The sequence below is a fragment of the Ailuropoda melanoleuca genome, chromosome 5, assembly GCF_002007445.2.
Source record: "Ailuropoda melanoleuca isolate Jingjing chromosome 5, ASM200744v2, whole genome shotgun sequence".
Taxonomy (NCBI): Eukaryota; Metazoa; Chordata; class Mammalia; order Carnivora; family Ursidae; genus Ailuropoda; species Ailuropoda melanoleuca.
Genome location: NC_048222.1, coordinates 62,552,425 through 62,840,782, shown reverse-complemented (window position 1 = coordinate 62,840,782; position 288,358 = coordinate 62,552,425). Strand labels below are relative to the sequence as shown.

The following is a 288,358-nucleotide window of genomic DNA, read 5'->3' as shown; positions in this document are numbered from 1 at the left end:
CCACCATTGCCTCTGCTGCCACTTCCCGACTGGATGCCATGGCTCCTGTCTTGCCCTACTCTCATCTTTTGTCTCAGGAGAAACCAGGGTGATCTTCTGAGAGCTGATTATGTTACTCCCAGTTTAAAACTTTCAGTGGCTCCCATCTGGCCTCCAGGATGAGTCCCAACCACTCAACATGGCTGCCTCTCCCATTTCCCCAGCCTCAGCCTCCTCCTTCTACTCTCCCTATCACCCAGCCCCTGCCCTGCCACCAAACACACACATATGCACTCGCGTGCACGCGTATATACACACACACAAGCGCTTGCACTCACCCTCCAGACTCCAGCCAAACCCAGTCACTTGTGGGTCTCAGAAGTGCCATGCTGTCTTGCCATTCCTTCTTCCTAGAGCACCATTCTCTTCCACTTTCACCTCACCCTTCCCTTGGCTAGCCCCTTCAGGTTTCAGAAGGAACCTCCTCTGGAAGCCTTCCCTGAGTCCCTGAGTCTTGGCTAGGTGCCCCCCCCCCCAGCTTAGAGTCTCTGCCCTTCTCTTGGCAGGACACTGGCTGCACTGCCCCACAGTGCAAGTCAGAGCATCTGTCTCCACTGCACCCTGAATGCTGGGAGGGCCTGGAGACCATGTGTCAGCACTTGCTAAACGTTTGCTGAATAAACTGGATTGAAAGGAAAAGCCCAACTTCCTGCTTGAGAGCACTGTATCAAATTCTGGGCTGAGTCACCACAGACATAGGTAAGCCACTGGATCTCTAATTGTTCTGCCTATAGGAAGACTCCCCAGGGATCTCCTGGGACCCCCTCCATTGGCTTTTCCTGGACACCCGCTGTTCCTCCTCAGCCTGAGACGTTCTCCTCAGGTCTGCCTCCTGTAGAGTAGGAAGGAGCCTGTAGGCAGGGACCCCAACAACCCTATACCCATTTGCTTAGCATGATTTGATCGACCCTGTAAATGCCCCTTTGCCTCTAAAATCCCTTTCCTATTATCAGTCCATGCCTAAAATTCTCCCATTAAGCCTAGCAAATAAAATCTCCGTATTTTTGGCCTAAGGCTTAAATCTCTAGGTAAGATAAAATACCCCTGGAGGGACAGGATTGATCAGACACCCACACACCCAGCATTGATCTGTTTTTCAGTTCTTTCTGAGAGAGGTGGTCCCACGCTTTCCACGAGGTTGGGAAGGAGAGTGCAGCCGAAAGAGGGGAAGTCCTGGAGAGGGAGAGGCGCCTTGATGGCACAAGGCCAGCAGGGGCCTGGAGGATGCTCTGGGGTGGGTATCAGTAGCTGACAAGAAGGAGAGTGACAGGCGCGCTGGCAGTGAAGAAGGGTTAAGCAATGCTGACCCAGTTCTGAGGATTTCAGGGACTGCAGGGGATTTCCTAGGCATAGGTGGTTCTAATCTTGTTCCTCCTGGAGTGACAGAGGGCTTGGTCATTTGAGTGACATGCCTCCTTTCCTGGAATGTGGATGGCAGAGATGACTCAACGAGACCTACAGATGTTGAGAACACTATCTTCCTAATACCTCTGGAGACACCTGTCTCACGTCCCTTGGGGTTCTGGTTTGAGTTTTAACTTGATTTTCCCAAGAGGAATAAAAGCTCTTGGCCGCTGGGAGGTTCCAGGCCCACTCTATCCAGTCCTGGCCCAGGACTTGGTGAAGCGTTCCTTGACAAGGGAGTCATCCCCAAATCTCATCCCTTTCAGGCTCCTTGAAATCTTAGGAAACTCAGATACACACTAGAGGATTGAACCAGAGGGGAGCTCATTTTTGATCCAAGCTAGAAGGAAATGGTTTGGGGCAAGAGTAATCCAGGACCCAGAAGACATCAGGATAGTCGCCAACCACATCAGGCAAGGTGGCAACAGAGCCCAGCCTAGGTCCCCTGTGGGGTCTACACACAACATGCCCCAGGCTGGCACCCCCAGATACCATGTGTGCCTCCCACCCTGTTCCTCAGGGGAAATGAGGACAACATAAACAACGAGGGGTACCCCCAAGGGGACCTGGAAACCTCCCAAAGGCAGCCTGTGTGCCAGAGGGGCTTGTGGGGAAAGGGAAGAGGAGGGTAATAGTTCAGACCTCAGCCCATTTGTCCGACTGCCTGTTCCCCCATTCCCTCACCTCTGGGATATGCAGGGGACGGGTGTGGCAGAAAGAGGCTTGGACAAAGACAAGGTCTGCACACACAGGTGCAGGCATGCCAGGAGAGTGTGAAGCCTGGGTGACCCTCAGGGTTTGGATGGACACACCTCAGGAGTGGAGACAAGTGAGGGCAGCTGTGGGCGTGTGCAAGCTGTGGGTATCCCGGGGGTGCGGGGAGTGGGTGAGCACTGCCCAGGGGTGGGTGAAGTGTCTGAGTGACCCACTGTGGTATGGCCAGGAAAGGCAGAAGACATGGCCAGGCCCTGCCCAGGGAACACTTCTGCTCAGATCACTCTCCGGTGGCCTGGGAGGCCCAAGAAGCCCGAGAAGTCCCTGGCTCTCCCACCAGCCTCTTGGCAGAGCCAGGCCCACATTGGACACTGGCTGACATGGGGTCTGGACACTTGCCTTCCGGGGCCCCAGCTGGAGTCCTTTTCGACCCCTTGGCTTTCCCTCAGCCCCAGGGCCCTCCCTCCTCTGCCCTGCACAGTCATGCCTGCATTGTGGCAACAGTTTCTCAGCAAGTTTGTCAGCCTCTCCCCACCTCTGCTCCAGCACAGTCTGCCTCATGCCTCAGGGAATCATGCAATCCCTTCCTCAGGAACTCGGGTGCCCTGTCCCATGGCTCCACATCCCTCCTCTGCCTGGCCCCAGCCTCCATCTCCTGCTTGGCTCCCCCTCAGAGTCCAGACCTGGGATTAAACACTGCTTGCACCTTTAGGCAATCACTAGCCCTCACGTGCGGAATGGGCCTCAGCACTGCCCTCAGGTTGTTTGGAGGAGCAAGTGTTGTTTGGCGGCTGCCCCCCGCAGGTGCTCACAGACACGGAGTGGCTTCTCTCCCTCCCTCAAGATGGCCTCTCTGCCAGATTGGGCTCCCAGGACCTCTGGACGCCCACACTCTGCCCTTCCTGGACACCGGGCCCTCAGAGCAGCCTTCCTTAGCTACTCCCGGCTTTCAGTGTCCTCCTCCAGTTCTTCTTTTAAGATTTTACTTATTTATTTATTTGAGGGAGAGAGAACATGAGCAGAAGGTGGGACAGAGGGGGAGGCAAAGGGAGGGGAAAGAGTCTCCAGCAGACTCCCTGCTGAGTGCGTAGCCCAACGCTGCTGCCCCTCTGCTCTCCTAACCTGGAGATCGTGACCTGAGCCCCGACCAAGAGTCAGAGGCTTAACCGCTTCACTGACTGAGCCACCCAGGCGCCCCCAGTTCTAAATTCTATAGTGACAAGGTTAGGATGCCATCTCCTGTTACTAGTCCATAATTGCTTCAGGTATAAATGTCTTCCCTTGTTAAAATGTACACTTGGTATCATAGCTCCCTGCATTCCCTGCCCCGCTGAGGCCCTCTCTAGCCTGAATCCCAGGGTGAGGGCAGGAGGAATATGATGGAGCTCTGGGGAGCCCTGGTGGCTCTTGAGCCATTCCTGTGTGGTCACCAGTGAGTGGGGACATGCTCTCAGCCATGCGGCCTCAACACAGAGCTTCCTCCTCCAAGCTTCTCTCTGGATGGGGCAAGCTGAGGGCGGCATAGGGAGGGCATCTGGGTTCTCCTGATTTCTCGAATTCCACCCCAAAGACAAGCATGAGGGGAGCATCCTGCCCACCCAAATGCCTTCATTTCTCACTGAAGCTGAGACTTCCCAGGGCCCCCATAGTCTGGGAATGCAGCAGGCGCTGGGATGAGGGCAGAGTGAAGTCTGCAAGAAAACACTGCACAAACAGCACCGGTGAGTCAAACCGCATCCATGGGCTACACTGCAGAGCTGGTGCTATGTGGCTTCTGCCGTGAACTCCAGAACCCAGTTTAGGATCCAGGCACCGAGAAGAGGCACTGGGACTAGGCTGACAGATGGGGCCTCCCCCTCTCCTTCACTTCTAACAGCCCACCAACTCCTGCAGAAGCAAGGAGCGCCCACTGTGGGAGAAGCTGTTGCTCTTGGAAATGGGTGCTAGAGGAGGGGGGAGTGGGGAGGAGAAAGTGAGGTGCACAGGGTTCTCAGACCCAGGCAGGCTTCAGGGGCTGGTAGTGCCAAGGGTACAGGTGAGAGGAGGAGCCTGGAAACAGGATATAAACCCCAAAGTCTGAAATACAACCTGAGTAGAGCAGACACACCCACCCCCACACCCGCACACCCCTCTATGTGTCTCCAGCCAGGGCCTAACTCTAGCCAGGTCCCACAAGCAGAGAAGGGGGAAGACAGGAGGATACTCACCTCTATCAGCCTGTCGGACATTTTTCATCCGGATGACCTTCACGGTCAGCAGGTGGCATGGAGACAGCCCGCCCTGTGGATTGAGAGGAGAGCGGGCTCACTCTTCAGGCGATGACACTGACAGAGAGAGCGGCTCACGCCGGCCACAGGCTCCCACTGCTCAGACCCAAGAAGTTCCTCCCAGTCAATCTGCACTTCTGGGCTCCAGAGGATGGTCCCCAAGCCTGCTGAGGTGAGGGGCTTTCTCCTTCCCCCACTAGGAGCCAGCACACCTTGGAAGGGGACAGCTTCGGGCCTGTTCTGTTCATGCTTCTTCTGTTTAATCTCAGGATTTGAAGTCCCTTCCCTGAGAGCTTCACCCAGGCTTAGAGGAGTCTGTTTACCATTCACTCCTCCCGGGCGCCCATGGCAGACCCCACGGGACCTCTCCCACCGACCAAATGACCATATTTATAGAGGCCTTTGAACTAGAACCCTTACACTCCACACAGCTCACCCTATGTTGCCAAAATCTCATTATACTTTTTGTAAGAGGATGCAATTCTCTATTTAAAATATTATTGGGATTTTGGGAAAAACATAAAAGTATGAAGAAAAAGAAAAGAGTCTCCAGCATCCCACCACTCAGAGATGATCACTATTATCGCTTTTTTGTTTTTTTTTAATGTTATAATTATTTTTATTTTCAACTCAGACTGTACAGAGGTAGTTCATCTGTCTTGGCTATGGTCAGAGAAAATAATATTGCAATAGCCAGCTAACATCTATTGAACACTTACTATTTGCCAGACACTTTTCTAACATTTTTAAATCTTCATGAGACCTTTGTAACAGAGGTATTGTTATCTTTTTAAATTGAAATATAATTGACATATAACATTGTATTTGTTTTAAGTGTACAACGTAATGATTTGATACACGCAGATACTGCAACAAGATTCCACAACGAGTTTAGTTAACATCCATCCCTACACAGTGACAACGATCTTTCTCCTTGTCATGAGAACTGTCATCACTTTGATGTCTGTCCTTCCAGCCTCTTCCAGAGCTCCATTCAAGCAGCACCAACAGAACAATGCCTGGGAAAGCTGCTACATAGATCCTGAGATAGAATTAGGGCCCTTTCCTCCTCAATCCTCAACAGCTGCCTCAGAATCAGAGCAAAAGCCAAACCGACGGTTATAAATAGGTCTGAGGAATCCTTTCATGAGGTTAGCTCTGAAATACTGGGTGTCTTCACAGTCGATAACTTGATCTCACAGGATTCTGTCTGGAGCTGTGTGACTCAAGCCAAGGGCCACACACACCACTTCTCCCCTGGTTCTGGAAACAGGGCTGGGCCTTTGGCCAGACCCACTCTGGGCAGGGTGGGCCCCTCATTTCTCACCCCCCACCCCGCCCTGGCTGTTGGAGGGGGTGTCCTGGTCTGATCTGGTGAGGAAGCGGGAGTCGGTTTTCACCTGGGAGAGTGGTTATGGCAAAGCCTGTTCCCACTGGCCTACATTCTCAGAGGGCAGCTAGAGTTCAAATGGGCCGCCAGAGGCCTCAGCCCAGGTGAGGGTCAGTGTTCAGGGACATTTCATAGTGTTGAAGGGCTCTCAGGCATCGGGGTCCTTCTCCTGCCTTCCAGAGGGGCTGCCCTGCCTGGCCCCTGTGTGTCTTGTCTGGAAGGGAATGAGCATTCACGGCTTCCTGCAGGACCTCACTCGAGGTCCCCCTGCCTTCCAGGAAAAGTCCTCTGCTGTCATCCAACCCTGGAAGCTTCCAGGGAGGCTGCCCACCTCTTCCCACTCTAACTCAGCAGCGCGAACCTCCTCAGACCTGCCGAGCGTCTGCCATATGCCAAGCGTGGTGTGCGTAATCTCTACATTCCAGCTCACTCAGTCCTCACGACACCCCCACGGAGCAGTTATTATTAGCCTCACTCCACAGATGGCCAATCTGAGTCTGAGTCCTTTGACGTCGGGCCCTCAGCTAGAATCAGAGGAGCCCAAGTTTGAATCCAGCTCTAATTCTTCAGCCTGAGCTCGTAACCATAGCCATGGTGCCACCTTACCTGGAAGCGACCCTTAACGGTCAATACAAAGACAGGTGCCCCTTGCCCCACACCCCCTCCTCCTTCATCTTTTCCTCTTAGAACCTCTTTTCCTGAGATATTCTTCTTTTCACTCTGAATTCCCCCAAGACTCCAAAATAACCCCCAAACTCTGGTAGTCCTTCTACTTGCAATGCTTTCACTAGCTACATTTCTGCCACTAGATTCCACAATCTCTCTCTTTTTTAAAGAGCCACTGCACATCAGAGCCTAAGGGTTCTTGGAGGAGTTCTACTTCCCAGGAACCACAGAAGGCTCCTTTGTGCTCTGCCTAGAGTCTCAAATCACAACTTTTAGCTCAGGAATTTGCAGGACAGACCCGATTCCAAAGTGCTCTACACCCAACTCTGACATCTCCCTGGCGGGGGGTGGGGGTCAAGAGATGGCCCAGAGGGGTGGCACTGGGAGGAAGGCAGTAGGAACATGGGACTCAAGTCTTGGGCCCAGATGATTCCAATAACCAAGTCTGTGAAAAATGACCATCATGGATAAAAATGAATGTATCTATTTTGCTCCTGCTGTAAGCAACTCAGCTGCAGTGGTGCTGGAGGGAAGCACGACTTCATGGCCCCAGAGGTAACTGATATACGGTAGAAAGTTCCAGCGGAACAAAGCACAATGTCTGTGGCTGTGCAGATGGGAACCAGAAACCAGCGACATTATGGAACCCAAGTTTACGTGGTAGTGATAAGGGTAAACACTTTAAGGACTTGGACAAGCCTGTCCCTAGGTCGGGATGCCTTGACTGGTTATCAGGGTGGAAATCAAAATATTTAACAACAGTCGTGGCTGGGCATCATGCCAGCTGAGCTGCAGCCCTGGAGCAGGGATGGAAGTAAATCCTCCAGTTCATGGGGGCATTGGAGGGTCGTGGGTAAGGACCAGGGAGCACTTAGGGGGGCTGCAGCCCCAGGCAGGAACTGTTTGGCAAGCAGTAGACGAGTGTATTCAGACACATTAACAACCAATACAGCTGTGGGGGGAGGGTGGGCCTGATGGGTTTCGGGGAAGCCATGTGGGAGAAAGGGCTCTACGGCTCAGGCCGCAGACACACCCAGCTCTGGCTCCGGCCTCCTCCCTGGCCTTGATTCCTGGGGCTGATCTTGCCAGGACTCTACTTCCCCTTGAGACCTACTCAGATCTTGTCAGCGCATGTGGAAAAGATGTCGCTCTTTAATCCTCAGGACTGGCTATTAGGCAATTCAATAGTCCCCCTTCTGACCCCCGACTTCATAGACAGGACCTTGCTATCTATAGTAGGGAGCACAACGCACCGCCCTCCTCCAGTGCCCACACAGGGAGCACTGCATCTGTTCTCATTTAGCACCCCATCCACACTCCGAGGAAGGTGCTATTACCCCTACTTTGTGGAGGAGAAGCCGGGATTTAGAGAGACCACATCTCACACAGGCACACTGCACGGAAGCGGCAGGGCCGGGACTCGGGCGCGGATCTACCTGACCGCAGGGCATCACACGTTCCACCTGCCTGGGGGCTGGCTCTCATGGAGAATTAGCCAAACTGGCTAAAAGCTTGCTCCAGGTCATGCACTGGTCTACTTAATAGCAGAGGCAGGAGTAAGACCTCAGCTGCCACTTCAGGGCTCTCCCTGCACCCCACATCTATTGTCGTCACAAATCGGTCAGAAGAATAATTACCGATGTGCTCCTGGGGTCAGGGTCTCACATGGGGGTGGGAATTGGGGAGAAGGTCTGACAACCATGTTTCAGAAGTGGTGGGTGTGATACCCATCCCCTGGGGCCAGGCGTTCCCTAACCAAACCAGCCCACAAGGTCTGGGGTGGAGGAGAGGGCAGACAGCTCCTAGGGAGCCTGTGGGAACCCTCCCCAGGGCTTCTCAGGGCAGGCCCAGATGGTGATGCCGCCTCCTCCTCCCCAGAGAGTTGGGTGTATCCATCGCACTGGTTCCTTGCAACACCCTGTCAGAACCCTCAACAGCCCGGTGATACCTTCCAGGACGTGTGGGCCCTCCCTAAAAGGACACCATTGGGATGGGGACTTTATGGGGCCTCAGAACATTACCCAGCTAGTCTGGACAACGTGCCAGACCAGGGGCTCCTGGGAGGAGCTACCATGGCTGTTTTCCTTTTTATCACACAGACTAGGTGAGGGGTCAGGGCAAGAAGTCTGGCTCTGAGTCACGGGGCCTCGGGGACCTGGGAGGCACAGTTCTCAGAGGCTCCACGCCCCCCTTCAAGGTGCTCTGTCCTTTCCGTGGAAGCTCTCCCCCAGCCCAGGTTCCAGAGTCTCCATCAGACTAGGGAGGCAGCAACAAGTGCTGACAGGAGGCTCTCCAGCCCCGAAGGTTGTGGGGAGATGTGGGGACACCCCGGAAGGTGATGCCTGTCCTGGCCAGGACAGCAGGGCACCAGGCACCATGCAGCTCGGAGCTCCCCTCCTTGGACTCCTGGGAGGCTGAGGGGGTCTCCACCTCCCACCCCGAAAGGACAAGACATTTTCAGGGCATCACTCATCTCATTCAGTGATTCAGTGTGGGCTGGGGGAGGGGTCTGGAGAGAACAAGGAAGGAGTTGGTGCTGCCAGTCGTGGCCATGGCGCGCCGATGGCAAACTGGAAGCTTGAGGTAAATGGCAAAGCTGAGGCAGAGGTGGTCTGGAACCCTGGCAACCTGACCGTTGCACCCAGGGTCTCCCTAGGAGGCTATGAGGAGTCAGATGGACCCAGGAGTCTTGACCACAGATCCAGCTGGGATTCTGGGCTGACGTGACAGGTTGGCAATGTCACTGATCCTTCCGAGACACACAGCACATACTCACGCATCACGGCAGTGTAGAAGATCCATGGGGTAAATGCCCGCTCACCGCTAGGGCAGGCCAGCACGGATCCGCCCCAGCAGTGCTGAGCACCGTCTGCCTGGGGGCTGGCCTGCCCCAGAAGGCCCTGAGCCACACCACAGCACCTGCTCCAGTCCGTGGGTACCCCCAGCTGGGCCATCCACACAGGAGCCCCAGCTGGGCCAGACCACATCTCCGGAGCCAGGTAGGGGCTGCCCAAGCCTAGGTGCTCCTTTTCTCTGGAGTCTACAGTGCTCCCAGCCCTCCCCGTGCCTGCCTCCCGCCCTCAGCTTCCAGCCCCACCTACCCAGCATGGCTCCCTCACCTCCAAGGCACAGGGGGCTGAAGGCTTGCCATCTTCTGCTTGGCACATGTCTGGCAGGTAGTGGGAGAGCCAGGCGGGCATCTGCCTGTGCAGCATCGTGGCGGCTCTCCAGCTGGGTGGCAAGATTGGGAATTTATATTCTGACTCAGAGCCCCGCCCTCTGGACACCTCTCTGCTGTAGCTGGGATTGCATGGGGAGGGGTTGTGGTGGTAGGCGGATGGGGCGGCAGGTGGGGGGGGAGGCCTTGACCTCTTAGTATCAAGGGACCCTGAGGCCTTCAGATCTTGGAAATGCAGGAACCAGCAGGGGGCTCTGACCCCCAGAAACTCAGAGCCACCTGGCTGTCCCAGGAAATGGGTGGCAAGGAGAGCATGCTGGGCCCTCACCACTTAAGGATTAGCCCAGCCATGAGTTAGGAAAGCCCTCTCTCTTCAGCTTATCAAGGTCATGGCTCAGAGTTGCCCTTCTGGGCATCTGGGGGGATGGAGGATGGTACCCTCCCTCCTAACTCCACATAGTCCCACAGCTTGGTGCCCAGGCCCTGCGGGCAGAGACTACATGGGAGGCAGGGATGATGGTCAGGACTCCCAAAGTTAAAGGGAGAAAAAAAAATAATTGCCTGGATCCTTGGTGAGGAAAGGGTCAAGTGCAAGTGTCTCCAGCTGTCCCTCCTGGGAGGCCAGGTGGAGAGAGGGTGTGCCCACCTCTGCCTATCTCAGGGCAGCTTAGAGGATGCTCCCTCCCCACCCAACTGATCCCTATCTCTGGCCCCGTGGCTGGCTCGCTCAGGGGCCCGGTGAGGTAACTTCGCCTGCCCGGCTGCCCAGCTGAGTACACTGGGAGTTTCCTGCCTGAGCTATTGCCCGAGGCCCTACAACCGGCTTTTCTGGCCCACACGTTAAAGCGATTTTGTGCAATTGAGGGTGAGATCTGAACACAGGGCTGACTAGGCCTGAATGCAAGGATGGAAGCTGGTTGGTGGTACCTGTGAGACCTCTTCCTGTGCCAGGCAGAGGCGCCCCCTACCCTGCTCCCTTCTGCTTGTCAGGCCCTCCAGAAGGCAGATGGGGCCTCAGCCTGGACCGCTCTCAGCTTGCATCCTTCCCCTCCCCTACCATCTACCCCACTGCCAAGGACACAAACTCAGCACCAACACCCCTCAATGGAATCCACTAAATTCAATTTCGTTCACATACTTAGCACCAACTGTATACATGCTATGAAGAGAGAAAACTCCAAGTTTGAAGTAGCTGATAGTCCAGGTGGGGGGACAGATGCATCCAACCCCTCAGAGGCTCAGAGCTCCAAGCCTCCCATGGTAGCAGGGGGCATCCTAGAAGGAGCAAGACAAATCCTTCACATTTGTAAACATCTGTGGTTTACAGAGCTCTGTCACATAGCTAATAACTGGCTAGGGAGCCCACAAAATAGAAGGTGGATGTTGGCTGGGAAGCGAAAGAGCAGATCTGGGAAGGCTTCACAGAGGAGGTGGCACCGGATTTGGGTCTTAGAGGATGGCTAGGATTTCAAAAGCTGTTGATAGGTGGGAAAGATATGCTAAGAGGAAGGAACAGCATGAGCAAAAATTAGGAGGCCAGAAATCAGGGTATGCTCAGCTATGCAAGTAGTCTGGAGTAGCAAGCTGTGGAAGGAGATGTAGGGGGGTGGAGTGTGGCGCACAGGGAATGTGGAAGTTGGGCAGAGAGAAGGGAAGCTTTGTGAAGGAACAAATCTGGAATGATGCATTAGGGCCCAATAGTTGTGACCCTGAAAGGCCAAGCTTTAAATTTGAACTTACTCTGTGGGCAATGAAGAGCCATTGATGGTTTTTGAGCAGGAGAATGACATGATCAGAGCTGAACTTTAAGAAGACAATGCTGATTGATGTTGTGGGCAACACAATCCACAGTACTAGTGTCCTGAAAGTGAGGGGTGAGGGGTATGGTGAGTTCTGGGGGACCTCCTTACTGGGGATCCTTCCTCTCTCTCCCTTCTCTCCACATTGCCTAACAAATAGGCCCAGGGCAAGCCCCAAACTCCAGGGCATTTCCCAAAGCCTGGTTCTTGATCCTCTCCTCACTGAGGAAGCCTGGCCACACCCTGCTCCATCCATCCAAGGTAACATATGGAAAAGTCCAGGTCTCCAAAACTTGTGTTTCCTCAATGTCCACAAACGCCTCAAGAGCAGGGCCTCATTTTAGCTGGTTGAAATCAAATTGAATAGGAGGTTAACAGGAGGTGAGCGGGAGCTCCTTCCTCCGCACCCCCGGCATGGCTCCTGACCCGGGTAGAAGCTGGAGCGCTGGTGAACTGAGAGGAACACTCCAGCAGCAAGCACGTCTTCACTGCCCACTGTACACCCAGTTCTGTGCTGACTGTTCAGGGCAGGGTCTGGAACGAAACGACCAAGAATTTATGATCTGGTGAGGGGAGAAGAGGGAGCTGAACTCAGGGGAAAAGGGTCCAGAGTGGACTTTAAGTGGGGCGGGAAGGGAGAGGGGCCTCCGTGGGGAAGGCGGGAAGTGTGCCAGGAAGTTAAGTAAGGAGTGCCAGTCCCTGTGACCAAGCAAGGAGTGCATCAACCTCCCCTTCTCATCTAACACGACTCCAAACGAACACACAGTTTAAGCTAACACAATACTCCTGGTACACAGCTGATGCTCCAAGCCAGGTCCCCTTTCTCCCCTTGTCCCAGAGTCACTTTGTATGGAAATTCCAAAGTTGTCACTGCACAGAGTAGAAGAGACTGAGTTCCTTTCTACTCAGCCCCTCTACTCCTTGGCGAGCAAGGAGACTGACATCTCCCCAGAGACTCCAAACTGCATCTCCTGAGGCCTCTGGCTGTGGCAGCGTCTGGGGCCTTGTTAACTGACTCCCATTGACTAAGCTAACCAGGACCTGCCTCTCGCCAGCAGCCCCTTGGCCTCAGGGAAGCCAGCACTGAAAAGTACATTTGTCCCAGTGGTTCAGCTGACATCATCCCCCAAGGACCCCGCAAGGGTGAATTTCTCACCTTTCCTTTTTCAAGATGCCTCTGGTACCTGTCCCTTCCTTCCCATCCTGCCAGTGGCATCTGTCTCTCAGCCTCGTTCTCCTCTCAGGGATTCATCCCCCACACCCCTGGCTGGCCAGGGAGCTTTGTAACCTGCCATTCTCCTGCTCAAATGCATCTGATGCTTACCCCTCCTTTGCCAACAAATTCTGGATTCCAGTACCTTCCTTAAAGCAAGTAGAGTCCCCAGCCAGCCCTATGTATATATGGAATTTTACAATATGATAAAGGAAGTCTTTCAAATACGGATGAAAGGATGGGCTATTCGTTATTGGAAAAGCTAGCTTGCCACTGGAATAAAATAGTTAGATCCCAACTTCCTAACTACACAAAACCAAATTCTAGACAGATTAACTATCTAACCATTAAAATAAAACTATAGAAGATTTAAAATAAGATATTGGAGAATATTAATATGATACTGGGATGAAGAGAATCTTCCTAAATAAGGTACAAACCTAGGAGCCAATAAGGATATATTACCAGACTTGAATCTAGAGAAACATGAAATTTCAGTAAAGCAAAAAGGTGCCGCAAGCACACTGCTACCTGCAAAATATACCCCAAATTTCTTCCTCTTAATAAATACCCATGGGTAACAAACTCACCCTTAAAAAATACCGGTAAAGAGGAAAGTCTTGCCCTACCAGATTCTGAGATAAACTACAAGGCTACACTTAGACAAACAGTATGTTGTTGGTGTAGAACCGGACCAAGGGGACGAAATAGAGGGATTAGACACACCCTGATCGTTAAGGGAACTTAATCAATGATAAAGTTGGCACCACAAATCAATAGGGAAGGAAGTTATTTAACAGATGACGTGGACACGAGTGGTTCACTAAATAGAACAAAACAGTTCCCCACTTATTTCTATACTTGAAAAAAAAAAAGGCTGTAAATGGGATCAACACCTGAAATGGGAAACAATAAAGTTAACAGAAGACAATGTAGGAGACTCTACTTGTGATCTGGGGGTAAGAAGGATTTCTTAAACACTTCGAAACCATGAACCATAAGGCAAAAACATTTCTTTCTTTTTTTTTTTTTTTAAAGATTTTATTTATTTATTTGACAGAGTAGAGACAGCCAGCGAGAGGGAACACAAGCAGGGGGAGTGGGAGAGGAAGAAGCAGGCTCATAGTGGAAGAGCCTGATGTGGGGCTCGATCCCATAACGCCGGGATCACACCCTGAGCCGAAGGCAGATGCTTAACCGCTCTGCCACCCAGGCGCCCCAGCAAAAAATTTCTAAATGTCATTACATAAGGATTAAGGACTTCTATCAACTAAGATCACACAAAAAAGATGATAGATCGCGGACAGAAGGACGAAAGATATTTGCAATGCATTTGCAAATCACCAAAGGATCGATGTCTAGCATATACAAAGAATTCTATATAATCCGTAGGAAAAAGATGGTTGTGCCAACCTAAAACTGGAGGAGAGATTGGAACCTGCAGTTTTATAGGAAGGGAAACCCACAAAGCTAACAGGCACTTGAGGAGGTGCTCAAAATCATGTGCTTTCAGGGAGGGGCACATTGAACCGCCAATGGGATTTTGCTGTAGCCATTCAATTGGGAAACACTGAGAAGGCTGAATATGGTTGCCTCTCCCAACGAGAGAATGGGGAAGGATGTGTGGGTACAGGGAGATAACAACCAATCATGAGAGCAAGGATGAGACTCATAGGATCAAAGAGGATGCGCTCCACGTCCTCAGCCCTCTGCACGCATGGTGATTTTTTCCCTCCAGCTTTCCCCAGCTTCACGGCCACTGCTCTAGGGCCAGTCATCACCGCCACTCATCTCAACAACTGCATTAGCCTGACTGGTCTCCCTGCTTCCACTCTTGCCTTCTTCCAAGCCATTCTCTGCAGAAGGCCCAAGGGGTCTCCTAAAAACATCAGCGAGGATCTGTGAGGGCCCTGAGTGAAACCCTCCGCTGGTGGCTCTCACTTCTTGCCATGGTCCTGAACGTTCTGGTGTGGCCTGGCTCCTCGCATCTGTTCTAGTCTTCCCCTCACGCACAAGTTCCAGCTACACCAACCCTCCACGCCTGGAACATGGCAAGCTCTTCCTACATCAGGAATTCCGCACTTGCCGTTTCCTGGCCTGATATCCCTGACCCTGACTCTGTGGGTTGCTGCTCTTTCTCATGGTCACAGATCTGCTCAAATGTCCTTTTCTCTAGCAACTCTTGTCTGACCGCGCTCCAGACATGTATGCCTCTCGCCCACCTACTTGCTTTTGGGTCACTCTGGTTATTTGATTTGATTTAATGTATCATATCTTGGATTATCTTGTTCATTGATTCTTTTTGTCTCTATCAGACTGTAACCCTTTATAGATATTGCTTGTCTTTTCATCAACTAGAAACACCTAACCCCACTGGTAAAGGAATGGCTTGAATGTTAGGACACATTCACACATAGGAATATTATGCAAATGTCAATAGAAATAAAGCAGCTAACATTTACTGAATGTACACAAAGTGACAAAGAATATTCTACATGGTTTATATTACCTGTGAAGTAGATGGTATTATTATCTCACTAAAAAAAGAACTGGAACATGGAGAGGATAAGTAATTAGCTCAGGGTCACCATGGTAAGTGACAGGGAGGCAAGTCAGTGTGACCCCAGAACTTCTGGCTCTAATGACACACACATCGGGAGATGTGTGTTAATATGCTGAAATGTATCAGAACCTCTGGCCAACAAGCTAGACGTGACTGCATTTCATGATGAGGAGACACAAAATAAGCATGAACATGACAAGAAAGGACCTTCATCCCAAGGTAGGTAATATTCTCAGTGTTGTCAATAGATCTGGCTCACAAGTATTTTCCATTCTTCCTCTTTTTTTTTCTTTCAAATATTTATTTATTTGACACACAGAGAGAAAGAGTATAGGCAGGGGGAGTGGCAGGGAGAGGCAGAGGGAGGAGCAGGCTCCCTGCTGATCAGGGATCCTGATGCTGGGCTCTATCCCAGGACCCCAGGATCATGACCTGAGCCAAAGGCAGACACTTAATCTACTGAGCCACCCAGGTGCCCCTGGTTCTTCCTCTTTATAACAAGATGTTTAAAGCCCAGCTGACCACTGAAGCACTCAAAGTGCTTGTGTCCACAGTTCAACACTTCTCCATCTTGTGAACTTCCTGCTCCTAACAGTTGTGGCCTCTGGTTTCAACTAGAAGGTAGGTTTTATTTTCCAGCTCCTGACTCTCTCTCATATAGCGAGAGTGGCTGGAGCCTTTGGTGCACTGCATTTACCCTTTGTGAGGATGACATTGCCATTGCCTCAAACCCGACTGAACATGATATAGGTTAGGGGTCTAGACTTTAAAGTTTCATAGACCTGGATTTAAACCCTGCTTTTGCTACCTGTTAGCTGCATGAACTTGGATAAATTTATCCCTATACACTTGAGTTTCTGCCTCTGTGAAATGGAAAGCATAATGATTTCTACCTCAGGGAGTGGTTACGGAGACTAAAGGAGATAAAGCACTTAGCACATGGCCGACCTTCAGTCAGTGATGGTTTCACCACAGAGGCGCATAACGTCAGAGACACCAACACGTCATCCCTGCCTAAGGAGCTCCTGACTATTTAGGTGAATTGGAAGGTCACACAAGTGGTCTCAGGATGATCCTTTCACATATGAGGAGAGGTGGGAAAATATGCCACTCCGAAAGCATGGCCACCCAGGGCCAGGAAGGTCAGAAGAGGCTGCCTGGCACAGGAAGACCTTGCACTTGCCTTTGAAGGAAGGGTAGGGACCTGATGAATAAAGCAGCGAAGGGGCGTGTGTGTCAGGCGAGACAGCATGAGCAAGGGTATGAGGACTCAGGAAGGAGACAAAAGGAAGTCTTGGATATCAAGTGCAAGCATCATGATCTTTTGTTGGCAGTGGTAAAACTCAGGGCAAGTTTCTGAGCAGAGCATGTTTGAGAAAGATAGCAAATCCCGCTCCCCTGGGTAGAACAGGTGCCCAGCAGCACCGTGTGGTCTGTGTGGCTGGAAGGCAGGCGCGCCTCCTTTAATCAGCTTAGTGTGCCCCCTGGGGGCAAGCCCTGGTCTACGACAGGCCCCTGACACACCTCTCCCCCTGCACCTGTGAAGAGCGCTGCTGGGTCTCGTCCTTTCCACATGGCCTATCAGCTCCAGTGGCGTGCAGACTGCCTCAGATGCTCTAGGAGCCACCCTGGACCCTAGGGCCTGGGGCTTGGGAAAGATAAAGATCTGCTTATCCGTGCAGGAGGGGGCGGACTCCAGAGCAGGCGTGTAAGTGTCAGAGGAAGATGGTGGGTGGGGTTGCAGATTCTATTCATTTCTTCATTTTGTCTTCAGTCGGGGCTGTCAGGCCAGAGCAGCGTCCTGTCCGTCATGGTTAGGTAGGGGTTAAGTCTACACAGGCAAACACTACCTTTCCATGTGGCTGCTTTACAGGGTTGGGAGGGCCTCTTGAAATGAATGCAAGGCTGAATATTGATGGAGGCCACACTGGGCAAAAGTCACCTGGCCGTGGAGCCCACACGGCACCGGGTACCCGCAACAGAGGACATTACATTGGGGGAGAACATTTGCTCCACACTACGCCCTGATTCTGGAGAAACAGCTTCTGGACAGATACTGCCTGCAAGTGAGGGACTCCATGATTAGGAATTATCTTCTCCTGAGAATCAAAGATTTACCAAGGGGTTCAAAAAAATCAAAGACCAAAACCATAGTGAAAGATCACCTCACACCTGTCAGATTGGCTGTTATCAAAAAAACAGGAGATAACAAGCGTTAATGAGAGTGTAGAGAAAAGGGACCCCTCATATATTGTTGGTGGGAATGTAAATTGGTGCAGCCACTGTGGAAAACCGAAAGGAGGTTCCTCAAAAAATTAAAAATAAAATTACCATATGATCCAGTAATACCACTACTGAGTATTTACCTAAAGAAAATGAAAACGCCAATCAGAAGGAGTATGTGCACACTTCTGTTCATGGCAGCATTACTGACAAGAGTCAAGATATGGACTCAACCTCAGTGTCTATCCACAGATGAATGGATAAAGAAAAGATTATTTATATATATATATATGGAATATTACTCAGCCGTAAAAAAGAATGCGATCTTTTCTTCTGCAACAACAGGGATAGATATAGAGGGCTTTGTGCTAAGTGAAATAAGTCCGACAGAGAAAGACAAATACCACATGATTTCACTTATTTGTGGAATCTAAAACACAAAACAAAGAAACAGAACCAGGCTTATAAATACAGGAAACAAACTGTTGGTTACTGGAGGAAGGGTTTAGGGGGTGTGCGTAAACTAGGTGAAGGGGGTTAAGAGGTACGAACTTCCAGTTATAAAATCAATAAGCCATGGGGATGTAATGCACAGTTTGGGGAATCGTCAATAATATTGTAATAACTGTGTATGGTGACAGATGGTAACTAGACTTATCATGCCAGTCACTTCATAATGTATAAAAATATCATATCACTATGATATAAGCCTGAAACTAATAGGATACTGTATGTCAATTACACTTCAGTAATTAAAACAAAAAGTGAACTGTGACCATTTTAACCAATGCAGTGTGTTTTCTGTTTTTGTCCCTGTGACCCCTACAGTCCTCTCTTCCCTCAAACTGGCCGATGGCCTCCACTGCCCCAAGGAAGGAAACCATCTTCAAAATACAAAGAGACACAGAAGGTAAAACGTGGCTTCAGAATTTCTCTAGGCCTCAGTTTTCCTATAAATAACAGATATGGAAAAATACCTGGGCAGTCGTTTATCCTGCGGTGTGCGCCCACCTCCGCCTTGCAGTAGCAAGGGTTTACTAGTTAGAGACTCTGGAGATCCCCTAGCCGAGAGCACGTCAGTCCTGCTTCCCACTGAGGCCTGGGAGATGCGGCCTCCCTTTGCCCACTGGAGAGCGGATGAAAGAGGCTGGGGCAGACTCATGGAAACTCTGCAGGGCTGCCAAGGGCTCCAGAAGTGAGGAGGGCTGTGGGCCTGCGGGAGACGGTGGGGCCGCGTGGGTTGAGGGCCACAATGGCATAGCTGGGCTCGTGGAGGCTGAGGTCCCAGCTCCGTGGGTGCCACACGATGCGGGGCTCATGGACAGCCTGGTAGGATGATCATGCTTTTGGTAAAGTGACCTTTTGGTGAACTGACTTATTATTTTTTTTACTTTAAAAATCAACTTTTGGTGGTATAACTTAAGTACAATAAAACACACCCATTTGATGAGTTTTGACAAACATATACAGCTGTGTAACCACCACCACAATCAAGATGTGGGTCATTTGCCTCCTTCCCAAACGCTGCCTCATAGCCCTTTGCAGTCAGTCCTTGGCCTTTCCCCTGGCCCCAGGGAGCCACAGATCTGCTTGCTGTCACCGCAGGTTAGAGGTGTTTCTCCTGGTGTTCCACATAAATGGGTCAGAGTGTTCAGTCTTTTGTGACTGACTTCTTTTGCGTAATGTGTATCCATCTCTGTATTGAGTTTGTTCTTTTTCGTTGCCGTGTCGTATTCTATTGTAGAAGTGTAATTCGTCTGTCCATTCATCAGCTGAAGGGCAAAGCTGTTTCCAATTTCTGGCACTTACGAATAAAGATGCGGTAAACATTTGCACACAGGTTTTTGTGTAAATATGTGTTTTCATTTCTCCTGGGAAAATACCTAGTTGTTGAATGGCTAGGACTGAATGATTTTTACAAAGCAATCCAGAGCTAGGGGCTCATGTGACAATCCCGGGCCCCGGAACAGAGCCTCCCATCCTCAGCCCTTCTCCACTCTTGCTCCTTTCTCTTGTCTTCTCTTCCTCTCCCCTCACCCTTCCCTTTGGCCTTCCCATCCCACAGGCCTCTCCTGCCAGGCCTGAGGGAACCCACAGGACAGATGTTGGGAGAGTTCCTTGCTTCTCCCACAGAAGGGTGACAAGCGGCCCTCACTTTTCTTGGTCTAAAGCTGATGGACCAAGCAACCCCCAAGCTCTTCCAAGTCTCTTGACATCAGTTTCTCAGGCAGGGAATCTGGGGAGACCCCAGACTCCCCAGGGAAAAGACTGGGGAAATCTTCTAGCAAACTCAGCTCTGGGGTAACATGTCAGGGCTGAGTTTGTACTGGTGCCATTGTTTTAAGAACTGCATCCGACGGTTCTATTCTATCCCATTCTCTGGTGCTCTTTTTTCTTTTTTTAAGGATTTTATTTATATATTTTTGTGGGGGAGGGGAGGGAGAGGGAGAGAGAGAATCTCAAGCAGACTCCTTCCTGAAAACAAAGCCCAACTCGGGGCACGATCTCACGACCCTGAGATCATAACCTGAGCGGAAATCAAGAGTCGGACACACAACAAACTGAGCCACCGAGGTGCCCCTGGCACTCTGTCTTTTACCTGAATTTGGCTCTAGCCAAGTTCTAGCAGAGGAACATAATTCCCCACTGGTTCCATCTGGTTCAAGCCCCTGAGCCGAGGCTGTGCAGTCACTTCCCGAGAGCTGCTCCCCACCATGTCTCGGGGCAGAGGTGATGAAGACCAGGCAGTGCTGGCCTGTGAGGGTCTATGAGCAGCAGATGCCTTCACACCACGTCCTGCCTTTGACAGGGCGCCCCAGAGCTGAGGCATGCTTTGGCTCCTTACTGATTTCAAGGTCAGCGTCCATAAATTCAGGAAAGCACTGGAGTGTGCTGGGCAGAGCCCCAGGCTGAAAGCCGGGCTCCAGTTCCAGCTCTCCAGTATGATACAAAGCAGAAGGCTCCCTCTCTCTGGGCCTCACTTTCCTCTGCTGTACAATGGGTAGGCTGGACAGGGTGAGTCCCAAATCCCAGGAGCGGGGCCTGGCATCTGTATTTTTTCATCATCTCAGGTGAGTCGGAGACACAGCCACGGCAAGACCATGGAACCGGGAAGGCTCGGAGTCCTTTGCTGCTGCTGACGTCAGGAGTCTGGCCTGCCCTGCTGCCCACTGAGGCCTCACCAGGCTTGGGCATCAGCTCAGAATGAGACTAAACGGGGGATTCTCAGGGTCCTTCTGAATAAAATACGACAGCTGCCAAACTGTAAAAATGGTGTGTTTGATGCTAGAAAGGAGGAACAGCCAAGGATATGGTCAGGGAAGAGCTAAAAGTGACTAAAAAAGGCTGGTATTTGGTGAGGGGGATGAGAGGCCTGATGAGGAAAGCACTGGGGGTGAGTGAAAACAGAGCCTGTGGCCTGTTCTCAGCAGGATCCAGGGCTGGCGACCCCTCTTACCAACTTCTTCCCCCAGTTGCATGTGTGAGTGTGAGTGTGTGACTGTGTGTGTGTGTACGCACATGCTTGAGAGGGGGATACACGTGGGCTTTCTTCGAGGGGGTGACACTCAGCCCTCACTGGAGAATAAAGTCCTATTGTGCCAAACTGGATTAGTGCCATCATCCCCCAGGGGTCCTGGAATGTGACCCTAAAGACCCATTTCCACCTGTCCCCACGAGCCTCAGCCCTGCTTGCTCTGCCAGACTCGAGGTTCATGTAAGCCTTGTAGCTGGTTCAGGCAAAATACCCTGAATGTTTTTTTAGTGATATTTGGTTGATGTTGGTGTCATGAGCAGGGTTTCAGTTAAAGAATCTGCACTGAGGAAGTGGTGAGTTGCGGAGGTGACTGACGCAGCAGTGACTTCTGGGAGGCCCACTCCCACCTGGCTGCTTGCCCTCCTCTGCCCCCGCCCAACCCCTTACAAGTGCTTCAGGGCCCGGGCCTGGAGAGCAGTGGGGAGCTTCCGGGAAGATGCACTGGGACAAAGGGCATTCCTGGCCTTGGGGTGGGTGGGGCGGGCCGGCGTTGGGGCTGACTCTGAAGTTGGGTTTCTATAATCTAGGCTATGCCTGGGTGAGCCTGAAGATGTGGGTGACCCAAGCACAGCAGGCAGCAGGGGCCCTTGGGTCTGTGAGGAGCAGAGAGGGGTGGGAGCCCTCTCCCTGCCTGCCTCCAGCCTTCTGGAAGAGCCTCCTGCTGCTAGCTGGGTCCTCCAGCTCTGTCCAGAATGGGGGGCTGGGCTCAGGCTTCATGTCCCGAGTGCGTGGGAGCTGGCAGCCTTGTGGCTGTCTCCTGCCAAGTACAGGTGACACCTTCCTCCTCCCTCTGTGCACATGCCTTTGTTGGGGTGTGGTAGGTGGGAGCAGGGGGTGCCAATCCTCTTTCTGGTGATACAAATCCTCAGAAGGAAGGACTCTGGGCTCCAAGAGTGCGGCCCAGGCCCCTGATGTACCTGGCTTGGAGCCCTTAGCTCCTGTTTGCTGCAAACAATAACTAAAGACTCATTTAGGGTGACCAAACGACCCGGTTGGCCAAGGAATGAGGGATTTCCTGGGACAAGGGACTTTCAGTGCTAAAACCAGAATCTTGGGCAAACTAGGATGATTGGCTACATTATTTCTAACTTTTTGTGAAAAAAAATTTTTTTTAAAGATTTATTTACTCACTTGAGAGAGAGATAGAGAGAGCAGGGAGGGACAGAGGGAGAGGGAGAAACTTTAGCAGACTCCTCACTGAACTCTCAGCCTGACGCGGGGCTCAATGTGGGGCTGGATCCCACGATTCCGAGATCACGACCTGAGCAGAAACCAAGAGTTGGAAGATCAACTGCCTGCACCACCCAGGGAGCCCCTTGAAAATATTGTTTAAAGCAAAGACAAACCTGGTGTGCCACACGTGCAATTTGTAATTATCCGTACTTATGTGTATTTATAATTATTTCTAGGCTTTATAATTATTTGAGATAAAATAATTTGGTTGTATTCTGATTTTACTTTGCAATATCTATATGGAACAATTTCATGTATTCAAGCCAGTTCTGAGGTTAAGAGGTGATAGAGTCTGTGTGTGGGATCGTGGTATGTGGACTTAATGACCCCCCAGAATCCCTTTACCCTTCTTCTGATAAAAGCACATTTGGGATCTTATGGAGCTGTGAGTCATGGGGAATCTTCCACCTTCCTCAGAGGTAGGCCGCTGGCCAGCCTGGCTAGTCAGCATTCCCATCCCCTTAGATTCAGAGATTGGTTCAGGAATAACTAGATATTTTCCGGCTTCTTCTTTTTAGGATTATATGGGGGGAGGGGAAGATTTGTGGGAGGGACAGAGAGATATTATTCTTTTCTCTAGATTACGAACTCTAAGGAAGATGTAAGCATTGAGTTATCACACCATGGAAGGGCTTAGCATAAGAAACTAAGCTGACATAGAAAAAAGCAAAGTTGAGAGATGGGGAGAAAAATAGAAAGTTCTGAGGATGTGGTCTGGACCACTAAATCCAGCTATGGCTGAAGCCCACCTATCCCTTGGACTTATCAATTACATGAGACAATAAAGACATCCCCTGACCCAACACACCTTATGCTTACCTGAATCCAGCTTCTGTTACTCTGCCACTTGTGGCTGAAGGGGTTCTGACTAATACACCTGGCCACCACCTCTGTGGCAGGACTCCATTTGGGGCTCTCTGTTAGGGAGAGGGGAGGGGAGGACTATTGGGGTTTGTATCCTCTTCTGTCTCCTGAACCGAGTTCCTTACGTCTTTAGATTAGGGAAACCATATCTCCTCCAGGACACATCTAGGTGGGAGGTATATGTCTGTGTTTTTATCTTCAGGGGTCTCTTTTGGGGATAACGGGACAAGAGCTCTTCCAAGTTCTTTCTCTCATCTGCTCCCAAACCTCCTCTTGTTTCAGAATCTGCTGAGGTCTCTTGTTGGTCCTTGACTCTGAAAGTCAACCCTATAATACGTCTACGTCCCTCTCACATACCTTTTGCCTTTGTGACATCCCTGCATAGGTAAAGCCCTTCCTAGTCATGGGAGGACCAACGATTGCCTTCATCATTCCATTTCAACACCAGGTAAACTAGGATGGAGACAGAGAATCAATTACTGTCCCTGCCAAGAGCTGGGGTAGAGGAGGCTCACTCCTTCTTCCGGCTGGGAGTGGAAAGAGGCAGCCATCCTTTCCCAGTGAGTAAGGCTGAGTTGACAGAAGGGAAAGGCCAGCAGGATAGGGCAAGCCCGGAGATAATGCATAGGAAGAAACAGATGGCAGAAAGGCCACAGGAAATGGAAATCAAATCCTAAGCAAGTCGGGATATGAATTCACAAATGAGCTCAACACTTGACCTTCAGGATGACCTTTTAACCCAAAGACATCCATCTGGGAGAGGATAGGAGGAGGGAAGGAGAAATTGCTTTCCTGCCCACATACAACAGCCTCCCAGCAAAACACATCTTCCCCCGCTTAGCTTTTAATTTGAATTTCTCCTTTTAAAAAAGTATTAAGCAATTTTATGACATACAAAATGTATAGAGAATAATAAAGTTAACATCCATAAATCCACTACCCAGGGTAAAAAATAAAACAGGGGTAACAGAGTTAAGTCCCCTTGTGTGCCCCTCGCATGGTCATTTCCCCTCTGTCCTGCAGGTAATCACAATCCAGGATTTCTAGCCATCGTTCCGAGGCATTTCTTCATTCTTTTTCTAGATATGTCTGTATTTCTAAGCTCCATTTTGTATCACTTTGCATGTTTAAAGGATATGTATTCTACAGTAAACTTGGTGTTTTTCCCCACTAGATATTAAGTTTATAGAATTTGCTTATGTTGTTAAGTATATAGACCTGGCCCATTCATTTTCATAGCTGTAAAGTATACCACAGTTTATCTATACATTTTTGTGTGACGGACATGTAAGTTGTGTCTAAGTTTTTGTTATTACTATATTTCATCAATTCTAATGCATGCTTTTTCACATTAAAAAAATCTCTGAATTAGGAGATACTTATTAAAAATCAATGATGTGTTATACTTTAATTGGCAATGTTTTCCCTTAGTGAATGATGAAAGTCAATGAAGTATATGGTAGCACTAACCCTACTGTGAGCTTTTCTGTATGTGTCATGCTTCTTTAGTGTATATCCCCCTGGAAGCAGAAATTGCTGGGCTGTAAGGTATATTACCACCAATTTTAGTAGATATTGCCAAATTGTTCCCCACAGTATTTTTACTGATTTATACTCCCATCACCATGGAAGAGGATTCCCTGGATATACTCAAGAGTATTGGCTGACTTTCTGAGTTTTGCTAATCCAGTGGGTATGAAATGGTATCTCATTGTGGTTTTAATGTGTGTTTCCCTGATTATTAGTAATCTTATTAGTAATCTTGGGTATCTTTTCAAGATCTTTTACTTTCTCTCACCCATATTCTTGGTACTTTTTTTTATCAACTCCCCTGCCTCAGTCCTCCTTTACCATAGTCAAACCAACCACCATCAATATTTATTAGTCTATAGTAGGGATTATCAGAAGCTATAAAACTATTCATGCCCAAGTAATTCTACTCTTGGAAACTCATACTGAGAGAAAAAATGCCACATGCTTAAAAATGTTAATTGCATCTAAATTTTTGATGGTTAAGAGTTGAAAATCATCCAAATATTAAATAATACATACATTATGGCATATTCCTATGATTAAATTCTATGCAGTCATTAGAGAACTATAAAGAGGATGTATGCATGTATCTATTTGAATTTAAGGCATAGTAAGGATGGCTGATTATAAAAAAAAAAAGCAAAAATCATAAATTTCCCTGTAGAAATCCTAACCACCAGAGAAAATGAGATCCTACACTTAATAGCAATATAGTAAGTAAACCTGAGGGGAAATAAATAAAATTTATGTGTAAAAATGATAGCATTACAAATTAATAGGCAAAGATGGATTTTTTGGATATTATGTTGGAAAAAGTTTTTTTAAATGTTTTATTTATTTATTTATTTATTGAGAGAGCAAGCGAGCGAGAGAGCGTGCATGCCAGCATGAGCAGGAGAGGGGCAGAGGGAGAAGCAGACTCCCTGCTGAGCAGGGACGGAGAGGGCTCCATCCAGGACCCTGGGATCATGCCTAACTGACTGAGCCACCCAGGCATGCCAATATTATGTTTGAAAATGAACTAGTTTCTGAAAAAATAACTATTTTGCCATATGGAGAAAGGATAAACTGGATCCATACCTCACTTTTTACATTAAAATAAATTCCCAAACTAAATACAACCTAATTAGTTATTGTTTTATTGTTAGTGAGGAAATGAGACCCAAAAGTGAGATGCAATGAAGGAAACAAATCAATAATTCTGACTATAGACATATTAAATTTCTCTGTGTCAAAACAACCACAAACAATACTAAAAGACTAATTTGTAAAAATATTTGTCAAATTCACAATGAAGGGCTAATTTTCCCAGTAAACAAAAAGTTCTTTCAAAGAAATACTAAAAAGTAAACTATTTAATAGAAAAATGGACAAAAGATACAGATACCCTGGTAGTTAGGCATATGTCAGCATCTCCCCAACTGTGCTAAATACTGGAATCACCTGGAGATCATTAAACAAATATTGGTGCTTGGCTCCCAGATATTCTGATATACTTGATGGGACATGTGACCTGGTCATTGGGATTTTAAAAGCTTCCATGCTGATTCTAATGTTTGACAAATTTGGGATCATTGGAATATGCAATAAGCCCGTAAAAGATTATCACTAATAAGAACGTAAATTAAAACAACAAAGTGATGCCATTTTTCTCTATCAGATTGGCAAGGATGAGAAGTTGATAAGGCTTCATGTTGGTCAGGGTGTGGAAAAGATTCTAGGAGACTTTGTTGATAAAATGTAAATCGGAAACAAACTTTTTGGAGAGCAATTTGGAAATCTTTATTAATATTTAAAATCTGCATGAACTTATATCCAGCAATTCTATTTCTAGGAACTGATTGTACAGAAACTCTTGTATAAATCCTCAGAGATGTTTGATGTAGCATTATTCCTATAACTGCTTTTCATTTTTGTTGTTGGTTGTTTATTTAGCTTAACAAGGGCTATGGCTTGGAAGTCGTTGATGGACAGAGGTTGCAGTCATTCGCTTCTTAATCCAGGCATGGCATTCGGGCCTTGGGCGTTGCTGACCGCAGCTGGGTAGTACTCTCTCTTAGGAATCCAGTTGCGTCCATAAATTTATGTAGGCGCAGAGAAGCCTCCTGGTGGAAAAAGGAGGTGGGGACCCTGACCCCTTCCCATTGGGCATTCAAACTATTGACATGTCTATGATGAACTGAAGAGACCTTAAGAGACCCATTGAGGTCAGATGGCAGGGAAGGACATTGGGAATCCCAGGGAGGAAATGCCCATAGAGATGAAAGAAGGTTGGACCGGTGTCTGGGACTCAGTATTAGGGCATAGCTTATTGGAATCTGAGGCACAGGGATAATGCTGAAACTTTTTGCTCACCTTGCTACCATGGGTCTATCTGGGACGGAACTGATTCCCTGTGTGGGGGGGTTGAGAGAGCCTGATTACCAAGTGATAGTTGATAACCTGGTAACTTTTCTGGGGGATTCTCCTCATTAATCCTGACCAGACAGGCACATTCCTTCGTCTGGGCAAATCAGCAGCGATACTTCTGAAGAGAAGTCTAGAGTCAGCAGAAAAGTGATAGGGGAGCCCCCTCATGGACAAGGACAGCAGCCTGGCCATCCTTTGAGTTGCTTGGAGAGAAATCTTGGGGAAATAACTGAGATCTCTGCCAACTTGGCAAAGAGGAGAGAGGAATCATTGTAGTTTGGATATAAATGGCATGATTTCTAGGCTTTGAGGTAATACCGCATCAAAAGTTGGCGGGTATGAGCACACTTAGATGATGTGATGATAATTGTAGCCATTTTTTAAAATCTTTTTTTTTAATGGCCAAGGAAAATGATTACTATTTGCTGATAGGTAGAAGAGTTTTACAAAATGAGCTCAATAATGCCTGTATATATAAATAAAACTGATTTCTAGGTATTTATGTGCCTAGAAAAAAGAACTGAAAGGAAATCTATTAAGGGTTCAAGAAGTTATTGCTGGATGATGAGATTATTGGGAATGTTTATTTTCTTTATTAAACTTTAACATTTTCTAGTATCAATCCTGAACATATCTTACATGTTCTTGACAGAAAACCCATTTTTTAAAAAAGTAGAATTACTATATGTTAAATAAATAGATACAGTAATTGTGTGTTAAATAACTTATATGTTAGGTAAATGAAGAGACAAGGGAAGGAAAACTACTGGATTTTAAGCTTACTATGTGCTGTGATCATACCGGATATCTACATATGTTGATTGCAAAAAGCACCCAGGTGTATTCTCTTGGGCCTATTTTCTGCGAGCAGCAGGAAGCATTGAGCAAGGACAAGGTCAGGGATGAATTTTTCCTCAAGTGCTCAGAGGCCCTCTCCTCCTCCCACCAAGCAGCTGGCCTACTGCTCACCATCCGGACCTTCCTCTTTCCCCCAGCTGGAACACCCACGAGGGGACAAGGCCAGGAGTGAAGCCACGGTTCACTGAAAACTTGACTGGAGCACAAAGCAGAGCCCAGGACAGCAGGGTCTTGCCACTGCCGGATACGGAAACTAACTCAGGGTACGTAAAGGGCGGTCAAGTACAGAAAAGGATTAGATGGATGTCCTGTTACATCTGGTGGTGGAAATGGGCCTTTGCGGGTGGCTAGATTTGCCCTCAGTGTAAGAAAGAACTTGGTCACGTGGGAGGTATGAAATTTCCATTGCTGGAGTTACGCAGGGGGTACCTGCCTGGGAGGCACAGAAGAGATCCCCTACTTCGCAGGAGATGGCTCTAGAATCTAGAGGGTCCGCTTCAACTCTGAGATTCCCTGACTCCCTATCCAGCCACGCCCTTGATCCAGGGGAAGGTTCGCTAACCCCTTTAGCTGCTTGAAACATCTGTAGGAGAGGCCTTCTGAGGGTCAGGTCAACCTAGGTCACCTAACATGCAAGCAACTCCCGAGATGGGAGTTTAACTGGGCAGGGAGGAGAGGGTGGGATGGGGCCAGCCTAGCCTGGTGGGGGAGCTATTAGGAGACGGGGGGTCTTTGGGCCCCATAAGTTAGATTCTGTAGGTGGCTGTCTGCCCTGCCTTTCTTAGACCCAGCCCTGGCACTCGCCTCCCAGGGCAACTCTGACAGACATCCAGAACCTTTGTCCCATGTGGCCCTCACCTGCCTGCTGACGCACCCACGTAAGTGGCAGGTACTTATGGGGACCTGCAGCATAGAGATGGAAGAGACCAAAAACAAAACAAAACAAAACAAAAAACCAACCAAATCAAACCAAACCAAAAACCAGCAACCACCATAAACCAAAGAGGCCTCTGACACAACACAACAACAACAAAATTTCACAGACTAGCTGGAGACTAAGACCCACACAGGCAATTGTAGAGGAAAGAATAAGAGTTTTGGAGTCAGAGAGGCCCGGATTCATATCTTGCTTGTGACACTTACTAGCTGGGTAGCAGTAGGCGATTACTTTCTCTCTCTGAGACTCATTTTCTTAACCTGTAAGATGGGGTTAACAGTATCTATTTCACAGGATTACTGTAAAGATGCACGCATGCATACAGGATAAGCACGGAGTCTGGCATATAATAAACCTTAATATATTGTAGCTATTGCTATTTTTAATATTTATGCTGTGAGACAAATAAGTTGGGAAGAACTAATTAAAGGCAAAGAACCTAAAAGTCAGTTTGAGCAAGAGAAGTCAAGGAAAGCTTTGTCCATTGAGGACAATGACCTTTGGGTACCTATCAGTGCTAGACACACTGTGCTGTGCTGCAGGTTCTGGGTGTCAAGTCAGATGCGGCACTGGCTCTTACGGAGCCGTGAAGTACAGTTGCTAGGCAATGAGCAAGTAAGTGAAAAGCAATTTATAACAATAAATTCTGATAAGTCCGATCAAGGAAAAGCACAGGGTGCTATTAAAGACCCTAGCAGAGGGTACCCGATTTCGCCTGGGGGAGGAGTCACGGAGGAGCTCTTGGAGGAAGCAGCCTTTAAGCTAAACTTAAAGGAAGATCAGAGTTAGACCCGCATGGGTTGCAGGCACAGCACATACAAGGTGCCGAGAGGTGGTAAGAGCTGGTGCATCCAGGAGCAGAATGTGTGTGGCTGGAGCGTTGTAAGTAGGGAGTGACGAAGGGAGAAATGCCTGGGAAGGTGGGCAGTTGGCTGAATCCCATGAGGCCTTGAAGCCTTGGTAAGGATTTGGTATTTTATCATAAGGGACTGGATGCCATTGATGGATGTTAAGCAGAGAAGTGGTGTGAACACAGTCACTGGCTACCATGTGGGGAATGGAGGGGACAAGACTGCAGGTGGGAAGATGAGTTGCAGTGGGTCAATGGGAAATGGTAAATTGGGCCAGGGTGAGGGGCAGAGATGGAGAGAAGTGGTGGGATTCTAGAGAGACTTTGGGACAGGCCCTACACAGGAGGAAAATGGGTTAGATATGAAGGGTGAGGAAGGGACGTGCAGTGGGCTTCAGTCACCTAGGGGGAAAGTTGTAACCATCGGGGCGGTCCTGAAGGGAAATCCACCAAGTTGCAAAGTGGAGGGCCAGTGGCGAGAGACTGGGGCCTGCAAGGAAAAGCAGCAGGAGGATGAAGGGCTCTCCAGGAGGGAAGCAGCAGAATCCACAAGAGGTGGGAAGGAACTTGCGTCATGCCAGGTGGGCGGCACTGAGCGAGCGAGCCCTACCGGGCTACAGGGTGTGTGACCTGAGTAGGGAAGCGGCGAGGGTGGGGCCCGATTTCGCCAGGCCTCTGGAGGCAGCCAGAGGTACCAGCCTCAATGTCGGAGATAATGGAAGCCATGTGGGCTCTTGCCAGCAGCCAGCCAGCCAGCCAGCCAGCAGCCCATCTCTCAACGTTCCAGGTCTGTGCCAGACAAGACATGAGTAAGTGGCACAAAAGTTGTGCTTTTTACCGACAACGTGCTCCAATAACAGTATGGGGCATTTATAGAGCAAGGCTCTGGGCTCCCAGGGCAGCACCTCCTCCTTGGCGTCTTCCAGCCTCACGGGCTCTTCTTTCTCAGTCTCCTCCCACGGCTCTTCTGCCTCCACCAGGCATCCAGAAGGCAGGGAGCAGGAGTGCACAGACGTATGCCTCTTCCGTCTCTTCACCCCTTCCTTCACCTCATCCAGCTCTCTGGCTTTAAAAACCATCTATACTCTGCTCTATGTATTGAAACAGATCATCTCCCTACCCTCGCTCCCGAGTCCCCGACTTGTATTTTCAATGGCCCATCTGACATCTCTAGTTGGGTATATATCCAGCATCGCAAATATAAAACATCGAAGACAGACGCCTCCAGTCCCCTCCACCCTGGACCCATTTCTACCTTGATGCTCCCCAGCTGAGTGCGGGTATGCCCCCTCCACTTATTAAGGCAAAACTTAGGAGGCATCACTGATTTCTCATTCCACATCCAAGTGACAGTAAGTCCTGTAAGTCCTACTTCCAGAAAAATCCAGAATCTGTCCACTTCTACTGTCCACCGTGACCACCCCAATCAAGCACCCGCTGTGTCCTCCTGGACCACAGCAGACGTCTCCTCACTTGTCTCACTATTTCCCCTCTTGTCTGCCCAGCAGCCCGTTCTCCACAGCCCGGCCAAAGCGATCTGTGTGAAACACAAATCAGATAAAGCCGCCCCTCTGACAAAAATCCTCGGGCAGCCCCCCACTGCTTCAGAACATGAAAGCGGCCTCTGGAGCATGGGGCCAGCATAAGACTCTGAACTCGTCTTCTACCACTGACTTCTTCCTCTCATTCCCTGCTCTCTTCTCCCCAGACACACTGGTTTTCTCTGTTTCCAGAACAGATCAACCTTGTACCCGGCTCAGGGCCTTTGCACTTAGAATTTGCTCTCTCTTTGGACCATTTTCCCATCAGTCTTCTCATGGTTCAGGTCTGGGTTCAAGTGTTACCATCCTCTTGATGGCCCCTCCCTGCTGCTGGTCCCTCGTGATCACATATTTTGCTCTGTTATCTGTGACACAGAAATAGTTATCTATTTGCTTATTGTCTGTCTCCCCCATTAGAATGTAAGTTTGAAGAGAGCTGGATCTTGTCTGACCTGCTCAGTGCTCTATCTCCCACTCCTAGAACAACGCTAGGAACACAGCGGGAGCTCAATAAATATTTGTTCAACGAATGAATAAACACTTTGGATGTGGTTCCTGGTCTTCTTGAGATGAGAAATACGTAACGAGCTACAGGAAGAGTTAGCTAGAAAACAGAGTTAGACGCTGAAAACTGATTTACAGCTAATCTGATAAACTGATTTTTGCTGAAATACTGCTGAATGACAATACCCAGAGCTGCTGGCCCTAAGGGGGCTCCAGAAAGACAAAGACGAAATCCACATGGTGGTCCTGGAGGGAAACCCTTCCAGGACCAAAACGGAGGGCAGATGAGGAGCTATTTGAACATTGGTGAGTCCTTGTGGTTCCTTCTAAATTTGTCGTGTAAGTAATCAAGGACTTCTCTGTCACCAAATGCACACACACCCTCCCCAATCATACAAGCCCCGCCCCATACATACACTCCCTGACATTAAACCCCGTCCTGCAGAGCTGTGTTTCTTATCCTGTTCAGATATTTCAGAAGGCCTTAAGAAATGACCAACTGACCAGTGTCTGAGAAATTCCACAGAAGTTTGCAAAAATAAAGCACCTATAAAAACTCTAGCATTTCTCCATAAATCTTAATAAATGACAGTACAGGCACACAGCCATTGAAGTGACAATTGTGAAATTTAAGTATCAACCTAGAAAATATTTATGACTATAATTTTAGGTTTTTCCCTGGACATAGGTCTGGTATAAATATTATAAGCACCACTATATCAACATTATCCAAGAAGAAAAAAGACTAAAAGGGGCAGTTACCATATTAAAGGATTGTGATGGATTTTTCCTTTATATTTCCAAACATTTTTTGAAATGATTATATATATATATGAAAATATTAAGATTAAATACAATGTCTTTGTGTGGCTGCCTCTTTCCCAACCACGTGGCCTCATTCCTGAGCTGTCAGGCGTAGGGATGACAAGGGCAGAAGAGAAGAATTATAAAGTCACTAATGGTCAACATTGCTCCAACTTCATGCGCTCCAAGCGTCTGCTAAGCACGCTACTTATCCCTCATAATTTTTTCCCCTTAGGTGAAGAAACTCAAGTCTGAAGAGGTTAAGGAGCTGGTCTAAGGTCACGGGCAAAGGGTAGAGAAAGGTATCAAACCCTAGTCTGACTCCACAGCCCATGCTCTGCACCACATCAAGGAGGACAACACTCTTACAAATTCTAAACCATTATGTTTTAATGGCCGGCCGCCTCTAAGTATGAGTCAGGAGGTTTCTGAGACCAGGGGAAGCAGGGGCAGGCCATGACCTCTCTGTCAGGGCAAGAGCTGAGCATATCTCCACCTACTGAAGCATGTTGGGAGCCGGAGTCGTCTATTGTACCACAGGGACTTCTGGAAAGGAGGTGGAGTCAGGGAAAGGGGAAGAAACCTGCCCATGAGGACTGGGGAATTACAGGAGGGTGGGACGGGTGTGGGACAGGCAGGTTGAGGGAAGCACTGGGGTGGGACCCTTGACCACTCTTCACTTGCGACTCTGACAGGAGTCACTGGCAGGGGTCCTACTGATCCTATGGGGCAGTCAGCCTGGTCAAGAGGTAGGGTGGTGTCCTTGGGAGGACTGTCCCCCCCAGTAGCCCCAGTTGCCTTGTGTGGTGGATGCTGGTTGACCACTGCAGCTGTGAAGTGGGGCCTCCCTGAGCCAGGCAAGGGGACCCTATGGTCAAGGCCCAGGATGGACCCACCAACCCTGGGGCCAGAGAGAGGGTGAGGCAGAGACAGAGGGGACCATAGGAGGCCAAGGGATCATGGACAGTGCTCCCTATGAACGAGGCCTAGGCCCACAGAAAGAAGAGTCTTTCCCCTGCAGAGCTCAGCCTGGCGCCACTGCCGAGACCATAGCTGCCAGAGGGACACAAGAACATTGCCTCCTCTCCAACTGCTGGGTGTCTCCAAGAAGCTCACACGCACCCAGAGCAGGAGCTGGTGGGCAGATCTGGACTGACTGATAACTACCTGAAGACACGGTTCAATTTCTGTAGCCCCTAAATTACCCACGGCATTTATTCTCTTCACAGAGGAAGGCCGATTCAGTGCATTCCCCCAACATTTACGACCCCGCCCTGCCACTACCGTGCACGGTTTGAGCGTCTGCTCTGTGCCACACACCCTGCGAGACCCGTGTCCACTCTCCTCCGTATCGTAGTAATAGAAATGTCTTCCAGCTCAGGCCTCCCGTGGACTAGCTGGGGGACCTGAACCCCTGAGCCTCTCAACAAACCCCTTGGCAGCAGAGTGTCAGGCACTTAGAATGCACTCGGTAACAGGTGTCACCGGGTCAAGGAGGCAGGCAAGGACAGGTGAGGGGGGTGAGGGTGAAGGGATTCCTCCGGGAAAGAAAGGAATGAACAAAACAACGTCCTTACAGAGCTGCAGGTGATCTTGTTCAGGGTCAGCAAAGTGGGGGTAAAATTTTCAGGGTAGGAGCCCTCTCCCCAGGAATGCAGACATACCTGAGAGCCCCAAAGGGCCATGGGAAGCAAAGGTGGGAGGTTAGGAGTTTCTGGGTCCCGTGGCAGCTCGAACTCACTGACATTTCTTTCTGACCTGCTGTCTTCTTCAGCCTCTTGTAGGCTCTGGGGGATGAACACATCAGTTCCCAGGCCAGGACAGCCTTCCGAGCTCTGGAGAGTCATTCCGGCCACGTCCCCCTCTCTGGGGCTCAGGACAGGCTATGTGGAGCTGGGGCTGGTCCTTCACAGTGAGGTGTCTGGACATCCTTGGGAAATTTCAAGGGAGTTTTGCAAAAATGTGGAACAATGCCATTGGATTCCTCGGGAAGATAAATAAGCCTGATGGATTATTAAGGAGGTGAAAGATGTCAGGACTTAGCTAAAGAGTCCCACTTCTCTGTGAGTATTTCAAACAATCCGGACCTATTTTGGCGAAGAGCACGTTCGTGTGCCGTGCGAAAAGTAAGCAGGGAGCTAGGATTACGCTCACCCAGGACGGCTTTCGGGCAAGGGAGGCCTGCCTTTCTGAGCTGGGCCCAGGCTCACAGATAGCTCCTCGTGCCCAGCAGCTATTTTTAACGTTGTGAAATCCAGTATGTCAGTGGGGAGGGCAGGAGGAGGTAGGGCTGGAGGTGAGGTGGGGGAGGCTGTCCAGGCCCCTCAGGGAGGCGCAGCCACTCTCTGGCTCTTAGCTGACAGCCCCACGTCTCTCCATTGATCCTGAAAATAAATACCTGACCTGGTGTTCAGGGCTGACGGAGGGGGCCGCGGGCCAGAAGAGAATTTAATAATTCACCGTGTCTCTCGTTTGAGCTCGCTCTTTGGTTTAATGGACGCCGTGTCTGGCAGCTGAGAGAGAATGCATCATAGCTCCGTGGTAAAAACGGAAACAACTAAAAACAAAATCCAAACGCTCGGAGTGTCCTGTCGACAAGGGTTTTCAAACGTCCGTTCAAATGTGCTTTTCGTCTCTCTGTGCGTCGGCTCTGAGTGATCCCGCATCCTCTCTAGGAGGGGACACCCCGTGAGCTCCCCCGTTTCCAGGCTCTCTTTCTGAGGCTGTGGTTTTCCAGGGGAGACCTTCTCTGGCCTACCCGCCGCCGCATCTGCAGCCCTGCGGCGGCCAGTCCCGCCGCCCGGAGCCGGAGCCGGAGCCGGCGCCACCATGTTTCTGCTGGCGCTGAAGACCGGCGCGTCTGCGCCACCTCCCCACCCCCAGACGGGCCCTTGGCAGAAGGAGTATTTCAAGCTGAAGGCGACTGCGAAGAAGCAGATACAAGAAAAGCTCTCTGCCCTCCCCCGTTTGCTTAAAAGCAGGACAAACATTTAGAAAGGTGTCCCTCCTCCCCTGCCCGCCAGGAAGGATAGAAGTTCATCAGCGGAGACCATACCTGACCCTCATCAGCCCAGAGAAGCACCAGAGAAGTTCTCGTGAACAAACTTTACTAACTAGCCCTTCCCTTCCATTCCTTCCCCCACGTGTCTGTCTTCCCACAATTTGCCACCCTAGAAATTCAAGGTCCTTTTCCTTTGTCTTGTCTCTTCTCTAGACCTGTATCATTCAGGGCACCTAGGTGGCTCAGTGGGTTAAGTGACTGGGTAAGGCTTAGGTCATGATTCCAGGGTCGTGGGATCGAGTCTTGCATTGGGCTCCCCGCCCAGGTGGGAGTCTGCTTCTCCCTCTGCCCCCCTCTCTCCCTGTTCATGCTCATACTCTTGCTCTCTCTCTCTCTCAAATGAATAAATAAAAAATCTTTTAAAAAATGTATTGCTCCCAGGGGCGCCTGGGTGGCGGAGTCATTAAGCGTCTGCCTTCGGCTCAGGGCGTGATCCCGGCGTTGTGGGATCGAGCCCCACATCAGGCTCCTCCGCTGGGAGCCTGCTTCTTCCTCTCCCACTCCCCCTGCTTGTGTTCCCTCTCTCGCTGGCTGTCTCTGTCGAATAAATAAATAAAATCTTTAAAAAAAAATGCATTGCTCCCTTGCTAAGGTGCTATATAAGCCTAAATGCTAAGCACCCTGTGAGTTACTCCTGACCAAGGGCCTCCCCCGCCCCGTGTTCCCTGACCACACACATGTTAATGTACTTCTGTAGGTGTTTCTCCGTCATCTGTCTTCTGTCATTCTAATTTACAGGACACCAGGCAGAGAACCTGAGATGGGTAGAGGAAGAGATTTTTTGTCTCCTACCTGCCCTTGGAAAACATAGCCTGAATGACAGTAGTAATAATGATAAAAGCGAGCACACACGTGGGTCCCTTTACAAAGGAGGCAGTTGGGAAGTGACCTGCAGAGCGGCTGGATCTCGGACCAGCGTGGCATTCAGCAATTTCCTAAGTGGGGCCATTTATGAGGGGCCTCAGTTTTGGAAAACTTTAGTAGAAGCCAGGGCCAGCAAATGATTGGGGAAAATGCATTTATTCATAGAGTAGGTGTGCAGATGCCAAATATGATGATAATATTTTACTTTTCATTTTGCCACAAGAGGGAGGAAGCTCAAGGCTGGAAGAAAAAAAGTTCTGTGGGTAGAGATATCTAGTCTACAAGGGCATTTAAAGCCAAGATTCCTCAACGTCCAAGAGAAAGCCATCCGTGTGACCCAAAAGAACTTCTTTTTTTTTTTAAAGATTTTATTTATTTATTCAACAGAGATAGAGACAGCCAGCGAGAGAGGGAACACAAGCAAGGGAGGGAAGGGCAGCAGGAAGGAGAGAGAGAGAATCTTAAGCAGGCCACAGCTCGATCCCAGAATGCCGGGATCACGCCCTGAGCCGAAGGCAGACGCTTAACCGCTGTGCCACCCAGGCGCCCCCCAAAAGAACTTCTGATCGTAGGTGAACTTTCAGAATGCCAGGGGAAACCTGGGTTAGATTAGGTACTGGCAGGTGATAGTTGAAGATGAGTGAACTAAATACCTAACTGTACCTACATGTTCTCATTTTCTTTCTTTCTTTTTCTTCTTCCTTTTTTTTTTTTTTTTTTTTTTTTTTTTTGGGGGGGGNTTTTTTAGGGAGGGAAGGGCAGCAGGAAGGAGAGAGAGAGAATCTTAAGCAGGCCACACGCCCAGCATGGAACCCAATGTGGGGCTCAATCCCACGACCCTGAGATCATGACCCGAGCCAAAGTCAAGAGTCAGATGCTTAACCGACAGAGTCACCCAGGTGCCCCTTGTTCTCATTTTCTTAATCTTACCCAATAAAATTTATACATTTAAAAGATAAACACAAATATTAGAATGGTATAAATTAAAGCTTTTTCTGGTCAATATTTTTCAGGCTTAGTCAGGGCAAAAGGAGGGCCCAGACACAGCCACTTAGAGCCCTCTGCCCTGCCCGGAGCATCCTGGAGGGTACCTGGAAGGGGCTGCTATGGCTCATGGAGCTACCACTCCCCCCCACGTGAGCAGAACCCAGAATGGGTGCTGATTCTAAGCAGCTGACCCATCAGATCCTGGGGTCAAGGCTGACTGGGGCTAGTTGGTGCTGGCAGAGCTGAGGGCCCAGCGTGGGAGGAGCCGTGGCTCACTGAAAAGTGAAGAGAGCGAGCAGTCTCATCAGAGGCCTGGATGTGAGGCTGCAGAGAGGGGACCCGGGGCTCTTCCCCTGCCTCCCTTATCTTCCTGCCCTCAAAGACCCTCTCCTTGCTTGGTGAACCTCCCCTTCCATAGTCCCAACTTCAGGGCTGCTCCAAGGCAGGAGCATGGTGACAGGAGAGACGGGGTAAGGGAGGAGATGGGCAATGAGGGAGCAGAAGGCAAGCTGAGGACAGACGAAGCACAAGCTGACACCCCCCCACCTCACCCCCCACCCAGTGGGACATGCGTGGCGTTCCTCAGGCACTCCTGGCTGACCTAAGACTAAAGGGGGGGGGGAACAAACGGTTAATGGATAGAGTCCTGCAGAACGTGAGTGTACCAATGACTTAGTGATTTACAAGAAAAAAACATTCTTATCAATAGCCTAACATTCAGAGGCCCATAACTCAATTTCCTGGAGCCCTAACATAACCCTCCCCTCCATGAGTGATGTGGGAAACAGAGGCAGAAGGAAATGTAAACGAAGTTAAGTCAAGCAGCCTATTGACTTGTAATATAGGACTTGTAACAGAGTATAACATTCCTCCAGAAGCTCCCAACTGTCTTAATGTTAATGCTTCGCTAGAAGGAAAAACAACCTTAATGTGACACTAGCCAGGCCTCCGGTATGGTACCCCGGGAGTCTTCCTTAGCATGTGAAAGTCCTTTTGGACACCTGCCTTTTTCCTTACCTCCTCCAACTCCCAAGTATATAATCAGCCAATCCTCACAACCGCAGTGCAGCAGCTCTTTCTGCCCACAGGTCCTGTTCCCTTTTGCACCAAAGATGTCTCAAGAATTCTTCCTTGGCCATCGGCTCGGGACCTCACCTACATTCCAAAACTACGTCATGGGGAACCCTCCGCCCACGGTGCTCTGCTCTCCTCGCTCCTCATCTGGAAGTCTTCAGCCTCCTCCACCCCAGTCCACACTGCTTCTCACATCAGGACTCTGCTCCAGCCCCCAGGAGAAAATGCCGAAAACAGCTCTCCTTCTAGGAGAGAGGAAGAGGAAGCCAATTCGAGACACACACACACACACACACACACACACACACACACACACACACGTAACTGTGTGGGGTGATTGACGTGTTAATGAACCGGATTGTGGTAATCAGCTTACAATGTGTACATATATCACATCATCACGATGTACACCTTTTTCCCCCTAAAAGATTGTATTTATTTGAGAAGGAGAGAGAGAATGAGCGAATGGGTTGGGGGACAGAGAGGGAGAAGCAGACTCCCTGTGGAGCAGGGAGCACATGCAATGCACGCAATGCAGGACACAAACCCAGGACCCTGGGATCATGACCTGAGCTAAAGGCAGACACTAAACCAACTGAGCTACCCAGGCGCCCACGTCGTACACCTTTTAATTGAACAACCTAAATATACACAATTTTTATTTGTCAATCACATCTCATTGAAGCTGGAAAAAAAGAAACGAATCAGAAGGTAATGGGTAGTGTCCTTAGTGTCGCAGTGGCTGGAACTGCCAGCCTCTGTGGTGGCTGCAGACCCTCTGGGGTATGACTGCCTGTGGGGGCTCCATTCCCCAACTCGGTGAGCAGAGGGGGAGGAGCCTTCACATGTTGCCCAGATCTGTGTCAGAGAGTATCGGAATGTGTTTTCTCTTTAGAAATGAGGAATGTCTCCAGGCTTCCTCTAGCTTAGTCCCCTGCAAATCCGCTTCCTGCATATTACAAATAGAAGGTAAGCAAGTGAACCTCAACCTCAGCCGAAGCACGTGTTCTAGACCTCAGCTGCTTGTGCCCGAAATCCCCAGGGCCCCCTCCCCACCAGTCCCACAGAAGTCCCCACTCCCCTGGGCTGCAGCGGGGTCGGTCACTCCCCCCAGGATTCTTGGTGAATACTGGCCCAGAATGGCTTCAATCAGCATTGTTTCTAATAGAACACATGTTCTGAACTTAAATACATACATAATCAAATATTTATAACAGCTGCCCGGCCCCGCCCATTATGTGCTGGTCTCATTGTGCTCATTTCTGCATGTGTGGTCCTCGCCCTCCCCAGGGAATGGCTGTGTTGGAGAGAAGTGCCCAACAGGGGCTTCGGGGTAAATGCAGCCAGAAGGTGGAGGAGGATTCGAGGGAGTAACAGCGTTTAATGGTGAGAGCGGACAGAATAAACTGGGGCAGTTACTAGGGACAGCACATCTGGCCCCTCTGTGTGGCCTTAATACACATCTGCTTTACCATGTGGAGGAAGTTTTGACTCCGTTCTGTTAAATATAAGTAAGCACTTTAATGAGAAGTATACTAATGTGGATGAACTTTTATCTAGAAAATGTTTTATGAAAAAAGCCTAAAATTGTTAAAGGAGTGGGAAATGGGAACCAGAGCAGGGGAGGAGAGGCTGTATATTCCCCCTTCCGTTCCAATTGCTGGTAACAGGAATGTGTTTTTTAAATTTAAAACTTATGTAAATTTAAAAATTTTAAATGAGAGAGAAAAGGAAAAAATTGTACTTTCCAGAGCAAGTTCAATGAAGCCAATTCAATTTCTTGACCGATTTTCGATAGAATAACGCTGAGCTGTTTTTCCACTTATTATCATTCGTTTCAAGTCTTTTCCACAGACCATGAAATTTTACCTGTTATAGTGGAAGGGAAGACAAGGTTTTCTCTACTGTCTTAGGTTCTTGGCTGGAGCTGTGTAACAAAAGACAACTTATCAAGAGAAAAATGCAAATTTTAATAGGTTAAAAACAAAACAAAACAAAACACGCGCAAGGGAACCCCCACAAGAAAAATGAAGATCCAAAGAAGTAGCTGGAGCCAAACACTTAGATATAGTAAGTCAGACAAAGGGTAGTAAACTGTGAAAATGTGGCAAGACAAAGGGGCTTACACTAGCGCGGTTAATGGTGGAAAAGTAACTGGGAAGGTAAGAGTTCATTTAACCAGGGGTGCCTGGGTGGCACAGCGGTTAAGCGTCTGCCCCCGGCTCAGGGCGTGATCCCGGCGTTATGGGATCGAGCCCCACATCAGGCTCCTACACTATGAGCCTGCTTCTTCCTCTCCCACTCCCCCTGCTTGTGTTCCCTCTCTCGCTGGCTGTCTCTATCTCTGTCGAATAAATAAATAAAATCTTAAAAAAAAAAAAAAGAGTTCATTTAACCAGGTCTGCTGGATAGATTCCTCTCGGCCTCAGAGCTTCATCTTTGCTGACAAGAATGTTTCTTTCCTCCTAGTAGAGGGAAGGCATCTTCCACGTGGGCATTTTACCTCCAGCTTTCAGGAAGAGAAAGGAAGTTCAGGTATCCTCTTGCACCTGCTGTTTTAAGTGCCTCTTACTCAAAATGACCGACATACCAGAGCAGCGTATTTTGGGGTGGCAAATCTGGTTTCCTTCAAAGCTTCATCTTTGTGAATTTTCTTTTCTGACTACTATTTCTTAACAAGCCTAATTTTTGGTAGGTCATTATTTTTATCCCCAAGATGGGATTCTTTAGAAGTTCACCATGTAAAATTTTAGCTGTTGGCTTTATTTGGCTTCGGTTCTTCCTAAAAATCATGCTTGCTGGAAACTGGATACATGACTGATAATTTTTCTTTTTCATTGCAGAAAGCATTGGTAAAGAAAAGACATTTCTATGGTATGGTTAAAATGGCAGGATGCATTGTTAGATTAAAATAAATAGTTTAGAAGGTAGGAAGTCCTATGCATGAAAAAAAAAGGTATCCTCAGTTTTCAGGGGCGAGTTCTTTAAGGAAAGAAGTTTTCCAACAAGAAAGCCTCCTTAGGAGACTTAGAGGGAGAAAACCATGTACAGCAAGGGTTTGTTGAACAGTCCAGCAATATCAAGTCAATTCATACTAAGTGTTAAAAATAGACCCAGTGGTGTTTAAATTAGAATTTTGGGGATTGGCTCATTGGTGTATTTAATTAATTAATTGTGTAGGCAACATTGTATGTTCAGGTTGGGGAGCAGTGGACCTACTTCATAAGCATTGCATCTACCTGTGGGCTTTCGATTTTAGGGAAATGAAAAAATTCACAAATAGAAATATAATACGCATAATAATGTATGTTATTTAAGTGAACAATGGTCATCTCATACTGTCTGGAGGACTGTCTTTTCTCCAATATCTGTATCTTTGACAGAGTAGTTGGGGACAGTTATTGGGAAAAATAATACTGTTTCCTGTTTCCCCTGGAAAGAGCTGGCTCTGTAAAGGGCTTACATTAGAGCCTGGCAGCCGGCAAGTGCCCAGAGCACAGGAGCTGCCGCTGTTCTCAGCTGTTGGCTCCTGAGGGCATTCTGGTTTCAGGCAACAAAAGCCCCCTTCATTTAGCTCAGGAAAGGCTTAATCAGGGAGTAGCTGATTCAACTTCAGCCATGGATACAAGAAGGTAATAATCAATTAGAATATCTCCTTTCAGGTCTGTGGAAAAAGTATTGGGTGACATGAGGGAAGTCACCAAAGGCTTGCTGCTTCTCCAGTAGTCCTTGGTGCCAAACTGGATGGAGCGAGCCTGTAGGAAGCTGGCCTGGGCTTTGGGAAGGGAAGGGGTCCCACAGCTCCAGAGCGTTCTACTGGCAAGCTACCCAAACTTTCTGAGCCTTGGTCGCTTCATTTATAAAACAGGGATAATAATGACGGTGCCAGCTTCAGAGAGGTGTGAGGACGAATGCCTGGCACAGAGTAGGCTGCGATCGATGTCAGCGCCTTCTCTGCCCAGTCGCTATCCCAGAAAGTATAGCTTTAATCACCCAGGTTTAATACCAGAACTGATTCACAGAACTATTACAGTTCAGTTGAGACTCCTAAAATGATCTCGGTATAACAATGATTTTTTTTAACAACTAAAGAAAGATATATTGTCTCTTTTTCTTACCCCACAAAGGGGAGTGTGGCCATCTTCCTAACTTTCCTTGAAGAACCAGCTTTAATGGGGATGCCTGTTTGGCTCAGTCAGTTAAGCGTCTGCCTTCAGCTCAGGTCATGATCCTGGGATTCTGGGATCGAGTCAGGCTCCCTGCTCCGTGGGGAGTCTGCTTCTCTCTCCCTCTGCGCCCTCACCACTTGCGCGCTCTCTCTCTTAAATAAATAAATAAAATCTTAAAAAAAAAAAAAAGAACCTGCTGTAAGGGTGTTCACTTAGCATTACCCCCCCACACACACACACACTGAGGAGTTCTTCATGGAAGAGCAGGAAATGGGGCAAGGTTTGACTTGAGTTAAAATTTCCCTCATTCCAGGGGCCAGAATGCAGACAGAGGGAAAGGAAGTTAGCTCAGGGCCAGCTTGTGCCTGAAGCTGTGGTCTAGAAAAGTTTTAGACCCTGGCACCTTGGCACCCCAGGCCTTGCGGCACGTGTCTGTGGGCTGGTGCACATGGCAGGAGCTGAGGAACCCAGAGTGGATCTGAACCAGGAAAATGGCAGGCCAGCAAAAACCACCTGCCCCCGGGGGAGTGGAGCCTGTGGATGTGCGCACTGAGATGCCCCCTCAGCTTCATTTCCCAAGAGGGAGCACAGGGGCACATCAGGCAGCAGCTGCCAGTGGGGTCCACGGTCAGCCGACCCAGACCACCCAGCAGTGGGCAAGGGAGACACCAGAGTAGCGGGAGCATCTGTACTTCACCATCCAGGCCCCAGGACCGAGCAGGGGCCAGAAGTAGTCCCGTGCTTCAACAGTGACACCATGTGGCACTGAGAGCAAAAGCAGCTGGGAATTTTGGCGGAAGGGATGTTGTCTAGTTTCCTCTCCTCAAGATTTTAGTGGCCAAGACCCGCCATCTTTGGGCCAGTAAGCATCCCTGGAGGTTTTGTGATGATTACTGATGGGAGAAATCCAGGGAGGAAAGACAATTTTTTTTTTTTAAAGTAGGCTCCATGCTGGGGCTTGAACTCACAACCCTGAGATCATGAGTCAGATGCTTAACCCACTAAGCCACACAGGTTCCCCAGGAAAGACACATTTCCAAGATGGACTAGGTGGAGGCTTGAAGTCAACTATATTGATAATTTTTAAAAATATAATCTCAATTTGAACCCCCAGCTAGGGGAGTGATTATATGCTATTACCTCAGGCACTAATCATCACCCCTGTGTAGATAAAGATCACGTCAAACACCAATGTCAAGTTATGGAGCCTGACATCCAGAAGAGCTCTCACCCCTTCCCGGAGGAGACAGACTCATGATGCTCAGACTTTCTCCAGAAGAGAGTGCTCCTCCCCTTCCTGTTGCCTACTCCACTACACGCTCTGTCATCCACCCAGTTGCTCAATGGATTAGTCAGGACTGCTTCAGTTGTAGGTATCAGGAGCAATTTATTGCCTCATCTAGCTGGGAGAGACACTGGGTTAGCTCACAGAATTGAGAAATGAACATTTTGGGAAGTTGAGGAAGGATAGAATGTGGGATTTGAAGAAATAGACTCTCTGTCCTGCTCCCACATCCTCCCTCTGCTTCTCTTTGCCCTTGACCTCATTCTCTCCTAATGTGGACAGTCTCCTTCCACCTGTGGGGATATAGCCATTGGTAGCCCAAATTTAGCAAGCCCCACATCAAGAGAGAAGTTTTTTTCACCAGATACCCTTATCCTAGAAAAGGGCTCTGATCAGCTTGCTTGAGTTCAGTCTGGGCCCCTGGGCTAACCCCTAGTGTCAACAAGATGACACACTGTGATAGGGCCAGCCCTGGTTACACCCTCTCACCTGAGGCCACTGCACAAGGATCATTGGCCGAGAAGAGTGATGGGAACACTTATTAGTAGTGTTAGCCCACTATACAGATGCTGGTGTCCCCAGCATTTTAAAATAAACTCTCAAGTGAAGCTTTATGTACAGACAAAAAAGTGCATGAATCTTAAGTGTGCAGTTCAATGAATTTTCACTGTTGAGCACACCTGTGGAATTAGCACCCTGATCGAGAAACAGAACATTACCAGTATCCTAGAAACCTTCCTTACGCACTGCTCTCCTGAACCTCAAAGGTAAACAGTAAGCTGATTTCTAATATCATAATTCGTTTCATCTATTTTGGAACTTTCTATAAATGCAGTCATTCCATGCTCTTTTCGGCCTGCTTTCTTACACTCAACATTATGTTGATGAAATCCATCTATATTGTTGTGTGTAGACACAGCGCTCACTTTTACAGCTGCATAGTATTTGGTTGCATGACTACACCAAGAGTCATTTATCTATTTCATGGTGATGGACATCCTCGCCATAAAGAGAGAGATTCCAAGTGCTATTGGATTGAGATAGTAGTTCAATGACAGGCTTTATGTAGGCCTCTGAATCATGTCCTTCCTTGAAGATAGATGCATGTCCTGGTTAGTAATTAACATTTAAGGTTGCTACCTGAGTTTTAAAGCATATTTTGTGGAATGGTTTACAGTGATGGGTACGTGCTATGCATTTGCAATCCACTGAGCTTCGCCTTTTTTTTTGGTCATTTGACAACACGCCCCCTGGTGGTGGCTTCCTAAACTGTAACCATGCCTCTTAGAAGTTAATTGCCTGCTTTAAAACCAGGCATTTTATCAAGTGTCACAACCCAGGATGTAATTGTACTTGAACCAGTGATCGTTTACGTAAATAAAACTGCTCTGTCTTAATCTCACAATCAGGATACAGGTCCATCTCTAAAATAATAACATATTAAAAATAACTCTCATTTATTAAGTACCTGTGTGCTGATGTTACGGCAACTGTTTCATATACGGTGTTCTGTGTGATCTTTACAGCAAGGCTGCAAAGTGGTTATTGTTGTCTGCTTTTAGAGATAAGAAAACAGACTAACAAAAGTTCAGTACTCATCTCCAGGTACACAGACCAGGATCTCGACTCCAGCTCTCTCACGGTCTCTAACACCTTCTAGGACAGGAGGCACCTCACTGTTCAGGCTTCCACTCCAGGTTTGTTCCCTCTAGACCGGAGCCCTCCCCAGCACGGCTGGAGAAGAGCTTGGGCTCCCTTCTGTGGCTCTCTGCTGGGAAGCAAATGCTTCTAGCTCCCCTTCCTATACCTCCCTCTGCCCATGAGGAAGGGACGTGCGCTCCTGCTTTCCCTTGTCCATTTACACAAGAAGGACACATTTTTCTCATTAGTAGAAGCTCAAGACATTGGGACGCCTGGGTGGCTCAGTCACTTAAGTGGCTGCCTTTGGTTCAGGGCACGATCCCAGGGTCCTGGGATCAAGGCCCACATCGGGTTCCTTGCTCAGCAGGGAGCCTGCTTCTCCCTCTGCCTGCCGCTCCCCCTGCTTGTCCTCTCTCTGACAAATAAATAAATAAACAAAATCTTTAAAAAAAGAAGAAGCTCGAGACATTGCCTGGGTCATGTTGTACTAGCGGATGGGTTAAAATGCCAAAGGTCAAGAGTCATGTGGGTGTTTTCTCCATCTCCCTGCATCTGCGCAACATCAGGGCCGCCTGTTCTCTGTCCTTGCTTACCGCTCACGACCAGGTGCTAGGACGACAAACCTTTCCTGGTGTGCCCGGACTTGCAGTGTTCTTGTTCCCAAGTCCCAGGAACCCCCTCAGTCCCAAGCTAAATGACTTCGCTCTCGGTCCTGGGCAGTCAGGACCCAAGTTGTACCACGGATTCAGCTGCCGTAGAGCCTGTGGGAGGATGAGACATTCTTTAGGCCTCCTGGCTTGTGATGTGTCTGCTGGTCCAGCTCTGCACTGGGAATGAGAATTCTCGGGGGCTTGTCCCACCGCCAAAGATGGGCTTTGGCAGTATGCGGCGGGGTGGCCTGGCACCTGGATTCTGCAGGGGGCCTGGGTTCGGACCCTGGCTCCGCCTCTCTCGCTGGCTCTGTGGCCTGGGGCAAGTTATGTCACGGACTCCAGCCTCGCAGACTCTCAGCACAGCACCTACCTCACTGGGCTAGCGTGAGAATTAAATAAGAAAATGCAAAGGTCTAGAAGAGTTCAGCTCGCGGGTCATGCTCAATGAATGGCAGTCATTGTTGGTTCCCTCTGCTGTGCACAGAGCTGCCGCCTCAGGTGTGGGAACAGCATCCTGCTAACTGCAGGCTGCCATGGCACCCAGGTAGCAATCCTCGCTCTTTTATTTATTTTTATTATGGAATGTTTCATAATACAGAAGAAGAGATACCCTACACACTCGCATATAGGACGTAAAAAGTAATAATGCACATATACCCAAGTACTCACCACCCCTACCACCCTGGCTCGAGACCCAGAATATTGCCAATGCTTTTGAAGCTCCTGTGTGCCTCTCTGTAATCCTAACTTCCCTATAAGGGTAACAACTAATCTGAATTTGTGTTCATCATTTTCCTGACTTCTATGTTTACCACATATGTATATATCCCTAAATAAGATACGGTTAAGTTTTGGATATTTGGGTATTAATCCAAATGCAACCACACTTCCTTGTTTCACTCTATGCTGTGTTCTTGGGATCCATCCATATCAGTGTGCAAAGCCAATAGCTCATTATTTTTCCTTGCTGTATAGTATTCTACTGTTGGAGAAAATTTATTTATCCATTCCCCTATTGATGGACATTTGGATTTAGTTTTGGGGAACATAAATAGTGCTGCCACAGTCTCATATATGTCTCCTGGGACACGCATGCACGAGTGACTCTAGGGTATAAACCTGATCCTTAAATTCTTCCTTGATTGCCCAGAGGCAAAGGCCTACTTTTTCTTCCACCTCAGGGTTCTGAGTCCAACATTCTCCTCTCCTTTAAACTCTCTTTTTTTAATATATTAGTTAGGATTCACAATTGTGGGCCACGAAAATCCCAACTCAGGTGAGATTAGGCCAAAAAATGGGGGGAGGAGGGAGGAACATATTAGAATGAATGATTGAACAGTCAGGAGGGGGGCTGATTTAAACCTGGGCTTGACACTGTTGACACGGCACAGTGTCTCTCTCCAGCTCTGGGCCTGGCCTCTGTCTTCCCTCCATCCTCGGACAGGCTCTTCCCTCCTCACAGCCAGATGGTGGCACTCATTTCAGCCTCACCTTCACCCAGGTTCAAGTCCAGTGGGAGAAAGTACCCACCTGTGTAGTCCTAAAAACGTCTGTCGGTATCTGTCTGGCTGCTCGCCTACTTGTATCTAAGCCAGTCTCTGTGGCTCAGGAAATGCAGCACGCTGCTCTGAGGCCAGGCCCGGCCACAAGCCCATCCCAGAGTGGGGGTGGTCGGTCAGAGCCCTAAGCTTCTGGGCTGAGAATGGAGGAGAGGGCCGTCCCTCACAAGGGAATGGGCACCGTTCCTAACAGAAGGATAATGACAAGATGAACGGCGCGTGTCCTGAGCCTGTCACGTGACCTTGGACAAGTTGCATCACATCCTCAGGTGTTACTTTCTTTATCTGGGGGTGAGAGTGATGAGCTAAAGCTCTGAGATCTGGTCAGGCCCCTGGACTCTGACTGTGTGGGCTCTGGCCGCCTTGTCATTCTCCTCCTTGCTATTCTGGGGCCTTTTAAAAACACAGCTGGTGGGGCGCCTGGCTGGCTCAGTCCGTAGAGCAGACACCTCTTGACCTCAGGGTCATGAGTTCAATCCCCATGCTGGGTGTGGAGCCTACTTAAAAAAAATAAACAAACAAATAAAACCACAGCTGGGCTCGACCTCTTTAGAACTTTGTGTGTTGGCATTTGTTGCTCCTGTCTTCCAGAGCATTTCCCTAGTTTAAGGCTCAAAAATGCCAGACTGTGGTTCTGAGCACATTCCTCTGGCGGACGACATGGTTTCGGAGGTAGCTCACCACAGGACAATTTCTTAAATCAAACCCACCACAAAGGCCAGAAGTCTCTCTAAAGCACCTCACCATGCTCACCACCACCATTCTTTTCAGCTACAAACTCCTCCAGCCTCTTCTATGGATCTTTAACCCCCTTACAGCCCTGAATCTGATCTGTCATAGAATTTGGTCATTTGCTTTCTCTAGAATGTCCCTCAGACCCTCTCTGTGGTTCTCCTTGCTTGCTCACATTGATGAAGCCAGCTGCCATGTTGTGACCTGCTCTGTGGACAGGCCCAGTGACAGGAAACCAGGGGCGGCCTCGAGCCAGCAGCCCATGGGCACCTGAGTCCTGCCAGCAGCCACATGGGTCAGCTTGGAGGCAAACTGTTCCCCAGCTGATTCGTGAGCTGATTGCTGGTGATGGCCCGGCCCACACCTTCCCTGCAGAGGACTGGCTACATCACGCCTGGATTCCCAGCCCACAGAGAGATAATGAGCTCCAGGAAATGGTTACAAAGAAACGGAGATAGCAGGCATCCTGAACTTGCTCCTGAGCTGTAAGGAAATGTCTAAGATTTCACCATTCAGGATGACAGGGCATTTTTTCTTCTTCTAATGGATACTGTATTAGTCAGGACAGAACCAACAGGAGATACATATATAAATATATATATGAGAGAGAGAGAGAGGAAGAGCGAGAGGGGAGGAGGGGTGGGAGAGGAGCGCAGAGGGAGAGATACTGATTGATTTACTGTGAGGAATTGCCTCATACAATCGTGGAGGCTTTGCGTGTCTAAAATCTGCAGGGAAGGCTGGCAGGCTGGAGACTCACGGGAGAGTTTCAAGGCGTCCAAATGCAGTCGGCTGGCAGAATTCCCTCTTGCTTGGGGGGGGGGGGGCGGTCAGTTGTAAGCCTATTAAGGCCTTCAACTGATTAGATGAGGCCCACCCACACTGTGAAGAGTAATCTCTTTTACTCAAACTCCACCGATTTAAGTGTTAATTTCATCCAAAAACATCCTTCACAGAAACATCTAGAATACTGTCCAGGCATTGTGACCCAGCCAAGTTGACAAATTTAACCATCAGAGAAACCCTATATCAGGTTAAGTAAATGCCCTTCCATTCCTAATTAAGAACTTTTCATAAATCTTAAGTTTGTATTGAATTTCATCAAGCAATTACTTTTATATTATTATTCTCATTTGGTCTATACATTGTTAAATAAAATATGACAGGAAAATGAAGTATCTCTCAGTTCACTCTTTGTTTGCTGTTCCCACTGTCACCACCTGTGCTGAGCAGAGAGCAGATTGCCAGCACGGGCCCAGGGGCAGTGATGAGTCAGCTTACAGGGCCTTCCTGTCCCTGAGTCAAGCTCCAGGCCTGGTCCAGGAGGGGCCCACAGGCTGCAGCAAGAGCCTTGCGGAGTCTATATGGAGCCTGTGGGTGGGCCTGACAGCTGCCTGAGTTGCAGTCCTTGCTCAGATCAGGATAGGCTGATGAGACCTCAGGTAGTCAGGGAACCTGGGGTAACAGCAGCTAGTCAGGGGGTGGGGGGCTGGGGGAGACAAACACACTCATATGCCCACATGTACACTCACGCACCAGGTGTGGCCTTAAGCCTCAGCGACCCTCCCTTCAGACCTGCTGGATGTCAATTCCGGGGTCCCCAGGACCTCAGGGTGGATAATTGGCTAGAGTGACTCACAGAACTCAGGAAAGCTCTGTACTTGGGATGACTGTTTATTTTACGGTGAGAGGATACAGATTGAGACCAGCCAGAGGAAGAGGCACACACGGCAGAGTCCAGGAGGAGCCTAAGTGGAGCTCTCAGTCATTCCCTCCCCACAGTCACAGGCATTGTTCCCCATCCAGCCACAGTGTGTGACAATACCCACAGAATATTACTCACCAGGGAAACTCCCCCGGGCCTTTGGTGTCCAGAGTTTTTACTGGGTCTCAATCACATACCTCCCACGTGGCTGACCTTTGGTCTCCAAATCCTCTGGGATGTCGGACTCATGGCTTTAGTTCCATTTCCTCTGGAGGTGGGAATGGATACCGAGTGTTCCAGAGGCCCCACCACAAATCACACCATGAGGCTGTCCAGCAGCCAGAGCCCCAGGCAAACACAGACACTCCCCGCAGGCAGGCATTCGAGATCACCTCTCAGTAGCCCAGAGCAAAGGCCAGACCTCTCTTTAGGTAAGGTTAATTCTTCATTGTACAATGGGGCACACTATAAAGTGAGTACCCAGAGACGCAGTGCGGTGTAGCAGTTAGAAGCCTGGCTAGATTTAAAAAAATTTTTTTTTAAAAATTTTTTGGCTTTTATTTATTCATTTGAGAAAGACAGAGAGAGACAGAGAGGATGAGCAGGGGGAGGGGCAAACGGAGGGGGGCAGAGGGGAAGCAGACTCCCCAGTGAGCTGGGAGCTCAACCCCAGGACCCCACATGACACCAGGACCCCACATGGGACTTGATCCCAGGAACCTGAGATCATGACCTGAGCCAGTCAGGTGCATAAGGGACTAAGCCACCCACATGCCCCAAATCTGGCTTGATTTTAAAGTCTCCAGTTCCAGGGCTGGCTTTGCCACTTTTGAGTTTAGTGATGAGCAAGTTGCTTAACCCTTGTTCATGCCCACCAACAAAGTTGGAAGGCTCACAATTCCTGATTTCAAAAATGACCACAAACTACAGTTATCAAAACAGTGTGGTATAGCATAAGGACAGACAAATAAGTCCATGAAATAAGTCCAGATACACATCCTCACATCCACAGGTAACGGATTTTCAGGGATGGTGTCCAGACAATTCAATGGGGGAAAGAACAACCTTTCAACAAATGGTGCTGGAATAGCTGGGTACTCATATGCAAAAGAATGAAGTTGAACCCCTATCTCACACCGTATACAAGAGTTTATTCAAAATAGATCAAAGACCTAATGGTAAGGGCTAAAGCCATAAAACTATTAGAAGAAAACAGGTGTAAATCTTCATGACATTGGATTAGACAATGGTTTTTTAAACATGACACCAAAAGCACAAGTAGCAAAAGAAAATATAAATGGAACCATCAAAATAAGAAAGCTTCTGTGCTTCAAAGCATGGTATCATCAGGAAAGTGAAAAGGCAACCCACAGATTAGGCAAAAAACTGCAAATCATACATTGGATCAGGGATTTGTATGTAGAAAATATAAAGAACCTTAACAATAATAAAAAAGACACATAATCCAATGAAAATGGGCAAAAGATCTGAATAGACATTTCTCTAAAGAAGATCTACAAAAGGCCTAAAGTATGTGAAAAGGTCCCTAAGATCATTAGTTATTAGGGAATGCCGATAAGATACCACTTTACACCCACTCTGATGATTGAAATCAAAAGACAGACAGTAACAGGTGTGGGCAAAGATGTGGAGAAAATGGAGCCCTGGTACAAGGCCGACAAGAATGGAAAACGGAGCAGCAGCTTTGGAAAATGGGCTGGCAGGTCCTCAAAAGGTGAAGCAGAGAATTACATTATAATCCAGCAAGTGCATTCCTGGTAGACATGCAAAGGAGTGAAAAACATGTTCCACATACAGATTTGTACGTGATTGTTCATAGCAACGTTATTCGGAACAGCTGAAGAGCGGAAACAACCCAAGTGTCCATTACCCAATGACCATCAGGTAAAGTGTGGGAATTTTATTCAGCCATAGAGGGATGAGGCACTGATGCCCGCTACCATGTAGATGACCTTGAGCGCATCATGCTGAGTCAAGGAAGCCAGACACAGAAGGCCACATATTGTGTGATTCCATGTATAGGAAATGTCCGCAATAAGCAAGTCCATAGAAACAGGAAGTAGATTAGTGGTTGCCTAGGGCTGGGGATGGAGGGTTGAGGTTGACAGCTAAGGGGTGAGGGGTTTCTTTTTGGGGTGATGCAAATCTTCTCAAAATGACCGTGGGGAGGTTTGCACGACTCTGAATACATAGTAAAAGCCATCGAGTCATGCTCTCTAGAAGGATGAATTACGTGGTATGTGGATTATATGTCACTAAAGTTGCTTAAAGACAGTATAAAAGAAGAGTGAGAAAGAGGAGGAAGGGACGAAGAGGAGACTCTCAGGACACAGTGTGACTCCTGCTGCCCGGAGCCACCTCTCAGTCAGGCCTGCCCTGCCTGTCCCCACTCCTGGTCTGATACATGCAGCATGTACCCCAATCCGTTCCGCCGGGCACGAAAGTCATGACATGTGGACATCTGTCTGGTCGGACCCGCTATGTTGCACACTGGTCTGGGGAGGAGTGTACTTTCAGCTCCTCCCCACCCAGCGATGAAGGTGAGGGAGAACTTGGGGGCCGTGAGACCCACTGCAGAGGAGGCCCAGGCCTGGACAGCCCAGCGAGGGCTGTGGCCGTACCCAGCTGTGCTTGGGTTAAGCCCCCAGCCCCTGGAGGGTTGTCAGAGGGTTGGGGTCCCTGAGTAGCCTCAAATCAGTGCTGCTGGAGGCCTGGCCCCCAGGGCCCGGTGCTTCACGGCAGTCCTCAAGGCCTGCAGAATGGCGCCCTGGCTGTTCCGTACGTTATAGTCACTAAGCTGCAGCAGACGATCAAAGTCTTCCTCCTTGTAGGTCATGTTGAACAGGGAGTAGGGGGAGGTGGCCCCAGTGAGATCCACCTGGCCAGCTGGGAGCTCTGCAGGGCTGCGCCGGACACCTGTCCAGGGGTAGGAGGGGTTAGGAGCAGGACCCAGAGGCCTCCCGAGCTGGGCAGAAGGAAGCCTTGCAGCTGGGCACAGGGTGGGCTACTCCTCACTAAAGGGGCTCCTCGCTTTCCCCCCAGTCCTCTGTGTCCTTTGCCCAGAAAGAGAAATGTGGACAGTAGGGTACTATTTTGAGACCTGAAGTGTTTGCTGCTCCCCATACTTCCTTGTGGCAATGCATTTCCACTATTCAGGCAACCCCACCGTATCTGTTTCACCTTCAGGGGCAAGGTGGAAACAGCCGGACCACAAAGTCAGTCAGCTTAGTGAAGGATTCTTAAAACTCATGGAAACAAGAGTCTAAAAACCAAAGGGATTTTTGCTTTGTAAGAAGCTAGTCTTCTTTGAGAGAGAGAATTCCAAGATGTGGGCTGAGCCTGTTAAGGGTAAAGCTGGAAGGTGTGGGAATTAGAGTGGAAACCAGGAAGACAGGAATAATGTACGAAAGCAGAAGTGAGGCCTTCCCACCAGAAAGGTCTGACCAGTTGGCAGGAGGCAAGGATTGGAAAGTGTGCAATGAGGGTTTACATTTCAGGAACACCAGAGTAGAGTCCCAGCTTCCTGAGAAAAGACCACAGGCTGGGCCGGGATCGGCGGGGAGAAACCACAGGTAAATTCTGGAGAAATCTGAGAGTCAGGGGCCCGGGGCCTCTCTGTCCTGGCTGCCTAGCCCTCCAACAACGTGGTGCCTGAACAGGGGTGGACATGGCTGCAGACGGGGACTACGCAGGAAGGCCTCTGGATGCCGGGATTCCCAGAACAGGGGAGCAGGGGAGCCCAGGTGCAGCTGGCGGGGGGAGGGCAGGGGGGCCAAAGGAGCCTGGGGTCATGACACAGGACAGCAGCACAGTGAGAGCAGAGAGCTCTGCAGGGATGTGGCATCCTCAGCAGAGACCAGCACACTGCCATGTCCAGAACTGAGTGGGACTAGCCTGATGACCCCCTCCCTCTGCAGGAGCACTGGGAAGGACGCAGGCAGGGCCTCTGAGGGTCCAGGCTGCCAGGCAGTGAGGAAGGGAGGGGGCCTTACCAGGGGCTGAGTGGTCCCTGAAGGAGGCGTTGACCAGTGGGAAGTGCAGCAGGACTGGGGCATCGGAGCAGGAGGGGTCTGAGAAGAGGTGGCACTCTGTTGGCTGGCGTTGGTCCTGAGGGCTGGGCTCCACTCGAGGGAATGGCAGTCCTCGGGCCCGGCAGTACACCTCAGTCTGCTTCAGTGCCTGGTTGGGGAGAGGGGGGCCCACAGAGAACCGGCTACTCCCTGGTTGTCTCAGGTCAGTGTTCTAGAAAATGCTAGAGCTCCAGCCCAAATGGACTGCTCAGTGTCAGGACAACTTGGTCCTGGCCTGTGTGTGGTCAAGATACACAGTGTCTCGGAGGGAGGCGAACATTCCAGTGGTCTGCCATGTTGCTTCATTAATATCTTTACAGGAGGCACAGACCCAGCACTCCTGCTCCCATTTGAGATTTTGTTGCTAGGTTATGCAAATCCCAGGGCCTAGAGGGCCTTGGTAGGGGACCCACTTCTGTATCAGGGCCCTATTCCTCCCCCCATCCTGCCCTGCTCCTGAGTCCCCAGGGAGGCCCCAAGGGGATGGGGATGTGGACAAGTCAGGGTCTCCTTCTACCTTCCTCTAGCTGTTCTTCTTGGGGTGGGCCCAGCGAGCTTCCTCCCTGTCCACCTGTCCTGGGAGCCCAGGGCCCCAGCACCTCCACAGTCCTTCCCAACCAAGGGCCCTGGCAGGACTCTGAGAGTCCTTGGGGACCCAGGAGGTCAGGGCCAGTGGCCCAGTGGCTCTGTGTCTTGCTCCTGGAGCGTGGCCTGGCTGCAGGGTGTCTGGGGTTCCCAGGGGACAACCAAAGGTACCTCAAAGGGCGAGGGTAGGGAGTAGTCGAAGGCAAGTATGAGGTCCAGCCTGCGGCCTGACCGGAACATGGAGGGACAGCTGGTGTTGAGGAAATAGCCGGCATCTACCAGGCAGAGCTGGGGCTCCTGAGGAGTCAGCTGGCTAGCAGTGGAGTCTGGCTGGCAGTCTGATGGGGGAGGCAGGTGACAGTCAGGGGCAGCCACTCTGCCACACATCAGCTACCCTTCACACTGCATTTGCCCTCATGTCCCCTTCTGTCCTTGGACGTCACTCTCTGTATGCACACGCCACCCCAGCCCTTCCCAAGACCTTCTGTAGGCCAACCCCAGAAGGGGATGCTGTGACCCACCCCCCCCCCAGTCCTCTGCCAGTCCTAACCACAGTCCATCTCCTTCCTGGGAGCCCAAGCTTGTTACCCGGGAGACACGGTGGGGGCCTTTACCTGCCCAGGTGGAGAAGTCTTTCTGGCTACAGTAGTCCTGGTGCAGCTGGAGGCCCCGGAGGAAGTTGCAGCTGTGCTGGTGGAGCGGCCTGTCCGTCAGCAAGCCCTTAAACGCCCTGGCCAGTGCTGTCCCGGGTTGCAGCCATGAGGCCTCCAACCATGAGGAGGTCTTCAAGGAGGCAGGAGACTCCTCTGGGCTCAGAGAAACAGACATTGGTCCAGTGAAAGGCCTGGAAATGCCTGGCCCTGCCTCCCCTCGGATAGCGCCCCTCCCGCAAGCATCTGAAGAGGAAGTAGCCTCACCCCAGACTCCCCTCCCTGTCACGCTTCTTACCCAGGCTCCTGATCTTGTCCTTGATGTGCTGCTTCCGGGTGTCATCAGAGCTGATGAGGCCATACCAGACATCCAGCAAGTTCAGGGAGAAAATGTTGCTCCAGATACCTGAAGACCAAACCCCCACAAAAGTCAACCTCAGGCCTCAGCACTCCGCCTCCCATCACGCAGAGGGCAGGGGTGGAAAATGGGAGGCAGGTGGGCTGCTCGGGCAGCGGCTCTTCCCCACAGCCCCACCCCAGTGGCGCCCAGCCCCAGGGGCTCTGCCAGACCCGAGTACAGGAGTCAGGTCCAGTCAGGGAGGCCTGGCCCAGGACTGGCCCGAATCTTCAGAGTAATCACCACTCACCTTCCAGAAAGCAGATCCGGGACTCAGGGAGCCTCCTCATCAGCCTCCCCATGAAGAACTCGGAGCCGAAGAGCTCGGTAGGGACGAAGGCTCCATACTTCAGGAACCCGACCTCATAGGGGGAAAACTCCACCCACTCTATGGGAACAGGAGTGAGAGGCGGGAATGAGAGGAGAGTGGGCTGGGGGAAGCCCCAGCTCTGACAGGGGCCAAAGATGCTGCCCCCCCACAGGACCCAGCCTCCTCCCTGCCTGGCTGACTCCTGGGCTGACCACCCCTGCTCCCAGCCCCTTGACCACATCCCCAGCACCCACCCCCACCGCCAGGACTGTGAGCTCTGCTGCCTGGCTCATCAGCCCATCGGAACCACCTCCCTTCCAGAAGGCTGAGCAATCTGTGTAGGAGTTTCCTGTTGGAATGCTCCGAAGACCCACAGGGTGCACAGGAGCTATGCGTGTGTATGAGTGTGTGTGTGTGTGTGTTGGAGGGTTACGTGGACAGGCCTAAGGACTGTACCCTTGAAGTCGAGGGTCTCCAGATTGTTCTCTTTGACATTGAGGCTCAAGTAGAGGGGCAGAGGGTTCTGGCCCTGTTCCAGTGCTGCTCTCTGTTCCGACAGCTTCTGATCCATCACCTGGGGTGGGAGGCATGAGGACCTAGTTGGGGTTGGAAGTGCTCTAGAGGCAGCAGCTCCACCAGGACTGGGGGGGGGGCGCACAGGCTGAGGGTGACGAGGCAGCTCTCCATTGGAATTTGGGTGGCATGGGTGGGTGCACCCATCCAGTTCCCACTCCCACCCCCCACATTCCGACCAGATGCAGGGTCGCCATGTAGGGCTATGGAGGTTGTGCGCTGCATATCTTAAGAGAATGCCATTCACAAGGACTACGGTATCAACAGTGTGGCCCCATCTTTATGGGTTGAAGGGTGGAGAGGATGTGGACCCTGATACACAGACACAAAGACACACACACACACACACACACACACACACACTGCTTTCCAGAAAGGACACAGGAATCCCCTTTTACAGTATACACGGTAAGCTCTGTCATGGGATGGGCTGCCCCTTCTAGATTTACGTGAATGTAGTCCAAGTCTTGGCCCCTCCGAAATGCTTTCCAGGCATCCTTGCATCCCCCTTACCTGCCCCCCTCTTTCCTGCTTTGCACAGTCGTATGAAATTGTACCCCATTATTTATTCTTGCCTCTGTTTCCAATTTTCTCTTCAATAAAACACCAAGTTCTGCCTTGATGGCAAGGACTATGGCTTGCCTTTTGGAAGAGCCTCGCAGAGTTCTAGGGGCACAGAAAGGTCTCATTCCATCCCGGACCAGAGATGCCAATAGGGTTCATTTCCAGCATCACCAACGTTAATGGTGGTGGCTGCCTGGAGCCACCCTTGGGAAAGAGCCAGCCACAGGCATGGCTGCTTCTGACGGAGCCGGACACGTACCACAGAGGCACAGTCCCTCTCTCGGGCTCTCTAAAGCGGAAGGCACCTCACTCAGCAGCGAGATCTAGGGGGTTCCCAAACTGCTCAATCCACCCTTATCCTCTGATTTACCTAGATGTGCTAAATGGACAGATTACTAGGTTACTTCTGAGAATCAGCAGAAGCCATTGAGGAATTTGTTTTTTCTTCAAACTCCCCAGGTGATTCTGATCATCAGCCAGGTGTCCAGGATTCTAGCCCCACCCTTCCAATGGGGAGTCCCCCTCCCACACCCGCATCAAGGCCCCAGCATTCCTCGGTGTACTTCTTCCTCCCGCACCCTTCTGTCACTGGTGTGTCATCTTCCCCCCCGCCGTACCACAGGGGTGCCCTATAGGACTTGAGTTATAGGGAACCCACAGGAAAAAATCCCCAAATGAGGCTCAAGTCCCTGGCGCTATGTGTCATAGCTACAAGTCAGGCCCGCAGGTGTGAGTGTGCGTGGGTACTGAAGAGGGAGGGAGCTTGATTAATAACTGCGATTGTCCTTCTCAAAGTCTTTCTATTTAGGAATCCTGTTTGCCTGCTCTTTGGACATGTAAGATGAGGGGAAATGCGATATTTTACTCCAGATGCACCATTTCTGACCAGGAGGAAAAGGGTCAGCACACCCCTCCATCTACTGAAATAATACCAAGTATTCTTTTTCCTTTTAATAGCTCACCAGTGGTGGCCGGCCTCTGGATCTCCAGGCCCCCTGTTTCCAAATGAGCATCCCCAACCCCGCAGAGCACCACTCTGATGACTCAAGGGTCCCCCTGAGGTGTGGGAGTTTGGGTGCAGTGTTGGCGATGTGTTGACATGGTCTAGGCACTGTATGGACAGGGGGACTAAGGGCAAAACAAATTTTGACCAGAACTGAAGAAAAACATGTAAGATCTTCTTAACTCAGGAAAAGACGAGAAAAACTATGAGTTTCTTCCTGAGGAATGGTGAGAAGCTTCTAAGCAGTTCAATGCTTGCCAGCAAAAGATTAAAGGAAAAAGTTTGAAAGACATGGTTTGAGAAGCACTTAATATAACTGGTATATTTTACAAGCACTTTTTTTTTTTTTTACAAAAACTGAGGCAATATTACAGAAGTGTATAGACTAATAAAGTTCTGTGTAAAGTTCAGGGTATACTATTTCTGTAATAATAATATTAATGAAATTGTGATTTCTTATGGAGTTATATTTTCTGACATTTAAAATGACTTTTGGAGCTCTATATTAGCATAAAATAGAGTTACTAAATGCTTTTACCCAAAAACTTAGGTTTGAAATACACACGAAATTCGTCTGATTAAAGAATTATTTAAAAAAGCATATAATGAATGTTACCTTTAAGAAATGAAGTATGATAACTAAAAAGAAAAGAATAGTTAAAAAGCTTTAATATTGAGACAACATTTTTAAAACCACATGGGTGCTCTTTTTTAAGGATGCATTGTTCGTTCAGTAATACTGCAAGATTTCTTGTGAACCAAAAACACCCCAAACCTTATTAAGCTGTCTTTTAAAAAATGACTATAAACCTTGTAAATAGCACCATGCATTAAGTCATTACTGGAGGATCAAATGGTAATTAAATAAAAGTCTTCTTTATAGCCTCGAATCAAACTGCATTTTTTAGCACCTCATAAAGTAAATTGTTAAAACAAGCTTCTCCCAACTCTATAGTAATTAATTGCCACCTCCAGGCAGAAAAGTCATTAATAAAACACAATACCCTCACGACTGAACATGAACTTAAAAAACAGATCTAAAGAATACATAGAATATGTTAAAAAATAAAAATATTTCAAGTAGTTACCTTGATTTTATAAATTAAATGCCATTTCAATAAAATTCTATTTTTTAAAGATTATTTATTTTAGAGAGAGAGTGCACGCATGCATGTGAGCAGGGGGAGGGGCAGAGAGAGAGAGGAAGATAAGCAAGACTCCTCGCTGAACTGGGAGCCCCACAGGGGGCTCCATCCTCGAACCCTGAGATCATGACCTGTGCTGAAACCCAAGAGTCTGACGCTTCACCAACTGAGCTGCCCAGGTGCCCCTCAATAAAAATGCTAACATTTCTCATGAAATGTGACTAGCTGATTCTATTACATGTATAGAACAGCAAAGGACCAAAAGGAACCAGGGTAATTCTGAGAAAAACCAAGGTGGCAAATGGGGGTAAACCTGCCCTATCAGATACCAGCATGTATTACAAACATAGAGTCTCTAAACCAGTGCAGTGTTGGCACGTGTTAGAGAATCAGCCCCATTAGAACGGAAGATTGCTCAGGAGGAGTCCCATGAATATATGAAAGCTGACAAAGGACACAACAGTAATGCGGATTTGTGGGGAAAAAAGCATAAGTGACGTTCGGAAAGTTTGTTATCCATATGGAGGAAAAATAAAATTGGGTTCGTGTTCACATAATACCTGAAGATATGTTAAAGTCCTAATTGTGAAACACAAATCTTTAAAACTTTTATAAGGATATATAGGAAGATATTTTATAACTTTAGGAGAGGGAGAGATTTCTCTTGGGAAACTCTAAAATCACAGACAGTAAAGGAAAAGAATGATACATCAGTTTATATTAAAATTATGCATCGAAACCTAGTAGAACTGATAAAGGATTATATCCAGAATCTATAATGAATTCCCACAAAATTATATTAAAGATGAATTAGTAGAAAAATGGGAGAGGATTTGAGTAGGTAACCCACAGAAGAGGAAGTCCCAATGACAAATATACTTGAAAATATGATCAGTCTCACGAAAAATCAAGGAAATGGAAAGCCACAATAAAATTTTGTATAACACCCATAAAATGAACAAAAAATTAAAAGTCTGAAGAGCATGTAGAGAAAAAGAAACTATGATACACTGATGGTGGGAGTGTGAATTAATGAAACCTTTTTGGAGAATGATTTGGCAATAGGCAGGAAAGCTGAAGCTACAAGCACCCAATGGCCTAACAATCCCACTGCCGGGTGTGTATCTTTGAGGCTCAGAGACTCTCTAACATTTGTGCACAAGGAGACTTATTCGAAACCATCTGTGCAAGTAACATTATATTTTTCTTAAGGATGTATAATAAAAGGTATATACAATAAGTATATAATAAAGGTAAATAAAGTATTTTATGTAATTATATGTTATGTATTATATGATACAATCATGTATACAGACTGAAGATACAAACGTGATGATAAACCCAAATTCAGGATGGTGGTTACCTCCGGGGGTGGGAGGGAAATGGGACTGGGGAGGCATCCACAGGGGCTTCAATTCTTTCTGTAACACACTAGTTCTTAGGCTGGTTGGCGAGACTGTGCACATTCATCACATTATTCCTTATGCTTTATGCCATTTGCTTAGGTCTGAAGATTATTATAATATCTAATAAATATTGTTTTTATAATAAATATTTTCAAACTAATACATAAAAAATAAGAATGGCTGGTAATTTCCAAGTAGCATTGTTCTTACCAGCAAGAATAAAATTTAAAGAAAAAAAATCCAAAGCAAATTCCTTTTTCATGATAATCTTTGTTGGTCAAACTCCTGATACCCAAAGATAAGAAAGGTAAGTATCCTTCCTCTGCTAATATATTTGATAGTTTACTTTTTTATTATGAATGTTACAGATACTTTTTCGTGTTTTAGTGGTTTCAAATGCTTTAAAAGAAGTATTCAGATAATCATATGGGGTAAAACAATAGTGGAAAAAATAACTGATTTTAATTATTGTATCAGTTAATGTAAGATTTAGCAATTGACTTACTAAACTTTCCTTAAAGAAGCAATTTATTAAAAAATATATCTGCTCAGTTTGATCTTCATGGCCTTACAATAAACGGTAAAGAAATAAAATAGCTGGGGCATCTGGGTGGCCCCGACGGCTAAGCCTCTGCCTTTGGCTCAGGTCATGATCCCAGGCTGTCTGCTCAGCAGGGAGTGTGCTTCCCCCTCTCTCCACTGCTTGTGCTCTCTCTTGCTATCTCTCAAATAAATAAAACAAAATCTTAAAAAATATATATTTATAATATCTAACAATGCTAACTCTATGCCAAAGCACCATTGAGTGCTCAGAAGCCTGTGAGATAAATACTATTCTCACTCATCCCCACTGAACAGATGAGAAAACCGAGGCTCAGAGAGGTTAACTTGTGATAGAACACATAGCTAGTAAGAGGCACTGAGATTAAACCCAGGGAATCTGGTTCAAGAGTCTATGCTTTTAACACTTCCATGAAGATATAGAAGAAGAAGACATTCTATATTGCAGTATTAATAAAATAAAAATTATTTGAGCAATCTCACGGACACTTAAACATAATGTGAAAGTTTTGTTTGCTTAACTGACCTTGGCATTTGACTTGTCCCTAAGCTCTTGAGAGATACAGAAATCTCTGTTTCATGGCAATGAACTGAAAAATAGCCTGACTCAGAAAGGCAGCATCCCTAAGTACAGCACACACTGAGACGCTGGGATCCCACGTGCTTCCCCCCACCCCGTAGGAAATGCGCACGCGCAGTAGCTAACTGCAAGGCTGCCCCAGCCCCGCAGGCGCACGCACGTCCCACTTGCCAGCATTGGTGCCCTACCTGGCCGTGCAGCATGGACTCCAGCACGAGAGCCCACAGGTCCACAAAAGTCGTGGGGTGGCCCTGCTCCGCCCGCAGTTCCAGCTCCTGATGGTAGCTCGCTAGGTGCTCTGGGGAGAAGGCCTCCATCTTGCTCTTGGTCAGGTGTTCCCTGGCATATTTGATGGGTCCTTCGAGGTCCTTCTGTGACCACTCAGGGTCCCCGTAGAGGTGGGCCATTGTCCTGAGAGAATAAAGGGACCGTATGGTGGGAGGTGGAGGCCCAGCTTGAATCGCTGCAACTCCTCCTTCCCACCCTCCCACTTCTCCCATGATGCTCCTTCCTGTCTGGAAAATGTGTCTCGGGTCTCTCAGATCAGCACTGTCTGTAATGTGAGCCACATATGTAATTTGAAATTTCCTAGTAACCACATTTTGAAAAAGTAAGAAGAGAGCAATAAAAATTAATTTAAATAGTATTATTTTAATTTAGTACATCCAAAAATTCTCATTTCAACATGTAATCAACACAAAAAATTAACATAAATTTATATTTTTTCAAACTAAGTCTTCAAAATTCCCTGTGTATTTAATCTTTATAACACATCTCAATCTAGACTAGGCACATTTCAAGTGGTCAACAACCACTTGTGACTAGTGGCTACTGCATTGTACAGAACAGATATAGACCTTACACCCATCTTCATGGGCCTGTCCTGAAGCCCTTGAAGAGTCTGCTTGTCAACAGCTGTCACCTAAAGTCCTCTGAGTTTACTCTCCTTTTACTCCTTAAAGTCACATTTCAATAAGACTCAAAGGAATGAATCTCTAACAGTGAAAAGTCCCACCTCATCACAGGCAGAGTGGGATTATAGGGAGGCAATGCTGTCTTTAGGTAAGAGGTAAGATAGTACCTCTTCTCTAAATTCATCTATACTATAGGGATAGGAAAAGAAACTACCCTACAGAGTGGTATGAGGATTTAAATGAGATAATAATGTTTAAAGAAAAAAGAGCTACCAACTTGGAGTTCCTGATACACGTCAGACAAGGTAGGTGTTTTACGTGGGCTGCCCCAGGACAATCTTATGGGGTAAGTACTACTATTACCCCCATTCTGGAGATGAGTCAACTGAGAATCAGAGGAAATCGGTTGCACAGTAAGTGGTGTTGCAGAGACTCAAACCCCAGCTCCTCCTGAGTCAGCTGCCTTAGGCTTCTCCAGTAGCGTGGAATGGGTGTCCTCCAATGCCTCTGTCACGAGAGGACCTCTGTAAGACCTAATTTCTCCCTTCTGAGAAAGCCAGCTGGCAGCTATCAGACTGCACTGCTCACACCACTTGGCTTCCACACATAGAGGGGTTCCTCTGGTGTCTGCTCCATTACCCTTTGGGACTTGATCATCTCTGTTCTTCCAGTCCCCAGGGCCCTCACCATGTAGAGCCTGAGATGCCGCTGAAGTAGGTCACACAGTCCAGGAGGCCCAGCTTCTGCAGGGCCAACAGGTGGCCGTAGAGAGAGGTCATGGCCCGGGCACCTCCTCCTGTGGCCATGATGCCCACCACGGGGACCTGGACCGCACAGCACAGGCTGCCTTAACCAGGACCAGGACAGAGGGAAGGGACCTCGGGGCCAGGGCCTGATGGAGTTAGGGTTAGACCTAGCGCCCAGCTCCTCCCCCAGGAAGTGACAGCTCTTGGCCCTGGACAGGGCCAGAAGGGAGTGAAAACCCCAAAGCTCATCCCCACGCCCCACACAGCCACTCCCGTCTCGCTGACTGGAGTGTCTGGAGAGGGCAGAGGAATCAGGTGCTTCCTTAAGGCCAGTCCAAGGTATTGCACCCCCGTCCCCCAAACCTCATCCTCCTGTAGGTCTCTGTCCAGCTGCAGGGCCTGCTTGAGAGCCTTGGCGACCACCTGTTTCCTCCTGCTCAGGAAGGCCTGCTCCTCTGCGCACAGATCAAAGCCCAGGCGCACAGCCAGCTCCTTAGGGCTGGGAAGGAGACGATCCAGGGGTCAGGGGGCACTGCATAGCTCAGCCCCAGGCTGGCCAAGCCCATGACAGCTGCCGTGACCTCCTGGCTCCTGACCCCAAGGGCCACCCTTTCCGCAGCACTCCCTGCCTCACGACCACTCCACGCTGTCCCCCACAGATAGGAATGTCCCTTACCAGCTCTCAGCCTTGATCTGCAGCCTCACTCCTGGGGTCTGAAATCAAAGAAAGAGACCAGACTAGAATATCCTCAACCCTGAGGGGAATGTGGGTATCCCCTGGGGGCCTGGGCTCCCCATCTTTATTCTCACTGGCACTTCCCATCCAGTCTCGAGGCTACTTACATTTGTAGCAGGAATGTTAATCGTCACCTCCTTTCCCATGGCCAGTGACCTCAGGGGCACAGTGAGGTGCCCAGCTGTCTTGTCGGAATTCCAGCCATTGCTTTCAGAGCTCTGGAGGGAAATATTCATTTATTCAACCAATCCTTACTGAGTATCTACACAGTGATCCAGACAGACACAGTCCCTCTCTGATAATATAAAAATAATCACAATATTTATAATTATGATAATTACAATATTTATAATTACTAATTATTAAAATACTTGCTGATATTTTTTGTTCTAACTGAATTGTGTATGTGAATCGATAACAAAATGGGTAATGAACAGATGTTAGCAAATGTTATAAAGGGAAAAAAATAAAGGAAATAAGCAGTGTGATATGATACAATAACCAAAGGTGGGGTGTGTGGGGTCTATCTAAGATGGGGAGTCAAGGAGGGCTCCTACGAAGAGGGGTCCTTTGAGCTGAGATCTAGAAAAGGAGGAAGAGGAGGAAGAAGAGGAAGGGAGGAGGAGCAGGCAGCCTTGGAAGCAGCCGGAGGAGAACACAGAAGGCCCTTGGCATGTGGGGAAAGCACGAAGAGAAATACAGCTAGAGCATCATGAAGGAGGGAGAGCGTGGAACAAGGTGAGGCAGCAGAGGTGGGCAAGGGCCAGGCCGTGCAGGGCCTTGGAGGCACAGATACGGGATGTTCTTCTAAGAGCATCAATGCAGGCACTGTTGAAAGGTTCAGTTAAAGTCTGACAAGGCAGGGCAATCCCCCTGCCCACTCCAGGCTCCTGGTGATTCTCCCTGTCTGCCAGGGGCTTGGGGGCCTCACTGGGGGGTGGCTGGCGAGGCCACAGGGGCCTGGCGTTGGCCTGAGAGGGGCCCGCAACAGCTGGAGCTGGCCCAAGGTGGGGAGAGCTCCAAAGCCAAGACCCACCCTCAGACGTGCACTCAGCTCTGCGTCTTGGGCTGCCATGTAATGGAAGCGGAAGGCAGAGGCTGGACCCAGCGCAGATGTCTGTGTGTTTTCATAGGACCCCGTCAGCACGAGCTCCAGCTCCAGCCAGGCCTGATCTAGGTAGAGAGTGGGCAGATTAGCACGAGGGGAACAAGAGCCAGGAATCCGAGCAGGGACCCCAGGAAACTGGCAGTATCGCTGGGACATGGTCAAGACCTGGGAGTGTGGACCATGGTAGACAGGATTCTGGAGAGGGCCCTCCCCAGCCTGCTGGGCCCCACAGCCCCCATGGCACTCCCACCTCCCACAACATACCCTCCCCCAGGTCAGGGGACCCTCAAGCCCACAGGAGACCTGTTGCCCTCATGCTGTGGGAGCAAGAGGAAAGAGGCTCTGCTAGGCTGCTCACCTGCCACCCTGTACAGGGGTCCCAGCCACCCCATCTAGCAGAGACCAGGCCTGGTTCTGAGCAGGCCTTACCTGTGATGGTGGCTGTGCTCTCCATGTGGTCCAGATGGACATCCAGGCATGACAGCTCTCGGGCCTGGGGCAGACCATATCATGGGCAGGTGGCTCAGCAGGGGAAGCAGAGGTCTCCTCAACTTCACCCTCTGAGCCCCACGGTCCCAAATCCATCACACACAGAACAGGAAGTGGGGGCCAGAGTGGGACTGGAGGCAGAACCGCCACCCGCCCCCTCTGTTCTGCTAGGACTGCTAAGTCAGATGCTCTGGAGCAGCCAGGGGAGCCCGCCTCCACCCCGTGCACACCCCCAGCTTTCAAAGATTTGCCAGACTTGGGGGATCCCTGAAGGCCGCCCTTGCCTCAGGCACCATTCTTTCTTCTCCCTGTTTCTCTGTGGACTCAGCCTGGAGAGTGCATTCTACAATTGCTCCCAAACAGGACTATGCAGACCACTGGTCTACAGGATGGTGGAATGATTAGAGAAGCCCTTAACATTTTAGCAAGGCCAGTATCTCCCAGCTGTCCTCCAGCTGACCAGCCTGCCACAGGAGCCCACTGCATGCTCCTGACTGACTCTCTCCTGAAGACCTGCTGAGTTTACCAACCCACCACTGGCCTCCATCCCCTCAGATCAAAAGCAGCTGCCATAGGTATGACGATTTTAACATGCATTTGTAAAAGTAATACTAGCCCATCAAACAGGCCCTTGCAGGACCCTGAGGGCAGAGGCCTCCTTCGGTTTGGAGCTCTAAGTGCCTTGCCTCACATTAGGCCCAGCCCTGCTCCCAGGTCATGCCTGCGTTGCTGGCCTGCAACCTTGGAGTAGAAAGCTTCTAGTGCGTTGTTGACCACCGATTCCTGTCCACTGCAGCTGTGTGAGTTTGCTCTGTTTCAGAGGAGCTGATCAGGACTTCCCACTGTCTCAAGGAGGAGCTGACTGACCCCCGACTCTATCCCAGAGCTCCCAGGTTGGAAGGGCAGCTCCCTGGAAACTCCCTCCGAGCCTCTGCTACTTCAGTACCAGCACCCCAGCTGGGCCACCACCTTCCGAGGCTAAGAACTAGGAGTCCGTCACAGGTGCGGTAACACTGTCAGGAGCCCCTACGATTCCGCTGACCCTCCCTAAGCCATCCAGTCTTGGGCCAGAGCCTTGCCCCGGCAGAGCCTTGGCCTTTCTCTCTCCATGTTCTCTGAAGACTCTGGCCCCTCCCAGCCCCCAGCCCCTGACCACAGCCCCAGGTGACCACCTAGCTGGGAAGCCAGGGGTGGTCTTACCACAGTGCCCTGTCCCTGCCTGTGCCTTCAGCACCCCCCAGCCTCAATGTCGGCTCTGGAGTCCCTCCCTCCGCTCCCCCTCACAAGCCTGGGGAGGGTGGTTACCACAAGGACGTTGTTGGTGATGAGGTTTTCTGGACAGTCTGACCTGGAAAAATCAAAACATCCGGAGCTCAGCCTGAGAAAGGCAAACACTCCCTGCACTGAGCTGCCCCCTCACAGGGAAGCCTCCAGCCCCCGTGGGGCCTCCCTGGGTGATGCCAAGGGACCCTAAGTCCTGGATACCATTCAGGATGACGGAGATGCTTCTGAAGACTGAAATGTGAGGACAGAGAGGGAGAGTGGGGCCAAGGAAGCAGTGACCTACCTCTCCTCTTCCTCTAAGAGGACCGCCCCCCCCCCCCAGACTGGCAGGGGTGGAGACACAAAGGACAGAGAACTTGGGTCAAAGGCATTTCCCTAAAAAAAAGCCTGGGTCCTGAGACACTCCCTGGGATGTGTGATTATTACGCACGTTTTTTCCAGCAGGAACTCCACGTCCAGCTCCTCCTGTCCCTGAAATCAAAGATGAGCAAGTCATCAACATTTACACTTATTTTTAGAACTGACACAGTTCTTCGACCACGCATTGTTGCGTCTCGAGCAGTCTCTCAGAGAGGCGCGGTATCACAAGTCTTCCCACTTTACAGATGTGGAAATCGAGAATTGGGGAAAAGATGGGCGCCTGCCCAAGTTACCCACAGCTGATAAGTCTGCAGAGAACAGGTCTCCCTCCCTGGCAGGGCTGAAAGAGGAGATAGGGAGCACGAGCCAAAGGAGGCTTAAGGAAGCCCAGATCCCATCTTCTGTTCCTCTTGAGGGGGAACTGACCCCAGAACCCCACCGTCCCATTCCCCAGCCTTCACCTGCTGGAGAAAGAGCAGAGACCTTCATAACGCAGGCCTTGGGCACGTCAGGAGAGCAGAGAGCAGGAGTGATTGAGCCCCCAACTGCCCCAAGGATTGGTTACACGGAGCTGGGTTTTGACTGATACTAGGAAGTTCTCCACCACCAGAAACCTTCCTCCCACAGTTGACTAAAATCTCTGCATTGAGTGATTCAGTCTGTAACAGTTTAGTTAAGCCTTCTCCTTCCCTATTAAAATGTAAATATCTCTGGGGGCTCCTGGGTGGCACAGCGGTTAAGCTAAGTGTCTGCCTTCGCTCAGGGCGTGATCCCGGCGTTATGGGATCGAGCCCCACATCAGGCTCCTCTGCTATGAGCCTGCTTCTTCCTCTCCCACCCCCCCTGCTTGTGTTCCCTGTCTCACTGGTTGTCTCTATCTCTGTCGGAATAAATAAATAAAAAATCTTAAAAAAAAATGTAAATATCTCTGGGAGGGGCTCCTGTCTTCTGTGAATGCCTTCAACGCAGGCGCAGGCGCATTCCAGCAGCTGGGAGCCACTGTGTGACTTCCTTAGACTGGAGCGAGGGGCGGCGGGAGGGCTGGAGCGCAGAGGGGTGAGACTCCCCACTCACCTGGGGTTGCAGGGAGAAGGTCTTCCGGAGCAGCTCGCCAGGGAGGACTTCTGAGACGTCATAGAGAAACTTGAAGCAGGCATCATCTTCCGTGACTGAGTCCTCATCATAGACGTTTAGCTCCAGGACATTCTAGGGACCCAAGAATAGCACATTATTTACTCATCACTGGACTTCATACCTGCTGAGCCTTTACTTGATGCCCAGGGTCTGAAAAGATTATTATGCCTCCAAACTTCCTACTTCAAAATAAAAATAATAGTAAAACTTAAAAGCACTAAAAGGAAATCCAACAAAGTTCCTAATCTCCCCCTGCTCATTTTTGTTTTTATAAAAAATAAAATTCTTTCAGTGTTTCCCCAGTGTGGCACACCCCTCCCCCTTTGCTGGTCCCCCAAGGCATCGTAGGTACCGGGCACTGTACTAGGAGTCTTCCATGCATTATCTCATTTAACCTCCTAACAACCCCATCAGGAAGGGAATCTTACTGTCTCCATTCCAGATGGGCTTAGAGAGGACCAGCAAGTTGGCAGAGATCAGGCTCACAGCCACGTGGTGGGTCACACGTTCTCTCCCACACAGTGCACGCAGGCTGGGCTCAAAGACACTCCTCCCCAGTGGCTCTGACTGAGCCCTGGAGGAAAGTGCGTGTGGAAAGAAGGAGACAGCCTGTTTCTAGGTGGGTGGTCCTGGCCTTTACCTTGACCTGACTCTGGATTAGGAAACTGAAGGTCTCATTCCACACAGGATGACTGGAGTTCATGATTGTTTTGGTCTTAAACTTTGTTCCAGGGACGGTGGACAGCTGTAGGGTCACATAGGGGTCTGCCTCACTCACTGCCAATGTTAAGAGAACAGAGTGAGAGAGAATTCCTTACACTCCTCTCCAGGGGCCTCGCCAGGTTCCTACCATGACCTTGGTGGCCACTGTGGGCAGCCCAGCCCAGCCCCCAGCTTCTCGCCTGCGCATTTCCCATAGGGCCTGCTCATCTCTACGCCCCAGGAGCCCAGGAATAGTTACTCACACAGGTCAGTCCAGCCCAGGTTCCGTGCCTCCAGAACCCTCACAGTGAGCCGCCAGCAAGCAGAGGCCTCCCCCTGGAGAGAAATAACAGACCACTCAGTCCCTCCTGCTGGTTCCCCAGCCCACCCCTCTGGTGGTGAGGTTTCTCCTGAGGTGCTCAGTGATGCTGCTAGGCCTTCTGGGGCTGAACAGCCTTTGCCCACTGCTGTCCTTGGAGCTGTGGTCCTGGGCTGCAGCAGTCAGGGCATGGCAGACCAATCGGGGGTGGAATTTGTGGGACCCCTTCCCCTTGAGGGACAGAATTGCACAGTGTAGTGGTGACAGCAGGGAAACGAGGGCCAAGGCACGGCCACTACAATGGACATGTCAGTTTGGGGTGTCCCACCCCCAGAGCTCCCAGAAAGCATATAACTCCACTGTCCAGCACTGCCGCCCTCACCCCACCGCGCCCTCTGGACAGGAAGTGGTTCTTGACACCACGGAGGCTGAGCCCTGGGATGCCCAGCCATGGGTGTTCACCCTCTCTTGGGTGTGAAATAGGAAACTTGCAAGGGCATCAGGCCACTGCCGTGAACAGGAGGCCATTGTGTACTAAAACCCTGGGGAGGCCACGTCAGCCCACAGCCAAGCCCAGCAAGGAGGAAGCAGAAACTGAGTGGGCACGGGCTCATGGGGGCAAAGGGAGCAGAGGTGGCAGAGGAAAAGCAGAAGGCAAATAGGGTGTGCCAAGTCCTTCTGGGGACAGGGCACAAGGGGGCTCTCCTCAAATGCCTACTGCTGAGGTCTTTGCCACAGCCTGGAACCCTGGGGAACTTGGGTTCCTGATCTTCTTGAGGCCTAGCTCTGTAGCTCTTTCTGGGCGCCCGGCACCAGTTTCTTATGGTAAGCACCCCCCCCCCACCCCCTCCAATCTGAGACAGAGGCGGCACTGGGCTTGCATGACTAACATTCGGCCTTGTGGGGTTGCGGGAGACAATGTGACGAAACCAAAACGCTCTTCTGCCTTGTGCCCTCCCGTCACCAGGTCCCCTTCATGCCCGTGACCCGGAAGTCTCCGTTTGAGCTCTGCACAGGTGCTGTCTACTGAGGGCTGCTTCAGTGCCCGCAGATTCGCTGCCCACTTGCATAGAGAAATTTAAAGGACGATGAGACCACAGCAAAGCCATGCAGGACTAGTGCCCTGTGGGTCCCCGCGTCACTCTCCTGCACCTTCATGTTCAGAGTCTGTCATTCTTGCCAACTCTCTGGCAGAGCACGTGACTCCCCAACCTCCCTGCATCCCCCCACCCCCAGGCACACTGGTTTCTCCTTTCTTGGGGATTAACTCCAGGGACACCAGCAATGTTTTGACTCCATAGGCCTTGAGCTAGAGCTTATAAATGGCAGAGATGTCATGGCTTTCTAGACGCCTGGCTGCATTTGCTCCCTGCACCCAGATCCATCACTGCCTGCCACATAGAAAGTGCTGGCTGGGCTCCTGGGGACGGAGCTGGGGTTCCGTGTGTGCGCTCCAAGACAGGGGAAAGACAGAGGCAGCCCAGACGCCCCCTCATCCCTGAGGCCCTGGCCTGTGGGAGGCTCTAGAGCCAGCTGGGGCTACAAAGTGTCCCCACTGACACCTTTCCAGCCAGTCACCATGCCCAATTTGAGCATCATTGCCCATTTCTCTCTCCGGTCACCAAGAACCTCTCAGCCTCAGACAGCCCACTGTCCCCTGCCAGGATATTTTCCCCAGGGTGAAACCCCATTTCTCATTACCTCTAAAACCATCATTAACACAGAGCACCACAGGATGGGCTGTGACAACAAATACAATGATGGGGCGCTACTCAGGAAGGTCGAGTGGAGTGAGCAAGGCAGGCCCCCAGCCAGGATATCTGGATCTAAACTTTAGTTCCCTGCTTACTTGCAGTGTGACCCTGGACAAGTCACTAAACCTCTCAGTGCCTCCATTTCCTCATAAGTAGTGGGACTAACTAAAGAGGCTAAATGTGTTAATGCCTGTAGAATGCTTAGCAAAAAGGCAAGCAGTTTCTAGATAATTGGGCTTATTACTATTTATTAAGTGCTTGTTATATTTCTAGGTGCTGTGCTAAGCAGATTAGGTATTCCAACTTGATTTATCCTCCTACAACCTCCTAAGATAGTACTCTCATTTCCTCCCATTTTATAGACGAGAGAATTGAGGCTTAGAAAGGCTGCAGTAGGTCAGAGATTTAGCAGGTGACCTAGTTAGGATTCAAGACCAGGTCTTCAAGGCCAGAGCTCACATCCCCTGTACTGTTCTACCTTCCCAGGACTTTGCTCCTTTGTGAAAGCATGCAACTTTCCCCACTGCCCTGTGGATATCTAAACAGTAGAATTTCATAGATTTGTTTTAGACCAATATGGATATTGAACTAACTAACTAATAATGATACTCCTGAGGGCAATGGGTCCTCTCCTTCCCTGTTGAAATATCCTCCCATCTGAAATACTGCCTTAATTGATGACTGACCCTGAATGCTATGAAGGGCTTTTCCAGCAGGGATCCCCCCGCCCAGCTTCCTGTAGGCTCCTGGGAATACCTCCCTGCTGAGAGTCTCAGCCACTGTTTCTCCCTGTGCAGGGACCCTAGGGCCTCCTCCAGCCTCCTCCAGCCTCCTCCCTGTGGCCCTGCCCATCACAGGGGATGTGACCCAAGCGAGTTTGACGGGGCTGGAGTCCCCACAGAGGGGTCCAGACCATGGCGTCTTCAACAGCAAGAGAAAAATGAGCAAGTTGCCTTTCCCCCTGCTGGCCCCCAGTGACCCACTGCGGTAGGTGAGGCTGGAGAGAGGAGGAGTGGAGACTTCAGGCACAGCCTCAGGCCCTGTGGCTCCTGAGTCATGCTGAGCCGATGCTCCTGGATCACGCATCAGGCACGTCCCAAAGCAAGGCCTGGATGCCTGGCCTGCCCTGCCAGGCCAGCTCCCACTGCCAGAGCAGGCTCTGGTCCCCTGTTCCAGCAGGAGCGAGGCTGGGTGAGGCCACTGCTGAGGCTGCCCCAGGAGCCGACTCGAAGGCTGGGAGTTAAGGGCCTGATCTCAGGGATCCGACCAGTCCCAACAGCATCAGCTGGAGACAACGTGCTTTCCAGGCATGCGGGCAGACTCAAGCCCCCAGAGTCACCACAGCTTGGGCTTCAGTTCGCACCTGGGCTGGGTCTAGAGCAGGCAGAGGGGAGCAGGAGAAGGATGCCCAGCCTTCTCCAGGGAGATGAGGATGAAGAGCTATACAACAGAAACCTCCATGGCTGGGTTCTGGGGCTCAAGTTCCTGATGGGAGCCCCTCCACCGCCCTGCTCAAGCAGCCGTGGGGTCTTCCCAGATCACCATCTGGGCATTTTCATTAATGTCCACCTTGTGGGGTGGCAGGTGGTCCTCTAGACTTGAGGCTGACAGGGGCTGGGGCAGGAGGTGTTGTCCTTCAATGGAGGCATCCCTCTATATTTCCCTGGATGGCCTGGTACTTGGCTTGAGCCAGGAACACTGGTCTGGAGCTACTTGACTGGATCTGACTCTGGCCTGGGTCTCAGGGCCAAGGCTCCAGAAGCCTGGCAAAGTCTGCTAATGAGACAAATGCCTCAGAATGGTGAGCTTGGCACACTTAGCCTCTTTCATGGCCCACTGCCTGGGGCACCAGGGGAGACCCGAAGAGCCAGTCCCTCTTGGCCTTGGTCCACAGCAGAGGATGAGAAATCTGGGCTGAGAGGAAGCACATGGAAGGAGTGGGGCTAGCAGTTTGTAGACCTCTTTGGTCTGGTTGCAGCCTCCTCTCTTGGCCCAGTAAGTAATTGGCAGTGGGTGGGGAATTGGCCTGGCAAAGCTCTGGGGACACACCGGGTGGTTCCTTGTCCCCCGCCAGTTCCAGGAGGTCCATGACCTGCAGTGATGAAGGTGTCCTCTTGTGACACACAGCCACTGTGTTCTCTGATGCAGCATGCGAGCTCTGGCAGGAAGGAGGGTAAGAGGCTCTAGAGGAACACAGGCCCTCACTTCTATGGATGCTGGCCATCCATCCACTCCCCACCCATGCCCAAGCACAGACTCTCTTACCCTCTGCCTCCCACCCTTGGCCTCTGCCTAAGCAGAGACCCCAGCTCTGGGACCCAGGCCTTCCCCAGAGGCCAGAATCACCTTGGTTTTCGCTGCATCAAGCTTCTCAGAATGCACCTGGCCCCGGGCCCTGCCCTGAGTGATGCCCATGGGCTTGGCGACACTGTTACCTGGTGAGGGCGGCCAGGTGGTCCCGTAGTTGTCAGTCTTTCCATACCAAGCCTTCTGGCTCCACTCCAAGACCAGCTCCCACCAAGACACCAGCTCCCTGGCTAGCTGGTAGCAACTATTCCAGCGGGATGGGGCTGTGAATCTACCCGCCTCTGAGGAGCCACAATCCTATAAACAGGTTGGGGCTCCACCCCTGGGTCACTCCCTTAGCCTAGCATCTTCCCCTTTTCTCCAAGAGGCTGGGCCAACCAGCATCTCCAGAAACCTCTGGCAGGGCTCCAGGACCCGCAGGTGGAGCACCCCTTTCAGACGTGGGACATCACGACTGCAGATGCTGCGAGGAGGGGAGACAAGTCCTGGGAGCAGTGGCCGGAAGCTGGTTACCCTGAGGCTGAAGGTCTGGGACAGGGTAGGGGCAGAACTGGAAACCCTGCAGTCCAGCCCCCACCTGAGCCAGACAAGCCTCTTAGGGAGGAGGGCTGAGCATATGAGAACAGACAAGAGGCCAGACCTCCTTGGCAGTTCTCTGCAGCCAGGATCCTGAGTATCATAATAAAGGCAGTTGCAGTGGCAGGCCCTGAGCAGAATTTGGAGAGCTACAAGGGGGATCTAGACTCTCTGGTTCTAAGCCCCTCACTTTTAGCTTTACCCTCCCTCCTTCCCTTTGGCTGATTCTAAGGAGTTTAGAAGATTTCCATTAGACTTAAATGGCAAACTTTATAATACAGGTAACAGAGACCAATCAAGACACTCTTAGACTATGAATATTACAGAAGAAAACTTTGTGAAGTTACCTGTTTAGACTGCTCAGTGTCCACAGCAACACTCAGTGTTCTCCTGAAATGACATGAATTCAGTTATTTCATTGTCAATCTGCTATGTAATTGAACAACATGATTTGTTTTTCAAGGCAAATGAAACTGAATTAACGTTAACTTAGCACAAATGGATCTAAAAAGCATTATTACAGAAGCACATGGGTGGCTCAGTCGGTTAAGCATCAGCCTTCAGCTCAGGTTATGATCTCAGGGTCCTGGGATCAAGTCCTGTGTCGGGCTCCCTGCTCAGTGGAGCGTCTGCTTCTCCCTCTGTCTCTCCCTCTGCCTTTCCCCAGCTCGTGCTCACTCTCTCTCTCTCGAATAAATAAGATCTTAAAAAAATAAAAATAAAAAGTATTATTCCAGAATTGGCCCAAAAAAGAAAATTAATAATAGCCTATGAAAACGTGAAAAACAATTGAATGGGAAATATTTCTAATTTGCATGAGCCAGATGTCTAATCTAACGAAAAAGTAAATGTAAAATGTAGAAAACTATGAAAAACGACTGATCCCAAAGTGGGTCATACATGAGGTGATGCAGAGTCACGCAGCTGGGCAGGGGCAGAGCCCAGGATTATGCTCTCCGGATTGAAAGTCTGTGTCCCCTTCCCCAGTCTGGGCTTTGCCTCGCCTGGAGCCTGCGTACGCTCCATGGCCTGAGCCTGTTTCAGAGCCATCCCTGGACTGTAGGAGTCCTGAGAAATACATCTCGCTGAGGAGAGAATTCACCTCTCCCTGAAGTGATGTGGGCCTCACCTGGGACCACAGATTGTCGGGGGGAGCAACAGAGGCAGAGCTGTGGCATCGCCTTCCGTGAGGTAACCCCTGTCACACACGTATGGGAGGGCCAGGCACCCCCACATCCCCAGAGGAGGGGGGCCCGGGGCTCAGCTGCTCAGACTCGGAGGAGAACTTGGTGCTCAGTTTCCCCATCTGTGCAGTGAAGGTGTGGTTGATGCTAAGCCTGGTAAAAACCATGACATTCCTGACTCAGAGGTTCTTAATTTGGGGCTAGGGCCCATGGATGGGATTTGGGGCACTCTCAGTGGTTCCTGAAATTATATACAGAATGATGTGGGTATGTATGCATGTGAATGCTTCTGGATAAAGGGTCTAGAGCGGCACTGTCCAATAGGAATATCATGCAAGCCACTTATGTCATACTAAATTTTCTAGTAGCCACATTTTAAGAAGTAAAAAGATAGAGGAAAAACTAATTTTAATAGTGTCTTAATTTAACCCAATAATCTAAGGTATCATCAATTCAACGTGTAATCAACATATGAAATTATTAAGGAGATATTTTACATTTCTTTCACACTAAGCCTTCAAAATCCACTGTGTGTTTTACACTTAGAGCGTATAATTTTGTTTAAATTTCCTAGGCTGTGCTTTTCATCCCCACCACTTATTTATTTTTTAAGTGAAGTTCATACCTCTTAAATCCCCTTCACCTATTTTGCCCCTCCCCCAACCGAGTTTACTCTCTGTATTTCTGATTTTGTTTCTGTTTTTGTTTGTTCATTCATCTGTTTTGTTTCTTAAATTCCATATATAAGTGAAATCACATGGTATCTGTCTTTTTCTGTGATTAATTTTGCTTAATATAATGTCCTCTAAGTCCATCTCTGTGTTTTCCCAAATGATAGATTTCATTCTTTTTTATGGTTGGGTAATATTCCCTTATATATATCTATACCACATCTCCTTAACATATTCTCTGTTGATGGACATTTAGGTTGATTCCATATCTTGACTATTGTAAATGATGCTGAAAAAAACCATATATCTTTTTTAATTAGTGTTTTCATTTTCTTCAGTTAAATACCCCAAAGTGGAATTGCTAGATTGTATGGTTGTTCCATTTTTACGTTTGTGAGGAACCGGTATACTGTCTTCCACAGCGGCTGTACCAGTTTGCGTTTCACCAAGAGGGCATAAGTGTTCCTTTTCTGCACGTCCTCACCAGAACTTGTTATCTCTTGTCTTTTTGATACTAGCCATTCTGACAGGTGGGGGTGATATCTCATTGTGATTTTGACTTGCATTCCCCTGATGATGAATGATGTTGAGCATGTTTTCATGTGTCTGTTGGCCATGTGAATGTCTTCTTTGGAGAAGTGCCTATTCAAGCTCTCTGCCCATTTTTAAATTGAACTGTTTGTGTTTCCAGTGTTGAGTTGTATTTGTTCTTTATCTATTTTGGATATTAGCTCCTTACCAGATAGATCATTTGCAAATATCTTCTCTCATTCAGTTTTGTTGATGGTTTCCTTCACTGTGCGAAAGCTTTTTAGTTCAATGTCATCCCAATAGCTTAGTTTTGCTTTTATTGCCCTTGCCAGAGGAGACAGATTCCAAAAAATAGTGTTAAGATCAATATCCAAGGGTTTACTGCCTATGTTTCTTTTAGGAGTTTTATGGATTAGGTCTTTAATCCATTAGAGCTGATTTTTGTGTCAGAAAGTGGTCCAGGTTCACTCTTTTGCATGTAGCCATCCAGTTTTCCCAGCACTTACAGCATATCTTAATTCAGAATAGCTACATTTCAAGTGTAATAGAGCGGCCACATGTAGCTAGTGGTTACCTTACTGGAGCAGGGCTATAGAGGGGCCACAGAGTTAGGCAAGGACAAGCGGAAAAGAATTATGTGCCGAGACTTAGAACCTTACTTGGTTCACACTCAAAGTGGGAAAGGGGAGGGACCAGTAACAGGGGAGCAAAGTTGTTGGTGTAAGTCTTGCTGATCTCCCCCCGGCCCCCAGCCTCCCTGTAAAGGCTGTGATTAGGGAGCAGGGACTGGGAGAGGTGGTCCAAGAAGGACAAAGGTCAGGGTGACGGGACAGAAGAGGGCAGAGAAGATTTGGGGGCAGTCAGTCTGAAGCAGGACCAGCAGGCATAGCAGGGTTTGGCTAAGGCCACATGTTGCTCACCTAGGCCAATGGGATCCTTGGGGGGAGGAAGACATTTTCCATTCTGTCATCCTGTCCCCTTTGCTGGCCTTCCCCCCTCCTTCTACTCTCTCCTCTCAGAGTTTGTTACATTCACAGTAAATGGACATCTATTTTTACATTCTGCATCCATAGACCCTTTAATTTCCCCAAATCTCCTCTGTGGAAGCAGCTCTTTCTCCACTCTCAGCCTCCAAGGATTGGGTAGTCCTGTTCCATCTCTAGCCACAGGAATGCAAAGTGTGGCACAAGGTTTGTTGGACTCGTGACTCAAGCTGGCACAAAGGAAATCCCGGTACATGAAGTACTGAACAAGGTGATTTGTCTTTCCTGCCAGGCAAGCCCCTGGCAGGATATGAAGCGGGAGCTACTGATGGTAGACATCTTGCCATCACAAGGGGAAGACTGTCAGAAAATGGAGCCAACGATAATAGTTAACACTTAAGCAACTCTTACTCTATGCAGGCAGAGGTGGGTTTATTGTGAAGCCAATGTTGTGTAAGCTTCTTGCACATGCCCTTCCGAGGCGCTGAGAGGACTCCAGCAATAGGTTCTCGTGCTCGCTCACATGTGTTAGTAAAATTTGCAAAAGTATGCTTTTTAAACTGCAACTGGTTGAGATCCCTGTCTTCCCATTCTTTCATCTCTTCTGTTGGCACTTACGTGACTGTGTATTTTTAGGATCTGGCTAAGGAGAAGGTGAGTTGGAGATAGGATTAATTTTGATTTATTGGGACACGGTTATATGGTTTGCAGTCAGTTTCATGTATACTGAAGTTATTGCTAGCCTTTGTGATTTAGGAATAGCTTCCATAAAGACTCCTACCTCCCACTGTGCCAACTCATCTGGCATTGTGGCACAGAGGTACAAGACCAGAGGTTGTACTGAGGTATGAGAAGAATAGTGTGGAGGGAGACAAACGAGGTTGGAAATATACAAAGCCAGAAACTAGTCTGTGGAAAATTTGTCCAATCAGACACATAAAGTCCTAAGAGAAAGATTCAGTTTTCCCTGACACCTGATGAAAACAGAGGTCTCTCCTGAAGGAGATATTTTCAATGTCTGCAATGTACTTTTTCCTTTATTTGAAGGGAGTCTCAAGAAATGGAAGTTACCATATTCCTATACAATAAGTAACTAGCATATCCACAATAGCTCAGGTATGAGAGACATTTGATAGATGTTGTGGCGGATTTGATTTTTTTCTAAAGACGGTTGCAATAGTATCTCCCATCATTCATGTTCTTCTAAAACCTTGCCACTCCCTCAGCAAGGGTGTGTGTGTGCAAATTCCCCTCCTCTTGAATCTGTGGGTTGCAGACTCTCTCTGATGGGATCTGAGCAGTCTGCTTGACTCCAAGGTTAGGTCATAAAATGTGATGCAGCTCCCTCGCTGAGAGCTGTGAGAGATGCCCAAGTCCCTCTGTGGTTGCCCTACATTGAGGAAGCCAACCCCTGTGGAGAGGCCATGAGTGGGGCTGGACTCGCCAGTCCTATCTCCAAATCCTCTCAGCCCAGCTGCAGGCTGGGGGATGAATGAGCCTTCAAATGGATCCAGCCCAACTGTTGAGTCACCCCCAGCCTGTGCCCTTTCTGAATTTCTGACCCACAGAACCTATGAGCCTAGTAAAGTGGTTGCTGTTTTATGCCATTAGGTTTGGCTGGCGGGGGGGGTTACAGAGCCAGAGTCACTAAATCAGAGGTTTTCCCAAATTTGCAAACAATCCTAAAGTTTGCCATGACACTACCAAAGAAGAGTAGTGAAGCAGAAAGAAACTACTGATAATTAACTATATGACCAACAATTTTTTTCAAGTTTGTATTTCAATTTCTGTTAGTTGACCTACAGTGTAGTATTATTTTCAGGTGTATGATGTAGTCATTCTACACTTCCACAAAACATCCAGGGCTCCTCACAACAAGGGCACTCCTTAATCCCCACCACCTATTTCACCCATCCCTCCACCCTATGACCAACAAGTTTTAAAAATCCTCAAACAAGCTAGAGGGAAAATTGCTTTCTATTTGCTCTGAAGAAAATGATATTGCAAAATCGGTGTTGAATAAAGAGGAATCAAAGAGTATGCAACCAAACAATGAAGAGAAATGTATAGAGGTTAATTAATGACAATTAATTGGTATAAATAGTATGTTATTTTTAAAATTTTGTGATGTTTTGGCATTTATCAGGCTTTTAAAATTTATATTTTTGTGTGATTTATCATTCCAAATAAATACTTTTGTACCTAGTTTTGTATCAACTTCAGGCTCCATGAAACATGGATCTAGGCCAAATATCACACTGTTCAAAGTACTTTATATATGTAACATATTCATTCATCCCCCAAAACTCTGTGAGGCAGGTATTATTATCCTCACTTTACAAATGAGAGAACTGACTCAGGAATTGGTTGAGGGACTGCCCCAAGTCACCCTGAGGATCTAGTCCAGAGGCAGTGTTCTTAACTACCACCTGCAAGAAGGTCTCTCTCCAACAGAAGTGCAGGAGCATGAGAGAGGCCCTGGATCCATCCTTACCTGAAGGAGTAGATCTAGCTCTGGGCTTTTCATTTGGGTCTCAGCTCTTCTCTCACCCACCTTAACTCCAGGAAAGAAGGGTTCACAGTTACTCCTCTCCCTTTACCTTCCCCTAGAAAAGCATTTGATGACAGTGTCATGGAAGAGAGGAGGTACCTGACAGGGTGGAGAAGGAGACAGAGCTGATGCGCAGCCGAGTCTCAATTCTAGGCAGATGTCCTGAAGCGGGTGGTGAGACAGGTGGCAAGATGTATCGTGTAAGGCAGGGATGACACATGCTTCAGCATTCAGCATTAATTAGCATGTCAAGATCAAGGCATAGGCAGGTCTGCTCTCTTGCCTCATGAGGAAGTGATTATTCACTCTGTTGACAAAAGAGAAAGGACCATTTCCTGTCCAGGACTGCTCAGGACCAAGCAGGAAAGAAGCACTGGTCTTTCTCATTCTAGGGCTATTGGAATGGATAAGCCTTTGTCTAAGCAATGGATAGGATACACCCAGTCAATCCATTCATTCATCCAACAGATATTTACTGAGTGTCCACCATGTCCCAGAGAGAGAGCCAGGGGAGTAAAAACTGCCCTGACCCCCACTAAGGAAGCTTCTGTCAGGCGTAAATCTGTCTTCTACACCACATCTCTCAGCCAGTAGAACACATCATTGTCTCAGAACCTGGGGCTTTATACTGAAGGTTCTGGAGTGCTGGGGCTGGTACTTGACCCAGAATAGAGCTTCTGGAATTTCGAAATAAAGAGCCATGGAAGAGCTATAAACAAACATTATTCAGCTAATTAATTTTGTCTGGAGGCAATGGTAGCAGGTACACGAGCTTCAGGATGAGTTAAGAAATAAGAGCATGTCTCAAGAGCTACTGATGTAACTGGATCAACCTCCCTGCAAGACTCCTCTGCCTCCCCTTCCTGGCTTCCTCCATCTCTGGGGGACACCGCCTGCCCCCCAACTCTGCCCTATTGGTCTCTTCCTCTCAGATTCCTCTTTTCATAAACCTTCCACACATTGGAATAGTGTGTGAGCATTTTCAATTTATTGTATTTAAAACTTTTACGTTCTAGCTCATAGTTTTAAAAAAAGGTTAGTTAAGTCCTTTATACATTTCAAAACACAAACCAAAACTAAACTATTGTAAGCATGAATAAGGCCCTCCATTGATTTTTATTTCTGTGGATTAGTTTATCTCAGTAGAAAAAATCTTTCTCTAAACTTCAGTAGTGGCCTCCCCCACATCACCAGATTTCACGGGAGAAGACTACCCAGACCCATGTCCAGAGTTTCAGGTATCCTGCTCTGCTGCCAGGAGTTCATATGAAATATACTCTTCTCTCTCCACCCAGAACTGACTCATCTGAAATGTGGTAGTTTTCCTGTAAACACCCAACAAACCAACAACCCCAAGGGGGAGGACCCTGAGACAATGATCAGCTTGCCAGGGTTTAGGAGAGGTGTGGGGTACAACAGTGCCACTTGCAAGGCCTGGAGCCCCAGCCAACCTGACCCCTTCCTGTGACCGAGTAGAGCAGCACCTGAGGCTCCCCTCTTGTGCCAAGAACACTTCCCTCCCTCTTGCCCCACAGGGGGTGCAGTGAGTGAGATGGAACTGAGCACAGGGGGTCAAGCCTGGCCCCCATCACACTTCTCAGCCACAGCTGTGGTTGATATCTTTTCTCATGTATCAGGATTTTAAATATAAATATAAATGTGCTTTTAACGTTTTGACCCTTCCTCCTGCTCATCCTCCCCCTCTTGGCCAATGGCACCTGTTGTCAGAGCTGGAGATAAGAACATACAAGGGGCTCCCCTCTTTTACTTCAAGTCTTAAAGTCAAGTCTCCAGAGACAAGGCCAGAAGGCTGGACATTGTGAGAAAAACAGTTGCCAAAGTTTCCCTTTACATATCACAAGCAAAGCTTTGAAATGTGAGTCCTATGTGCTTAGGACACAGGTGCACCCAACATAAAGATGAATGGAGGGGCGCCTGGGTGGCTCAGTCTATTAAGTATCTACCTTCTGCTCAGGTCATGATCTCGGGGTCCTGGGATCCAGCCCTGCGTCAGGCTCCCTGTTCAGTGGGGAGACTGCTTCTCCCTCTCCCCCTGCCCTCCCTTCATGCACTGTCTTTCTCTCTCTTTTGCACGCTCTCTCTCTCTTGCTATCTCAAATAAATAAACAAAATCTTTAAAAAAATGTTCAACAGAGAAAGGCCCTATAATTCTGGGATGGGGAGGATGGAGAATAACAAGAAGTCAGAGAGTCATGTATCTCAGCTCCTGCCTCAGCCCCAAACCCTGAGAGGCCATTACGCACAACTGTGACCTTGGTCTTCTCCCCTAAGATGCATACTGGGAAAAGTCACATCCTCTGAGAGATGCGTTTATTTGACGTGGTGATGTCCATGGTGTTGTTAGAAATGATCGAGAAAGGATCTAGGTAGGGCAAGAGCCAGCAATGGTGGCCCCCAATCTCTCTAGGTCCCCTTATGGTATGGAGGGGATCCAAGAGTCTTCCTGAGCTCTCACCAAGGGTGTAGAAGGTCGCTAAGTGGAGAGCCAGGGACCAGCCTAGTTCTGCCACAGAAAGCCATGAGCTATGACAAAAACTACTGCGGGACCAGTCTGAGTCAAGAGATGGACATGGTCTGGATGAGGCACAGATTATTTTCAGCTCCCAAGAGAGCAGAGGTGGGTCTGAGTCAGCAGGGTCCTGGCCCTGACCTGGCCAGCATAAAATAGGACAGTTGTCCCACCAGCTGTGGTATCAGCTATGGTGCAACCAAGAGCCCAAAGCCCAGGCCAGGGAGACTCCAGAAAACCCCAGATAGCTGGGCTACATCCCCTCAAGGCTGCTGAAACACCCTGCTATGCTTAGCTGCCGTCTTGACTACAAGGATGGGGTGGAGATTTCCAGAACAAGCATTTCCTAAAAGTGGTTGAGTTGACCAAGAACCAAACCTGAAGTGGCAGATTTTAATTCCTCCCAGGCCATTGCAACTTCTCCCTTTCACATCCATCTAGAAGCTTGGGGGCTGGGATATAAGATGACACAAGTTATCAAAATGAAAAGAAATCTAAATGGGACTTCTGGAAAAAGGTTTGCAGAGGAGGAATCCTTAAGTGGAGACTTGGAAGATGAGTTAGTACTTACTGATCATTGCAACACCAATTTACAGTATTCTGTGCTATTTAAAATGCAGTACCAGTACATTTATTGGTATAAAATATTATTTCAGAAGTCATCCAGCCCCTGTGCTCAGCCTTTTTGGCTATCTGCAGCCCCTCCCCACCTCCCTGTCTACCACTTCCCAGACCCTCTTCCCACAGCCCTTTCTAGGCCATCTTTATCACTCAGTTCCTACAGCCTCTTGTTTTGTCCATATCATATTGCCAGCCCGTCCTATCCCCCTGCTTCCCAAGAAGGCTGAGTAGAGGAGCCCTGTGAAGCAGATGCTTCCTACTTAGACATGAGTCAGGCATCCATGAGACCCTTCCATACACCTCCCAGTGCAAATGAGTGGCCTGGAAGCAGAAGTCCTGGGAGCCCCATTCCTGGAATGCTCTGACAATAGGCAGGGGACCAGCTCGATCAGGGGCTGCCCCTCTGAGGACACTGGGTGGGATACACTGAGATCAGAGGTGACAGAGCCAGCCTTTCTTTGGTATCTAAAATGTGGAAGCAGAACATGAAATCAGTCTCTACATCTTAAAGCTAATATCAATGACTGTTGTTCCCTTTATACTGAGAATACTTGCTGAACACAGCTGTTGACTGCACAGTCTGGCACAGCAGCAAAATTCTAAATCAAACTGAAGTACATTCTGCGTAGAACATATTTATCTATATTTCGTTCATCTTTAAGAAAAGGAGAAAATTATTTATCAACAAGGCAAAGCTTCTATTGAAAGAAACATGTACTCTCTAGTTAAAGATTTTTCTCAACACCTGGAATATGAATGTGAAAGTACTGAAATTAAAAATCATAACTTTGGACAGAATACTCTGTCTATAAGTGATGAAACTAAAGACCAAGCCCATCAGCAAACGCTTTCTTTGAAACAAAAAACATAGCTAGGGGCACCTGGGTGGCACAGCGGTTAAGCGTCTGCCTTCGGCTTAGGGCGTGATCCCGGCGTTATGGGATCGAGCCCCACATCAGGCTCCTCTGCTGTGAGCCTGCTTCTTCCTCTCCCACTCCCCCTGCTTGTGTTCCCTCTCTCGCTGGCTGTCTCTTTCTCTGTCGAATAAATAAATAAAATCTTTTAAAAAAAAACATAGCTAGATATTAAACAATTGCAATCTCTACAAAAAAATAATTCATGAGTTTCAGTAAGATTTTCTCAAAGTTATCAAATAAGAGCTGGTCAGAAGACCCAGAGGAAAGTTAGAAGTTTGGAGGTTTAAAGTTCGAAAGGTTTTTTTTGTTTGTTTGTTTTATTGAAGAATAATTAACATTGACTTGTATAGATTCAGAAAGAGCTTTTCCAGCATCTGGGGTTATTGGCTCTTGACTCCAAGAGAATAACTTTGACATACTTAGTTTTTTAAGAACATAATTATAAAAAAATCAAATAATATTATTTCTCTGTCAGCTTTTCATTATTAAATATTCACCTTTTCATATAGTGTTTAATTTGCTATTTTAAATATTTTTATTGACTTTCAAGGCTAACTATATATATGTTTATGGATATATATATATATATTTAATGTTAATATCTATGTAAATGGAGGGCAAAGAGCAGTGGGAGCAGGAATGCAGGTCATGCAGCAGCCTGACTATGGGCAGCTCAGCACTGAGGGGAGCACTGGTGGGAAAGGATGAGACCGCTAAGCAGAATGAGTCTCCTTTTCACCACCCTACAATCTGCTGACCCTGGAGAAGTTCTCAGTATTCGTTGGTTCAAAGTGGCTTGGGGGAATGAGAAACAGGGACAGAGAAACAGACTTGCTCAGATCAAAGGATGAATCCATGACAGAGCCAAGAATCTGGACCAGGATCTCTCACACATGCACACATTCATACCCTTTCACACACATCAGTTAGCTTCCAGAACAATAAGCCCACATTTGCATGGGGTGGCAGGTGTACAACTGGCCCAAGTTCAAAGAGCCAACTGTGGATAATTAGGGAGGAAACTGAACACCCATCAGCAGGAGCCATGCCAGCATGGGTCCATCACCCCATAGTCTTCAGGAGGCAGAAGGAAATGCTGGGTTGTGAGGGGGGATGGGAGGGGCTGGAGAGCTGAGAGGAGGAGACAAAAGGATGGTGAAACAGAAGCCAAGACCAGCAACTGAAAATAACGTATCAGTAGAGACATAATGGTGAGTGAAAGAAACCAGACACAGAAGAGTACACACTGCATGATTCCATGATTATCAGGATCTGGAACAGGCAAAATTAATCTTTAGTGATGGAAGTTTAAATTGGTTACTTTTGCTTGGGATTATTTTCTGGGAGGAGGCACAAGGGAGTCTTCAGATGAGATGAAAATGTTCTATGTCTTGACTGAGGTGGTAGTTACTCAAGATGTATGTTTATGTAAATATTCAACCAGCTATATATCTATGATTTTGTACCTTACTGTATAAGTTACACTCAATTAAAAAGTTAAAAAAAAAAAAACCAAACAACAAAAACAACAAAAATAGAGCTGGGAGTCTCCATTTAGAAGTGGGGTCAGAGAGTGAAAAAGTAAATTAATTGGTTTAAAACACTAGGAAAGCTCAGGTACCCCTAAAAGTAAAAATGTGGTGAATCTGAAAATAGGATGATGGATTGGAAACTGGTACAAGAATCCTAGTCCCACAAATTTCCTGCCAAATCCCAGCAAAAGATGGAAAATTTACTCTAGGGAGAGGAGGAAGATTTGAGGACAACAGACAACTGTGAATAGGCAGTTTGAAAGGGAGTCCATGTACTGAAATGGGTGTCACCACCTCCAGACTTCTTTCCCCACGCAGCCCTCAGAATGTTGAAAGCCAGCCATATGCCTCTCCTGCTACCATCCTTTACCATCACCACCAGGCAAGAGAATAGAGATTTCCTTCCAGGGAAACTGAACAAAAACAAAGAAAATGCTACCAATACTAACAGGTAAGCATTTTACTACACAATTTTAGATCTCTGCCTAATCAACCTACAGTGAAGTCCCTACTCAACCAGGTCAGACCATATACATAGGGCTTCTGAGGTCACTTGAGTGCCTCACTCTTAATGTGCTAACAGATGTCACCAGACATTTGAAGAAATCCTCTAAGTCATCTAATGATGACAGAAGATAAAAACTACAAACTAAATAAAAAGACTTAGAGGAAACAGAGACAATGCAGGAGATAGAGAAAAACTTAAAAAAAAACTATAATTAATATTTTTGGTGAAATAGGGCACCTGGGTGGCTCAGTTGTTAAGCATCTGCTTTCGGCTCAGGTCATGATCCCAGAGTCCCGGGATTAAGTCCCACACTGGGCTCCCTGCTCAGCAAGGAGTCTGCTTCTCCCTCTGACCCTCACCCCACTTGTGTTCTCTCTTTCATAAATAAATAAATAAATAAATAAATAAATAAATAAATAAACAAATAGTGTGTGAAATAAAAAATATGAGGTACCTATGTAAGAAAAAAAGGGGATGCCATAAAATGGGACATTCAGAGAATATAAAGAACTCCTGTACATTAAAAATATGATGGCAGAATAAAATTAATAGAAGAATTAGTCAATAAATTTGAGAAAATCTCTCTAGAAGCAAAACAGAAATAGGAAGAAATGAAAATAATAGATTTAAGATAAGAAAATTTAGAGAATCATGTCAGAAGTCCAATTCTTCCTAATAGGGGGTTCCAGGAACAGATAATAGAGGAAATATTTAGAGAAATAATATAAGAAAATATTGAGAACCGGAGTCCCTGGATTAAAAGTTTCACTGAATACATGGAACAATCAACAACAACAACAAAGACCTACACCAAAGCACATTATCATGAAATTTCAGAAACCTGGAAATAAAAGTAAACAAAAACCACAAAAAGGTCACACACAAAAACCCAGAAATTATAATGTAATTAAACTTAACAGCGACACTGGAGATTAGAAGACAATGGGAAAATATCTTGAAAATTCAGATAGAAAATGACTTCCAAATTAGAATTTTATTCCCAAACTATCAGTCAAAAGTGAAAATAGAATATAGGTATATAAAAAAATGCAAGTTCTCAAATTATTTTTACCCCTCTTATGAGCTATCAGAGTGCTTTCTAAGCCTTAAATTATACATGGATCTCCTGGGAAACTTGTTAAAATGTAGATTCTGATTCAGTAGATCTGGGGTGGGGCCTGAGAGTCACCATTTCTAGCAAGTTCTCAGATGATGCAAAGCTGCTGGTCCATAGACTATCCTTTAGGAAATAAGGTACTTTAAGAAATAAGGTTGCACCAAAATGAGAGAATAAGCAAAGAAAGAGGAAGGAAGAAAATCCAACATAAAAGCAAATCAAGGGAGGGAAGATCCAGAAGTATGCTGAAGTGAAGTCCCAGGACATTACCTACAGGGCAACCAGTAAATTGGGACATCAAGGAAGTATCAAAAGGAGGAGGAGGTTAAAGAGGAGGAAATAATGATGTCAATGAACCACCTGACATATTGAGAGATTTACACTTCCGGTGGAGAGTTTGAGGACAAATTAGTGACAGTAACAGAGAAAACTAAGCAAATGAAAAAGGAAGGCAAGTATTAACTCCAAGGAAAACTAAAAGATAAGAATGAAAGAAATGTAATCATATATTATATAGTCAAAATAATATAAACAATAAATATTAACCAAAAATTATAATAATACTGGGGAGTTGAGGGAGGGTAGGATGGAAGAACTAAACCCTCATCTTCCATAGGAGAAAGTCAATAAAAATCAAGAACTAACAGTATAAGCATGTTGTTTAGAAATATGGAGGTAGATACCTAAAGAAACAAAAAAAGAATTCAAAGCAGATGCTGCTGGGTAGGCTGGAGTGGGGCAGGGAATTTATGTTTTTTTTCATTATAAGCTTTGTAAAACTATTTGATTTTTTAAAAACTAAGCATATGAATAATTTTAATCAAAATAAAAATAAAATGATTTGAATGTTTTGTCATTAATAATAAACCACTTATAACACACGTCACAATGTGTTGCCACTCCTCAGGGGCAGGAAGTATTTGGGGGTACATCAATAACAAGTTCCAGAATTGGTTCTGAAACCCCCTGACATCCAGGAGGACAATGGATAAGATAATAGTATGCTGTGCCTACTTTTTCCAAAGGAGAAACTTTTCCCTCCTTGGTTCCCTATTTCAATAAGCAGCGATGTCCACTCAGTTACCCACCAGATTAGTCAGGATTTTTTCAGTTGTAAGTACCAGAATCCAAATTCCAACTGGCTTAAGCAGAAAAGCAATTCATGGTCCCATGAAGCCCATAGGAAGCCCTGGGAGAAGCCCTGTTTCCAATCTTATCTTCAACATTCATCATTACACAACTTGGACAAGACACTTAAATCACCTATAATGGGAGTGATAGTAGTATTGTTGTGAATATGAAATGAGTTAACATTTTGAAGTACTTTGAATAGTGCCTGATGTACAGCTAACACTCAGTATATTAACTATGATTATTACAAACTATTATCCAGGAATCACCACAAAATCTGGAGGACAAATAAAAATATTCATTCTGGATACATTGTAGTGTAACTGCAAAATACCAAAGACAAAGGAAAAAAGTATTGAAAGCTTTCAGGAAGAAGAAACAAATTACCTACAAAAATGGACAAAGGTTGGAGTGGGCTTCTCAACAGCTATAATAGAAGCCAGAAGAACGTAAAATATCTTTAAAAAGGCTGAGAGGAAAAAAAAAACTGCCAAATTCGAATTTTAACACAGCCAAACCATTTTTTAGGATGGAGTATTAAATGAAGAACTTACCAGATCACGAACAACTGAAAATCTACCACAAACAGCCCTCACCAAGCATGTCTAAAGAATCACTCCAGGAAGAAGGAAATAGAACAAAGGAGGAGATGCAAGAAATACTGATGGAAAAGTAAGTTAGTAAGCGTATGGTAAACCAAAATATTGACTATACAAATAATAATCATGATGATAACTAATAATGGGGAATAAAAAAAAAGAAGGAAGTAAAACAGAGTGATGACATGTGAAATAGAAGTTGTGACTGGAGCTGAGGAATTCTGAGGACGTGGTATTGTTCTGGAGGAGAGTGGAAAAATGGACCAACTTGAAACTTTGTTCATTTAAGTAAACAGGTTAAAATTTGAGGGTACTTATAAAAAGAATAAAAATGAAGCCTATAAATCCCAAAATAATAGAGAAGGGGGAAAAAGAATCACAGAGAATTCAGGGAGAGAAAAACTGAGAAAAAGCAGAGTGAATAGAAGGCAAAAAATAAGATAGTAGTAATGAATCCAAACATCTCAATAATCATAACAAATGTTAATGGACTAAATGTGTCAGTTTAAAAACATAAATTTACTTTTCGGTATGATTGAAGTTGATTACAATACAAGATTTTTATTTTATTTTATTTTTTTAAAGATTCTATTTATTTATTCAACAGAGATAGAGACAGCCAGCGAGAGAGGGAACACAAGCAGGGGGAGTGGGAGAGGAAGAAGCAGGCTCATAGTGGAGGAGCCTGACGTGGGGCTCGATCCCATAACACCGGGATCACACCCTGAGCCGAAGGCAGACGCTTAACCGCTGTGCCACCCAGGCACCCCACAATACAACATTTTTTTTTTTTATTTGACAGAGATAGAGACAGCCAGCGAGAGAGGGAACACAAGCAGGGGGAGCGGGAGAGGAAGAAGCAGGCTCATGGCAGAGGAGCCTGATGTGGGGCTCGATCCCACAATGCCGGGATCACGCCCTGAGCCGAAGGCAGACGCTTAACCGCTATGCCACCCAGGCGCCCCCACAATACAACATTTTTAAAAAGGAGCTTGTCAGTCTATGGTTTCTGAAAAACCACTAAAAAAATAAGGACACACAGAAAAGTTGAAAATAAGTCTAGAAAGAGCTATACCAGGCAAACCCTGATTATAAGAAAACTAGTGTACATATAGATAAAAGAGACTTTAATGCAAAAGTCATTAGGGATAAAGAGAATTGCTCCGTAAAGATAAAAGGAATAATTCACCCTGGAGATACGACTGTTCGAAACTTGCATGTACCTAAGTAGCATGCCTCAAAATGTTCTAAGAAAACTTGACAGAATTACAAGACTGACAAATCCACAATCACATCTCTCGTTAATAGATAAATAAAATATACAAAATATTAGAAAAATATAGAAGATTTGAATACCCCAGTTAACAAGTTTGTCTATGGGACATAAATAGACCCCTTACAGCCACACCATTTAGAGAATACACTTTCTTCTCAAGCACAATGGAAAATTTATAAACATTGATCATGAACAAAGCTTTATGGCAAGTCCCAAAAATCTTAGAGGTAGCATAAAGATAACATCCTTTCACCAAGATGGAAATAAACTAGAAGTCAATTACAAAAATATGCCTTAAAAATCTATGATTTGAAAAATATGAAACACATTTCCACATGGAAACATAGAATAAACTTACTTTTTAAAAAAATGAACTTTATTTTTTAGAACAGAAAAATTGTGAAGATAGTATGAGTGCTTATATATCTTGTGCTCAGTTTCCCTATTATCAACATCTGATGTTACTATGACACATTTGTTACAATGAAATGATATTAATACATTATTATTAACAAATATTTACTTTATTCACATTTCCTTGTTTTTTACCTAATGTCTTTTTTCTGTTCCAAGATTCCATCTAGGATATGACATTACATTTAGTAAGTCATGTCTCCTTAGCCTTCCTCTGGGCTATGACAGCTTCTCTGATTTTCCTTTGCTTTGATGACCCTGACAGTTTTGAGGAATACTGGTCAGGTATTTTGTAGAATGTCCCTTGATTGAAATCTGTCTGATGTTTTCCTCATAACTAGGGTTATGGCTTTTGGGGATTTATTCAATCGTTTATTTATATCAGTATGACTCCATAGATGTTTATTTTATGCTTTGGATGATAAATACTGGCTTATTTTGTTATTCAAATTTATGTGTATGTAATATGTTATATATTTAATATATTATATATGTATTTATAAACCTGAGTGTATATAACAAAAATCAGCCATGTATATATCCATATCTGTAATTATTTCTATATCTTTCTATCACTATCTGTATCAAACTAAATGTGAGTTCATACTCATTGAGTCTCTATTTCTTTTTTTTTTTTTTTTAAGATTTTATTTATTTGAGAGACAGAGAGAGTGAGAGAGAGAACATGAGTGGAAGGGAGGGGCAGAGGGAGAGGGAGAGACAGATTCCCCATTGAGCAGGGAGCCCTATGTGTGGCTTGATCCCAGGACCCTGGGATCATGACCTGAGCTGAAGGCAGACACTTAACCTACTGAGCCACCCATGCACCCTAATTACTAGTTTATTGTTTAAAAACGATTCATAGATGACTGCAGTGAAGCACATAGTACTGGATTAGAACTAGAGACTTGATGGGGCACCTGGGTGGCTTATGGATAGACTCCATATCTAAAGATGTCAATTCTGGTTGTTTTTTTTTTTTTTTCGATTTTATTTATTTATTTGAGAAAGAGAGCATGAGAGGGGGAAGGTCAGAGGGAAAAGCAGACTCCCCGCTGAGCAGGGAGCCTGGTGGGCTACTGGATCCTGGGACTCCAGGATCATGACCTGAACCGAAGGCTGTCGTTTAATCAACTGAGCCACCCACGCACCCTAAAGGTGTCAGTTCTTTTAAAAATAATCTATACATTTAATGTCATTCCAAATGAAGCCCCAGAAGAGTTTTCAATGGAATCTGATGAGCTGAATCTAAAATTTATATAGAGGGTCCAAAAAACAGCAACAGGCAAGAAAATTTTAAAGAGAAACATGAAAGAGAGTTGCCTTACTATAAATCAATTAAAGCAGCTAAGTCTTGGCGCAGTAGAAAAATAGACAAATATTAGCAGAATATGGAGCCCAGAAACAGCTCTACACATACCAGACACTTGGTAGATGAAAATGGCAGTGTAGATCAGAACAGAAAAGATGAATTAAATGGTGCTGGAAAAACATAAGTTAGGCCCTTTATTTTAAAAGCAAAGAGATTATTTACAGTATCAGGATAAGGAAGGGTTTCTTTTCTTTTTTTTTTTTTTTTTTTTTTTTAGACAGGGAAAAAAAAACACAAGCAGGGGGAGTGGGAGAGGAAGAAGCAGGCTCATAGCAGAGGAGCCTGATGTGGGGGCTCGATCCCATAACGCCGGGATCACGCCCTGAGCCGAAGGCAGGCGCTTAACCGCTGTGCCACCCAGGCGCCCCAGGAAGGGTTTCTTAAACAGGAAACGCAAACCATAAAGGAAAACAATTATACACTCAATTACATTAAAAAATAAAACTTATTTTTAATAAAAGACGCCTTCCAAAGTTGAGAAAATAAGCCACAGACTGTGGGAAGATATTTCGCCAAAAAAAGTACTGGATCAAAAAAATATTCATATATATACAAGTCAAAGACAACTGAATAGAAAAATGGGCAGAGTATATCAACAGGCATTTCACAGAAGAGCAAACCAGAATACCAAGAAACACACAAAATATGTTTAATCTCACTAGTATTCAGGGAAATGCAAATTAAATCCACAGAGAGCTACTATTTCACATACATCACACTAGCAAAAATTCAAAAACCTTATAAGATTTTAAAAATGGTACAGTAAATTCAGCATTTTCCCCTTGGAAGTCATCCAAAGCAACAGGATAAAATAATATCAGAAACACAAACCCTACCTTTGATGAGACTAAAAGACATGTATTTGAATCCCAACCTGCAAACCGCCTGGAAAGACTGCCCAAAGCAGCGCAGATCAAGCAGGAGGGAGCAGGTAGAGGGGCAGGGCTGTGGGCGAGGCAGAGGGCACATGGCTAGGTGAAGAGTATGCCCTGATCTGCAAAGCCAAAGTGAGGAGTGGGTGCATGGGCTTGGGGGAAGAACTTTGTTGGAATCAGTTTAGTCATAAGAAATGTAGGAGGTAGGGCTGACTGAGAAGTCCCAGAAACAAGCTCCTTGAACAAGAAGCCGAGTACTCCAAAAGCTGAGCAGACCCACAGCTGCCTCTCCTTTGGCTGAGTAATGGAGTCCAAATATTGGGATGGCTGAGAACACGGGCTGACTGACAACTGGTTGGGCCACCCCACTCATCTGGTTGTTCAGTCCTTCTGCAAGTGGTAGGCACTGCCATTAGCACGGATACTCACCCTTTGAGCCCACTCCTGTAAGTCCATCCACTTCCCTATCCATCCTAACCATCCTCTCCCCTAGACTTCCCTGTTCCCAATCTTCCTTCTCCCCAGACTTTGTGTCTTGCTCTGCCCTGCACAAAGGCACCCAGCTGAGGGGTGAGTGGAGGCTGATACACAGCTCTTGCTCCAATCATCAGGTTGGTGCCCTGGCCTGGGGCTGGGTCCGAATTAAAGAAGGGGCACATTTTGTATTTTATTCACCCAGAGGAGATGTTTCTGCAATTTGCTAGCCCAGAAAGGGAATTGCTTTGTACTTTGCGTGCCCACAGGGAGCATTTTATGCAATCCTTCACAAAGGCTCTGTGAGCCCATTTGCTGGGGGACAGAAGGAGAGGGTCTCATCATATCCTATAAACTCTTTCTCATTTTAATCAAAAAAGCAAAATCCTGATTAACCAGAAATAGAAAGTGTAGCAGTCTGGGTCCAATCAAGAGTAGTTCAACATAATATAAACAATTGTTAGCTGTGGTAAAAGAGTACCTAAAAGATATAAAGAAACTGCATGGTCCCCTAGCATTCTTGGAGAAGCTGGCTTCAGCCCACCGGACGGCAGAGAAGTTTGCTGGTTCGGCCATGCCAGAGTGAGTCTGGACTTGCTCGGCAAGCAGTAGGCACGGCTACAGAGTTTAGAAGGGGGAGCAGGTGACCAGGTGATTGAACCCTGACTCTTGCTGCCCCCACTCCCTGGACTGAACCTCAGGCCTGTGTTCTAAATCTATCCTGCTCGGGCATGAGAATAACTCCTATGAGTATTGTTTGGTTGACCAATATTCTACACAGGCCTGAGGAAGACCTTATTGCCCTCTCCTCTCAAACCAGCCATGGACATAAGGGAGGGTGTTAGCCCGGATGCAGGTCCTGGGCCGTAAGAATAGCTGCAGGGGTGTCCCAGGTCTGGAAGAACTGGGAAACGCCAGCCCCGAGACATGGCTACGCTCAATGTAGATTGGGTTAAACCTCCAATCCCTGGATGGTCAGAGTATGGCCTTCAGGGTCTCTGGGCACCTCCTTCTGCACCCTCCCCAGGGCCCAGTGTATTAGGGAGGCCTCAAGGTGGTGGTGGCCACACAGGTGACAAGTAGTCAAAATCTTTCCTCTTGGACATCATACAGGAAAAAGAACAGTGGGAGGAGAAGTGAAAATGTTTACTTGGTTGCCCTGGACACTGGCATCAGGGGGGAGAGTAGGAGGTTAGGAACAGGCCCCAGAACCACCCCCCCCCAGCTGGTAAGAGAAGACTTCCAGGCTGGGGACAGGTTGGCCTTCCTGCTTGGAACTGGAAATACCTGGGGGCTGGTCCCCCTTGAGAATTCAAAGGGGCTGTTGCTGTTTATCTCCCTTTTTCCTGGAATAATAGCAGTCATCACTTCTATGGTCCATCATTATAATTATTCACTGACATCCACTCTCAACCCACTTGCCCATTGCTTGCTTCATTATACCCACTCAACAGCATCCAACCCTGGTGGAATCTGACTTTTGGACAACTGGCACCCACATGGCCAAATGTCCCACTTTAACTCCATGACCAAGAGCCTCAAGTGGGATCTTGTGCTGCCTGCAGGCCTAGCCCATGTTCTAGTCCATTCTCTCTCCCACTCAAACCACTTGGTCATATTTCCTCCTCTATCCACACACCTCCAAAACCTCCTCCAAGCTCTCAGCCAATGACCTCAATCCCCATTTCACTGAGAAATAGAAACAATTTAGAAAAGAACTTCCCCAAGCTCCCCCCACCAACCATCTGTAGCCATGCTGCGTCCCCAGCCTTCCCTTCTGTAACTGGAAGTCAATCATCCGTCTCCTAGGGCCAACCACCTGCTTGTCCACAAGGTTCCATTCTCTCTCCCCTACTCAAGGATACTGGTCCAGAAAATTCCCATTTTCTCTCCCACGTCATCAATTTTTCTTCTTCTGTTGAATCATTCCCATCAGTGACTAAACATGCGGTAATCCTTCATTGTCAAAACACAAACACTCTTGCTTTCCCCATAGCTTATCCCTTTAGCTACTTCCCCATTTCTTTGGTCTTCTTTATAGCTTAGCTCCTCAAAAGATTTATCTGTATAGTCACCAATCTGTTTCCTCCCATTCTTTCTCAAACCAGTCAGGTTTCTCTCCCACTGCTCTACCAAATTGCTTTTCGAGGCCCCCAGTGAACCTGCATTGCTGGTCCAACAATGGGTCCTCAGTACTCACCATACTGGGCCTCTCAGCAGCACGTGATGCTGTCAGTGATGCTCTCCCACTCCAAGTGCTTTCTTCTCCTGGCTTCCTGGACACACTGACCTGGTGTCTCTCCTACCTCACAAGCCGCTCCCCTTCAGTCACCACAGATGTTTCTGGCCACCTTCCTGACATCTGCACATTGGAGTCCCCATGACTCTGTTCTTAAACTTCTTTCTTTTTCCCCTTTTCCTCTGTCTATATTCACTCGCTTAACAATCTCTTCCAGTCTCTTGGCTTTGATGATTTCCAAATTTGTATCTCCAGACCACAGAGGGCACGTCTACCTGCTAATGGACCATGTTCTCTGGGAAACACCAGAATTTCAGGCTGTTGTAGGCTGTGGTGGCAAGGCCCTGGCCATACTGTCCCTCAAAGAAAGGGGATCTCTGGTCCTGGGACTCCAAACTGCCTCTTATTCTGGATTCCCCCAGGGTCAGCCTGACCCCACAAGCAAGCCTTCTCTGGAAGTTCCACTCGGAAGCTGCTTGCCTAGACCCAGGTCAGGCCTAGATTCCAGAGTCAGGGCCCCAGAAGCCAGGCACAGTCTGGGAATGGGACAAGGAGCCTCAGGATAGTGGCCCTGGTCACACATAGGCCAGCGTATGGGACACCAGAAGACTTGAGAAGGCAGCCAGCCTGCAGTAGTTCTCACTCAGAGGAAGGCGCAGATCCAGAGAGGGGTCCACAAGGGCTTTACTGAGCATGAAATTCTGTAGGTACACCTGGGAGCACCCTGGCAGCCTGGTGAGGGCAGGGCAGGGAACCTGTGTGAAGGCTCTGGCCTCAGCTATTGATTCTAGCAGGTAATTCAAGAATGTTATGACTGAGGAAGGTCAGGGGTCTCTTTGGTCTGTATTTCCAATTCCTTCCATCTACGGCACTCCTACTCAGCACAGTCGCTGACTGGGCACACTGGCGTAAGTGGACACGTCTGCCAGGAGCTGGGGGAGAATGGCTGAGAGGGCTCCAGGCACCCAAGCCCTTCCAGCCACCTAGAAGGCTGAGGGGTTCATGTCTCCATTCAGGAATGTCAGAGAATAGCAGCCAGCAGCTAAGAAGCCCTGCTCTCGGCTCCTGGCTCACCCTGCCAGTCCCTCCTGCCCTGGCTCTGGCTCCTTTCCAAGCTCATCTCTTGACAAAGATCCCTGTGCCCTGGGTGGTGGCAGTGATCTTCGCTGCTCAGCAAGGCAGGGATTTGTGGGATTGGAGCTCCACCCTCTGGGCGGCTCCCACGCCAAGGGCTTTTTCCTCACCTCTTGGAGGTCAGCCAGCTCCGCCAAGAACCACTGGCACAACTAATAAAAGAGAAAGTACATATGTGTGCACGAAGGTGGGACATCTTCTCAGGCCAGGAGGAGGGAAGGAAATGAGGCACATCCATGGGGCAAGATAAGGTGCAAGTCCTGTGAAACATCCCTGAAGACCAGGTCCTTCCCCTGGCCCAGGGGAGGGTTGGGACCAGAAGTTTGGTCACTCTGCCCAGCACAACCAGCCACCCCACCCCAGGAGTGTGGCAGCAACAAGCCCAGGTCTGAGCCAGGCTGCTCGTTTGCACCTGGCAGTGTGGGGAGCAGCCAGGACCGAATCATTTAGGAGCAGCCAAGAGGCCACTCTCAGCAGCTCAGAGCATGCAGCACCCCGTGTAAGAGTGACGAGCATGTCCTGAGGACACACAGTGGGCCAGCCACAGTCGCAACATGTCACACACTGATTCATCTTACCCTCACTGTGCCCTGGAGGGGGCCTCTGAGAGGGAGGCAGCCGGCCCCTCTCAGGCCAAGACCTTACCCTTTCATGTGTCAGATCCAGCCAATCCCTCAGTAGAGGGGACAGAAGTTCAGACTGATGGTTCCTTTGGGGACTGAAAAATACATTGGGGGTCCAAAATAAAAAAAAACAACCTCAGATATTCTTAATAGAATAAAATTTTACATAATCATAATGCCTAAAATTTCATCATTATTTAGGATATACAACAGTTAATTTAACCTAAATTGTTTCTTTAAAAGACAAATTCGTAAAATTTACTGCGGAATTAAAAATCACTAATTTTTTTTACATTGGGAAGTGAAATTGGAAATTCTCCTTCACAGTATTTTACTTACCACCAGCACCAAACCTATCAGATTAACGATGGAAAAGATATAAACAGATTAATAAATTCAGAAGCCATGATTCAAAACAAGAAAGGGAGTTAAGAATCAGAACTCAGACAACCCTAAATAAGGGGGCAAGTTGGAGCCTTAACAGTTTGGGGTGCCCTCCTTGCCTTGGCTGAACCGTCAGCCAAGGGCTACACGTTGGCTTCAAGGCTCTCACAGCCCGGCCCATCCTCCCCTAGCCCCACACTGCCACCTGAAGGCCACCATTGCCAATTGCATGGCCAATAACGCCAGGAGCCATATAGTATATGGAATGCATATAGAGCATATATAGAACCCTCTCATAAATGAGATTACAACCAAGAATTACCAAATATATAAAGCAGGCAAAGTCTATGAAAGAGGAGCAACAAAGAACTTACCCCAAGGAAATAGTTCACAGAACACTCAGGAAAATGTTTAAAAATTCCTACGTTAACACCATCTGAGTTAAAGGAGTGAAGCACATCAATGCAGTGAAAACAGGTAGTTTTGAAGATCCTATTAGAGAACTTAAATTGAAAAATGTGATAGTCAAAAGTTAAGCAAAAATCCCCGACAGATGGATAAGGAGCAGACTGGATACAGAGAAAGATTGTATTTGTGAACTGGGAAGCATGCAAGGAAAATACCCCCAAGAACATAGCACAAATGAAAAGACAGAATGTGTAAAAGGAAAGTTGAGGGACATAGACACTCAATTCAGATACTTTGATATCCATTTGAAAGGAATTCCAGAAAGAGAGAATGAAGAAGAGTAGTGTTTTGATAAAATTGGCAGACAATTTCTTAGAGCTTCAAAAAGATATGAGTCCAGAAATTGAAAGAGTTCACTGGTATTCTTTTAAGGTCACAGTATAGGAAAATCATAGGAAAATTTTGCAAGTCAAAGACAAAGAAGAAGCCCTAAAAGTTAAAGACAAATTACCTACAGTGGGATGAGAATTAGACTGACATCAGATTGCCCATCAGTGATATCATATCAAAAAGGCATTAAAGTCTGAATAAATATAAGTTTGAGTCAAGAGTTTTATATAGATCCAGACTATTACTCATAAGTCAGGGCAAGAAAAGATATCCAGACATATAAGAACTCAGAAAGTTTACCACCCATAGACCCTCCTTTAAATGCCTATTCAGTTTTGAAATCAACAGAAATAAAAATAAACCCCAAAGGAAAAAAGGAGTTATAAGAAGCAATAATGAGCAAATAAATCAGTAAAATATATTATAAAGTTGAAATAAATATTTCTATTTTAAATTTTTGTTTTTAAGATTTATTAATTTGAGAGAGAGAGAGAGAAAGTATACGAGCAGGGGGAGGGGGGAGAGGTAGAGGGGAAATAGACTCCCCACTGAGCACAGAGCCCAACTCAGGACTCCTTCGTGACACTCAGATCATGACCTGAGCCAAAACCAAGAGTCGGACGCTTAACCAACTAAGCCACCCAGGCACACCATCTATTTTGAAGTTTTTAAAACGCTGGAGATAAAATTCGGGCAAGAGCCCCAAGGTAGTTTGTGGAAGGTTTAGGGAGCTGGGGAGCCAGATGTAGGGCAGAAACTAGAAAATGTGTTAGCATGCTCAGGTTCTTATCTTATTTGAAGAGAGAGAATAGAGACTGACTAGCTTTTTAAAAATAAAAGTTTAAAAGCTTAATGACAGCCCCAAACTGGAAATAACCCAAATTTCCATCAGCAGGTGAATGAATAAGCAGTCTGTGTTATATCCACAAAATTCCAACCTAGCAATAAAAAGAAATGAACCACTGGTACACACAACAGCACATCTGAATCTCAAAAGCGATATGTTGATTGGAAGAAGCCAGACCCAAAAGAGTACACACCATATAATTCCGTTTATATAAAACTCTGGAAAGGACAAAGCTGGTCTACAATGACAAAAAGCAGATCAGCGGGCACTGGGACCAAGGGTGGGAGACTGATTGGGATGGAACCCAAGAGAACATTTTGGGGTGATGGAAATGTCCGTATCTTGATTGTGGTGATGGTTACATGTGTATGTAAATTTGCTAGAATTCATTGACCTGTACACTTAATCTTTTTTTTAAAGATTTATTTGAGAGAGAGCGTGCACGCAAGTTCGGGGAGGTAGGGACCAAGGGGGAGGGAAAGAGAGGAGGGAGAGAATCTCAAGCAGAACCCCCACTGAGCATGGAGCCTAACAGGGCTCCATCTCATGACCCTGAGATTACGACCCAAGCTAAAATCAAGAGTCAGCCACCCAACCAAATGAGCCACCCAGGTGTCCCAAACTGTACACTTAATCTTATACATTTACTGTATACTTAGAATGGGTGCGTTATACTATTTGTAAATTACACTTCAATAAAACTGATAAAGGAAACCATCAGCATTCTAGAAATAGAAAGTAGAACTTTCATACTAGCAGAGGGGGATAGTGGAGGAAAGAGAATTGAATCCGAAAGCAAGAAATAGGAGGCTTAGGTGGGACCTGCCTGAACCAGAGATAAAGGGGTATCTGGGCCTTACCATAGAGCCCTCAGCACAGGTCCAGAGGACTGAGTGGGAGTGGGTAGGACAGGGCACATGGTCTGCAGGAGACCAGAGTGGACCCAGCTTAGACGTCTGTACTGCTTAAACTCCCCAGGTGATTCCACTGTGCAGCCACATTACACAGCAGAGACCACTACTCTGAGGTCAAGGGATAAAGAGCCCCAGAAGGGGCGCCTGGGTGGCTCAGTCAGTTAAGTGTCTGCCTTCGGCTCAGGTCATGATCCCAGAATCCTGGGATTGAGCCCCACATTGGGTTTCCTGCTCAGCAGGGAGTCTGCTTGCCCCTTTCCCTCTGCTGCTCCCCCTGCTTGTGCTCTCTCTCTCTCCTGTCAAATAAATAAAATCTTAAAAAAAGAGCCCCAGAAGCCTGGCAAACACCAGCTAGGCAGCCAGAGCCTGTATCCAAGGCAAGTGCCCCACCTCCCTTCTGCAACCTACTCACCCCCTCCCCACCTGACTGCCCCTCAGCCTCCCTCATGTTTTCCTCCCTCTGTCTTTCTGACTTTCCCCCCAACCTTGCCTCCTTTTAGCACTCACTTTTCCAAGGCTTGCCACCTAGGGTTAGCGATTAGACTTTCAGAAAGTCTAATTAAATAGTCTTCTATTACATATTTGTTTTTTCAAAACCGAAATCTGACTAAAGTAAAAGGTTTTAATTTTTTTTTAAAGATTTTATTTATTTATTCGACAGAGATAGAGACAGCCAGCGAGAGAGGGAACACAAGCAGGGGGAGTGGGAGAGGAAGAAGCAGGCTCATAGCAGAGGAGCCTGATGTGGGGCTCGATCCCATAACGCCGGGATCACGCCCTGAGCCGAAGGCAGACGCTTAACCGCTGTGCCACCCAGGCGCCCCAAAGGTTTTAATTTTTTTAAGATTTAGTTATTTATTTTAGAGAGAGAGTGCGCGCATGGGTGAGTCAGGGGGAGGGGCAGAGGGAGAAGGAGAATCTCCAGCTGACTCCCGGCTGAGTACGGAGCCCAACACGGGGCTTGATCCCACACCCCCAAGATCATGACCTGAGCCAAAACCAAGAGTCAAAGTCTCAACCAACTGAGCCACCCAGGCGCCCCATAAAGTAAAAGTTTTTTTTTTTTAATATGTGTGGGCTCTTACTTGCTTAATATTTCCTGTGCCTCACTTGTCCTAATAGGAAAAAAATTAATTCCTGCCCCTGAACTCTGGTGACTAGCCTTCCTGACTCTCAGGACAGTCCCAATGTAGACCTCTCTCTTCTGCATAGGGAAGAATCCTCGACACCCTGCCCTGTTGGATTTTCAACAGCTATAGAGTGGGGACTGGGGGGGAAACGGATGCAGGCAGAGTAATTCAGGTAATCCTCCTTTCCTCCTCTCCAAGAATGACTCCATCTGAAATGAGGGAGCTTTCATGTAAACTGAGCAAAAGAATGGAGTAGCAGGGAGGCAATTAGCTGCAGGGACTGAGCTCCGGAGAAGGTCGGGGGGGACCTATGCCAACCAGCAGCCTGCCAACACGAGGCCTCCCCACTGGTGCCGTGCCAGCCAATGAAAGAAGAAAATGTTTCTCTTTCTTCTGTCTCTGTCTCTCCTTTCCTTCCTTCCTTTCTTCCTTTCCTCCCTCCACCCCCACATCTGTCCAGCAACTCTTTCTTTTTTCTGCAGGAGACTCTTGTGAATGCCCATAAATATATCTGAAGAAGCCAGGAGGCCTAATATTTCAACTAGTGTCTTTTCTCACATGCCTTGGGCTAAGACTGTGGGCCCAGGGCTGCCGCGTGGCACAACCCCACAGGGCAAGTTCATACAGTCACTTCATATGAATGGCACCCTCTGGAACTGTGTAGTATACAACCTGTGCAGCCATACATGGCAGCCCTGGTGGCCACCCTTTTCTTCCTTTGCCTGTTGAGGGGGTCTGACAAGTTAAGGAAGACGTCCCTGCTCCTGTATTTCTGCCCAGCCTCAGAGTGAATCAAGCCTGTAGGTGTGTTCTTGCGGCCAAATCCCTCCAACCTGGTAACCCTCGAGACCTTGAAACATGTTTCCGGCCATCCTGAGCCAGGGTTGGAAATGGGGCAGAAATGCAGTAGAAATAGACTTAGATCCCTATCCCTTAGATCCCTCCGGGAGCCAGAGACAGCCTGTGGCTATCTGAGGCATTAAAGACAGACAGACTAAAGATTCCAAGTTTTGAACTCCACGAAAATCTAAGAACTCTACAAAGTTCTCTAAGTTATGAATTCTATGGGGGGGGTCTTAATAAGTTACTGATGATGCCATCACAGCAGGGGTGATGACAGTGGCCATAGCAGGAGCTCAGGGGCAGCCTGGGGCTACCCCAAAGAAACCTCTCATTGCTGAGCCAAGATAGGGGTGGTGGTCTATGATGGGCAGCAATGGTGAGGAGCAGGAGGGAACCAAACTGTCCCCCCTCCCCATGCCAGCCAAAAGCACTGGCCCTTCAGAGGCCTGGCTCCTTTAGCCCTCCTGCTCATGTCCAGCTGGAGGCCAGGGGGTCCCAGGCCAGGCCAAGCTGGGAGCACAGACTGGGATCTACCTTCCTCCCAGCTGGGAGCCAGAATCAGGGTTTTCTTCCCAGAGTAGGAAGCCTCACCAGGCTTCCTCTAATAGGTGTCCCTGACTGAAAGAGCGATCGTGACTTTGGTCCTAGAGAGGATGGAGGGGGAAGGCTGCAGCCTGAGAGGGCACTCTGGAGGAGAGGGCAGTAGAAGCAAGGGTTCAAGACAGTATGGCATCCGGGCCACTGAAGGGCCCCAGGCAGCTCCACACTGTGGGGGATGGGGGTGGGAAGAAGGAGGCTGCAGATGCCCACAGCCTGTGGGACCCCAGATCACACCTAGTCAGAGTGAATCTCTCTCCACAGACTTCAATCTGTGCATGCTGGAGAGGCTCCTGCTATTCGGAGGATCCCACCTTGGTCAGGAGAGACGAAAGACAGGGAGAGAGAGGGGCAGATTGCCCAGACCACAGCATGTGTCTGTGAAAGAGGCAGGAACCTAGGCCTCTGAGTTCCCAGCCGGGCACCCTCTGCCACGGCCCATCCCTGGCCAAGACAGGTGCTCCGCCGCCCCGCCCTCACTAGGAACACGCACACACTTGCAGGCACACACTTCCTCTGCTCCCTGATAAGCAAACGCACCCTCCGGACACACCCATGGAGCTTCTGGGAACGGCCGCCTATTTGCAGGAGGTGGCGGCTGTGTACATGAGAAGAGAGCACGGCCTGAGTTTAAAGAGTGAAGCATTAGTCATTAACACGGAGACAGGAGCACACCCAGTGGCGGGAGCCCCACCAGGATGGGGGGCTACCATCCCCACAGCTTTCGGGAGGCTAAGCAGTGAGAGGGACAGGGGAGGCCAGGGGCGAAGGAGAGTCAGCAGGCTGAAGGACGGAGTTAGCGAATGAACTGGCAGCCCCGGAAGTCCCCCTTTATTCACGATCGCACTGAGCACTGTATCCAGGAGCCTGGCCATTTGCAAAAGTGTGGATTAGATGGAGGACTCTTTACTTTTGGTCTCAGCTTAAGGAGAGGAACCTGTGCCTCAGCTCTCACAGCTCCCAGTCTGGTGAGGTCTGAAGACCTGGGCCCTCTAAGGTCCTTCTGCGTTTGGGACAGGCCCTGGGGCTAGACTGTTGCTGCTTGATCCCCTTTACACTCCAATGTAAAATGAGCATTGCTCACCTCTGCCCCCATCCCCAAGAGCCCCAGAGAGACATACTGCCCCATCATTTCCCAGAAACACCTACGAGAAGGTCCCAGTCCCAAAGCCAAGATGCCATTATGCAGGAGCTTTCTGGGGCCTGGAGGGCCTAAAGCATGTCCCTGTAACATGGGAGGCAGGAGCCCCTCAGCATCTATCACTCCTCTCTCTCAAACCCTGGTCTGGAGCCATGTCACTCCCCTCTCTCACAGTCTTCCCACTCCAGCCTGGTCAGCCTCCGGCCCTGTCCCCAGCCTGCCGCTGCTCCAGAGCCAGCCGGAGGGCCTGCCTCATGGTCTCTGCGTTGTTCAGAACATTGTAGCGACTCAGAGCCACCAGCCGCTCAAACTCCTCAGGTTCATAGGTGAAGTTCATCATGCCATAGGGCGTGTCTGACCCGTTGACGGCAAAGTCCCCACGGGCCTTCTCCTCAGGTGTTTGTCGCTCCACACCTGTGGGCGGGAAGTGGAGATGAGGCCAAGCTGGGGGCACTCTGGGGCTAGGAGCTGCCAGCCCGGAAGCTCCCCTCCCCCTGCCCTAGGATATCTGGCCATACCCACATTTCCTCTCTCTCAACCAGGAGGAGGAGTGGGGCCAGTGTGAGGGCTGAGGCCCCGGGAGCAAAGGGCAGCAGTGGCCAGCTGGGGCCTCCGGGAGGCATGCTTTGGTACGCTGTCCTGGAAGCCCACTCTTAGCACAGCGCCCCACGACCAGACCCCGGCCCAGCGCCTCCCCTCACCTGGTGCCAGGTGTGTGCGGAAGGTACGGTTGACAAGGGGGAAGTGCAGCACAATGGGTGAGCGGGGGTCCTCGGCCTCGGTGAACAGGTAGCACTCACGGGGCTCCTCCAAGTCCTCAGGGAGCACCTCAATCCTTGGGAAGGGGATGCCTCGGTCCAGGCAGTACTTCTCTGTCATCTGTAAGACCTGGGCAGGGAGGCCAGCTTCTGACACTGCCTCCTACCCCCTGCGCCCACACAGCCCGCTGGCTGAGTGACTACAGGCAGGTGACATTGCCTTTCTGAGCCCATTTCTTTATTTACAAAATAAAAACGGGAATAACTCTAGTGGGGTGGTTGTGCAGATTAATGAGGATGATCCCCAGCGTTCTCACGGTCATTCCTCCCAGAACCACCCACTGCTTGCCTTCTCTGACCCCTCCCTGCTCCCTCTTAGGGGCTGATTTCAGTGTCACCGGGTGGAGACTGAATGATTACGGAAGGTCACATGGGAAGAGGCTTTCTCCATCATCTAATCCCAGGCTCTCCTTAGACCCAGGAGGATACGGAGAAGAAAGCCAGCAGCGCAACCAGAACCCTCATCCAGAAGGTGGAACATGTCCACTACCCCACAGTCTTGAGGGAGCTGCCGCGGGAGACGCCCTGGGGGGAGCTGATGTCTCTGTTGTTACCACAGTAACTAAGGGACATCAGACCCCAACACAGGTCTAGACAGAATGCTTTCAGAAACAGGCAGGGGCCAACACAGGAGCCTTCTCTTCACCAGGATGGAAGACTCCTGAGGGCTGTCTTTGGCTTCTTCTCCCGACTCCCACTCCATCCCATAGCCTCAGCAATCCCCCTCCTCCAGCTAGGGGGACAAGTGCCACTAAGGTCTTCACAAGGTACCCGCCCACAGGTTAGAACACAGGTCCTGCATGAAGGCCAATCCCTAAATGCCCAGCCGGGCCGCCTCAACAGAGAACCTCAATTCCTCCCCACCACCACCTTACCTCAAAAGGGGCCTCCAGGGAGTAGTCAAAGGACAGAATGAGGTCCACCGCTCTCTGGGGCAGCAGGTTCAGGGGGAACGGAGAGTTGATGGCAAAGCCCCCATCCACCAGGCACAGGCAGTCCCGCATGGGAGTGAGCTGGTTGGGGAAGGCGTCAGGGTGCGTAGCTGCAACAGGGACAGATGCTCGCTCTTCTCTTCGCCTTGGGAATGCCAAGATCTCTCTGTAGAGATCTCTCCTCCCCTGCTTCTGATGGCAACAGAGTCTCCCACCCCAGCCCCTGGCCCTGCCTCCCGGCGGACATCCCAGTCCTTCCCCCAGAGCCCCCTGGGCAGCAGGAGCCCACAACCCAGCTCCAGGGGGAAAGGCAGCGCGGGCCCCAGTGAGTCAGAGGCGTAGGCAGCGGGGGACCCCCACCCAGAGCAGCACCCACCTTTCCAGGCCACGAACTCCCGGCCAGCTACATAGTCTTTGTGTAGGCAGAGGCCCCTGGTGAAATTAAAGTTCTCTGCGGAGGTAAAGCGGGAGGTGAATATGTCCAGCACAGCCTGGGAGAAGGGGCCCTGGGGGGTGAAGAGCCTGGTTCGCAGACGTGTGGGGTCATGCAGCTGGAGCTTCTGGCAGTCATCTAGATGGGGGTGCAAGGGTAAATATAGTGAGAAGTGGTGCCCCCCTTTGTCCAGTGGCCCTTATGGCTCAGGGAACCCCCTTTATCTCCTCCCCACATTCATCCCTCCTTCCCCCCAGCTCCCAAGCCTCAGACCACTGCTTCCCAGAACCTCTTTTAGATGACCTTTTCTTTCAGGTTGCCTATATTTTGAAAGTTGCCTATGGCATTGTATTTATTAAGTGATCATTTATTTCCCCTTTTGAAAATTAAGTTGTATATACAATTTCCAATCAGAATTTCATCCAGAAAAAACCCACTGAGGAGTACTGCGTGCTGGGCACTGTGCCAGGCACGAGGGATGCGAAGGTGAATAGAGCCCGGTCCTGGCCCCCCAGGGCTCACAGCCTACTTAGGGGAGAGCCATACAAAGAGATCATAAATCGTAACAATGCCTCAAGATAAGGATAAGTGCTGTGGGACGTTGGTGGTAAGACCTTCGATCAGCCTGGAGGGATGGAGTAGGACAGAGAAGCCCCCAGACAAAATGATGTCTGAACTGAATCTTAAGAGATGAGCAGACATTATCCAGGGAAGAAAGGTGGAAAAGGTACTCTGTGCAGCAGGAAGCTCGTAGGCCACTTAAGGAGCAGTCCTGAGAGGAGCCCTGAGGGCTGTGGATAGACAGCCACCAGATGCCCAGTGGTCCTAGGCTAAGCTGACATAACGGGAACCAAAGCAGAGAATTCAAAGCTGTGGCCTTATCACAGAGCACTCACAACTCCCACTGGCTTTTCTGACATGGGCTTTTCCCCAGCTCCCCAGGCACACTGTCCCCACAGGCCTCTGGGCAGCGGGAGGCCCTCAGCTAGAAGGCATTTCCTCAGGACTTCTCTGAACCCCGTGGGACAGCCAAGTCCTGCATCACCCCTTTCCTTGTCCTTTGTGCCTCAGCCAGGGTGCTGGGGCTAGAAGGAGGGGTGCGGGGAGGTCAGGGTGTCCACCCTTACCTGTGATGTTTACCTTCCCTCTGTGCCCGTCTAGGAAGCTGAGGCCCGAGCCAGCAGTCTTCAGGAAGATCTCATCCACGCTGGCTGCAAAGGCACTTCCCCACATACCTAAGAAGAAAGGCAAGGCCCTGGGTGCACCCCATCTCAGGGCCTGGCCCGGCCCCTGCCCAGTCCCCAGCCCTCCAGCCCAGACTCACCCTGCAGGTAGCAGATCCGGGGCTCGGGCCGGGGCTGCAGCAGATGCCCCATGAAGAACTCAGAGCCAAAGAGCTCAGTTGGGACATAAGCCCCATACTTGGGGAAACCGACCTCATGGGGGGTGAACTCGCACCACTCTGGGGGCCCAGAGTGAAGGGAATGTTAGCCGGAGCCTTCCACCAGGACCCCAGGGTTTCCCCTCCCACTTGAGTGCTGGGTCAGGAATCAGACTTGCCAAGAGCTGGAGGCAGCAAGTCCACTGTGCTCCAAGGCTCCCATGTGTACGTGACCAGTGCTGGCTTCTCACACCCTCCTACCAACCATTGCCTCCACTTGCTTCCCGGGTCCCCACACCCAGGCACCTGCAAAGTCCTCCCCGCTGATGTTGGTACGGACATTGATGCTGGCGTAGATCGGGTAAGGGTTCTGGCCCTGGCTGACAGCCTCCTGCTGGTCAGACAGCCTGGCGGGGTTTTCCTGGCAGGCAGGCAGGGAGGCACTTGGCTTTTGGGGAACTCCCTTCCCCCATCCCCATGGCCTGAGGCCTGATACCCTGCAGGGGATGGCGTGCCCACCAGAGACTGGGGCTGCCAAGGCCAGTGCTCTAGAGAGAGCTCTCTAAGGGCCAGGCTTTAGGCTGCAGCCCAGGTAAGGCCACCGTGAGTTGTGTGCGATTCCAGGGTCATTGGGAACACTCTGCCCACTTTCCTATTCAAGAATGCATATTAGGGCCCAAGGGAGTCAGCGACCTTTTTCAAAGGAAACACTGAAAAACTCCAGCTTACTTTCTTTAAAAAATAAATCATTCAAAAATATGGATTCTTTTCTTAGACATGAGAAATCACTTGTGATATACCTCCACACCCCCGTGGGCCAGGCCCCCAGGGCTGAGACCCTCACTCAGCTCTGACTCCTCTCATCTCCCAGCTCGAGCCGGGCCTGCAGCTCTAGGAGCAGCAGGCAGCTTGGCTAGCAGGCCGGAGTGGCATTCGGCCTAGGCTGCAGGTTGGAACCCTTTGGAACACTTTCAAAAACACATGTGTGCTAGTGCTGGAACCCAGACCAACCCTAATCAGTACCTCTGGAAGTGGGGCCCAGGCCTGGGTGTTTTTGAAAAGCTGTGCAGGTGATTCTAATATGCAGACAGACCCAAGAACTGCAGACCCACCCCTCCCTTCCCAGAGGTTAGGGGCCAGGAAAGATAAAGCGCAGTCAGCCTACCCAGGGGTCTCACCTCTTGTCTTCAGAGAGCTCAGACCTAAGGGATAGCTTTGCAAATGTTCCATCTTAGCCCAGCCACGAAGGCAGAGTGTGTGCTGGTGGGGCAGGGGTGGAAAGGAGCCAGGTTTATTTATTATGTGCTCATCTCTTACCTCCTGGTAGAGGAAATATTCAATGAGGAGACCCCAGAGGTCGATGAGAGAAACACTGTGGCCGCTGCCTTCCAGGCTCCCCAGTTCCTGGGTGTAGTACTGCAGGCGCTCCGGGGACATTGCCCCCATCTTACTGCTGCAGACCCGAGCCTGGGCACGCTCAATGGGGCCCTGCAAGGCCACCTGGGACCAGGCTGGGTCCTGGTAGAGGGTGGAGATGCACCTGGGCACAGGGGGTATTAGGGGCAGTGGGGCAGGAGGGCATAGCAAGGGGAGAGAGGGATGCAGATGTCTGCGGGTGCCCCACCTCTCCGTGCCTTGTACCCCCTGCCCTGCCTCACCCACTCAAGGAGGCCTGGAAACGCAGTGCCTTCCTGCCCCTCCTAACCCCCTTGGTGGCAGGATCCCAGCACCCCTTCAGGGATAGACCACCAGTCACACTCCTGCCCCTTCGGGGCTCTCCTTCACTCTGCCCCCTGCCCGCACTGCACGTACCAGGTAGACCCAGAGACCCCGCTCAGGTAGGTCACAGTGTCCAGGAGGCCGAGTTCCTGCAGCCCTGCCAGGCTGCCGTACAGTGAAGACATGGCTCGGGTTCCACCTCCGGAACCCAGCACAGCCACCACAGGCACCTGAGCACAACAATAATCGAAACGACACCGACCACCACTGTCGTTTATGTACTATTGCTTACAATGTTGACACTGCGTTAAGATCTGTATATGTCTTATCTCATTGAATCCTCACAGCAACCCAGTGGGATCCCCATTTTGCAGAGTAGGAACTGAGGCACAGGAAGGTTGGATAATGTCCCCACAGTCATACAGGTGGTAAGTGATGGGCTATGAACCCAAAGCGGCATGATTCTTAACCATCGCACCAGGAAAGTGTGTAACTGGAAGGTATGCTGGCTTTCACCACAAACCACCGGAGCAGGGTTTCCCAGTCTCGGCACTGTTGATCATCTGGGACCGGCTAATTCTTTGTCGCGAGGGGCTGTCCTGCATGTTGTAGGGTGTTTAGCAGCATTCGAGACCTCTACCCAGGAGACGCCAGTAGCATTCCTGTCCCCCGCCCCAAGTGGTGATCCTAAAGCATGTCTCTAGACAGTGACAAATGTCCTCTGGGTGGGTGGGGGTGAAATGGTCCCCAGTTGAGAACCACTGGGCTACAGTGGCAAAGACCACCAAGTAGCCTGGACCTGCCCCAGACATGAGAGGTGCCCAGGTATCTCTTCAGGATCAGAGGTCCCTGGTGGGATCAGACTAGCAGCTTTCTGGCTGCTCAGCTTTTCCATGAAGCTTTGGGTCATTCCGCCCCCAGACTTGTGGTTCCCTTCCCTGCCCTTTCTTCTGTCTTGACAGAAACGCTCCTGGCCAGCGCTCAGCAAGGGCACTGTCCCTTGGGAGTGCTACAGGACACAGAGACCCTGGAAAGCCAGGTCCGTGCCCTCTTTACCCTACCCCCTATGGAGTGGAGAGCTGGTACAGAGCAGGCCAGACCAAAGGAACGGTCTGGGCTTGCTCACCCGTCAGCCCCGGGAATTGGCTCCAACTCCTGAGTACACTCCCCGCCAGGAGGAAGCCACCAACTGGTTCCTGATTCACCGTAGCTCTCTCCCTTGGTACCGCCTTCCGGCCTGCCTCCAGGCTCCCATGGACCCTCCACTTCCAAATCCCTTTGTCTGTGGTTAAGGACTGAATTGCACCCCGCCCCTGAAAATGCACATATTGAAGCCTTCCTGTGACCACACGTGCAGAAACAGCCTACAAGGCGGCTACAAGTTATGTAAAGCCACAACAGTGGGGTTTTCCTCTAATGGTACTGGAGTCCTTGTAAGAAGAGGAAGAGAGAAGTTGCCCCTTACCCCTCTGTACATGCTCGGAGGAAGAGCCACGTGAGGACACAGCAGGAAGATAGCTGTCTACACAACAGGAAGAGAAGCCTCACCAGGAACCAACCCTGATGCACCTGAATCTTGAACTTTCAGCCTCCAGGGGAGGAAATAAGTATTTGTTGTCTAAGCTGCCCAGTCTGGGTGTTCTGTTATGGCAGCCTGAGGGGACTAATACACCTTGTTTGGCCAGGGCTGCCCATCCCTCGTTACATACAAGGTCCTGACTCTCCTGATTTTGCCTGTTGGCTCAGGTAAACAGGCCTGCCGCTTCCTCCTCCGTTCTCTGCTCTTCCTCAAGGCTTCCTGTCGCCTCTTGGCCACACAGTCCTCTCAAGAGAAGAGGCTGGATTTGGTCCTGGTGACCCTGGGGGCCACCTCCTCCATTTCATACCTGGCCACTGTCAGGAGCCTGGCTCAATCCCAGCACCTGCTGCAGGGCCTTAGACACGATCTGCTTCCTCTTGTCCAGAAACTCCTGTTCCCCTTCACACAAGCCAAAGCCAAGGCGCAGGTCAAGGTCTCCAGAGCTGCCTCAGATAGGGGTGGGGGTGGGATGCTGGGCGACTGTTCACTGGAGGAGAGCCTCAGACCCAGCCCATTTTTCACAGGAGCAGACCCACATTCTGTGGAACCCCTTAGAAAGACCTCACCAGAACCAGACATGCCCTCTGCCACCCAGGCTGAGTGGAGGAGGCAGAAGAGCCCCGATACTTCCAGCCTAGCCCAAGAGTCTTCCTCCTGAAGTCGGCTTTCCTCACCTCATTTCTGCCTTCATACTCAGAACCACCTCCTGGTCCTGAAAGAGACAAGAGCCCCAGCCTTGAGTGCCCTGAGTGGGGTTCTCCCACCTGTAGCCCAGAGCTCTATTTCATGGCTGAACTCCAGGCTGGCCTGATCTTGACCCCCTCCCTCTCAGGCCCCTTGACCTTCCTCTCAGGCCCCCCCCAGCCCTCTTTTGGTGGTCACAGAGCAGGCAGGGGTCCCGCAGGCACCCAGAGGGAGCCTTACCTCCCCCAGGGCCACGAAACGCTGTTTCTCCTGGCCTAAGACCAAAGAAGAGAGCAGGATGCCCCCCTCGCCCAGCTTGCTGGTCTGGGTCTCCAGTTCAGCACTTGGGCCACTCTGCAGAGAAGAAAAAACACCCTTCGTGACCCTTCATGGTGAAGGAACATGTACTTCCATGGTAGCCCTGGGACACCCCTCTAGGCTGGACTGATTCTCTCATCCACACCTTCCCAATCTATGGGCTCACTCACCTGCAGGACTGTGAGCTTCTCCCCCAGCTCCACATCCAGCCTGGAGCTGATCACTGGATTCACGTGAAAGGTGAAGGTGGCTGGGAGGCCTCCCTCTTTGCGGGGTTGCAGGGGCAAGAGCTGTGGCTTCTCGTAGGCCCCAGGCACTGTCAGCCGAATATGCCTAGAGCCTGGGAGCAGAGGGCCCAGGTGAGGGGGTGAGAATGGGGGGGTGTGTGGCACATGATGGTAGCACCCTGAACAGCAACTCCCCTTTCTTTACCCTTAGAAATGCCAACTCATTGCCCTGCTCACTCTCTGGCTCTGTGCCCCATAGCAAAGATATCATGAAGGACCCTTGGGGTCCTATAACCTGTCCTGGTCAGAATTGGGAACATGGGGGAGGGTGGGAAACACACAATGCCTAGGGAAGGGGGAAGGGCAGGGAGGGAGAGCATTCCTTGCCCAGACTTTATGGGGCTAATGATTTTGAGATTATTATATTAAGTGTGTAAAATATAATTCTGTAACAATTATAATGTTATAATTATCACACATTATTAACATTAATTAGCAGTCTTCAACTGGTAGTCGCTCGCCCCATCTCTTGCCTCCATTCAAGCTCTGCGCTCATCACCTAGGGGAAGGTTTGTGGCCAGGGAGAAAACAAATAGGCAGCAAGTTGTCCTGTCCTTTATTTTCAAAGTGTAAGACCTTGAATGAGCAGATGGTGTGCAGAGGAGATAAGAGGAAGAAGTGGGTGGGTGGAGGCTTTGAGAAGCAGGGGAGAGCCAGCCCGGGCTAGAAGGAGGAGAAGAGGGAGGCTGGTGGGCCCACGCTGTTCCAAGCAGCTTTCTGGGGAGGAGGCAAAACCCCTGAGAGAAATGTGCATGACGCTCAGATAGAGGGGACCCCAGACAGCCTCACAAAAGAGCCCCAGACCCTAAACATGACTTGGGAGCAACAGAGAGTCTAGGATATGACAGATGCTTCAGGAACAGAGGTCCACATGGAATCTCTCGCCCAACACAGACTCCTTGGCCCTAAATGAGACCTGGAGACGTGACATGACCCCAGGTGGGTGGGAATTAGAGAAAACAAGGAAACTGATACTTCTTTCACACCGTGGTTTATGGCTGGAGATTGCTATGTGCTGTTCAGAGGCAGAAACAATAGGATCTGTGGTGGAGAGAGCAGACAGGCCCCCAAACGCCACAGATGTGGGTCTGGTCCTGGCTCTCCCACTTTCAGGCTGTGGGACCTTAAGCGAGTTTCTTGTTTGAGCCATGGTTTCATAAGTTAAGAGAATAATAGTTGTATTTTATGGGTTGTTATGAGAATTAAAGATAAAAGACATGCGAAATGTGAACACAGTGCCTGGCTCACATGAGTCCTGGAACGTTACGTGGACTCATTATGGGGGCTCAGACTCTCAGCATCAGAGGGGACCTTAGCTGTCCCACAGCCTCTGCTCTGCTTCTGCATCTGGACCCCCCCATCCTGAGTGGCTGCCCCCTGTGGCACACTACCTCAGTGGCCCTAGTTCTTCGCTCCTGGAATTCCCACGCTTTGCCGTGTGACTTCGTTTCCTCCCACCGAGAGGCCAGCTGGATTGCCTGCCCTCCAACTTTAGGGTCAGCCTTGGGATGTGTCTCAGCTAGCAAAATGTCAGGTAATGTCTGTGATGTGACTGAAGGCTTGAAAACCACCTGCTCATTTTGGCTCGCTCTCGTGCCTCTGCTGATACCTTCACAACACGACTGTTCACGGGTCACAGAAGGTGGATGAGGGACATATGGCACAAAGCCAGGTCCCTCCTGCCAAGCCCAGCTTAGATCAGCCAAGCGCCAGCTGACCATCCGACGTGTGAGCTAAAGAAATGCTTCCTGTCGTCTGCGCCTGAGACTTAGGGTTGCTTTTTGCAGAGCAGTGGTTGGGTCGATGCAACTGCTATGCTTGAACACTTCCAGGGACAGGAAGTTCACTACTTTCAGAGGCAATCCGTTCCATCCTTCATCTGCTTTGAGCGGTAAAACTTTTAAGAACTGCCTGCCTTAGACTCACCTTCTAGAAATCAGCAGCCCCCAAACCCAGGAGAGAAGGCAAGACCCAAGGCCATAGACAGACTCACCATACTCTCGAGGTGGGGCTGTGCCATCTTCCCCGAGGGTACCCTGGATTCTCAGACAGGGGTGAGCCTAAGGAAAGCAGAGGCCGCTGGGAGCTGATAGTTCACAGGGCTCTCCCTGCACAGGACCCAGACCAGGGCAGAAGGAGGGGTATCTGGGGCAGGGCCCAGGTTAACAACTTTGCCAGGGCCTGTGCCTTGTGGGTAGGAATCTTTTGTAGCAGTCCCCCTCCCAGGACTCAGAAGAAGTGGCCCTGGTGGGAAAGGGGAAGGAGGAGAGGGGCTCTGATAGCAGTGTCTTCAGCAGTCCCAGCAGCCAGGGGTCCCAGTGCACAGGGTAGGAAGGAGGGCTTCTGAGTTTTCTGCTCTGACTTGAGGGAGCTTCTTGCCCCTGGTCCCTGGAGATGCCTCCCTAGCACACTTCCCCTCTCAGGAGGGTTTGAGTGTCCTTCAGAGGCAAGGGGGCATGATAGGCTCAGTCATGGACTCTGCACTTCCCCCCTCTCAGCCCTAGACAGCCCCAAGCTTGCCTTCCCTACTCACCACCAGGACCCCGTTGGTGATGACTTCAGATGCAGGCACCTGGCTGCAAAAGATGAGGGGCTCATGGGACATTTGGCTCCCCTTGAGACAGCTGTTACTCTAATAATGTGATTAAAGCAGCTGGAAGAGCCCAGGGAGCATGGCCAGGTTTGAGGATAGGAGCAGGCCTGTCACCAACACTCAAATGGGTGTCTGGACTAGGACACTCCCTCTCAGGCCAGGCCAGGGCAGAACCGCTGATTGACAGCTGGAGCTGTCCGTGATTCTTGGCGTAACTGGGCATGGGCATCACCTGGACTTACCTGTGCTCCAGAAAAAATTCCACCTGCAGCTCTTGGGAATCCTACACGAGGGAAGCAAGGGAGCATTCATTTTCAAAGAGCTCTGAAGGCATCAGAGACCGTCCCTGCCGCCTACCCTGCTCAGCTCCAGGGACTAGAAGAGGGGACTGTTGTGGTGGCTTCTCGCAGGCCCAGGAGGGGGGGCATCTTCATGAGGAGGGTCACGCACTCCAGGCTGTCTGCTGGGCCCTGTTCTAGACACCGAGGGTTTGGCAGTGGCCAAGACAGACAAAGTGCTCTGCCCTCAAGGAGCTCATACTTTGGCTCAACTAGGGGAAGAAATGTTTGAGGGGAAACCTTTGTAGCTCAGTGGTGTAGGATAGAGGAGGGTCTGTCTTGGAGGCCTGGCCTGTGCTGACCAGGAGCCGTCACCTCAGTGCCCTGTGCCGGACTTGCTCTCCTTGAGTTTGGTTCATTGCTGGCACAGGTGGGGTGGCTCACCTGGTGGTTGAGTAGGAAGGTATGTCTGTAGGGTTGGCCAGGCTGGAGGCTCCTCAGGTCAAACAGTAGCAGGGAGAGCTGGTCACTGTCCAGGACATCCTTATCATAGAGGGTGAGCTCCAGAACATTCTGGGAATGGCAGGTGAGAGGTGGGAACCTGAGGCAGGGCAGGAGGGCACAGAGCCCTCTCCCTCCACTGGAGGAGCTCTCTCCCTCCACTGCCCGGGACCCTTTGCTGGCCTCACTTTCACAGCACCGTGGATCTGGTAGTGGAAGGTCTCATCCCACTTGGGGTCACTGCAGTTGGCCACCATCCTTGTCCGGGTTGGTCTGGAGGATGCAGTGGGCAGGCACAGTTGCACGTAGCAATCGGCTTTGGACACTGCAGATGGGATGGGGGAGGGGGTCCTCAGCGTCTAGCTCTTTTGCTGGAGAAGTTCCCGGGATAAGGCTGGGGCAGGGAGAAGGAAAGGAGCTGAGGGGGAAGAGGAGGCTGCCTGTGTGGGACAAGGAGATGGGGGGAGAGCCAATGTCCTTAACTCCATCTGGACCAGTTACACCTCCCATTCAACTGAATCCTGAAGTGGTCAGTTGAAAAGACCACATGACTGCACAGACCGTTGAGTAATCCCCTGAAAGGGCCTAATTCGGGCAACAAAGTCCCCTTCCATGGTGAGCACTGGTGTGGAAAGCGGCTGGAGAACAGACGTTGATTTCCAGCAACGTTAGGCCTCACATGCTCATCCAGGCTGCCACTGCTCCACTTGCTAGACTCAAGAAGTCCAAGGTCTGCACAGGTTTCCCCTCCAGTCCCTGCCTGCCTGCCCTGGAGCTCCCTCACCAGGGAGGACTCCCTCCACAGTCAGCACCAGCCCCTCTGCCCCACTCCAAACACACACACACACACACACACACACACACACACACACACACACACACACACTTCCAGCCAGCTCCCTCCACAGTCAGCACCAGCCCCTCTGCCCCATTCCAAACACACACACACACACACACTTCCAGCCAGCTCCCTCCACAGTCAGCACCAGCCCCTCTGCCCCACTCCAAACACACACACACACACACACATATACACACACACACACACTTCCAGCCAGCTCCTGCTGAGCTCTGAGGAGGCACCAGGGAAAGGAAGGGGAGAAAGGGTGGAATAGGGGGTCACTCACGCAGATCTGTGCCCTGGATATTTCTGGCCCTCAGCACCTTCACCTGGAGGTCATAGTATGGGTGGGTTTCCCGCTGAAAAAATAGAACTCTGGAACTCAGTTCCGGGAAGCTGGGTAGGGGGCCTGATCTTCTTCCTGCAGCAGTGCCCAGCTCAGGCTTCCTTGTTTCTTCATAGAGCAGCAGGGGGCCCAGGGTCACTGAAGTTGCTGTGCCTGGGACCTCAGAGGCTTTCTGACACCGGGAGTTCCGCATATCCGTGATGAGCCTGGACTTTGGAATCAGTCACGCAGGGTTCAAATCTAAGCTCCACCATGGATTAGCTGAATGGCCTTGGGCAAATTACTTGATTTCCCCATGCTTCATTTTCCCCATCTATAAACGGGGGTTTGCAATCCCATAGGGTTGTGGTGATTTTTAAATAAGTAGTTCTATGAAGTGCCTGGTATTAGTGCTTAATATATGTAGCCATTGTTACTAATTAACGGTTGTGATACACCGCAAATGGGCAGCTCCCCCCACTTCCGTGCTGCTGTTAGCGCTTGGAAGCCTAAGTGAGAGCTGGAGTGCTGCACCTAGGAGATTAAAGATCAGAAGAGAAAGCCATGATTGACCCCACCCGCCAGCTCACTCACTGGCTAGGGCCACACCCCCTAGGAGGTGGCAGGTGAAGGGAAACCAGGTGTCACCCAGCTTGTACTGGTCTGATGAGTCCCTAAGGAGACAACAGCTTGGGCCCAAGAGAGGTAACAACAGACTGCGCTCTCCTGGGGGTGAGGCTGTCCCCTCAAAATCCCAGCAAGCACCTTTCTCCTTTCCCCCTGGGGCACTCTACAGCCAAGTGGGGGCATTCTGGGCAAAGACAACAGCTGCAAGTATCACAGGACCTCACCCTCCATCCTAATTGGCGGGGAGGGAGCTTATTTCCAAAAGCCAAGGTCTTGGCCAACCTCTTTAATTTAAGCTCTGCCAGGCTGGCTAGAGCAAATTGGTTCCCGCCCAGATCAGAACCCAGTCCCGGCTGGCTTCAGTCTTCACGGGGCCCAGTGCTCCCAGGGCTCTTGCAGTCCACGCTTCCCAGGGAAGACCAGGTACTTTACCCACAATTGCCTCCACTGAAGTCCCCTCTTCTCTCTCTTGTGCAGCAGCACTGCCCCCAGGAGGGGCAGCCCCTTGCCTGCCGGCCACCTTGGCCCAAGCACCCGGTGCATGGCCAGACAGCACAGTTCCCAGCTGGAAGCCCTGTCTGCTTTCCAGAGCCACCCGGCTCTCCTCCGGCTACACTACTGCTAGCTCAGGTCTGACAGGAAACGTTGAGGTGGGGAGGGTGGAGCTGGCCACTCTCCTGAGGACTCAGGGTTGGGTGGCCTGCTGGGGCTGGAGGTGGGGTTTGATGTGCTCCAGGAAGTGACTGGAGTCCAATTCCCTCATGCAGGAGACACTTCACTCCTTCTCCAAGAGGATGAGGAACTGGTACTCTGGTTCCCAAACCCCAGCCCCTGGTTATCATTGGGCTGCTTAAGGAAAATAGTTACCTGAGCCTCACCCTCTAGATTTGATTTCGTGGGCGTGGGTAGAACCCAGGTGTTCCTATTTCCAACAAGCCTTCTAGACAACGCTGACACGGCAGGTGCAGGGGATGGAAGGCAGGAAGTGCTGCATCAGGGCCTTGTCTCCTCCAGCTAGAAAAAAGTCCTAAAACCATCTGCCCTTCAAGTCCCACCTTGCCCACAGCTCTTAAGCACAAACATCGGAAATCTCTGGTTCAGTTTTATCTGGACCCAAATGTGTTTCTCATCGCTTGGGACCTCCCTCATTTATTCATCAAACACTGACAGACTGTTGTGTACCAGACTTACACTAGGCCTTGCAACCAAAGGTGAGCAGGATCCATCCATATCCTGAGGAAATTCACGGCCTCCTGATGCTGTGTGGCTTTTGTCCGGGGCCCTCTTCCTGGATGTGTGCATATACCTGGATGGTCCAGGTAAACAGGGATATCATCAGGTGCTATCAATAAGGACAGCTGAAAAGCAGGCCTGCCTGCTTAAGCTACTGGAGATAAGGCTTTTAGAGAGTCCTCTTTTGATCATCATAAGCCTTAGGCTACAGATGGTACGTGACCCTCTGTGGACAACAGCCGTCTGGATGGTGAGAAAGGCAGTTTCCAGAAGAAAGGCTCTCTGGAGCAGTGAGCTGTTGGGAGATAATTTCTATTCTTCAACCAACACTTAGTCATCTCCACTCTCCTCCCCCAGACCTGAAGTGGAGACTGAAGAAAAATCCAAAAAAAGAGGTGATTCAACTCCAAAATGAACCTGTAGGCAAGTTTAGAACCTCCTAGAAAAGAAGGGGATGACTATCATTGGCCAGGCTCCAAGGGGAGGGCCTGTTTCTGCTTAATTTGGAACACAGAGCCAAGACCTGTGCTGGGGTCTCAGAGATGCCAGATTGCCCCCCCACCCCACTGCTGATGTCTACACACAGTGTGTGGCGGATCCACTCCAGAGGGGCCTGACGGGGGGCCCACAGAGCAGTCTGGCATCCCATGCTCTGGGCTGTACGACACCGTCTCCTGGAAGTCACATGCCTTGTGCCTCAATAAAGAACGCTCAGGATGACCACAGATGGCTAAAGAGGACACAGAAGGACCAAACTGCCCCTTTGGAGTTGGCCAAAATGGACCAACCTTTCTCCACTTCTCTAACATTCTTGGGCCCTTCAATCCCACCAGTTCCATACCTTCCATGATTCTCCCAGTCATTAGGAGCTGCAAGAAGAGGCATGAGGCCCTAATATGTGAAGTGCAGGGGAAAGAATCGGGATTAGCTGGAGTTCCAGTGTGTCCAACAGAACTTGGTGAGGCTGGAAATGCTCTATACCCGCACTGTCTAGCCGTCAGCCCCCAGCCACACTAACTGTGGTGAATGGCAAGGATCGAGACATACAGGACAGAGGTGTCCTACTGACTTTTTTCTTTCCCGTTAATTGGCTTATTCTTCTCAATTCTTAGCTAAATCATTATCTCCTCATCATTATTTCCACCAAACTTCACAGGAAAGGGGGGGGGAAAGAGACTCAAATAGGCTGGTTTCTTACTTGATGTTTATTGTGAGAGACCCTCATGAATCGTTACAGAGCTTTCATCTCTAGCCTTCTCCATACTTCCACAGGGGGCAAAGAGAGCCCAGGGAAGGAAGAACGGAGTTTGGGAAAACTGGGTCGTTTATGTGTTCCAGAAGGGAGAAAACACACGTTCTTTATTGCTTCCAAAGGATGTGCCACATGGGTTGTGGGAATGGAAGATACAGACACAGCAAGCCAGGAAGTCAGGGTTCGCAGGGCGGGGCGGGATTCTGCTGCACAGAGGGCTGGCCTGATGACTTTACTGCTGCTTCCAGGGGAAGCTCCTTCGAGCTGGGGCAAAGAGGTCCAAGGGCAGCCCTGCTTCCCGTGGGTTGGTATGGCCAGGAGGGACATGGCTCTTCCGAAGCGCTGCTCCGCCTTCCAAACTTGAGCAGAGTCCCTGTCTGCATGCGTGATGCTGAGGGCACGCACTCTGCACTTCAGATCCTCCGTGGGCAGCGTGCCTGGGAGGAGCCTAGTCTACAACACCCACAAGTCAGCCTACAACACAGACCCCACGTGGCGCAGTGCTGCAGTTTAAGAAGAACCACGGCCTGTCAAGGCCAGACTACCAAAACACTGTCAGGGCCGGGCACCGTTGCCCACCCTTCCCACTGTTAGAAACACAACAGCATCAACACTGAGTCTGCAAGACCCCAGGGAGGACAGGATGCAGGACCGTTTTCCTCATGGGTCCTCAGCCTGCCGTGCCAGACACTCCTCCTGTGGGCCTCCAGTGCCCTGGGGGGTGGGAGTGGGGGTCTCCCTGCTCCCTACAAGTGCTCCTGGGATCTGGCGGTGAGTTTCTTCATACACCCATGTGCTGCTGTTGCGGCCACCTCCCGCAGCGCTCTCGGCTGTCCCCGGGCACCGCACAAGCATGCCTGACTCCCGTCCCTGTCAGCTCCTGATCCGATCGATCGGTCCTGTGTGTAGCAGAGACCACCTACCTACAACAGGCCGGCGCAGTCCTCCAGCCCCTGCAAAACAAAGCTGCAGAAGGACGGCCAGGCTGACTGTGAGGTAAGCGGACGATAGCGGCACAGAGAGAAAGATGCCAACGCACAAAGCACTCGGCTCACAGGGACCAAACCGGGTGACTCATGAGCGAGGTGCCTCTGCCGATGTCTGCGTAAGAGCTCATCTACCCAGCGCAGGCCGTCCTCAGAACTATTGTCACACTCGGCCCTGGGAACGGGGGATGACGCTCTCCTAAGCTTCTAGGCACAGAGCTCTCAGCCCAACATACCTGACAATAAGTTATCAGTGTATCCTGGAAACTGAGACTTCCTCTAGCTTCTCATTTTACCTTGTTTAAATATCGGGTACTCCCGGTGTGGGGAAAATGGGAGACGGGGGCGGGGAGCAGTGAAGGGAGAGAGAAAGGAAGAAAATCTATAGTGAGGACGAAATGGAGACTGAAACAGAACACGATGAGTGGGCAGAATCCAGGGGACAGGGGGCGTGGCGACTATGGAGAAATGACTGTCATCACCTAGAAAGCAAGGGCCCGCCCGCGTGGAGAGAGGCGCTCAAGGATGGCTCTCCTCCCAGGCTCCAGGCCACCGCGCGGGGGGCTCTGCGCCAAGTCCTGCACGTGTCTAAATAGAAAACTCTGCATAAATGATCTTGGGGTTACGGACACTTGAGACACCTTCCTTGTTCAGCTAGTTGGTGTGCAAAGGCAGGACAATGCCCTTCCCCACCTCCTCCCGTCCAAGCGGGTAGTAAATTCTCCAAAACTGCCTGTAACACAATGGTATATAAGGTGTAGCTAATCTCTTTTTTCTATCAAAAAGCTGGTAACACCAGACCACAAGTCTGATAAATTCAGAGATGTTCCAGGGCTCAAGGTAGCCAGAAGCGTCCAAATGGGGAGACACCTGGTGGTAGAAGCAGCCCCCCATTCCTAAGGCCGGTGCTCTTTCCCCCTCTGGGATAGCCAACTGTCCATCTGAAGAGTCCCCGGCATGCTGGGCTCAGGTGTCAGCTGGGTTTACCTCTTTGGAACAGAAGTAGTGCACGACCACTCCATTGGGGTATCTTGCAAATGCACTGTAGGAAAGGAAAACGACTCAGGAGAGAAGACCACTTCCTAGAAAAGGTGCCATCCCAGAAGTGACCCACCCTAACCACAAGGAAATCTAGAAGTAACAGCAGCCAAGAGAGTCAGCAGCCCCGCTTTCCCCTTCAGCTAACAGGCAGAAATCCATTCTGAGCACGAGCCACATCAGAGCTGAGGCTGCACAGCTGTGGAGAAGGCTCACCTGTTTCCAATCTTCTTCTTACACACCATGCAGACCTTCTCCTCCGTGATGATGCACTTCACCTGCTGGTGTAAAATCCGCTCTTCCTGGACCTGCAAGAGGACAGCGACTGGGACAGAAGCCCCAGAGTCCAGCACGCGGAACCGAAGACAGAGGCTGGTGCTGTCCCATCCCCCAGCCCCCACAGATGCCTCTAATGCAAAGTGTCAAGTTGGTTATGACATCAGTTTGAGCTATAATGTTAAAGGAACACAAAGCTCTGCTTTGTCTATGGGGAGTATGTGGTAACTGTCTCATACTAACAAGTTTTACAACTCCACCCTAGAGTCTGGAAGGTTCTTACCCTCAGAAATTCTGCATGGAGAAGGTTCTTGAGCACTTGATTGAACCGTTTTTTTTGTGCATTTTCTTCCAAGACCTTTTCCAGAAAGATGCGTATATCGTTAATCTGAGTGTTTGCTGGGAGAAGGTTGAGGGCCTAGGGACAGGAACAGAGATGGGAACAGGGTAAGGCAGAGCCTAAGGAAAAGTCTGAAGCCACACAGTTCTCGAACCCCAGTCCCTTTCTCTATCCCCTCCTCTCATTCAGTGAGCCCCCAAGTCCTCCCATCTCCCCAGAAGTGCTCCTGACCTTGGTGGTGTCCAGCTTGCTGTGGTGCAGCTCGAGGACCTGCAGGGCAGCCTGGAGGTTGGCTTGTGGCTCCAGCAGTTCCAGCTTGATTGGTCCCAGGCAGTGAACACTGGGGGGCGACAGATACATCCGGAGCAGGGACAGATACACCTGTCTCATACAAGTCACATACGTCAGGCTGGTGGTAAGCCTTCCAGAACCCCCCAGCATGACCACACCTAAACACAAGACGGGTTGTTCTATAGTAAGAGCTGCCCTGGAGAATGTAGAATTCATCATTTTTCACATTTTAAAAGAGTTTGGTAAAGTCAGTCAACTACAGGTGTTTAAAATTAAGGACAGTTTTTCCTGAGAGAAAAAAATCAAATGCATTGTGTTTGTTAAGCATTATGCTGTTGACAAAATGCTAACACTGCAAAATGACGTAAAAAGATCTCTCCCAGGAATCTGGCTTTGAGGCTGTGACCCTGTCACATTTTGGCAGATGAGGATTAATCCGAGATGAGACACCATCTTTCCTACTGGTACCAGTAACACAGGGCTTCTCAACCTCAGCACTCAACATTCTGGGCTGGCTAATTCTTTGTTGAAGCTGTCCAGTGCGCTGTTTAGCAGCAACTCTGGCCTCTATTGTCTAGATTCCAGTTGCCCCCCACACCCCCAGGCATGGCAATCAAGTGTGTCCAGACACGGACAAATCCATGTGCATTCTAGACAGAGCACGTAAGTGCACCTCATCGCAACCATCAGATGCTCCTCCTCAACAGGCTGACCACGTAAGTTAGTACACGAGCTGGGACTCCTGAGAGTAAAGGGGCAGGGGTGCTATTAATAATCACCAGGATGACAATGAGCCAGAGCCATCGCAAGCACACCAGGATGTATGGTCACCCTGCCTCTCCTCAGTACACACATGCAATACCAGTGATCTCAGCAACTCCTGCCAGTGTCACCTGCGACCACCCCTGGGGTGGGGGGGTGAGGTGTGCTGTGAGGGACGGGGAAAAGCGCACATGCTCCCTGGGGCCAGAGTCACGACTTACATCTTTGTTGCCATCTCTGTTTTGGTCGTAATGCTTGTGGCAGTACCTGCAAGGGAGAAAGTGATGAGACGAGGCCAGAGCAGCCATGTCTAGAGAGAGGTCACAGATTCTGCCTGTGGGAGCAGCCTCATGATGGCGCCACAATGGGGGGCCAGCACGGGAGGCAGAGTGGAGGGGAGGAGGCTTTCTGAGCCTCTCCCGCCTCTCCTCTCTCTGTGGGGCCTGCTGTCACACTCGCTGGGCAGTGCGGTGGCAGGGTGAACGTACTCCTCGGCCATCTTTGTGTCCTTCAGGATGTGCACGTAGATGAAGAGAGCTTGCTCGTGCTTTCCCATGCGGCCCAGCAGCAGTGCGCGCTCTTCTAAGAGGCCTGAGAGAAGAAGGAGGTTAAGTAACCACCACCACCACTGTGTAGGCACAGGCCAGGGGCTAAGCTGTTACACAAATGGGTAAACTATTTGTATTACTTGGGATTTTTTCAAGGAGAAAATTGCTAAAATTTAAAAAAGGGCAGAGGGAGCTATTTTAGAAAGTACTTTCTCCCATCGTTTTTGTGATCACTTCTAAATTGGGTTAAGAACCCTCATCCAACAACCAAGTGCATAATAAGCACCCACAATGTGCCAAACACTGCAGCTAAGGAAAGGAAACAATTGGTCTCCGCTCTCCCAAGCTTATACAGCAGACAAACGTGTGTCTTTTTCAGACAAATTATGCCAGATCACAAGTATTGCTAAATAATGAACTTGCCCAAGAACATGTGCTGATGCAGTAAACAGGTTTCAACCTGGCCATCAACTGCCAGGTGGTTCACACCCAAAAGAGACTCTTCTCAGTCATGGTACAAATGGGACAGAACAGCAGCACTGGCCTGAAACATGGGGTTTTTTCCAGCCCCAACTTTTGGGAAGAGTAGGGAACTGGGGAAAAGAGAAGGAGAAGTTTTTGCAAACCCTTCTGCTGCAGTGGCTTCTGGCCATGAGCCAGACACTCACCATCAAAAGGAAAGTCACAGATAAGCCGGCCTGGATCATAGTAGCCAGAAATTTCCAAGAACATAAGGAGCTTCCGTCGGTATTCTCCCAGCTCACCCTCTTCCTCTCCAGCAGGGACTGGAGTTTTGCCTTCAAAAGAAACCAAGCTCAATATGAAAAGATGCTGCTGGGCAGCAAGGTGGGGCCATCAAGAAAAATGAAGGGGACGGGGTTCAACGATATCACCACAATGATCAGAAAGGGCCTCCACTGGGGGTTCCAGTTGGACTTTTCTTAGTTTACAGTCTCTACACGACCCCCAAACATTGGCTTGAGATACAAAGAAAAACAAGCTGGATAGACAAGCGCTCTTGTTAAACAAGCCTATTTCTTATCAGCACAGTTGTCATCTTACTGACGAATCTGTTGCTTCCTCTGCCCAAAGGGGTGATGCTCGGAGATGCCCAGATCCAGACAAGAGCTCTTGAGGCTCCCACACTGGCTCACTTAGCTGCCCTGGCTTCTCTGAGGAGCTTCCCACCCACCTGGGCCCGCAGAGAAAAGTAAGGTCTGCTTCCCTATGCCACACAGCACCCTTGGGTCCCAGGTGGCTGCTAAGGCCCGGGGCCACTTGGCTTTCTATGAGAACTGGTACCTGCAGGGAAGGACAGGAGATACTCCTTCATCAGACCTTGCACCTTCTCACAGTACAGCTGGATCAGGCAGTTGTGGAACCGAGAGCCCGTTTCCTCCCAAACGTGGATGACATGTTCCTGAGGCAAGACATGGGTCTACCTGGTAGCCTCTACGCTGTGACCCAGCTCTGTCACCCCATCTCCCTCACATTTTTAAGGCCCAAAGGTCCCATCCAGATTTTCTTTTTTTTTTTTTTTTTAAAGATTTTATTTATTTATTTGACAGAGATAGAGACAGCGCGAGAGAGGGAACACAAGCAGGGGGAGTGGGAGAGGAAGAAGCAGGCTCACAGCAGAGGAGCCTGATGTGGGGCTCGATCCCAGAACGCCGGGATCACGCCCTGAGCCGAAGGCAGACGCTCAACCGCTGTGCCACCCAGGCGCCCCTCCATCTAGATTTTCTTGATTTGCAATCTAAGCTCCTTTATTAATTTTGTCCCATAATTTTCTTTTTTTTTTTTTAAAGATTTTATTATTTATTCGACAGAGATAGAGACAGCCAGCGAGAGAGGGAACACAAGCAGGGGGAGGGGGAGAGGGAGAGGAAGAAGCAGGCTCATAGCAGAGGAGCCTGATGTGGGGCTCGATCCCATAACGCCGGGATAACGCCCTGAGCCGAAGGCAGACGCTCAACTGCTGTGCCAGCCAGGTGCCCCTGTCCCATAATTTTCTAAACTCTCGCATCAGCCCATGTAGTTACAGTTAAATAGGTGCATTCTAGTACTTAAAACCAATTTGGTTGTCCTGTGGTCACAGCTCAATCTGAATGGCCATACAAATGTGGCTTTGAGATGTTTTTCTCGAACATCATTCTCCTTTATGCCTCTGTACTTTACTAGATTTAGAAGCCATTCATCAAAAGAAACATTTCCAGCTTGATCTACCAAGATCTCTTCAAAGGAGGCAGAAATAATCTTCTTCCTCACATTTCTACCAGTCCCCAAGTGACACAAACCCCAATCTAAGTTGTCCAATAACTGCCCCATGGGGTCCTGGATCCCGCATTTAAAGGTTTTTAGTTCAGACCAAAAAAAGATCTTACCAGATAAGGAATAGCCAGGCCCTTAAAATTCTCCACTAAGAAGCCGAGCACTCGGTCCCGTGGCAGAGATTCCACCTCCGGGAGGTCTTCGGTAAAGATCTGTGGGAACAAACCCAAGTTCCAGCAGCAGAACCATCTGACTGCAGTGCTGCCAACCAACCACACACACAGTGGAGAGTCAAGCGAACTCTGAAGGTGGAAGGGTCTACCGGATGGCACTGGTAGCTAGTGTGACAGGCTAGGTCGCAGGTGCCTGTCTCTCAACGTCTGCGCAAGGCTCTCTCCACTACATTATTACACTGTTGTCTATTTCCCAGGATACTCCTCCCAACACCAGAGAAACTGCATGAATCCTTCCCCCCACTCCACCCCCCACTGTCCTAAGTAGAATCAGGACCAATCGTGGTACTAGATAAATCCAAGAGACCCCCATAACCTACCTTTAGGCCATCCTCTGGGAAGTCTCGCAGCACCCACACCGAGTAGGAAAAAATCAAATGCAGGTTTTCTGCGCCTGGAAGGAAAAGACTTGTTGGCAGGTGAAGCCCACCCTGCCCATAGGACTGGGAAGGCGGGTACACAGGTTGCCCCCAAATTTACTTCCCAGGGAAGATAGTTCTGTCCAAGCACCAGTCACTCAGGGCTGCTTGGCCTACTGGGCTGGCTACATGCCAAAGGACTGTCACAGTTCCACCATGGAGGGGGGACTCTGACCCCAAGTGGAGAAACAAAGCTGGGTGAACACGAGGGAGGGGCCTGACCAGCCAGAATCAGAAATGGAGGGAGATCAGGTCTATTTGAACACAATCCTTTCCCACTTCCCTTTCAAAAACTGGACTTACCCAAATGCTGCAGATACTGCACTGTCCTCTCGTGGCCTTTCAGAGGCGAATTTGCTTTCTTGGACTGGTCCACCAGCACCTGCAGAGCTGGCCATGAAGCCCCCCAAAAAAGGTCATTAGCTTCATCCAGGAGGCACATGCCCATGGGAGAATTATCACACTTCAGTAGGTTTCCCCTCTCCACAGACAAGAGACCCTCCCAGATCAGAGAAGCCCCTGTTCCGGCCACCTTTCTCGTGGAGCCCCTTCTTCTCATACAGGATGATCAGCTCACTGTACTTGTGCGCCTTCTTCAGTACATGCTCGCTCTCCTCGATGTGGCAGTGGTTGTTCTCCAGGCGCAGCAGAGGGGCCACCAGGGCCACGTTCGTCTGCAGAGGAAGCAGGACTTCCATGGCAACCGTGTCGTGAAGGGGGACCCCCACCCCCGTCCCCCACGTAGGCCAAGCCTACTTCAGGCCGGAAGGCTAGGGATGGAACCCAAGCCAGAGTAGGCCAACCACCCTTCTCCAGGACCACAGGGAGTGGCTTTCACAGCATTATACTCTTTCACACAGCAGGTTTTAACGTGCTGGAGGGGAGTCGGGGAAAGAAGGGGATACATTCAGGAAATATTGTCCGTGTTCACCCTGTAGCACCAACCCCAGTCTTACCGGCGAAGACCAGCCCACTCTTGCCTTATCGTCTTAATTCCCAGAAGCTCGGAGGTGTCAGGTCAAGACTAGGTGGTTCCCATCATCAAAGATTTCACTCTTACTGATGGCACGTACCCCAAAGTAGCCCTTTCCCAGCTTCAGGGGGCTGGGGAAATTGCGGGCACCGAGTGCCTAGAGAACTCACATGGAGGTAGCACTTGAGCAGCGTGGTGTCAATGATCTGCAACAGCTTCTTCTTGGATTTGATGGTGGGAGTGCCTTCCATAAGCGGGGAGGTGCTAGACTGGTGATCAGAGTCATTCAGCTTCTTTACCAACTGGCTTCGTTTCTGCCAAGGCCCGAAAATGTGGGGTTAAGGCCAGGACTAAATCATCCTTCTCACCTGGGCTACCCCATAATTCCAAATACTGCCAACACAGCTCACACCTATCCACCCTGGTCTCACATTAGCACAGAATCTATATCAGGGATCAAAACAGATGAATGCCAAATTGCCACAGATCCAGTAACAATTATTTATCGGGTAGTTACTACACACCAGGTGCTATGCCAAGAAATTTATGTCATCCTATTTTAAACCTACAACAAATGCAGATATTATTATCATCCCTGTTTTACAAGCAAAGAAGCAAAGGCATAGATATTAGATCTCTCACAAGCAGCTGAGGCAAGTTTCAAATTAGGGTCTAATTCCAAAGCCCATATTCTTTTATTAAAAAGAAAAAAAAATCAGCTTTCTTGAGGTGTAAGTAACATACAATAAAACGTACCCTTTAAAGTATGAAATCCATTTTGACACATACATACATGCATGTAACCACAACCCCAATCAAGGAACAGAACATTTTCGATCACCCCAGAAAGTTCCCTTGTGCTCTCCTCCAAGAATCCCACCCACCTCTTACACCACGGATTTGATTTCTATCACTAGAGATTAGTTTTTACCTATTCTAGAACTTCAAATAAATAGAACATCCCATTTGTACTAGACTGTGTCTGGCAGTGCCCTTGGTCTTTTATGTTCTACCACCTCTCTGGCACAGTACCAGTGTCGGCTAACTTCACACATTCCAAATGTCAGTGAAGTCTAGGGAAAAATGTGTGCTCAGAGTCCTAAAGCAAAGACAATGGCAGTACAGGGCCTTCTTCAATGCCACAGCCTCGGGAGACATTCTTCCCCAGGAACCTTTTTCACTTGGCACGGCCAATGAGCTGTGTGGGGTGCAGATGGAGGCATGTCTGTGTGCTCCTTGACGGCTGCCAGCCACAGCTGGGTACCCCTGGAGCCCAATGTCTAGGAAGTGCCAAGGCTATGCATGCCTGACCAGCCCTGTGGGGCCTTCACTAACCCAGAAGCAGGTGGCAGGTAGCTGGCCTACAATTTCCCAGCAGTATTTCTCAGTGCCTGCCCAGGAGACCTCTTACAAAGGTCTTCAGAACAATTACAGGGAAAAAAAGTCACTAAGTTCTCTGACTCTGGGTGAGAGAGCCCAGGAAATAAATAATAGACATTTGTGACAGAAGTTTGGGGTGAACAGTGTTTAATGGCGATATTAGCTTTAGTGTTCACTTGAAAATTTCACTTACCTTTCCGTAACAGTAAACTGAAAAAAAAAAAAAACCTTAAATCTAAATACTCCCTCTAAAAAATAAAGTCATGTTATAGAGGAATATTTATTGACAGGGAAGGACTCTTTCAATATACAGCTATATTTTTGAAAAGTAAGCTTATAGAACAACTCTGGTTTGATATCCACTGGTAATAATAACCCCATAAATAAATTTTTTCTTTTTTTTTTTTTAAGATTTTATTTATTTATTCGACAGAGATAGAGACAGCCAGCGAGAGAGGGAATACAAGCAGGGGGAGTGGGAGAGGAAGAAGCAGGCTCATAGCAGAGGAGCCTGATGTGGGGCTCGATCCCAGAACGCCGGGATCATGCCCTGAGCCGAAGGCAGACGCTTAACCGCTGTGCCACCCAGGCGCCCCTTATTTTTATTTTCTTAAAGATTTGGTTATTTGAGAGATAGAGATCGAGAGATTGAGAGATCGAGTGCATGTGGTGCGGGGGGGGAGGCCAAGGGACAGACTCCCCGCTGAGTGCAGAGCCTGATGCAGGGCTCAAACCCAGGACCCCAAGATCATGACTGATGCCAAAACCAAGAGTCATCCGCTCAACCAACTGAGCCACCCAGGGCCCCAATAAATTTTTAAAAAACCGAATTCATGAGTACGTATCCAAGCATACCTCAGAGACATTGTGGGTTTGGTTCCAGACCACTTCGATAAAGCGAGTATCTCAATAAAGCGAGTCAAATTCATTTCTTGGTTTCACAGTGCATACAAAAGTTATGCTTACACAGTATGGTAGTATCATGTCTAACAAAATAATGTATATACCTTAATTAAAAAATACTTTACTGCTAAAAAATGCTAACCATCATCTGAGCTTTCAGTGAGTTGTAATCTTTTTGCTGGCGAAGGGTCCTGCCTGAATGCTGATGACTCAGGACTGGGGTGGCTGCAGCAATTTCTTCAAATAAGACAACAATGAAGCTTGCTACATCAACTGACTCTTCAAGAATGATTTCTCCATAGCATATGATGCTGTTTGACAGCATTTTACTTATGCAACTTCTTTCAAAACTAGACGATCCTCTCAAACCCTGCCAATGCTTTATTAACCTATGTTTATGGAATATTCTAAATCCTTTGTTGTCACTTCAACAGTCTTCATAGCATCTTTCACCTGGAGTAGATTCCATCTCAAGAAACCACTTTCTCATCTGTAAGAAGCAACTCCTCATCCATTACAGTCTTATCCTGAGATTGCAGCAAGTCAGTCACGTCTTCAGGCTCCACTTGCCATTCTAGTTCTCTTGCTCTTCCCACCACATCTGCAGTTACTTCCTCCACTGAAGTCTTGAACCCCTCACAGTCATCCTTGAGGGGTGGAATCAGCTTCTTCCAAATCCCTGTTCATGTTGATATTCTGACCTTTTCCCATGAATCATGAGTGCTCTTAATGGGGTGTAGAATAGTGAATCCTCTCCAGGTTTTCAATGTATTTTACCAGATACAGAGGAGTCATTATCTATAGCTCCTATGGCTTGTGAAATGTATTTCATAAAGAAGACTTGAAAGTTAAAATCACTTCTTGACCCATGGGCTGCAGAAAAGATGCTGTGTTAGTACGAAAACATTAATCTTACTGTACGCCTCCATCAGAGCCCTTGGGTGACCAAGTGCATTGCCAACGAGCAGTCATATTTTGAAAGGAATCTTTCCTTCTGAGCTGCAGTTCCCAACAGTGGCCTTCAAAATATTCAGTAAACCGTTATCATAAACAGACGTGCTGTCATCCAGGCTTTGTTGTTCCATTTACAGAGCACACACAGAATAGGTGTAGCATCATTCTTAAGGGCCCTAGGATATTCGAAATGGTCAATGAGCATTGCCTCCAGCTTCAGGTCACCAGCTGCATTAGCCCCTAACAAGAGAGTCAACTGCCCTTAGAAGTTTTGAACCCAAGCACTGACTTCTCCTCTCTAGCTATGAAAGTCCCAGTTGGCATTTCCTTCCAACAGAAGGCTGTTTCATCTACACTGAAAATCTGTTGAGTGGAGCCACCTTCATTAATGATCTCAGCTAGATCTTCTGGAGAACCTGCTGCAGCTTCTCCATCAGGGCTTGCTGCTTCACCTCACACTTGTTACGGAGACGCCTTCCTTCTTAATTAAATAAACCTCACGAACCAACCTCTGCTAGCTTCCAACTTTTCTTCTGCAGCTTCCTCACCCCTCTCAGACTTCATAGATTTGAAGAGAGTTAGGGCCTTGCTCTGGATTAGGCTTTGGCAAAAGGGAACGCTGTGGCTGGTCTGATTTCTATCCAAACCACTAAAACTTTCTCCAAATCAGCAATAAGGCTGTTTTACTTTCTTATTCATGTTCACTGATATGGGAGTTTTAATTTCCTTCAAGACTTTTCCCTTGCGTTCACAACTTGGCTAAATGGTACACGAGGCCTAGATTTTGGCCTATGTTGGCTTTTGACGTGCTTTCCTTGCTAAGTTTAATTATCTTTACTTTTGATTTAAAGTGAGAAATAGCAATTCTTCCTTCTACCTGAACAATTAGAGGCCATTGTAGGGTTATTAATTGACTTAATGTCATTATTATTGGGTCTCAGGGAGTAGGGAGACCCAAAGAGCGGGGGAGGCAGGGGAAGAGACAGTTGGTGGAGTCGTTAGAACACACAGACATTTTATTAAGTCTGCCATCCTATACGGGCACAGCTGGTGGCATCCAAAACAATTACAATAGTAACATCAAAGATCAATGATCACAGATCACAAAAATAAATACAGTAATAATGAAAAAGCTTGAAATGTTGTGAGAATTACCAAAATATGACACAGGTACAAAGTGAGTATCTATGCTGTAGGTACTGTACAACAACAGTAAATGCTGTTGGAAAAATGGTGCCGACAGACCTGCTCAATGCAGGGTTGGCACAAATCTTCAATTTGTTAAAAAAAAAAAAAAGTAGCATCTGTGAAGCACAGTAAAGGAATGGCATGCCTCTGAAGGTCTAGAGGACAATACTGTAACGTTGGTTACTTTTCTCTCTGTGGTGGGGTTATCGGTGATTTGTACTTTTGCTTTATGCTTTTCTGTGTTTGCCCAGTTTCCTGCATAGAGCACGTATTTTTCCACAAGTATGTATGTCCCAAAAGAGTGTTTCAAAAAACTTGCGATTTTCTATCAACTAAAATTTATTCTTTTTAGTTCCTAGAAGAGCTTAGTGTAAATGTACCAGAAATCAAGTACACTTCCTGCTATCAGGATTCGGCATCAAACAGCTCAATGGTATGGCTGAGCAGGGAGATGAAGGAGAAAGAAATGTGCCCCGCCCACCATGACTTCTGCCGCATTCGTTTACGGAATGCCTGTGGAATTAGAGAAGGACCGCCGTTCTCTGCCACAGAAAAGCAGGTACTGGAACTCCCAGGTAAACTATTCCACACACCTGGGTGTCATACCCACCTGTGTCAGGTAGTCAATCAGAGCTAAGTGTGCCTTCTCCAGTTCAGCCCCCGAGAGCACAGGCAGCGGGTTAGGGTACTGCAGCTGCTTCCTGTAGTCCGTGGGCAGCAGGTCTGGGTACAGGCCCATCACATGGGTAGGATCTACATGGAAGGTAAACATGAATCCCCAGAAAGGAGCACAGCAATTTAAGGATCAAATAAAACAAGACCATTACTACAGCAAAATAATTTCCAGACAGGTTTTTTTTTTTTTTAAAGATTTAAAAAAATTTTTTAAGTAATCTCTATGCCCAAGACGGGGCTCGAACTCACAACTCCGAGATCAAGAGTCGCGTGCTCTACTGAATGAGCCAGCCAGGTGCCCTCAGACTGATTTTTTTAAAAAGAATGACTCCAAGTTCATAAAGACTCAATGAGTTCTACACTTCTATAATTTGAGCACTATTTATATTTCACTAAACCATTACAAAAGTGGCTTGACTCTATCTTCCAAGGCATACACACATACACATATGCAGAATTAGAATGGAAAATTTATGAATTCTCTGAAAGTGGAGGAGAAAACATATTCCAAGGAAAAACTGCTAAGATATTAAAGTTGAAAAGATCAATAGCTTAAAAAAAATAAAAGAATTGTATGTCAAAAGAGGAATATTACTAAAACAGATTACTATTACTAAAACGAAGCTAGACAATTGGCTAAGGTATATATTTGCAGCATATATGGCAAGAAGCTAATATGTTAAACATAAATTGGTTAAAAAAAGATTTCATCTGATAAACAGGCAAAAGACATGAACAACTGACAAGAAAATAATATAAGTAAGTGGGAAAACATTCTGCTACATTAAGAATCTAAGCAGTACATTTAATTAGTAAAATTAGTAAAACAATTTTTATATGATACTACCCAGTGCTTACAATATTATGAAACTGAATCACTCTTACACTGCCAAGGCAAAAAATATCACTACCTCAATAAGGAACAAAGCACTTGGACCCACTAATCCCACTTCTAGGAGTTTACTCTAAGAAAATAGTCTAAAAGATGGGGGTGGGGAAGACACATTTGAATGAATAGGTCATGTAATGAACATTATTTGTAACAATGCAATTCTGGAAACAATGTGGAATTCTTCAGCAGCAGAACTATGGTCTTTTCAACTAAGAGACTATAATGCAATCATTACAAATTGTAATTATGAAGGGCATACAGCAACATGGAAAAACACTGTAACAATTTTAAATAAAAACTACAAAAGCATATACTGTTATGATTATAATTACATTGAGATATACACATGTGGAAAAAGCTTGGATGAAAAAGAGACAAAAGGAGAGTCATGGCTAGATCTAGAGTAAGTTTTTTTTTTCCTTTAGACCATTAATAAATGTTTTGCCCTAGCATTACTTTATTTTCCTTAAAATTAAAAAAAAAAAAAGTTGGAAGAACAGGAGAAGGCCATGTCCTTTCTAGAAGGAGCTGAGCTCCAGGTAAGCAGACCAGAAGAGAAATGCTACCCAGCCTTGCCTTGAAGCCTCCAGAACCCGCAACATCCCCAAGGAACCTGTGTCTGATGCCGGTATTTCTGCCAAGCCAGGAAGGCTGTGTTCCTCAAAATCTGAGAATTATGATAAATTGAAACAGACACTCCTGAGAAGCGGCAACTGATTGGGACAGTTGGCAGTTCTGTGTGTTGCCACACAGAAGCACATTCTGAGGCACGCAGACAGCTGCTGGGGACCCGGAGTGAACCTGCGGCCCTTGCCTAGGCTTTGCCAGCCTCCTGCACTGCGGTGTTGTCCACAGACAGGGCTCTAATCACACTGCTCTACTTAAAACCTTGTGATGTCACCCGAAGTCTACATACAAAGTCCAAATTCCCTTGCAGCATTCAAGGTCCCCTAAGATTTAGACTCAACATCTCTTTCTCATATGATCTATCAAGCACCACCAACATCACACTGGACTGTGGCTCACAGACCCTCGGACACCACTGGGTCCTCCTGCCGCCTGGCTTCCGGCTCTGCTTTTCCTTCTGTCTTCCAGAGCCCGGTCACCTCTTCACTCCCCTTCCTCTTGAGACCTCCTGACTCGCTTCTCCACAATCCTGGAAATACTTATCGCAATGTTTCACTGAGTGGTTTTGCACGCAAGCGCTTTGTGGCCATATAACATGTCTTATTTATCCTCGAAGCCCAGGATCAAGGTAGAGCTGGCACTGACATCGCTTATCTGATTTGCCTTTGGACCGCATGTTCACCGAGTCCAGGATTATGCCACACAATGAATCCCCAGCAACAATGGGGATTATATTCCTTATGCAGAACAAAGGATACAGATCAACTCTGCTCTAGCCACATGGGGCTGGCTGCTCCTGGAATGCACTAGGCAGCGTTCCAATCTCACCACCTTGGCACCAGCCATTCCCTCTGCCTGCAGTGCACCTCCCCAGACACCTGCCCAGTTCATTAAATAGCCTCCTTCAGGCCCTAACTTCTTAGAGATGCCTTCCCTGACCATTTTATCTTAAACTGTAATCCTAATTCCTATCTTCAGTACTCCTTATACCCATTGCCCTGCTTTATTCTTCTTAGGACTTACCACTTCCCAATATATTATAAATTCGCTTATTTATTTGGTTGTCTGTCCTCTCTCCAACAGAACATAAACCCCATTACTTGGTACACACAATAGTCTCCAACACATGGTAGAAGCTTGACAAAATTTTTTGACTGAACAAGTAATGAATATAGTATCTGAACAAATTCAACAGTCCAAGGCTCAATTTCAAGATCTAAATATGGGTTTCAAGAAATATAAAAACTGGGGCACCCGGGTGGCTCAGTCAGATAAGCGTCTGCCTTTGGCTCGATCACGATCCCATGGTCCTGGGATCCAGCCCTGCGTGGGGCTCCCTGCTCAGTGGGGATGTCTTCTTCTCCCTCTTCCTCTGCCCCTGCCCCGGCTTGTGCTCTCTCTCAAATAAATAAATAAAATCTTTAAAAATAAAAAAAGAAATATAAAAACTATCTTATTCACATTCTTGCCATTCCACACATCATGCACAACCACCAAGACTCCAAAACCCATGGTCTCAATGCTGTGTGTCTTCTTACCAAGCCCTCGTGCAAATACCTATAGCACTTACCTTTCTGTCTCGCATTACAGCTTTTTATGTACAAATTGTAGGTTGCCACTAGGAAATAATTCTAAAATATTGGTTCTTAAACATCTTTAGGATCTAAGACATGGAGGATGTGATAAAACATACTGATCCCCTCTCCAGAAAAACCCATGTATGAAAAAATTTTATATCGAGTCTAGTGTGGTCCACAAACTTGATAAAGCCCACTCACAGGCCCTAGGTCTCCAGTGGGAACAGACAGAGCTTCCTCACCCACAAGGGGTGGAAGTAGGCCACTCTTATAAGAAGCCTATCTGTGGAACACAGTAAAGGGAGGGGCAGGAAAGCAAACCTGGGCCCACCCCATCCTACACTAGGGGGATCAAAGGACACTGGGCCTGGTAGTATGATAGTCCAGCCGTCTGAGACTGTTCTCTGTAGCCTGGCCTCCCTCTGGCTCAGAAGAAACATCTCTCCACAAAACTTCCTTTTGTTCCTGTTCCATGTCCCCGAAAGCAGTCTTCTGACTTGGCATTCCAGGTATACTCTGTTCAGCTACAATCAGAGTTTCTTTCATGTGAATTATTTTATACACAGTTCGTAAGTGGGAGAATGATATCACTATGAGGCAAAAGTTGTATTGGGGGGGACACCTGGGTGGCTCAGTCGGTTAAGCATGTGCCTTGGGCTCAGGTCATGATCCCAGGGTCCTGGGATCAAGCCCTGCATCAGACTCTCTGCTCAGTGGGGAGTCTGCTTCTCCCTCTCCCTCTGTGCTCTCTGTGCGCTCTGTGCTTTCTCTCTCCAGTAAATAAAATCTTAAAAAAAAAAAAAAAAAAGTTGTGTTGATTTGTATGCAAATTTACCCAGCTTGTTAATGTTTTAAAGTGACCAGGCAAGCTTCCTCACGATTAAAGAAAAACCCTTAACTATACAGGGAGACTAAAGAAAAGAATTGAAACAGAAATGACCTCTTTAAATCCAAGGAGTGGCTAGTTAGTAGCTTCAAAAATGACTATAGTTTCTATTAAGTTAAACCACCTGGAAAAGCTGAGAGTAAATATAAAGCAAAGATGTTCCTTCCATATTCATTTTTTTGGGGGTCTCATAAAGAAGTCTATACCCAGGATTAGACTTATGTTGATTAAAGTAGTTTCTATTAGAAGCAAATATTCTTAAAGATTTGTATCTCAAAGGAGAAAGCATAGCCTCAGGGTTCAAGACTGCAAAGCACTACCATGCTGAGTGCCAACACCAGTGGGAGTTTAATTTTCGTAGGATTGCTATTATTTTAATTAGTGTTCCACTTACAAAGCTGCCTGTCTTGAGTGGTCTGCTGCAACCTCATTTTTCCCATAAGCCCTGTTACTTCCCCTGAGTATTTATTACAGAATATAAGGTTTCTGTAGGACCACATTCAAGGCCTCATACTAAAAATGCCTGCACCTCGATATACGTAAAAAAAGAGTGCCCTGGGTGCCATGTATGAATATTCTAGCCACTGGAAAGAGACCTAGCCTCTCTACCGTAAATAATACATAGGGCTACTGGAAGTCCGTGTTAATGGGTAAGACCAAGTGCACAAGATGAGAACTGTAAACATACAATGCTGTGGCCACCCATGGGATCCTGTGAGGCACGAGGATCAACTGAGATGAGCAGAAACTATCTCTGGTCCCAGATGTCTAGTTCCATTTCTCCCGTCCTTTCCAGTTTCCCCTCCATGAGGTCCAACCAAGGCCAAACCCATGTGTTACCTGTGCCAAGCTTAGCAAAGACCTGCATGGACTCATCAAAACGCTTCTGGCAGAAGAGGTTGAAGGCATACAAGTTCTTGATGTGATGGATCTGTTGCTGCTTTTCGCTGTCGGAATCATCTTTCATTTCCTAGTAAGACAGTAAAATAGGTAAGTGCACACTCACTCAACAAATATTTATTCAGTATACACTACATATCAGACAACATCCTAGGAGGTCCGCATGCCAAAGTGTACAAGACAAGCCACGTGGCACCTGCCCTCATAGACAGTCCTGACATTTAACCACAAGACTGAGAAGAAACTCTACAATTAAAACACAACAGGGTTTCTAAAAATACCTGAGCAGTACCCCTGAAAACTGTCAAGGTCATGAAAAACAAGAAGAGAATAAGAAACTGTCACAGATCAGACGACAGTAAGGACACACAACAACTAAATACAATGTAGTTTCTGGATTTGAAACTGGAAGAGAAAAAGGGCATTAACAGAAAAACTGGTGAAATCTCAATGAAGTCTAGAGTTTAGTTCAAAAACACAAAAAAATCAAAACTAAAACAAAACAGGGTGAGTGAAGACAGAATGAAGGGCATTTAACGTTGCTGGCACAGCGAAAGGTCCTGTTCACAGTAAGAGCTAAATCAATGCTGCTATTTATTATCTTTGTTTCTTCCTTATAACCCTTTATTTTCCTTTTATTCTTTTTAACCTATCTTTACTACATTTAATTTCTTCCCTCAAAATGTCTTTCCATTTTTTCCTTCTCCTTTTCCTTTCCAATTCTGTTGCCGTCACCCCTCTCGAGACCACCATCGCCACGTGGCCGCACCCAGTCTAAGCCCCTTTGGTGCTTCACAGATTTTCAGAACGGCACGGCCTCCTTCTCTAGCATACTCCCAGACGCTCAAGTGTCACCCTCCACTCCAGTCAGGATGGGCTCCAAGCCATTTCTACACTGTTTTCACTTCTTCAACATTCTCACACTCTTAATGCCCCTTGCTTCCCCATCTGATCCTGATCTCGCCTATTCCGAAAGGGTCTAACAGTGGCATGCCTTGTCCAGCCCACAGGGAATTGTCCCCTGGCTAACATTTTGCTTAACATTTTGTCAATGGTGAAGTTTAATATGCACTTGTCCTCTGAAAGTTTCATGTATATTCTTTGGTCTATTTATTTATTTATTTTTTTTAAAAAAAGATTTTATTTATTTATTCGACAGAGATAGAGACAGCCAGCGAGAGAGGGAACACAAGCAGGGGAAGTGGGATAGGAAGAAGCAGGCTCATAGCGGAGGAGCCTGATGTGGGGCTCGATCCCATAAGGCCGGGATCACGCCCTGAGCCGAAGGCAGATGCTTAACCGCTGTGCCACCCAGGCGCCCCTCTTCGGTCTATTTAAATGAAAGATAGGTTCCTCAAGAGCTAAGATGTTATCAACCAACCTTCTTACACCATAGCACAGAACACCTAGTAAGTACAAGTCTAGAAAAGAGAAGGAAAAATGGAAACCCACTTACACCTTCTCTACTGAAGATTAAACACCCAACCTGCAGCAGGAAGATCACTGAAAAGACCCAAGACCTTCCTGTGAAGAAAAAAGGTACTAAAAAATCTATGTGCTGCATTATACCCTTTAAAATTCAAAAACCAAATAACATATTCAAGCACACATATATATGTAAACAGTTAACAAGAAACAGCCTTTTAAAATTAACTCCAGTATAATTAACAGCATTATATTAGTTTCAGATGTACCCTGCAATGATTCCACACTTCCATACATCAGCACAAGTGCACGCCTTAATCCCCATCACCTATTTCCCCCATCCCCCCACCTACCGCCCCTCTGGTAACCATCAGTTTGTTCTCTACAGGTAAGAATCGGCTTTTGTGGTTTGTCTTTTTTTCCTTTTGTTTCTTAAATTCCACATGAGTGAAATCATATGGTATCTGCCTTTCTCTGATTGATTTCACTTAGCATTATACCCTCTAGCTCCATTCATGTTGTTGCAAATGGCAGGATTTCATTCTTTTTTATGGCTAATTTTCCATTATGTATGTATATATATGTGTGTATATATGTCTTCTTTATCCTCTTCTTTATCCATTCATCTATCGATGGACACTTACATTGCTTCCGTATCTTGGCTATTGTAAAAAATGCTGCAATAAACTTAGGGGTAAATATACCTTTTCGAATTAGTGTTTATGTATTCTTTGGGTAAATACCCAGTAGTAGAATTACTGGATCATATGATAATTCTATTTTTAATTTTTTAAGGAACCTCCATATTTTCCACAGTAGCTGCACTAGTTTGCATTCCCACCAACCGTTCATAAGGGTTCCTTTTTCTCCACATCCTCACCAACACTTGTTGTTCCTTGTGTTTTTGATTTTAGCCATTATGACAGGTGTGAGGGGATATCTCATTGTGGTTTTGGCGGCTCCCTCCCCCTTCTGTTTATCTTCTGATATCTCTCCGCAGTTTCATGACTCCGCACAGTTTACTTGCCAAAGACAGTCGCTTTTCTGCTCAAAGAGATCCAGATATATATTCTTACATCTCAGGCTGATTTCATGGGTGTTCAAAATGGTTTGACAGATACCCAGCTAAATTCAGGGGACCAGATGAAACGGGGTCCCCTTCTCCTCCACCATTTTGCCTCCACCTCTCATTGTGGTTTTGATTTGCGTTTCCCTGATGGTAAGTGAATGTTGAGCGTTTTTTCAAGTGTCTGTTGGCTATCTGTATGGCTTTCTTTGGAGAAATCTCTTCATGTCTTCTGCCTACTTTGTAATTGGATTATTTGTTTTCTGAGTGTGCAGCTGTATAAGTTTTTTATATATTTTGGAACTAACCCTTTATTGAATATGTCATTTGTAAGTATCTTCTACCATTCCGTAGGTTGTCTTTTAGTTTTATTGATGGTTTCCTTTGCTGTGCAGAAGCTTTTTATTTTGATGTAGTCCCAATACTTTATTGAAATGATCATTACGGTTCTTATCCTTTCTCTTATTGATGTGATGTATCACTTTGACTAATTTCCAAATACTAAACCACCCTTGCAACCCAAGAAGAAATCCCACTTGACCGTGGTGAATGATTTTTTTAATGTACTGTTGGATTCAGTTACATAGTATTTTATTGAGGATTTCTGCATCTATGTTCATCAGCGATACCGACCTAGGGATATTGCAGTTCTTTTTTTTTTGTAGTATTTTTATCTGGTTTTGGTATCAGGGTAATGCTGGCCCCATAGAAGGAATCTGGAAGCTTTCCTTCCTATTTTTTGGAATAGTTTGAGAAGAATAGGCATTAACTCTTCTTTAAATGTTTGGTAGAATTCACCTGTGAAGCTGTCTGGTCCTAGACTTCTGTTTTTTGGGAGTTCTTTGATTACTGATTCAATTCATTGCTGGTAATCAGTCTGTTCAAATTTTCTACTTCTTCTTGATTTAGTTTTGTGAGGTTATATGTTTCTAGGAATTTATTTATATCTTCTAGGTTGTCCAATTTGTTGGTATATAATTTTTCATAATATTCTCTCATAATCCTCTTCGTATTTCTGTGGTGTCAATTTCTTCTCTTTCATTTATAATTTTGTTTGAGTCCTCTCTTTTTTGATGAGTCTGGCTAAAGGCTTACCAATTTTGATCTTTTCAAAGAACTTGCTCCTGGTTTCATTAATTTGTTCTACTGTTTTGTTTCGTTTCTACTTCACTTATTTTTGCTCTAATCTTTATTATTTCCTTCCTTCTGCTGGTTTGGAGTTTTATTTGTTCTTCTTTTTCTAGCTCCTTTAGGTGTAAGGTTAGGTTGCTGATTTGAGATTTTTCAACAAGAAATACATTTTTCCAGGGCACAATAAACACAAATTTAGGATAATGGTGTGTTTGGAGGGGAGGCAGAAGAATGAGATGGGGAGGAACGTATAGGTTATGTAAGCTGTTTTTCTTGGGTAGGATGGTGGATTCATGGGCATTATTTTTAAAATGAAAAGAATTTAGGGCAATGCATGAGTGGCAAAAAAATAAAAATAAAGTAGTAAGATGCTGAAATTAAATGCCCCAAGAAAAAAGCAAACTTTATGGGTTATTAAACATTTCTAACTATTAAGACTGGGTTTTTGTTTTAAATCCAAAATGTATACATCCAAGATAAACACTGCCCTTCAAAAGTATCTATCACATGTGACTATAAACATAAATTCCAAAATGTGTGACCATTGCTCTCCTTTCAGAAATAATTTACAAAATAAAAACTAAGCTTTTTAAATATTATCTTCATAAAAATCTCTTCTCTTTTACTAAATTAGCACAGTCCAGTTTAGTGTCTAGGGTCAAAATGACCTTTGGTTGTTTCCTAAAATCAAATCCACTCTCTACCAACAATAATCACCGCTGGGGATATTTAAAAGAACCAGACAAGTCTCAGAAGTCGGTCTCCAAGAAGTATGTTGGCAACGAGAGAACCGCCAAAACAAAAGCGGGGGCACTACTTGGCTGCGACCACCATCCCGTGCCAACATTCAAGGAGAGCAGCAGCCATAAATACAAGAGCGTAGCCCTGTTGAATGCAGCAACTTGAGGTGGTTTCAGAAACCTGAAGAAGGCCTGATTATCCAAAGAGATGGACCTACTGTTGAAAGGAATTCTGAGAAGCCCTCTAGCTGTTGCATTCAATTAGACTATAATCTTACATTATGATTGTTATTTTAATGCTTACACTAATTTTTCAAGGCTCTAACATATCCATTAAATTATTTTATTGTCTTCTAAATTCTAGGAGATACTATTATTATAATTGGCATTCATTCTACATCTGACAGATAAGCCATCTGAAAAAGTGAAATTATTTAGAGTTACATAGATATTTTATGGCAGAGTCAGATCCTGAATCCACGTCCTTAACTTGCAGCTCTGTGCTTATTCAACCAGTCCAAACTAAATTTAAACATCTAAGCCAAAATCACTTGCTTTGAAGAACAACGAGAAAGGCAGACTCACATCCAAATCTCAGAAATAATACTTACTGCGAGCTGTAGAGCCAATTCAAACTGCTTGTCCTGGAGAAGCTGTTGGATTTGGGTTGCCATGGGGACAGGAATGAGTCTCCAAACAAAATGATTGCTGGCCACATAGATAATGTTTGATCTGGAGGCAGGAATAAGAATATTAGCAAAAGAGCACAGGGTTTATGACGATGCAGGTGATTTTAAAGCTTTGCAATAATATGGCAGCTTCAGTAAAAAAACAAATTCCTTACCCTCCTGAGGTAATGAAGCGGGGCCTTTGCAGTTCAATGCTCTGGACCAGAAGCCTTGGTTCAAATGTTCGGATCTCCACATATCGAGGCAGAACTGCAATGATGTAGGGAGGCTGGTGCTCTGTACAAGAAAGAACACTTTGAGTTGTAGATCTGGCCTAAGGCTTTAGGTTTACGGACTGCTTCAGTTTCCAATTTCTAAGCTGCATTCAGATGGGATCTCCAAACAGTCCACTACTCAAATACCAAGTCAGGATCCTATGCTGTGGTATCCAAAGGAAAAAAAAAATTTTGCTTTGCCCAAGTAACACTAAGAGAAATCTCGTGTACAAGAAGGATGCATCCAGCTTTACTGAGAGTGACCTGATCCCACTCCTACCATCTCCTCCAAAGGACTGGGTGAAAGCTTCACCTGCTCCCTTTCTCATCAGTCACAAAACCAAGCCAGAGGAAGGCCAGCTGCAGCTGCCCCTAACAACACATCAGTGGGAGAAGGTTATATGACCTCTTCTTTTATTCTCTTGGGAAGGGCAAGAGGAAGGCAACTTCTTTTTTCCCTAAAATGAGGCTAAATAGAATTCCACATTTCTGGCCAAGGTTATTTCTGCTTGAGATTTTTCACAGGGAAAAGATGCAAAACTCCACCTGATGCTTAATGGTTCAGAGACAGCAACTGGGTGGCATTCTCACTATGGGAGTTTTCTACCACTTAGACGAGGTCTCTGGAGTGTCAATCACAGAAACAGAAAGTAGAATGGTGATCAACAAGGGCTGGGGGAAGGAGAAAAGGGTTGTTAATAGATATGGAGTTTTACTGTTGCAAGATGAGAAAGTTCTGAAATCTGCTGCATGGACAATGTGAATATATGTAACTAGTGAACTGTACAGTTAAAAACTGATGATAGATTTGTTGTTTTTTTTTTTACCACAATTAAAACAGAAAAGTTTTTAAAAGGAAAAAAAAAAAGTAAAAAATGAGCCACTAGATGGCATAATTATATAGAAACTTAACCTCAAAGAATATATTCATAGTGTCTTAGTGTGGCTAATTTGCTATGGATTTATTTTTGTCATTTACTTTCTGACAAAAAATTTTTCATATTATATATGTAGTTTATACTCCAAATGCAGTAAAAATTTTAAAGCCAGATGGCCAATTTTTCCATCACTTTGAATGCTACTGCTGTTGCTATGCTAGTATTTTTCATCTTATAAAAAAATTAAAGTAAAAAACATGTTGTTTTGTATTGGATTTTTTTACTTCTCTTTTTATGCTGGCCTCGTTTTTAAAAACTAGTATAATTCCCTTTAGTGTTAACTTGTATAAATATGTAAAATTTCTCTCTCCTTTAATCTGGCCCACTTTAATAAGGTCTAATTTAATAAAAAAGGTAATCTACAATAGAAAGGCTTTTAGTTGTCATATCGTATCATGGTCCAGTCTCCCCAGCTCTTTGACAACAGAGATGGTCTGGATCTCTTTGTATCTTCAAAACTTGGCAGAGTGGCTGGTATACAGCAGACATCTCATAAATGGCCAACAATGACACCTATTCATCTATTCAGCAAGCATTTCCTAAAAGGCTGTGTTTTGGGCCCTACTCCAAGGGGATCAAGACACGAGTCCAGAGCTCACAGAGCTCCTACATGAGCAGAGGAGACAGATGACTCACTGCATCCAGTGGGACAGTGTGGGTGCCGTGACAGAGAAACCTGAAAGGGTTTTGGAAGCACCAAGGGGGAAGTGATGCATTCTGCCTGCGTGTCAGAGAAGACTTCATAGAGGAAGTGCCACTGAACAGGGCCTTGTCATGTGAGCAGGACAGTGCTGAGAAGAGAAGAAAGGAAGAGGCAAGAGCACGGGTGATGATGGCTTGGTGAGGGGGGAATCCAAGATGAATGGAATCTGGGTGAAGTGGTAAAGTTGACAGCAGAAGTAGAAATGAAGTTTACAATGCACACCACTGAAGAAATTTAGTCTTTGTCCTGTCAGACGGTGGTTCTCCCACCCTACCTAGAAAGAATGTCCTCTCCCTCCCTCAGTATGTTAAGGCACAGAAATGTTTTTGAGAAACACTGCCAAAGACAATGGGCACTAACAAAGGTTTTAAAACAGGAACTCTCACACTAGGGAATCAGAAGCATACTTCAAGCATATTACACACATCTTCATCAATTCTACCACAGTCCCTCTTCTGAAAGGAACACAAGGGTCCCTCAGAACACCACAAAGCTTCTTGTGAAGCTCTTAGTCTCTCAAACTTGTTAATATACATAATCTTGGGCCTTACAAAATATTGTCCTTTGATTTATTTTCCTTCCGATCTGTTCATCTCTAACTGCCACCAGAATAATTACCCTAGAACATGATGCTTTTACCAAAACATTCTACCAGTTAGGAATCTACTGGCCTCTCAGACCTTTGCATGGGCCTCTAACTTTGCATGGTCCTCTGTAATTCAGACTGCCTGTTTTAACCAGGTCAGTCTCTGTAATGCTCTGTCACAAGTGAGCATTTCTGATCATTTCTCAAGCTATCTTTTCTGTCTAGAATGAAAGGAATTTTTCTTCAAGCCAAATCATAAACTCCCTGCCTGGTCCAGTCCAAGCTTACCTATGTAATGAAACTTCTTACTGGCAAGTTGAACCTTATGAACAACTGAATCTCAACTCATCCAACTGAATACCTAAAGCAGTGCCTTGTTTTCTCTCTTTATCCAAGATGCAATCCTCACCTCCCCAGCTAGAGTCCTTAGAGATAGCAGATCTGAATGCCCTACTCCATAGCAGTAACTATTTCGGTCACTCTTCTGACCGAAAATGAATTGCTACGAGGGTGATCACACATTTCCAGGGAATACCACTGTGGAGAGCCTGAGGCAGGGGTAGGAGCAGAAACACCTACTGTGCAGGCCAGAGACTGACATCTAAATGCAATCTGCACCTCCAAGCTACAGAACAATGAAGCAATAACCACCATGTCAAAAGCTCATCAATACTGAGTTACATATATTACAGGAATAACTGCCACTAATTTCCAAATGCAGTCTATCTGGCAGAGGACACAATAAAACCATTACAAAGAAGGTAAAACAACAAGTACTAAGTAAAAATATATGGCAACAGAGAATCACTTCCTAAAACACATAACTCTGCTTCTATTTCTCCCCCTCTGGTGCAATATCTGGCTTCCTACAAAAACCAGAATATCCTATTTTTAATGATCTTAAGCACCCTTCTAATTCTGAGAAGGGGAACTGAGAGTAAATGACACCGTCAACCACAGTCTGCGAAAGCCATGAATGGGATTCCATTCTTTGAGTATGGCACACAACCCCGGCCCGCCGTGGGAAACAGCCGCTATGGTGGTCTCACCCATGGCCACTGGTATGTCTGTCCAGTTCAAGGCACATTTCTGTGTGCAGATCCCCTCCTCATTGAGCACCACGGTGAGATCATCCTGACCCACAGCCACTTTTCCATCTGCCAGAGGTGCAACTAACGGCTCCAGCTGTTTTCCTGTTGGAAAGAGCTCTTTGATGGACCCTTTTCCATCCACCTATAGGAAGACACAAAGTGAGTCAACCAGCGTTCTCTCGCCAGAGGTATGAATTTGGCCTGAAAAATCCAAATAAAACCCCGAACCTAGAGAAGCTAATAATATTCCTTTTTCAGCCTAAGGAAATATTATAGAGTTTGTTACAACAAATTTTGTCATCACAACATAGAACCAGTTCTCTTTTTTTCTCTAACACAGAGAGAAGCATCTAGCCTGGCAACTAATAATGTCAAGTGCTGGTGAGGATGCAGAGCGACTGGAACTCTCATTCGCTGCTGGTGAGGATGCAAATGGTACAGCCATTTTGTTTGTTGGCTTCTTCTAAAGTTAAACACATACTTACCATACAACCCAATAATCCCATTCCTTAGGCACTTGCTCAAGAGAAATGAAAACTTATGTTTACACCAAAACCTGTATGCAAATGTTTACAGCAGCTTTATTCATAATGGCTAAAAATTGGAAACAACTTTGTCCTTTAACTGATGAATGGATAAACAAACCCGTAGTACATCCATACCATGGACCACTACTCAGGCGTAAAGAACATAATGACACACACAACAATACAGATGGATGTCAAATGCATTATGCTAAGTGAAAGAAGCCATATTCAAAAGGCTACATACTGTAGAATTCCATTTATATGACATTCTGGAAAAGGCAAAACTATAAGAGATGAAGAACAGATCAGTGATTACTAGAAGTTGGGGCACAGGAAGAGGGGGTGACTTCAAAGGGGCAGCATGAAGGCATTTTTTGGGTGATGGAACTGCTCTGAATCTTGATTGTGGTGGTGGTTACGCAACTCTAAGCATCTGTTAGACTGTACATCAAAAATAATGAATTTTACTGTCGGATATAATGAGTAATTTTTGAATAGCTTGGGCCTAAACCAAGATTTCCCACCCTCAAAAGACTGTACTCTCAAGAAGAGGGTGGCAGCATTCAAGGTAGTCAGGGGAATGAGAGCCTATACTCTCCAGCTTCTGGCTCTGTCTCCCCAGCCCTCACAGACTTCCTTCAGCACCTATAGGCCTAGCTGCTACTCTGCTCATCAGTCAGCGGGATAGGAGCGACTCCTCTACAAGTCTGCAACTCTGATGCTGATAAAATCAGGACATTCCAACAACGTAAATATGGAACAAACACATTAACTAGATAAATAATGAAGAGTGGGGAGTAGAGAAGTGGGGAGAAATGGAAATGAGAAGAAAGGCTTCTAGAATTGCCAACTCTGGAATATGAGAGGGGTATAAAGCTAAGAAATTTGGATTATTCTATGAAATGTATGGTATATCAACCTATTCTACATACAGTATAAATAATGCAGGAAAAAAACCAACGTCACGGCTATTTACCACTTTGGTTAAGAAAAAAAGGTTATAAAACAATGTGTATAACATGCTATTTTTGTAAATAAGTGGAAGCTCATCTACCAAAAGGTTAACAATGATTATTTCTGAGTGAAGGGATTATGGGTGATCTGGACTTCCTTTATTTTGCTTATCTATATTTCCTTATTTTTTACATTAAGATATGTGGCTTTTGAAATTTAAAAAAAGTTAAAACAATTTTTAAAATAAATATACTAAAAGATTTTGGGGTGCAGGAAACTCAAAGTCTTAAAAATACTTAATACTAAAATTAGTTTATAATTCCTGAGCGCTGAAGCCTTAAGATGACAGACCATGGTAATGCTGCTGAACAGAGGCAAGCAGCCCTAATTATCTGTTCCAATAATTAGATACAGGATGTGGATAACTCATTCTGTAGAGAATTGAGAGTTGATGCTGCCTGGCATCAGACATCTATTTGTAGAGATGCTGAGAAGCATTAAAAAATAACCAAACATACAAACATAAACCGTTATGCCAAAACTGCTTAAGGCAGTCTCCTGACCTGTAGTTCAAAAGCACATGATCCTCTCCCCCAGGTCAACGGATAATGTATGCAAAAGAATAAGTTTTACCCTTATTAGGTAGTAGTCTCTCTTGAAACCCACACAGATAGAATTTTCGCACCATGCCATGGACTTGGGCACATCTGGTACACTAAAGTCCCCCTAAAGAAAGAGAGCAAGAATTCAAATGGAAAGATGTTAAAAGAAAAAAAAAATCCCATGACTTTCCTGTTATTCTACCCCCTCTCTGCAAAATCACCCTCACCCTCATCTAAGCACATGTCTGTAAGCTCAAGGCCAGGAAACCACCTGTAACAAAAAATTTAAGTCACCCATGAACTGGATGACTAGACGCCTTTAGAAAAGGTGAAACCCACTTTGAAATAAACCAATCCATATAAATGTTGCCGAACTGGATTACCGCTGCCTCTGAAGACTAGGAGACTCCGACGAGTGGCCGTGAATAGGCTCCCACGTACTCATGGCGGAGCCTTCATCTGGAGAGAACTCCAAGCCTGAGGCCCTGACCTTCGGTATTATTGAACAGGAAGCCTTTCAAGCTGTGAGCCAACATGGACCAGGTAACATGGACTTTACCTGCAATTCATGAAATTCCCTGTCCTTCCAGAAGTAGAGCTGCAGCTTCTTTTTCACGGCCACGCACATCCGCAACACCTCCTCACCAGTCTCTGTGTGCTGCGGAGAGACACCCAGAGCAAATGAGGGTGTGTACGCGGTAACTCCGTAACTGAGTGACAGCTAAATTAGAGATGTTCGACCTTGAAATGGCTACTGATCTGAAAATCCCCTACACCCTGCCGGACAAACTGAGTGGAAGAACACCATTTTTCTAAGACGTACTTAGAAACAATAGGCTGAGGAGCACTTCCTCCCCAGGGGCTGCCAGCCAAAGACCCCAACCCCAGCAAATCTCTCGGACATTCATAATTCACACAGGAAAATCCCAGGGCAGGCCTTCACCTACGTTAACCGCTTGCTCCTTTTTTTTTTTTTTTTTTTTTTTTTTAAATGTTTCTTACTTATGGCTATCAAAACATGCTGGTCAGGGATCAGCATGTGTCAGTGGCCACTTTCAATCCTTTAAGGAGGGAGAAGAAAAGAAATGTCTAAGCATAAAACAATGCAGTGTCAATGTAGACCACAAGGCCTAAAAAGTGATCAAAGCTGAGAGGGTAAGGCAGATTCTGAATACTGTAAGGATGACGGATTCGCCTAAATAAGAAGAATGTTTTTCCAAATGACAAAAAAACACCATAAAGAGAAAGAATAGAATAATATGTTCAGAACAAGGTCAATTTAATGTTCCACAGCTATGTTCGTGATACTGGTTAAGTCTGGATTTTCCCACTAATGGTATGTCCATGGGCAAAGGCTTTTATCGTGGATTAGTTGCCTCCTACCAGACAGATGTCTGGTGCTCTAATTAGCACACACACACAGAGGGAACCCAAATGTTTCCCCTTCAGACCACATACAAAGGGGGAAATTTCTCTAATTTAATCCAAAATCAAAAACTTTCTTTGGAGTCTCTGCTGGGTTCGCATATCAATGTTACTCTTTCCACCTAATGGTGGAAATATAAGAAAGACCATATTTATTGAAACACGAAGTCAAATTTCACCTTGCCTACACTTACCTGGAGGTCACATGTGAACAGTGAGGCTCCCTTTGCCTTTGAAACCGTAGTGATTTGTTGAAATGTCAATAGGTCATGGACGTAAATGTTATTTTCTGTTCGGAAGGAGGTATAACAACAGTATAAATTATCATAATTCTGTAAACACACAATAAATAACTAACGATCTGAAGAACCAAACGGCAAGTGTTGGTTGAAGATGTATCTTTGGTTTCACTAACAATGATTTATTCTGGTCTGTTATCAGAATTACATTACAAAATGTGAGGTCACTTTTGTTCCTTTAAATTCAGGCTGGCTTATGCAGACGAGCTCTTTCACTACCAAAGCACTCCTACACTCTCTTTCTCAAGTCTGGAAGTTTGTGATGCAATATTTGTACAAGAATAGGCTTTCAAAGCTACTTTCGTTAGGAGGCCTCAGTAGAAGAAAGGAAATCCTTTCCAATCCATGGGATTTGGTACAATCCCATGGCAAGGATTTCTTTTCTCGGAAAGCAAGCAAAATAACTTCACTCGAGCCTCCTATCTAGTTTACTCATGAAGATTTAGTTACTTTAAATGTTTCTCTCCACCTAGAAACTCAGTTTAAAATGATTCTACCATTTGGGCCCTGGGCTGAACAGTACAAAGCGTGAGGCAAGTTTCTAGTCCTCTGTTAAGAAAAGGCCTCGCAGAATATATTTGCAAAGGACACTACAGATAAAGGACTGGTATCCAAGATCTACAAAGAACTTCTCAAACTCAATACACGAGAAACAAATAAACAAATCATAAAATGGGCAGAAGATATGAACAGACACTTTTCCAATGAAGACATACAAATGGCTAACAGACACATGAAAAAATGTTCAAAATCATTAGCCATCAGGGAAATTCAAATCAAAACCACACTGAGATACCACCTTACGCCAGTTAGAATGGCAAAGATAGACAAGGCAAGAAACAACAATTGTTGGAGAGGATGTGGAGAAAGGGGATCCCTCCTACATTGTTGGTGGGAATGCAAGTTGGTACAGCCACTCTGGAAAACAGTGTGGAGGTCCCTTAAAAAGTTAAAAATTGAACTACCCTATGACCCAGCCATTGCACTACTGGGTGTTTACCCCAAAGATACAGACGTAGTAAAGAGAAGGGCCATATGCACCCCAATGTTCATAGCTGCATTGTCCACAATAGCCAAATCATGGAAGGAGCCGAGATGCCCTTCAACAGATGACTGGATTAAGAAGCTGTGGTCCATATATACAATGGAATATTACTCAGCTATCAGAAAGAACGAATTCTCAACATTTGCTGCAACATGGACGGCACTGGAGGAGATAATGCTAAGTGAAATAAGTCAAGCAGAGAAAGACAATTATCATATGATTTCTCTCATCTATGGAACATAAGAACTAGGATGATCGGTAGGGGAAGAAAGGGATAAAGAAAAGGGGGGTAATCAGAAGGGGGAATGAAACATGAGAGACTATGGACTATGAGAAACAAACTGAAGACTTCAGGGGGGGGGGGGTGGGGGAATGGGATAGACTGGTGATGGGTAGTAAGGAGGGCACGTATTGCATGGTGCACTGGGTGTTATACGCAACTAATGAAGCATCAAACTTTACATCGGAATCTGGGGATGTACTGTATGGTGATTAACATAATATAATAAAATAAAATAAAAAAAAGAAAAGGCCTCGTAGGCTGCCTTCAAATGAGTCTATGGCTTTTCAAACAAGTCTGGTTTGATCTGTCTCTCCTCTATCTCTTGCCACTCTGCCACTCTCTGCCACACATCCTAAGTCTGGCCAGACCCCACCGCCTCTGCTTAAAATGTTCTGCCTTCCCCTCTCTTCCTGCCAAAATACTAATCATCCACTAGATGATGCTGTCTTTCCCATTACTAAGATCCACTACATTTTTTATAGATTTCCATTGTAACTTACACTGTATCATGATTACTTCCCGTCATTTCGGTCTTCACAATCAGAACATAAATCTCAAAGACAGAAACCATGTCTCATTTAACTTGGTCTCCCCAATGCCTAGAGCAGGGCGCAATAAATATCTGCTCAATGACTGCATAAATGAATGAATGAATGAATGAATGACACTCCATGGAGAACAGAGCTCAAGTTGATAAGGGATGCTACTGCCTTTAATACCTGTGTACCCTGCTGTGTCTGGTTTGGAACAGGTCAGTTTCAATGTCTATCAAGTTAACCATGAAACAGTGATTAATCAGGTCACAGCTTTTGTTTTTTGGCACAGGAAATACAACTGCAACCCCTTTTCTTACCTAACAAGCTGACCAGAATCTTAAACTGGGAAACCACATGGATCTGGAAAAGAACAAATCATTAGACTCAATCAAACATTTCCAACAAGGCTTAACAAATGTTCATTTAAGTACAGTACTAAAAAGGGACTAAAGAGTCTATGCCAATGACAGGGATCTGACTGCTATTTATGTGCCATCGCAATTTCTGCTCATTATAGAGGATCTCAGGCACATGATGGATGAACCCAGATCCCTGCATAAATGCAAGAACAGACAGCAGAGGATTCAGAGTTAATAAATAATGTTATCAAAGTTCCAGCTTTGAAGGGGTCTCATAGAAGTCAAATATTCTTGTAGTGACCACCATCAGTGCCTACCTGCTGAATCTTTTTGGAGAAGTTTTTATTGGATTTCTCTAGTGTCACTTCAAACCTGTTGCAACCTATGGAAAAGAAACAAACATTTGCGGCTCCAAACATGTAAAAATAACCACAACAAAAACTGCTGCTACACATGGCTCTCCTACAGGAATCTAAAAATTCCTAAAAGACTGGAAGCTGGAGATCTGCACTAGACAGCTGCCTTCACTGAGTACAGGAAGTTGCTTCCCCCTCCAATTTTAGAACAGAGGGTTTCATGCACCTTCACTTGGCATTAGCAGAAAGAATCATACCGCAGAAGTTCACTGAAGCTGCCAAGGTACTTCTGAGTCTGAAGGTCTTATCCTACAAAACAGTACCTTGGCTAAGTGTTTGTAAAAAGTGCCAGTCAAATATAAGAGCCCAAGCAATGAAACCCAGCCTGAAGCATCCTTAGATCTAGACCAACTAAATCCCAGCAGCGCCCCTACGTCCTGCATCACAGGACAGAGCAAACACTCAACACTATCCCCTCGGCTAAAGCAGTTTAATGCCTCTACACTTCCCGCTGCTCTCAGGAGACACCACATCGGTTGGCACTGTTACAGAAAAGGAAGGAAGTTACACACCATAAAAACATGTGATGCCAACCTTGTGCGGATGACAAAAACATTCAGCCTCAAAAGTCACCAAAAGGTCAAAAAGAGAATAATGATCCTAATAATTACAGCAGCTGTCATAAACTAAGCAATAACTAGGTGCTGCGTTCTGTGTTTAAAAATTGATATGTATTTCCTATGACCTCACAACTGCCCCTCAAGAAGTAGATATTATTATTCCAATTTTGTATGTGAGGGATCTCACAGGTGAAGCAGGTAGGTAGCAGTGAGAGACAGCCCAGAAGCAAAGTCGGGGCCGATTGTAAAGCCCGTGTGCCGAGACTACACCCTACTACCTGCGTCCCAGCTTGTGAAGAGACTGTTCATACCGCTGACCCCGAGCTGCTCCCCATAGCTAGTGGGGTCCATGGCCCAGCCAGTGGAGCCTCTCCGAGGCATCCACAAGGGCCCATGCTGCCAAAGCCGGTCTTACTTCTTCCACATGTTCCTCGGAAGAAGAGATGAAGGGACTCTGGAGTTGCAGGAGATTCAGAAACGTGCCCTGTATTCTGCCATTATATTTCAGAAGAAAAAAAAAATTCAGCCACTTCCTGCTTGATAAAGAGTTCTATATTTGGAAAGGGCTTTATTATTACTTCCAACAACTCTCTTCATAAGCAGAATTATCTAGGACTGAGGTTCTCAAACTCTGTGGTGTCAGGACTCCTTCACAGCCTTAAAAATTATTGAGAATCCCAAAATTTTAACATGGGTTGTAGTTATCAATGTATACCGGAGTAGAAATTAAGACTGAGAAATTTTAAAAATGTGTATTTATTAACTCATTTTTAAATATTAGTAGTAAGCCCATTACATGTTGGCATAAACAACATTTTAATGAATAACTATTTCTCCAAATTAAAAAAATGCATTGTTTTACATTTCTGTAAATCTCTTTAAAACCTGGCTTAATAGAAGATGGTGGACTCTCACATCTACTTCTGCCCTCAATATTTTGATACACTGTTTTGATTGAAGGATATGACAAAAATCTGTCCTTACATGGACACAGAGTTGGAAAACGGAGGAATATTTTAAAGCTTTTTCAGATAATTGTCCATCTTCTTCTTTGATACCATATGAAAACTTGACAAATGGGAGTTTCTTACAACGTGGAATCTGAAACCTATTAATGGAACTTTCTGTCAAATTAAAGTCAATTAGCCTATCTTATACTTTATTTTATTTATTTATTTCAAGTAGGCTCCACACTCAGCATGGAGCCCAAGATGGGGCTTGAACTCAGGACCCTGAGATCAAGACCTGAGCTGAAATCAAGAGTCAGACACTTGACTGACTAAGCTACCCAGGTGTCCCCTGTCTTACACTTTAAATGGATCTTTTACTCATGCATGATTTAGAGACTTCATGCACTGGAAAATACTGTTCAGTTACACAGATTTTCCAAATGTTGGCACATTTTGTTATAGGAGATTTTATACACACACACAGACACACACAGACACACACAAAGTCATACTCATTATCACCTCCAATGTCATCAGAAAAGTATTGAGGGGCGCCTTGGTGGCACAGCGGTTAAGCGTCTGCCTTCAGCTCAGGGCGTGATCCCGGCGTTACGGGATCGAGCCCCACATCAGGCTCTTCTGCTATGAGCCTGCTTCTTCCTCTCCCACTTGCCCTGCTTGTGTTCCCTCTCTCGTTGGCTGTCTCTATCTCTGTCGAATAAATAAATAAGGAATCTTTAAAAAAAAAAAAAGAAAAGAAAAGTATTGAGAAGCTACTGAGCTCATGGGGGTAGATACAGTTTTTCCACAATTCTAATTTTCTACTGAAAGGCCCAGCCTTACTGTTAGCAGCATATACTTCCAGCCGTTTTTTTTTTAAATGACAGATTCCTTTATTTTTTTAAGAAACATGTAACAAACACCCAAATGGTGTGCAAAACCAGTCTATCAGTCATTCTTTTTTTTTTTTTAAGATTTTATTTATTAATTTGACAAAGAGATACAGCCAGCAAGAGAGGGAACACAAGCAGGGGGAGTGGGAGAGGAAGAAGCAGGCTCCTAGCGGAGGAGCCTGATGTGGGGCTCGATCCCAGAACGCTGGGATCATGCTCTGAGCCGAAGGCAGACGCTTAATGACTCCGCCACCCAGGCGCCCCTATCAGTCACTTTTTTTTTTTTTTTGTCTCATCATTCTTTTAAGCAAAAATGATGCTCCATGAAAAAAGTGGCCAGTTCAGCTCATAACTCAAACACTTTTTCTCAAGACAGCCACTGTGCTTCATACCTTGGCACATAGCACTTCTCACTACATCAGAGATTATTAAAAGGAAGTGTTGTCAAAGATCAAGATATAATAAAATAATTTTTATTGCCACACGAAGAATATCCTTAGGTGAAACTCGATTAAAAAAAAAAACAAAAACAAAAACCACAGTGACAGCGAGCTGGAAAATAACATAACGAGTACTAGAACAGTTACGTACCAACAAGCTCGTTAACCACTACCCTGAACTTATGCTAAGGGCCAGCAGTTCGAGCTACCACCAGTTCTGTATCAACAGTACAAAGGTCAATAAATGTCAGTGAAAAAATGGTTGAGTGTGACTGTGAACTTAGTTTTGACCTAGTAAACCTTCTGAAAGGATCCTGGGGACCCCTTGGGGTCTACGGATTGCACTTTGAGAATGATTGCTCTAAGGTGATGGCACCACTGAAGTTAACCTGAAGTTGTTAAGACATGTGATGTGAGCTTATCTAACGCCTCTATTTAAGATAGGAGTAGAATGAGGCCTAGAGGAATTTCCAAGTTCAAAGATGACTCATATCTGATCCCAGATCCACTTAATTCCAGTCTCTCCATGACATCTTATCACCCTCTCCCTTTCTCCAGAAAGACAGTCTGGTTGTAGCCCTATTTAGGTTTGGAATATCTCAAACTTAGAAACCAAGTTAGTTCTATGGCTGATTCATGGAGGCCCAAGTCTATTTCTATTTCGGGCCATAAATAGGCCAGAGCTGAGGCAGAACTGAACTGTTCTCTAAGGGTATAGGGAGAAGTCAAGTTTCCAATCAGAGTTTGATTCCCAATTGTCTAAGGCAGGTGGCACTGCTACTCAAGTTACCTATGCAGAAATTGAGCCCCGGGAATTAACGTCTCAAAAGTCACATGGTGAACTCATCACAGGGCATAGAACAATCACCACCAGGGTTCCAAGTCAGATTAGCACTAATATTACCAATTTGAGTCTATACTATGTTGAGATTTAGTTTTCAATTCCCTACCATTTATATAACAATGACCTATCAAACAAATCAATTTACCATAGTATTTAGTATTTGATGCTACAAAGAACTCTTATGTGCTGGGGAAAAGAATATTAAGCTCTCTTATCTCCCTGCCCTGCACAGCATCTGAGCCTACGGTGGACATCAAATCATGGTTGTCAAATGCTGAATAAAATCCAAGGCAAGCTTAATTTTTAAAATTATAGTCTAACAGGTGTCACAGAATGGAACTATTCTGGCCCTGAGAACTAAAAATTTACAGCCAGGGCAAGCAAAGTACTGCCCCAGGGCCAAATCCAGCCCTCGACATGTCTTTATAAAGTTTGGTTGGAACACAGCCACACCACTCCTTTGCATGTAGTCTATGGTTGTTTTTTGCTAAAATAGCAAAGCTGGTAGTCACAACAGAGATCTCAGAGCTTACAAAGCCTAACTTATTTATTTTTTGGCCTTTTCTGGAACAAGTTTACTGACCCCTGATTTAAAGGAAAGTTGAAAAATTTAGGAACGAAATACACCCTCTGCTTTGACTTCTGGTTTCTCTTCTGACTGGATGCCTCCCTCTTTCCCTATTTCACTGGTGATGGGTAGCAGAATAGGCCACCCCAAAATATGCCACTTTGGGATAAGGATTATTTTGAGCTGAAGGCAACTGAGAGGAAGCAGGTAAAGACAGACTCTCTCCCTCCCTCTAATTTGCCTAAAAACAGAACATACATTTGCAAAGGTGTCCCTCCTCCCCTCTCTACCAAGGACAGAATTTCATCAGTGGAGACAGCTCTAGACCCTCATCAGCCCAGAGAGGACAGCCGAGCAATGTGCTAACAAACTTTACTTACTCGTCCTTATTCCATTAGTTCCCCCATGTGTCTGCCTTCTAACAATTTGCCATCTTAGGAACTCGAAGTCCTTTTCCTTTGTCTTATCACCTCTCTAAAAATTTGTTGTTCATCTGTTAAGATGTTATATAAGCCCAAATTCCAACCACCCCTTTGAGTAATCCAGCACTGAGTGCTCCCATGTGTATGTATAATACACATGTTAATACACTTGTTTTTCTCTTGTTAATCTGTCTTTTGTCAGTCCAATTTACATGTTTCCACTCAAGGAACCTAAAATGGGTAGAAGGAAATTCCCACCATTTTTCCCATGTTACTCCTGCTCCAGGTTCCAAAAGGAAATATCTATTTCCACTCTTACCTTAAGCTATTTACTACAGAAAGTGTATTGGGTTCAAAGTCATGAAATTTAGTTTTTTCTAATATAGTCAAGTAATGACACTTTCATATGGTTCAACACACTCTGGCATTAACAGCAGATTTCTACAGACTCTGCAGCTCCAAGGTATATTATCCAAACACATCAATTTTCCATAAAGAGAACACAGATATAAAATCAGGAAAACATAGTGAGGTGCTTTTTCTACCCCAACAGAAGAAACCCTAACAAAATAAATTTCAAAAACTTTAGTTATTATTCTACATTTTTACTGACAAAGTCACATTTGATCAGAGCTTTACTTTTCAAAATCCTTGCATCTGACTCCAACAATTTTGTGAGACAGTTTATAGAAGAGGAAAATGACATTGGAAAGGACCCACTCAGTCACTGGGCCAAGGAGAAGGAAAGCTGGGTTCAAACCCAGGCCTCTTCTCTCCTAGTCCACCCCTCCCAAGTTAACAAAAGTTTTTAAATCAATGGTTCCTAATTTTGTTTCCTACTACCACATCATTCACACAAAAATCTTATTCCCATCAGTAATATTTCTTATTTCGGACAATGAGTCTCCTAGAAGCAAGGAGGGGAGGTACACTCAACCCCACCTACCAGATCAGGTAGGAAAATAGAGTCTGGAAAAAAAAAAAAAAAAAACCCCTAGAGATTTTCTCATGCTTCTCCCCACTTTCCCACTGTACTACCCTCAACCCCAATAATTTTTAATGGTCCAGAAATCACTGATTTCACAGTTATATATTAGTGGACTATCACAATTTTTTGCATGAGTAGTAAGTCACCTCTCTCTTGATACTGGAGAGCTGCCACTTACCAGCATCCTTCCGGATCCTATAGAGAAGAAGATGTCCTTGTTTGGTGCCAACAAGCAGCCATTCCTCTGGGAAAAAAACAGTGAGAAAGGTCAATCAGCTTTAGTTAAAACCCTATTTCTTGAGCTGGGGTTTGTAATCAGAAATTGAAGGGTCAGGAAAATGAGTTGCTTTTGATAGCAGGTGTTCTGCAAAGCTAAGGAATATTTATATTCAAGAAATGTTTGAGAACCAATCCATCGAAAAAGTATCATTACTGACATATTAGAGAATATAATATGTCCCTGCTCTCAGTGTTTCAAAATTAAACTGACCAAAAATAGGATGAAAATTTATAAAATCATAAAATGGATAGTGTAAACATGAAACTAGGTAACTAATATCAGAAACAAAACTAAAAGGCATCCTTTAAAGGTTTAATGCTTTTACTTTAGGGAAAATAAGAAGTGCCATGGATATTAAGTTCACAGAATTCATTACCTTAAAAGATGATCTAGCAGACAAAAGAAGTGTTGACAAAGATGTGAAGAAACTGGAACCCTCACACATTGTTGGCAGTAATATAAAATGGTGTGGTCACTCTGGAAAACAGTCTGGCAGTTCCTCAAAAGATTATACATAGACCTGTCATATGACCGAGCAATTCTACCCCTGGGCATATACAGAAGAAAAATGAAAACATACGCCCACACAAAAACTTGTACACAAATGTTCAAAGTGGAAGCATCGGTAACAGCCAAATCTACCTTTTGTGTACAAGTACATCAATTGATGAGTGGATAAACAAAATGTGGCAAATCCATACAATGGAATATTAGCCAGCCATTAATGAAGTGCTGATACATGCTAAATGTAAGAAGCCAGACAAAAAAGGCTACATATTTTATGACTCTATTTATATGAAAAACCAGAATAGCCAAATCCATAGAGACAAGAAGATTAGTGGCCACCTAAGGCTGGTGGGTTTACAGGAAAATGGGGGTATGGGTTTTTTTTTAGGGTGATGAAAATGTTCTAAAAATGACTGTAGCGATACTCACAGAATTCTGTGAATGTATTAAAAACCACTTAACTGTACACTTTAACTGGGTGAACTGTGCGGTAGGTGAATTACATCTCAATAAAGCTCTTATTTTTTTAAAAAAATGGTCTAGGCCAGTGGTTCTTTGATATGTATCAGAATTATGTGAGGATTTGTTAAAACAGACTGCTGGGCCCTGCCCTCAGTTTCTGATTCAGTAGGTCTCGAAATGGGCCTGAAAATGTCCATTTCTAACAAGTTCCCAGGTGATGCCAATGCTGTTTCAAGGACTGCATTTTGGGAGACGCTGCCCTGTCTATGCTAAAAGAGGCTCCAAAAAGGGTTTAAATCATTACCCTGACAGATCTATATTAACTCATTAAGGGAAGTTAAGCATGTACAGATACTTCCTCAGGTTTTGGATATTGTAAAAGGTCATTCATTCCTTGCATAAACTCTCTTTGATATTGGATAGTGGTACAAACTGATAAACTTCATTGAGCATGCATTGTGCTCCAGGAAATGCTAAGCACATATCATATGTTACTTCATTAATCCTCACAACTATCCTTTGAGGTATGTCCTTCTTATAAATCCCCATTTTACAGATGAGGAAGTTGAGGCCTAGGGGTTAAGTAATTTGTCCAGAGTCATACATGTAGGAAGATGTGTGCAGAAGCATCAGGACATAACCACACGCTGAGGCAATTACTAAGGCATCCTATGTCAAAAGAACGGGTGTTGGCCAGAGGTTGTCTGAAAGGCACTGGTTGTATTTATCAAAACAGGTCAGAAGCCACATCAGGAACATTTTTCCAGGTTGATGTCCTTAGTCTTCCAGAAAAACAAAGTGATTCTGACTTCTTTTGTGTTTGAAAGCAAAGGCAGGACACAGAAAGATAGTGTGTGCTGATAAGAGAAATCAGAAGTAACACTAGCTCTAAAGGAACGTTGAAAATTTATGTTGGAGCAGAACACAGAAAACAAAAGAAACAAGTTCACGATGCTTGCTTGTAAAAGATACTGTGCTTAGAATTCTACTTATAGATATTACTTTATTGAGCAACTGGTAATATCGAAGTTGATTTTTAGGACACCCCCTGCTATTTCAGATATAAATGAGGTAGAAATTTTTTTTAATTCACTTATAACATACATAAAAATTTATAACCAAAAGGCCAAAAAAATATTCACCATCTTCCCCATCCTTCCCTCCCTGCTCTGCTCCCCAAATTCCCTCCAGCTTCTGTTTTTCTTTATCTCTTTTTACAGCCTCATATCTTACACTCAGGTCTGGAAAGCGTTATCAATTTTACCTCTACAAGGTACCTTGCAACAGCCATATCCCAGTCCCTCCAGGGACCCCTGTGAAGGCCTCAACTGGTCTTACTATGTGTCCTTCCACATTTGCTGTAGGTTACCTTGGAGCACATCTGTGATACTGTCACACTGGGGCTTAAATCCTCAGGAAGCTGCACTACCAAAATATGACGTCACATCATAAGCACAACACTCAAGGGTCTACTTTCCATTTTTATTGAAATGTTTACTTGCCAATAGATGTTTCTTATTAAATGTCTATTGGTCAGGAAACAGAATCAGACAAATTCATTAAAATTAAAAAAATTTTAATTGAGGGTTTTATTTAACACTCTTCACATTATCACTTGAAGGTGCTGAGGGGAAAATGCATTTATCATACATGTAAAGTAATTTAACAACTTTCCTTTAAATAATAAAAGCACCACACACACAATCTTAATCCTCACACTGAAAGGGAAAACAGATGCACTAATGGCACACAACCTTGAAGAGGCTTGATTTGGTTAGAGAAGTCAGGGCAGGGAGGGCAGGCAGGGCGGTGGCACCTGGGTGACTCAGTAGGTTAAGCATCTGCCTTCAGCTTGGGTCATGATCCTGGAGTCCTGGGATCAAGCCCCACACTGGGCTCCGTGCTCAGTGGAGAGCCTGCTTCTCCATCTACCCCTCACCCCACTCCCGCTCTCTCTTTCAAATAAATAAATAAAATCTTTGAGGGAAAAAAAATTAATTAAAAAAGTCAGTGGGGGCTCAGGTGACCAGAGGATCTGACCCATGTTGGGCCTCCACATTCTATGACATATCATCATATAATACAATCACGGATGCAAAACACAGAGAATGAGAGGCTTGCAGAGCAGACACAGAATGGGGTAGAAAATCCCTTCTGAGATCCAATACAGCAAATCAGGAGGTGGGACACACCACAAAAATGGTGTAGTCTATGGGTGACACATACATGAACAAATGTGAATCAGCCCTAGAAAACTCCTGACAGCCTAATTCTGAGCCACAAGGTTGGACTTTATCCCTCCTGCAAAATGAGTAAGTGCTGGGCCATCTTGCTCATAATTACCCTAAGGAAGCTCCGTCCAACAGTACAACCTAGTCCAAGCTCATGAGATAAACAATTCCATTCCTGGCCCAATGCTGGCCACTGCAAGGAATACAGAAATGAAAAAGATAGCGGTCATTTCCCTTTTTGGGGTCATAGGGCAAAGAACAGTGCTTCTCAAAGCATAAGCCTGTTTAGCTGCATCAGAATCACCTGAACTTATGAAAAATCCACATTCCTGAGTGCTGTTCCCAGAGATTCTGACACAGTAATTCTGCAGTGGTGACCTGAAACACGTATTTTTTAAATTCAATTTTTTAAAAGATTTTATTTATTTATTTAAGAGAGAGAGAGACAGTGAGAGAGGGAACACAAGCAGGAGGAGTGGGAGAGGAAGAAGCAGGATCACAGCAGAGGAGCCTGACGTGGGGCTCGATCCCAGAACGCCAGGATCACGCCCTGAGCCGAAGGCAGACGCTTAACGACTGCACCACCCAGGCGCCCCTTTAAATTGAATTTTTAAACTATGTGATGCATTTATGTAGTTTCAATGCTAAAACTGTGGGAAGTCTAGCTTCCATCCTTGTCCACTCTCCCTGTTTTCTCCCTCTGCTACAGGCAACCATCTTAGTCCTTTTGATCCTATTGTTTCTTTGGAAAAGAGAAGAATAATTGTGTAGACACACATACAGATACGCATACATACACGCGTCTGCATTTTTTTTTTTACAGATTCTGAATATATATTAAAGTTTGGGAACTAGCATCCAGATTTAGACATGATTTACTGGATATGTAACCTTGGAAAAATTACTTAAATTCTCAGGTTATTCCTCTGCAAAATGGAATTATTTATTATTCCATAAAAGTTTAACAAAGATTAGTACTCAATAAATGGAAGCTATTACTATTAACATCATCATTCATTCATTCATTAAACAGAAAGATTTAACAAATACCCATTATAAGGAACTATTCTAGGAACTACAAATAAAGCAATGTACAAAACAAAGTTCCTGCTCTGAAGGAATTTATATTCTAACATGGAGAGAGACAATAATATAACATAAAATAGCGTTAGGGAGCAATCCATGACAAGAAGAAAGATAAGGCTGAGTAAGAGAATAGCACCTTGTCTTTTATATAGCATCGTTAGGGAAGGTCTTGCTGATTTATGTGACATTTCAGCAGACACCTGAAGGAAATGAGGAATGAGCCATGTAATACTTAGAGCCAGAGAGTGCCAGGCAGAGGAAAAGAACAAGTACAGAAACCCCAAGGTAGGTACGTGCTTTGTGTGTTATGGAACAAGGAAGATGGTGTGACTAGTAGAATGGAGCAAGGGGTAAGAGCACAGATGGGGTAGATGAGGGGAAGTAACCACAGGCCTGATGATATCAGATGTACAAAGCACAGCAAGGACTTTGGAACTTATTCTGAGTAGAGGAGAGGTGTGATCAGATTATGTTTTTAAGGGATCACTCTTCCTGTGTGGGTAAAAGACTGAAAGTGGCACAATGACAAACACAAGGCGATCAGCCAGAGGACTACTACAGTAATTCAGATGAGAGAAGTGGCGCTTTCATCAGAATAGAAATCGTGAAGATGAATTGGATGTGGTGTATAAGTGAAGAATGATTCTAAAATCATTAGCAAAATGTGTAAACAGAAATGTCATTTGCTGAGATGTGGGATACAGGGTGACAAGCATGTTTTGGGAGAGTGGAATCAAGAACCATTATGGCCATGCCACTAGACATCCATAGAAAGGTGCTGAAAAGGCAGCTGGATTCTACAGCTCTGGAGTTTAGGGAGAAGTCATCATCATCAGTATCCTCCTTTCCATTTCCCAAGAGATGGATTATGGTGTCTCTCGAATATTGTCTGGCCCTGCATGATCTGGCTTCGGGAGGTTCCTGGATGAATTTTCGATAAAAGTGGTAATGACTAGATACAGCAATATTCACTGCTGCTTAAATCTGAAAACAGTTATGAGTCAAAAGGTGGTAAACAGCCTCTGGTAGTCCAATACCTACCATAGCATCCTAGAAGGTAATAAGCATTTCTACCATAGGATGGGAGATCAAGGTAAACAGAGCTACCCAGCATTTCAAAACTATCTTTCTGAAAAGCTCAAGTACAGGGAATCTTTACTGTGACAAACTGGATTGGTGAGAGGCTGAGATCCATGTACTACTAGTTCCATAGGATATAAGTCAAGGATTCCAGCAAGCTAAGTAAAGCATGGAAAGCAGCTGCATTCACCCTTTCCAGAAGCACATGTCCTAGGCTGAGATGGGAACCCCTCCTCCATGTTTCTGTAATAGGCAGCATATGCCTGCAGTATCATTTATCTTGTATCATAATCTGTTCCTATGACTTTGTCCCTCACTGTGTGTCCTAGGAGCACAGGCACTGTTTCTTATTCATCCTTTTATCCTTGTCTTTAGCAGAGAAACTGGTTCATATAAGCATTTAATACATACTTGATGAAGAATTAGGGGAATGTGTCCCTTTGTGCAGTGTCAAGTCTCTCATTTTTTAAATTTCTTTTGTCATCTATTTACTTTTAATTTTTGGCTGAGCATTTAATAACAGAAAATGGAGGTTTTCTTGCGATATCCGGAGGAAGCAAGATTCTCTCCTTAACCCAAGGGACTAGGACTGCTTACTGTGGAGGTGTGATTTTAAAGAAGCCCAGGGCTGCTAGAGGCAAGACTGTGCACATTAACATGAAGACCTGTAGTGAAAACACTCTACTGAAAAGGCTGTGAGGAACTCTGCAAGATTTCCTGGGTGACAGTGTCCATAAATGATGCAGAAGATGCCAGCCACCACCAGATTCCACCAGGCCCAGTTTGGGTACCTAGCTCAGTATAAGATCTGATTAAGAGTTCTGAGCCACCTTTTTATGGCCCTTGATTGCTAGCACCTGGACATTAACAAGAAAGACTCACATTATTTGTTTGGTCTTTTGTGACTGTTATCAGACACAACCACTCTAAGAGCATAATGTTCGTAATTAATAGTCAAGGTTTAGACCCCTGAAACCATTTGTATTCTAGAACATACAAGAGATGCCAGACCCTGCTTTCTGTACCGGCCAATCCCAAGAGGATTACACAAGTTTTTAATAGGTTAGGTTTCATGACAGCCTCGAATGATGCTCTTCTACCTACATAGTTAGGTAGCTTGGGCACTTTGAATATAAGGCAATCAACCACTTGGCTAGATTGAGTTTAGAACAACAACGTGAGTTACCTACAGTAATGAGAAGCGAACGATGAGTGATCACTAAGGGAAAAAAGGCATATGGTGTTAACGCATTTAGTACCCCCCAAATAGCGTTGTTTTTCATCTAGAAAACAAAAGAATCATCTGGACAAGTTCAAGCCCCGGGCAAGTTGAAAACTCCTCACGGCTTGCCCCTCCAAACTGAAGACTTATTGGGAATGGAAAGGAGCCAAATCTGAGCACAGTTAACGAGAAAAGCTCAACCTTCAACTACGTACCGAAACCAAGAGTAAACGTACCTAAATGACTGGGTCCCTGAGGATTGCCCAAACAGTCCCACTGCGCTCGCTGTCTACAATACTATGCCCTCCCTCATCCCAGGTGTCTTTCGGACAGCGTCCGACCCGTGTTCATACAGCCAGATGCCTGTCCACTTTCCCAGCCTTGTGAAAGGTCGGAACAGCTTCCGCGCAGACCCCGCCTCGGCCCCTCGGCCCCTCAGCTCACCCCAGGCAGCCAAACAGTCGATCTGCAGAGGCAGCTTTTCTAGGATCGGCACTTGCTCGAAGGCGTCGTGCATGGCGGCGAGCAGTCACCGCAGCAGTCTCAATCGGAATGGGCCGGGCCGTGCCTGAGCCGGGAACCAGCCCAGTGAAAGGGCCAACCGTGATGCTGGACCGGGACCCTAGCTACAGGCCGACAACACAGCCATCAACACCGGACTTCCTCCCGGACTAAGCCCGCCTCTTCCGCAGAAGCCCCGCCCCTTCCGCCCAGCTTCAAACCGCCTTCGAGGAACGCCCTGGCGCTTGGGTTCCTCCCTTCACCCGGGACCCAGAGCCTTGTCGTCATAGGGCAGGCTAGCGATGGGGTTTAACAAAAAAAAGGGGGGTGGGGGCGGGAATCTTAAAACTGTCTCAGGCAGTGAATTCGGGCTTTGGCTTGTTGGCCGGATGGAGATCTGCCATTTAGGAAATTAACTGTGACGTTTAATTAATCTCCAGAGGCTTTGTTTTCTTATCTGCAAAAGGATGGTAGTGTTCCACACTAACCTAGCGTTTTCGGCGCTTAGCAATTCCTGACCCACTCTAAACACCCAGTACATGGTGGTTTTTGCATTACCATTATAATACCAACCAGTTCAAGTATCTTACCCTTTTTTTAAAGGTTGTTCTAGGGCAGTAATTCTCAAAAGTGTGGTCCTTAGACCAGTAGCATCACCACCACCTGGGAACCTGCTAGAAATGCAGTCTTAGGCCTCATTCCTGCCCTACTGAATCAGAATATCTGGAGTGGGGGGGGGGGGTTCAATAGTCTGTGCTTTAGTAAGTCCCCAAAGTGAGTCCACGCACTTCAAAATTTGAAAACCACTGCAATAATGAGGTGAATCTGGCAACTCCAACCCCCCCCGCCCCCACTGGAAATAAGAGGTAGGTCATAAAAGCAAGCATTTGGGTCTAAAGCAAAAATGTAAATGAAAAGAGGGGTGAGTCTATGATAAGAAGTAAAAAAAAAAAATGGCCATTTATTCTCCCCTCCTTCACTTCATTTTTATACAATGGCAGGTTCTTCACTTGTAAATTAAGATAGTTGTCCCATCTTTACCAAATGCTGTTTCTGATAATCTGGTGAAATATTTTAAGGTGTTAATACTAATATAAAAATTGCTAAATACATCAAGTGTTGTGGCTGATTTTCACCACAGAAAATGAATACCTTGAAAATTTAGAATTGCCAGCTGCTGTCCTGGATAAGGCCGAATACCTAATAGCTTCAGGCCCAAGGACTAAGAACTAAATAGAGCAATGTAATACTATAAATTACTTCTGAACCAGTTTTAAGAAATAATACACTATATCTAAACACAGTGACATAACCCACTAAAAGAAAGCAGAAAGAATTATCAAGTCCCAGTCTACATAATTTACTATACACTCCTGATTACTAACACAATATGATTTCTTCCCTAGTCTTAAAGTCAACATCTAACCACCCTCAAAAAATATTTGACCAACTATCTTGCTGCATTATAACTATTGTTCACTTGCTAAGTTTCAGTATTGAAGAACAAAGGCACACAATAGTACCACTAGCCCTTTGCTAGTGGGTTAACCTGAGAATATAGTCAGTTCTTCATATCATTCCTTAGAGATATTGCCTAGGTGATTTTTTTTTAAATCACTACAGCAAACAGCTATAGAGAGATGTTAAATCAACGCAAACACTTTCACTATTGTAGGAGTTAGTAAAGATCGCGGTCATGTGGTCACTGGTTTCACAGTAAGACGATGTAGAACAAAAACCATAGAAGGAAAATTCCAACAAGAGTTAAGGAGGAAGAAGGGTCTTTAGAGGCAAGTCTGAAAAAAAAATGAGGAAAATATACTAATTTTGTTAAAATTTTTTTATATTAAAAAGTGGCATGAACTTTCTATGCAGAACAAAAATCTTGGGAAGGCAAAATTGGACAAAACCATTAAAACAGAAATATAGTGCTTCAACTGAATCCCATCACCTTGTGATGTCTCTTATAACAGTCTCTAAACCAACACCAGGTATTAAGAACAGTCAATCCTAAAAGAATGAGCAGCAGTCCAGGGCCTCCACACTGCTTCATGCAGGAAAAACTTTCAGTTAAGCCAGAAGGACCTGTTTCCTTCGTATTAGCCCCTGCTTAAGCATTACAGTCCCTTTAGCAGGGCACTCAGTCACAAGCACGTAGATGGAGTGCCTCTCTGCATCTAGTGCAACACCCAGTGAATGACATGAAGGCAAACAAAGCATCGCCTAGAATTCCGCAATGCCGCCACCCTTGGAGGCTTACAAAACAGTAGTTAAAAGTTCTGGAGTGTGCACCACATTGCCAGCAATGGGATGTGTCACAATAGCAGATGTCAAGAGTTAAGCTAATATTTCTCTCTAAAGTACATCTGAAATAGAAAAATCTTTAATATACACCATTTGTAAACAAAATTGCACTTGATTTTTTTTAAATGATCTGAATCATACTGTAACAGGTTTCTCTCTTGCGCACTCTTCTTTTTGTTTTAAATCATCGATAGAACCATGACTCCTTAGCTCAGGACTCTTTTTGTCTCCAAACTACCTCGGCGAGATGTAACCTTGGCTTCTCAGGAAACGGAAAAAAAAATTAACAATTTCCCCCATCACCTATGTAACTCCCTAAATAAATAAAAATTATAGGCAGTTGCTCCTGGAGATTACACATTATGGCATTGATGTCACAGTTCTTTAGAAGATGTTAAACTTTTTAGTTTGATAGATTAAACAATTTAAACATTATAGAAGGCTCAGGAACAACACACATAAGTTGCATAAACATCCATGTCAGGGTGTGGGAAGGAAAGGGGCATCAATGTTGTAAATAAAACACTTGTAGATTTTTCTCATCCTATGAACTTGTTTTCAGTAAGATGTTCTCCTTGTTCCGACATCTCTCACCAGCTCCAACGCACAAAGGTCAAGGAACAGATCAGGTTTCACTGCCTCCTTTAATTCCATGGAGGAGCGTAGAAGATTAACACAGAAGCTGATCTCTTCCCAGATACTGCCCATCTTCAACTGCACATCTTCCCATTTTTTTTACTCCATTTTGGACCTTTCAAAGTGTGTGATCATTCGTTCCTAAGGAAAAAAGAAAAAGTTTTTTCTAAGCATTTTAAGTGGTCTACATTCCAAGTATCTTCTACAAAGATGACACACACAGACATTTCCCACAAGTACTTTTGCTTATGTCCATTAAATAGTTAGAAATGGTTCCTAACTGGGCTGCCTGGGTGGCCCAGCTGGCTAAGCATCCAATTCTTAATTCTGGCTCTTCAGGCTCCGCACTGGGACGTCTGCTTAGGATTCTCTCTCTCCCTCTCTCTCTTGCCACCCCACCCTACCTGCACTGTCAAAAAGAAAGAAAAGAGAGAAAAAGGAGAAAGAAAGAAAGAGAAAGAAAGAAAGAAAGAAAGAAAGAAAGAAAGAAAGAAAGAAAGAAAGAAAGAAAGAAAGAAAGAAGAGAGAGAAAGAAAGAAAAGAAAGAAAGAAAGGAAGAAAGGAAGAAAGAAAGAAGAAATGGTCCCTATCTATGAAGATTTTGAAACATACAGATGTTCAGGCCCCACCCAAGATTAACTGAATCAAAATCTCTAGGTCTCTAGACACTGAACCAGAGATCAAAAGGAACTGTGTATTTTTGAGTCAAAGACGATGAATAAATAAATACCTACTTAGAAAGTTTAATGAAAATGTGTACCTCCTCTGATTCAAGAATTTAATTTGAAGAAAAAGTCAAGGATGTGGACAAAGATTTAGCCAGAAATATTACTGCAAAACTCAAAATTCTGACAACATAGTAGAAAGAATTAAATGTCTAAAAATATAGTACTGCATAAACAAAATTATGGTATATCCTTATAATGAAAAATTACATATTCATTAAAATTACATTTGATTAAAAAAGCTCTAGAGATCTATTGTACAACTCTGCGCATATAATTAACACTTTGCACTTGAGAATTATTAGGATGGTGGATTTTAAGTATTTTCATAATTTTTTTAAAAAACATGTTGAGGGGCAGTCTGTTGAGCATCTAATTCTTGGTTTTGGCTCTGGTCATGATCTCAGGGTCATGAGACTGAGCCCCACATCAGATTTTGTGCTCAGTGGGGAATCTGCTGGAGATTCTCTCTCCCTAGGCCCCTCCCCCGACTCATGCTCTTTCTAAAAATAAATAAATCTAAAAAAATTAAAAGCTAAAAAGCATGTTAAAAATTATGTCTGATTAGAAAATAGTACTTAGGGGTCCCTGGGTAGCTCAGCAGGTTAAGTGTCTGCCTTCCAATCAGGTCATGATCCCAGGTCCTGGAACTGAGCCCCATGTTGGGCTCCATGCTCAGTGGGTAATCTGCTTCTCTCTCTCCCTCCGTGCCTCCCCCCACTCATGCTCGCGAACACACTCGCTCTCACTCTTTCAAATAAATTAAATCTTAAAAAAAATAGCATTTATAGTATGCTATTTCAATTAAGAAAATTAATGTGCTACCATTAAATTTCTTTTCTTATGTAATTTGTTTACAAGTTAATATTTTTCATTTTTGTTTTGCTTCATTTGCTAGAAGTACGTATCACAAATTTATACACTGAACTTTGACAGAACTGTAAATTTTTTTCAGTATGATCAATTACATCAGCTAATCTATCCTTTTCACTTTTTTTCTTAGAACTACTCCTCCTAAGCTCTCTGGTCTGCTCCATTGTGGACTGGATGCGCTCCAAGACTGTTGCCCAGCTATGCTCTTAGAGTTTCTTATATCATCATCCTAGGAGTTTATCCTTGTCTCTCTGTTGGACCCCTTATTTCCTGGATCCCAAGTCTTTTCCTTTTTAGTTCTCTCATTTTGTGAAGAACATTTTCTACTTTTCTGAGAAAGCACACATAGGATGTTAATTGTTTTATTTCCTGCATGACAAACAACATCTTTATTTTACCCTCATATCAACAGTTTAGTTGAATGTACAATTCTAGGTTGAAAATAATTTTCTTCACAATTCAAAGACGTTGTTCTATTATGATCTAGCTTCCAAAGTTGAGGCTGAAAAGAGTCTGATGCCATTTTAATTCCTGGTCCTTTAAAACTTGTTTCTCTTATAATTCATTTAAGTTCTTATTCAGTTCTAGAAAGGTTTTCACACAGGGAAATACGAACAGATGGGTGAAGTCAATACCACCAAAAATACTATAATAAACCTGTATTGCCATGAGCGGCCCAACAGGGTTTTACAAACTCAGCCTTTTCCGCCTGAAATATAGTGGTGGCTGGAGAGCTAAAGTCACAGGGAAGCCCTGAGGGCAAACTATTATCAGAAGCCCTCAAGAGGGAGATCTGGGAACTGCAGAATACACCAAAGACAGCAAAGTGTTACAAAGAAAGGTAAGTTTAATTCTGTATCATAGAGTTCTCAGTTATTTCAATGCACAGAACTGCTAAGGAATTTGATATTGTGTGCTACATCATACAACAGGTCAGTGGGAAAGGAACAAATCATATTTTAGCAGCCAATCCAAAACAATGAGTTAGAATCAGGCAAATGCTTTCAAAGGGCTTTCTAAAATCAAGAGAGTCCAGAATAACCTAATATTCAGAACAAAAGACATGTCTTCAAGTCTGACCATATAACTTAGGAAAAGAAATAGGGGACGTGTATAGAAAGGAAACCATTCTTGAATATCTGGGTTCTCATCCTTTTTCAACTATACCAACTATAGTTCTTCAGGGCATTACGAGTCAAATAAAATTCCCCTGAACAAAGGACCTATGATTCCTTATTAAATCATCAGACTCACACAGTTTATGCACATGATTTGATTACTAACCTCATCTGAATCCAGAAGAGCTGGAAGTGCTCTGCAGAGAGAAACACACCAAAATGGACAACATAAAGTCATAAACAGTTCATAAAGGAAAGTGGAATTATGAATGCAATTTAAAGCCTTTTTTCTAATTATCTAAGATCTGCATCTTATTAATGGCCATTTCAAGGGAATAAAAGCAAATACAAAAACAGAACAGTCACTAGAATTGTACAGAAAAAGAACATGTTCTGCAGTGTGAAAGGGCCAATGTTTAATTAAAAATACAGTCATGGGAAGGAACATAAAAATTCCAAAGAATTATCCCAATGATTTTGGGAAGATGTATAGCTAAATCTTTCTAAGCAGAAATGTCATCTGAACAAACTGTCCTGATTACTTTTGGTTGTATATCATTTGTAATTTTTATTTAACACCTTTTTAACATTTTTACTATTCTTTAATTTAAAGAATTTAATCTATAAGCACTCTCATTAGCATGTTCTTCAGTTCATTCACTTAAAGTAATAAAAACAATACTAACTGAAATAGGATTCTCGTGGTAATGATTCAAAAACTTACACATCTGTCACAGAAGAAGGAACATTCTCTTCTACCCACTTCAAATCATCTTCCTGCTGGGAACATACAAATACCAGTTGTTACCAAAATGCCCCAAATAATACATGTCAAGTAAGGATCTACAGAGGTCTCAAATTTTTAACTTTAATCTTTTGGGCATTTTGAAGGAGTATGTATACTCACATGACAAAATGGGACCACTAATAATTTTAAAAACTATACAGTCCAATACTTTAAAAAACTATGTAAGTGAAATATAAAATGTCTTTAAATGCTTTCTTCTCAAAGGTCTAATACCTAAGAGTTTGCCTCATGTAAGTTTATTAATCTCATATAAGCGAGATTAAACCCTAAAGCCCCTACTGTAGATTGCATGTACCGTTTTAAAACAAAACAAAAAAAACTGCTGAATGAAAAAAAATCTTGATTTTTACTACAAAAAACACCTTAGGTTATTAAGAGAGTTATAACTTCCACTGATGAAAATAATTAAATAGAGCCATCAGACTAGGGATACCTGCCTGGGTTGCTTTGTTGGTTAAGCGTCTGCCTTTGGCTCCGGTCATGATCCCATTAGGCTCCTAGCTCAGTGGGAAGCCTGCTTCTCCCTCTGCCTGCCGCCCCCCCCCTTCTTGCGCGCTCTCTCTGACAAATAAATAAAATCTTTAAAAAAAAAAAAAAAGAACCATCAGACTAGTCTGGTACCTCTTCAGAACATAGTAGCAAACCATCTAGTAGTTAAAGATTACTAGGTCTTTTTTTGTTTTTTTTTAAGATTTTATTTATTTTTATTTTGACAGAGAGAGAGACAAGCCAGCGAGAGAGGGAACACAAGCAGGGGGAGTGGGAGAGGAAGGAGCAGGCCCCTATCAGAGAAGCCTGATGTGGGGCTCAATCCCAGAACGCAGGGATCACGACCTGAGCTGAAGGCAGACGCTTAACGACTGTGCCACCCAGGCGCCCCATGGATTACTAGGTCTTAGAATCACTTGCTGTTTTTAAAAATGTAAATGTAATATATATTAAAAGATCTTTTTATAAAGCAAGCTTAGTTACAGCACAGACTTAAAAAAATCATTAAGGCCTGTACATAATTACTTACTGCTTTGTTTACTTTACTATTTCCATTTGGTTCTTGTTTAGTACTTCTCATTTTCATTCCTTCTGTAAAGGGAAAACAAAGTAGATGGGTTAAGTATATTAGTAGACCAGCAATGATTTCAAACATGAATTCAGAATGTTAAGCTTACTGAAACTGAATTATACAACGTTTCTCCATCTTTATGCTAGGAAGTTCAAAGCCAGATTTTCAGCTTCTCCAGTAAGCAAACTGGACATTTAATGTGCAATTATTTATTGAATTTACCACGACTTCACCTGAAAATTTATACCCTTCTTTTTGCTGTCCCCTAATTCACCACAGACCAAACTGAGATACAACTGAAAAATGGCTATAAAATAACAAACTATATCCAAGTATCCTGATTTGAATACTCACAAACCGTTATACTTGCTCTACTCTATTTCTAAAAACCAGAAAATAATATTTAAAGCACAAATAAAATTTTATCACTACCAAAGCTTTCTTTTAGCATAGGTTCTTTTTGTTCATCCTCTTCCTCTTCCTCAGACAATGGTGAAAAGGCAAACCTGACCAAACATAGAACAGAAGGAAAAAACTTAGAAAACTACAAAAAAATGCTCCACAAACTAGATTTTACAGGCATTACTACTGAAACTGCAATGAGTCATTCATAAAATTATTTCGGTGAAAACAAAATAATTCTTCCCCTTCAGAAAGCTCTTGACTGCCTATATGAGCAAGAGAAGCAGGACAGCATCACATCTGATTGAGTACAAGCTCAGCCACATACTACTTATGACTGGAGACAAGCTACTTGTTTTCTGTGCCTCAGTTTTCTCATCTGAAAATGGGGATAATGAAACATTACTCACAGAGGTGTTTTCAAAGAAGTAAACAAAGGCTTAGAATACCTCACACATAGTAAGCATTATAAGCATACATAATCACACAGAGGGAAGTAAATTCTTCATGTAAGTTAAAATCTCAGCCTTTGAATTCGTAATTAAGTGACAGAAGTCCTGACCTTGTATGTACCAGGTAACTTAAAAATCTCAGTTTCTAAGTGGGGAGCTGAGAAGATGAAGGCCTCATCTTAAGATACCTTTCCTTTGCAACTTTGAAGATATTCAGCAAAGCAGCTGCTAGACAGGTAATTCTTTTTTTTTTTTTTAATTTTTATTTATTTGAGAGAGAGAAAGCAGGGGGAGGGGGAGGGGCAGAGGGAGAGAATCTTCCAAGCAGACTCCCCACTAAGTGTGGAGACCAATATGGGGCTCAATCCCAAGACCCTGAGATCACAATCTAAGCCAAAACCGAGAGTCGGGCACTCAAACGAATAAGCCACCCAGGCACCCCCAGACAGAATTCTTAGAAAGCTTTAGCTTTGAACTCACTCTGTACTTATTGTTGCCTATTATTTTCATTCTACATTGTTTTTAAACCTTTCATGAATTAAAAAAAAAAAAAGAAAACTCTTTATAAAAGCTAGGAATAGGGGCACCTGGGCGGCTCAGTCAGTTAAATGTCTGCCTTTGGCTCAGGTCATGATCTCAAGGTCCTGGGATTGAGCCCTGCATCAGGCTCCTTGCTCAGCACAGAGCCTGCTTCTCCCTCTGCGCCTCCCCCTGCTTGTACTCCCTCTTCCTCTCTCAAATAAATAAATAAAAATCTTAAAAAAATAAAAGCTAGAAATAATAGGGAACACACCCATAACCTATCAAAGAGTAACTAGCAAAAATTAACAATAGATGCCAAAGTTAATGATACTTGAGAAGCACTTATTTTAAAGTCAGAATAACATGAGGAGGACCACTCTCAATGCCTCGATTCAATATCATACAGGAGGGCCTAGCCAACATAAGAAACAGCAATGAGGCAGCAGTTTTTATTTGGAAAAGAAAGAATAACATTGACATTACTTTCGATAATCAATCAATCTACCTGGAAAACCTAGAAATGATCAGAACTAAGAAAACAGAGACACCTGGGTGGCTCAACAGTTGGGCATCTACCTTCGGCTGGGGTCATGATCCCAGGGTTCTGGGATCGAGTCCCACATCAGGCTCCTTGTTCAGCAGAGAGCCTGCTTCTCACTCTGCCTGCCACTCCCCCTGTTTGTGGTCCCACTCTTTCTCTATGACAAATAAATAAAATCTTTTAAAAAAATAAAAAAAAAAGAACTAAGAAGACAATGTAGGAGGGTTGATGGGTATGATAAATATATAAAAATCAACAGCATTCAAAGGCTCCTGGCTGGCTCAGTCCATAGAGCATGTGACTCTTGCTCTCAGGGTCATGAGTTCAAACACCACATCAGGCATGGAGCCTACTTAAAATTAAAAAAAAAAAAATCGGTTAACATTCCTACATTTTTGCCAAAGACACAAATATTATTTTAAAAGAGTGCATCCAGGAATGCCTGGGTGGCTCAATTGGTTAAGCATCTGTCTTCAGCTCAGGTCATGATTCCAGGGTCCTGGGGTTGAATCATGCATCTGTCTCCTTGCTCGGAGAAGAGCCTGCTTCTCCCTCTGCCTCCTCTGCCTGCTCTCCCTTTGTGCTCGCTCTCTCTCTCTCTGATGAATAAATAAAACCTTAAAGAAAAATGGTGCATCCATATGAGCCATAACATTTTTGAAATAGTTCAATAAAAGTTATAAAATATAACTAAAGCACAGGACTAAAATTGGGAGAGCAATACCATATTCAAGGATGAAAAAATATATATAATTTCCCTAATCAACCCTTCAATTCAATTTCAATCAAAATCCAATAAAGGTTTTTCCTAGAATTAAACAAATAAGCTAAACATTTCATTAAAGAGCAAAGACCCACTAACAATGGATTTTTTTTTCCTTAAGCAGTGAAACAGGAAAGGTAGACTGGGGCTAGTCTTTTCCTTTTTTTTTTTTTTTTTTTTTAAGATTTGTTAATTTATTTGAGAGAGAAAGAGAGAATGAGCAAGTGCACAAGCCGGGGGGGGGGGAGTAGAGGGAGAGGGGGGAGCAGACTCCTCACTGAGCAAGGAGCCCGACTCGGGGCTTGATCCCAGGACTCTGGGATCATGACCTGAGCCGTAGGCAGACACTTTCACCAACTGAGCCACCCAGGCGCCCCCAAAATGGTTATTTTTTTAAAAAGAAGATTAAGAAGAAGGGCAGATACCAAGACTTAACAAGAGCTCCTCCTGTACTATTGTTGGTACATATGCAATTTGTTTCAGATTTTTTTTAATGCAATCTGACTTTAACACTTTAAAAATTACAAATGTTCATACCCTTCACCCCAACAGTCCCAAGCCTAATCTATTTTTCTATTTTTTTAAAACTTTTTTTTAAAGAACACAAACATTAAATGAATGTATAATAAAAAGACAGGCTATTTTCATGGGATAAAAGATATCACTTATTTTCTGAGTCTTTTATTAGTACGTCTGACTGTAAAATTAGCCATTCAGTTATGTCGCCTCATCCTTTTCCTCCTTTGATGATATGGTTGGGTAACATAAGCGCTTAACTGTCTAAACACAAAAGGGAGGGCATGCCAGAGACATGGATATACACAGAAGAAAGAGCCAATTCCTAAATAATTGAGATGTGCCAATAGTTGAACAAAGCAAATTCAAATATAAATTTTTAATTCCAAAGTACATTACATAAGTTTTCATTTTACCCTATTGTTACAAAGCGACCTGGGCTACTGGCTCTAAAAATTGTTCTTTCCTTCCCGACACTAGACAGGTGAAACTCTCATGACAAGTATCGCTATCTATCTACTTCCCTTATTTACTCATATACATACATATTAACAGATGTCAGAACTGAAAAACACCTCATATCAGGGGCGCCTGGGTGGCACAGCGGTTAAGCGTCTGCCTTCAGCTCAGGACGTGNCGTGATCCCGGCGTTATGGGATCGAGCCCCACATCAGGCTCCTCTGCTATGAGCCTGCTTCTTCCTCTCCCACTCCCCCTGCTTGGTGTTCCCTCTCTCGCTGGCTGTCTCTATCTCTGTTGAATAAATAAATAAAATCTTTAAAAAAAAAAAAAAAGAAAGAAAGAAAAACACCTCATATCAACTGTTCAATTCCCTCTCATTATATGAAGAGAAAACTAAGGCCCAGGAAAGCGAAAAGAGGCACCATAACAAAAATCAAAATGCAAATAGGAGAGGTGGACAGGAACCCATTCACTGGATTCCAGACCCAGTGAGTACTCTTTACACTATATGACACAGCCCTGACACTGTCAGCCATTCAATCACCCCCTAACAGATGCCATGGCCACTCAATGGTTAGCAATATAAATAAGAAATGTTCAAGAACCTCTGGTTGTTTGCAGATGGTCGCCAGAGAACCATGATGACGAAGAGGATCATGGAGAACAGCAACCGCCAGATGGCGTCATCCACCCAAAGCTCCCGCCAATCCTACCAAAGGGGGAGAAAGTACATTTTTACACATAATCTTAACTCTTCACAAAGCCCTTGGCATAGAACAAGAATCAATTATTTATTCATTCAACTTACATTTACTAAGAGCCTGCTATGTGCTAGGCAGTGTGCTAAGTGCTGGGAATAAAAAATGAATGAACACTGTTTCTTCCCTGGTAGTGTTTATTGTTGCTAAAGCAAAGGCACCAGCTGAATGGAGCACTTTATTAATGCTTCATTATAGCTCTGAAAATATTTAGGGAACGGTTTTTATACAAGGTAAGAGAAAGTAACACTATGTTGTTACTTTTTATAGTTTTCATTTTTGTTTATTTATTTTTAACAGCTTAGCTCTAGCTTCCAAAGAAATGCTACTGGCCAGTCTCTGTGCTCAAATCTTAAGTACGAAGGTTCTGCTCAGATTAGCATTATTCATACATACTTAATGTTTAAGACTCTGGATTTCTTGTTAATAATTTTAGTTAAGGCAAGACTGGGTTATGAAAAACTGTGGTATCATTTATAATGTTCTCTCCCAGTACTGGGATATATAGTCAGTCCTTTCTCCCATCATCTGCCGAACCGAACGAAACAAACCTACCATACCAAGCACTGTGATAATACAGAATACTTAGGAGGAGGAAAGCATTCTAACCCTCAGAGTGGACCCCTAGCCCTAATTTCTTAGAAGGTGTGAACCTTACCACTGTCATTAACATCACTGTGTATGTATAAAACAGTACACTATTCATAAATACATGTGTTTATAACTCACCGACTGACAAGTCACTATCCTGAACTTCATGGTTGTCCAGATGATAAACACAATAGATGCTAACAGGAAATAAAAAACCTCATCAGAGTATGAATGTTAGTTTATATCCCCAACTACATTCTCTGAGTCTCATCAAGAGGAATCCCACATGTCCCTAACTCCCAATTCATCACAATCATTTTCTCTCACTTATTTTAACACATTTATTCAACACAAATTTACTTAACAACTGCTATAAAGCAAGGTGCACAATGTGTACTCTTGCCAACCCTTTCTGTACTTGAAGAATAGTTTCATTTATCATCTGGCTACTTTAGCAACCCTCAGAAGTAGAAAAGAAGGTATTAGAAACATGGCTTTCTCCAATATTATCAATAGTATGACTGCTTTCCCTTTCTTCATCTTTAGTATAATGTTAATTTTTCTTTGGTCAGATGGAAAAAAGGTTGATAAAATGACTGTAAGACAAATAGAACTATTGGTTCCAATAATAGGCCAGACCTCCCTATTCCTGGTACACAAGCCAAAAGGCAGACAAATTAGCCTATGTGGGCTATAGTCTATCCTAATGCATATGCATAATGTATATGTTAAGCATGTTTAATGACATATGTAAAGGCAATATAATAGCAACGTACATTCATCTAAAATCTATGTAAAATTCCGTATTTATTTCAATAAAACCAAATATGCAAATATTAATGTCTTCTAAAAGAAATCTAAATGCTATACGACACTAATGCTAACTTGCCTAACAAAAAAAAAAAAAAGTAAGTCTCACAAAAAGAATGGAGATAGGAGAGGGATATACCAAGAGTTAAAACTATATGTAATCAATTTTCAGCTATTAAAACAAGTGGTTGTCAAACTTTTTTGAACCAACCCCTTTGAGAATTTGACTAAAGTGAAAGACCCCTTCCCTAAGTGAAACGCACAAAACTTTCTATGTAATTTTAGAAAGCCCATTTATGGACTCTCAGGTTAAGAATGTTTGTTCTGACAGAAATGCATTTAAACAGCAGGAAGCAAGTCCCCAACTTACCTGCCACTGCCAAGATAAGCGTGTTGGTAAAATGTCGGTACAAAGAGAGTTTTACAATGTTCCTTCGAAGTTTTAACAGCTTCATTGTTTGAGTCAAGCTAATAAATATGTGTTTGCAGGTCAAGGAAATCAACATTCAGAAAAAACAATATGCTAGTAAATTAATCCTTACATTTCTTTAAGGATCTCGGGTCATACTGACAGAGCCACGGACGCCAGGCCTCACAGCTCTCACTCTCAACTTTACCAACACTCCAAGCCCACCATGATTAGTAAGAAAGTCTTCATTTTCAATAAGACTTAAAGAGAAGAAAGAACCAGGATAAAATGAGAATGCAAAAGATAAGAAAAAAGAAGAAAAATATAAAGGAGAAATAAGGATAGGAAACTTTCTAGAGAAACAAAGAAAAAGAAGCAAATGGAAGAATATGAAATAAAAATGAGTAAGAGGCAAAGCAACAGGGGTTAGCATCATTGCCTTTCTTCTTGTAAGGTAGTGTGGCTCTGTTCTCACTGTCCTAGCTAATCCAGTCTAGAGTCTTACATTCATGCCTACAACCGCCCAGAGTTCTACACTCAGTCCCCCTGTGCCATGCTAAGGACCTGCCATCACTGAGCTATCCTGAATTAAAAGGACCATACAATCACAATTGGCTGAGAACCCCAGGCAGTTAGGCTCTAAAAGCAACAACTCTCTATTTTCAAGTGATTATCTCAAGGATAAGTTGCTGCACAAAGATAGGGGAAAACAAATGACTACTATAGGTGATTATATGCTCTTATATTCAACTTTCAGAATGAGGAGCAGATATGAAAGCAAGCGAGCTGGAGCTCACTCCTGCCCTTCAACCGAGCCCTTGCTGCTACCTAATTATTGGGTCATCTTCTTGTATAGTACAGTCCCTCTCCCACTCTTCTCAATATGCATACAGTAGAGGTTCACAAAGATATTGACCCAGAAAAGCTTTGGCCATTTGGACGCAGGACATTTCAATTTCAAACATTTCTGATACATGAAAATCCCCTCAAATTCACAAAACTACAATTTTATTTACACTCAGCCTTTTATAATAGTCACAGTCCATCAGGACAATAATATTGCACAATACATACGACCAAATAACACAAAAAACAAAATAAATTTTTTAAAATTTCCAAAAAAAAAAAAAAGTCCAAAAACCTGAATCCTTCATCCAACAGGCCAAGTCCCTAATAAACAAATGTTTACTCTTGAAAAGAAGGAAGAAAAGATTATTCAAATAGAAACTTGTTTGTTATCTGCTGGTTGACTTTTCCTGTAAATGAAGCAAGATTTATTTCAAAGAGTGAAGTCTTCAAATAATCCCAAGTCAGCTTTTGAAAAAGGGTATAAAACACTTATCCTATAAGCGTTAAAATCTGCTAAACCTATTTAGAATTTTAAGAGAGTCAAACAACATACAGTTCCTGAAACCATATTTTAAGAATCAAAATATTTACATAATTTTCAAAACATTTAGTAATTGCCAAGGCTGAAAGAACCAGTAGGACCACAGCAGCCAATGATTCCAACACTAAGTGAGGCACACAAGTAAATCCAAAATTGAAATGAAATGCTCATTTAAAAAAAGGCCAGAAGCTTTTATCCTGTTCTCAGTCTGCAATCACCAACTCTTGATGGAATTTTTAAAATTAAAAACAAAATAACTGCTTACCTGAGCCCCCGGTTAGACTGAAAATACCCTATTGCCCAAAGTAAGGAGTAATCAACAAAACTGGCAAAAACCATTTGCAGAAAGATCAATGGAAACCCAACTCCAAGGGGAGAAAATGGACCGCCATCAAACAAGCCAATGAGAAGGATATCCACCAGCACAGGGCAGTGTCTAGGAAAGCCAAGGGGATAAAGGCCAAGGAAGCAAGATCAGTCTGGGCCTGCAGACAAAGAAAAAGACGTGGTGAAAAAGAGATGTCTACGGAGCACAGAGAAGAAACCAGCAAATGACTCTGCATTTACATAATCACCTGGAATGATTCTGCATTTGAACTGAAAGAAAATAATAATACTTTGTACCTACATCATTCTTCCCTTCTGACAAACGATCACATAGAATACATATCTATAAGCATCTCATACAAACTGCTGATCACAATCTCAATACAATAAAACATGCTGCTAACTATAACTAATACAAGGCAACCACCACAGAGCTCCTAGCATGCCAAGTAAGGGCCATGTTAAGAAGTGACCACACTGCAAAGTTGTGGTGTTAGAAGCCCCCATCCCATACTATCATCTCCCATCATTGTAATTTTGGCTCCAAGTCTGAAAAGACCCTTCTCATATTTCAAAGTACTAGAGCATTAATACATAATTACAATTTCCAGAATCATAATACAATTCTACAAATAAGAGCACACCGAAAATAAAATGAAAGGCAAATATCTGTCCCAAAAACTATGCTGCTTGTTTCACAAGTTTATAATATATATAAGGGGCTATTTATATAACCCTGATTACCCAAACACCAGAGCATTATTGAAAGGATATCCATAAAATAATACAGGCATCAATTGCTGAGAGGGCCAGGTTTACTATCAGAGCCAAGGGATAAGAAAAATACTACAGTAGCAGAAAGAAAACGAAATTGACAGAGGGTTAAAGTTGCTAGAAGTTGATGGAAATTAAATTGATGACAGCGTGATCTGAAAAATATGTATCCATAAAATGCTTTATTTAAGGGGCAATTTATTACAAAACTTACTGAGCTTAATAAGTCAAGTTTACAGCATTTACCACCTTGAATCTAACGGGTTATTGCTGAGAGTGATTTTTAAATAAATAACTATTGGAATGACCAGCTTTTCACATTAATCCAGCTCTAACATAAATTTATTTATCATTTATATTTAGTGTTTTGGTTTCCCTCCCTGACAAAGGGCATGCTTTTATGATTCTCAAGAATGATGTGAAACAACTAGTTGCATTTTAGAAAAGCCTTTGAAACTCAAGTGCTTGTTAAGCACTATCACTTTAAAACAAAAAATAGGGGGCGCCTGTGTGGTGCAGTTGGTTGAGTATCTGACTTCTTGGTTTTGGCTCAGGTCCTAATCTCAGGGTGGTGAGATGGAGCCCCACAACAGGCTCCAAGCTCAGTGTTGGGTATGCATGGGATTCTCTCTCCCTTTCCCTCTGCCCCTCCCCATCAAGTGCGCACACATGCATTCTCTCTCTCAAATAAATAAATCTTTAAAAAAAGTAGATTATTGAGCAAGAGTACAATCTTTGCCACTTACACGAGAATGAGAGCCCACTAAGAGGAGGAAATGAGTAAGTAGCAATTTGGCAACAGGTGGGAAAGCATTCATTCCTGGTCACACATTAAACTTATAAAGTTCTGATAGATTAAAACGAAAATTTGAATTATACATACATTTTGAAAATCGGAGTTCAAAGGTGATTTAGAATAAAGAAGCCCACAGATATTTCCAATTCACCCTCTCAAGACAAAAACAATATATCTGAACTGACCATAAATATTCAGATTAAGCAGTACTGACCCCAGTAACTCTGAGGACCCCTTCCATGCCAGAGAACAAAAGATAGAGAGCTCCTGCTACCACAACTTTGTGAAGAGTGACTCCAAGGCGAGGCCTAAACAGAAGCAAAGAAAGGGTTGAGTACCAATTCCACAAACTCCACAATAAATAAGTTACAGCAACTCATGTTAATTAAAATACAGGCCAACAACTTAACAGAGTAAGTCAGACGTACATGATCCACATAAGAAAAAAAACTCAGAAGAACACGTGGTTTTAAACCAAGTTAATAAATACTAGAACTTCAGATCTGGTCCCTGGTTACTGTATTTAAAACAACAACAACAACAACAAAAAAAACCCCTCTTTTTATTATAGAGAATTCTGAAACATTCAATGGTATAATGAACCCCTCTATATCCATCATTCAGTCCCAATAACCACTGAGCTATAGCCAATCCCGCCTCAAGCAAATCCCATCCACTTTCTATCCTCCCATATTATCTTCAAGCAAATCCCAGATAGCATATCTTTTATTTGTATATATTTCAGCATGTGTTTTTAACCAATAAGGACTTTTTAAAAACATAACCAAATACCATTATCAAATCTAAAAGCTTTAACAAAATAAGCAAACATCCTACTGCAAGTCATTAGATAAACTGTATCTTTGTAAGCTCAGAATCCAACAAAATATGAAGTCTTTCAAGCAGCTTCTGCTTGGAGGAAAAGTCTTGAATCCTTGACATTCGAAATGCCATTCAATAAGAATCTGCATTTTAACAAGATCTCCAGGTGACTCATTAGTACATAAGTTTGAGATGCACTGCCATAAATAATGTCTACCTAAGTCTAAAATAATATTTGTTCTTGTATTTTTTGTTATATGCTAGCAAAGCTCTATACAGGCAAGGATTTTTCTCCCCACTGATGTATGTTAGAAACCTAGGCCACTCCCTGGCATATAGGAAGTACTCAAGTATTTGTTAAATGAATTAAATAATTTTAAAGATGAAGCCCACCCCATCCCCCAATCCCACTGAAAACAAAACTCCTTTAAATGAATAAATTTTAAAAATTAAAAACCATTTCTGTAATCCCACTTTAAGCAAGCTCCTTGAAATAACTGTCTATACCTGGCTAGTTCCAATTCCTCTGCTCCTATTCTCTCTCGAACTCGCTCCAGTCAAGCTTTTATCCTAGCACTTCACCAAAACCATCTTATTAAGGTCACTTATATCTTCCATGTAGTTAAATCCAATGGTCATCATTTAACCCTCATGACACAATCACTCCCTCTGTGAAACAGTCTCTGGGTTTGCCTCTCAGCACAATGGTTCTCAAATTCCTCTAATTCTATTTCATCTCACTGAACTCTAAATAACTGAAAATGTTTAGGGGCTCCATCCTTTGACCTCTCGTCTAGATACACTTATTTCCTCAGTGACTGCATCCCAGTCTCATGGCTTTAAGTAACATCTATATCCTGATGACTCCGAAAGTCATAGCTCTACCCTACTTTCTCCCCTTTATTCCCCCATTTGGTTATCTAACTGAACCTTTATTCCCCCACATTTGGTTATCTAACTGAATTCCTAATCTTGCCTCTACTCCAAACTTATTCCACCTAAGATCCTCCTGAACTTATAAATTCCACCCTTCCATTGCTCAGACCAAAACAGTTGGCATCATCCTTGATTCCTCTTCCCTTTTCACATCACACAGCTGATCCACTAGAAAATTCCATTGGTTCTACCTTCAAAATATATACAGAATCTGACATCTTAGCATCTCTTCCTCTAAGTGTACATATAGTTCCCGCACCACCTTGAGATCTCTCCTTAAATGTCACTAAGTGAAGCCTTCCTTGGCCACTATTTACAACTGCAAGTTTCACTTCTTGCCTACCACTCTCTATACCCTTCCCCTGCTTTATCTGCTCCATTGCACTTATCACTGACAAATTAGATATTTACTTATTTGCATCTTTGTCCCCTCCCTCCACACATGTAAACTCCAAGTCTTTTGTTTACTTGTTGTATCCCCAGCACCTTGAACAATGTCTAGTACATAGAAGGCACTCAATAAAAATTTCTGAATAAAAAATAAATTATTTTCAGACTTTTTTCAGACTGAGTGACATTCTCATAAAAAATGTGATTTCAAAAACATTTTGGAAGATTAAAATTCACTGTAAGTTCACCTTAAAAGTTTGATGTTTTAATGTCATTCACTACATCGCAGATTTTCCTGCAAATGCTCGAGTTCTCAGAAGTGAACTGAAACACTTAACATTTTCTAGCTTTTACAAATCTACAAAATTTTAGATGCCTGTCTTATTGCAGAACTATTTCTTATATTAATTCTTTCAGAATTACAATGGGAACCTGTAATACTGTTTCAATTTAATTAGTGTTTTAATATGTCCTTCCATATAAAAAGTTAACACTTACTTAACTATGCCATATCCCAGGCTGACTATGATGACCAGGGTTCGAGCCAGTGAGCGTTTAACTGCTGAAAGCAACTCTGCAAGGATCAGGGCACCTTGAACTATGAGAAAGAAGAAAGAGGGAAAGAGTGCTATAATCTAGGTTTGGGAAAAGGCACGTCTCTAGAACCAGAATGTGGATCTAGATAACTAATGCTCTTCAGAATAAGCTTTGGGATTAGTCCTATTCAAAGAAAATACCTCTCCTGCAATTCTTACAAGTACAGAAGCTGATTTCACTTACCTTGCTCATGTGAATAGCAGTCTGGGTGTGCTCAAAATCACATTCCCTCCCCAATTCCACTTCACTAAAACCTCAGCAGAATGCCACACCTACACAGACAGTTTATAACACCTATGAACTTTTCCCCCATCTTTAAAAACTGGGGAATGCACATTGAAAATATATACATATGTTGAAAAGCACAAAACACAAACACACAACTTTCAAATGCTTTTCACATCCACTACTTTTGAAGCCTTTTCAAAGATAGGGAAAACTCTAATTAGTAATCTTACAACAATAGTCATTAATAATTAAATGGTCTGATGAGAGAGAACCAAAGCTATCATAAAAAACTTCAGTGCAAAATAATTTCTGCCATTACCTGTTCACTTTAGTAAACCATAAGCACCCTCCTATTTTCTTGGTATTACTATATTTTACCAATTCTTAGAGGCACTTCTCCCTCACATCTTAAAATCTCTGAAATCAAAGTAGGTCTTAACCATCAATAGTATCTTACTATTAAGTTGGTAGTATTTATTTCCCTCCTTAGATGTATAATATAATAATGGTGCCTAAAAATCAATGGCAACTGAGATTGAATGATGGTGATAATCTCATCCAAAACAGCCACTACTGTTGTAACTTCTGTGAATATATTTCACTACAATCACTCTTAAATCACTAAACCCGTAAGTTATGAGATTAAAAACAAAAGTTACAATCATAGTGATTATGCTTAAGTTATTCTAATAATTAAGTAACTGAAACGTTAAACCCACTTAATCACTGCTGTCCTGAGGAAAACTCATGTCTTACCTGCCGATCACTCACAGATGGGCAAACATTTTTTGGTTACATACCTGATTCTCCTTTATATCGGATGTTCTGAAATTCTGCATAGAAGACAGCTTTCTCAAGCATTCCCAGGAAGATGACAGCACCAATCCAAAACTGAATTCTCAGGAGATCTCTCCAATAGCAGGCAGACCATGCCAGCCACAGAACACCAAACAGGACATATACAATACACATCACCATGAAAAACTGTCATCCAAATGGGTAAGAAATAAAAAGGACGATTAGGGCCAAGAGCCAATTTAGAATTCATACACAGTTTTAAACTATATAAAAAAATACACATTCTACCTCCTACTTTAAGAATAATTATTTTATTTCTCTGAAGTTCAATACTAACACAAAAAAATTATCTCCTCTTGCGCAGAGAGAAACTACCACAGGACCTATTATTAAGAGTGACCATTCTTCTGCATTAAAAGTGCCTTTTCAGCTCACAAACTAAAATTACATAAACAAAGAGAACACTAAAGAGGAAAAAAAGACATGGCAGGGTTAGAGTACATCTGAAGGCAGTGAAACATAATGTGGGAAAACTATGAAAGGAAAAGAAGAAATGAACAAAGGAAATCTGAAAACAGAGTAGGACTATTCCCACAGACACAGACACACACATAACGAAGTGTCATCATTTAGTTACTTAAATGATCGGAAACCACAGGGCAGTAAGAAATGCCCTGCTTTGGATTCTAAAGAGAATGTGAGATCTGAAATTATCTTTGAGGTACTTTCTAATTCAGAAATTCCACAAGTCATCAACCTCTTCATTCTATAGATGAGATAAGGTACAGAGTGATTCACTGACACTCTCAAGGTCATATTTTAGTAAGAAGTACAAAACAGCAAGCAGTGTTTTCTGAATTGTTCAGAAACAATTCTTTAAAGAAGAATATTGCCACAAAACATGGACAATCTTTCAAGCTAAACTCACGTAATGTTAAGGTTAAGAATATAAGTTCACTTACAATCATCAAGGGATATTCTTCAAGCGTAAGGTATTCATAGGGACCCTTCACTTCAACAGTCACTGCCAAAACAAAGTCCTCAGAATTAACATAAAGGATGCAGAAATTAAACAAAAACATTGCATAAGATTTGTCTGAATGAAATTAATGAAAATTCCATTGGGTTATTTACTTCTAACCATTTCAGTTCTGGTGAATATTACATTTATAGAGCACTCTGAAATTCCTGAGGTGTTCTCATGGGTCATGCTGTGTCCCGTACAGGTCTCCATTCGTCTGCTCTCATCAGTACACTAAGCAGAAAATCCCTTGGTTCCCAGACACACCTCCTTTAAAGACTAGATTGAAGGTATTTCCTCCACAAACCCCAACTGGAACCATAGCCCAGTTCCTCTAAATTCCAAACACATTTCATATACACTTTTTTAAAAAACACATCATTAATGTGCTTTGAAAAGTACAGGATTTCATTCCTTCATTCTGCTCTCCATGTCTTCTATCTATCCTTACCTATATTTTCCTATTGGTTTATTATTTTTTTACCAACTTCAATTTTATATGATTTTGCTTCATTAATGTATCATTTTCAGGAAGTACTTAATAATAACAAACTGGTTTATTTTTACAAAGTATTTAATGAGAAAAGTGACAATAACAAAAATCTGAAAGACAGATCTGCCTTACTGAAGCAGAACTATGACTTTTAAAATTGTAATTGATAAAACTATTTTAGATCTGATTGATAAACACTTATGTGAGAAGTGTTAGTCTATGATGACAGACTAACAACTGCCTATTCAACAAAAATTTCCTAGTTTTTACCAAGCAAAAAAGACATGCCATGATTAAAAGTAAAAAAAAAAAAGAAAGAAAGAAAAGGAAAGGAAAGAAAGTAAACCAGGTCCAACATTCATACAAACAAAAGGAGCACCCCATTTAGCAATCATAAAAATTTTAAGCACACTGGTTACTAAACCTACACCTTCTTAATAAAACAGCAAATCAAATAATTAGTGAATAATCCTTTGCTTACTCTATGCCAGGGTTCAGCAAAACACAGCACATAAGCAAATTTGGTCGCCCACTTTTTATAAATAAAGTTTCACTGGAAAACAGCCACATCCATTCACTTACATATTATCTATAGTTGCACTCACACAACAATGGCAGAGTTGGGTAGCTGTAGTAGAGAGAACATTTACTATCTGGTTCTTTAAGAAAATTTGGCTAACCCTTGCTCTACGCTAAAATATAAAATACATTTACTGAGCACTTACTACGTGACACGTACTACAGAAAACAGGAGATAAAAAGATGAACAAGATGCTTTCCGCCATTTAGTGGATTACCTACTAGAAGGGAGAGAAAGTAGGAAAGCAAGACAGAGGACTGCCCCTCTGAGCCAGACCCAGAAGGATGAGTGTGTACTTCCCCAAAGTAAAAAGCCATCTGGGCAGAAGAAATAACATGAACGAAAACAGGTGTGAAAATGCATGATATATATTTAAAGAACATGTAGTCTGAGACTTCACATAGTACCATATAGCAGCATTTTGAAAGAAACAGCAAAAGGTAAACTGGGACAAGCTGCAGAGTTTTATAAGCCTTGCTGTACAAGGTGGACATTTTACAGGCAATGGGGAGACATCAAGGTTTTAATGAAGGCAAAAATGATGATAAAACTGTTCCAGAGAATTCTAGGAATTTCACATGGTATAGTTAAGTCCATGCTTTCAAGTACCTTCTTCTTGGGGCTCCTGGGAGCCTCAGTCGGTTAAGCATCTGCCTTTGGTGCAGGTGACAATCCCCAAATCCTGGGATCCAGTCCCGCATCAGTCTGCCTGCTCAGCGGGGAGTCTGCTTCTGCCTCTCCCCTCCAATCCGCCCACTTGTGCCTTCTCTATCGTGCCTGCTCTTTCTCTCAAATAAGTAAATAAAATCTTTTAAAAAAAGTACCTTCTTCTTAGCTCCAAAAAGATGGATAAAACAAAACAAAATAAGGACATAAGCTCAAAAGCAATATAAACACCTTCAAATATCAAAACTGAACAAAAACTCAGAACAGTGTATGAGGCAAAAGGTAACTAAAAAAGTAACTCTGGGCCCAAAAAGCAAGCTATGGTAGTTGGGAGGACAGTTCCTATGGGATCAAAACTAGCAGGATTCCAAGGAGGAGGAAGAGCAGAGCCAGATTTGATGCATGAAGAGGCTGAAGTGGAATGGAACGGGACTTCTTTTCCATCCTTTTTTCAAAGAAGGTTGAAAGCAAATGTTGGCAACTGCTACTGTAGACTATTACTCTTTAGAAAGCTATGGGCCTAGAAATACAGGATACACATACATCTTGGGTCCAGAAACTGGGCAGGGCCACCCGCTCATTTACCTAGAACTGCTATATCCCATATAACTATAGAGCATAAAACCCATTTCTGTATTGGGAATTAAAAGCATTCAACACAATCTATAAAAACCAAAAATTTTAAATTAAGTCAAACAAAAGAAATAATGGAATAGAAAAGAAAGATACAGTTGGGAAAACTAACAAAAGCTGGTTCACTGGGATAAAAATTTAGTAAAATACAATTCTAGAAAGATTTTTTAAAAGTTAAAAGGGGAGATAAAAGCAATATTAAGAATGAGAAAAGCTACAGACACAGATTTTTTGGTAAAGAAATGGTATTCATAACTTTATGCTAATAAAATTTGAAATCCTGAATGATACAATTTCTCAAAAACAAAAATACATCGATTCAAGTAAAAACAGGATAACTAAAAAAACTTATTATTATTAAAAAAATTAATCAGTCATTTAAAATCCATATAGGGGAGGAAAAAAAAGAACATCAAGCCAAAACACTATCATAAGTTCTACAAAACGTTAAAAATGGATAATCCTACCCATATAAAAACTACGCCACAGAATTTTATAGTAGGGGACATTCTCCAATTCATTGTATAAGACCAGCATAACCTGGATGCCAAAACCCACAGATGCCAGTTATGAGAAAAGAAAATTACAGGGCCATCTTACTATGAACAAAACTTCCAAATAAAATTCTGTAAAACAAAAGTCAGCTATGTATATATATGTTTATGAGTATGTGTTTGTGTATCAATACCAAATATTGGCATCTCAGAAATTCAAGAATGGGGTGGTGGGTTTTTTTAATTTTATTTATTTCTTTGAGAGAGAAAGAGCAAACACGAGCAGGAAAGGGGCAGGGGGAGAAGGAGAAGCAGAGTTCCCAGTGAGCAAGGAACCCGACACTGGGCTCGAACCTAGGGACCTGGGCTGAAGGCAGATGCTTAACCAACTGAGCCACCCAGGTGCCCCCAGGAATGGTTTAACATTAGAAAAATCAGTTAATATAATGCAAAACATTAACAGATTAATGGGGGAATCTACGCGATTATTTTAATGCAATCAAAACATTTGATAAAACTGAGCATTCATTCTCCATACTAAAAAAAAAGGCAGAAAAATACACTTAGTAAATGAGGAAAAGAAAGAAACATCCTTAACCAAACACAAAATATTCTGAAAAGTCCACAGCGAATGTAATTAATGGTGAAATGTGCTAATATTGCCAATAAAGTCAGGAGCAAGATAAGGATGGTCATCATCATCGTTTCATTCAATATTCTACTCAACAGAGGAGGGGAAGGAAGAAAACTGCAAAGAAGGAAGAAACAAAAAAAAAAAAAAGAAACTACAGAAAATAAGACTGGTTAAGTGACCATGAAATTCCAAGTAAGTGATAATGACTCCGGGGCCCCTGGGTGGCACAGCAGTTAAGTGTCTGCCTTCGGCTCAGGGCGTGATCCCGGTGTTCTGGGATCTAGCCCCACATCAGGCTTCTCTGCTGGGAGCCTGCTTCTTCCTCTCCCGCTCCCCCTGCTTGTGTTCCCTCTCTCGCTGGCTGTCTCTATCTCTGTCGAATAAATAAATAAAATCTTTAAAAAAAAAGAGAAAAATAATGACTCCAGGAACTGGGTAAAAATAGAAAGGAGAATACTAAGAAAAACTGAGACATTAAAAAATTACTAAAGTCAATTAATGCAAAAATTTCCAAGTTTTGACTTGGTAGCCAAGTTTTGACAAGTCTAGTTCAGAATGCTGAGAACATAATACCAATTAAGAATCTTAAAAGCAGGAGGATCAAATGAAGGCAAATGAAATCTAATATCTATAATATATAACAAGAAAGCATAAGTGAAGTGCCTAAGACTGTATATGGTACAGAACACAAACTTTTTTTTTAAGATTTTATTTATTCATTTGCTAAAGACAAAGAGAGCACAAGCAGGGGGAGTAGCAGGCAGAGGGAGAGGGAGAAGCAGGCTCCCCACTGAGCAGGAAGCCCAATGGGGGGCTCAATTCCAGGACCTTTAAGGGGCTGAGCCACCCGGGCACCCTCACAACAAACATTCTTAATTATTCCCTCCCTTAAAGCAATTTTACAGTACCATCACACATGACACAACTAGATAGTATCAATGGTAAAAAGGAACAAACTGTACTTACTGGTAAAAAGATTACTGGTAAGTGAATTTTCTTTTGAGGATTCCTTTGAGGATGAAATGCCAATATGTACAATAAAAATGTATGGTGCATCTTGCCAAGTTTTCAGTGGATCATGCATTGCCTGGAGAAAAAAAAAGACATCAAATCTACAAGTCTTAAGAACTAAGAACACATGTTAATATGAAAATCTTCTTCCAGAATGTGCCCAGAAACATGGTTGAGTTCTTCACTTTAATTCATTAAAACAGTAGGCACAACAAAACAAACAGGCCTACAGTGCATATGATAAAGTATGTTAGACTACAAATTACTAAAAGACAGGACATTTTATATCTTGTTATGCACAAAAATCACGTATTTAACATATTTTTTTTACAAGGAAAACCTCAGCTAAAGATCACTAAACTGTATCTGTTTCATTAAGCCTTGTTAGGATACTTGGTTATATTTAAAACAGACAAAATAAGGAGATTTAAATAACCTCAAAACAAAACAAAAATACCCATGATGTATATTATTAACACTAACTCCTGAATTTAATTCCCTTTGTTCAATGTCCTTCCTAGACTACCAGAATTTCTCCTGAAAAGGATTCACATTTTTACCAAAAATTTAATCATGGCCAGTCTATGTGGAGTCACTGTCCCTCAAAGTAAAGGAAGTGGAAGTAATAGCCTCCATGTTTACAAAACCAGTTAACTTGGGAAGAATCCATTCCAAGGCCAGTTGGTTTACACAAATCCCAAGCAGAAAGCCTGCAAAAGATTTGTTGCCATACTTGCTAGATGGACTATGGACCTTCACAAACACAAGACTAAAACACAATGATAAAGGAGATAAACACAGAAAATTATTGGTTTCTTCCTTGTGTGAAAGTAGATACTACTACTTAGACTCACAATTTATTACCTTCTGGTCTTAAAATTAAAAGAGACTTTTATCCAGACAGCTCTGGGTAAGCTTCATTGATCTATGAAACCCCTCAAAGTGGGTAACAGATTTTACATATTAATGTGTTTTCCTGTGGAGCCACTTCTCAAAATGTTCAAATTATCCTACAACCCAAGAAGAGTCCAAAACAAGATTTCAAAAATTATATTCCACGATACAAACCCAAAGTGTCAAAGTAGATTAAATGATCCTACAGCTATAATACATTTACTGGGTTATCTTAATAACTTTCGTTTTTAAAGATTTTATTTATTCATTCAACAGAGAGACAGACAGCCAGCGAGAGAGGGAACACAAGCAGGGGGAACAGGAGAGGAAGAAGCAGACTCCCAGCAGAGGAGCCTGATGTGGGGCTCGATCCCAGAACGCCGGGATCACGCCCTGACCCGAAGGCAGACGCTTAATGACTGAGCCACCCAGGCTCCTGGGTTATCTTAATAACTTAAGAACATAAATGCCATGCTGAATCACATAGATTTATCTCTGCCTAAAGGCCTCTTTCTGACAAAATTAAGGAGCAATTTATGAGAAAAATTTAAAGCTTCAAAGTTACAGGTACGTTGTGTCCTTTACCTATAATTAACTGAACCTTCCTGGAACTTACTTGTGTATTAACCAATAAAATTTAGTTGGTGTAACAAGCTGCTCTGGTATTAACTTTATACACCTTTATACACCTTTATACACCTTAAAACTACCTCTTAACAAATTTCAAAGGGACTCCTTAATTCTCATATGCCAAGTTTTGACTTGGTAACCAAGCTTTGACAAGTCTAGTTCAGAATACTGAGAACATAATACCAATTAAGAATCTTAAAAGATACACCAGGCACTCTGTCACAGGTTTAACATTTATTATAGTCCTTAATCCTTACAACAACCACATATGATAGGTACTATTATTAGCTCCTTCGTACTTGTCCTTTAAGAGGTGAATGGATAAAATAAACTGTGGTACATTCAAGTAATGGAATATTATTTAGCACTAAAAGGAAATGAATTATCTAGTCATGAGAAGGCATGAAGAAACCTTAAATTCATAATACCAAGTGAAAGAAGCTAATATGAAAATGTCTTATAGTCTTCAACTATAAGACATTCTGAAAAATGCAAAACTATGGAGAAAGTAAAAAAACAAAACAAAACAAAAAAAACAATCAGGGGAACCTGGGTAGCTCAGTCAGTTAAGCATTTGACTCTTGATTTCAGCTCAGGTCATGATCTCAGGGTCATAAGATTGAGCCCCACGTGGGGCTCCACACTCAGTGGGGAGTCTGCTTGAGATTCTCTCACCCTTTTTCCCTCTGTCCCACCCCCCACAAATAAATACACCTTTAAAGAAAAAAATCAATGACTGCCAGGGGCTTGAAGGGAGGGAGATGACTAAGTGGGAGGAGCACTGAGGATTAGGGCAATGAAACTATTCTCTATATTATAATGGTGTATAGCTGTCATTTTACATTTGATTAAAAACCAAACACTATACAACACAAGGAACTAACACTTATGTAACTGTGGACTTTGGTTGATAACAAAGTGTCAATGTTGGTTCATCAATTGTAACAAATGTGCCACACTGGTTGGTGCAAGATGGTGATGGTGGGGGAGTCTACGCATTTGTGGAGGAGCTGTGCGGGAACCCTGCCTTTTGCTTAATTTTGTTATGAATCTAAAGCTGCTCTAACAAAGAAAATCTACTAATTTAAAAAATATTACAATGGTAAATATATCACATTACTGTTTAAATCAAACCATAAAACTGAATTAATAAAAACATTAAATCTTCTTAGGGAGAAAGGACAGAGAAAGGCCCCTTTGTCTAAAAAACATGTTTTATCAGAGCTTTAATGAAAGGGGGTGGTGCTAAACTTGTGACTACCCTTTAAACAGGATTATTAGGGCCGCCTGGGTGGCTCAGTCAGTCAGCTCAGGTCACGATCCCAGGGTGCTGGGATCAAGCCCCATGTTGGGCTCCCTGCTCAGTGGGGAACTTGCTTCTCCCCACCCCCCATTCTCTATCTCAAATAAACAAAATCTTCTTTAAATAAATAAATAGGATTATTAAGGTATTCTCCTTTTAGGCCCAATTTTCAGGAAGAATGATCAAAGGACAGATAAATCTCTGACTTTTTATTATAATCTGATTAAATATCTCTAAATATTACTTGTGATATTCAACAGGGTTATCTTTCAACCAGCTTTAATCACTAGGAACAGGTATCAAGCCTTGAGTAGAATTTAAAAGTATGCTATGCACAGGGGGCGCCTGGCCGGCTCAGTTGGTGGAGCATGTGACTCTTGATCTTGGGGTTAATGAGTTTGTGCCCATTATTGATGTAGAGATTATTTAAAATAAATACAAAATCTTTTAAAAAAATAAAATAAAAGTATGCTATGCACAGAAGACCACTGACTAAAAGCACAATTACAAACAGCCACTATGCACATAAATACATGTTTGGCTTCAACAATAATTTTTTAAAAATAAAATTTACAACAATTTTTTTTAAAGATTTTATTTATTTATTTGACAGAGAGAGAGACAGCCAGCGAGAGAGGGAACACAAGCAGGGGGAGTGGGAGAGGAAGAAGCAGGCTCCCAGCAGAGAAGCCTGATGCGGGGCTCGATCCCAGAATGCCGGGATCACGCCCTGAGCCGAAGGCAGACACTTAACGACTGAGCCACCCAGGCACCCCACAATTTACAACAATTTAACCGGACAAACTGCATAAAATCTGTTTTAAATTATAACAGCCACTGTTTGTGAGCAAAGAGGGACTCTCAATCCTATTTTCTTGGGACGATAAATTGCTATAATTTTTCTCTAGAGCACATTGACAATATAAAAAAAGAACTTACAAACTGTGCATACATCTGGGACCCAGCAATTCCACCTCTAGGAATTTAGGGTAAGAAAATATTATAAATGTGCACAGGGGTGCTAGGTGGCTCAGTCAGTTGAGCAAGTCGGACTCCTGATCTCCACTTAGGTCTTGCATGAGTTCAAGCCCCAGTGTGGAGCCTACTTAAAAAAAAAAAAAATGTGCACAAAGATATAGCTATACATTATGAATGGGACCTTACCTTTAACAGTGAAAATTTGGAAACAAAGCAATATACATCAACCAGGAGTTAAATATAAAAATCATGGTAAAATGAAATAGTATCCAACCACAAAAAAAGTGAAGAAGCACTCAATGTACCAATCTATTAAATGAAAACAAAAAATTATATAGCAGTATATATAATATGATCTCACTTTGGTCAATATGCATGTGTTCTTTGTAATCACACCGAACTGCTAGAAATAAAATTATAAGGGATTTTTACTTTTAAGTTATAGAAGCAACAAGTTTGCCAACATGGAAGTCTTTTGAAACTAGAATATAAAATTTTTTTTAAATCTTCAAAATTCATCACTGAAGTGCTGTCTGAAATTGCAAGATAATGAAACACATAGATGTCTAACAATAGATAGTTTGCTAACAAATTGCAATGTATTCAAACAATAAAACATTCTGCAGGGACTTAAACAATGATGTCATATGATATTTACTAAACTGGAAGGACGTCCATGTTATACTATTAAGCTAAAAAAAAAAAGCTACAACATAATATATATTGTAGAATTCCCATTATTAAATAAATATAAGCATGCTTAGAGACAAAAGATGATAAAATAAATAAATTTATACTCTGTCAGTATGTGGTAGTATTACAAATGATTATTTTCTTCTTTGCATTTATGTATGTTCTCTAAATTTTTGATAATGAATGTATATAGATGAGCAATAAGAAAAAACCAACACTGTTTTTTCAAAAAAAAAAATTTTTAATGAACTCTGCAGTGCCAAACTCATCTTTAGGTTAAAATTCTATAAACTATAAATCAGGGTAGGGAAAGTGGGGACACTTCCAGAATAGCGGAATGAGGACCCCTGAAAATGCACTCATTCCTAAAAGCAACAAGAACACGGGCAAGAATGATCTAAATCACCATTTCTGCAAATCCAGAAATTAGCTAAAGACTTGCGCCAACCCTAAATGTGTTTCCTTAAGAAACACAGTTAGGGCTCATTAAGAAAAGCAAGCCTGTGGTGTTTTTGTTCATCCTAATCCCATGTCCCTCTCCCAAGCACCTTAAAACCAAAGTTCTCACAACTTTAATGGCTGTGAAAAACAGCAATTTCGCAGCCACTGGGAAAACCAGAACAAGTCTGAAGATGCCCTAAAACCCAGTGGCAGAGCTGTCTGGCAGGTGCTGAAAAGCTCCTTTCTCAGGTCTTTTGTATGACCTAATCCAGCCTCATTCCATGGAAAGGATCCTATACTCAGGCAACTGTCAAAGGCACTCAGCCCTAACTGCGACGGATCACAGCTGCCCACCCCCAACAGGTGAAGTTAGTAGGCTGGGCTATCGCGAGGCTAACTAAAAACTTAAAAGGAAAAACTGGAAATGAGATGGCCATAGGGGCTTTGAAAAACTCCAAAATATTCCTGAAAATCTACAAGGCTATAAGTACATGCAGATCTATGCACATATATGCAGAGCTGTACACACATACCCAAGAGAGACCTGTGAAGGCCCTAATCACTCACCTCTGACTGATCTTAAGGTTCCACACAAGAAGGAAGTAAAAGTTGAGACAGAGTTTTAAATTGTAAAGCAGCCAGGCACAAGACCACAACTGCATGATTCCATTTACATAAAATGAATAGAACAGGCAAATCGGTAGACAGAAATAGTGGTTGCCTAGGGCTGGGGCAAGGGTGAAAGGGAAGTGACTGCTAATGGCTCTGCCATATTTAAAATAGTGACTTCTCGGGTGACAAAGACGTTCTGGAATTAGATCCTGATTGGTGCCTGCACAACTTGTGAATATACTATAAAAAAGACTAAATTATAGGTCTTAAGAGGCTGAATTCTGAGATATGTATCTCTGAATAAAGTCATCATAAAATTTAAAACTTTAATCAGTTTTGTAAAAAGTATGATCCAACATGGTTGTCTTATTTACTCTATATTTTTAAGGGGTAAAGTTTTGAAGAATTAGTTATCGTGAATTACAAAGTGAATTATGAAAAAAGGCATATTTACCATCTTCTACCTTACTTCAATCTTCCAAACTGTCTTCCAGTTATATTCTAACATAAGATAATTTTAAATGGAGTTTGAGGTTCTTTTTTTAAAAGGTTCTTCCTATTTATAAGTCATATTTATCAGGTGATGATTACAAAAACAATAGATTGTAGCAAATAGGGAAAATACAGGAAATACACAGAAGAAAATAAAAATTGCTATATTATCCACAACAACCATTATTAACATTTTGGTGTTTTAAGTTCTTTTTTTTTTTTTTTTCAGTAATCGCTACACCAAACGTGGGATATGAACTGACAACCCCAAGATCAAGAGTCACATGCTCTACTGACGAAGGCAGGCAGGCACCCCAACATTTTGATGTTTAAACTTCCATTCTTAAGTTTCTTTTTTAAATGGTACAATACCAAGATAATTCAAAACACATAAACCTAAGAAAACTGAAATATGTGTTCAATCCCCCAAATTCCCTACTACACTTACAGTTTTGTCTCCAGTAAGGGTAAGATTTGTTCCATTCTCCTTAGCCTTTAAATATTAAAAAAGGAAAAGAAAATTAATTCAGAATTTTTACTTTACTCTCAGAAATACGTAACAATGAAAACAATTACCTCCTGTTTTTCTCCTAAGAGAGGCAACCGATGCACAAAATCCCCAGAAAAGCTCTATGGAAGAAATATAACATTAAAGTTAAAGAGGTATACTAAGTAAAAGCACAGTTCAAAATCCACAGAAATGGTTACAGCAAAACTTATTGAACAGTAAATAATATGGCACTGACAGACAAAAGATTTCCAATGAACCATAAACAACTGAATAAACCCCTGCTGAGAACTAAAAAATAGTATCAGACTAAACTGGCCATTCAATTTTTCTATTAAGAATTAAAGATTTTAAAGAATTAAAAAAACCTTAAATAGAAGGTATATGCTTAGGATGGAGAGATCTTATGATTCCCTCTCTTGCTACAGATGAGAAAAATATGACTCAACATTATAAAGCTTTAGATGCAGAAATGGGATTTGAACGTAGGATTTTTAACTCTTGGGTCCACTGAGGTGCTCCTTCCATAACACACTCAGCCTATAAAAAAACTACACTAATCACTTGTCTTATCAGTTATCAGCAGATAAGGCATTCTCCTTCCTGAGTAATTAGAATACATATTTCAACTCTATTACATTACACTGGAGGAGAGGTAAGCTTACCAATAGGGGTATATGCCAAGACGCTGGAAAGATTATAGCAGATCTCAAAGTGACCCCTGGGCAACAGTATACAACAGGAAGCTTTCCATGATCAAATCCAAGAAAGGCCAACAAACCCTCCCAGGCTAGAAAACTAACAAAGAGCCCCTTACTCAACATTCCACTGTTCCTAGATTTTTTATTCTTCCACCATTTTAAAGATATCTTTCTCCTTCAAATCCATAAAATCTAAGCTACAACAAGAACTCAATTATCAATTGTTACAGTTCGATTATCAATTACTTCATCTGCTTACCAATCACTAACTATTAAATTAAGGCCTTCTTATAAATCAACTTCTAGTAACTGGACAGAAACCTTAGCTTTTGGGGAACTCTGCCTCTTCAAGGCAATTTGCTAAATATTCTGAAGCAATAAACACAGTAAGGACAAAAAGGCTATAGTTAACAATAACTATTTTCAACACCCATATATAATTTTTCTATCAAAACATTGGTGCTAGACCCTATCTCTAAGGAAAAAGAATTTCACAATATAAATTTCACTTACATGATTACATATGTGTAAGCATTAAAAATACACAACATTATTCGCCTCTTCTCCTTTACTCAAGGAAGGGTGTGAAATTCAACTCTTTGAGTTCAGGTCTGTAGCAATAAAATCTAGAAACACTGATTTTTCTGGGAACATATTAGATGAGATGACAAAAGAACTGAAAATTGGAGGTTTAAAATGTCCATCAGTGGATGAATGGATAAACAAAATGTGGTATATATATACAATTCAGCCTTAAAAAAGAATTAAATTCTGATACACGCTATATGGATGAACCTTGAAAACATGTCACTAAAGGAAAGAACCCAAACAAATATTGTATGATTCCACTTCTTTGAAGTATCTAGAATACTGAAATTCATGGAGACAAAGTAGAATAGTTGTTAGCAGGGATGGGGGGAGGGGAGTGTTACTGTTTAATGGTTAAGAAGTGTCAATTTGGGGGGCGCCTGGTTGGCACAGCGGTTAAGCGTCTGCCTTCGGCTCAGGGCGTGATCCCGGCATTCTGGGATCGAGCCCCGCATCAGGCTCCTCCCCTATGAGCCTGCTTCTTCCTCTCCCACTCCCCCTGCTTGTGTTCCCTCTCTCACTGGCTGTCTCTATCTCTGTCGAATAAATAAATAAAATCTTAAAAAAAAAAAAAAATGAAGTGTCAGTTTGGGATGATGAAAGTTCTGGAGATGACTACTGGTGATTGTTGCCCAATAATGCAAATGTACTTAATGCTCCTGAATGGCACACTTAAAAATGGTTAAAATGGTAAATTTTTTTCCTACCATAATAAAAAAAATGGGGATTTGCTTTTTACACACGAAGGAAAGCACATCCTCTTTTTGATGAGATTAATATTAAGTGGCTGACTATGCACCTTCGGAACATGCTTCTAAGTTATTTCTGTCAGAACACAGAATTGAGAAGTGGGAAATAGGGAATCACCAAAAATACAGGTATTACATATTTCACCTCTTCTACTTCCCTCCAACCACTATCAAACATTACCTGTGCTTTAAAGAGTTCACTGCAGTTCTGGAACAATTTTGACGACGTTTGATATTTCCCAGACAAGCCTTTTTTTTCTTTAAGGTTTTCCAAATATGTCTCCACCTCTTCTGCCTGTAAAAACAGAGAAAATACAAAGCACACAACTTACTTTTCACAAATAAGGTATTTAGAAGATAACAAATAGATTGCCTACAGGATAGGTACATTCTTGGATTTGCTATTTTAAAAGTTAACAGCATCAGATAAAAACTGTGTAATAGTATCCCAGAATCTAACAGTATTAGACTCTAAAGTACAGAATTCTAGTTCATGGCTCACAAACAGTAGTTCTTCTAAAAATTCTAGGAAGACCTAGAAAATGTCAGAATCCAGAGGTTTTGTCAGAAGAAAATATATTTATAAAAGTTAATAGACTAAACTGCCAACAACAAAAAGATATACTTGTGCTCATAAGCTCAAAGCACAAAACTGCTGCAGCTATTCATAGCCCACTGTTGATATTCGGAAAAAACTCACCATTTCTCTGGCTGCATCTATCAGTTCTGTGATTTTTCTCCTATACCCACATCCCTAATCTTCCCCTTTTTTTCCTAAGCTCTAGTTTTACATCACCAACTTATCTGCATGTCATTTCTGTAATTCTGCCCTCTGGCAACCCAGAATAATTTTTACATTCTTATCTTATCTATAAAGACCAGATCTGCTAAGCTCTTGACCAGTTATCACAAGTGTCAAATGTATGAAGTTTTTAACTGTAAATTCAATTAGTGATCGATTAAGAGTGAAAGATCAATAACACTTCAAACTATACTCTGGACATATTATTATTTCTCTCTAAATTCTTCAGTCCTCTTAGTCTTCCCTGTCCTACCACTCCTATCCAATGTTGTGTAACAAAAGCAAAAAATAATCACCAACACCACAAAAAAGGTAATGTAAAACCCTAAAAATCGGGGTGCCTGGGTAGCTCAGTCGTTAAGCGTCTGCCTTCGGGTCAGGGCGTGATCCCAGGGTCCTGGGATCGAGCCCCACATCGGGCTCCATGCTCCGCTGGGAGCCTGCTTCTTCCTCTCCCACTCCCCCTGCTTATGTTCCCTCTCTCGCTGGCTGTCTCTCTCTCTCTGTCAAATAAATAAATAAGATCTTTAAAAAAAAGAGGCAGAAATTCAAAATGCTTAAGGTTTAAAAAACCAACTGGATGGTGAACATTTTTTAAAGACCAGTTAGAATATCTTCGGAAAGGAAAAAAAGAGATAAATGGAGGCTAGAAACAGAATGGAAAAGGCCTGAAAAATCCATCCTGGAGCCATATATCTTCAGTGCCCAAGTACAGTGTACTAGGTCAACTCTGAAATGAGGTCTAAAACTGTTTCCATACTACTACTAATAAAATGTTATTTCCTTTGTACTGATAATGCAAAAGTAATGATGGGTAAAACTGCTGCCTCTTATCAGGAACCAAGGCAGTGGGCATCTCATTGTATAATTGCGGTCGGTCACATACAGCTTAAAAAAAAAAAAAAAGCCAGTTTTACATAAGAATGCCCTTAATAAAGCAGTAAAAACTATTAATGTTATTAAATCTGGACTTTGAGTATGTGCATTTTTTAATATTCTATCAGACAAAATGGAAAATATGCAAAATACTATAAACAAAATAAAACACTTTACAACTGTTTTGACTTACCACCTCAACTATCCACTTTTTTCATTTGCCTGAAAGAATAACTGACAAACTACAGTTATTCAGATTTGGTTATCTGGGAAATGTTTTCTTGAAAATGGGCAAAGGGGGGTTGTCACTTCAAGAAAGACAACTGAGAGTATTCACTGCCAATGATAAAATTTGAGCTTTCAAATTGTATCTTCCTCATAATGAGTTTAACAGTCTCTAATACTTAAGAAGGAGTTTCTGATGTAACAGGAGGGTGATATTAACAAATACAACTTTGGGATGCCTGCGTGGCTCAGTCGGTTAAGTGTCTGCCTTCGGCTCAGGTCATGATCCCAGGGTCCTGGGATCGAGCCCCCTGGGATCGAGCCCCATGTAGGACTCCCTGCTTAGTGGGGAGCCTGCTTCTCCCTCTGCCTGCTCTGCCTGCTGCTACCCGCTTATGCGTGTCCTCTGACAAATAAATAAAATCTTTAAAAAAGACAAATATAACTTCAACTTAACTGTAAAATGAGTTAATATTTTAAAAATTTATAAAATTTAGTCAAGAAGTATTTTTTAATAACCAAAATCAGACATAGATAAAAGATCAAAGTGCATGAGACACCAACTTATTTAAAGACAAAAGAGTAGGAATCGGTTTCAGATTCCACACTGCCACCAACCTTTAAGAAACTCTACTTGTTACGTTTTGGTATAGAATCAAAGAACACTATCCACAATTATCTGAAAACACTATTAAAATATCATTCCCTTTTCCAATTACGTGTCTGTGTGAGGCCACATTTTGTGCATATACTTCAACCAAAATAATGTATCACAATAAACTGAGTGAAGAAGATATAAGAATTCAGCTGTCTTCTGTTTTATCCAACATTAAATGAAGGGCTTTGCAAAAATACAAAATAATACCTCATTGGCGTTTTTTGGAAAAAATTATTTTTCATTAAAAAATATTTTTTACATTAATATACAATGGCTTATTACTGCTATTTTAAAATAAATTAATACATATTTCTGTATTTTCTGTTTAAATTTCTAATACAGTAACCCACATGAACAAGTCTTTTTGGGGGGCGCCTGGGTGGCACAGCGGTTAGGCGGCTGCCTTCGGCTCAGGGCGTGATCCCGGCGTTATGGGATCGAGCCCCACATCGCTCCTCTGCTGTGAGCCTGCTTCTTCCTCTCCCACTCCCCCCTGCTTGTGTTCCCTCTCTCGCTGGCTGTCTCTATCTCTGTCAAATAAATAAAATAAATAAAATCTTTAAAAAAAAAAAAAGTCTTTTTGGAAACTGCAGTAATTTTTTTTTTTAAATATGGAATGCTTCATGAATTGTGTGTCATCCTTGTGCAGAGGCCATGCTAATCTTCTCTGTATTGTTCCAATTTTAGTATATGTGCCTGTTAGAAGGTGGAGGAGGAACAATAAAGTATTCCACAAACTGAGAAAGTATTTTGAGACTAGAAAGCAAAGCAGGCAACTCTCTACAGTTTATGCAGTTTTATTCAGGGTAACTGACTGACACGGGGAGGGAAATGGGAAGAGGACAATTCATGGCAGCTGCAGAGTTATTTTCTGCAAAATCCAGACCTTACTCCATAGATTTTATACAGTGAGCAGACATGCAGAAGGGCACTGTACTGAGATCAAAGGATTCCCATGCACCTGCAAAGGGCTTGCATGCACCTAATTAACAGCTAATCATTAAGTAGACCTTGTGGCACCACCTGTGCATCAGGAAGGGTAAAGACTATGTTATCTCTAACAGATTCATGGAATGCCAAAACAAGCCTCCCCCAATCCTGGCCTTGGTAGGCATTCCTTTTTTTTTTTTTAATTTTTGCTCATTTATTTATTTTTAATTAAATTCAATTAATTAATATATAGTGTATTATTAGTTTCAGAGAAAGAGTTCAGTGATTCATCAGGCTTATATAACACCGGTGCTCATACATCACATGCCCTCCTTAATGCCCATCACCCAGTAACCCCATCTCCCACCCCTCTTCCTTCCAGCAACCCTCAGTTTATTTCCTAGAGGTAAGAATCTCTTATGGTTGGGCGCCTGGGCGGCTCAGTTGGTCATGCGTCTGCCTTCAGCTCAGGTCATGATCTTGGAGTCCCGGGATCAAGACCCGCATCAGGGTCCTTGCTCAGCAGAGAGTCTGCTTCTCCCTCTGCCCTTCACCCTGCTCATGCTCTCTCTCGCTCTCTCAAATAATAAAAATAAATAAAATCTTTAAACAAAAAAGTCTCTTACAGTTTGACTCCCTCTCTCATTTCATCTTTATTTTTCCCTCCCTTCCCCTATGATACTCTGTTTTGCTTCTTAAATTCCACATATGGGTGAGATCATACGATAACTGTCTTTCTCTGACTGACTTATTTCACTAAGCATAATACCCTCTAGTTCTATCCATATCGTCGCAAATGGCAAGATTTCTCTTTTTTAACGGCTGAGTAGTATTCCATTGTATATATATACCACATCTTCTTTATCCATTCATCTGTCGATGGACATCTGGGCTTTTTCCATCGTTTGGCTATTGTGGACACTGCTGCTATAAACATTTGGGTGCAGGTGTCCCTTTGGATCACTACGTCTGTATCTTTGGGGTAAATACCTAGTAGTATAATCGCTGGGTTGCAGTGTAGCTCTATTTTCAACCTTTTGAGGAAACTCCATACTGTTTTCCAGAGTGGCTGCACCAGCTTACACTCCCACCAACAGTGTAGGAGGGTTCCCCTTACTCCGCATCCTCACCAACATCTGTCATTTCCTGACTTGTTAATTGTAGCCATTCTGACTGGTATGAGGTGGTATCTCATTGTGGTTTTGATTTGTATTTCCCTGATGCTGAGTGATGTTGAGCATTTTTTCATGTGTCTGTTGGCCATTTGTATGTCTTCTTTGCAGAAATGTCTGTATGTCTTCTGAACGTTTCTTGACTGGATTGTTTGTTCTTTGGGTGTTGAGTTTGGTAAGTTCTTTACAGATTTTGGGTATTTCTAAGGTTATGTATATTCATCTCCAAGGGGCCTGGAACACATAGCCCCACAACAGAGGCAACTGAACAAACTGAACAAAATGGAGGGCCAAAGATGGGAATCAGTACTGTCAGCACTCCTACAGGAGCAAGAGTCTGCAGTAATTTTTAAGGGATGAGACCAAAAAATTTGAGAACTACTAGCACAATAGGTCTGCAAATTGGGAAGCACAGAAGATTCTAATTTCAGCTCTTCTCCTCCTAGCTACATGACACTCCTTCCTCTATCAGGTAGGACCTGATGATAACTGAAGTCCAAGAAAAGTCTGTTAATTTTATATTCCTTACCTTGAAATTGTAGATTTCATTGTAACAATCAGCACTTTTCAGATACCAGGTTATATTCAAAGATACATCACAAGGTTCTCCATCAACTATAAAAGAAGAAAACTTTGTGAATAAAGATGATTTCCAAACAAAGCATTTTTCCTAAACTGCTACCCCACATTCTATTTTTCCTGCTAAATTCAGATACTCAAAGACCATCTCTTCTCTGAATACAAGGTACTGAAGTAATTATATGTAAAAAGAACTGGACATTCTTCAGATAAAAGTGAGTACTGTTGTTCACAAAAAAAGTTTTTGACCTGCTTAAGTATATCTACATTTATGCCTTAAAGCCTCAATTTCTGGTTCTCTGTTGGAACAACCTGGAAGTGATAAAGCAGACCTAGGCTAAAGTTAAAATCAGTCTTCTACTATCATTCAAATATTTACGGAGCGGAGCACATTAAGTATACAAAACTACATGACACCGTGTCAGGTCGAAGAGCACAGGATTCTTAACGAGGCTACATTCTAGTTGGTGAAACAAGGAATAACATTAGGGATATCACAAGGCAGTATTCAAAATAATTCCACTGAGGGAAAAATTAATGGCTTAGACCTTGAAAGATATCAAAACTAGACAGACATAACTAAGGAAAAAAAGTAAGCCTGGCTGGGGAAGGTAGGAAGAGCAAAAGCAAAAATGAAAGACTCTTTCCAAAACCCACCATAAGAGAGGCCTCAAGGAACCTCATGAAGTCAGAGTGGCCTCATAACTCATTAAACATAGTTTGGAACACAACATTCTATTGGACCAAGGCATTAGTCCGAAAATTTGAGAGCATAAATCTGACTGTATCACTGTCAGCTGTCCCCCCTGGATGTCAGTTTATCTTTGACTCCAGCTGTGTTATGGAAAATATACTAGAAAATACCTGCTTTATGCAAATGTAACAAAGATAAACACGACTGCATCTAGGAATCTATTTTTGGTTCTTTAACAAAAGGTGCACACCCAAAATTATAACCTTTCCCTTTTCTTTGTTTTAAATTGTTTTCTCAAATTAATTTTCAAGTGACACACTTTTACAAGCTTCAATTAAAATACAAAAACTCTGATGTGCTAAATAGAATTTATGGAAATGATAAGAAGGATATTTGCAATCTCACTGTAAACTATTAAGAAGAACCATACAAAGATGGGATTAACTAAATAGACGCCAATAAGAAATCCCCCAAACGGAAGATCTGCAGAAAGACTTGGCTGCAAAAAAACCTACTATTTATGTTAAAAGACACCATTCAGAACTCTCAATGGGTGACTTTAAGAGATGAAAATGGTCCCAACAATTTCATGGAAAGCTATATACCACAGCCCTTAAAGTATAAAATCAGAGGCAAGGTAAATGTGAGAAAGCAGAAAAGTAACAAAATGAAAGACAATGTAACTTTTTAGGAGCCTCAAATTCTCCAAAAAAAAAAAAAAAAAAGAAAGAAAGAAAGAAAGAAATGTAAACATTGCAAAATATGCAGCTTGTTTAAGTTGGCAAAGCACCATTTGATCAAAATACAGGTGAGAAAAGACTACACATGATAAAAAGGTAGAATAGCACGCAGGCCGTCAGGCTATTCCAAAAAACTAAATACTGCTATCCCTAAAAGTCACTCTTATCTAGCCAGACCAACCTCACAAGACAGACCAGTTTGTCTTGGTAATCTGATTTAAACCAAATTTAAGTCATTAGTCAAGAGATTGTTTTCAGACCAGTTTGTCTTGGTAATCTGATTTAAACCAAATTTAAGTCATTAGTCAAGAATTGTGTTGTCTATTCTGCATAGAAATTGTACCAGTCCCCTTCACTCCTGTTAGACTGTAAGCTCAGTGAGAGAGGACCTTTTCTATCACTTCCCTACTGTCTAAAACAATGCCTGGCACATAGTAGGTTTTAACTACTTACTAAATGACTAAAACAAAATCATCCAACTACAACTTATAACTTGGCACTTTCATGGAGAAAGATGTGCATAGAAGCACACATGGATGATCTGAACTGTTATTCCTGATCCTGAAACAGAGTTATCCAGGACCATTTAGTCCCTAAAATAAACACAATTTCAAAAATAAAAGGAAGCCTTTCTTTAACATGCAATAGGATGTTCTGGATTCAGATACAGTGGTTTTCTCACTGGACAGACTGGTTTTTTCTATATAATCCCTATCCCCTGGTAATATCTTTGAGCTTCCTCTTCCAAAGACCCAAACAGTAAAATACTCCTTCTGTAAACAAAGGTTTACTGAACATATTCATTGAGAGCCAAAGGTCTGACAAACCTAAGTCATGTGTTCAGTAAACATCTAACAAGCACACAAAAGCAAAGTCAGTGGTACCTCTCTGACACAGGACAGATTAAAACACCACACAGATAATCAAACAACATAATTTGTCTAACTGTATACAGTAACACCAGAAAAACAAGATAAGAAAATAAATTTCACTCAACTATTCCAAAGATTACTCAAACATCTTAATTACACTTCGATGTTTATGCCTCAATAGTGCCAGAGTATTAAATTTCAAAGCTTATGATTAGAGTAGGTCAGAGATAGAAACTAGGTAATTTAAAAGTTTAAAGATTACTTAAAAACTCAAATAAAGGGGCGCCTGGGTGGCTCAGCCATTAAGCATCTGCCTTCGGCTCAGGTCATGATCCCAAGGTCCTGGAATCGAGCCCGAGCCCCGAGCCCCGTATCCCTGCTCCGCGGGAAGCCTGCTTCTCCCTCTCACACTCCCCTTGCTTGTGTTCCCTCTCTCGCTGTCTCTCTCTGTCAAATAAATTAAATAAAATAAAATCTTTAAAAAAAAAACCCTCAAATAAAAACTTCATGAAATGCAAAAACTCACATTTCAGGAAGATAGTGGTATTTTTGAACAGGATCTTTCCAAAACTAAAATAATTTTTCCCCTGCAAAGATAAAGGAGAGAAAGATAATTAGCATCAGATCACTTTAATTCCTAAGGCAGAATATAAGTGTTATAAAAACCTAAATTTATAAAATGTTTGTTAGTTTTCTTAACAACAACAACAAAAATACATTAATATCCTTCCTTTTAGTAAAATTCAACCATATCCAAACTGCAGAATTTTGTAGCTTGGTGCAGAGACACAATTTTTCCCCCACAGGCCATGAAGCAAGGACTCTAGAAGAGAAGTTGCTAGAAACCCCAACTTAAATCTTCATGGGAGGTACTCCTTAATCAGTTTATTCCCTTTACCCTCTAATCACTGCTCAGAATAACCCAATCATTTCTTCAAATAAACTACTGTATGAGCAAATAGCCAAATTTAACTAGTAACCATCTTAGCAACAAAACCTAAAAGTCAGAACCTGAAGACCTTCACCAAATTAACAAAGCTATAATACTTGCCATATAAAAGCTCAAATAAGATTTAAACATTAAAACCAGTGAGCAGAGCAGAATGAAACAAAAAGGCCACCGTGGTTTCAATAGGACAAAATGCTTTTGGGCATTTCCTGCGTGCATCCGATTTGTTGGCTCACAGGACTATAGCTCTTACTCAAATCAGGTTTAAACGGGGGCCGGGGAACAGAAAGGATCAACCTAACCTAGTAAATCGTCCAAAAGAAAGACTACCTTTATCATATCAAATTTTAGAATTTCTTTCATTTCAGCCACTCTCAGAATACATTTTTTAAGTGCCTAGGCTTCCTAATCACACAGCAAAGCTTAGAATAACCATTACGAAGTTCAAATGAAATCAAACAACTTCGTAAGTAGAATCATCCAGTAACAAAAAAGTGCGGAGGAAAAAAAGAAAGACACCTATTTACAGCTCTCATCCAACTCGGGGTCACCGGAGTCTGTGAAACTTCGTCTGAAAGGGAAGCCGCTCTCTACCTATTCAACAACTTTCCCGTCTCAAGTAAGGCAAAGTTCTCTCTGACTTAGGTGTTAAGAAACCACTCCACCATTCTTCTCCGCTCCTCAAGTGGCCCTGGCACTCCCGCTAACCTACCCACAGAAGTGCACGGCTTTCCGCTCCAGGGGGGTGGGTCCCTGCTAACCAGCGACACAGGCGCTCCAAGCAATTCCACCCCTTTGGAAGCGGACTTTTGCGGAACCTTCATGGACCCCTAGGGCCGCCGTAGCCCCACCCCTTGCTCCTCCAGGCTCAGTTGCTTCTGAAGTGAACACTCACCGAAGGCATCGGAATGTGCCACTTGGACCGGTCAGCAGCGGCGACAGGTGCCGGTCCTACACCGAGGAGCGACAATGGGGACGGCTGAGCCCCCAGAAGAAGAAGAATGACAGGCAGCACCTGAAGCCACGCAGCCGCCGCCATCTTCACAGCCGCGGAGCGCCTACCGAAAGCATTTCACCTTCTTCCGGTTCGCCCCGCCCTCTTCCGGCTCTGCTCTGGGGGCGGGATCATCCGGGTCCTCGAAACCTCGCGGGGCTTGTTTGTTTTGCCACCTAGCAGCCCCTCCCTAAGCCCTCCGTCACGACCTCGAGTGCGTTTTAGACCGTACAGCGCAGGCGTTGTCCGTGGTAACCCAGTCACCTTATATCAGTACGTTGTTCACCAAAAGCCGCCTCCGCTTCGGTCCGCTCTTCTCTCTCCCGGCCATTAAAGGGTCTGGGGACCAAGCAAGCACCCAGTGTAGCGTTTGGCTGTCTCCTCTCGTTCGCCCTAGCCTCTCATCCCTTCTAGATCGAAGTCAGACGCTGGGGCCAGAAGTCTGGGAAAACCGTAAGTCCGCCTGTTTGGCATGTAGTAGTGAGTTCTTGGTTTTCTGGCGGTATTTAAGCAAAGACTGGGATTTGGCAGTGGTAGAGTATAAGCATTTAGTACAGTAGATATGCCCTTTATAAAGACCGTTCTAGTCCTGAAAAATACGGTGCTGCAGAATTTGGCCGGGGAACATCAACCTTCAGCATAGAGCCGGCCGGCACTTTTATTTAAAACAAAAAACTGAAAAAGTGGGTCAGTTTTCAATATCTGGCGTGACAGTCACGGAGATAAACCACAAGTTTGGCGGTCTCGGTACTTCCTGGTTCTCACGCTCTTGACTTTTATCCTCTAGAGCTCTTTGAGTACACGCCCCCTCCACTGCGAAGAAGGTGTTGGTTCCCAATGAAAGTAGTTCGTCGGGTTCCTGTAACCGAGAAAATTTGGCCAACTTAATCCGTGTAGAAACGCTAGTTTGGGTCTGGAAAACCCAGGAGTAAGTGCAGATTTGCTACTCCTTAAGGACCTGGAGAGGACTCCATTTCCCAGGACCTGACAGCGGTGAAGTCCTGGTTGTAATTTAGAAAGACGGCCAGCGTTTTAGAAGGACCGCCCTTGGCCTTGGCCTGAGACCTGAAAGCCGGTGGGATTGCCTGGGAAGCCATGGAAGCTACTGGGAAAGAGGAAATCAGGTAAAGGCCCAGTGGTCCTGCAGGAGCTGAATCCAGACAGCTGGGGATGGTTAGTACCTGAAAGCAACATTCTGGTTTTGAAGGTTTTACTGATTTTTGAATGGCGTCTTGCTTGCATGTTTCATATTAGTGTACTTAATTTTACCATTTTTTTTCAGTTCCCCAGAGAATTAGTTGATATTAATAGCCCCTTATAAAATACTTTCAGGATGGTTTACAAAACAGCGGAAGACTTGTGATAAGAACTATAACACATGAATTTCAAGCCTGTTGCTTTCTATGTTCAGCTGTACCCCATCCTGTATTGTTACAGAGCTCATTCTTCAAAGATGGGAAGCAAAGACTGCAAACTTCTCTCATCTTTGCACTCTTGATTAAAAGAAACAGTGACAAAGACTGCATCGGTGAAGGATTTGATGGTTTCCAAGAAAACAGTTTTTTAGTACAGCCAAGTGTATTTGTGTGGGCTTGTTTTCCTAATATCTTGAAATTTGTGTTCAATCATAGTTTTCTACTTAATCATAGATATGCTGACTACAGCTTTATTCAGCAGCATGTCTGCTTGAAAGCCAGTGTGTTTCCCCCTCCTTACAGCCTACAGTTGTTTTAATCCTATGGAGGCTAATTTATTTTTTTAAGATTTTACTTTAATCTCTATACCCAACACGGGGCACACGAACTCAGAACCTCAGATCAAGATGCTCCACCGTCTGACTAATCCAGCCAGGTGCCACTAGAGGCTAATTTAAATACATATTCTCTAATCGCAATATACATGCATCTTATTCACATTCTATTCCAGAAACAGCTGTTCTGGGAACACGATTTTAAAAAGCGTTGGCTCCTAATTGTCAGCAGCATCTTAAAAAGCAAAAGATTTTCCTTCTACATCTGTTTCTATTATTCTAGCCCCTTGCACATACTTCTGTTAAAGCATTTGTCAGATTGATTTGTGCTTGTTGATTAGGCTCTTGTAGGAAGCTCAGACACAGTCCTTCATATCTTCCTCAGAGCCCAGCAGTCAGTAAGAATATTCTGAAAGTATTTTATTGAATAAATAAGTGGGTGGATTGTTTTTATTTCATTTGGGTTTTTTGTGTGTTTTGGCTTCAGATATTTCTGTGAATCTGAAGTCACAGCCTTCAGTCATTATTTTAAAAGAACCCTTCTTTACAATACTCTTTTTCCAGCGCTTCAGAGTAATCCCAGAACTTGATGTTTTGTTGTTTACCTTGTGTGATTTACAAAAGGATGTTATTCTGTAGTACACATGCTGTCGTGTTATGTTATGACCATAACACAATTTTGCATTGCAGAAGTTTATTACCTGTGTTCATGCTATAGCTAGAGAAGGAACAAAAATTGGTCTCACAAACCTTGTAGAAAATACGTTTCTTAAAATGTCTTTTTATTTAGTGTTGAAGATGAAGCTGTGGACAAAAACATTTTCAAAGATTGCAGCAAGATTGCTTTCTACAGGTAAGGAGAGGAAATGTATTACCTAGATCAAGACATTTCAATATTGCGATGTTTATAGGCTTTTTAAGGAAAGAGTCAATTAGGAAATGTAATCATTAAGAAATTCATCAGGAGACATTCACCTTTATACACTTCCTACTGTCTTATTTAAATCTCTCAATAAACGCATATTTTAAAAGTTTATATCTTTGAATAGATAACACTTTTACAGGTTTCAGAAGTCAAATAATACAAAAAGATAAACTTTGAAAAGTGTTACTCCCATGCCTGTCCCGTCACCCCATTCCACATCTCGTCCCTCTAAGAAACTAGATTAATTTCTTATTTATCTCCCAGTATTTGTTTTTATAAGTACATATATCGTTATATCACTGCCTTTCTTATACCAAGTAGCTTCCTATATACACTGTTATGTTCTTCTTTATTTTCTGCTTTATAGTTTATTCTGAAGAGTTCCACATGAGTATATAGAGATTGTCCTCTCTTTTTATAGCTGTGTAGTATTCAATTGGGTAGATGTATTATGATTTATTCAGTCTCCTTCCTATTGCTAGATCCTTGAGTTTTTATTCTTAGCTATAAAATCATGCCATAATGAAAAACCATATATATATGTCATTTCCTACACCTGCAGGTGTATTTATAGGATTAATTTCCAGGAATGGTATTAACTGCATCAAAGAATAAATACATTTAAAATTATACCTATTACCAGAGACCCCTCCATAGGGATTGTACTGTTTTGTACTCCCATCACTACTATATAAGATTACCTGTTTCCTCAGAGCTTCAAAAAATATTTCTTTAAAATCTTTTTGTTGAGTGTCTTTGTGTGTGATCCTAAACCTCAAACCACCAAAAATTGTATCCTATGTTACAACTTTCTAATTTATTCACACTGCCGTAAAGGAAGAAAATCAGATCACTTAAATTCTGAATAGGTACCTTAGAGGGAATTCTATAGGGAACTGTTGGTCATTTTGTTAAGTCACTGGATTATATTGGATTTCTATTAGAATTTATTGAGTTTCTATTAAAGTATACATTTCATGGAAAGAGGAAGGAAATTAACAAGCTAATAAATGTCATCTATGAAAACTGCCCCACCTTCTCAATAAAGGGAACCATCCTTGGGCAGTGCTATGTTGAACAATTTCATTCATATTATTCTTATTAGTACTAATTTTATTAGCACTCTAATAAAAAGTACTCCTGATAGTACTTTATTAGAGTGCTAATACTGTCTGGACCCAGTTCATTTACCATCTTAGTAAATTTTAATGACTTCCACATGGTAATATCATCTGTTGGATACTGACAGTCACAAATAATTCTCAGGTATTTGTATTCTTTATATATGCAGGCGTCAGAAACAGCAGCTGTCCAGGAGATCCATGTATCAGGCATCACTAGACTCAGCCACAACAGGCAAAGACAGCACCAAGTTCCAAATCATCAATGAAACAACCAAGGTGAGAGAGAAGTATTTTCTACAGAGAATTATTTGTTTCTATATTAAGTTGGGTTTGAATGAAGTAAATTTCCACAAAGCCTAATCAAAACTATGTATGCTTCAAAAATAAACTTTGTTAGAGAAGCAGTGTCATCTTTTTCATATCTACACTAATACTACTTTAAAAGTAATATGAATATTAACTTACAGATTGCCTGTGTATCACATGCTTTCCTAGATGTTTTACAAATGTTATTTCCTTTTAATTAGTCCTCATGATACAGAAAAGTGACTAGAAAGTCACCTGCTCAAAGTCGTGCAGCTGGTAATCAGAGTTTTCACCTGCAGCTGTCAACTCCATCAAGTACCCATGTTCTGTTACTGTTACACAGTGTGCCGTTGAGCATGCAGCCTGAGCAAGGTACAGATTCAGGGAGTGTGCAGACCTCAAAATGTGGGTGGGCCAGGGGAGCAAGGGACCAAATAGTTGAAAACCTAAGTCACAAATGTTCCATCTCTTGAGTTGCTTCACTACCAATCACCCTAGTGATTACATACTGAAAGGATTAGAGCACTATATTAAGTACTTTTTCTCACTTGTCAAGTCACCTTGCTACTTCAGGTGGGCCAGTCACGAGGAAGTGCTATATGGGCTGAGCCAGGAACTGGGACTGTACACAAGTACCCATGCTTCCAGCCTGATCCTCACTTCCAGATCCTCCCTGTCTTCTTAGAAGCTTCGGATGCTTCTAAGGCTTCTCAAACCAAAATCTGGCTTAACTGGTAGTTCATGTAACTAAAAGACATACTTAAAGCCATGCAGTCTAGGTTCCCTAACAGGTGACTGAGAAGAAATCCCACCTTTCTCTGCAAAGCTGTGAGACACCTTCCTGTGGCATAGCTCCCACCCTGTGGTGCTGCACTGAGGAGCTTCTTGAGGGAAGACAGAATAAAAACTCCACACCAGAGGGTTCTCTGTAACATGTATAAGACCTTTAATTTAACAAGGGGTTCCAACTTTATTCCCAGAAAGAAGGATCAGTTGCACACTGAGGAAGACTACCTTCCTTACGAATGTTAGAAAATGTAGCTATTTCATAGATGTGGAATTTTCTAACATGCTTTTCTTGCCCAAATTCAAAAGAAGGACTAAAATCATAGCAACAGTTCTGTGTTCTCTATCCCTGTCCCCAACTTCCGGTTACTTAAGGGTGTATTGTAGTAGCAGTATGTTTAGCTCATGTCTCTTAACTACGCTGATGGGATGGTTAACCTTTCTCTGAAACCTAGTGCTGCTTTTATGTCACCTATTTTTTTCTGGAGGAATTTGCCCCCTTGCTTGGCATTTTTAATGCCTTTGAATTCTCAGTTCATGGTAGCCCCCCCTCCCCGCCAAAGTCATAGGTCCTCTACAACTGATCCAAGTCTATAGTAATGATTGTTTTTAGCATAGTTGGATAGCTATTCATGGGAAAGCATGAAGGAGCACGATTTCCTTCCTGGGGAGCCACCTGCCCTTTGCATGTGGTCTAATAACCTGACACCCAGCCAGACCGCTGTATTCAGAGTCAGCAGAAGCAGTTGGCTCCAGGAAATGCAAGGAGTCCACTAGGAACCTTCCAGGAGTGATAGTCATTAAGCCTGCCACCAGATGTCAAGTACCTTCCTTTTTTCTTTGTTTTTTTGTTTTGGGTTTTTTTTTGTTTGTTTTGTTTTGTTTTGTTTTTGTCATTTGGTCATTTTCCTTCCTGTCTCCAGTGTGTCTAAACCCAGAGCGTTGTAGCTATCCCATAGTCAGGGCAAGAATTACTTTCCATCCTTGGGGAGCCGCAGTATATTGACCATCTGAACATCCACTGTCATGAAGACTTTTGGTAAAGCAAAGTAAATGAGGCAGAAATACTCTGTGGGCCAGAATGCGAATGTCCATGCGTCTTGATGTCCAGTGCAGTTAGTGGTGGGTCCCCACACACAACCTTTTACAAAACTGTAGGTCAACTGTCTACACACTTCCCTCTTTGGAGCCTGAAAACATGAGAGACAGTGCTGTTCAGGTCAGGTACCAGAACCAGAGCCCACTAGATCTAGATGCCTTCCAAGGAAAGGAAGCCACAGTCCAGGAGGACCCACAGAATCTCAGCACAAGACAGCACATGGCTCAGAAGAGAGCCGAGAAGCCCAACAAGCAAGCGCAGGTTATCCAGGATGTCAGCAACGTGCCTCCCAGGACTGAGAACTTTGAGGACCCCTGGGAACAGACTTCATGTTCAGGTATTAGAAATATTGGGGCTGCATTGAGAATCTGGATGTTCCAATCTCAGGCAAATGTTTATGTTTAGGGGGTCACCCTGAAATTCTGGACTGAATTCCAATTTAATGTTTTCCTTGTCACTTGAAGTTGAGATGACTAAGAGGGACTCAGGATTTCATGTCCTCTGTCAGTCTGATAGGGATAACGAGGACCCGGACAGTAATTTCTAAAGTTGTCTGAACCTTATATCCAGCTCACTGTATAGACAAGCAGCCTCCATTTGAGGTGGTTTCTGGGACGAAATGTTGTTTCATGGGAGATTTCACATTAGGGCATGGTATAGGTGTGGTCTGGAGATTTAAAACAAGCTGCACATATCTACTTATTCAGAATGATAGCTTTTTACTTCAGGTTCAGAGGGATAGAGTCCAAAGTCTAAGAGGATCATATTCAGCCCACAAGCAGCAGTTCTCAGATTCCACTGATCCATCAGATTCTGACAAACCCAGCATTCTTAGCGTCTGCCTGCCCCCACACCATCACAACTCTTAAAGCAGTAACTTTGTTGTCAAGATCTGTTGTTAATTTTTGACATCTTCTTCTCAATCCCCTTCCCCCAATATAAGCAACCAGGAAACAGAACCAAGCTTCAACATTGTCTTAGCTCAGGCTGCCATAACAAAATACCATAGACTGGATATCTTCAACAGATACTGATTTGCCATAGTTCTAGAGTCTGGAAAATCCAAAATCAGGGTGTCTTTGGGGACCCTTTTCCTGGCTTTATAGACTGCCACCTTCTTAGTATATTTTCAGGTAGTGGAGAGAGAGCTAATTCTCTGGTTTCTTCTTCTAAGGGCACTAATCCCATCATAACCCCACCTTCATGACCTTATCTAAACCTTTTCATTTCCCAAAGGCCCCATCTCCAAATACCATCATATTGAGGGGTAGTGCTTCAAAATATGAATTTGGAAATAGGGGAGACACAATTGAGTTTGCAGCAAACATGGGGGACATGGTCATGTTACAGAACAAGGTGAAGTGTGGCCCTGTGTGTTGTCTCCAGTTCAGGGCATCTAGGCTTTGAAGGAAAGCCAGTTGTAGGTTAAAATGCATCGGTTTTCTCACAGAGGGTCCCAGTATAGTATGTTGCCTATCCCTGATGAAAAAATAATCAGGTAGGTATTTGATAAAGACACTGCCAAAAGAACACCTAAAAAGAAAGCTAACAGTAAAATATTAACTACTTTTTAGAGCTGTTTTTTTCTGTTATCAATTCTTTACCTTCAGTGAAAATTTGACCTGGATTGAGAAACAGGGAAGATCTAGTCTTGTGACTTCAGAGCAGAGCAATTTATTCTATCCTCTGAGTCTAGCTAAAAAGCCCTGCTAGCAAGGCTATCTGGAACAGAGTTATGTGTTTGACCTACTTTATATTGCCAATTTTGATGCTTTTTTACAACATGGATGACCTTTTAGCAACATGTTTACTTTCCTTTGCAGCCTGTTTGCAAGTTTTCACCAGAGACTCCTCTTCTGGCAGCATCTCCAAGGATGCAGGGATATCTCTGAACACCTCCATGAAGTTACCCCTTGCCTTTGCCTCTAAGCCTGCAGAAGTGGCCATGAACAGGCAGCTAATTTGGGAACTACCCAAACAGTCAGAAGCACACCTGGACAGGCTAAATTGTCCTTGGGGAACAGGCTAATGCCCAGCGTGAACTTGCCAACATTCTCTGTAGAGAATCAGTGCTTGCAGTAAACCAACTAGCTGCAACAGTGGAAGGGGCAATAGTGCCCTGTGGCAATTAACGAACTCTTAGACAGTCTTCTGAATCCTGGGAGATCTTGATCACTCTTGTAGGCCTTTTAGATGAATTGTTCCTTAGAGTATAGTGAAGACCCTGGTGCCAGAGGAAAGGCAAGATCTGCATCCATCAAGGAGAAATTGACGGGGTCATAATTTCCATTCCTAATACCCACTGCCATTTTAATATGTGTTCCAGGGCTGTTCTGTTAACTCAGTCACAGTCTCTACTGGTTGTGATTCCCAGTTCTGGGTAAATAACAAATGTTGTTTTAATATAATTGTGATCAGTCCACTACTTGAATACAAAGACAAGTCTGTTTCTACCACCATGGTTTTTACAACCTGATATTTTTGCCCATGTGGCCAAAAATAACAACAACAATAAACTAGATTTATGGATGACAGACTACTAGGTTTTGTTTTTATTAAGTATGAAAGAAATCAGATAGGAAAAGAGAATTAATACTCTTTCCCAGACTATGAGAAGTGAGCCTCTGAATAAAGCTTTATGAAAAACCAAATGGAGATTTGTAGTATTAAAAGGAACCTCTAAAATGGATTCCTTTCTTTTGAGGATTTATCTCATTTTCTCTGTGTAGGTGGACATTCGCAGATTTTAAATATTTTTAAAGGCGCAAACTCCATACTGTGTCATTATTTAAAATGCTCAGTTACATGTTTCTTCACTTGTTTTACATAAATCCATCTTGCTGCAATTTGAGTGTAACTCCTAGTTTACCAGTTTAATTAACATATCTTTTTATTGTCATTTCCAGTCATCACTAACAGGAGGAAGAGATTCCGTCATTTATTTGTATATTACTTTTTCATAAATGTCCAGACAGGGTAAGAAAAGGACTATAGAGAAATTCTTAATGTGTTAGAAGAAAGTAACATTCATGTCCATGCTTTTTGACATGAGCAATATTTTGGTGGAAGAATAGGGCAATAACTGGCAATTGAGAAACCCAGAGAAGTGGTTTTTAAACCATCAACCACAGAACCCAGGTCTCCATGGTGGTGTCCAGGGCTCAATTCAGGGAGGGGCTCAAAGGTAGGGGCTCCAAGCCACTCCCCACTGTTTTTAACCCAGGTAGCTTTATTGGATTTCTGAAAATCTGTTGCTGTTTAAAAAATATATATTTTTAAGTCAATAAAAACAGCATGAGCCAGATCATAGAAACAAAACCTACTAATGTCTAAGGAGATGATATGCTTGGAACATGAAAGCCATGTTGGTAATGGTAGGAGATACGAATGAATCTGAAAATCAACCTTGAAAAGGATTACCTATTAGAAAAAATCACTTGCTTAATTGAGCTAAAATGAAAACAAAATGGAACTTTGACTCTGATTTGTGTGTTTGGTTGTAAAACATCATTATGGTAAAAGTGAAAGCAGGGTTATTAACTGCCTCCTCCTATGATTAGGATTCCTTCCTGAGCTGCAGCCTCAAGAACAGAACATACAGACAAATCTTTGGTTTAAAAAAAAAAATTGTTCTTAAAAAGAACTATTTTACTAGAACTGGGAGGATCTCTGAGCGCTGAAACTAGGTGGATTTGTTCTTCCTACAGAGGCAGGCGGTGTGCCTTCTGCTTAGGATCTTCTTGCTCCTTTTGCCTACCCAGAGTCCTGCTAATCCCTGAAGGTCCTGCTCCTCCAGCGACAGCCCAGAACCCCTCTCCTCACAGTCATTAATATTCCCTCTTGTTCTCCCACAGCACTGTCCTTGTCCTTCTGCCTCAGCACTTACAGCATGCTTTGTGTTTACTGTGTTTCGTTTCTAAATCGCAATTTCCCTCTAGGAGTTTAGTCATCTTTTTCACAGGACGTCACAATATTAGATGCCAAATAAATGTTAGTTGAATTTGAGAGAGCAATGGAAATAGAGGTCTCACTTAGGAGATAACGCATAATCTAACAGAATTTCAACTTTAATTATATTTGAGCACATTTTTAAATCTTAGAATTCTGATGGCACCCTTGAAGTAATTTACAAAAAAACGTTAAACACGAAAGGAATAATTACAGTATGATTACGGTGGAGGAAGGATGATGCTGGTCAAAGAGTATCAACTTCCAGCTGTACATAAAATAAGTTCTGGGGATTCTCCTGTACAGCATAGTGACTAATAATACTCTACTATATACTTGAAACAGTTGCTAAATGAGTCGATCTTAAATGTTCTCATCACATTATGTGATCTAATGCAATTATTAGCTAATGCTATAGTGGTAATCATCTTGTGATATATAAGTATCAAATCAACACGATGTACACCTTAAATTTTTACAACATTATGTGTCAATTATATCTCAATAAAGCTAGAAAAAATAATTATGCTCTGCTCACTACTACTCTACTATAACCCTACTTTAAGAATTATCCGTAAAAGCAGTCGCAGCCACCGTACTTTTTACCTGGTCACTCTTAAGTGTCATGTCACCGCTTAAGTGCCCTGACTACTTTCCTGTATTTCCAAGAGACAAAGTTCCAGCAAAAAAAAAATTTTTTTTTTTTTTTAGTACTGTGATAGTCTCCCTGCTTCCTATCTTACTTGCACCACACTGTACCTGTTCTCCACTAGGTCACACTGCCTGCCCAGCTTAGCCTTTCATTGAACAGATGTTACAGTAACAATACGTGTACCCAAGTGTAACCAGACTTTGGCATCACATGAAGGATTTAATGAAAGATTTGCTATCAATCACTGCTATAGGCACAGCGGTTGAAAACTGTCAAAATATATCTCTGATCAAGCTTTTTTGAGAAAGACTAGAGCTCTGTGTTGGAGTTGCTTGCTGTCACTCAGAATTCTAAATACTTTGATTTGGGGAGAGGAGTCTCATCTAACATTGGCAGGTGATACTTTATACTTCTGGGTCCTTTATTTGACAGGGAGAGTTGGTAAAGTGAATCATAAAGTAGATGATATTTCTATAAGATAAGCATTGAGGTTTGGAAGCGTGGGCACATTTGATCCCTTTTTAAAACTGCCTGTTAGAGTAAATCAAAGGGGAACAATAGGTTAGAAAAGCAAATTCTCAGGTGGAGCCCCAGAACCATACCTTAAGAATCGGTAGAATAATAGAATGTTCCATAGGCCAGGTGCCCTTTGAAATCTGTAAGGAATTGCAGAAGGCACTGAAAAATGGGCGGGTTCATTGAAATGCCCAACGACTGCAGAATACCTATGAGGAGAAAACTTGTCATTTGAAACTAAGATACTACTTGGTCTCTTCCACCATTCTCAAGTAAACTGGATTTTCTAACTACATAAATGAATGGAAAACAAAAGCCCATGAGATCCTAGATGTTTTTTTATTAAAGATCCATGTCTTATTCTAATGTATATATGAATTATAATAAAGATGACTGCATATTAAAAAATACATGTTTCTCTGATCTAGATGTCTCAAGGTAGCCACTTCTATTCTCTTGAGGTTTGTTGTTGTTTTGTGTTTTATTTCTCAAATCCTATATTCTCTATAATTCTATGTTGCTTCCATGTCCCACAGAATTTTACCTAAATTCCCCAGCCTCTTAAGAAAGCTGAGAGTATCCCAACCTCTTGCGAAAGTTCCCCAGGCCTTATTCCCAGGTGTACAGGAAATGCCTTGATTTTAGTACAGCAAGGCTTAATCATCTATCCTAGGGAACCCCAGTGACCACTTTTATTCTCTATTCCTTTCCATTCTGTGGCTTGTTATCCTTCATCTTTCATTCAGCTGGAATTCAGTTGTCCTAGTTTTAACACCAAGCTCTTAAGATAGTTGCAGTTTGTCATAGATACAGGGCCATAGGTCCCAGCTATGGCCTTTCCAAGAGCAGTTTCAGTTTATGCCCGTCATTCAGTATAATTATTAATAAAGACCTCTTTCATCCTTAAAGTTCCTGGTATGGACAATTATATGTTTGTCTAGCCATAGAACACAAAGAAGGTATTTCTTGCTCTACTGCAGGTATAGCCAAACAAGTACAAAGATTAGGAAGCATTTTCCTTCATGATTCCCATTGTTCTCCAGTGTACTTGGCCTATAATAATAATTCAAACATATCTTCTTTTTTTAAGGATTTTATTTATTTGAGAGAGAGAGAGAGGGAGGAAGAAGCACGAGCAGGGGGAGGGGCAGAGGGAGAAGCAGGCTCCCTCCCAGCAAGGCCCTCCGGGATCATGACCTGAGCCAGAGGCAGATGCTTAACCGACTGAGCCACCCAGGAGCCCCAAACGTAGTTTCTAATTATTGCAATTTGCCTGTAGAACTGACCATCACTGGGGTAATAACCTATTGAAACTAATCTGGTGTCTGTCTGTTCCCAGGTTCCTCTTGTGGCTGAAGTTTATGGTATAGAGGGAAATATTTTCAGGCTTAAAATCAATGAAGAAACTCCCCTGAAACCCAGATATGAAGTTCCCGATGTCCTCACAAGCAAGCCCAGCACTGTAAGGTAAGTCAAGGAACAAGAGATCTTGGATACAGCCTCATTAAAGGCTTTTATCATACCTTCAGTAGCAGATTTTGTATGTGCCTCCTGTTTTCTCTGTTCAAAGCTACGATCATTTGCCGAATTCATTTTCAGTTATTTGGGAATAAATTTATCCATTTTGTATGTTATCCATTCCGTTTTCTCTTCCTCTACCATGTGCTTTATTGGCACTTATAAATGAGAGGCAGAACTTTTGATCCCTGCTGTCCTTTTCACAAAGAAAAGGATTCATCAACCAGACTTTGGGAACAAGTAGAGGCAGAGCTATTTAATTTACTCAGATTAGCAGCAGGGCTCCAGAGATCTAATACACTAGCCAAACTCTTGTGCTTACCATAATTTCTACAGTTAGGCTGACTCACTTTTAATTAAGGGAGTCTCAGAAGTCTAGCATGTAATTTGATTTAGAGTCAGAGATAAATTAATAGTCAGCGTCTAGGTGAGAAAAAAAATCTTTGGGGATTAAAAAGCATTTTCCATACACCTGCGGCATCTTCAGTTCTCAGCACACTTTCCAGTGATATTTCAACTTTGTTCTGCGGTTGATTCCTATCATTTTTTCATAATATTTCACCAAGGGAATATAAGATTATGCCAGATGCTTTAATTTTCACTATATCATTATCATAGATTTATGTAGATGATTTTTTCCATAAAAAACTTAATAAAAATAAATTATAAGGAGAAATTATTTCGATTATAGTAGAATCATCATAAATTCAAAATAGGTCTATTCATTGAGCTGCTACTATATGCTAAGAACTTGGGAAATAGGAATTTAAAAGAGACTGTTCTTAAGACTTTGCAATGTATGTGCATACTTAGTTTATGCACACACGTGTGTGTGTGTGTGTGTATTTGGTCACAGTATATTATTTTTTACTATCCTGGAGGATTCACTTTACTGGTAGATCCTTTAACATTTTTACATCTGTGTTCTTAAGTAAAATTTATCTGTACTTTTCTTTTTCTGTGTTATCGTTGCCATGTTTTGCGGTCAGGGTGATAACTAGCTTTGTGTAGTAAATATGGCATATTATGCTTCTGTTCCAACCTCATTCTAGGGCACCTTTGGCTACTGCAGTAACTAGAAAGCTAAAAACTACATTCTTTCATCTCCCATATTCCCATGCAGCTACTTTCTGGTAAATTCAGGTTCTATCGATCAGATGCACTTACAGGGATCTTGATTTCAGAACTGAGCTTCCCATTTTGGTAGTGTGGATTTGGCAGCCATAGAATGTCTCTAGAGGCACACTAGAGAAGGCAGTAGTCTCCTGATCTCTGGACCTATCGTGGCATGATCTTGGAGCCCAGCAGTTGCCATAGTGACTTCTGATTATCCAGCTTCCTGATTCTAGCTGCAATAGAAGTTCCATTGACCATACAGTTATGCAGTATTTTTTTGCAGGTCATTACTATTACCTTAACACTTCCCATGATGTTGTAAGCTCCTAATTCCCCCCTGTTAAATCACTTATTTTCTACTTAAAATAGCCAGAGTTTTTTCTTTAATCTACAGTTGACTCTTGGTTGATATAGTCTTTAGTATCAGCAGTGAGTATAGGCAACAAACCCCCCAAGATGGGAATATCAGATTGGTTAGTTGATTTGGCTGGATTTGAAGAGAGCAAGGACCTGGTTATCATCAAACAATGAGATAGTGTTACAGACTGAATCGCCCCCCCCCCAACTAAACTCATTTGTTGAAACCCTAACCTCCTGTACCTCAGAATGTGACTATATTTAAAGGTATGGCCTTTGAAGAGGTAACTAAGTTAAAGTGGGGTCCTTAGAGTAGACTCTACAATATGACTTGTGTCGCATAAAAAGAGGAGATTAGGACACAACTATCACAGACAGAGGGATGACTGTGTGAGGACATAGCAAGAAGGTTACCTGAAAGCGAAGGAGAAAGGTCTCAGAAGAATCCAAACCCACTGGCACTTTGATCTTGGACTTCCAGCCTCTAGAATTTTGAGAAAATAAATATCTGTAGTTTAAGCTACCCAGCGTGGCATTTGTTGTGGCAGACCTAGCAAGCTAATACAACTAGCATAAACCACAGCGTTCCATGGCAGAGTTACTCAAATTACTACCTGTGGTCAACTGAAATGAAGTGCGTATTGAAAGTATGGCCCCTGCAGAGCAAGCAATAGGGCATAGCATAGCGTGACTGTCATAAAGAACTCAAAACTCCGAAGTGGCCTGGTATTAACTTAACTGAAGACCTTAAAGAAAGAGAAGTACAGTCTCGGGTTTTAAATTCTTACCTCAGGCATTGTCAGAAACCAAATAAGTTTTTGTGACAGTCCTAAAAGTCTCTCATATCTGTTGTTGCTGCCAAATCCTTATAGCTGAAAATCAGATACAGAGTTTGATTCTGTGGTTTGCTATATTAGACCATGAGTTTAATTCACAGCCTCAACAGTTCTGTGAATTTAGGGCACTAACTGGGAAAAGAGAAAACTAAATAGCAACATTTGGGAAGATTTGAATAACTGAGTACCCAAACCTCAAAATTCCACCAAGCCTCCTGTTCCAGCAGAAGCAGCTCCTTTTCTTCTTAAAAGCTGATCCTACCTTGTTGGACACCCTGTGTTGATATATTGTGCAGGGGGATTCCTGTGCTCCTTGTGCCTCATCCCTACCGCTGTTCACGGCCTTTATTTTAATTTTTTTTAGATTTTATTTATTTATTTGAGAGAGAAAGAGAGAAGGAGAGTGGGGGTAGAGGGGCAGAGGGAGAAAGAGAAGCAGGCTCCCCACCGAACAGGGAGCCTGACATGGGGCTCGATCCCAGGACCTGGAATCATGACCTGAGCTGAAGGCAGATGCTTAACTGACTGAGCCACTCAGGCGCCCCCCCACCTTCATGGCCTTTAAAACCACTATCAGAGCCCAGCATGCCTAGGGAGCTTATTATAGTCAAACTGTACACCTAAAGAATTACAAGATTTTCTGTTGGCAAAAACCTGGGATATGGATGAAAATGATTTCTGAGGGGCTCCTAGACCGAATTGAATTTATTGACATGAGTACATGTACCAGAGAATCTGGATTTGATATGCTAGCTTGGACAGCTGGGAGTGGATCTAATTATTTGCTTGGTTGGTTAATTATAATCTGTATTCAGCTATGGACTCTGCTGAATGAAGCTGAGATCCCAGAAATTTCCTTGGCACAGAGTAGAAGAAATGACCCATAGATTTAGGGAGGTAAAGATGTTGAAGTGGATATATCATACTCAACAGCTCATCTAGCCCTTAATTTTGTTCTCCAAGAGGATCCAAAAGATACTCCCTTCACTGAGAAATAAATTGGTAAGGGAACACTTGGAAAGCCTTGTAGTGAGTGAATGTCTTTTATGAGCTAGACATAATGGTGAGAAATGATGCCATCAAAATGTGCTCCCTGAGGGGTGCCTGAAGGGTTAAGTGTCTGCCTTGGGCTCTGGTCCTGATCTCAGGGTCCTGAGATAGAGCACCAAGTCAGGGCAGGCTCCCTGCTTAGCAGGGAGTCTGCTTCTCTCTCTCCTTCTGCCCCTCCCCCTCCCACTTCCCCTACCCTTGCTCACGCTCTCTAATAAATAAATAAAAATTTTAAAAAATGGGCTCCCTGATTTCAGTGAAGATGATGAGACTCCAGGTGTCAGAATGAAAGTAGCAGCATGTAGTTGTTAGAGACAAGGTGAACATATTTTCATAATGTGCAGCAGGGTCTGTACCCAAAATGGTTTAACTCTTGGGCCAGTGAACAATGTACCAAAGGGCCCATTGGACTGAAATAGATGTACTAAGGTGAAACAACTGAAAGAACTCCTTTTAGGTTTGATGAACAGTGAGATACAACCTCTCACCCAACTCCAGACAGTTTCCAGAACCAAGGCATCTTGCTTGAGGGGGAGGCCTAGAATCCATGGAGTAGGACTTGATAAGGATATTATAAGAACATAAAATATCCCACCTCACCTTCCCTAAAGAGGCATGTGACCATTTACTAGGGTGCCTATGCACCAAGGAAAGAAATATCTGAGGGATTTTAAGTGCTGCCTGTGAGCTTACATAATTCCTGGGGATCCAGAATATCCTAACAGTCTACCTGTCAAACTGAGGACTGATGGGAGTCAGGAGAGATTCCATCTCACTGTGGACTCAGTGGGTCAAAATCCAATCTAGGTTATTTCCTTAATTTCTGAGTGTATGGTTGGGATGAGAGAGAAAAACAAAGTGTTCAGTGCACCAAAGTGTCACTAGACTGTCTAGACCAAGGTAATGATGATGACAGCTAACATTTATTGAGTGCTTATTATGTGCCAGGCACTGCCAAGTGCTTTGCGTGCATGATCTCATTTAATTCTCCCCGGAAGCTCTATTTGTTCTTCCTTTTATTATTTCTACTTTATAAATGAGGAAACTGAGAACTGGATAGACTGACTAATTTGTCCAGAGTTATGCACCTAGTGCATGATAGAGCTATGTTCAATCCAGGCTTTCTGACACCAAAACCCACGCTCTCAATTACTGCTTTTCCATTGCCTTATCTATGCTATGTCACATGACTTCTGATTTACAAATTCTTTTTTTTTAGAGAGAGAGCTCATGTGGGGTGGCAGGGTGAGGAGGAGCAGAGGGTGAGGCAGAGAGAATCTCAGGCTGACTCCTCACCCAGCACAGAGCCCAACACAGCACTCGATCTCACAACCCTGAGATCATGACCTGAGCTGAAATCAAGAGCCAGGCACTTAACTGACTGAGGCACCCAGGCTCCCCGTTTACGCATTAATTTGAATTGAGAATCACATTGAGCCATGTAAACCTGTTTTTCTCTTCTTGTTTTATTTTCTAGGTTGATTTCATGTGCAGGGGATGCAGATAGTCTGGTACTGGCAGATGGAAAAGGAGATCTGAAGTGTCATATCACAGCAAACCCATTCAAGATAGATTTGGTGTCTGAAGAAGAGGTTGTTATGAGCATAAACTCCCTGGGCCAATTGTACTTTGAGCACCTGCAGATTCCTCTCAAGCAAAGGTATTTTTGCACATTACTTGACATACAAAGAACTACAAAAAACCTGATTGATTACTAATTGCCTAAATAGTTGACATATCGCCATGGAAAATTGGTTGCCTTATTTGCTGAAATATTGTTCTGAGATATTTCATCTTTTCACCTGTGCAAGTAAATGCAGGCTTGGTGACAAGAATTATTCCCAGACTTTTGCAACTTGATACTCTTTAACATATCCTATGTGTTTAACTGATGGCATTCTCTATCCTCTACAACCCTAAAAAGCACTGTGTTGAGACTTGATAAGTGTTTTTTTTTTTTTAAGAGTTTATTTATTTATTTGACAGAGAGAGAGGGGACACAAGCAGAGGGAGTGGGAGAGGGAGAAGCAGGCTTCCCACTGAGCAGGGAGCACGATGTGGGGCTTGATCCCAGGACCCTAGGATCATGACCTGAGCCGAAGGCAGAAGTTTAACGACTGAGCCATTCAGGCGCCCCAAGACTTGATAAATGTTAATGTGAACTGATATGTCTTCAGAATTTCACTTTATCCCCTTACAATGACTTATCTTACATTTGAATACTTGTCCAAGAATTTTCAGGAAACAAGCACTTGATCAAAGCTGTTTGTGTGGGGGTGACATGAACTAGGTGGTTACCTAATAAGGGGAAATTCTTCTTCCATTTTTTCCACTGTTGTTTTTAAATTCCCCAGTCTGTACTTTGTACTTTTATCCTTATAATGAACATCTTATGTAATCTGTAGAAAACATTCAACATTCATTATTCTCACATAGTGATTTTTTCTGGGTTTATTTATATTTTTATATATAAAAATCTTTTATATTTTTATATATAAAAATATATTTATATATATTATATATATATATTTATATATATATTTATATTTTTATTATATATTTTTTATATATAAAAATCTTATTTTATTACAGAAATAATACCTGTTCATTGTAGGAAAAAACAAGAAATATTGAAAAGAAAAATTTAAATACCTGTAATACTGCCACTTGTTAGTATATTCAGTTATTTTTTTAACTGAAAAATACCGATTGCATAACAAATACCTGTATACCCAGTACCCGGGTTATTTATATTTAAAATATTTTTTTCGGGGCGCCTGGGTGGCACAGCGGTTAAGCGTCTGCCTTCGGCTCAGGGCGTGATCCCGGCGTTATGGGATTGAGCCCCACATCAGGCTCCTCCGCTATGAGCCTGCTTCTTCCTCTCCCACTCCCCCTGCTTGTGTTCCCTCTCTCACTGGCTGTCTCTATCTCTGTCGAATAAATAAATTAAAATCTTTAAAAAAAATAAAATAAAATATTTTTTTCTTTTAATAAACTCCCATATTTTTGTTTGAGAGGTGATATCTAAGTTGGGCCTTAATATTTTTATTTATTTTTTGGATAAGCACATGCTGCAAAGGGGTATATAGTGAAAAGTCTCCCTCGCCATTTGTCCTTGAGCAACCCAGTTCCATCCTTGAAAAAATAATCAGCGTTTCTAGTTTTTTGTGTATTTTTCCAGAGATAATTTATGCTTATACAGTAGAATACATATGTGCTTTGTTTTTTCTTTCTTGACACGTATGATACCACCTTTACTCGTTATTCTGCACTTTGCTGTTTTTCCTTAACCAATGTGGTAGTTCCTAATTTCTTTAAAGCAGCTATATAGTTTCTATTGTATGGTTACACCATGATTCATTTAGGAAATTCCCTCTTGATGGACTTTAAAATTATTTCTAATCTTGTTTTACAACTACTTACTTCATGGATAACCTTGTGTATGTGTAATTTGCATACATGCAATTACATCCATAGACTAGAGTCATAGAAGAATAGTTGTGGATCAAATGGTTTGTGAATTTGTGATTCTGACCATGCTGCCAAATTACCTTCCGTAGAGGTTGTGTACTAGTTCATATTCCCAGCATGTACATTTGTGTTATGAAAATCAGATTATCCACCTGGAAAAAATTTTAAGTTGGATCCAAACCTCACAACATTAGCAAAAATTAATCCCAGATGAAAAAAATTACACATTAAAAAAAAACCATAAAAAAAGGCAAAATCAAGATGGCGGTATAGTAAGATCTTGAGCTCGTCTCCTCCCACACACACATCAAAATCTACAACTACATATAGAAAACTATCTCTGAGGGGCGCCTGGGTGGCTCAGTCAGTTAAGTGGCTGACTCTTGATTTCAGCTTAGATCTTGATGTCAGTGTTGTGAGTTCAAGCCCCACACTGGGCTCCATGCTGGGCGTGGAACCTACTTTAAAAGAAAAGAAAAGAAAACTATCTCTGAGAAGGAACTAAAGACTAGCAAAACAGATCATACACAACTAAAGATATACAGAAAAAAACACATCAAGATGGGTCCGGGGCACCTGGGTGGCACAGCGGTTAAGCGTCTGCCTTCGGCTCAGGGCGTGATCCCGGCGTTATGGGATTGAGCCCCACATCAGGCTCTTCTGCTATGAGCCTGCTTCTTCCTCAGCACAAAGGCAACCACTTGAAAAACGCCTGGGTTACATGCAAAGGAGATCCACTGACTAATTTTAAGGCATGTGCCAGAATGGCAGGAATCTGTTGGAATGTCCTCCAGGGACAGATTCACTGGTGGGTATCTTTCTCCCTAGCTTCAGGGGGGTGTCATTTCTGGCACTGTATCTGCTGTGCTAGTGCCACTCACGCTGCCCCATGTTCCCCTGCAGACTTGCTCCACCCAAGCCACCTCCCAGCCTGGACCCCCTCCCAAGTGTCTCTGCACCCTGGCATTCCCGGTGGGCGCCTTTGGCTAGCATTAGCGCTCCTCCTAAGCAGCCTTCAACCACAGCACTTGCATCGGGCAGCCTTAGCTAGCACCAGAACCCCTCCTAAGCACCTCCACCCTGGGGGGCCAGTCCTACAAACTAGAACACCTACAGCAATCACTGCTGGACCCCTCAGCAAGCCACGCAGGAGACATGCCCACCCACCAGTGCACCCACAGCTGTCATAGCCAGGCCTCACAGCCAGCCATGCCAGGGACCAGTCCACACACCAGCATATCCACAGCAGTCACAACCAGGCCTCTCAGTTGGGTGGGCCAGGGGCTAGCCCCATTAACAAGCATGACCATAGCAGTCAGAGTCAGACCTCACCGATGGTCATGCTGGAGGAGAGCCCCACACACCTGTGAGTCTGCACCAATTGCAAGCCAGTCACTACAGGAAGGTGCACACAGCCCACATAGGGAACACTCTTGGGGCACCCGACTGGGGTGGCTAGAGGGTTTGTGCTACTGGGCTCATGGGACACCTTCTGCATAAAGCCTCTCCTTCAAGATCAGGAGATGTAACTACCTAATACATAGAAACAGAAACTTAGGCAAAATTAGGAGGTAGAAGAATATGTTCCAAATGAAAGAACAAGACAAAACTTCAGAAAAAGAACTAAAGAAACAGAGATAAGCAACCTAACAGATAAAGAATTTATTGGTCATAAAGATGCTCACCAAACTCAGGAGAAGAATGGATGAAGACAGTGAAAACTTCAACAAGGAGGTAAAAAATACAAAAAGAACCCATCAGCTGAAGGATGCAATAACTGAAGTGAAAAATACATGAGGGAATCAACAGCACATTAAATGATGCAGAGGAACAGATCAGCAGTCTGAAGACAGGGCCTGTAAATCACCTAATCAGAGCAGCAGAAAGAAAAAGGAATTGTTTTATTTTATTTTTATTTTTTGAATGGAAAGAAACTTTATTTTTCCAGCTTAAATGAGAAATCACTGACATATCGCCGTATGGCTTAAGGTGTATAGCACGGTTTAATTAACATGTTTTGAAATGGTTATCACACTAGGTTTAATTAACATCCACCACCTTATCTAGACACCATAAAAAGAAAAATTCCTCCTCGAGATGAGAACTCCTGGGATCTATTCTTGTAACAACTATCCTGTTTATCACACAGCAGTGTTAGCTGTATCGTCATGTTGTACGGACATCCCTAGTCCTTATTTATCTTACAACTGCAAGTTTGTTCTTTTCGACCACCTTCATCTAATGCTCCTTCTCCCCACCTCTAGTAACCACAAATCTGATCTCTTTTTCTATGAGTTTGGTGGTTTTTTAAATTAATTCCACATATAAATGAGATCATATAGTATTTGTCTCTCTCTGTCTGACTTGATGTGATGTATGGATCTTGAACACATTGTGCTAAAGAATTTTTTTAAATGAAGATAGTTTCAGAGACCACTGGGACATCATACTAACATTCACATTTTATGGGGTCCCAGAAGGAGAAGAGAGAGAGAAAAAAAGGGACAGGAACCCTATTTAAAGAAATAATGGGGGCACCTGGGTGGCTAGGTCAGTTAAGCATCTGACTTTGGCTCAGGTCGTGATCTCAGGGTGCTGGGGTTGAGCGAGCCCTGCGTTGGGCTCTGCGCTCAGCGGGGAGTCTGCTTCTTCCTCTTCCTCTGGGTCCCTCCCCCAACTCATTCTCTCTCTCTCTCAAAAAAAAAAAAAAATCTTTTTTTTTTAAAGATTTTTATTTATTTATTTGACAAAGATAGAGACAGCCAGCGAGAGAGGGAACACAAGCAGGGGGAGTGGGAGAGGAAGAAGCAGGCTCATAGCGGAGGAGCCTGATGTGGGGCTCGATCCCATAACGCCGGGATCACGCCCTGAGCCGAAGGCAGACGCTTAACCGCTATGCCACCCAGGTGCCCCTAAAATCTTTTTTTGAAAAAAGAAATAATGGCAGAAAACTTCTTTAATCTGGTGAAAGAAACAGACATCCAAGTCCAGAAAGCACAGAGAGACCCAGTAAGATGAACCCAAAGAGACCCACACCAAGACACATTACAGTGGAAGTAGCAGTAGTTAAAGATGAGGGAATCTTAAAAGCAGCAAGGGAAAAGCTAATTAGATACAAGGGAATCCCCTAAACTTGATAGGCCAGAAGGGAGTGATGCTATATATTCAAAGTGCTGATAGGAGAAAAATTTACAACTAAGAATACTTTACCTGGCAAGGTTATCCCTCAGAATTAAAGGAGAAATAAGGGGTTTCCAAAATAACCAAAAGCTAAAGGAGTTCATCAACACAAAACCAGCCTTCCAAGAAATGTTAAACAGATTTCCTTAAATGGAAAATTCCATAACTAGAAATAAGAAAATTATGCAAGAAAAAAATCTCACTGGTAAAGACACACATATAATAAAGGTGGTGGTTCAACCACCTACATAGCTTGTACAAGGTTAAAAGACAAAAGTATTAAAACCATCTAGACCTACAATAATTAGTCAAAGGATACACAAAATAATAAGATGTAAAATATGACATTGAAAACATAAAACATGGTGTGGGAGGAGGAAAAATGTAGTGCATTTAGAATATGCTTGAATTTAAGTGACCAAGCAGACTTTGAAACAAAGACTGTAACAAGAGACATGGCCATCACATAATGATAAAGGGAAAGATCCAGCAAGAAATGACACATTAGATCAGATGAACTTTATACACACATACATGCATGTATAGACATTCCATCCAAAACCAGCAGAATATACATTCTTTTCAAGTGGACATGGAACATTCTCCAGTTTAGATCACATATTAAGCCACAAAACAAGTCTCAATAAATTTAAGAAGGTTGAAATCTTTATCAAGCATATTTTTCAATTATAATGTTAAGAAGCTAGAAATCAAGTACAAGAAGAAAACTGGAAAATAAAAAACCCACAAACGTGGAGGTTAAACAACATACCACGAAACAACTAATACGTCAACAAATAAAGAGGAAGTAAAAAAAATACCTAGAAACAAATGGAAGTGGAAACACGGTAGTCCAAAATCTGTGGGTTGCAACAAAAGTAGTTTTAACAGGGAAGTTTATTGCAGTACAGGCCTACCTCATTTGAGAAACAAAAGTCTCGAACATTGTAACTTTATACCTACAGGAACTACAAAAAGCAAAACAAAGCCCTAAGTTCATAGAAGGAAGGAAATAATAAAGATCAGAGTGGAAATAATAGACTTCATAGAAAGATCAATGAAACGAAGAGCTGGTTCTTTGAAAAGATAAAATCGATAAGCCTTCATCCAGACTCACCAAGAAAAAGAGAGGGCTCAAATAAACAAAATCAAATGAAAGAGAAGTTACAATCAATACCACAGAAATACAAAGGATCATAAGAGACCATGATAAGCAATTACATGCCAGCAAATAGGAGAACCTAGAAGAAATGGATACTTCCCTAAAATATATAGTCTTCCAAGACTACATCTGGAAGAAATAGAAAATTTGAACTAATTACCAGTTAAATTGAATCAGTAATCCAAAAGCTCCCAGCAAACAAAAGTCCAGGACTAGATGACTTCACAAACAAATTCTACAACACATTTAAAGAAAAGTTAATACCTGTTCTTCTCAAAGTATTACAAAAAATTGAAGAGGATTGAATGCTTCCAACTTCATTCTGTAAGGCCATTACCTATCATTAAAAAAGAAAATTAGGGGCCAATATTCATGATAAACATTGATATAAAAATCCTATGCAAAATATTACCAACCAAATTCAACAATACTTTAAAAGAACCATACATCGTGATCAAATGGGACTGAATATTCCAGAGATGAAAGGATGGTTCGGTATCCACAAATTAATCAACATGATACACTACATTAACAAAAATAAGGATAAAAATCACATGATCATCTCAATAGATGCAGAAAAGGAATTCAGTAAAATTCAACATCATTCATTATAAAAACTTTCAACAAAGTTGGTATAGAAGGAACCTGCCACAAAATAATAAATGCCATATATGGCAACCCATAGCTAACATCATACTCAACAGTGAAAAGCCGAAAGTTTTTTTTCTTAGAACAGGAACAAGACAAGGTTGCCCACTCTTGCACTTTTATTCAACAGTACTGGAAGTCCTAGCCACGGCAATAAACACAAAGAAAGAAAGAGGGAGAGGAGTGGAGTGGAGGGAGGAAGGAAAGAAAGGAAGGAAGGGAAGGAAGGAAGGAAAGGAAAAGAAAGGAAAAGAAAGAAAAAGAAAAGAGAAAAAAAAGAAAATTTAAGTAGGAAAAGAAGTAAGACAGTTACTATTTGCAGACTACATGATACTGTATATAGAAAATGCTAGACTCCACCAAAAAACTACTAGAATTAATAAATGAATTCACTAAAGTTGCAGGATGCAAAATTAATATACAGAAATTTCTATATACTAATAATGAACTATCAGAAAGAGTAATTAAGAAAATAATCCCATTTACAATTGCATCAAAAAGAATAAAATACCTAGGAACAAATGTAACCAAGGAGATGAAAGACCTGAACTCTAAAATCTGTAAGACATGAAAGAAACTGAAAGACAGCACAAGTGTAAAGACTGTGCTCATGGATTGCAAGAATTAATAGTGTTAAAATATCCACACTACTCAAAGCAGTCTATAGGTTGAATGCAATCCCTGTCATGATACGAATGAAATTTTTCTCAGAAATAGAACAAATAATCTTAAAAATTGTATAGAACCACAAAGACTCCAAATAGCCAAAGCAATCTTGAAAAAGAACAAAGCTAGAGATATCATGTCCCTTGATTTCAAAGTATACTACAAAGCTATAGTAATCAAAAGAGCCTGGTATTGGCACAAAAACAAAAACATAGATAATGGAACAGAATAGAGTCCAGAAATAAATCCATGCATATACAGGTAATTAATCTTCAACAAAGGAAGCAGAAACATACAGTTCCTGAAAAGACAGTCTCTTCAATAAATAGTGTTGGCTACTGGTATTTACCCAAAGAAAACAAAACACTATTTCAAAAAGATACATGCATCCCTTTGTTTACTGCAGCATTATTTACAATAGCCAAGATATGGAAGCAGCCCAAGTGTCCATTCATAGATGAATGGATGAAGAAGATGTGGTAAATACATGTATATGTATACACACAATGGAATATTAGCCATAAAAAAAGAATGAAATCTTGCCATTTGCAGCAACATGGTTGGATCTAGAAATATAATGCTAAGTGAAATAAGTCAGTGTGAGAAAGACAAATACCTAATAATTTCATTCATATGTGGAATATAAGGAACAAAACAAATGAACAAATTAAAAGAGAAAAATAAAAAACCAAAAAACCCAGATTCTTAAATGTAGAGAGTAAGCTGGTGGTTGCCAGAGGAGAGGTGGGTTGGGGGATGGGTGAAGTACGTGAAGGGGATTAGGAGTACACTTATCATGATGAGCACTGAATAATGTATAGAAGTGTTGAAACATTAGACTGTGTATACCTGAAACTAATATAACACTGTATGTTAATTATACTTGAATTAAAAATATATTTCAAAAATGAATCTAGGCATAGACCTTCACAAAAATGAACTCAAAATGGATCACAGATCTAAATGTAAAATAACAAAACTTTTTATAAAACTCCTAGAAGATAACATAGGAGAAAACCTAGATGACCTTGGGTATGGAAATGATTTTTTAATACACTACCAAAGGCAGGATCCATAAAAAACATAACTGATAAATTGGACTTCATTAAAATTAAAAACTATTGCTCTGTGAAAAACGGTGCCAACGAAATGAGAAGACAAGCCACAGACTTGGAAGAAATATTTGCAAAACATGCATCAGATAAAGGACTGCTACCCAAAATATACAAAGAACTCTTAAAATTCAACAATAAGGAAATGATCACCCAACTTTGAAGTGTGCAAAAGAGCTGTAAAGACACCTTACCAAAAAAGATATATAGATGTCATCTAAGCACATGAAAAGATGTTCAACATATCTCATTAGGAAATTGCAAATTAAAACAAGATTCTCCCCCAAAAATAAAAATAAAATGAAAAAAGTATGTTACAGTATATCTCTATTTGTAAAAAAAAAATTTTTTAAAGGCAAAACCAGAGAACTTATACACTTGTGGGAATGCTATAAAGAACAGCAAGGCAATAATTTCACACAAAATTTAGGAAAGTGGTTGCCTCAAGGGTAGGGGGAGGAGGTGGATGATACATTTGAGGAGAGGCACACAGGAACTCCAAAGGAACAAGTCATCTCTGTTCCTTATGTGGGTTCACAGTTGGTTCACTTTAGTTTTATTCTTTAACCTCTGAAGTCACATTATATACTCTTCGATATTCATACATGTATTTTACACATATAATATGGATGCATAGACAATTCACAGAAGAAATAGAAACACCACTTAATGTATAAAAAACCAGTTTACAGCTTTAATGAAAGAAATTCAAATTGAAATGTATTGTCTTTTCTAAAACTTTTTTTCGTTTAAGAAAATGAGGGGTTTTTTGTTTAACAAATTACATTCCAGTTTTTAAAATCCTGTTTTACAAAATCCATGCTAATCAATGCATTGATACGGCAGCTAAAGTAAAAACTTTGAGACTCCATCAGAACACTGTCAGGAGGCAGGAAAGTCTTTTCTAAAATTTCAGATTGGCAAAGATTAAAAGTGTATAAGGTCCAGTATAGTTATGATTGGGGAGAAATGAGCACTCAAATCCAACTGTACATGATAGAACAAGTTGTCATGGCACAGTATGTTGCTCTGTACTAGGGTAAAATTGGGTGAGGGCAGCTGTGTTCTACCTTGCTTGCTTATGTTTTGTTTCAATAGTGGATTATGTATTACATGTATAAATTAAGCTATTGGGTTACTGTTCATCATAAATGTTCAGTTTCATAAACTTATTTTTGTAATGACATTATTTTTAATAAGTTAAAAGATATAATTTATGGGGTCTCAAAATTTGGAAATTAAAATCTTTATCATTGAACAAAATTCTGTCAGTCTTCCCATGAGTGAACCAACTTTATTTATATTAAAACAGAGCTACCAAAGAAAATAAGGAGGACACATCAGTTGACACTTCTCAGGTAATCTAGATTGAGCAGTTTTTTAAATCTCTTTCGCCATTATTATGATGTGGAGTATAATTGTTCTGTTCCCTTCCTCTCACAGACAGGTACTTGATAAATACTCTACTGCATATAAATGGGACCTGTCTCTTTTGCTCACCTTGTCATCTCATTCTTTCATTTATTTGTCTATTCATGTATTCATTCATTCATAAAACAGGTAATTCCTGAGTGTCTGCTTTTGTGCCAGTTCAAAAAATTATGCTAGATAAGGAGAATCAGCAGTGGATAAAACAAATCCCAGCCTGTCCTCATGAATCTTAGAATCTAATGGGAAAGATGGACGCTGACCAAGTATAAGCATGAGAAGTGTTACAGAAGAGTGCTATAGGAGAATATAACAAGGAATTTGACCAAGATGAGGGTCAAGATAGACCTCCTGAAGGAAATGATTTTCCAACCAAAACTGATGCATGAGGGTACATTAGCTAGTCAAAAGGTGGGAAAAGAATATTCCAGATAGAGGGAATTTCATATTGAGGTAGGAAGGAGGACATTTGAAGAAATTTTAAAAATACATAGACTTTTTAGTAGGGGAAAGAAAAAAAAACAAAGGTAAAGGTGTTGTCTAACAAGGCCAGAGAGATAGGCAGGGCAATTCTGTGGGAAGTCTTATAATAATTCTTGCATTCAACAAACATTTGTTGAGTATTTCCTATATGCCAGGCACTGTTCAAGGAATTGGTGATGTATCGTTGAATAAATCAAAGTCCCCTATTACCATGGAGCTGGCATTCTTCTATTTCTTGTTAACCTTTTTGGACTTTAACCTAAGGGCGAAGGAAAACTATGGAAAGGTTGTAAGCAGCAGAGATATGTGGTCTGGTGTCTGCTTTTAAAAGATTATTTTAACTAAATTATGGAAAATGGGCATTCCAGAAATCTCTTCATCCAAAGCCATGTGCGTCTTTGAAGGATCCCTGACAGTAGGTATGACCACCAAGAATGGTGAAAAATACTTCCAGTTCAGTAAGGACATGCTTCTTCCTCTTGAAAACTGACCCACGCTGATGATTATGAGAGAGAATATTTTTTCCCATTTTCAAATAGAGAAGGACAACTAAGACATAGCCTTACCTAATTTTGTGACAACATGTCCAATCAGCTTTGGGGAGACCTCTAAGTAGATAGCTTAGATAGTGGTTTTGTGTCATAGATGTCCCTGCAAGAATCTGATGAAAGCTATGAGCCATCTCTGTAGAACAAAATTTTAATACTGTTTGAGGGAGTTCACAAACTCTAAAGCCCACCCACAGACAAGGATAATAGTCCCTACATTAAGAATTCAGATGTGATGTAAACATACATGCACATAGAGCCTCACTTTACAGAAGCTTATGATTACGAAGAAACTACCTAGAAATGGGCAAGGGGCTCCTTTTTTAAAAGAAACATCCATTTCACACACACAGAATTTTTGAAAACTTTTTCATTCTACCAGAGAAAAAGAAGGAAACTTGTGAAGCCGAGAAAGGAAACCTGTAAAGCTGAGAAAGTTTATTAGCTCTACATCAAAAGTTTGTGAACCTGAGCAGTCTTGACTTCTTAAGTAGTTTGGCTAATTGAAGCAGGGTGGGGAAGTACCCATCTCATCCAAAATGTTTGCTTCTTGACCTCAGTTATTTGATTTTAATTATTCTTGCCTCACATGTTAACAAGAAAAAAGAATTTTACAAATCTGACTTTTGTAAAGACTGCATTTTTCAAAGTGCTTTCACAGCATTTTGGACCATGTAAAGATACTCATGTCAGTGAGGTAGTTCCTCAGAAAATTCAACATAGAATTACAATATGGTCCAGCAGTTTCACTTACGGATATATATCCAAAAGGAAAAGCAGGGACTCAAATATTTGTATGCTTGTGTTCTTAGCAGCATCATTCACAGTAGCCAAAAGGTGAAAGCAGTCCAGCAACCCCAGTCATTGACAGATGAATGCACACACAAAATGTGGTATATACATACAGTGGGCTATTAGTCAACCTTAAAAAGGAAGGAAATTCTGACACATGCTACAAAACGGGTGAATCTTGAAGACATTATAGTAGATGAAATAAGCCCGTTACAGAAGGACAGGTACTATGTGATTCTGGTTATATGCAGTATGTGCAGTAGTCAAATTCGCACAGACAGGAAGCAGAATGGTTGTTATCACAAGCTGGGGGTGGAAGGTATGGGGAGTTATTGTTTAATGTGTATGGAGATTTTGGGAAGATATAAAAGTTCTGGAGATGGATGGTGATGGTAGTTGCACAACAATGTGAATATACTTAATGTCACTTTAACATGGTAAAAATGAAAAGAAGAATAGTGGGGAGGGGCCTGGCTGGCTCAGTTGGTAGAGCATGTGACTCCTCATCCAGGGTCATGAGTTCGAGCTCCACGTTGGGTGTAGAGATTACTTATAAAAAATAAATAAATAAATAAATAAATAAATAAATAAATAAATAAATAAATAAAATGTTTTAAGTGGAAAATAACTAAAATTGTAAATTTTATGTTATGTCTCTTCTACCACAATAAAAAATTATATTCATCTCAGCTGCAGTTCATAAGGAGGACGATTACTGGCATTTATATAGAACACAGATAAAATTTAGTACATATACTGACATCACAAACAGGTCTTTTAAAAGATAGACTCATTTTCTCAGTCTAATTTTTTAACAATCCAAATAAAATGTGCTATTGTGGTAACCACATTTGTTGCAGTGTATAAACTCAATTTGCTCCTTTTTTTGTGCCATCAGGAAGACCAAGAGGATCTGGGCCTGTGGGAGGAGAAATTCGGAAAATTTGTGGATGTCAAAGTGAATGGTAAAATTGAAACTGGTGTAGTATTAAAGGCAAATGGCAAAATGACCTAAAGTCCCTTGAGCCTTGGCACCCAAACAAATGATTTCTGTAAGGGGAACAGAAATCTCAGATTTGAGTCCTCTATTCTTCCATAATGCACTGCAACAGAGAAATAATGAATGTGTACCTTTTGTGGGGAATGTAAGAGAAGTATAGGCCTCATGTTAGGGGCCTGGGTCAGCACACTGCTGGTACTACTCAGTGTATCAGAGAGCCACAAATTCCACATTCTATTTTTTATGAGAGTCAAGTGATGAGAAATGAGGTTCTAGATCTCATCAGCTCCAACATTGCAAACCATTGGTTCTCAACCTTTTCCAGGACTCCCCATCATTCTCATGAGTATCACATGCCCATCTGTGACATTTCTCACTAGACTTAGTGATAGTGGGGTTGAGGGGGGCACAGTTTGTCTCTTTAAGATATACAGTTCAGATACTTGGGGCTTAAAGAGTTGGAAAAAATACTTTCCTCCTCCCTCCTACCAGTGGGATAACAGATCTTCCCTAACACCTTGAGAATTTCTGTTCTAGCATCTATATCTATAGCTTAGTATAATGATCAGGACTGACAACATGTCCAAAATTTATCAGTAGGGAGACCACCAGGCTTTCCTTTCTGCAACGTCATAATCTATTTGACCTTCTCTGTAGCATCCCCTTTCCATAAATTCCTTTAAATAAGGACAATTTCATGTCAAATACTTTTACCTAAGAGTGAATTTAAGTCTGTTATTTCTCCCAGTTACTTGCATTTTTCCCGTATCTCTAAAATAATTGTTAAATAAAGGACTTTGTCTCTGGTTTAAAAAAAAAACTAACATATCTACAATTACAGGGAAGGGGTATTTGAGGAGCCAGGAAAGATCTTTCTGATGCCCTTGACATTATAGTCCCTGTATGCAATAAGAATAAATGATCATAAGAAGACCCCCTGTCTTTTATCTAGTGAAGATTAAAATTGCTCAATGTCCTTTATTTCCTAATGTAAAAAAGCATGCTATACATTTTAGGAAAATTTAGAAAAAAAATCTAAAGCTTCATGGCCATATTTTACAGATAGAAAGGAGATGTACCATAAATGAGGACACAGAGATCTTTAGCGCATAGCTAAGTAAACACTCACAAGTGACCAGAACTTTGCCTTGTGCATGTTTGTATTCAGATACTGTATTCACGGTATCTGAATGTGACATCTTACAGAAAGGTCGCACATGGGATTTACTGATTGATCAGGGCAAGTTCAGGTCTCTTGATCCGTCTTCTAGTCATCTTGCTACACTCATAGGTAACTGAGTCTCTCCTTAATTGATTGCCCCACAGAGAAGCAAAACTCAGTATCCCGATCCCTATAGGTCCTGCCTCCATTGGTTTGGATTTCTCCTTGCATGGATTTGAGCATCTCTACGGGATCCCACAACATGCAGAATCACACCAACTTAAAAATACTAGGTAAAGTGAAAACAAAAATTCTTACAGGATGCTCTGGTTTCTGGACTGGAAAACTTTTGAAGGGAAAATATGGGAGCTGTCTGAGCCTGGGTCAGTATGTGCCTAGCCTTTTCCTCTTTGGTGATGCTTGTAGATCTTTAAGAACTTTAAGAGCAGTGGTTTTCAATTTTTATCTTATTTTTTTGGCAAAATTTGAAAATTATAAAAACTGTAATGCTGAACCTAAAATATACAGAGGAAGTAAAAATACGGAACTATTGTGGGTGAAGTAGGGGAGATGGCTTCAACACACCACCTCCCCAGGTTTTGCTTTCACCCCTCAAGGCCTCTCTGTGCAACCTGGGAGAATATACTGTGAAAATCACTGACCTAGAAAAAGTCTTTTACCAAAAAAGACAGTGAGCCAGAGAATGGAAAAGTATGGCATCTCAGGTCACCTTTGATTCCTTCAGGGAGATCATTTCAAACTAACACTACTGACAAGTAAATCCTAGACGCATCAGATTAAGAGGAAGCAAAACCAAAGAGAAACAGAGTCTGATCAAGTTTGCTGGGTTCAGATGCTGTTTACACAACAGGTCAATAGGGGGGTATAGTAACAAGTGAATCAGAAACTGTGCTGCTCACACACCAAGCCAAGCTTTGGGCTCCCCACCCCAATTCAGTTCCCCATCTTTCCCTACTCAGCACCGTGGAAGCATGTTAAGACACTATCTGTCATTTTGTTTTAGCAGCAGAGAATTACTCACAAAATTTGCCAATTATATCTACTGTGTACTTGCTGTTGTGGAGAATTCACAGGAAACAGTCCTCACCTCACAAGAGATACTCAGAAAAGATATCTAAGATATGAAACCATGCATGCCAGTTGTCACAGGAGGGGATGCCAAAGGAATCAAAGGAGGAGAATTGTATTAACCCTGGTTGGGTTAGGGAAGTGGTAAGAGTTGAGCCATGAAAGATGGATAGAACTCAAGTGTTTGCAAGGAAGAATGGAGCTATACTATTCGTTAATATTATATCTGTGATTGTAACTGATGATGGGCCATCTTTGTGTGTTTCAGTGATGGTGATGCTTACCGTCTTTATAACTTGGATGTATATGGATATAAAATACATGACAAAATGGGCATTTATGGTTCAGTGCCTTATCTCCTGGCCCACAAACCAGGCAGGACTCTAGGCATTTTTTGGCTCAATGCCTCCGAAACACTAGTGGAGATCAATACAGAGCCTGCAGTAAAGGTGAGCTTATGGATTGTGGCTGCATGTCTAACATAAGAAACAAAACCAGTATAGTCATAATCCTGGGCTTTGTAGTGACAGTTCTCTGCCACCAAAGTCTTTGCAGTATAATCAATGAAAGTTAATAATATGTACCTGTTACTTACATATGGATGATACTTACATATTGTAGGTTAGAGGGAAATTTTTCAGAACTTCATTCCATTCTTTTTCTAGTACACACTGACCCAGATGGGCCCTGCTGCAGCTAAACAAAAGGTCAGATGTCGAACTGATGTGCACTGGATGTCAGAGAGTGGAATCATTGATGTTTTTCTGCTGACAGGACCTACGCCTTCTGATGTCTTCGGGCAGTACTCATACCTTACAGGTACTTGCAAGTGGAGGTGCCAGTCTCTTGTTCCATTATATTTCCTCTATTGTGTGTATCATCACTGTAAGTTAATATTTGTTGCACACCATGTAGAATTTATCCACAATTTACCTAACCTTTTCAAGAAGCAAGCACTTCTCCTCCCACCTTCATCCCATTCAGCTTGGTAAAATGTTGTACTGGGGCTATAACTCTCCACTCTCTAATCCCTAATATTCTCCATCTGCTTCCCTTGGAGCCTTTAAGCCCTGGGCCTTCTCTGCCTTTATCTCAGATAATCAGTGTCCCAACCTGAACTTTTCTGTGTTCTCTTCTCTATTAAAATATACCACTGGCTTTAGCACTAAAGCATTTTATCTTTAAAAGATGTAAAAGATCATCTCTGTTGATGCAGAAAAAGCATTTGACAAAATCCAACACTATTTCATGATAAAAACTCTTAGAAGGCTAGGAATAGAAGGAAGCTTCCTCAATATGATAAAAGGTGTTTATGAAAAATCCACAGCTCACACCCTATTGAGGGGTGAAAAACTGCAAGCTTTCCCCTAAGATCAGAAACAAGACAAGGAGGCTCTCCACTTTCACCACTCCTATTGAACACTGTACTGGAAGTTCCAGTCAGAGAAGTTAGGCAAGAAAAAGAAATAAAAGGCATGCAAATGGAAAAGGAAGAAGTAAAATTATCTATTCACAGATGATGTGATCCAACATTTTAGAAACTCCCAAAGAATCCACAAAAATCTACCAGAGCTGATAAAGAAATTCACCAAAGTTGCAGGGTATATAATCAACATATAAAATCAGTTGTGTTTCTGTGTATCAGCAATGAACAATCTAAAAAGAAATTGAGAAAATAATTCCATTTACAATAACATCCAAAAGAATAAACTACCTGGAAATAAATTTAACCAAGGAGGTGAAAGACTTACACACTAAAAACTATAAAACATTCCTAAAGAAATTAAAGAAGTCCTAAATAAATGGAAAGACATCCCATGTTCATGGATTAGAAGTCTTAATATTGTCAAGATGACAGTATACCAAAAGCAATCTACAGATTCATTGCAATCCCTACCAAAATTCCAGAAGTCATTTTTTGAAGAAGTGGGAGAGCTGATCTTCAAATTCATGTGGAATTGCAAGGGGCCCTGAATAGCCAAACGATCCTGGGGGAAAAAGCTGGAAGACTCATACTTCCTAATTTCAGAACTTACTATAAAGTAATCCAAACAGTGTGGTGCTGGCATAAGGATAGACATGTAAACCAATGGAATAGAATTGAGTCCAAAAATAAACCTATACATCCCTGGCCAACTGATTCAACAAAGTTTCAAGACCACTTAATGGGGAAAGAATAGTCTCTTAAACACATGGTACTGGGACAACTGGATAGCCACCAGAGCAAAAAGTGAAGTTGGAACCCTACCTAACACCATATATGAAAAACTCAAAATTAATCAGCAACATAAATATAAGAGCTAAAGCCATAAAACTCTTAGAAGAAAACAGGGGTAAATCATCATGACCTTGGATTTGGCAACAGATACTTAGAATAGACACTCAAACAGAAAGCAAAAATAGATTAAGTTCAGCTTCATTTAAATTAAAAGCTTTTGTGGGGCGCCTGGGTGGCACGGCGGTTAAGCGTCTGCCTTCGGCTCAGGGCGTGATCCCGGCGTTATGGGATCAAGCCCCACATCAGGCTCTTCCGCTATGAGCCTGCTTCTTCCTCTCTCACTCCCCCTGCTTGTGTTCCCTCTCTCGCTGGCTGTCTCTATCTCTGTCGAATAAATAAAATCTTACCAAAAAAAATTAAAAGCTTTTGTGCAACAAAGAATATTATCAAGAAAGTGAAAAGGCTAAGTGAAATAAGTCAAGCAGAGAGAGACAATTATATGATTTCTCTCATCTATGGAACATAAGAACTAGGAAGATCGGTAGGGGAAGAAAGGGATAAAGAAAGGGGGGGTAATCAGAAGGGGGAATGAAGCCTGAGAGACTATGGACTCTGGGAAACAAACTGAGGGCTCCAGAGGGGAGGAGGGTGGGGGAATGGGATAGACTGGTGATGGGTAGTAAGGAGGGCACGTATTGCATGGTGCACTGGGTGTTATACGCAACTAATGAATCATCAAACTTTGCATCAGAAACCAGGGATGTACTGTATGGTGACTAACATAATAAAAAAAACATTAAAAAAAAAAGAAAGTGAAAAGGCAATAAACAGAATGGGAGAAAATATTTGCAAATCATACATTAGATGAGGATCTAGTATCCAGAATATGTAAAGAACCCATACAACTCTACAACAAAAAGATAATTCTAAAATGGGCAAAGACTTGAATAGACAATTCTTGAAAGATGTACAGATGGATTAATAAGCACATGAAAAGTTGTTCAACATCAATAGTCGTTAGGAAAATGAAAATCAAAACCACATGAAATATCCATTAGGATGGCTACGTTTTTTAAAAATAGAAAATAATAAGGGATGTGGAGAAATTGGAACCTCACACATTGCTGGTGGGAACATAAGGTAGTTAAGCTGCTCTGGAAACAGTTTGGCATTTCGTCAAAAAGCTAAACGTAGGATTTTATGCGTCAGCTTGCCTGGGTCGTGGTATCCGGATACCTGGTTAAATACTAGTCTAGATGTCACTGTGAAGTTATTTTTTAAGATGACATTATACTGTCAATACTATTAGTTAACAGCAATAGACTTTGAGTAAAACAGATTACGCTCCATAGTGTGGGTGGGTTTCATCCAATCAGTTGAAGACCTTAAGAGAAAAGGAGTGAGGTTCTCTGAAGAGAAAGGAATCAGTCTCCAGACTATCTTCGTACTCAAGCTGCACCTTCCCTGGGTCTTTGGTCTGCCAGGCTGCCCTGTGGGATTGAGTTGCCAGCCCCAACAATCTCATGAACCAGTTCTTAAAACCCGTCATTCTCTCTGTATATGTATAAATATACACATACAAACACACATCCTATTAGTTCTGTTCCTTTGCAGAACCCTAATACACCCAGCAATTCCACTAAAATTGGTTGCTTGGAGACTTGGATGCCAATGATCGTTGCATCTCTATTCACAGTAGCCAAAAGATGGAAATAAGCCAATTACCCATCAAAGATGAGTGGATCAACAAAATGTGTTAAATATATAAAATGGAATATTATTCAGTTATAACAAGAGATGACATTCAGATACAGGCTGCAACATGAATGAACCTTAAAAGCATCGTGCAAAATGAAATAAGCCAGACACAAAAGGACAAACACTGTATCATTCCACTTACATGAAGTACCTACAATAGGCAAATTCATAAGAGACGAAAAGCTGTTACCAGAAGCTGGAGGGTGAGATGGGCAATGGAAAGTTATGGCTTAATGGTTACAGTTTCTGTCTGGGGTAATATTAAAGTTTTGGAAATAGCTAGTGCTAATGCTTATACTACATTGTGAATGTAATTAATGCCACTGAATTTTACACTTTAAAATGGTTAAAATGGCAAATTTTATTATATATTTTTGCCACAATTTTTTAAAAATGGTAATGCCATATATCCCCCAAAATTGAATTGTATGCTTTAAGTGGGTGAATTGTGTGATATATGAGTTACACCTCAATAAAGCTGTTACAAATGAAAGTAATGCAGTATCACTTCTGCTCCATTCTGTTAAAAGTCTCTGGGTCCAGCCCATGTTCAGGGGGAAGAGGAATTTGATTCCAGCTTTGATAGGAGAAACAACAACTTATGGACATGGGAAGACATTCATATAGGAAAAAGTACTGTAAAGGCCCACCTACAGGCCCTTTCAGCATTGTTATTATGGAGAAAAAGCCTGGTTTCTAGGAAAAAGCTTCAAAACCAGTGGATCTGCGACCATGTCCAAGGAAGACCAAGTTTTAAGCTTATAGATTATCTGTTGATTCCTGATGAGGATTTTACTCAGTCATATCCCTCCTTATTCTCTCCTGATATCATTATATCATTTTTGCTTAAATCAATATTTAGTGTTTATACTTTTCAAATGCTCAAGAGTGTCAGATATTTTATTCATTCCATTTTTCTCCCCGGAGACTTCTCTCCCAGATTTCTCTGTCCTGCCCCCATTGGGGTTGTTTCTCTCCAGGCTCCCTGCACAGCTGTCATGCTAGGACTTTTGTTGGCTGTTGTCGGTGTTAGAGCCCTCCTTTTTTGGTTCCATGTTTTTCTTTTTCATGGTTATTGTTTTTGTTTTTTGTTTGTAGCATCTTCTGGTAGTTTCCTAAGAAAGTATGCATTAGAGGTACACTTTTTACATCATTGAACGTACAAAAACATTTCTTTTTCTTTTTTTTCTTTTTTTTTTTTTTAAAGATTTTATTTATTTATTTGACAGAGATAGAGACAGCCAGCGAGAGAGGGAACACAAGCAGGGCGAGTGGGAGAGGAAGAAGCAGGCTCATAGCGGAGGAGCCTGATGCGGGGCTCGATCCCATAACGCTGGGATCACGCCCTGAGCCGAAGGCAGACGCTTAATCGCTGTGCCACCCAGGTGCCCCAAAACATTTCTTTTTCTACCTTCACCCTTGATTGATCATTTGGCTAGCTAGATTGAAAATTATTTCTCTCAGAATTCAAAGGCATTTCTCTATTACCTTCCATCTTCTTGCTCCAAAATCACTCTGAATTCTGTTTCTTTGTATATGATCTGTCTTTTCTCCCTGAAATATGTTCTGAAGTTTCTAATATTCTGAAATTCTGAAATTTGACAATAAAATGCCTTGATACGATCTTTTTAAATAATTGTGTTAGATATAAGATGTGGACTCTTTCAACATTAAGAAATATGTCCTCCAGTTTTGGAAAACAATCTTTGATTATTCCTTTGATAATTTCTTCCCTTCCCTTTTCTCTTTCTACTGTCCACATTTTACAATCTCCCTTCTCTTTTTTTCTGAGCAATTTTCTCAATTTTATCTTCCAGACCTTCCATTTGTGCTATATTTCTGATTTTTTCATACTCTCATCCTCTGATTGTTCCTTGTTCCCAATATCTTATACTACTCTTATTTCATGGGTGCAGTATCTTTTTTCATCTCCCTGAAGATACTAATGATGTTTTGATGTTTACTTTGTTGCCTTGTATTGTCCCTGTTTTCTCAGAGACCCTTTTATTGTATTTCTATATTTCTAGTTTTTGAGGCTTTGAATAAGGTTCTGCTTAGGAGCACTTTAGTATTGGGGATGGAAAGTAGGTGGGGGGAGTCTCCCATCTGCTAGTGTTCTGGGAGCAGCGGTGAGCTCTTATCATCCATATCCCCCTCGCAAGCACTCTGGTGAGAGCTTCGTTCGGTTTGCTCAATGGTAACCACCTCTCGCCTGCCTGACACCTTCCAAAATTTTGTTGAAATTACTCCTCTCTCATTCTTTTTGTTCTTGTCGCTTTATTCTTTTTTTCTTTCCTTTACTCTGATTTTATTGGGAATTTAGAAGGGGAAGGAGATAAATGGAAGTAGTTGACCAGAAGTCCTCCATGTTCAGTAAATGTTTTGATAATAATTTCTTCAGTTTTTCCTGCTGTTAGCCTCCTTCCCTTTAAATCAGTCTCAACACTGCTCCCTCACTAATTTTTCTAAAACATAGGTCTGCTAAGGTTACATCTTGCCAAACTTTTGATGACTTCCCATAAGAGAAGATTTAGAATTCCTAGCCTGAACTACAGGGCTCTTACAAACTGACCCTCCCCAGTTTCATCTTCTACTGGTCTCTCTCACAGTGTAACCATCCTCAAAGCTTATCATATACTTCTCTGCCTCTGTGTCTTTTCTATTCCCTGTGCCTAAGTGTTCTATCCATTCTCTCTAGTAGATTCCTCCTATTTGTTCTTCAAGATCGAAACCAAGTGTTACTACCTCTGTGAAGCCTTTCAAGACTCCACACTTTACTGCAGGCAGAAACTTATCAACCCCTCTGTATTCCCATAACACTAAGCTGCTACCTTTAACGGAGCAGTTATACCTCAGAGCGGAGCAGTTAATTCACATGCCTGCCTCATCAGCCAAACTGTCACTTTCTTGAGGGTAAGGACTATGTTTTCTTCTCCTTGATATGCTAGGTACCAAGCTCAGTGCTGAGACTCTGTAGACATTCAGGAAATGTTTATCAAATGTGTAATTGTCACTGTGGTGGTAGCCGGCTCAGTTGTCATCTTCCCCTTTCAGGCACCCAAGCCATGCCCCCGCTCTTCTCCTTGGGGTACCATCAGTGCCGCTGGAACTATGAGGATGAGCAGGACGTAAAAGCAGTGGATGCAGGATTTGATGAACATGACATTCCTTATGATGTCATGTGGCTGGACATAGAGCACACCGAGGGCAAAAGGTACTTCACTTGGGACAAGAAAAGATTCCCAAACCCCAGAAGGATGCAAGAGCTGCTTAGAAGCAAAAACCGTAAGGTAAAATAAGCCGACACTTCGAAACCTTTGCATTACAAAGTACTTGTTTCATCTTTATTTTTTTTTTTTTAATTTTATTTTATTATATTGTGTTAATCACCATACAGTACATCCCCAGATTCCGATGCAAAGTTTGATGCTTCATTAGTTGCGTATAACACCCAGTGCACCATGCAATACGTGCCCTCCCTACTACCTAGCCTGGTGACGGGTAGTAGGGAGGGCACTTGTTTCATCTTTAAAACTTGCCTTGGCACAATAGTGGAGGAGAGCCATCTGATAAAAAATGGCCGTGAAAATAGTACCTTCAAATATGATTGTAACTGTGATAACAGGAAAGCAGTGGTGGAAAGATGGCCCCACCATCCATCCCTGCCTTAGCAGGATCACGGGGCCTAGCATTCAGTCCCGTTTGTTGTGGCCACCCTGTAGGGATATGATGGATACCCCAAAAGCAAACTGTGGTTCTGGTGTCAACATCAGTCTCAAGATTGAGGACATCACATTGACACCACAGGGTCTGTAAAGGTTAATTAGTCACATTCTAGGGGGCATTCTAGGGGAAGCAGGGCTGGCTCTCAGGCTGGTCTGAAGATGTCCTGTGAGATCTGGGAATGGAGACAGCTCAGCTTTTATGGTGGTGAGAGGGCTGGACTGGGGTGAGGATTCTTGCGCATGCTTGGGGCTTGTGTGGTTTGAACTTCCCACTGGCACCCAAGGCAGAAGCATTAGGGCTTTCTTTGTCAGATGTGGGCAGAAGGGGAAGGAGGGATGGAAGGGCTTGTAAGCGCTTCACAGTCAATCAAAAGCTTGAAAGGGCTTGAAAGCTCTTAACAGTCAATCAAAAATGGAGTCAGATTCTTCACTTCCCATTCTCGTAATTTCCCAATTAATAAATAGCATTTGGCAAGTACTTAGTATGGGCCAGAGAGTTTGATAGAACACATTATCCTATCCAGTCATCATAAAATTAAAAGGTAGATCTTGTTAGCCCATTTTTCAGATGAAGAAACTGAGGCTAAGAATAGTTTTGTGTTTTGCACAAAGCCATATAGGCATATAATAAATAAGTAGTATCAAGAATCTGAACTCTGATCTGCCTGACTCCAGAACCCACATTCTTATAAGCAACTATTTATTAAAGCCATCAAAATGTCCAAAATGCTGTGCTAAAGATGAAGGGAATGCAAAGATGAGCTCCTTGGGGTCTTACAGTGAGTGGGGGAAAGGCAGGTATACAACAACCACAATATCAGGTAATAATATAACAGCCAAATAAAGGTCAGGGTCAGGAATGGACTAAGAGAAAGAAGATTGCATCCAGCTGGACTCATGCTGGGCTTTCTGCATTTTAGATGAGCCCTGAAGGATGAGTCTCTAACTAGCTGAGAAGTGGGGAGGGGGAGGAGACAGTGCAGCCAGAAGCTGAAGCACCCAGTGGTGTTTGGAAAACAGCACACAGGTTGGTTTGGCAAGAAAACAAGGCATGTGCAAGGTTTGAGTAGTGGGGAATCTGACCTTATTGTAGGCTGCTTTGTATACATTTGGAGACATTAGAAGTTTTTGAATAAGGGGTTAATATGCAGAATATATGAAGAATACTTACAACTCAACGACCAAAAACCCAATTAAAAATTGGAAAAAGGACTTGATAGATATTTCTTCAAAGAAGATATACAAATAGTCAACAAGCACATGAAAAGATGCTCAACATCACTAATCTTTAGGGGAATGCAAATCAAAACCACAGTGAGATATCATTTTGTACCGTTAGGATGGCTACTATGAAAAACCAGAAAATAGAAAGTGAGGAGATAGAGAAATTGGAACACTAACCATGGGAATGTAAAATGGTGTAGCCACTACAGAAAACAGTATGGCAGTTCCTTAAAAAATTAAAAATAAAATTATCATATGATCCAGGAATCCCACTTATGGGAATAGACTCCAAGAAACTGAAAGCAGGTACTTGAGCAGGTATGCTCGCGCAGATAAGCCCAGGTCATATCCGCACTATTCACAATAACTAAAAGGTGGAAGCAATCCAAGTGTCCATCAGCAGACGATTGGATAAACAAAATGTGGTACATACAAATATACAATGGAGTATTATTCAGCCTTTAAAAGGAAGGAAATTCTGATACATGGTACGACATAGTTGAACCTTGAGGACATTATGCTAAGTAAAATAAGGGAGTCACAAAAAGACGAATACTGTATGATTTCACTAATCTGTAATACCTAGAGTAGTCAAAATCATAGAGACAGAAAGAACAGTGGTGGTTGCCCAGGACTGGGCAGAGGAGGGAATGAAGAGTTGTTTTTAATGAGTATAGAGTTTTAGTTATACAAGGTGGAAGGACTTCTGGACATTGTACAACACTGTGAATGTACTTAACACTGCTGAACTGTATACTTAAAATTGGTTTAGACAGTAAATTTTATGCTATGTATATTTTACCACAATGAAAAATTTTTCAAAGTTTTTGAACAATGGAGAATTAAACTTTAGTATGGAGAACAAATTTGAATAGGCTTGAGGAAGGATGGTGAGAAGGTTGTTCTAGCCAAATAAAGGGTTTCGAGGCCCTAGACTAGGAAGTGCTGGCATAAGGAAGGTGGAGAGATTGTTTTGCCTTGCTTCCATGCTTGCTCTTGTCAGGGTGAGCCTGTAGATGTCTAGGAGCCTGGATGACTTAACCCTTCGTGTAGAGCACCTCAGACAGAAGCTTAACAGCTGCTGTTTTGAGAACGTGTGTTGGTTGGGCAGCAATAATTGTAAAGGAGTACTGGCCTGGTTTTGATACCATTTCAGTTTCCATAAGCATGAACAGGGATAGGGTTTTACTGATGTCTTAAATATGTCTTTCCTAGTAGTTCTGAGTAAAATTTGAACCCCCAAACTATGATAAAAGCATAAAAACAAACATATAACTCCTATGAAACTGATGAGCTCTTCAAACCTCTATGTCCGGACAGCTTGTGGTCATCAGTGACCCCCACATCAAGATTGATCCTGACTATTCAGTGTACGTTAAGGCCAAAGAACAGGGATTCTTTGTGAGGAATCATGAAGGAGGAGACTTTGAAGGGGTATGCTGGCCTGGTAAGATAGCACTTTATACACTTTTTAATTCTACTTGTTTAGTCCCAGTTAATGAAGTTTGCATGGCCATCACCCTCATTTCTTATAGATGTCCCATGCTAGAGTGTAAGCACTTTTAAGAAAGAGAGGGTATTACCTTCTTCTGTATCTTCCATAACATCTGGCACAGTGTGCTCTGTATACATTTATCAGTCAATGAATGAGTAAAAAATAAGCAAGCACTGTATCTCTCTAAGCAAATAAAAATCAAAAGCCAAGGAATAAGAAAAGGAGAGGAGAAAAAGAAAGAAAAAGCGTTCCCACAGTCTCTCCCTGTTTTGACTTCCCAGACTTTCATGAATGACCTCGGCTGCCTCCAGCAACTCTGGATTCTTCATTTCAGAAATTATTAGTTCAAAGCCTTGGTAGAAACCAGAGGACCCAGGGGAATCCCCACTCTATCATAGGCTGGCACTCGATCACAAATCCATGTGCTGCAGAGACACTCCAGGCATTCCTTTTCCCCTTATACTACTCATGAACACTTCTCTGTTCTCTTTAAGGACAGAAGGGTCACTCCAGGATATTTGCCACACTTACTTGGGCTATCTCGGGCTGTCAGTGAGGGACGGGCTCCATCTGCATGCTTGTTCGTGGGCCTTCCCCTGGGCCTCTCGGGTTGGAAGGTCTAGTGATTATCACTGGAGTCCAACGTTGCCTCCCTTAGCTCCTTGCCAGGCCATGCCTCCGCATCAGCTGTCTTACATGTGAGGTGCCCTGTGGTCAGCCAGCTTTCACACCTTTACCGCACATCCTACTGCGAGCACCACTGTTTCTCACAGTCTATTCTTCTGCCCCTACAGGTCTCTCCTCTTACCTGGATTTCACCAATCCCAAGGTCAGAGAGTGGTATTCAGGGCTTTTCACGTTCTCTGCTTATCAGGTTTGTTTTTATTCTTTTGCTCTTTCCTAGTTACTCAGAAGGATGAAAGAAGGAAAAACATGATTGAATAGAACTACTCTGCTTCATTGAGTAGCCCTTGATAAATAATACTTGGATGGAAACGCAAGGATGGCAACCACATTACAGACTTTAATGGTGCCAGGAGAGGTGCCACATATATTACCAAATGCACAAAAGCTGTGATTTCTACCTCCATTAAAATAGACTCTGTGACGTATCAAAGTACTTAATGAGATTTGTACTTTCAAATTACTACATGAACTTTACATAAAATAATATTCTATAGCTTATTTAAAGATGATGATAGTGATATATATATATGAGAATATCTTGCAAAATATACCGTGACATTAAAAGTAAGGTGTAGGGGGCGCCTGGGTGGCTCAGTCAGTTAATCGTCTGCCTTCGGCTAGGGTCCTAATCTCAGAGTCCTGGGATCGAGCCCCACATCAGGCTTCATGCTCGCTGGAGAGCCTGCTTCTCCCTCTCCCTCCTCCTCTGCCCTTCCACCTGCTTGTGCACTCTCTCTCTCAAATAAAAAAATAAAATCTTTAAAAAAAATAAAAGGGGTAATAAAACTTGAAATTAAAAAAAAAGTAAGGTGAATCATAAATCAATTCTTAAAATATTATGAGACCCCAGAGAGAACCAGAGAGGCCACTTGTAGAGAACTGTTTTCAACCAATTATGAAGATGGTAGTGATGCCTCGTATAAATTGAGTTATTTGCTGTGTGCCAAGCACTGTGCTAAGCAGTTATGTGCATGTTATCATTTCATCTTCACAAGAACCTCTGGAGTGGGAGCTATAATTAATTCTAATCGATGAGGAGTTTCCTTATGGACAAGTTTAAAACCCTTCTCAGTTCACCCATGTTATTAAATGGTGGACCTAAGATTTAAACTCAGTCTGTCTCTCACTAAACTCTAGCTTCTGAGCCTCATGTATTAGGACACAGAAAACAACTAGAGCAGGGGTAAATAACACTCGGGTGAAATCTTGCCTGTTCATTCATTTCCCTACTGTCTATGGATCCTTTAACACTCTATCAGAGTTGAGTTATTGAAAAAAAGTCCTTATGGTCGGCAGAGTTGAAAATATTATCTGGCCCTTTCCAGAAAAAGTTTGCCAACCCCTGCCTTAAAGAGGGCTACAGAAAGACAGTCAAGGTAGTTAAATATTTGGAAACCAGATAGCCTTGTTCATTAATGTATACATGTTCAGAAATAGTTGAAGGTAAAGTGCAAAAGAATACACGTAAGTCTCCCCTAGGCATTTGAACGATCGGTGTGTGGGTGAAGCAGCAGATGTATTCTGTGGCATCCCAGGAGGCAAGCCAGGCCCACTGAGAGGATGTTACAAGAGGCAGGACTTTTAGAAAGTAATGGAATGAGCTTCCTGAGGGACTTCCTGTCATTGTAGCTACTGAGTCAAATGCTGAGAGACCGGGGATTCTATAAAAGGGGTTTCAGCACCATGTTAACTAGATGACTCAGCAGCCCCTTCCCACTCTAAACTGAACAATTCTGTATAGAACACAAACTCTAGACCATGGCAACAAACAGGTATATTGGCTGTCAGGTCTTTCAAAGTAGGGAGACCTGGGTGGCTCAGTCGGTTAAGCATCTGCCTTCGGCTCAGGTCATGGTATCAGAGTCCTGGGATTGAGTCCTGCATCGGGCTCCTTGCTCAGAGGGAAGCCTGCTTCTCCCTCTGCCTGCTGCTCCCCCTGCTTGTTCTTGTTCTCCCTCTCTCTCTAACAAATAAAAATTTTTAATAAAAAAGTCTTTCAAAGTATTAGAGGGAAGGCAGAATCTTATCATGGAAAGCTTTAACTGCCTTCAGTTAAGAGTTGCAGCAGATGATGGATGTTATAGACTCTGTGAACATTCACCACCTTTCCTGTATGGGGCTTCTCCAGAGTAGGTCTTGGAGTGGACTTGATGGGCAGTGAGTATTTCACAGACAGTACCACACAGCATTCTTTCGTTCATCGACAAATACTTATCAGGGACCTTCTGTGGTTCAGCCACTGTTCTAGGTGTTTGGAATTTATCAGTGAACAAAATGGACAAAATTCCCTGCCCTGTCTGTGGACCTTTTATTATAGCACTGGAACAGAAGGCAGAGCATAGATAATAAACATAGTAGTAATAAATTAAATGGAGTATGAAAGAGGAATACAGTGGCTATCATATCAACACCATCACTATAGGAGTATTATCATGACCAAAGAAGAAATTTACTTCCTAGGGATCTACTGACATCCTCTACATATGGAACGACATGAATGAGCCCTCCGTCTTTAGAGGGCCAGAGCTAACCATGCAGAAGAATGCCATTCATCATGGCAATTGGGAGCACAGGGAACTTCACAACATCTATGGTTTCTATCAGGTAAGACATCCATAAAGGAGCCGCTTGGACCCATGTGCCCTGCCTTTTGGGTTGAAAGTCATTTGTAATAGCCATACTATATTCATTTCTCTTTGTGTGACCTTTCTGACGATTGCAATGGATCTTATCAGGTTGTAGCCAATATAGGACTTATTATTTCTTTCTTTGCACCTTTTCTTTCTCTAATGAACTTGATGAATTACAGATATTATGAGATTAATGGGACCATAGAAACATCTTCCTTGACAGGCGTCATTAATAAATGGCATCAGATACCTCAAAACTTTTTTTGAAGTAGGCAATACATAAACAAAGGCAGTTAAAACAAATGTTTTGAAATTTCACAAATCGGGGGGTCTGGGTGGCTCAGTCAATTAAGTGTCTGCCTTTGGTTCAGGTCATGATCCCAGGTCATGATCCCATGATTAAGCCCTATGTCAGGCGCCCTGCTCCGCAGGAAGTGTGCTGCTCTCTTTCCCTCTGCCCCCCCCCCCCGCCTCGTGTGCAAGCTCTAATAAATAAAATCTTTAAAAAATATGAAATTTCACAAATGTCTAAATACAGCAAGTCTTATATTCATACCAGGGGAATAAGACTTAGAACATAGAGGATTTCAGTAAGTTTTTAAATATAGAAAGCCTTCATTAACTACTTAGCCTTCTCATTAGAAGGTGGTATAGAATTGTCTTCCATTTGCCAATCACATCCAAAACATTTATCAGTCATTTGCCCTAATTGATATCTATCGTTCTTTGTTATTTTCATCCCGTAACTCTGTTCCTGTGGCCCTCCCACCAACTGGTATATTTTCCAGTGGGAGTTACTGGCTACATATAGCACAGTTCAGATAGTATGTGTTTACTTCTTTAAAAGCCTCTTGCTATAACTGCAAACCACTTTAGAGAATTTTCTTAGGTAGGCCAGGGCCAGTCACTTAACCTCTCTGAATCTCAGTTTCTTTCATCACTGAAAGCAGTCAATCTCAGAGGTTGGTCTATAGATTTTTAAGAGAAAACCTTATAAAATACCTAGCAATAGTAAGCATTGAATATGCTAGCTTATTTATTATTTTCATTTCTCTTTTAATCAAAGAAAATTTTCCACTCTTAGTAGGGGAATTTAGAGTATGTTCCTTACATCATGAAAATTATTTGGTGGATTTATTTTCATATTTTCCATTTTATATTCCCACCTCCTATTTACTTTTTGCATGTCCAGTAGCTTATTAGGGATATCTGCACAATGCCCTAATCATCCCTTCGAAATTTTTCTCCTTTGCCTTTGTAGCAAATGGCTACTGCAGAAGGACTGATACAACGATCTAAGGGGAAGGAGAGACCCTTTGTTCTTACACGTTCTTTCTTTGCTGGATCACAGAAGTATGGTAAGGAATGGCTCATATGATCAGACTTAAGAACATAAGTTAGCAAGCTTTTTCTTCTACCATTTATGGTATGCATTGCTACTGTGTTGATGCCTTCCTTTTCAGTGGTGATTGGGCAGGCCCTCGATTGTAGCAAGTGATGTGCCCTGAAGTATGCCTTATGTCCTGTGAGACATAGTACATCAATTTTAATAAAGTTCAGTTACTTGTTTCCCATTGAAGAAATGGCCACTTAGTTGCTGGGAGAATGACTTCACAGTATCTCGGTTTGCTGGGATGGTCATCCCTGATTCTGTCTGTTTGATTTATCTAAGCCAGGGAAAATATACTTCTTAGATATTCCTTCAGCCACCTGTTTCACTCAGCAATATGGCTTAAAATAGACCTGGCTGTTGCTTGTTGTCAGGGTCACCTGTGACTGGATTCAGTTTACACTAATGCAGATCTAATTCAACTCAACCACCTTCCAGCAGAAAGGCTATTTTAAGTCCCCTGGCCTTGCGTAAATAACTGGGAGCTTAGGTCCTAGTTTGAAGAATCCAGTCTTTACTGTATCATAGACCTTATTAGGTGTCTTCCTCCAGCTGTGAAAACCAGCCCCTGTGGCACTCTGGAAGAGGCCAAAGTATTGTTATCTCAGGCAGAGATTCATGTGCAGAGATGCTCACCACAGCATTAGTTCTTGAAACAAAAAGAAATCCAAATAAAGGAATATTTATAAAAATATGACATATCCATATGACTATTACAAGACTGTTTAAAATAGTAGACTTAATTGCATGAGCAAATGTTTGTGACCTCATGATAAATGGGGAAAAAAAGCAGAATGCTTAAATGTTTTTGTAGTATATTATCATGATTTTGTTTTTAAAAATATAGATAGCAATCTAAATCAGTAAGTTTAGTTACCTTGGTGATTATGAGTGATTTTTAAATTTTCGTTTTTTTTTTTTTAAAGATTTTATTTATTTATTTGACAGAGAGAGACAGCCAGCGAGAGAGGGAACACAAGCAGGGGGAGTGGGAGAGGAAGAAGCAGGCTCCCAGCGGAGCAGGGAGCCCGATGTGGGGCTCGATCCCAGCACCCTGGGATCAGGCCCTGAGCCAAAGGCAGACGCTTAACGACTGAGCCACCCAGGCACCCCTTCTTCTTTTTACCTATGTCTATTTTCCATATTCTCTACAAGTATCATTTTTAACACTAAAAAAAGTCAAGTGTTTTTATTTTTTTATTTTTTTTTAAAGATTTTATTTATTTATTCGACAGAGATAGAGACAGCCAGCGAGAGAGGGAACACAAGCAGGGGGAGTGGGAGAGGAAGAAGCAGGCTCATAGTGGAGGAGCCTGATGTGGGGCTCGATCCCATAACGCTGGGATCACGCTCTGAGCCGAAGGCAGACGCTTAACCGCTGTGCCACCCAGGCGCCCCAAAAGTCAAGTGTTTTTAATGAAAACACTTTTAAGTAGCAGTTAAAAAAGATGATAAAAGATGTGCATACTAAGTAATCTCTGATCCCTTAAATATCGGCCTACTGCTTAGCCTTCAGTGCTCTGTGTGAAACTATCAGCCTTCCCCAAAGCGTAGCAAGTGACCCAGTGCAGAGAACACTACTGTGTCAAGTCTTATGCTTAGACCGATAGCCAGAGCACGCTTCTGATTCAACCATCATGTGAGACATGAAAAGATCTGCATGCTTTTACGTGAACTTTCTTTCTTGATGAGAATGCCGCCATGTCGATTTCAAAACCATTTTATCTCATTTGAAGTCAAGGCAAAATTAATAGAGTACCTTTAAAAAAAACAACATAAAACAGTCGCTTGTAAAGATTTTTCTTTGCTGGCCATACAACAGCCAAAAATTTCTATGTAAGATTTAAACAAAAATAGCTATTTTGGTATAAGATAGACAAAAATGCTCCAGGACTAATCTAGATTTAGTAAAATATGATTTTTTTATTTTGTGGATCTCTTCAGTGGTATATAACCTATCTTCACAAGTTCTTATCCACTACACGGTGATGAAGAGCAGTGGCTTTAGAGTGAGACAGCCGGAGCTCACCTCTACTACATGGTAGCTGTGTTACTCGGAGTATATTATAATAACCACTGTTTGCCATATTTCTGTCATCTGTAAAATGAAGTTAAATAGTGTTTACCTTCTAGGGTTGTGATGCTTAAGTGCTTTTACTACAAGCAAAGTAGAATCACCTGGCTCAGTAAGGGCTTGATAAATGTTAACTATTGTTCTTGCTACTATTATTCTGTCTCCTTTATGTACTGTACCACTCCTCTTAAGTTATAGAGGGTTTTTTTCTTTTTTGAGAGGGGTGGAGGAGTAGGCATATAAATCAGCGGAACAGAACTAGGATCCAGAAAGAGTCCAACACGCATATGATCAATTAATTAGGAACAGAGTTGCCAAGGCAATTCAGTGGAGAAAGGAGTTTTTCAATAAATGGTGTCAGAACACTGAGTATGGAGTGGGGGGAGAGAGGAGGAAAGAACCTCGACCCTTACCTCTCACATAAAAAGTAATTCAAAATGGAATATAGACCTAAACTATAAAAGCTAAAACAAAAAACTTCTGAATGGAAACATAAAAAAAAAATCTTTGTGTCTTTGAGATAGACAAGAGTTCTTGGATAGAACACAAAAATCATGAACCATAAAAGGAAAAAAAGTGCTGACTTGGCCTTCATCAAAATTAAAAACCTCTACCCTTTCAAAGATATTAAGAAAATCAAAGTCAAGCCACAGATTGAGAGAAAATATATGCAGTATACATACGTATCTGTCAAAGGACTTGTATCCAAAATATATAAAGAACTTTTACAGTTAAGTAATAAAGACCTCTACTTTTAAAAATAAGCAAAAGATTTGAATAGGGGCGCCTGGGTGGCACAGCGGTTAAGCATCTGCCTTCGGCTCAGGGCGTGATCCCAGCGTTACGGGATCGAGCCCCCATCAGGCTCCTCCGCTATGAGCCTGCTTCTTCCTCTCCCACTCCCCCTGCTTGTGTTCCCTCTCTCACTGGCTCTCTCTATCTCTGTCGAATAAATAAATAAAATCTTTAAAAAAAAAAAAAAGATTTGAATAGACACTTTACAAAAGAAGACATATGAATGATCAATAAATACATGAAATGGTGCTCAACATAATTAGTGTGTAGAAATACAAATTAAAACCACGGAGAGACACTACGACACATCCGTTACAGTAGCTAGAATTGAAAAGCCTGAGACCACCAAGTGTTGCCAAGAATGTAGAGACTGAAATTGTCATGTACTGATACTGGAAGAGTAATACAGCCACTGTGCTAAACAGTTTGGAGTTTTTTCTTTTTTTTTAAGATTGTATTCATTTGAGAGAGAGAGTGCGCACACAAGTTGGGTGGTGGTGGGGGGGATGGGGTGTGGCAGAGAGAGAGAGAATCTTAAGCAGACCCCACACTGAGCTCGGAGCCTGATGCGGGGCTTGATCTCATGCCCCTGAGATCACCATCTGAGCTGAAACCAAGTCAGTTGCTTAACCGGCTGTGCCACTCAGGTGCCCCCAGTTTTGAGTTTTTTAAAGTGTTCAGCATACACTGAACACAGACCCAGCAATTCCACCACCAGGTAGTTACCCAAGAGAAATGAAAAACATTTGTCATGCAAAGATTTGTGCACAAATGTTTGTAGCAGCTTCCTTCATAATAGCCAAAACTTGGAAAGAATTCGGATATCCCTCCATAGGTGAGTAAACAACTTGTGACAGATCCATACTACGGAATACTATTCATCAGATAAAAAGGAATAAACTACAATATTATGCTGTGTGAAAAAAAAATCAAGAACACAAAATAGTATGTATTATGTTACCTAATTTATATGAAATTCTAGAAAAGACTTCAAGAAATCAAGATCAACAGTTGGGTAAAACAGTGTCACCATTGCTTGTGGTGACACAGGTTTTAAAACTCAAACTCTTCACTTAAAATAAGTACATTTATTATATGCAAATTATATTTCAGTAAAGTTGATTTTTTTAATGTTTCTCCTAAAATCAGGCTTGAGTTATACTTCAAAAATAAATGCCATTTCAGAATATTTTCACAAAAGGTTTTGTGGATTTTAAGAATTTTTCACATTAGAAGATTAATGTATTTTTATTGTAGAAACGAGAATTTGTATATTTTAAGGTCAGAAAGAATTGCTTTCTTTTATATTAAGTTGTCTATTTCAAATAAAGAATCTATGAAATTCAGTGCTTGGGCTGATTTGTGATCTTTCTTTTTTTAAATACCTTGTTACCGGTGATCCAAGGTGCTGTGTGGACCGGGGACAACACAGCAGAATGGAGCTACCTGAAAATTTCCATCCCTATGTTACTCACCCTCAGCATTACTGGGATCTCTTTTTGTGGAGGTAAGATGATATCTGCAGGCGTGAAGTAAGAGAAAATAAAAAGCGAGGGTGTTTTTCCATCAAGCCTGGTCATAAATGCCTTCTCATTAGTGGTTTCAGGCAGGGATAACTGTGGGAACAAGAAAATGAGAAAAGTGAAAGGATGCTTCCAAGCAGTTTATGTCTTGTCTGCAATGAGGACATGAAATAAAGTCATCAGAGAGCCTGAGTGCTTCTTTCCCTCTTTCTGATTCCTCCTTAGATGCTCTTGAGAACTGAGTTTCTCTTCCTGAAACGTACCTTTTCTTCTTCAAAGTGAGAAAAATGGGGAATACAAAGATTTTAGCAAATCAGAAATCAGCCTTACAGAAATGCTTTTTACTCAGCAGGTTTAGAATTCTGTGACATATTTTAACTTAAAAAAAAAAAGGATATGCTGTTGGGAAAGATAAATTTAGTTAACATATGATTCCTTGATGAGCTGCCTTCCCTAAATCCTAGTAATTCTCTGCAGTTGAGACATCTCAGTATGGAGGGTGCTTCGCACGACTAGCTCCAGCTGTTCCTTGTTTTCTGTAGGAATAGAAGTTGATAGATGTGTTCCTTATGGCGTTGGTCCACATGCAAGGAATATGTATCCTGCTTAAGGACTAAGCATGAAATTACACCTAAACCTCTAATTCTAATTGCTTTTCTTTAGCTTTACAATTTTTATCTTGCTTTAGCTGCTGCTTTCTTTATTTGACAGAGAGAGAGAGCGCACACGAGAGAAGGAACACAAGCAGGGGGAGTGGGAGAGGGAGAAGGAGTCTTCCCGCTGATCAGGGAGCGTGATGCACGGCTTGATGTGGGGCTTGATCCCAGGACCCTGGCATCATGACCTGAGCCACCCAGGCGCCCCAAAACTTTGATTTCTAAAAGAAGTCAAGGGGCACCTGCGTAGCTCAGACTATTAGGTAGTTAAGCATCAGCCTTTGGCTCGGGTCATGATCCCCAGGTGCTGGAATCAAGCCCCACTTCGAGCTTGGGGCATCTGCTTCTCCCTCTCCCTCTGCCTGCCGCTCCCCCTGCTTATGCTTGCTTTCTTTCTGTCAAATAAAATCTGAAAAAGAAGGAAGGAAGGAAGGGAGGAAGGAAGGAAGAAAGAAAGAGAGGAGAGAGAAAGAAAGAAAAAAGAAATCAATTGCCAACCCCCCACCATACCACTAAACACAGACTGACTGAATCAGGTCAACATTTTGCAATTTCTGGACTTGGGAACATACCGAAATGTTGATCTCATAGTTAAACCTCTAGCCTTTTTTTTTTTTTTAAGACTGTATTTATTTGAGAGAGAGATGTGGGGCTCCATTGACGGCTCCATGCCGGGCTCAATCCTAGGACCCTCGGATCGTGACCTGAGCCAAAGACAAACGTTTAACCAACTGAGCCACCCAGGCGCCCCAAAACTTTGGACCTTTTGATAAGAGAGAATTCAAAGAGAATATTGTCAGATCCCCAAACAGGCTGAGTTTTTAAATATGTGCTCCCTAATTTCAGGCCACAGTGTTGTCCTGGCATTTTGAGTGCACGCACAACACATTGGTCCTGTTAGTCTTCAAGCCGTTATCTTACCTGTGTGCAACATTTGCTAGAAGCCTGGTTGCCTCACTTGGCCTCTCTTTGTCTCATCAGCGGACGTAGGCGGCTTCATTGGGAATCCAGAGGCGGAGCTGCTAGTGCGGTGGTACCAGGCTGGAGCCTACCAGCCCTTCTTCCGTGGCCACGCTACCATGAACACCAAGCGGCGGGAACCCTGGCTCTTTGGGGAGGAAAACACGCAGCTCATCCGGGAAGCCATCCGGCAGCGCTACGCCCTCCTGCCCTACTGGTATTCTCTCTTCTACCGCGCACACGTGGCTGCCCAACCCGTCATGAGGTAAACAGGCTTCACGGGTTGCGGGCCCCAGCATCCAATCACACCAGAAAACCCCCTGGCCATTGGGGAATGGAGTCATTACAGTGATTTCAAGGGAAAAGCTATGTGTTTAATCAAGTGTCCTTCAGATAACAGAGCACCACCTGTGAGCAGGGTCAAGGAGTTGAAGTCACAGAAAAACCGGATCCCCTGCTACTTTGTGATTCAAGTATTAATATTTGATAGGAGACAGATTTTTCAAAGAAAAAGGAAGTGACTGTAACTGAATTCGCTGTTTAATCCACAAGCATCCTCTCATGAAGAACAATTTATTCCTCCAGTCTTAGGCTCTATCTTACCCTTAGGGCTAAACCATTCTAAGTTTGAGGTGAACATTTTTCCCAGTGTTTAAATTATATTCTGATTCTATTTTGGAGGCAGGATGTGAAAAACCAACTTTCTAGGTTAGAGAATGTCATAGAGACACACATAATACACCAAGGCTTCCAGATCAGCTGTTGTTAAACCTGGCTCAGATTAGAATCACCTGGGGAGCTTTTTTAATGATTTTTTATTATATTATGTTAGCTACCATACAGTACATCCACCTGGGGAGCTTTTTAAAACTACAGATTCTAAAGCCACACCTCCAGACCTACTAGGAATCTCCTTGGGTAGATCTCAGGGTCTAGATTTGCTAGAAGTTTCTCTGGTGATTCTGGACATCAACCAGATTGAGACTACTGCTTTGTTACTATTCAGTAGGAAAGGGATATATTATTACAAAGGCTGGTGAAGAAACTAAAAATAAGTTTCTCTTACTAAAAAATACCCTTTACTCATGAGGGTGAAAAAAATATTAGAACCATTAAGTTGATATCCAGATGCACAGATATTGAAGATTTTATTATCTTTATAAGCCCAAATGCCTCCCAGTTAGTTGTGTAAAACAATAATAATAAAAAAACAAAAACCACACGACAGTTTCTCAACCCTCCAAAAATGCTGCCTGCTTGAAAACAAGTAAAACCAATTCTTTTCATTTAAATAGATAAGGATTAAGGATGCATGAAAGGCAGTGACAGCATGAAAACATGGCACAGATTTTATATCGTTATAAAATATGGCTTTACAAACATTTAATTTGTTCCATGCTGAATGTGGTATCATCTGGACTTGTACAGAGCTCTGATTCTGCCTTTAGAGTAGTATTTAGTACTCAACAATCAGAAGGAAAAATTGTAGGTACCAGAATTCTCAATCTTTCATTGGAACATTTCAGCAAGTAGATAGCTCTTTCACATTAGGAAAATATATAGTAATCCTAGCAATTACTCCTAAAATCTTAAATCATGAAAAGAGTCTTGGCTCTTTGGCTTTTCCAATTTCCGTTGAGTAGTTATAGAACTGAAAACATAAGTGATTTAATAGTACTAAAACATCTAATGATATTGAAATAAGAATTTTTTTTTCTTTCCCCAGACCTCTGTGGATAGAGTTCCCAGAGGAATTAGACACTTTTGGTGTGGAAGATGAATACATGCTGGGTAAGCATTTCTTGATTAATTTTTGTTATGATAAATACTGTAATTATGTTTTTGTTATATTTCCTAGTGTAAGAGCACTAAAAAAGGTAAATCCCTAATCTCAAGAAAACCAAAAAATAAAAGTAAAAGAAATTCTGTCATTAAGATTTTTAGCATTTTAGTGGAATGATAGCTCTCTTCTGTGGTCATGTAGCACTTCTTATATTGTTAACTTCATATAAACCCATTCTGTTTGTGGATGCAATTTGAGATTCTTGTTCTGGGTTCACTCCTGAGCCTTATGATACCCCTGTAGGGAATGGAAGTAGAAAACAGTAGACCAGATGGTTACAGTAAAGATTGAGAGCTTACTTCATATGCAAAATAGGGTTACTGTTGGTGGTGGTGGTGGCCTCTTCTTTAACAAGGGTTGACCACCAAATCCAGGATATGGAAGTTTATCATAAAACCAAGCTCAACAGAAAGTTGCCCAAAAGGTGCATCCTGTTTCTAAAGAACAGAAATCCTAAAATGTAAAAAGCCTAATGCCACCTCTCCACTCATTCTTAGGTCTCAGTTTAAATAGCTGCTCCCTTGGAAAACATTTCCCTGACCAGAATTGCTTCTTTTTTTTTTTTTTTTTAAAGATTTGATTTATTTATTTGGCAGGGAGAGAGAGAAAGAGCACAAGCAGGGGGAGTGGCAGGCAGAGGGAAAGGGAGAAGCAGATGCCCCGCCAAGCAGGGAGCCTGGTGTAGAACTTGATCCCAGGACCCTGGGATCATGACCTGAGCCAAAGGCAGACATCTAACTGACTGAGCCACCCAGGCACCCCCAGAATTTCTTCTAATAGCTAATTACACCTAACTATAGTCAAAGTCAGTCCCTCTTATTACATAACTTTCATTCCATTTTGTGCTTTTGCCTTTTTGGTATTTGTCCTAACTCTAATTAAATTGTAATATCTGTCTTTACTGACTGCAAACCCCTTGAGGACAGGGACCTGTCTGTCTTATTTGTCCAGAGCCTAGCATAATACCTGGCACTCAGCAGGAACTCAGTAAATATTTGTACAATTAAAGAGTGAATTCATAAATGGATGAAATTTATATACATGTGGTGCCACAGTCAAAACAAAATTAATAATCCAGATTGCCTCTAAGAGAATTATAGCCTTCCTATTGATAACTTCCCCTGGATATACTCCTGTCCATGCTGATCACAGTTCTGGGTAACAGTTGTAGGCTCACCGTTTTCAAAATCACTCACAGCTGACAATGATGCACCTAGAGAAATGAGATGGCTCTTTCAGACTCCCGGCACACTAGCAGCTGTGTGCAAATGAGACTGATAGACTGTGTCAGGGTCCCTCCCTATTATCCTAATATGCCGTAAGTGGATGAATGACAAGTAATAATACAGTCACTGTTTTGAGCAGCGGTCCTCTTTCTAACAATGTGTCTCTCTGATGAATCATTGGTTCAACTAACCAAGGTCTCTACTTTAACCAAGTTCATGGTTGAGTGGTCTCTAAAACCACAAAAGCACTGAAAGGAGAAGGATGTTTTCAGACCTCCTAGAATGGTATTCAACTTTATTTCTTCTCTGTTTTTCAGGAAGTGCTTTATTGGTTCATCCAGTCACAGAACCAAAAGCCAGCACAGTTGATGTGTTTCTGCCAGGATCAAATGAGGTGAGAATAAATGACGAACAGCTACGTAACTTGCATGTCTCCCTTCATTCTGATGATTCGCCCCTGTTAGGAAATAGAATTCTGCATCATGCAGTTGTGAAGACAGCCCAAATGCCTATAGCAACTGAAGATTCTTGTAGGTCATGACCTCAGAGGTCAAGAAACTTAATGGAAGAGCAGGGAGAAAGATGAATAGGTGGTAACACCAAGGAGGGTCAGCATGGTTCTTTACCTTCGCACTTGGACTTGTCTAAGTGACTCCTTATAAACACACTGAGCCTTTGAGTAGGAAGAAATCTTTAGTCTGCGAAGAGGTATCAGTCTCTGGGTGGAAGCATAAGCAAAAAGAGACTTTGCTCTTTGGTTCTGGCTCTATCTAAATCCTCAGTTTTTGGTACAAAACCTGGTCTCCAGACACTCACCAAAGTAGGTAAAATGTAACAGTGGTGACTTCCCTTTATGCTCCTCTAGGCTCCCAGCTCTTTTGTTGGTTATTGTCATTGATTACTGTCACGATATAAGATATCATCCTGCACGGCTACAGCCCATGGCGCTGTACCCAGGCAGGACCCAGGAAAGAGGTATTATTAGCCCCTGGGCTGCTGAGCAGAGGGCCGTGGAGAATAACAGCAACAGCCTCCAGAGACACACCAAGGATATATGCAAAGGGCCAGAAGAAGAGGCAGGGCAGAAACCTGGGCACCAGACCAGGGAGAGAGGGTATGGCATGGAGAACACAGAGGAGACAGACCCTGGAGAGAGTCCTTGAGCACTGGAGCATAACCACAGGCTTCTGCAGGCAGGGGGAGGAGGCGTGAAGGTTACCAAACTGATGTGAGGCCCCCATGTCAAGATATTCCGAGGCTGACTCTGGAAAACAGTCTGGAGGTTCCTCAAAAAGTTAAAAATAGAACTACCCTATGATCCACCAATTGCACTATTAGGTATTTATCCAAAGGATACAAACGTAGTGATTTGAAGGGGTAATGCACCCCAAAGGTTGTAGTAGCAATGTCCACAATAGCCAAACTATGGGAAGAGCCCAGATGTCCACTGACACATGAATGGATAAAGAAGATGTGGTCCATATATACAATGGAATATTACTCAGCCATCAAAAAAGAATGAAATCTTGCCATTTGCAACAACATGGTTGGAACTAGAGGGTATTATGCTAAGCAAAATAAGTCAGAGAAAGACAAATAGCATATGATTTCACTCATATGTGGAATGTAAGAAATAAAACAGAAGAACATATGGGATGGGAAAAAAGGGGGGGAAGAGGGAAGCAAACCATGAGAGAGGTTTAATTATAGAGAACAAACTAAGGGGTCATGGAGTGAAGTGGGTGGGGATGGGCTAGATGGGTGATGCACTTTAAGGAGGGCACTCGTGATGAGCCCTTGGTGTTGTATATAAGTGATGAATCACTAAATCCTACTCCTGAAACCAATATTACACTATGTTAACTAACTAGAGTTTAAATTAAAAAAAAAATGATATTCCTGGACTGTCTAGGCAGGTGGTGAGGTCGCTGAGCCAGGCCATGCTCGCTGCTTAGTACCATCAAGTGCTGGCTTGGTGATACCCTGAAACATCAGTGCGAGTGTTCTCTGTCCATCCAGCTTTACGTGTTTGCTTGTACAAGCAACAAGCAAACCTGGGCTGCTGTCACAAATTACCACAAACCTGGTGGCTTAAAACAGCACAAATGTATTCTCTGCCAGTTCTGGAGGATTGAAGCCCAAAATCAAGGTGTCAGCAGGCTTGGTTCCTTCTGGAAGTCACATCACTCCAATCTATACCTCCGTCTTCACACACCTCTCCTCTGTGCATCTGTGTCACCGCTTCTGTTTCTCTTATGAGAACACTTGTGATGACATTTAGGTCCCACCTGCATAACCCCAGATAGTTTCCTAATCTCAAAATGCTTAATTTAATCAAATTTGTTACCATAGAAAGTAATATTCACTCCTTCACAGTATTAGGAAGTGCATATAACTTTTTGAGGGGCCACCATTCACCCCACTACACTTGTCCTTATTGATATGACAATACCCAGAATGTTCATCAATTGTGTTCTTTCCTCTTGGTTTCTCTAGTAATTTGTAGTTATGAAGATGGGCTCTTTATAAAGGTTCCCTTGCCAAGTAAAAACCTGAGAAAAAGATTAAATACAACAACAGCTAAATAAATTATCCTGCCAAGCATTTCACTGAGAGTTTCTCAAGTCAGTTTTAACAAAACAGTAGGCTCCCATTAAGAGGATCTAGCTCCCCTTCTGACGTAGCCACATATTAATTTTTAATTACTGAAAACATTTTATTAATATCCTATCATCATTGCAAGCACTGCAGTGACTGTATAACATATTCCTTCAACACTGTTTCCCAGAGTGTTCTGTGATTGTTTCTCTCACTACATCTTCAAAATCCTAGGTAGATGAGCCAAGCCATTTCTTGCCAGATTTTTACCAGTTAGCTAGTCCCACATCATACTGTGTAAGGGGGCTACCTACAGTCCCCCATTGTCACTCTTCCCCATATTTCTAGATGACCCATTCCCTCTACTTGAAGTCTTTGCTCAAATAGCTTTTTCTCAGTGAGGGCTTCTCTGACTGCCTGGTTAAGATTACAGACCCCTCCCACTGCCCCGGTACTGTCCAACCCCCCTTCATCCTTCATGTTTCCCACAGAACCTGACACCTTTAACACTCTAGAGATTTACTGATATGTTTTGTTGATGATCCTTCCCTCCCATTTGAATGTTAGCTTCTTAAGGGCAGTGATTTTCCACTGTTATGCTCACTCTCTATCCCCAGCATCTAGACGGGTACCTCACAGGTACTAGGCCTTCAGTAAGTACTTGCTGAGGAGCTTGGTGACTAAGCACTAGGTCTGATCTACATAGTACTTGATACCAGTTTTACCCTTCCACGGCTGGCGACCTTTGTATATAGCGCCAGAGTATACACCCTATATATACACCTCTTATTCTAATTATTTCTGGAAATGGTAGACAGATAATCCCAAAATCTTATTTAAGTCAGTTTTTTGGGTTTTTTTTGTTTTTTGTTTACCTTTCACTCCCACTACTCTATCTAAAGCTACTAGAATTTGTCAAAGAAAGACATTATAAGAAAAGAAAGCTAAGACAATATCCCCCATAAACACAGACATAGTAGAAATCCTTGACAAAACATTAGCAAACTCGATCCAGCCAAGGGTAATACATGGAGACAAGGTGGGGTTGATCCTGTTGAATTAGTTCACTGGAGCTGACGATAGGCCACGGCCCCCTTACCTTCATCGCAGGACAGGGCAGCTCTAGAAAGGATGTGGTAACCCCTCGCAAGGAGGTGACCTTGTGAAACAGACTGCAGCTGTCGGAAATCATATTGGGCTAAAAGAGAGAAAAAGAGGTTTTTGTTTCCATGCTGCTGCTGCTGCTGGTGTCTTAAGGATTTATCCTATCAAATTACTTTGTAGGACCTTCTTGGTACTTCAGCAACTAAACTGCCTTGACAAGGATCCCAGATAAAAATCCGAACCTCGTCCCTGAATTGTCCTTTGCTAAAACATTATACTATAGTAGCGATCCAAGTTTCCATTTGTCTTTCTCCTGGATCTGTTTCCTTCTCTGACACTTTCCTTTTCTCCTTCCTCATTTGTAATTTATTTGCTCACAATATGCTTTTCTTCTTTGTTATTGCTTTTTCTTTCTTCCATCATCTTTTTTACTCTAAATGCATTAAGTTTATAAGACAACCAGACAATAAAATCCATGAGGGCAGAAACTATGTCTTTCTGTTCACTCACGCATGCCTAGCAGTGCTGGGCATGTGGTAGGTTGTTGGGAAATAACTTTTGGATGGACGGATGGACAAATGAATGGCCTTTTAGTGAACTTAATCCATCACAGTACTAAGTTAGTCCTTTGGGTTCTTCTTAAAAACATATGTTTCTTACTAACTTCTACTCAAGATTTTTTTTTAATTATACTTATTTTAGCCTTCCAGTTATTTGAAATCCAGATAAATGAATGTTTTAGTGAATAATGAAATTGTGAGCAGAGTTGCTCATACACTCTTTTTCATTAGGGTCTGTTCCTTTCCAGGTCTGGTATGACTCTAAAACATTTGCTCTTTGGGAAGGAGCACGAACTGTGAAGTTCCCTGTAGCCTTAGACACCGTAAGTTATTTTCAGGCTGTTATTTTTACCTGTTGCACTGTATCAGTCTGCTTGGTCTACCATCATAAAATACCACAGGTGGGGTGGCTTAACCAACAGAAGTTTATTTTCTCACGGTTCTGAAGCCTAGGTGTCCCAGAATAAGGTGCCAGCAATTCAGTTCCTAGTGAGGACTCTATTCCTGACATGTAGGCAGCCACCTTCTTGCTGTGTCCTCACACGGCAGAGGGAGTGAGCTGTCTTATATCTCTTCTTATAGACACTAATCCTATCAGATGAAGGCCCCACTTTCTGACCTCGTTTAACCTTAATTACCTCTTTCAATGCCCTATCTCCAAATACAGTCACATTGTTGGTTAGGGCTTCAACATATGAAATTTGGAGGGGACACAAACATTCAGTCCATAACATGTCCCTACATAGAAGGACCCAAGGACATTAGTGTTCTGCATAACACATACAGAGAGAAACACAAAATAGATCAGGGGTTGCATAGGGCCAGGACAGGGAGAGGGTTTGGGAGCAGTGGTGAATTACTGCTAATGGGTACAGAGTTTCTTTTCGGGATGATGAAAATGGTTTAAAATTGATTGTGGTGACGGGTGCATGACTCTCAATTTACTAAAAATCATTTAATTGTACACCTTAAATGGGTGAGTTGTATGGCATGTGAATTACACCAATAAAATCTTGAAAACATGAGAAAAAAGTATCAACATATAGCCTGATTTCACAGTATGAAACATCAGGGACAAACAACTCTTCCCCATGTATTTACATTTGTATGTCTAAGAAAAATAATAACACTGAAAACAGAGTAAAAATGGTGGTCACTACACACACCATACAGAATGTCCTGCAGGACCAAGTCACAAAACATGAGTTTTCAGTTGTAACCCTGGCCCTCTAGGCCCAAGGGAAGGCTGTCAGTTACGATGTTAGAGTCACGGGGCCCCATCCAGACTGAGCTTGTGAAGGGAAGTTTGCTCTTGCTGCTAAATCACAACCACTACTGCAGGCCCTAATCGTGTTAAGATTAATAAAGACATATTGACGTTATTTTTTATCAGTAGTATGAACTCCATAATAAAACGATTTCAGATGCCAACTTTCAGATCTAAAAGAGACCTTAACCATTCATCTGCTCCAGTCCCTCGTGCTTACAGGTAAAGAAACTGAGTTCAGAGACGTTAAATCACTTGTCCAGGGTTGTGGCCAGATCGTGGCAGCACTGAGATAAGACCCCAGGTCAGCTGCACTCCCACTTCAGAGCCCATTCTGTACTAACTTACTACCTCGGTCTTTGGGAAAAAAAGAAAAGAGAAGCGATTGGTCGATGAGGGGGAGATAAATGCGCTTTACTTGTTGCTGCCAACCGTGAGTCAGACAGAGGGCGGACATCTTAGCTGCTCCACCCTCACTCCCAACTTCACTTATATTCTTGTGCTTTTTCCCCTCTTGCACTTTACTCAGAGCGAAGTACAAACCCCATATGATCCAAAGGGCTTCCTTGCAGAGGGTTGTACGGTCCTTGCTGGGAATGCCATTCCAGAAGAACCATAGGAATGGGCCATGCCTGTAACACTGTGGTTAGAGTCACTTCAGGTGTCTTTGGTGCCCTCTACAACAGAAGTTTCACAGATTTACTCTGAGAATTGAGTCCGTCATCCTGGTGATGCAGGGAAGCAGGGAGCAGGAAGAGTATAGACTGTAGTAAGGACAGAGTCATCTCTCTGAAACCAAGAAACCATAACATCTTATATGCACACGTACATACATGTGGGCCTACTTATGCAAGCACAAAAACTCACTCCTTAGCAGGGCCCTAGAAATAAACACGTGTATTATGTTGACAAGAAAATTAAAAATACAAAAGAGGAACTACTGATAGGATAGGCAGAGTAGATAACAAATTGATGAAGGGTGAGAAGTTTCCCTGATAATTAAAAAATGGACCATTTTTTAGTCTTTGAACTCTTTTCCTTTTAATGCCATGGCTTCCATATTTTCCATCTCTGTGCTCACAAATTTCTTTTGCCTTTGAGTCTATACTTGTAAAGAATGGGAGTCTTGTACAATGAAATACTTTTAGATTCTACATTGAATTTGCTTTCTATGAATGCTCCTTCCCTGAGAGTGTTGTTGTGTTATAGATACCAGTATTTCAGCGAGGTGGAAGTATAGTACCAATAAAGACGACTCTAGGAAAATCCACAGGCTGCATGACTGATTCCCCATATGGACTCAGGGTGGCCCTAAGCACGAAGGTATTTGGAAACTGTTACCTTTACACATCTCATTCGTTACTACTTTATCTCTTTACAGGAATGGTGGCCTTTTGAATATGTGACACTGTAAAAATGATAGGCCCCAGTAATGGGATGGGTGCTTCTGATCTTCTAGAAGTCAAAGTTTGGAATCATTTCTGAATCATTGTCCAGCTTGTCTGCCTTTCCTGGAAAGGAAACTCTGAGAACTAGAAATGATAGAAATTTCCTCCTGGGCACCATGACCCTTGCTGCTATGCAGCTTGGCATTGATTACCCCTAGACTAAATGCGCATTGGGCCTAGTCAGCCTGCCACATGGATTAGCCCTAAAACTTGGTGTTCTGTAAAAGGGTGCCTGGATCTATGCAACATTTCAGGAACACCAACCCCACACAATGACTTCCGTTCTTGTTAGATGGCTCAAACAACTGAAATCTTCCGGGGTAAAGCTTAGAAAGATCCAGAATTTGTTATGTCCTTTTTAGAAGATCTTTTGAGCCAAATGAAACCCATAGCAGACTCCTTTCCTATCCATTTGCCCATCTATAGTACCAACACAAACTCTTACTCTCCTACAGGACTCAACACAAATTTATAGTCTGATGCAAATAGAAAATAATTAAACTTTCTTTTCCATCTGTTTCACTTAGACATTCTTCTTGGGCCAAATTATGAGCCTCAGACCACGGAATAAATACAAGAGACTCAAGGTCCCTAGCACATCAAGCAATGTCAATGAACAGTAAACGGCCACATGGAGTGCTGTGACTTTGACATGCCAAAGAGGTCCTCCTACTGAAAGGAAGTAGGAACTAGATGCCATCCTCTAAATGATGGCTTCTAAAGATAGCTGATCTCATCCATTATATATAAATTTTGTTAGCTTTAGTTTCATTCTGTGAACTTTCTTGACCCGTCAGCACATTCTAGGGTAGTATTTTCAAAGAACCCACCTATGCCACTCACCATATTTTGTAGTTTAAATTTTTTTCAGTAAGATCTAACTCTTTGAGCTCCTCTTATATGACTTCCTTATTCATATTTTTTCACTAATGGGTATTGAATGTATATATTTATAGGACTACATTGTACAGCTTGAATATTAAGTTTTTGTTTAATAAAATTTTTCAAAAATTTTTTAGTCCCCTTAGTGGATGACATTCTTTTCCTAGTAAGCTATTATATAAGCACATTCTCTATCTGTGATTCACTCTCCAGGATTCTGCCATGGGTGAATTCTATCTCGACGACGGCCATTCATTCCAGTACCTCCACCAGAAGCAGTTCTTGCACAGGAAGTTTTCATTCTTGTCGGGTGTTTTGATCAACAGGTAATGGCAGCTAAAAAGCTGTGTGCCTTCTTAAATATGCAATCCTCAAAAACACAGCGAATATTTTAAGGTACTATTCAAAGGAATTGATGATGAATCATAGGCCATTTGTGGAGTATTTTTTTTCAGCTTCACAAAGGTGTAATTTGGCAAGTAAAATTGTAATATATTTAAAGTGTACAACACAGTGATTTGCTGTATGTATATACTATAAAAGGATTCCCCTATCAAGTTAGTTAACTTACCCATCACCTCACATATTTACCTTTTGTGTGTGTGTGTGTGTGTGTGTGTGTGTGTGTGTGTGAAAACACTTAAGCTCTACTCTGTCGGCAAATTTCAGTTATATAATATAGTACTGTCAACTGTGATTCTCAGACCATATTCATCTTATAACAGAAAGTTGGTATCCTTTTCCCAGCCTCTCCCTATTTTCATTTACAAATACAATTTTATTTCTTCCTTTCCAATTTAAATGTCTTTTATTTCTTTTTCTTGCCTAATTGCTCTAGCTAAGATATCCAGTACTATGTTAAACAAAAATGGTGAGAAGTGGGCATACTTTTCTTATTTCTGATCTTGTTTCAGCTTTTCCCCATTGAGTATGTTACCTGTGGGCTTGTCATATACAGCTTTTATTAAGTTGAGGTTCTTTCTTTCTTTCTTGAGAGAGAGAGAGCACGAGCATTGGGGTGGGAAGGGGCAGAGGGAGAGGGAGAATCTTCGGTGGGCTCCACACTCAGCATAAAGCCCAGTGTGGGGCTCGATCTCACGATTCTGAGATCATGACCTGAGCCGAAATCAAGAGTTGGACATTTAACCCATTGAGCCATCCAGGCGCCCTTAGGTACATTCTCTCCATACCCAATTTTTTGAGAGTTTTTATCATGAAAGGATGTTGAATTTTGTCAAATGCTTTTCCTGTACCTACTGAAATAATCATTATTTTTATCCTTTTTTGTCAATGTAATGTATCACATTTGTTGGTTTGCCTATGTTGAAGCATCTCTGTATCCCAGAAATAAATCCCACTTGATCATGGTGTGTGATCCTTTGTTGAGGAATTCTACATCTGTGTTCATCAAGGATATTGGCCTGTAATTTTTTTTTTCTTGTACTGTCCTTGCTAGCTTTAGTATCAGGGTAATGCTGCCCTCATAAAATGAATTTGGAAGTGTTCGGTTTTTTGGAAGAATTAGAAAAGGATTGATATTCTTTAAATGTTGATAGAATTCAGCAGTAAAGCCATCTGGTCCTGGACTTCTCTTTGTTGGCAGTTTTTTGTTTACAGATTCAGTATCCTTACTACTAATTGGTCTGTTGAGATTTTCTGTTTCTTCATGAGTCAGTGTTGGTAGGTTGTATGTTCTAGGAATTTATCCATTTCTTCTAGTTTATCCAGTTTATTGGTGTGTAATTATTCATAGTAGTTTCCTATGATCCTTAGTATTTCTGAGATAACAAATATAACATCTCTTTCATTTCTGATTTTATTTAAATTCCAGTATAGTTAACATACAGTGATATGTTTGATTTTATTTGAGTCTTCTTTTTTTGTTGGTGAATCTAGCTGCAGATTTGTCTATTTTGTTTGTTTGTTTGTTTTAAACTAGCTCTTAGTTTCATTGACCTTCCCTGTTGATCTTTTTAGCCTCTGTTCCATTTATTTTCACTCTGATCTTTGTTACTTCCTTCCTCCAACTTTGGGCTTAATTTGTTCTTCATTTTATAGTTACTTGAGGTGTAAAAGTAGATTGTTTATTTGAGATTTTTCTTTTTCTTAATGTAGGCATTTATTGCTATGAACTCCCCTCTTAGAATTGCTGTCCCTGCTTCCCATAAGTTTTGGTATATTGTGTTTCCATTTTAATCAGCCTAAGATATTTTATTTCTCTTTTGATTTTTTGTTTGACCCATATGTTATTTAGGGGCATGTTATTTAATCTCCATATATTTGTGAATTTTCCAATTTTCTTCTTGTAATTGGTATCTACTCTCCTACCATTATGGTCATAAAAGATGCTTGATATAATTTCAGTCTTTTTAAATTTGTTAAGACTTGTTTTTAGTCTAACATATGATCTGTCCTGGAGAATGTTCCATGTGTGCTTGAGAACAATACGTATTTTTCCGCTGTTGATGGAATGTTCTATATATCTATTAAGTTTATCTGGTCTAACATGTAGTTGAAGTTCACATTTTCCTTATTGATTTTCTGTCTGGATGATCTATCCATTGTTGAAGGTGGAATATTGAAGTTCCCTGCTATTCCTGTACTGCCATCTATTACAACCTTCAGATCTACTAATATTTGCTTTATATAGGTGCTCTGATATTGGGTGCATAAATATTTACAAATGTTATATAACCTCTTAATGAATTGACCCATTGTATGACAATCTTTGCTATTATTACAGTTTCTGGCATAAACTCTGTTTTGTCTGATATAAATATTAGCTACCCCTGCTTTTTTTTGGTCTCCATTTGCATGGAATATCATTGTCCATCCCTTCGCTTTCAGTCTGTATGTGTCCTTAGAGCTGAAGTGGATCTCTCGCAGGCAGCATATAGTTGGGTCTTGACTTTTTAACCATTCAGCAACTCTGTCTCTGTTGATTGGAGAATTTAGTTCAAATACACTCAAGTAATTATTGATAGGTGGTTTGGGGGCCCATACCTCAGGTGGGGCCTTAAAACTGGGGCAATAGGAGTGGTCCAAACCTTTCAGTCTTCAGGGAGAAGCTGGGAGTTCTCCTCCCAACCATATGGCACTGTCCTGGGGGTGGAGGTTATAATCAGCGTGTTTCAGCCTTTCCCACCTGATTTGAGGTGGCTGTTTCCTTAGTCACCTGATGGATAAGAGTCACTCAGCTAGTTTCTATACAGCTGAAAGGGATTTGCTCCACATGTAGCTTTACATTCAGTTCATCCACAGGAGGAAGGAAATTCAGGGGCCTCTTATGTTGCCATCTTGGTCTGGAGTTTCCCTGAAGTATTTTTCAATCACTCTACGAACCTTCCTTCCTTACTGTCTCCATCTTCCTGTTCTTCACTCTCTAAAAAATAAAGAAGAATTCAAGTTCTGATTAATCCCATTTATCCACCCATTTCAGCAATTCATTAAGTATCTGATTTCTTAAAAACTGATTGCAGTGTCCAAGTCACATTTGAGACTTCAGTGTCCTTAGGTGATTTCTCTCCACATGGCTTGTTAAAGGGAGACTGGTTTGGCTACTGGTGAGGCAGTCCACGGCACAGGGAATCATGTTTCCATCTCTTCATCCTAGTAAACATGACAACCATATGGGTCATGCCTCCTTAGGGAAAGCTGGGAGGGGAACTCCGAAGGCTAGGATGTTGACCTAATAACCAGTCCAAACCTCTATTCCCCTCGTTTTCCTAACCACATGTTTATCAATTCCAGTTGTGCTGACAAAAGAGGTCATTATCCCAGCAAGTGTGTGGTGGAGCAGATCTTTGTCCTAGGCCTCAAGAAGCAGCCATCTTCTGTGACCACCCGTTCATCTGGTGAGGAAACAAGTCATTTGTTTTTGTAAACATGAAAGTATCTGCAGGAAAGAAATGATTAGTCCTTAAACTGATGTAGCACACTTAGACAAGTGGACCCTGCACTTTCTGATGGAGGTCAGATATACTGGTATCCAGAGGGAGCAAGGCCATCCTGCTGCTTCTCATCAGCTGGGCTTTCTGCAAACTGTAAGCTGTTGATATTTTTCTAAGGGAAATTATTTGGGGCTTGAAATAATATTATAGCTTCTCTCAATGTATTTTTAACTGTAGATATCTGTAGCCCCAGAGAATCCTACCCATGTTTATGGAGTTTCTTGAAGGGCTATATCCTTCCTTCCCTACTGAATTTCTTGGATAAATCACTTTGTTCCTTACAATTTCTTTTCAACAATCTTGCACTCAAAATGATGGAGTGTTTAATGTTTAAAAACATTCATGGACATCCATGGGTAAAAGTGCTATTAAATTAGAGTCTCCTAGGTGGGGCATTAGGTTTTATGAACAAGTCAGAAGTATTTTAGATTCAAAGGAAAGATTTTTCTCTCCTAGATATTCATCAAACTTTTCCTGTTATTGTCTTGAAATTTAGATGGTAAAGATGAGCCTGTGGCTTTTACATATTGTGCCCAAATGTCCACCCTGCATCTGGAGAAGCTCTCACTGAACATCGGGGCTGACTGGGAGGTTCACATCCGATGATGGTGCCGTGCACTGGGGCGAGCACAGGAAGCAGCCTGCACCTTCCAGCCTTGGCCTTGGCCTGTTCTGAGATCTGTGCTGCATGCTAATTGATACATGCTAATTGACTTCTCTGGCTGAAAATTATCCTTAATTGATCACCAGTTTACTAATGAGAATAGATTTCAGGTTTCGCATTTTTAGAGGTACTAGTCATAGTCTTTGTGTCAAATACTACTTCTCCTAGATGCAAGTAGCCATGAGACATTTATAGAGTTCATTAATCTTCCACTGCTTCTTCGACCGTGGCGCTGTGGTAAATGCCGGGGCCCAATGAGTAGCTTCTCTTTGAGCACAGCTGGATGGGTTGTTTTTTTGTTTGTTTGTTTGTTTGTAAGGAAACTCTACCCCCAACGGGGGGATTGAACCCACAACCTTAAGATCAAGAGTCGCAGGCTGTACCAACTGAACCAGCCAGGCGCCCCTGGATGGGTCAGTTATATGTGAGATGTGGGCCAGCCCCACCTTGTGTGGCCCATTTGTGGAAGCTTGCCTCAGGCCTCATGGCAGAGTCAGGCTGGCTACAGCTACTGAGTTACTCAAGGCCTGCCTCCAAGTGGACAGCAGCCTCTGGTAACCACCCCCCCCCCCCCCCCCAGTTATCTTTCACCTGCTTAGACGTGAGCAAAACAACCTTTTTCTGCTTGCAACAGAGTTTCTCTCCCCTAAAGATTGACTCGGAAGCACAAAGGATTCTTTTCCCTGTCAGGCTTTTTGGGCTTCAAAGTTCCTAATTAATCTTCTTAAAATCCTTATCTTAATTGCTTTTATTAAATACTGTTTACTAGCCACAGAATATTTGTAACATGAGTAAGCTATAGCTTATAATTAATTATAAAATGAATACCCATGTCCCCACTACTGAACTTCAGAAATAGAACACAGGGCTGGGATGAGGGTGAAGTGAGGTACTTGCCTTGATCAAAAAATTCAAGGGGGTACGAAAAAATGCAATCATCAAAATAAATGACATTTTAATACAGTATTTTTAAAAATCAAAATCCATGCAAAAAATAATGAACAAAATATCAGAATTTTAAATAAAGACAGGATCGGTATTACTGAGGTTTCCTGTTCCCTCAGCTCCAGGACGGCTTGGCGTGGGCTGGAACGTTTGGACACACCGGCCCCTCAGGGTGCTTGCCGCTCTGGAGCCGCCAGTGACTCCCTGCTGCCTGCCAGCCCATCTGCGGGCCGCCTCCTGTCCTCAGCGCTCCCAAACCAATGCACATGTTCACGTGTCCTTCACTGAGCAGCTTGCCAACTGCCGTCTCTGTGCCTTGTGTTCCCTGGGCCGAGATACCCACCACCTTCCCCCCACCTCTGCAAACCTTACCATCCCTCAGGCCCGACTCAAATGCCACTGTTCCATGAAGCCTTTCTAACCACCCGAACACGCCCGTGGCCCTGTCCCCGTGAGCAGTGATTTTGCCCATCTCCGAAATGTTGCTCCACTTACAATGCGTGTTCGACTTCGCATTCTCAGGGATGGCCCCTTAATGTCTCAGTCTTGTCTGTCTGTTCCCCTGTGACACTGTGTGTTCCTTCAGAGCATGTTGTATTTGCCTTCTGTCGCTCAGAGCAGCATTACACTTGGCTTTCAGTAACTATTGGCTACAAGTGGTTAACTGATGGATTTGATTGAGTAAAAAATGAAATTGAATGTATTTGTTTCTGATTTACTTTTTTGAGAGGACTCTTCCCTCTAGACGTCGTAGATGTCGTGCATTTCCTTGTGGACAAGTTTCATGATATCAGTTGAGATCTGGGCTTTGCACCATTCGTAGGCTCACACAGACATTTGCAGATTCTTTGCTATTTCTGTAAGTTTTGCAGTTCAGGAGAAAGGAGGAAGCTGACATTAGCTGAAGCAGTATTGCCCAGCTTCAGGCTTCCCTTAGCAGCCTACAGTAAGAACCTGAAAACAGGGTGATTTTACCTAATATAAGTGTTGGCTTTTAATAGCATTTAAAGTTGAATAATTAAGACCTATCTTTAGATTAACATTTATTGCATTAATTCTTCCATGTGAAATATTCTGGGGGGGAGAAATGAATAAGAACTAGTAAATTAGTGGGAAACTGTTCTACCTTGACCCAGAATGATACTGAAAAACATTGGCCTGGAGACATTGAGTGGAGACAAATACAGTTGGGTGTTAATAGTTCTCTGCCCTTACTGCTTCTCCCCTCCCCCACCTCCTGCTCCTGCAGCTGCGCCCCAGAGCTGTGTGGGGGTGAGTTGACCTACAGGTGTCTGCTTACCTTGTTGGGGCTAATTCTTGACATGTTTACTCAGGAAACTGGATTTCATGTAAGAATTAGAATAATTTCCACAGAGATTGAAACAAAGCTCTCAAATGCATAATGTGTCTAAATGGCAAGGAACGAGCTGACAAATTTGTTTAAAATCAGAAACTGCCCAACAGAAAACCAGGCAAAGGTAGTTCATAAAGTAAAACAGATAAAACAAGCATGAAGGATCCTCCACCTGATTAATAATCAAAGAAATGAATTTTTTAAAGATTTTATTTATTTGAGAGAGAGAGCATGAGAGAGAGAGAGAGAGAGAGATCACGAGTAGGGGGGAGGGGCAGAGGGAGAAGCAGGCTGGATCCCAGGACCCTGAGATCATGACCTGAGCTGAAGACGTTTAACCGACTGAGCCACCCAGGCACCCGGTGAATTTTTTTTCCCCCTGACTGGCCAAGATGAAGAAGAGTGAAAGTGTCCAGTGCTGATGTTGGTGTGGGGAATAGTCATTCTCATGCATCACTGGAATTATAAATAAGTATAATCTTTAAGGCTGAGTATCTGGCAATAGTGTCAAAACTTTAAATCTGCATACTCTAACCCAGCAATTCCACTTCAGTTAAGTCAGATAAATTGCTCAGAGCTACTAACTGCAGTGTGATTTTCACTGTGGAAAACTAGGAGTAAGCCGCGGTCTTTAACAGGGGCTGGTTAAATACAGCCCTTTCATACAGCAGAATACTGTAATTATTAAAGTAACAAACTGTACGTACATCAACATAGAAGAAATGTTTTCATTAAAGGTTTATTGAGTGATTTCATTTATGTAAAAGTTATCATAAACTGAAATTGAGGGACATCCTATACTCTTCAAAATGTAAAGGCCAGGGAAAATAGGTCTGAGGAAATGTTCTAGATTGAAAGTGATACCAAAGAGACATGACAACAAATGTGTGATCCTGGGCTGGAATCTGAACCTATAAAGGGCATTATTTGGGACAGTTGGCAAAATTTGAATGGGATCTTTTGATTACATGGTAATTTTCCCAATTTTGAAGTTTTTTTTTATTTTTTATTTTTTTAAAGATTTTTTTTTTATTTTTTATTTATTCGACAGAGATAGAGACAGCCAGAGAGAGGGAACACAAGCACGGGGAGTGGGAGAGGAAGAAGCAGGCTCATAGCAGAGGAGCCTGATGTGGGGCTCGATCCCACAACACCGGGATCACGCCCTGAGCCGAAGGCAGACGCCCAACCGCTGTGCCACCCAGGCGCCCCATCCCAATTTTGAAGTTTATACAATAATTATATAGAAGAATTTCCTTGCTTTTAGGAAATACTAAAGTATTAAAGGGTAATGGGTCATCATATCTCTAACTTATTCTCAGATGGCTCAGAAAATGTATGTATGAGAAGGAGACAGACAGAAAAAGCCAACATGAGTTTAGATGTTACAATTGAACCTGGGTGAAGGTAATATAGGAACTCTTCATGCTGTATTTTCCACTTTCCTATAAGTTTTAAACTATTTTAAAAACAAGTTGGGCCATATCTCTATAATATCTTACAGCTTTAAATGTTTGCTTTCTAGTATTGTAAAAGCTTATAAGCTGTGGCATATAAGACAGGATGAAACAAACAGCCTTAATACAAGAACATACCTCGATTCTAAGGCTGGAAACCACCTCACAGTGTTGCTCAGATCAGCTCTTCACTGAGAAGTTCAGGGCCACACCAAGTCCTCTACTTCAAGGACACAGATACCGTCTTCTTGTTAGCTAGGAAACAAAGGGGAGTTACTCAGATCTGAGGGCTGAAAGCCATCAGCGGAAGGGAGGAAGGGAAGGAACAAAATCAGGGAAGCACTGTGTTTTGTCTTACAGAACAACCTGCAGCCAGCCAAGGAGACTCCCCAGCCAGGTGTTCACCAGATAGCCTCTTACGTGAGCCAGTGTAGTCCGGTTTGGAGCTGAGGACCTGCCACAGAAGCCCCCTGAGTTGTCCTAAAGTTAACTTAGCTTATTAGAATACTAAGATCTCCTCCTATGGGCTGAGTTTTCTGCCATTTTTTGAACATACCATGTATACGCCAGCATGTTGACATGCTGGGCATGCTCAGTTGAATCAAAGTGCCTGAGCATAGAATATCTCTAAGTTTCTTAATATTTATACAAGCTCCCTGCCCCCTGTCCCCTAATACACTGAATAAAGGCTTCTTGTACTAACCCCACAGGAAGACTGTACTTTGAGAGCTATCTTCCTTTCTCCTTACTTGTAACAAGCAATAAAAAGGTCTTTGTTTTCAACTTACTTGGGTTGTGTTCAATTTAACGCACACCAAACGGCAAAGCCGTCGAGTCCAGTCACCCTCTGATCACAGGCCAGCACCCCAGCCCCACACCCACACTGTGGCAGCGCCTCGTTGGTGCTCCGCCACAGAGATCTCACCCGACTGCAGGAGCTGACTGAAGAGCCTTCATGAGGGTTCACACTAAGAAATGGAATACATGCTTACATGTTGATGGGGGCATTTATTTAGGGCAGATGACCTGTATAGCGGCCAGAGAATGTCCTCCATGCATTTGGAAGGCTGGCTTGGTCACTGTCCTTCTCTTCCCAGATCTGAGTTATCCAGAAGATCCTGGCTGTGGTAGATCTGAGGTGGTCAGTTCCTCACAGAAGTGATTCCAAGGTTTGGTTTCCAGTTGGACTAGGTACCAAGACATTCTCTGTCCAAGGAGGCTGCTTGCTCTTGAGATTGACCTGTAGGACTAACTATGTTCTGGGCACAGCTCAATTTAGAATAGGTGAACTCCCATGTGCCAACACGACCAGGGCCAATCCCAGATCAGGCCGTTCTCCTAAAGGCTCCCTAGAGGAGAAAGCACAGACTGTTGCTGAGAGTTTGTCTTAAAGTTGTGCTGAGCCCTGTATCCTAGTTAACTAAAACCAGTGAATCCAGGGGCACCTGGGTGGCTCAGTCAGTTAAGCATCTGCCTTCGGCTTAGGTCCTGATCTCCAGGCCCTGGAACTGGCCTGCGTCAGGCTGCCTGACCAGTGCGGAGTTTGCTTCTCCCTCTCCCCTCCACTCATGTTCTCTCTTAAATGAATAAATAAAAATCTTAAAAAATTAAAACAACAACAACAACAAACCAGTGAATCTGATCACCATGGCCATAGAGAAGACTGCGATTCTGGAGTTTGGTCTGTGGGCAGGGCTCTTTCACTTTCCCACGTATCTTTCAGTATCGGGATATCATAATGATAGGCAGCAGAAACACAGTCAAAACGTAAATATCTGGAGCTTTCTGGTTTTTCACCCATAATTGACCATCCTACCTAAAAGCCTTCTGGAAAATGGAATTCCTATGACTCTCAAACTTCCCACTCCACTTTTAAGATTTCTACCTACCAAACCTTCTGAATGCCTTGGGTAAATTCCAAGGGCAGCATCCTAGACTAAAATAACTTCTCAGCCCAGGACATAGTCACCAGCAGCTCCACCGGAAAGAGATTACCATATTAACCGCAGACGATGGAGGCCATATAACTAGATTCTAGGAGAGAGAAAGGATGGCATCTGATATCAGATCTGCCTGTCTTATGACCAGCCTTGCAAAAGACCGCAGTGCCGCAGAAAGGCCAGCCAAAATTTAACAGCTGCTTCTTGACAGTTGTTTCCAGCAGGGCTGTGGTATTAGATTCCTCTCCAGTCAGAGCTAAGGGAAGGGGAGCCCTCACTATTTATAGGCATTATTGGAGTCCTAGTTATGCGTTCAAGTCCTTCCCTGGAAATCAGAAAACCTGGGGTCTAGTTTGGTTCTGCAGCTGGATGATCTTGGCCATGTCAACCTCTCCAGGCTTTGATTTCTTCATTTGTTGAAGAAAAGAGATAATTTCTAAAATTCTGTGAGCTTTCCATGACATCACTGTAAAATTGCACCAGATATCTCAAGTTTCCTCATGTAAAATAGGATTAATCAAACCTGCAAGGTGGTCGAACAGATTTAAAATATTCTATGTGGGGGCACCTGGGTGGCACAGTCCATTAAGTGTCCGACTCTTGATCTCAGGGTTGTGAGTTCAAGCCCCACGTTGGACTCCACGCTGGACGTGGAGCCTACTTGAGAAAAAATATGTATCCTATTTAGTAAGGGACAAGTGGGGAGAGGTAGGGAGAGATAGGTAGGGGCTGCATGACTAGGTTCACACAGGGTGCTACGTGTTCAGGCTCACAGGAATCCCAGATGCAGAAGCTAAGTGTACAAAACCAAAGATAAGAGAGTATAACGAGACTAACAAGACCACCTCATGTGTCTTAAATGTCAGAGACAAGACGTCTCTATAACAGCTACTGCTGGACCACTGAAGATTACCAAACTTCAAGGAAAAGTAAACATAGTTGGGGCGCCTGAGTGGCTCAGTCGTTAAGCGTCTGCCTTTGGCTCAGGGCGTGATCCCAGGGTCCTGGGATTGAGCCCCAAGTCCGGCTCCCTGCTCTGCTGGGAGTCTGCTTCTTCCTCTCCCACTCCCCCTGCTTGTGTTCTCTGTCTCGCTGGCTGTCTCTCTCTCTGTCAAATAAACAAATAAAATCTTTAAAAAAAAAAAAAAGAAAAAGTAAACATAGTGCTATCAGTGGTAGAGACGTCAAAAAGATATAAGTTCCCTAGTCAGTTCTCAATAAAAGACTGCAGCGAAAGCCCACAATGGCAACCCATTCCAGACCCCTCGCACTGTAGACAGCGTTTTTCTTTCCTTTGTGTTCTCACCTTCACTTAATAAACTCACTTCACCCTTTTGTGTCTGTGAGATTCGTTCTTTGACTCGGTGAGACAAGAACCCTGCAATCCTGTAACACTATGTGTATGGAAAGGAAAAAATAGTAACTGTGCAGAACCTGGTAGATACCACCTTAGCCAGGTGATCAAGATTGATGTTACCTGTGATAAAACACATCTCTATCGTGGACCCCCAAATGAGAAGGGCATATGACCTCTGTGATGTTCTTTCCCCAAATCCATAACCTCAGTCTAATCAAATGAAAAACATCAAACTCAAGTTGAGGAACATTCTACAGCATGCCTGCCAAGTACTCTTCACAAGTACCGAGTCACGTGAGACAAAGACTGGAACCATCAGAACTGGGAAGATACTGAAAAGACCTAACAGGGGCGCCTGGGTGGCTCAGCCATTAGGCATCTGGCTTCTGCTCTGGTCATGATCCCAGGGTCTTGGGATCGAGCCCCACATAGGGCTCCATGCTTGGCGGGAAGCCGGCTTCTCTCTCTCACACTCCCCTTGCTTGTGTTCCCTCTCTCGCTGTCTCTCTCTGTCAAATAAATAAAATCTTCAAAAAAAAGAAAAGAAAAGAAAAAGAAAAGCTCTAACAATTAAATGCAGCACAGGAGCCTGGATCGGATCCCATAACAGAAGAGGAAAAAACAAAACCATCAGTGGAAACACTAAAGAAATCAAAATATGCCTTTTGTAGTTTAGTTAATAGTATCTTACCAACATTAATTTCTTAGTTTTGATCATTATACCATGGTTACATAAGATGTAAACATTAGGAGAAAGGCATAAAGAAACTGTACGCTCTTGCAACTCTTTTGTAAATCTAAAATTACTTTAAAAGTTTTGAAAACTATGCACAGTGGCTAGCTCACAGTAGGCACTTAATGAATGATGGGTGTTGCAAGCAAATGCATCGCTTCCAATAGAATTGAATCTAAGGAGTATTTATTGATGGAAGAGACAGTGATATGAAGCCATTAATTAGCCTTGTTGGTGTCAG

The 288,358-nt window shown here is 43.8% G+C and overlaps 6 protein-coding genes and 1 pseudogene across 37 annotated transcripts in view; 1 reads left to right on the top strand and 6 right to left on the bottom strand.

Moving 5' to 3' along the window:
- PLA2G4E (phospholipase A2 group IVE) overlaps window positions 1-35,410 on the bottom strand; it is a 60,455-nt gene extending 25,045 nt beyond the window's left edge. The window contains exons 1-3 of one of the 2 annotated variants that reach the window (XM_019801981.2): window positions 34,189-34,261; window positions 9,600-9,711; window positions 4,365-4,437 (exon numbers count right to left, since the gene is read on the bottom strand). In XM_019801981.2, the coding sequence (XP_019657540.1) occupies window positions 4,365-4,437; window positions 9,600-9,695 (169 nt within the window). In that variant the 5' untranslated portion in view covers window positions 9,696-9,711; window positions 34,189-34,261. Of the gene's footprint in view, window positions 1-4,364; window positions 4,438-9,599; window positions 9,712-34,188 lie in introns of both variants that reach the window. The other variant, XM_011227789.3, reaches the window with a different exon arrangement.
- A 15,975-nt stretch (window positions 35,411-51,385) lies between these two features.
- On the bottom strand, window positions 51,386-80,457 carry PLA2G4D (phospholipase A2 group IVD). Of its 4 annotated transcripts, XM_034661104.1 has the most exons (21): window positions 80,412-80,457; window positions 74,896-74,938; window positions 69,856-69,928; window positions 69,531-69,667; window positions 68,831-68,962; window positions 67,827-67,867; window positions 67,418-67,460; window positions 66,053-66,116; window positions 65,552-65,688; window positions 64,623-64,733; window positions 64,456-64,493; window positions 64,143-64,278; window positions 63,721-63,857; window positions 62,308-62,530; window positions 56,744-56,861; window positions 56,228-56,365; window positions 55,879-55,986; window positions 55,545-55,736; window positions 55,102-55,268; window positions 54,268-54,454; window positions 51,386-53,191 (listed from the first exon to the last, which is right to left on the bottom strand). In XM_034661104.1, exons 4-21 carry the CDS (start codon window positions 69,591-69,593, stop codon window positions 52,965-52,967), a joined length of 2,262 nt encoding a protein of 753 aa, XP_034516995.1. In that variant the 5' UTR covers window positions 69,594-69,667; window positions 69,856-69,928; window positions 74,896-74,938; window positions 80,412-80,457; the 3' UTR covers window positions 51,386-52,964. The 4 variants fall into 4 exon arrangements, with proteins under 4 accessions (XP_034516995.1, XP_019657518.1, XP_002913295.1 ...); XM_019801959.2 differs by lacking the exon at window positions 69,531-69,667 and having other exon boundaries at window positions 65,552-65,683; window positions 80,412-80,448; XM_002913249.4 differs by lacking the exons at window positions 74,896-74,938; window positions 80,412-80,457 and adding an exon at window positions 74,101-74,232.
- Window positions 80,458-101,746: 21,289 nt separating this feature from the next.
- On the bottom strand, window positions 101,747-119,391 carry PLA2G4F (phospholipase A2 group IVF). Of its 4 annotated transcripts, none has more exons than XM_034661102.1 (20): window positions 118,992-119,391; window positions 117,135-117,207; window positions 116,196-116,332; window positions 115,951-116,079; window positions 115,471-115,511; window positions 115,169-115,211; window positions 114,629-114,695; window positions 112,519-112,688; window positions 112,271-112,384; window positions 112,021-112,058; window positions 111,654-111,789; window positions 109,861-109,997; window positions 109,366-109,588; window positions 108,355-108,469; window positions 107,992-108,129; window positions 107,795-107,902; window positions 106,611-106,805; window positions 106,178-106,344; window positions 105,186-105,372; window positions 101,747-104,898 (listed from the first exon to the last, which is right to left on the bottom strand). In XM_034661102.1, exons 1-20 carry the CDS (start codon window positions 119,100-119,102, stop codon window positions 104,678-104,680), a joined length of 2,550 nt encoding a protein of 849 aa, XP_034516993.1. In that variant the 5' UTR covers window positions 119,103-119,391; the 3' UTR covers window positions 101,747-104,677. The 4 variants fall into 4 exon arrangements, with proteins under 4 accessions (XP_034516993.1, XP_002913294.1, XP_034516994.1 ...); XM_002913248.3 differs by lacking the exon at window positions 118,992-119,391 and adding an exon at window positions 118,233-118,948; XM_034661103.1 differs by lacking the exon at window positions 118,992-119,391 and adding an exon at window positions 118,237-118,285 and having other exon boundaries at window positions 116,196-116,401.
- An 829-nt stretch (window positions 119,392-120,220) lies between these two features.
- On the bottom strand, window positions 120,221-167,363 carry VPS39 (VPS39 subunit of HOPS complex). Of its 4 annotated transcripts, XM_034661100.1 has the most exons (27): window positions 166,451-167,363; window positions 159,795-159,917; window positions 159,317-159,382; window positions 154,449-154,524; window positions 153,375-153,439; window positions 153,016-153,058; window positions 150,730-150,824; window positions 149,670-149,768; window positions 149,142-149,234; window positions 146,986-147,169; window positions 143,611-143,731; window positions 143,378-143,498; window positions 138,345-138,474; window positions 133,458-133,600; window positions 128,593-128,736; window positions 127,982-128,123; window positions 127,753-127,839; window positions 127,351-127,424; window positions 126,911-127,009; window positions 125,829-125,946; window positions 125,195-125,323; window positions 124,467-124,569; window positions 124,200-124,245; window positions 123,157-123,306; window positions 122,869-123,003; window positions 122,526-122,617; window positions 120,221-122,313 (listed from the first exon to the last, which is right to left on the bottom strand). In XM_034661100.1, exons 2-27 carry the CDS (start codon window positions 159,861-159,863, stop codon window positions 122,238-122,240), a joined length of 2,700 nt encoding a protein of 899 aa, XP_034516991.1. In that variant the 5' UTR covers window positions 159,864-159,917; window positions 166,451-167,363; the 3' UTR covers window positions 120,221-122,237. The 4 variants fall into 4 exon arrangements, with proteins under 4 accessions (XP_034516991.1, XP_002913247.1, XP_034516992.1 ...); XM_002913201.4 differs by lacking the exons at window positions 154,449-154,524; window positions 159,795-159,917 and having other exon boundaries at window positions 166,451-167,223; XM_034661101.1 differs by lacking the exons at window positions 153,016-153,058; window positions 153,375-153,439; window positions 154,449-154,524; window positions 159,795-159,917 and having other exon boundaries at window positions 166,451-167,224.
- A 966-nt stretch (window positions 167,364-168,329) lies between these two features.
- TMEM87A (transmembrane protein 87A) lies at window positions 168,330-211,112 on the bottom strand. 6 transcript variants are annotated; one of them, XM_011227691.3, is made up of 20 exons: window positions 210,829-211,112; window positions 209,511-209,571; window positions 206,629-206,714; window positions 201,618-201,731; window positions 199,467-199,520; window positions 199,339-199,383; window positions 192,803-192,923; window positions 188,278-188,339; window positions 187,318-187,501; window positions 186,191-186,290; window positions 183,759-183,852; window positions 182,749-182,820; window positions 180,219-180,327; window positions 179,177-179,235; window positions 178,295-178,398; window positions 174,464-174,537; window positions 173,990-174,051; window positions 172,888-172,943; window positions 172,330-172,360; window positions 168,330-169,588 (listed from the first exon to the last, which is right to left on the bottom strand). In XM_011227691.3, exons 1-20 carry the CDS (start codon window positions 210,970-210,972, stop codon window positions 169,547-169,549), a joined length of 1,674 nt encoding a protein of 557 aa, XP_011225993.1. In that variant the 5' UTR covers window positions 210,973-211,112; the 3' UTR covers window positions 168,330-169,546. The 6 variants fall into 6 exon arrangements, 4 of the variants coding, with proteins under 4 accessions (XP_011225993.1, XP_034516997.1, XP_002913246.1 ...); XM_034661106.1 differs by having other exon boundaries at window positions 172,888-172,940; XM_002913200.4 differs by lacking the exon at window positions 182,749-182,820 and adding an exon at window positions 182,064-182,132.
- Window positions 204,603-204,703, bottom strand: LOC117802546 (annotated as a pseudogene).
- A 31-nt stretch (window positions 211,113-211,143) lies between the features above and the next one.
- GANC (glucosidase alpha, neutral C) lies at window positions 211,144-281,979 on the top strand. Of its 17 annotated transcripts, XM_034661098.1 has the most exons (27): window positions 211,144-211,380; window positions 211,715-212,100; window positions 213,468-213,530; window positions 214,894-215,002; window positions 218,741-219,893; window positions 223,373-223,500; window positions 228,388-228,570; window positions 238,465-238,510; window positions 241,302-241,368; window positions 242,762-242,858; window positions 243,923-244,103; window positions 244,320-244,473; window positions 250,685-250,920; window positions 253,900-254,026; window positions 254,869-254,948; window positions 257,222-257,365; window positions 258,653-258,749; window positions 263,056-263,157; window positions 264,811-265,054; window positions 266,516-266,580; window positions 268,176-268,252; window positions 272,369-272,443; window positions 274,597-274,710; window positions 275,931-276,043; window positions 279,468-279,571; window positions 279,660-279,760; window positions 280,164-281,979. In XM_034661098.1, the coding sequence occupies exons 7-27, from the start codon at window positions 228,509-228,511 to the stop codon at window positions 280,236-280,238; spliced, it is 2,361 nt and encodes a 786-aa protein (XP_034516989.1). In that variant the 5' UTR covers window positions 211,144-211,380; window positions 211,715-212,100; window positions 213,468-213,530; window positions 214,894-215,002; window positions 218,741-219,893; window positions 223,373-223,500; window positions 228,388-228,508; the 3' UTR covers window positions 280,239-281,979. The 17 variants fall into 17 exon arrangements, 11 of the variants coding, with proteins under 11 accessions (XP_034516989.1, XP_019657469.1, XP_019657473.1 ...); XM_019801910.2 differs by lacking the exon at window positions 218,741-219,893 and having other exon boundaries at window positions 211,145-211,380; XM_019801893.2 differs by lacking the exon at window positions 218,741-219,893 and having other exon boundaries at window positions 211,146-211,380; window positions 211,883-212,051.
- The last annotated feature ends 6,379 nt before the right edge of the window (window positions 281,980-288,358 follow it).

Bases quoted from the DNA above. Each gene is read 5' to 3' on its own strand.
- PLA2G4D (XM_002913249.4), bottom strand. From the start codon at position 74,145: ATGGAAAGACTGACAACTACGGGACCACCTGGCCGCCCTCACCAG. The intron at 67,461-67,826 runs GTGCGTAATAAT...TGATTTTTCCAG, and splicing joins GAGTTCCTGCTGGAAAAAAC to GTCAGACTGTCCAGAAAACC. The intron at 62,531-63,720 runs GTGAGGGCCCTG...TTATTCTCTCAG, and splicing joins GGCATCTCAGGCTCTACATG to GACAATGGCCCACCTCTACG.
- PLA2G4F (XM_034661102.1), bottom strand. From the start codon at position 119,102: ATGCACACATCCAGGAAGAGGGCCCCGGACAAAAGCCACACAGCATCA. The intron at 115,212-115,470 runs GTAAGTCCAGGT...CATCTTTTGCAG, and splicing joins GAATTTTTTCTGGAGCACAG to CCAGGTGCCTGCATCTGAAG. The intron at 106,345-106,610 runs GTGGGTGCTGCT...TCCCTGTTGCAG, and splicing joins GGAGTTCGTGGCCTGGAAAG to CTACGCACCCTGACGCCTTC.
- VPS39 (XM_034661100.1), bottom strand. From the start codon at position 159,863: ATGTGTGAGGGTTCCAGTTTCTTCACATCTTTGTCAACACTTCTTTTG. The intron at 150,825-153,015 runs GTAAGAAAAGGG...CCTTCCGAACAG, and splicing joins GATTCTGGTCAGCTTGTTAG to AAAATAACATTTACGTCCAT. The intron at 138,475-143,377 runs GTAAGTATTATT...CTGTCTTACTAG, and splicing joins AATTGGCTCTACAGCTCGCA to GAAATGAAAGATGATTCCGA.
- TMEM87A (XM_011227691.3), bottom strand. From the start codon at position 210,972: ATGGCGGCGGCTGCGTGGCTTCAGGTGCTGCCTGTCATTCTTCTTCTT. The intron at 201,732-206,628 runs GTAAGGAATATA...CTGTTTTTACAG, and splicing joins ATGAAATCTACAATTTCAAG to GCAGAAGAGGTGGAGACATA. The intron at 178,399-179,176 runs GTGAGTTATAAA...CCCCTTTGGTAG, and splicing joins GGATAGTGACTTGTCAGTCG to GATTGGCGGGAGCTTTGGGT.
- GANC (XM_019801893.2), top strand. From the start codon at position 212,023: ATGGAAGCTACTGGGAAAGAGGAAATCAG. The intron at 238,511-241,301 runs GTAATCTAGATT...TTGTGCCATCAG, and splicing joins CATCAGTTGACACTTCTCAG to GAAGACCAAGAGGATCTGGG. The intron at 276,044-279,467 runs GTAATGGCAGCT...TATCAATTCCAG, and splicing joins TCGGGTGTTTTGATCAACAG to TTGTGCTGACAAAAGAGGTC.